The sequence below is a fragment of the Mustela putorius genome, unplaced genomic scaffold, assembly GCF_011764305.1.
Source record: "Mustela putorius furo isolate JIRA1106 unplaced genomic scaffold, ASM1176430v1.1 tig00003898_pilon_pilon_pilon, whole genome shotgun sequence".
NCBI lineage: Eukaryota > Metazoa > Chordata > Mammalia > Carnivora > Mustelidae > Mustela > Mustela putorius.
Window position 1 is genome coordinate 30,952,263 of NW_025422047.1, and position 288,358 is coordinate 31,240,620.

The 288,358-nt window shown below is 42.4% G+C and overlaps 4 protein-coding genes, 3 long non-coding RNA genes and 9 other non-coding genes across 17 annotated transcripts in view; 5 read left to right on the plus strand and 11 right to left on the minus strand.

The window, feature by feature from the left end:
- Positions 1-25,285: 25,285 nt before the first annotated feature.
- On the minus strand, positions 25,286-48,983 carry SPTSSA (serine palmitoyltransferase small subunit A). Its single transcript, XM_045067771.1, has 2 exons — positions 48,789-48,983; positions 25,286-26,433 (listed from the first exon to the last, which is right to left on the minus strand). The coding sequence occupies exons 1-2, from the start codon at positions 48,889-48,891 to the stop codon at positions 26,330-26,332; spliced, it is 207 nt and encodes a 68-aa protein (XP_044923706.1). The 5' UTR covers positions 48,892-48,983; the 3' UTR covers positions 25,286-26,329.
- Positions 48,984-49,286: 303 nt separating this feature from the next.
- On the minus strand, positions 49,287-85,227 carry LOC106004039. The gene is made up of 3 exons (XR_001176877.2): positions 85,002-85,227; positions 79,991-80,067; positions 49,287-49,903 (listed from the first exon to the last, which is right to left on the minus strand). It is a non-coding gene; the product is annotated as an uncharacterized LOC106004039 (long non-coding RNA).
- A 14,411-nt stretch (positions 85,228-99,638) lies between these two features.
- On the minus strand, positions 99,639-123,482 carry LOC101674502 (E2F associated phosphoprotein). Of its 2 annotated transcripts, XM_045067774.1 has the most exons (6): positions 123,213-123,438; positions 117,057-117,238; positions 115,956-116,051; positions 114,156-114,273; positions 108,230-108,343; positions 99,639-100,255 (listed from the first exon to the last, which is right to left on the minus strand). In XM_045067774.1, exons 1-6 carry the CDS (start codon positions 123,305-123,307, stop codon positions 99,979-99,981), a joined length of 882 nt encoding a protein of 293 aa, XP_044923709.1. In that variant the 5' UTR covers positions 123,308-123,438; the 3' UTR covers positions 99,639-99,978. The 2 variants fall into 2 exon arrangements, with proteins under 2 accessions (XP_044923709.1, XP_044923711.1); XM_045067776.1 differs by lacking the exon at positions 114,156-114,273 and having other exon boundaries at positions 100,061-100,255; positions 123,213-123,482.
- Positions 123,483-127,365: 3,883 nt separating this feature from the next.
- LOC123388403 lies at positions 127,366-127,529 on the minus strand. Its single transcript, XR_006602951.1, has one exon. It is a non-coding gene; the product is annotated as a U1 spliceosomal RNA (small nuclear RNA).
- Positions 127,530-132,145: 4,616 nt separating this feature from the next.
- Positions 132,146-132,309, minus strand: LOC123388398. The gene has a single exon (XR_006602946.1). It is a non-coding gene; the product is annotated as a U1 spliceosomal RNA (small nuclear RNA).
- Positions 132,310-136,505: 4,196 nt separating this feature from the next.
- On the plus strand, positions 136,506-136,669 carry LOC123388399. The gene has a single exon (XR_006602947.1). It is a non-coding gene; the product is annotated as a U1 spliceosomal RNA (small nuclear RNA).
- LOC123388340 lies at positions 136,512-138,236 on the plus strand. The gene is made up of 3 exons (XR_006602902.1): positions 136,512-137,087; positions 137,715-137,926; positions 138,051-138,236. It is a non-coding gene; the product is annotated as an uncharacterized LOC123388340 (long non-coding RNA).
- Positions 138,237-141,097: 2,861 nt separating this feature from the next.
- TRNAY-GUA lies at positions 141,098-141,187 on the minus strand. Its single transcript is given in 2 exon segments — positions 141,098-141,133; positions 141,151-141,187. It is a non-coding gene; the product is annotated as a tRNA-Tyr (tRNA).
- A 4,178-nt stretch (positions 141,188-145,365) lies between these two features.
- On the plus strand, positions 145,366-145,528 carry LOC123388404. The gene has a single exon (XR_006602952.1). It is a non-coding gene; the product is annotated as a U1 spliceosomal RNA (small nuclear RNA).
- A 5,874-nt stretch (positions 145,529-151,402) lies between these two features.
- Positions 151,403-151,566, minus strand: LOC123388400. The gene has a single exon (XR_006602948.1). It is a non-coding gene; the product is annotated as a U1 spliceosomal RNA (small nuclear RNA).
- Positions 151,567-155,742: 4,176 nt separating this feature from the next.
- On the plus strand, positions 155,743-155,832 carry TRNAY-GUA. The gene is given in 2 exon segments: positions 155,743-155,779; positions 155,797-155,832. It is a non-coding gene; the product is annotated as a tRNA-Tyr (tRNA).
- Positions 155,833-158,694: 2,862 nt separating this feature from the next.
- On the minus strand, positions 158,695-160,420 carry LOC101682805. Its single transcript, XR_201480.3, has 3 exons — positions 159,847-160,420; positions 159,008-159,219; positions 158,695-158,883 (listed from the first exon to the last, which is right to left on the minus strand). It is a non-coding gene; the product is annotated as an uncharacterized LOC101682805 (long non-coding RNA).
- On the minus strand, positions 160,263-160,426 carry LOC123388401. Its single transcript, XR_006602949.1, has one exon. It is a non-coding gene; the product is annotated as a U1 spliceosomal RNA (small nuclear RNA).
- Positions 160,427-164,643: 4,217 nt separating this feature from the next.
- On the plus strand, positions 164,644-164,807 carry LOC123388402. Its single transcript, XR_006602950.1, has one exon. It is a non-coding gene; the product is annotated as a U1 spliceosomal RNA (small nuclear RNA).
- Positions 164,808-167,899: 3,092 nt separating this feature from the next.
- SNX6 (sorting nexin 6) lies at positions 167,900-230,200 on the minus strand. The gene is made up of 14 exons (XM_045067637.1): positions 229,922-230,200; positions 229,719-229,766; positions 217,290-217,394; positions 216,401-216,511; positions 214,136-214,257; positions 212,094-212,217; positions 202,996-203,091; positions 200,966-201,071; positions 191,077-191,152; positions 189,104-189,143; positions 182,998-183,084; positions 177,053-177,212; positions 176,879-176,964; positions 167,900-169,052 (listed from the first exon to the last, which is right to left on the minus strand). The coding sequence occupies exons 1-14, from the start codon at positions 230,168-230,170 to the stop codon at positions 168,999-169,001; spliced, it is 1,464 nt and encodes a 487-aa protein (XP_044923572.1). The 5' UTR covers positions 230,171-230,200; the 3' UTR covers positions 167,900-168,998.
- A 56,710-nt stretch (positions 230,201-286,910) lies between these two features.
- CFL2 (cofilin 2) overlaps positions 286,911-288,358 on the minus strand; it is a 2,796-nt gene continuing 1,348 nt past the window's right edge. Inside the window, exons 2-4 of the mRNA XM_004773352.2 lie at positions 288,166-288,358; positions 287,968-288,044; positions 286,911-287,885 (exon numbers count right to left, since the gene is read on the minus strand). The exon at positions 288,166-288,358 is cut by the window's right edge and continues 115 nt beyond it. Of these exons, the coding sequence (XP_004773409.1) occupies positions 287,773-287,885; positions 287,968-288,044; positions 288,166-288,358 (383 nt within the window). The 3' untranslated portion in view covers positions 286,911-287,772. The remainder of the gene's footprint in view (positions 287,886-287,967; positions 288,045-288,165) is intronic.

Consider the following 288,358-nt stretch of genomic DNA (forward strand, 5'->3'; position numbering starts at 1 on the left):
CATAATAAGGGAACATCAGATTAAACTAAGCCCAATGTCTTGCCAAAACCTATCTTATCCCACTTACTCTGCATGTTTAACAATTCAACCAAAACCCACCTTTTTAAAAAAAATAACCTCATCTTCATAAAGTGTCCAAGTACAAACAGGGGATTCCAGTCATTATACCTTACAAAAGCCATACGAAAAAAAGTTGGGACTGTCCTAATTATATCATCGGGGTAACAGAAAAGGCAAGACTCTCAACCAAATGCCCAGAACAAACAGCTAAATGGGGATTAGATTAGAATTCTCTATTCGTATGCTTCCGCTCCATTTTCTCCTGCAGACTTCTGAAAATTCTGTTATCAGGTACCCAGGCTCCTCTGGGCTCCTCGCATCAATCATTAGCCACAATTAAACCAATAAATTCCTGCTGCTTCCTCCTTGAGCCCAGCCCGGTCTTAGGAGAGCCATGTAGTCAGAATTCAGTGCCTGGGGACACTTGGGTGGCTCTGAGGTTAAGCGTCTTTCTTTAGCTCAGGTCATGATCCCAGAGTCCTGGAATGAAGCCCCAGGTCAAGTTCCCGGCTCAGCAGGGAGTCTGTTTCTCCCTCCTCCCCACGCTGTCCCTCCCCTCCCTGTGCACGTGCTCATGCTCTATCAAATGAAAAAAATAAAAATCTTACAAAAATAAAGTACAACCAGAGAAGGGGCACATGGGTGGCTTAGTTGGTTAAGTGACCGGCTCTTGATTTCGACTCAGGTCATAATCTCATGGGTATTGGGCTCCATGCTGGGCATGAAGCCTGCTTAAGATTCTTGCTCTCTCTCTCTCTCTCTCTCTCTCTCTCTCTCGCTCTCTCTCTCTCTCTCTCTCAAAAAAAAAAAAAAAAAAAAAAAAAAAAAAAAAACAATAAATAAATGGAATGGAATGGAATGGAATGGAATGGAATACAACCCAACCAGAGAATATAAAATGGGGGATCTCAAGCATGTGCCCTCAGGAAGACAAAACTAAGAGAGATTCCCCGTAAGTGCCTGCCTGATTTGCAGAAAACTTATATGGTTGGAATTTTCTTAACTGATTAGAGGTCGATCAGAGGTTGTCTCTGACCAGGCTTGGGAAATTTTGCCAGTGGCAGGAACTGGAGATGACCCGGGTCAGATTGGTCCCACAAACTCGGCTGAATTGAGCTTTGTGTGTGTGACTGGACTGATTGTATCTGCTTGGAAAATTTTTCAAGGCTGGTCTCTGTTTGCTTTTTGCTTTAACGGACTCTAACCGAACTCCCCTCTCCTTATGTTCTCTGCCCCATGGACACAGCCCTCCAACCCTCAGCAGACCTGCCTACCGCTTGTTCCAGTTTGCTTCTCCTGCATCTCCCTTTGCCCTTCCTGAAAAAACTTTTTTTGAGCTTGCCTCCGTTTAGTTCTTTATTTAGGTCAACCATAGCTACTTGGGAGGCAGTATAAACACTTATAAAACTTTTAAACCGAATTTTAGGATTTTCCGATTCCCAGGGTGCAGAGTCCAGAACTAAATGAGCCAAAGGCATGACCACCTCTGTAAAACCCACCGCCTCAATCTGTTCCTTCCCAGTTTAAAGCTCGTAGGTTCTCCAGTCACTCAGAAAATGAAAATCCTTTAGTCACTTCAAGGCAAGAAGTCTTGTCTGCTCCAACAGCTCATCAGCAAACTCTCATTCAGTTAAAACTTCCTTGTTTTCCAATAGGAAAATCTGCTGAGGATGCCGTGCGGGGGGGGGGGGGCCTAGTTCGCTCCTTCTATGCCTACCCCCCCCCCAGCACCCGTGCCCCCTGCTGCTTCTGGCTCCTCCTCGGACTGTGAGGGAAAACAGGTAGGAACATCAAAGTCCTCTAACGCTGTGGAGTTGTAATCTGAAAGCAGGCCTCGGTGCAGGAGATGCACAATTACTGCCCTTTCGTCCTCACAGGACCCTCCTCCCCACTGAGGACTTTGACATCATCCCCAGCCTAGGTGGGAGCTCCTCCAACTGGTCACCAGCATTGTCCATCAACTCTAGTTCCCCTACTGCCCTCATCCAGCCTCTTAACGCTGGGTTTGCCTTGGCCTCCAGGACAGCATTGTTTTTGGTTTTGTTTTAAGATTTTATTTATTCATTTGACAGACAGAGATCACAAGTAGGCAGAGAGACAGGCGGGGCGGGGGGGGGGGGAAGCAGGCTCCCCACTGAGCAGAGAGCCTGATGTGGGGCTCAATTCCAGGACCCTGGGATCATGACCTGAACCAAACGCAGAGGCTTAACCCACTGCGCCACCCAGGTGCCCCAACAGCATCATTTTTAAGACAAACCAAGTCCCACCTCTTCTCTGGGCCTCACCTATTCATGCCTGAGCTCCTCCACCCCTGGGAGAACATGTCTTCCATCTTCACCTTCTTGCCATACCCTGCTGTCTCAGGCGAGAGAGAAACATGTTCCAGTCCCTTCACCTGAATCTCGGAAGCTTCCCTCATTTGCCTGACGACCCCAGGGAAGTTCTCTCTCCTCCCCCTGAGAGGCACACGGACAACTGTCCCCCAGGAATTCTCACTGCCCACACTCACGATGATTCCTCACCCTCTTCACCCCCTCTTAGAGCACCTGACAGGCGAATGCTGGCAACACCCGCCCCCTCCCCCGGGCTCTCAGCATGTCCTCCACAGGTGGTCTAACATTTCAAGAGGAAGTGATGGCATTTGTCACCTGTCATAGTATCTAGTTCATCTTAATTAGTGGAGGTCTGAGATAATACTCAGCGAAGTAAGAAATACTGAAATATTACAGCAGCCCAAAGGGCAGCTACGCGTACCCCAGTCTCACAGTGACTGGAAGGCAGCAGGTCAGAGTGGGAAACCAATATAATATAATGACCTGGAAGTCTTGTCACCCACCCTTAGCAAAGTAGTGCTCCATCTCGTCTGACACGGGGACAGGGCTGCCTCTCTGTTTCAGCTTCCAGCCCTCCTCCTGCTCCCACCCTCATGACAGCTTGTCCTCTAAACTCTGGAACATGGTTTTAGAAAAGATGTTAACAGGCGAGAGTTCTGTTGACAGGAAAGTCTGGGAAACACCGAGTTAACATGAGATGAGCTCCTTACTGTGGGATCCTCTGTCTTTAAAATGCCAAAGCACTACGTGACTCTCCAAGAGGGGACATTGATGTGGTGTTTCCCAAAGGCCCTGGCCTAAGAAATCCCACTTAAGGAACCAGCTCAGAGACCCAACTCAGGCAAGGTGATGTGAGGCTACATGTGCCCTTCCCCTACCTCTCGACCTCTGCTTCCGAGTGGCTTCAAGGAAGCCGTGGCATCTGCAGATTGCCCTCCCTCTGTATTTTCAACTCCTGCACCCACAACCAATCAGCTCTCTCTGTATCTCAATCCTCTTAAAGACAAAGACATTGCTCATTCCAGTGGTCACCACAGAACAATTTGGGCAGATCCTTAGTATCAAGCCATCTTATAGAATATTGACCAACCTGTAACCTGACTCACCTTGGCCTGGGTACTCAGCTCTGACTAGGAGAATAGAAATATGACTCAGTTGGAAATATGACTTAACCAACTGAGTCATATTTCCCCCCAACCTAGTGAAGTATACCATAATCAAAGTGAGACCAGGAACCCTATTAACACCTCCGAGTTTCTTCACTGAATAGGTTGAGCCATATTTTAAGTACATACAGTTTTCAATATGAGTATGTGGTACATTTAAGTACTATATAGGATATATAGAATATTTTTAAGTATATATAGCACATATATTTAAGTATACAACATTGACTCCTTCCCTTATCCACAAATTAGCTCATTTATCAAGGCTAAATCATATTTGTGTTTTTGATTACTATTTCCCCATATGCTTAAAATCTTAAAAACAGCTAGTGGCAAACCAGTAATCAATGATTTTCTTTTAATTTAAACAATCCAAAGTAAAGGGCTAGATGCAAACATGTTTTGTAGGCTTCTACTTTTGAAATGCTGATTTGCAACACTGAACTCAATATGTCTGTGGAGAGGTTTGGTCTTCCTGGCATGCACAGTCCTGTTCCTATAAAACAGCTCAGTCCTCCTCATCGCCACCTCAGTGGTCACATTCAGCCCATGTGAGGACAAGACCAGTTCATTAACCTTATTCCACAGACTGGATCATAAAAATGCACCTTCAACATCATAAGAACTTAAGTTGGCCAATGCGACTGAAGGTCAATTTAGTAAGTCATTCACTCGTTCAGTTACTCCTCCATGGGGGTCATTTGTGAGCTGTAATTAACATGCAACAGTGAGACAGAGGACTCCCCAACCAAGAGAAGGCAGTGTGATGGAAAGTATACCAACCAGGAGTCAGACGGGTTAGCTCTGTGACTTCAAGCAAGAATGTTAAATTATCTAGTATCTGTCTTCTCTTCTCTAAAATGGTGAGTGTCATGTGTAACATTCAGGAAGAGATTGTGTAAAGAAAGGATGTGCCCTGGAACTAGGACACGTTAGTTGCTCAATAACAGTGGTGGTGGTGGTGGTGGTAGTAGTGATGATAATGATTGTAGTATAAACAATACTTTGGTTGTCTTCCTTTTTTTTCTATCTGCTCAATATGATTTTCCTCCATATTCTAGTAGTGGAACCCATCTTCTTTGGGTAACTGCCCCTCCAATTCTTTATGCTTCTGGATGAATGCCAGATCACAGTATCTCACACCCTTGACCATAGGGATTAGCTTCTGATCCAGGCCTTTGTAATCAAAGTTCCCCTTCTTCTTGGCCCCATGAATTACAGGCAAGGGAGTGAATTAAAACAAGGACAAATTAGTAAAGCAAAACCAATCAGAGCCTTTCTCTCTTTCTACTTTTTCCTTAAGTAGGCTTCAAGCCCAACATGGAGCCCAATGCAGAGTCCAACGTGAAGACTTGAACTCATGAACCTGACTCATGATCCTCAAGCATGGAGCCCATTGTAGAGTCCAACTCAAGGCTTGAACTCTTGACCCTCAAGACCTGAGCTGAGATTAAGAGTTCAGATGCTTAGGAGGGAGGAGCAAGATGGCGGAGGAGTAGGAGACATAAATATCATCAGGTCCCAGGAGTTCAGCAAGATAGTTATGAAACCATTCTGAACACCTACAAATTCAACAGGAGATAGAAGAGAAGAAGAGCAGCAATTCTAGGAACAGAAAATCAACCACTTCCCGGAAGGTAGGACATGTGGAGATGTGAATCCGAGGTGACATACAGGAAGATAGACGGCAGTGGGGAGGGGCCGGCTCCCAGCAAGTGAAAGAGCAGCAAAGCACGAAATCAGAACTTTTAGAAGTCTGCACCACTGAGGGATGTGGCTCCAGAGGCTAAGCAGGGGGTGGAGCCCTTGCAGGGACAGTGTGATCTCAGGACCCACAGGGTCACAGGAAGACTCAGGGTGTCTGAGTGTGGCAGAGATCCCAGGTATCAGAACAGGGAGGCCGGCTGCAGAGAGGGAGCCGAGGAGCGAGCTCTCAGCTCAGGGTTACCTTGAACTGTGATCCAAGGCAGTCAGGTCATTGCTCTTCGAGCAGGGACACTACAAGTGGAAGATCCAAGGACAACCCTTACTTCTTCCTCTGGGAGGAGGTATGGGAGCACACTACAGGAATCAGCTGGGTTTGGAGACTCCAAACGGGGTGGTGCACCAGAGATAGAAACACTTGGTCACAGGCAAGGTGAACACGGAGTGCAGCTGGAGACCAGGGAGACAGGAGTGACTGAGCACTTCTCTCCGAGGGCACACTGAGGAGTGGGGCCCCAAGCTCTCAGCTCCTCTGGCCAGAAATTGGGAGGCTGCCATTTTCATTCCCATCCTCCAGAGCTCTACAGAAAGCAGAAAGCATTCAGGGAACAAAAGCTCCCAAGAGGGAACCCAAGCAGATTACTTAGCCTGGCCCCTGGCAAGGGTGGGGCAATTCTGCCTCAGGCAAAGACACTTGAGAATCACAACAGGCCCTTACCCCAGATCAGTGAGAACATCCGGCCAAGACCAAGCTCACTGACCAAGGAGAACAGCGGAATCCCAGAGGAGGGGAAAGCAAAGCATGGAATTCATGGCTTTCTCCCCATGATTCTTTAGACTTCCAAAGTTAAAGTTTTTAATTTTATTTTTTTCTTATTCTAATTTTTTAAACATTTACTCTTTCTTCTTTTAATGTTTTTTAACTACTTTATCTTAACAATACCTTTCTTTAAAATAAATCTTTTCAACCTTCATTATTATAGTCTTTTTTTTTAGCCTTTTTTTTTTAAGATTTTATTTATTTATTTGACAGACAGAGATCACAAGTAGGCAGAGAGGCAGGCAGAAAAAGGGGTGGGGGGGGTGGAAGCAGGCTCTCTGCTTAGCACAGAGCCCGATGCAGAGCTCGATCCCAGGACCATGGGATCATGACCTGAGTGGAAGACAGAGGCTTTAATCCACTGAGCCACCCAGGTGCCCCTATTATAGCCATATTTTATCCTTCATTGTATCTAACTTTATTTCTTGTATACATACAGTGTTTTTTCTCCTAAAAATTTTGGGGATACAACTCCTCCTAATAAAACCAAATATACCCTAAATCTAGCATAGGCCTTTGTTCTAGTCTCCAGCCTGAGCAAATTCTCTACACTTTCCTTTTCTTTCTTTTCCCAACCAACTTATCTTATCCACTCCGTTTTTAGAATTTTTTTTAAATTTTCATCTTTACAGTCATATTCCATCCCTTCGTCGTGCTTACCCTTATTTGTGTGTGTGTGTGTGTATATACTTATCTATCCATAGATAGATAGATATGTTTTTTCTTTCCTTAAACTTTTGGTAGGTAGTTTATCCTAAGAGACCAAAATACACCCAAAATCAAGTGGGTGGCTCTGTCTATTCACCAGTCTAAAACATATATATATATAATTTTTTTAATTCTTTTTTTTTTTTAACTTCCTCTTACCCTCTTTCTTCTCCCCACAATTTGGGGTCTCTTCTGATTTGGCTAATGTACATTTTTCTGGGGTCTTTGCCACCCTTTTAGTATTTTATTCTATCATTCATATATTCTTATCTGGATAAAATGACAAGGCAGAAAAACTCACCACAAAAAAAAGAGCAAGAGGCAGAACCAAAACCTAGGGGCATAATCAATATGGACATTTTAATGTCAGGTCTAGAGTTCAGAATGATGATTCTCAAGGTGCTAGCTGGGCTTGAAAAAAGCATGGAACATATTAGAGAAACCTGTCTGGATAAATAAAAGCCCTTTCTGGAGAAATGAAAGAACTAAAATCTAACCAAGCTGAAATCAAAAAAGCTATCAGTTATGTGCAATTGAAAATGGAGGCTCTTACTGCTAGGATAAATGAGGCAGAAGAGAGAATTAGTGATATAGAAGACCAAATGACAGAGAATAAAGAAGCTGAGCAAAATAGAGACAAACAACTACTGGACCATGAGGGGAGAATTCGAGAGATAAGTGATACTATAAGATGAAACAATATTAGAATAATTGGGATTCCAGAAAAAGAAAGAGAGAGGGGGGCAGAAGATATATTGGAGCGAATTGTAGAGAATTTCCCTACACTGGCAAAGGGAACAAGCATCAAAACCCAAGAGGCACAGAGAACCCAACTCAAAATCAGTAAGAATAGGTCCAAAACCCATCACCTAATAGTAAAACTTAGAAGTCTCAGTGACACAGAGAAAATCCTGAAAGTCTATAATATAGGACAAAAGTCTGTAATATACCATGGTCTGGGAAAAAAGTCTATAATATACCATGGTAAAAATATTAGATTGGCAGCAGACATATCAACAGAGACCTGGAAGGCCAGAAAGAACTGGCATGATATATGCGGAGCACCAAATGAGAAAAGCATGTAGCCAAGAATACCATATCCCAACCAGGCAATCACTGAAAATAGAAGGAGAGATAAAAAGCTTCCAGGACAAACAAAAACTAAAAAAATTTGAAAACACCAAACCAGCCCTACAGGAAATATTGAAAGGGGTCCTCTAAGCAAAGACAGATCCTAAAAGTAGTAGACCAGAAAGGAACAGAGACAACATACAGTAACAGTCATCTTAGAGACAATACAATGGCACTAAATTCATATCTCTCAATAGTTACCCTGAATGTAAATGGGCTAAATGCCCCAATCAAAAGATACAGGGTATCAAAATGGATAAAAAACTAAGACCCATCAATATGCTGTCTACAAGAAATTCATTTTAGACCCGAAGACACCTCCAGATTTAAAGTGAGGGGGTGGAAAACAATTTACTATGCTAATGGAATCAAAAGAAAGCTGGGGTGGCAATCCTTGTATCACATAAATTAGATTTTAAGCCAAAGACTATAATAAAAGATGAGGAAGAACACTATATCATACTGAAAAGGTCTGTCCAACAAGAAGATCTAACAATTTTAAATATCTATACCCCAAACATGAGAACACCAACTATATAAACTAATTAATAACAAAATCAAAGAAACACATCGACAATAACACAATAATAGTGGGGGACTTTAACATCCTCCCTCACTGAAATGGACAGATCATCCAAGCAAAAGATCAACAAGGAAATAAAGGCCTTAAATGACACACTGGACTAGATGGACATCACAGATATACTCCAAACATTCCATCACAAAGCAACAGAATACACATTCTTCTCTACTGCACATGGAGCATTCTCCAGATGATATCACATCCTGGGTCACAAATAAGGTCTCAACTGGTACCAAAAGATTGGGATCATTCTCTGCATATTTTCAGACCACAATGAGCCAGAACTCAATCTCAAGAGGAAAGCTGGAAAAAATCCAAATATATGGAGGCTAAAGAGCATCCTACTAAAGAATGAATGGGTCAACCAGGAAATTAAAGAAGAATTGAAAAATTTCATGGAAACAAATAATAATGAAAACACAACTGTTCAAAATCTGTGGGACACAGCAAAGGCAGTCCTGAGAGGAAAATATATAGATATACAAGCCTTTCTCAAGAAACAAGAAAGGTCTCAAGTACACAACATAACCCTACACCTAAAGGAGCTAGAGAAAGAACAGCAAAGAAAGCCTAAACCCAGCAGGAGAAGAGAAATAATAAAGATCAGAGCAGAAATCAATGAAATAGAAACCAAAAAAAACAAAAAAAAACAAAAAAAAAACAGTAGAACAAATCAATGAAACTAGGAGCTGGTTCTTTGAAAGAATTAAAAAGATCAATAAACCCCTGGCCAGACTGATCAAAAAGAAAAGAGGAAGGACCCAAATAAATAAAATCATGAATGAAAGAGGAGAGATCACAACCAACACCAAAGAAATACAAACAATTATAAGAACATATTATAAGCAACTATACGCCAGCAAATTGGACAATCTGGAAGAAATGGATGCATTCCTAGAGACAAATAAACTACCACAATTGAACCAGGAAGAAATAGAAAACCTGAACAGACCCATAACCAGTACGGAGATTGAAACAGTCATCAAAAATCTCCAAACAAACAAGAGCCCAGGGCCAGACGGCTTCCCAGGGGAACTCTACCAAGCATTTAATGAAGAATTAATTCCTATTCTCCTGAAAGTGTTCCAAAAAATAGAAACAGAAGGAAAACTTCCAAACCTATTTTATGAGGCCAGCATTACCTTGATCTCAAAACCAGATAAAGACCCCATCAAAGACGAGAATTACAGACCAATATCTTTGTTTAACACTGATGCAAAAATTCTCACCAAAATACTAGTCAATAGAATCCTTTTACATTAACAGGATTATTCACCACGACCAAGTGGGATTTATTCCTGGGCTGCAAGTTTGGTTCAACATCTGCAAATCAATCAATGTGATACAATACATTAATAAAAGAAAGAATAAGAACCATACAATACTCTCAATAATACTGAAAATGCATTTGACAAAGTATAGGATCCTTTCTTGATCAAAACTCTTCAAAGTGTAGGGATAGAGGGTACATACCTCAATACCATCAAAGCCATCTATGAAAAACCCACAGCGAATATCATTCTCCATGGAGAAAAACTGAGAACTTTTCCACTAAGATCAGGAACATAGCAGGGATGTCCATTATCACCACTGCTATTCAACACAGTACTAGAAGTCCTAGCCTCAGCAATCAGACAACAAAAAGAAATTGAAGGCATCCAAATCAGCAAAGAAGTCAAACCCTCACTCTTTGTAGATGACATGATACTTTATGTGGAAAACCCAAAAGACTCCACTCCAAATCTGCTAGAACTTGTACAGGAATTCTGTAAAGTGTCAGGATATAAAATCAATGCACAGAAATCAGTTGCATTTCTATACACCAACAAGATAGAAGAAAGAGAAATTAAGGAGTCCATCCCATTTACAATTGCAGCCAAAACCACAAGATACCTAGGAATAAACCTAACCAAAGAGGCAAAGAATCTGTACTCAGAAAACTATAAAGTACTCATGAAAGAAAATGAGGAAAGACAAAAGACAACTGACAGAATGGGAGAAGATATTTGCAAATGACATATCAGATAAAGGGTTAGTATCCAAAATCTATAAAAAACTTAACACCCAAAGTACAAAGTACAAAACTCAACACCCAAAGTACAAATAATCCAATCAAGAAATGGGCAGAGGACATGAACAGATATTTCTGCAAAGAAGACATCCAGATGGCCAACAGACACGGGAGAAAGTGCTCCACATCACTCGCCGTCAGGGAAATACAAATCAAAACCACAATGAGATACCACCTCACACCAGTCAGAATGGCTAAAATTAACAGGAAATGTTAATTACAGGTTTAACAGGAAATTAACAGGAAATGACAGATGCTGGAGAGGATGCAGAGAAAGGGGAACCTCCTACAATGTTGGTGGGAAGGCAGGCTGGTGCAGCCACTCTGGAAAACAGCATGGAGTTTCCTCAAAAAGTTGAGAATAGAGCTACTCTATGACCCAGCAATCGCACTACTGGGTATTTACCCTAAAGATACAAATGTAGTGATCCAAAGGAGCACATGCACCTGAACGTTTATAGCAGCAGTGTCCACAGTAGCCAAACTATGGAAAGAACCTAGATGTCCATCAACAGATAGAGAGATAAAGAAGATGTGGTATATATACACAATGGAAATGTATTCAAAAGAAATGAAATCTTGACATTTTCGACGTTGTGGTTGGAACTAGAGGGGATTATGCTGAGCGCAATAAGTCAATCAGAGAAAGACAATTATCATATGATCTCTCTGATATGAGGAATTTGAGGGCAGGGTGGGGGTCATGGGGCGTAGGGAAGGAAAAAATGAAACAAGATGAGATCAGGAGGCTGATAAACCATAAGAGACTCTTAATCTCACAAAACAAACTAAGGGTTGCCAGTGGGAGGGGTTAGGGAGAGGGCGATGGGGTTATGGACCTTGAGGAAGGTACGTGCTATGAAGTGTATAAACCTGGTGATTCACAGACCTGTACCCCTGGGGCTAAAAATAAATTATATGTTAATAAAAAATTAAAAATTTAAAAAATAAAAACTGAAGTACCTTCCGAGGGGGAAAAGATTATGCCGTGTTTTTGCTAAACTCAACATAAATCTGTATATGTCTCATGAGCCGGTGGAAGAACCAAACTGAAATTTATTTGGTAAGAGCCTTGAGGATCTTCCTGTAAGAAAATTTGTCCTAAAGGCAAGGAACTGGCACCATGAACCAATACAACAAAGAAGCTTTGGTTGTTAGAGGCTGGGGTGATGCTGAAAACAGTAGGGTCTGCAGTTTGGATTTAGTAATTAAGAGAGTGGACCAGAGGGACACCTGGGTGGCTCAGCTGGTTAAGGGTCTCCTTTTGGCTCAGGTCATGATCCCAGAGTCCTGGGACCAAGCTCCGCATTGGGTTCTTTCCTTCCTCAGCAGGGAGCCTGCTTCTCCCTCTACCCCTCCCCCTGCTTGTTCTCTCTCTCTCTCTCTATTTCTCTCTAAATAAATAAATAAAAATTTTTTTTAAAAAAAAAGGATAGTGGACTAGAGGTCAGACTGCCAGTATTAACTAGGTAATCTTGGGCAAGGAAATTAACTCTGAAGCCTTGATTTCCTTCTCTGTAAAATGGAAATAATAGGATCTAGAATTAAAAGGAATAATTATTAAAGGGCTTATCGCACAGCTAAGCATCTATCAAGTGCTCAATAACTGTTAACTATCTATAGCAACAATTAGGACACTCCCAAGCCCATCTCCCCCACCACCACCACCCCGCCACCCCTGTGGATGCATACCTGGGTCCTAAGGGACACAAGTAGCATAAAAAGGGAAAAGCTCTGGTGGTAAATCTGGGCCAGTCATGCTCTGCAACCCCTCTAACTGAGAGCAACATCAAGCTCCAAGGTCAGAGGGCATCCCTCCCCACCTCACTGATGATGCACAGCTCGGGTCTATGAAAAGCCTAGGGCATCTGAACAGTATGGAAACTCGAGACTCAGACGCAGGCCCTGGGACCCAGTAGGAGCCAGAAGGACCCAAAAGGCAGGCACCCTCTGGGGTGGCAAGGCAGCAGCAGCACACAGCAACACGAGGCTGGAGAGGGTTCATTTGTGTGCACTTAAGAGAAACCTCCTGGGGACTTCCAAAAATGTTTAGCAGGGTGAAGCCCTACTAGAGTGGGTGGGAGAACAATCAATGTCATTTGGGTCATTGGGACCCATGCGATCCATTTGAACGTAATAGGCAGGTATCTTGGGTCCCATGGGAGATGTTGCCTAAGCACCGATCATAAACAAGCAGCTGCAATCAACATTATCTTTGATGATAAGAGGCCTCCTGTTTACTGGGGCAGCCAAGGCATGCAGCCTCACTTACCTATAAGGAGTCCTCATTTTCCTGGGCTCCAGAAACGTTTAGCACACAGTAGCTTTATTAGACAATAAAGTTGTGTCAACACAAAAACTAATAGGAGTTCATCTGTGGATTGAACTTCAGATACATGTGAACTGAAATCAAGTAACCACCGAGCAAAAGTCAGCAGAAAAAATATATAAAAATGTATCATCATGGCAGGGCTGTGTATCGGGATAAAAGATCACTTCCTGCCCCCAGTTACTGTCACATGTTAATATTAAATCTGGTATTATCCATGATTGGGTATTTTAGAGGGGGTGTCAGGAGGTTTCCCCTTTGGACAGCCACAAGCCCAAAGAGCTTAGCTTTAAGGGTTCCTCAAACTCCTAAGTGGTAACTTCTTTAAATGAGGGGATCCAGACTATTGCATCGTTATTTCTACTGATGACTAAGATATCCTTTGATCCTGGAACCTACAGAAAAGTAAGTGTGGGTTTCCCTTTGCCCAGAGTTTCAGTCAGTTATGCTAGAGGGATGAAACTGTGAAATATTCCAGAAGGTCACCAATACTAGTCATTTCTTTTTTTCTCTCAAATTCATTAATGGGGAAACGAAATGCCTTGGCTAAGGCAAGAGCTGACCCTCTCCTAAATTTATAGAAGAAAATCCCTCTCGGCCAATCCAGAGCTCCTTGAATCGAGGGACAGTGCAAGGTCGCTGCTTTTATAGATAACAAATGGGTTCAAGGAAAGACTGTAGATCTGACAAGGAAAAAATGGCCTGCTCAAGAGAAGATGAATTTTTACCATATCTCAAGATAGAAGACCACAGTGAAAGAAAAGTGACTTCATCAATCCCATTCTGGGAGCCCTGGTGAGGCTAAGGATAAAAGGCTTTCGCCTCTGGAACTGGCTTCCTGTCGTCTAAGTTGCATCCATTCAATTTAGAGGGACAGACGCAATCACAGCTGGCAGCAGATAAATCACAATTATCAAGACCTGATTAGTACTGCCCTAGAGTTAAAGAGGGTCATTTGCTTCTATCAGATAAAAATTGATTGCTTTGTATGGGCAACAACTTATAAGGCCAAGGTCAAGGTATGGTGATGGAAAATTAAGTTAGCTATCATAAATCCTCCAGCGCCAATCCTTCTTATCTGAACAAGAGTGCTATAAACTATTAGCTCTGAAGACAGGTTTGTGGGAAATATAACGGAATCCAGAATCATAGCAAACTTTCTGATGGATAATATCGTATATCAGAAAAACCTCGAGAGATTGAACTTTCTTCACTTGAGAAGGGAAAAAGAAGAAAATGGATTCACCCTGCCTTGATGGCACACGGGTAATTCTTCAGACCAGCAAGTACTCAGCACAAAGCGTGAAAAGACACTTCATGGAGGAAAGATACTCTCATTTCTCCTCTTCTTCTCTTGCTATGATCCAAGAGAACCCATACCCTGAATGAATGGCTCTTAATTAGCAGATACCACAAGGTTGGCACTGACCAAATGGGGAGGATAATTCTGTTACAGTGTCTTTTTGTCTCTGTAACTAATCACCAAGAAGCAAACTAACAAAAAAATAAGCAAAAACAAAATACAATTCTCCACTGCCCAAAGATGTATTGTAACTTTTTAGAACTGTCAGGAAATACTACCAATTTATAAACCTGAGGTACTAAGCATAGTGTTACTTATACCAGTTCTTCAGCTTTTCTGACTCAAAGTATTCTGATTAAGAAGTTGGAAAAAGGGGCACCTGGGTGGCTCAGTTGGTTGAGCAACTGCCTTCAGCTCAGGTCACAGTCCCAGAGTCCCAGGATCGAGTCCCGCATCGGGCTCCCAGCTCCATGGGGAGTCTGCTTCTCCCTCTGACCTTCTCGCCTCTCATGCTCTCTCTCACTGTCTCTCTCTCAAGTAAATAAGTAAAATCTTTAAAAAAAAAAAAAAAAGAAGTTGGGAAAAGATCTTGTCATTATTGGTACTAAAGTAAAAGTAGCTGGGGTTTAACCCATGAAAATAATTTTTTGTATTCAACTTTGTTTTTCTTTTCTTTTTTTTTTTTTAAGATTTTATTTATTTATTTGACAGAGATCACAAGTAGGCAGAGAGAGAGAGAGGGCAAAGTAGGCTCCCCACAGAGAGCCCAGTGCGGGGCTCAATCCCAGGATCCTGGGATCATGACCTGAGCTGAAGGCAGAGGCTTTAACCCACTGAGCCACCCAGGTGCCCCTCAACTTTGTTTTTCTCATAGTTACTTGAATTTTTACTGTCATAATAAATGGTATCTAATTTTATATATACTAAAGTTTTTATGTCTAGCATTGTAAAAATGAGAAATATCTATAAATCAGCATTTTCACAAAAAATAATCAATGAACCCACCCATGACCTTGTGTGGTGATTTCAAAAAACTCTGAAGACAAAAAGGCAAAAATAATGTTATCCCTATAATGGTCTTTAACATAGGTGAGTTGAGGAAAAAAAATGAATCAATTTTCTAAGCTTTACGAAGCATAAAGTTTTATTAAATCCATTAGAAACAACCGCTATTTCTCAAACAAGTCTTATTCACAAATGTTACAAACTAGAGATTGTTGTTAAAAATTAATGGGAATGAGAATGAATCTGATAAATTCTCCAAGCTTAGGAAGGGACACAAGAAAATTGGATTCCTAGCTAGTTGAATACACCTTGACACCAATCAAATTTTTCTTAAATCAAAATTGAATTTTTCTACAGATTTCTATAAAGGCAGGAGAAAGCTTCAGAAGCAGGTGTCTACGAAAACTTTCAAAGGTCCAAACTTTAGTACTTTGCAATCTCCCACTGCTTTCTCCCACGAGCACAAGCAGAGGGAGTGGCAGGCAGAGGGAGAAGCAGGCTTTCCCACTGAGTAGGGAGCCCGTTCGGGACTCAATCCCAGGACTCTGGGACATGACCCGAGCCGAAAGCAAACGCTTAACCAACTGAGCCACCCAGGGATCCCTGCCAGCTAAACTTTAATGGTAAATAACAAAGTGAGCTTTTACTTTGCAGGCTCCTAACTAAAAGACTGACATTTCAGGAAAGATTCTTTTTTAAAGATTAGTATGAGAGGGGTGCCTGGGTGGCTCAGTCATTAGGCGTATTAGAGGAAAGGGAGCTGTGGCCTTGTGCTGATCCTTGGGTTTACAAGCCTCGTGTGCCCTGAGCTCTGGGGTCTCTGGGGTGATTCTCTGTCCGCTGGATGGCCCAATATAACCTGTCTGCTAGATCCCCCTGAAGACTCCTGGTCTATTCTTTTGGCTCACTCAACGTTCTCAAGGATTATTGGCCAACTCCTTGTTGACTGGACTTCCTCTCAGCTTCTGCTGCCTCAGTACACCCCTTCAATTTCTCAACCACCACGGGGTCCTAGCCTGGAGGGGCCTCTCCATAGCCTCCTCCCTACCTTACAGAGACACCTTCCCCTGCCTTAGGAGGTCCTCTTTTTTTTTTTTTTTTAAAGATTTTATGTATTTATTTGACAGAGAGAAATCACAAGTAGATGGAGAGGCAGGCAGAGAGAGAGAGGGAAGCAGGCTCCCTGCCGAGCAGAGAGCCCAATGCGGGACTCGATCCCAGGACCCTGAGATCATGACCTGAGCCGAAGGCAGCGGCTTAACCCACTGAGCCACCCAGGCACCCCTAGGAGGTCCTCTTTGATTCCCCAGTCTGTCTCTTGGCAGTTTCTGGGTCCCATCTAAACCCCAAGAGAGCTAGAGCAGCCCAGGGAGACATAAATTCAAGGCCTCCCTCTGCAGCTCATCACTAAGTCTCCTTTGCTCTGGCCATGTCCTAAGTGGACAATGCACAGCCTGAGAGGTAGTCTTACCTCTCCCAGAGCCCTTCTGCTTCGAACTAACACAGCTCCCCACCTCCAGGTCAGAGCCTCTGAACCACTTCACTCTCCACCCTTCTCTTGTATACAATCCAAGACTCTCAAGCCTATTTTGCTGCACAAACTTCTTTTGCACTTCTAGACTTTTGCTCTAATGTCCAGGGGCAGGGTTTTGTTTTGTTTTGTTTTTAATGGGATGGTTCTATAAACCTAGTTTGTAACTTTTTAATGTGTTTTTTTTCCTCTTTCACAATATATTATGGATATCTTTTCAAGTCATTTCAGAGAAAGTTAGCTCACTCTTTTCAATAATTGTATGGCATTTCATCGCGTAGATGTACCACAATTTACCTACCAACCTTACTAATGAACATTTGTGAGGTTTCCAATTTTTCACTACTAAAAACAATGCTGTAATTCTTATACACTGCTAGTAGGAGTATAAATTAGCATAGCAGAATGAATAAACAGGGGGCATCTGGATGGCTCAGTGGGTTAAAGCCTCTGCCTTCGGCTCAGGTCGTGATCAGGGTCCTGGGATGGAGCCCCACATCCAGCTCTCTGCTCAGCGGGGAGCCTGCTTCCCTCTCTCTCTGCCTGCCTCTCTGCCTACTTGTGATTTCCGTCTATCAAATAAATAAAATCTTTTTAAAAAATGAATAAACAAATTGTCCTGTTACCCACAAAATGGCATACTACACAAAGCAGCAAAAAATGAATGAATTATAATTACATGTAAGAGCAGGCTTAATTACACAAACACAAAAGAAGCAAGATATGAAAGGATACATAAAACATTTCCATTTATATAAATTTTAAAAATAGGTGAAACTGTTATTTTATGGATGTGTGCAAAGACCATAAAAAATCTAAAGAAAAGGAAGAAAATTATTATCAAAAAGACAAGATAGTGGTTACTGGTAGAGCTGTGCTGTCCAAATGAGTCACATAAATAGCCATGTAATTTTAAATTTTCTAGTAGTCATATTAAATGAAGGTGGGAAGCAGGTAAAATAAATATATATTTTATTTAACCTAATATAGTCAAAATTCTGTCATTTCAACATGTAATCAATATTAAAAATCATTAAAGAAGTGCTTTACCTTCTTTTTCTTATACTAAGTCTTCACAGTCCAGTGAAAATTTTACACTTACAGCACATCTGAATTCCAACTAGCCACATTTCAAGTGCTTCTTTGCTGTGTGGCCAGAGGCTAGCTACCACACTGGACAGCCAATTGTAGCAGACATGAAAGTCTGGAAGGAGGTTAGCTCTACAGGGGAAAAGTAGGGCTGTAACTGGGAAGGACATGTGGGAAATTCTGGGAAACTGATATTGTTATCTTCTTTGAGATGAGTGTTGATTATGTATTTGCATTGTAATTATTTATTAAATCATATATGTGAATTGTGTGAACTTTTTTAATGCATTTTAGCAAAAAAAAATTAAAAAATACTGAATGCATATTCCTTACATGTATCATTTTAAAATTGAGTGAGTCTTTCTGAAGGATAGATTTATAGAAATGTAACTATTGGGGGCACCTGGGTGGCTAAGCATCTGACTCTTGATTTTGGCTCAGGTCATGAACTCAGGGTCATAAGATCAAGCACCTCATCAGGCTCTGCACTCTGCATGGAGCCTGTTTACGATTCTCTCTCAGGTGCCCGGGTGGCTCAGTTGGTAACGCCCTCGGCTCAGGTCACGATCTAGGAGTCGCAGGATCGAGTCCTGCATCAGGCTCCCTGCTCAGCGGGGAGTCTGCTTCCCCCTCTGACCCTTCCCCATCTCGTGCCCTCTGTCTCTTCTCATTCTCAGTGTCAAGTAAATTTTTAAAAATCTCTTTCAAAAAAGAGTCTCTCTCTCCCTCTCCATTCTCTCTCACTCTCTCAAAAAAAATTAATAATAGAAAATAAAAATAAAAACAGAAGTATAACTACTGGATCAAATGATACAAATGTTAAAACATTTACTAGTACTAAATTACTGTCCACATGGTTATACAAATTCTCACTCCGACCAGTAACAATAAATGGAAACTCCCATTTCTCTAATTACTTAGCAACACTTCAATTTTAAGACATTTTTGACAGGTGTAAGAAGATATTGGAAGAGTTAGAATCACGCAACGACTATTTCAAGAAATTACAAAGTATATTTCATTCAGGACAAGCTCTTTCAGCATATATAGGCACTAACAATCAGGTGGTTGGTCCTTCCCATGCCTCTAAAAGGGATGGGGCACCTGCATCCCAGGGTGGCCATGGCCCTACACCAGCAACTTCACCCCGCACTACAGAGGGAGAAGCAGTGTTCCCACTGATCAGGGAACCCGACATGGGGCTCAATCCCAGAACCCCAGGATCATGACCTGAGCCGAAGGCAGACACTTAACCAACTGAGCCACCCAGACTCTCCAGGACTGAACATTTTAGACTTGGATACTTCATTTCAGGGCTATTCACGCCGTCAAGTGTTGGCTTGAGTGGTGGTCACATGCAAAGACCTCAAAGCCAACGATGACCTTGACTCCACAGAATTTTTAAAAGATCATTCCATCCTGGCACTAGCACAACCTCCAGAACATCATCACAGTCCTGTCTCCTTTTATGCGACAATCTAAACTGCTTTAAAATAAATGTTTGGATCTCCCCTAATAAAACTGTCTTCAGAGATGGGTTATCAGTCATTTTAAAAAAATGAAATTTATTACTCTTTTATTTGTCAGATTCTTTTCCCTCTCCTCCTCCTTCTCTTTCTTCTGTCCCTTTCCTCTTCCTTCTCTCTCTCCCTTTTATTTCCCAATATTGCTTGGCTTCATTGTAACCTCTCCTTCCCTGCTCTTCAACTTGAGCCCACAACCTAAGGATCCCAAGAGGTCACAGTCCCCAGGCAAGATGCCCCAGGATCAAACCATGGCAGCACAGAAGGAAGGAATCCTGAAGATAAAATGAGACCTTAACCATAGAAGGACACATAGAAGGAGCGTTAGCAAGCAGATCTATATAGGAGGGCTCCCAAGTTCAATGCTTATTTGCTGGCCAGAATCAATACCAGGAGCACAAACAACTTGACACCTTAAGTGAAATGATCAGATACCAAGTCAGGCCTGCTTATACTTTTCTCCTAAATTAAGAAGAGAAGACTGTCTGGTATTGTAGAACTAGTAACTATAGAACCACATAACTAATAGGGGATTTCGAGCTCCGTGCCAGATCTGAATCGGAACCATCAGGGACCATCACCCTGGAGAGGAACCCCATGACAGAGGGAGGCACTCAGAGTTTCTAGCATGATAGCCGTGGGCATATATCTGCAGACACATACATACAGACACACACACACACACACATCACTTATGAGTGTGTGACCTCTGAAAGTCTCTCCTAACCTTGCTTTCCTTACCTATGAAATAGAGATGATACCGAACACACAGGACAAGTTAAGGATTCCGAGTGTCAAGTACTCATATGTAATAGATTTTCAACAATAAGTACTGATGATAATAGCATGATGGTTTTAACAAAATGTGCTAAGTGCCATCCAATCTTGCTGAAATTTTGTCTAGTAGATTTCTATCATTGTTATGCTTGGGGGAAAAAATTAAAGGTACTTCTATTTTTAATGCGTCATGCTTTTTCAAAAGCATAGTCTTTAAGTATCCATTATAGAATCTGCTACTAAAATTTTAAGCTGGAAGGGGAATATGGTTCCCTGTCATGGAATAGCAAATAGGGGAAAGAGTAATTTTCATATCTTCAAAACATAAGTTTCTTCATTCCAGTTATATTTACAGATATTAAAATAGAAAAGAACAAGACAAACATAAGACCTACTCTCACAGTTTTTATAGACTAGTAGCAGAGAGATGACTTGTAATACAAATCACTGAAGTGTGCTAAGTGACCCTGTATCCCAGGGCCCGTCCCTTGGTCTGGAGTGTCACAGAGCTCTCCTGAGGAAGAGACACCTATACTGGGTAGACCAGAGAAAATCTAGAAGGAGGGTGGGGGAGGCACCCTCCAGGAGAAGGAAAGAGCCTAGGTAACACCCTGAGCCCTGAAGTGGAAAGAAGGCCAGGAAAGTGATGAGGAGTTGGGTAAGAGAAGAAAAGGCTTGTGGGAACACCTGGCTGGCTCAGTCAGTGGGGCATGTAACTCTTGATGAGTTGTGAGTTCAAGCCCCATGCTGGGTATGGAGATTACTTGAAAATAAAACCTTAAAAAAAAAAAATTAGCTGCTGGGTGGCTCAGTTGGTGAAGCATTGGCCTTCAGCTCAAGTCATGATCCTAGGGTCCTGGATAGAGCCCCACATCTGGTTCCGTGCTTAGCAGGGAGTCTGCTTCTCTCTCTCCCTCTTCCCCTGCCCCTGCTTGTGATCTCTTTCCCTCTCTCTCTCTCTCTCTCTCTCTAGTAAATTAAAAAACTTTTAAAAAAATGTATTTGAGGGGTGCCTGGGTGGCTCAGTGGGTTAAGCCTCTGCCTTCGGCTCAGGTAGTGATCTCAGGGTCCTGGGATCAAGCCCCACATCGGGCTCTCTGCTCGGGAGCCTGCTTCCCGCCTCTCTTTCTGCCTGCCTCTCTGCCTGCTTGTGATCTCTGTCAAATAAGTAAAATCTTTAAAAAAAAAAAATGTATTTGATAAACCATATACTGCCCTGGGAATATTAAGTAATATATACCATTTACCTTCCTAAATATCCCCAAAATGAAGTATTTATATTACCAGAGGTTTTCAATAAGGGGTTATGGAACTCTATTCTTTATTGATTTCCAAAATGTTTTTGTAGATTAGGAAAGTAAACCCTTTCTCATAGATTTTTCCAGTTTTCCCCCTTTTCTGTCATGTTCCAATCTAGCTTATAGTACCATAGGTTTTTTAATTACTAATTAGTTCATGTCCGTTGCAAAAAAAAAAAAAGAAGAAAGAAAGAAAATACAGATTATGATAATGGGTCTTAATCCTTTCAAATCAATGTTGACTTTAAAAATCTGATTAAAGTAATGGGAAATTTCCTCAGAAAATTTACATATAATTTGCCATATGCTTTTAGGAGCTTTAATAGGCTTAGGCACCAGTTTATGAACCTCTGCTTTTTCTAAAATGCTCTTCCTAGGAACTTCCATCCTCTCCAAGGGATGATCCCTTTTCAATCATCATCTATCCAAGACAGGCAAATATATATATATATATATATGTTATATATTGACATCTCTATTTATGTATCTATACCTATATATAGTGTCAGCCCAGATCCACTTCCTGATTATATCTCCATATTCATCAGACTACTAAATATGTCCACTCAAGTATTTCACTAACATCAAACTCAACATATCAAAAATTGAATTAATTTCCTCCTACGCCCAACTCATTCATCTCTTTAATTTTTAATGAATGGAATCACTAACCATTCAACTGAGTCAGCCAAAAATCCGATCAACAACCATGACGTCCATCTGTCCTCTCTAATTTTCTTTCTTCTCAAATCGGTATCTCTCAGTTTCATCCACTTCTCATCTCCACTGCAACAAAGTAAGTTTTGGTCACCATGCATTGCCTTAAATTTTTAACAGCCTCCTAAGTAGCCCTCTTAACAGAGTTTTTATCCCCTCCAATACATGTTCAACCTCACAACCTTTCTAAAATACAAATCTGTTAACACTTGCTCACTTAAAACTCTTCAATGACTCCCCACTGCTCTAGGGATAGTGTCCATACTCCTTAACATGGCTTACAGGGTCCTTTACCAACTACGACCCACTGAATTCTGATCACCCTATACCTGACCCCTTCCCCCAGTCACTGTGAAATGTTACCATTTACCAAGTGGCTCAAGACAGAAGCCTGGCCTCTCTCCTTCCCATCATCGTATGTATCTAATTAGTCACGGAATCCTGTGGTTTCTACCTCCAGCACCACCACCCTGGTCCAAATTATCATGTTTTTCTCACCGGCTACTGACCTAGCCTTCTCTCAATGAGGACAGAATGAAACAGATAGTTCTCACGAATAACCTGACCGACCAGGCTCCATCATCTTCTCCTTAATGAAACTGAAGTCAGGGTAGAGGAGAAGGGAGCAGAGGGCACGAAGACAATGAGTGGCTCTAAGCCAATAAGCAAGGCTTTGCGTTCAATTCCAGTGGCCACTCCTACATGCTCACCTCAATGAAATTTTAATGTTTTTAGGTCTTTATTTTAAAAAAGTTCCTCACTGCTGATGCCATTTATTTCAGTTTTTGAGATTCTTTTGCTTAGTAGCCACAGCCACATTGTCTTTAGAGTTGTTCCATTATCATAAGATTTCTTCTCCCATCTGCCCAACAATGAAGGCAAATTTTAGGCAGTTTGTTCCAATCCTACTCCCTACTCAGGCTCTAATCATTAACAAGTAGGTAATGGGGCACCTGGGTGGCTCAGTGGGTTAAAGCCTCTGCCTTCGGCTCAGGTCATGATCCCAGGGTCCTGGGATCAAGCCCAGCATGGGGCTCTCTGCTCCGCAGGAGCCTGCTTCCTCCCCTCTCTCTCTCTCTCTGCCTGCCTCTCTGCCTACTTGTGATTTCTGTGTCAAATAAATAAAATCTTAAAAAAAAAAAAAAGTAGCTAACAGGGGACCCTTACTCCCATAACCCACCCAATACTTGGGAAACAGCATTTACTACCAGATCACAAGGAGGAGGCTCCACCCTGGGTCTGGCCTGTGGGGTCACTACCCATACTCTTCTAGAGACCATGTCTCTGTCAGCTTCTCATCCTCATCTCCCAAACTGTCAAGAACTGTGAAGGGGCTGAGACTTTACCCTACTTGCAAGCTAACGGGTTAGTCTGGCCCCGTTCTGTGAGTGATGGCAGAAAGACCTGAGATTCTAGGGTTGGACACAGAGGACTTTATTACTCACAGCAACAGCCAAAGTATCATTGTCTTGTTCTGGTTCCCAAGCCCCACTTCCAACAGGACAATCAAAGGAAAGGCCAGGTGATATGTATACATGCAGAGGGTGGCACTTCAGGGAGGAACCCTGAGCATAGGGAACCCGAATCTTTTATAGTGCCCTTTGCTCCAGAAGGAGACACTCTCTCATTAAATAGCCTTCTACTTAACAGACTTGTTCCTATTTCTGACTCAAGAGTCTCTGTAAAGGGCACCTGGGTGGCTCAGTGGGTTAAGCCGCTGCCTTCGGCTCAGGTCATGATCTCAGGGTCCTGGGATCAAGTCCCGCATCGGGCTCTCTGCTCAGCAGGGAGCCTGCTTCCCTCTCTCTCTCTCTCTGCCTGCCTCTCCGTCTACTTGTGATCTCTCTCTGTCAAATAAATAATAAATAAAATCTTTAAAAAAAAAAAGTCTCTGTAAAGCTAAACTTCTCTTCCGTCTATCTCGTATTTCATAGGCCAGTGTTTCAATCACCAGCTATGCAACAGCAATTTAATGGATTTCAGAGAAGAATGAGGGTGAATTAAAGATTTCCGTGTAGAGGTCTAGGATAAGTCATCTATACCTATCTAAACTAGTGAGTCTCAATTTTTCCTTCCTTCAACTCACCAGAAATTCAGGTAATAGACAGCCACTTATCAGTGGTTCTCTATGGGAGGGAGGGGGGCAGTGGCCGAAGCCAAATTTGAGCATTAATGGAACAAATTCAAAGTTAATTCCTCATATTCATTAATTTGCTTGAATACTGAAATGAAATATTACAAATTATCCTCACCATCTGTATTTAACAGTAATGATATAAATTGACTCTGAAAATACCCAACTTTTATATATTACTCCATACCTCTAGGCTAGAAAACACTTCAAAAGGCTAGTCCTTAAAAATTAGAGCCAATGCTTAGCGAAATAAGTCAAGCGGAGAAAGACAACTATCATATGATCGCCCTGATATGAGGAAGTGGTGATGCAACATGGGGGCTTAAGTGGGTAGGAGAAGAATAAATAAAACAAGATGGGATTGGGAGGGAGACAAACCATAAGTGACTCTTAATCTCACAAAACAAACTGAGGGTTGCTGGGGGGGAGGGGGATTGGGAGAAGGGGGGTGGGGTTATGAACACTGGGGAGGGTATGTGCTTTGGTGAGTGCTGTGAAGTGTGTAAACCTGGCGATTCACAGACCTGTACCCCTGGGGATAAAAATATATGTTTATAAAAAATAAAAAATTATTTTAAAAAAATTAGAGCCAAAAATACTTATATTTTTTGAAATAGTAAAACTTATTATGGGAGGCATGTTAAAACAAGTCTAGTTTTGTTTTTGTTTTTTTTTTAAGATTTTATTTATTTGACAGACAGAGATCACAAGTAAGCAGAGAGGCAGGCAGAGAGGGAGAAGCAGGCTCCCTGCCGAGCAGAGAGCCAGATGCGGGGCTTGATCCCAAGACACTGGGATCATGACCTGAGCAGAAGGCAGAGGCTTAACCCACTGAGCCACCCAGGCGCCCCCAGATCTAGTTTTTTTAACAAGCAACACTTTTACGTTGAGAGAATGTTAAGATATACTTATTGCTTACCTGTCCACAGCAATTTCAACTCAGAAATTTAAATACTAGGCCAATATTTAACAGTCAAAAAAAAAAATACACTGCTACATCAGCTGGTTTTTCTTTGAATTTAATGAGTTTACATCAAAAAATCAGGTAGTCATTTTACATTTAAGGAATAAAAATCTTTAAAAAAAATACAAAGAGTGAAAGGATTTTAACCAAGTTTACATTTCTTTTTGCTATAGTTTTTAACAATTCATCTCATCTTATTGCAATGTGCAAATGCATCTGCAGCACCCATTACAATCAGGAAACTAAATTTAAGGAAGTACATTGTTTACAATAACCCTCAGAGGCAACTGATTTACTTTCTCCTAAAAACTCTATGGTATATAAGCATTACATAATAATGCTATTTAACCACCTTTTGTCATTAAGAATCATCACCAAAGTTTTCTGGAAAGGAGTCCGCATAAGAATTGAATATTTAAAAGGTGAAATGTTCCTTATTTTAACTTTAGCAAGATCTTTCTTTTTCATTGTTAAGAAATACTTGAGTAATTTTAAAGCAAAAGCTGTTAAGAGTAGAGTCTAGATAGCTAAAACCATACTCCTGAGTTCAAACTTACAGGTAAGTCTTTTGCAAATAGTTCTCGATAAAATATCCTCCCTCCCCATCCCCCTGCCCCGGATCTTGTATTGTTTCTTACAAAACTTTGGTCCAGAGTAGAAATATATCCAGGCAGATGTATGTGCCATACGAGAGCGAGAACAGTACAGCCCAGCTAATGACTTTGGGTTTTAGAAATAGAAGGCAATTAAAATGTACTCAAAGTTACATTAAGAAAAGCTTTCACGGGGTAATATTGAAACAGTCACAAAGGTTAAGAAAATACTGATATCAAAGTACAAATGACTACAATGTTAAAATAGACAAAAACTACTATACAAGAGCCTCTTTTAAAATTAAAAATAAGGAACACAACACATGAGTCAGGATCATTTTCCTGTTCTACTCATGAATTTTAGTCTTTATATTCATAGGGTTGGTTGTGTTGACATCTAGTAGTTTCTTATGACATCTGATGAGGTTTCATTCCAACTTCAGAGGATGGTCCTTCCCCAAAGAGCCACTCAACTTGGGTCACGTCTTGGTCACTGTACAAGTTCAAAGTAGTGCAGTATCGCCATGATGTGCTGAGGCATGAAGACGTAGCCGGTGTACAGGGCCATCCCCACGATGGAAACCAGCATGGAATCTGAATTGTAGTTAAGGAAACAACTTACCTTTTCTCCATTGATTCCAAAGGAAATGCCCCGATCTTTCCAACTGTTTTATGCTGGAGTACCAGTTCGCTTAATGCTTTCTAATACATGTCAAGAACTAATCATTACGGCCACTAACATTCACTATGCCTGGCACCATTCTAAGTTCTGTAGCTCACTTCACCTTCAAGACCACCTTCCAGGACAGGTACCTGTTTGCTACTCTCCCTGTTACACTTTGAGACACAGACAGCTTAAAACGAAGCACAGAAAGTGACACTGTTCAACCTAAGAAACAGAAATATGTAAGAATAAAATTATATTTAATGATTTCAAAAGGTCTACCAACTTCAACAATAATGTATGAAAAAAAAAAGAATGTATGATCCAAATTTAATTTTTTTTTTAAGATTGTATTTATTCATTTATTTGACAGGCAGAGAGAGAGAGAGAGAGGGCTCCCTGCTGAGCAGAAAACCTGATGCAGGACTTGATCCCAGGACCCCGACATCATGACCTGAGCTGAAGGCAGCGGCTTAACCCACTGAGCCACCCAGGCGCCCCCTAATTTAATTTTTAAATTTAGACTATTTGGCTAAATGCCCTGGCTTTTAGAGTCTAAGCCAAGATCAGTCATGTACCTAATGACACATAAATTCACAGCACCTCTAGTATTAAACATTTATAATTATTATCACAAACTTTGCAACATCAAATAAAAGTCATCCTGACCACCCAAACAATAAACATTTTTTTAAAAAGATTTTTTCATTTATTTGACAGAGAGAGAGGGGATGTAGCAGGGGGAGTAGGAGAGGGAGAAGCAGGCTTCCCACTGAGCAGGAAGCCCACACAGGGACTGACCCCAGGACCCTGGGATCATGACCTAAGCTGAAGGCAGACGCTTAACAACTGAGCCACCCAGGCACCCAACAATAAACATCTGTACTGGGTTCCTTTCTCCCAGTTCCAGAGGAACGGAAATGGCATACATGCAAATCAGCAAGGAGTCCTCTTCTTGGGCCACACAAAATACTGCTAACAAAAATCATGTAAACTCTAAGGGCCTTCTGCTTTGCTGGCAGGTAGCCATGTTCAAGGGGACTGGGACCACGTTCTACTGATCCATTCCTTCACATTCTCTCTCTCTCTCCCCATCCCCCCGCTCCTGTCTTTCAGACCTTTCAACTCTACATACTAGTAGTTCCACACCGCATGACACTCCTTCACCAAAAGATAGGGCTTAAATAAACAACGTGCTTACTACCAACTATTATTTGTATAACAGTTCAGTTGACAAACTTCTTTTATGTATTATCTCACTTGACCCTAATAGCTTTCCTGTGAAATGTCGGCCATGACAATTACTCATCAGAGCCTGACAAAACAGAGTGACTCGTCCAGGGCCCTACAAGGGGTTATCTCTAGAACCAGAGCACAAACTGAAGCCACCTGACTCCAACCCCCAAACAAGGATAAAAGTCTCCCATAATCATTTTCTAAATTTACTTTTTAGCCTCCCTTAATCCAGTTCTTTCTAAAACTACCACTTTCTATTTACTCCTTAATTTCTTTAAACACACACAAACACACACACACACACACACACACACACACACACACCATTCTGCTTTCACATCATTGCCCATTACACAAACATCTAAATTCTACCCCTGGGGGCGCCTGGGTGGCTCAGTGGGTTAAGCCTCTGCCTTTCGGCTCAGGTCATGATCCCAGGGTCCTGGGATGGAGCCCCGCATCGGGCTCTCTACTCCGCGGGGAGCCTGCTTCCTCCTCTCTCTCTCTCTCTCTCTGCCTGCCTCTCAGCCTACTTGTGATCTCTGTCAAACAAATAAATAAAATCTTTAAAATAAATAAATAAATAAATTCTACCCCTGCCGGCTAGAGACACTGTTCTCAGGTCACCAGCGGCCACCCATCAAATCCAATGGCTTTCTGAATTGACAGTTTTCGTCCTTCCTCTCTAGGACTCTCCACCCATCTCTCTCACCATTCTCCTGTGTCACTGCCTCTTTTCCCTACCTGTTCCTCATACGTAAAATAATCAGAATGAATTCTTCCTTTTGCCCAAACATCCACTCCACCCCCCATACACACCTAGTGTGACAGTCTTGCTCTTCAGATGGGCCTAAGCTCTCCCAGCTCCAGCCTGCTGATTTGTGACCAATCAGAAAACCCTTCTCTTTGTAACAATGCCCACCTCCTCGAAACTGATCAACCAGCTCCAAGGTTAGTACTTCTACCAGGAATTAAGGAACACAGATTCTCTCTCTCCTTCTGAATATGTAGTTTGCTAATGAAATCCTGGAATCACCAGAGTCACTTTGCCTCCCTTGAAAAACAACAAAATTTTGGGATGCCTGGGTGGCTCCATCAGTTAAGCATCTGCCTATGGCTCAGGTCATGTTCCCAGGGTCCTGGGATCAAGTCCCATACTGGGCTCCCTGCTCAGAGAGGAGCCAGCTTCTCTCTCTGCCTGCTCTGCCTATTCTGCCTGGAACTCTCTGTGCTTCTGCTGACAAATAAATAAAATCAACCAAAAAAAAGAACAAAACTGACACATGGAGGTGGTAGAAAAAAAGTAATCATAGAAAATGGAGCCAGAAACTTCACCTGAACACCTGAAACCTACCCACCACTGAGTTTTCAGATACTGAAGCCAATAACCCCCTTTACTCTTAAATCAGTTTTAAATTTTATGCTTGTAGCTGAAAACATTATAAATGACAAAATGGAATCCCCAATGTTTTGTCTTGGGTCCCACAAACTAATTCCTGTTTGACCCTAATGTTGTTGACCTGAACCCACCTTCTGTACTACAACTTCCTGAACATTTTCACCTATGACCTATGACATTCCACAGAGTCAAAACTGAACTCATTAACTCTTTCCAAAACTACCTCTTCCTAGGAGTCTTATTTTTTAACTATTTGAAATAGTTGATAGAACTCCTGATGAACTATTTGCCTAGTCACTCAATCTAGAAACTTCTCTGATTCCTCCTCCGTAGATTCAAATTATCTAAGACTTCTCAGTTCTTCCCAGTCCCTACAAACAACTTTTCTATCTCCTGTTCCCCTACCCTAATCAATGATAAATGAGTGAGGTATTTATCACTCCTTAGTTATGTCAAAGCTCCTATCTTAGGCCTCTACTCACTTTCCACTCCACGCCACTCTTTACTCAAGTGATCCTTTTAAAATACATGGCACTTGGGTGGCTCAATGGCTTAAGCCTCTGCCTTCAGCTCAGGTCATGATCTCAGGGTCCTGGGATCCAGCCCTGCATGGGGCTCTCTGCTCAGCAGGGAGCCTGCTTCCCCCTCTCTCTCTGCCTGCCTCTCTGCCTACTTGTGATCTCTCTCTCTCTCCGTCAAATAAATAACTCTTTAAAAATAAATAAATAAATAAAATACATTAGGTATCCCAATGCAAAAGGACAGCACTTGGAATTCTAAGCCAAACATCCAAGGACTTTCCCAATCTAGTCCGAAGTACCTCAGGTTGGAGTCCACAGAAGTCGACAGAAACTAAGAGATAACTAAGGACAGGGATTCTTGTACAAGAGTTTTAGCAGAAGGCGGGGGGGTAAGCAGAGCAGAACTAAGTGGGGAGAAAAAGGTAAGTCGGTTCAGGGGCTCAGCTCCCACAGGATGCTCTGGAGCACCAATTATACCACGTGCTGGTTTTGGTCTGAGGCAACCCTTCAGCTGTCAATCACTGGCTGCAGAACTGAGTGAGAAACCCGCACCTGGGTAAGACAGCTGCCTTGGGCCAAGGCCAGGACTCTGAGGAAGGGGGCAGCTAGAAGGGGTGAGCAGAGGACGGGGGAGAAATACATCGGCTAGTGGAGGGCATCGAGGAGTAGACCGAGTGCATCACCTACTACACTCGTTTCCCCTTGTAACTTTCAACACTCAAATAATTCCCGACAGACACAGCCTACTCACAGCCATAGGATGTCTCAGAAAACAGTGCTTTATATTTTCATACTGTTCTGCTTTGGCTTGTGGTTTAATAATTAGGAGTAAGAATAAGAGCGGTATATGCAGCTTTCATTTTGTGAGCGTCCAGTGTGTGCCCAGCACTGCCTTAACCCTTCAACAAGTTTAAGTAATCCCAAATCTTGAAATCAGAGTTAGCAATAGAGCAAATTCCCAACCAAATCCGTCAAACCAAAAATCTGTGTTCTCAACCACTATGCTTAATACCTTCCTGTATGTGAAAAATCCTATTCCTTCGAATAAAACCCAATCATTCTCAGAGCTCGGTTAGTTATCCTCTCTCAAACGAGGCCTTCCCTAACTTTCCTATTTTTCCCATTCTTACACCCTAACCTCTTGACCCTACTGCTCATAAAGCTCTTCAGTCACATAACTTGGCCCTTATTACTTGATATTACCCACTTTTTTATGTATTTATCTCATCCAGATTATCAACTTCTTTTTTTTTTTTTTTAAAGATTTTATTTATTTACTTGACAAAGAGAGGTCACAAGTAGGCAGAGAGGCAGGCAGAGAGAGAGAGGAGGAAGCAGGCTCCCTGCTGAGCAGAGAGCCGGATGCGGGACTCGATCCCAGGACCCTGAGATCATGACCTGAGCTGAAGGCAGCGGCTTAACCCACTGAGCCACCCAGGCACCCAGATTCCCCAGATTATCAACTTCTTGAGCATAGGAACAATGTCTTTCTTTTTTGTATCTCCAACATCTAACATAACACACGCTTAATAAATATTTGATGAATAATGAAATTTCTCAAGAAACATAATTTAATTCTAGATTCACTGTGTCAATTTCTACACATTTCACACACATTACCAGGATGAAAACCTTTATAGTGACAACAGAAATTGCGGGAGTCTGACTCTGTACTCAGTGGGGAGTCTGCTGGAGATTCTCTCTCTCCCTCTCCCTTTGCCCCTCGACCCGCTACCAAATAAATAAATAAGTAAAATGTACACACCAAGTAAATGAAATGGTAAGATCTTCAGATCAATGGCTCAAATTCAACTCAACTAGGAAGTGATTAGTAAAAACAGCCATTTGAATGATTGCATTATATACTCTTTCTGGCACTCTAATTCTTTAATTTAGTATGGAGAATATATCAGTTAGGAAACATGTATAAATTACCTTAACAGGTTACCTTACTGTAAGACAAGAATCTGAAACTTACTATTTTGTGAACACTAAAGTGTCAAAATTTTATTTTTTATTTTTTAAGATTTTATTTATTTATTTGACACAGAAAGCACAAGCAGGTAGAGCGGCAGGCAGAGAGAGAGGGAGAAGCAGGCTCCCCACTGAGCAGAAAGCCCATTATGGGGCTTGATCCCAACACCCTGGGATCAGGACCTGAGCCAGAGGCAGACACTTAACCAACTGAGCTACCCAGGAACCCCCAAAATTTTAAATCCCTCCTGTATGCATATCAAATTATGTTTTGCAAGTGAAACAACAATTTACCAAACTTGAAAAGGTCATCTGCCTGATTAAAACCTAAGGTACTAGAGGGGCACTTGAGAGGCTCAGTCAGTTAAGTGTCTGCCTTCCACTCAGGTCATGATCTTGGGGTCCTGGGATGGAGCCCTGAATCAATCTCCTCACTCAGCAAGGAGCCTGCTTCTTTCTCCCTCTCCCACTGCCCCTTCCCCTGCTTGTGCTCCTTCAGATAAATAAATAAAATCTTTATTAAAAAAAAAATCACAAGGTGCTAGAGTTCATGTCTTTATATAGCCTTATACTGTGATGCATGTATATGTGGAATAAAAGCAGTAGGAAATAAATGATAATTATATATGCTAAATTCAGGATGGTTACTTGGTGAGGTGAAATGGGGAGAGGAAGAAAGGAGAAGTGACTGAGAAGGGGCATAAATGAAACTTCACAGTATGAGTAATGTTTTTTTTCACCAGTTGGTAGCATATGCACACTCACTATATTATCTTTATGGAGGTTCTGTATGCCTGAATAGTCAGTAACCTTTTTTTTTTTAGTAAGAACTGTAAAGGACAATGAAACTACATACAGTATTAGACTAAAAACTGTTTCGTGTGAAGGATCCTCCCCCTTTAAAAAATCTGAGCTAGGGGGCGCCTGGGTGGCTCCGTGGATTAAGCCTCTGCCTTCACCTCAGGTCATGATCCCAGGGTTCTGGGATAGAGCTCCATATCGGGCTCTCGGCTCAGCAGGGGGCCTGCTTCCCTTCCTCTCTCTCTGCCTGCCTCTCTGCCCACTTGTGATCTCTGTCTGTCAAATAAATAAATAAAATCTTTAAAAAAAAAAATCTGAGCTAGACATCATTGGGTCTAATTTGTTACTAGGAAATAAACAGAAAGCCTCAGCTCTCAAAAACAGAATAAACAATTCTTGATTCTGGCCAGATAAACAGAAAACTACTGAAAGTCACTTGAACCTAGATGCAAAAAATCCCAATTTATAAGCTGCTCAAAAAAAGTATTTAATAACAAAATTTAACCCAACTCTCTATCCATAGTCACTTATTAAACTTTATCCCATGTCTCTCCAAAAAAAAAAAAAAAAAGGTTTCTATATATTCTGATCCCATTTCTAATTATTTCCAGAATCACAATAATTAAGTAGGCCTCTAAATGTACGTTTTCTGTACAATTAAATGTCAAAATTATTCCCAAAAATTATCTTAAAGCTCTGAAACATAATATTTAAAACCAACTTAACCATACAATGACACTCACACGGAGTAAGTAGATAATGGGACCATGAGGAACTTCTACCAGCCTCAATAACCACCGTTCCCAAAAATGCAAAAAGAAGGCACCTTTTATAAGTAGCTTTCTACAAATGCAATTTAAGCAATATAGTTTAAATAGTTCCCATGTAACTCAGTTGAATATTCCTTAATATTATGCTTGACACCACTTAAAATGGTAGTTTTATTGACACTCATAGGCACCGGTTTTATTGTGATGTTTGCAAGGTTCATACTGAGAAGTGTTCTCACAAACAGAGCTAACCATACACCACTTAGAGCACAGACTACCTATAATTTTATCTGGTACTTGAATGGATTTCTCAAATCACTGCATTCTTTAACACACCTCTCACAGTTTAAAGTATCCTTCACATACTGTGAAATGCAAGAAATGGGTACTGGAAACACCCCGGCCCCGGAGGAAACCTAGGTTTGAGCTGTGACTCTACCAGTCCCTAACTGTGTCAAAAACTCTCTGATCACCAGTCTCCGTGTCTATAGAATAAGGAAACATATCACCTCCCTTTCAGGGCCAATGTGAGAATTATGAATCAAATCCATTTGGCAAAAAAGACAATATAATCCTTATTACAACTATTGTTCTAGTGCTCAGGCATTTAACATCATGACTTAGACAATGTTTGGGAATCGCCCAATGTCACCCTATGACTGATTTGTTATTAATTTACAGTACAATTCTGGGACATCATGATCCCCCTGGAACCAAGTTTCTTCTCCATAAGATGAGGCTACTTCCTACCTTATTTTCAGATCCCACCCACATCGAGAGGGAACTTAGGCACCACCTTGCAATCACCCTTAATGTAATCTTCTGTTTCTCACACAGAGAAAATGTAAACAATCAATGTTTCATAACACACATATGCTGGAAGGTAATACACAAAATGATAGCGTAATCTATCTACCAAACTCTTATGGTTGTCTGCAAGTAATACATACATCAGCAGCTGTGCACAAATTAACCAGGACGGCATTCTAGAGGGGGCTACATGATTTGAGAAGTATAGAATAAAGTTAGTGAAATCAAGAGTATAATAAAAACAAAACAAAACCTTAAAGACGGAAAAAAAATTTTTGTGTGTGTATGCTTATAACAGTCTCTACCACTGAATTCTAAGTACTTAGGAGTGAGCACCTTGGCTCGACTACTCCTTTGCTTCCAGCGGCAGGAGGCAGCTAGATAAAGCAGGTACCTCATAAATCATTTAAGAACTAAGCAGACAATGTGCCAGGATATGTGCAGGCACTGAAGATAAATGTTTGTTCAAGGACTGAATGAACAATCAGATGTTACTTTGAACCTGGATATAACATAAATATTTTACAGGTTCCATGGATTTAAAAACAAATGAATTTAAAGGTTTTTTTTTTTTTTTAAGATTTTATTTATTTATTTGACAGAGATCACAAGTAGGCAGAGAGGCAGGCAGGGGTGGGGAGGAAGCAGGTTCCCTGCTGAGCAGAGTGCCCGAGCAGGGCTCCATCCCAGGACCCCAGGATCATGACCTGAGCCAAATGCAGGGGCTTTAACCCACTGAGCCACCCAGGTGCCCCTAAAAGCAAATGAATTTAGAAGCATATGTGAAACCATATATCTGTATTTTGTTTGCTGTTTCTTTAACAGGGATCCCCAACTAATCATGAGCTGGTAAGTTTCCAGACTCTGATAGGAAAAAATAACGATTTCTTTTGCCCATACAAGGGCCATCCCTTTTCCCAGCAACTTGAAAAAAAAAAAAAAAATCCTGATAACAAAGAGAGGAAATGCTTTAAAGATTAAGTACAATATGTCAGAAGCAAGATGACAGTAACTAACACTTTCTGTCCCAACCAGTAATGCACTATCACCGCCTACCTTAGTAACCTATTCACAGGATTTTAGAGAAAGCAAAGTAGTTTCTCATTGGGAAAAATCCAAAGACCTTTGTTCCAGCAGGTGTGACTTACACCTCTTCACTAGTCTAAGTAATTTCAAAGCTTTAAGTCTCTGATTGCGCTATTCACTCAAAAAACAAAGCTAAAATGTCACTTAAGACAATCCAGTCTTCTTTTAGTCAACTTGCTTTTATAAAGTCAATTCTGAATGCTACTTTTACCCTGAAATACTCCAAAGTTCTGACAAATCTAATTTATTTTAAGGAACCATCTTAATAAAAAAAGAAAAATCATTTTATAAAATGTTTAGAGAAAAGCAATAAAAACCCTAAGTGAAAACAATTGTCAACTACTGAATAAGGCTCTAAAAAGGAAATATTCCTGATTACTATGGGTTTTTTCTCCCTTGACCTCAAAAACCTGGGGATCATCTTATACAGTTCAACACCCCAAAAACAAATAACCCAATTTTAAAATGGTTAGAAGACATGAACAGATATTTCTCCAAAGAAGACACACAGCTGGCCAACAGACACATAAGGAGATGTTCAGCATCACTCATCATCAGGGAAATGCATATCAAATTATAATGAGATATCACCTCACACCTGTCAGAATGGCTAAAATCAGAAACAAGTATTGACTACAATATGGAGATAACAGGAATCCTTGTGCAGTATTGGTGGGAATGCAAACTGGTAAAGCCACTGTGGAAGACAGTATGCAGATTCCTCAAAAAGTTAAAAATGGAACTACCCTATGATACAGTAATGGCACTACTGGAAATTTACCCAAAAAATACAAAAACGCTAATTCAAAGGGATACATGCACCCCTATACTTACTGCAGCATTATTTACAATGGCCAAATTATGGAAGAAGCCCTAGTGTCCATCAACAGATGAACAGATAAAGACAACGTGGGTGTGTGTGTGTACACATACATACACACACACACACACACTGGAATATTATCCAGCCATTAAAAAAGAATGAAATCTGTCCAACACAGACAGACCTAGAGAGCATAACGATAAGTGAAATAAGCCAATCAGATAAAGAAATACTATATGATTTCACTCATATGTGGAATTTAAGAAACCAAATGAGCAAAGGAGAGAAACAAAAAAGGATAGAGAAACAAACCAAGAAACAAACTCTTAACTATGGAGAGCAAACTGATGGTTACCAGAGGGGAGGTGGATTGGGGAGATGGGTAAAACAGGTGAGGGGATTAAAGAGTACATTTAGGGGCGCCTGGGTGGCTCAGTGGGTTAAAGCCTCTGCCTTCGGCTCAGGTCATGATCTCAGGGTCCTGGGATCGAGCCCCGTATCGGGCTCTCTGCTCAGCAATGAGACTGCTTCCTCCTCTCTCTCTCTCTGCCTGCCTCTCTTCCTACTTGTGATCTCTGTCAAATAAATAAATAAAATCTTTAAAAAAAAAAAAAAGTACATTTATCAGGGCACCTGGGTAGCTCAGTCAGTTGGCCAGTTTGGTTTCAGCTTGGGTCAGGGCCTCAGGGTCATGAGATCAAGCCCCCAAGTCAGGCTCCACACTCAGAGCAGAATCTGGGATTCTCTCTCCCTCTCCCTAACCTGCTACTCTCTCTCTCAATAAATAAACAAAATCTTTAAAAATAAAAAAAAGAGTACATTTATCATGATTTATACAGAATTATTGAATCACTATATCATATACCTGAAACTAACTCTGTATGTTAACTATACTCGAATCAAAATTTAAAATTTATTAAAAAAAAAAAAAAACTGGAGATCATCACCAAGAGAAGTGTTAAGAAACTGTATTGTTACCAAAATATCAACTATCTCATGATACTTTTCTAATTGTCTTAAAATGGAAGCAAGTGGAAGATACTGATACTGTTACAGTCTGTGTATGTTAGCCAACTTGATATCCGTGGGTTATATTAAAGGACATCACACGAGCATCAGAAGTTAGTATTTAGCAAGTAAAATACATTCCCTGACCTTTCTGTCATGCGTGGATTATACCAAAGTATAGAAACTCATTTTACAAACTAAAACTTGATAACGAACTCTTTAAAAACTAAACAAACAAAAAAAGCATGCTGCTGAAACCAGTCATGATCATGTTCAATTCTGAACCAGTCCTGGAAATGGTTTGCAGCTCTGAGCCCGGAGACATTAAGGCTACATATTACTGTGTACCTTTATAAATAAAGCATCTGTTAATTTCATGCAGATTTGAAGTCCCAAGGTCAAGGGGGAAAAAAAAAAATCCCAGTGAGTTCTGAAATATAATCTGTTCGGCTGTTAATACATTTTGGAACACCGGCTAGCTCACACCTGACCAGTAGAGCACAGGAGCTGCACTGTTTCCCATGGGACTTTTCATAAATTAGGGGAAGAAAAATTAGAACCTTCTTCAGGAAACATCCTTTAGTTCAGTTGCTGCACAGGCAGGAATTCTTTGAGATCTATCTTGGGTGGCTCAATGTGTTAAGTCTCTGCCTTCGGCTCAGGTCTTGATCTCGGGGTCCTGTATTTGAGCCCCGTGTTGGGCCCTCTGCTCAGTGGGGAGCCTGCTTCCCCTGCCCTTCTCTCTGCCTGCCTCTCTGCCTACTTGTGACCTCTGTCAAATAAATAAATAAAATCTTAAAAAAAAAAAGAAAGAAAGAAAGAAAATTAAAAGTCAGCATCTGCCTCCAGTCTCCCTCTCCAGAAAGGCACACCTCCGGTCCAACACAGCTCTCAGCAAGGGCAGGCCACAAGACCTCCTGACCTCCTCAGGGGCAGACCACCCCATCAGCACTCCAGAAGCCTTTCCAGTCAATCCTGTCCCTTGAGGCACCCTCCAGCCGGCCTGCCTGGGCTATCCAGGTTATCCCCCAAGATGCCAGTTATTATTTCAGTTAGTGCTTGATGACTAAGTTGCCTTGACTTTGAGGAGTCTGCCCTAGTGCTCTTTTCCCATAAAACCTATTATTTGGGGATTTTTCAGGAACACATGATGGCCAAAAGTCTTGTTTTAGTAGTAATTCTACGCTTCATAGCTATGATCATAAATAATATCTTTCTATCATTTCACAACTATTATTTTTTAAGCATTCCAATTTATGAAAAGAATATATGCTCTATTAAGTAGATCTTCCAGAACATATAGTGTTTTTTTTGTTTTTTTTTTTTTAAAGATTTTATTTATTTTATTTGACAGACAGAGATTACAAGTAGGCAGAGAGGCAGGCAGAGAGAGAGAGAGAGAGGAGGAAGCAGGCTCCCTGCTGAGCAGAGAGCCCGATGCGGGACTCGATCCCAGGACCCTGAGATCATGACCCGAGCCGAAAGGCAGCGGCTTAACCCACTGAGCCACCCAGGCGCCCCAAGAACATATAGTTTTAATTATTGAATCCAAACGTGGGAGTTTGGTTTGGTTTTTTTTGTTTTTTGGGTTTTTTTTTTTTAAGCGAATGTATCTATTTTTGTTCCTATGTACCACGAAAGTTACAACACTCAAAGCCTAGGGGGTGAGGTGGGTCACGAAGTCTTTAAGAATGTGACATAGTGAAAAGGGACCCCTGGCTGGCTCAGTCTGTAGAGCATGTGACTTGATCTGAGTCACAAGTTCAAGCCCCCTGGGTCTCAAGCTTACTTAAAAAACAAATATATATACATATATATGAGCTACAGTCACCTCTGCTGACAACTCACTGGTACCACATGCTGAAACACTGCAGAATATCTCCGTACGTTCTGTCCTCACAGCCAGCCTCCTGTGACTTGCCCTGCCCATGCTGGTACAGACCACTCAGTTCTTGTGTTATAGTTTTATTCACCTTCCACCCTTCCTGAAAGCTACTGAAGAAGAAATTAGAATATCCTAAGAAGTATAGATAAGGGATATTCTAACATTTTCCCTTAGCCAACCAAACACGGAGGCAGGATAAAACAGGCTAGAGCAGCTGGCTTTGAGCTAAAGCCCAGAAGCCTCAGACAGACGAAGACGACTTTCCAGCAAGTTCGGATGGGATAAGGGGAAGGGTTTACAGATCTTCAGTGGCCACTGTACTCTCTCCTCAAACTGATCTAACAATTACGAGGACCTGCTAGTTCGCCTTCCCATAGCCCTTACAACTTCATTTCTCCTCCCACTTTACTTCCTGACTCTTACAATCATGCATTTCCCCAGGGGTATAAAATAACTTCTGGGACAGCAAACAAAGGAATAATAACTAACTTGAGTTGTACTTTATTGCATGCAGGCAACAAACTCCTGGCACAGCTACAAGCCTCAGCTATCCATCTGATCATCTGAATTCAGAAGTGAGACACCTTTCCAGCCTGGGCCTGACAGAATGACTCCTACAAAAAAGGACGGCGAGAAGAAGGGCCTCTCTGCCATCAGTGAGGTTGTGACCAGAGAACACACTGTCAACAGTTACAAGTGCACCCATGGACAGTGGGCTTCGAGAAGCATGCCCTTCAGGCAATCAAAAAAAAAAAAAAATCTGGAAATTTGCCATGAAGATGAGAACTCCAGATGTGCACACCCACATCAGGCTCCACAAAACTGTCTGAGTCAAGGAAGGGAGAGATGTCCCACAGGATACCCACGTGTGGTTGTCCTGGAAACATAATGAGGATGAAGATCCACCAACAAGCTTAATACAGTGTTTGTCTATGCACCTCTCACCACTCAGAAAAATCTATAGTCAATACAGATGAGAACCAACCACTGACTGTCAAGTCAAGTCATAAATTTAAAACAAAAAAAGAGGAGGAGACAGGAGTTAAAGTGTTTAGGTAACAATTTTTTGAGCAGAAAAATGGCACCAAGCTTTTTCTGAAAGAAATTAAGGTTGATTTTGCCTCTTTGGCTTCATGATGAGGGTTGGCTTTTTGCCAATTAGATTATGTGATGAACCTTTTCTATGACTTGTACAAGAAAAAAAAAAAAAAGAGGTTTAAGGTTTTAACAAAAATATACAATAAATGCACATAAGAAAAGCCAGGAATAAAATCCTTTCTAACTGTCTAAGTTTACTATGAAATATTTCTGATGTTAATTTAAATGAACAAGATGATATCCAGTGCAGCATGGTTTTTGTGCTTGTAGAGGCTACACAAACAAAAAGTCTGAATGACTCTGAGGTGGAGGCTTCCAAGTTATTAATTTCCCAGTTACACTTACTCTTCCCTCTGCTTCCCCTGCCTTCAGCCTTTCCTTGTAACAGAGACTGCATTCATTTCTACAAAAGGAAGTTCAAAAGGAAGTGGCATAAAACAGAAAACACTGAAGATTACTGAGAAGAAATTCTTTTTTTTTTCCTTAAGTTTGAAGGCAATGTTCAGGTTCTTTCTGTGTTATTCTGAAGTCACATTTTGTTTGAAAATACCTTGATAAATCTTACCAAAAAGCATTAAACTGATTTGCTAACAATATTTTTCTAGAAGTAATTTTCTCTGACCTTAAGAATTTTCCATCAAACCACATGCTGATTTTTACTGGAACTCTTAAAGTGTCAAGAATTCTGTATATACAAACATCTTCTTCAAGAGGCACTGATTAAGAAGAAAGTTCTAGTAGAAGACTCTGGTGAATTGAGGGTTTTATGGTAATTTCTTCTACTCAATAGCTCAGAGGAAGCTCTGCCAAAGACAAAGAAAGTGATCTAAAGGTCCCTGGCCAAAATATATGGTTTTTCTTAGTCAATTTTGTTTTGTTCGTTGTATTTATTTACAAAAATATTTTATGTAGGAAATACTCAGAAAGAGAAACTCAATTATTAAGACCCCCAGAAGTGGCATGGTCAAATATATTCCTCAATCACCTCTCTACTGGCTTATAAGAACTCTGACTTCACCAAACCAGGCACTATTAAACATGGATGAAGAGCATTTTCCAGGTGTTCATAGGTATTTCAGGAGAGATACACAAGAAACTGGACACACTGATTGTCTGGCGTGGCTGGGGTGGAAAGAAGACTTTTAACATCTACCTTTTTGGTGCCTTTTGAGTTTTGAACCATGAGGATGTATAATCTACTTTTATTTACAATTTAAGAATTCATATTCTCTAAACTCCCCAATATTTTAGTATATTGAGATGCAAAGAAAAATTCTCAATCCTAGCTATAAGTACTTGAGGATATGGCAAAAATCTAAGAAAATAGATTAACTTAGCTGCTACTGAAATAGCATACACCATGAATTTTGCAATGTTCTTTTTTTTTTCACTATCATGCAAAGCCCACCTCAATCCAAAATACCTACCTTCACTTCTACCCTTGCTTCCTCTCACCACCCTTAATCTATCCCAAACCCTACAGCCAAAGTACATGCTTTCAAACTTACAATCAGATTAGATCACTCCTCTCTCAAAACCTTTAGAGGGCACCCTTTTCAACTACGATTACGATTAAAAGCCAAGGGGCGCCTGGGTGGCTCAGCCAGTTAAGCGTCTGCCTTCAGCTCAGGTCATGATCTCAGGGTCCTGGCACTGAGCCCCAAATCAGACTCCCAGCTCAGCGGAAGAGTCTTCTTCCCTCTCCCTCTGCCCCTTGCCCCCCACGCGCCCATGCACTCTCTCACTCTTGCTCTCCCCACCTTCCCTCCCTCAAATAAATAAAATCTTAAAAAAAAAAAAAAAAGAAATCCTCCAGGATCTGCATGGACTCTGACCTCATCACCTACTGCTCTCACCCAACTCCAGCCACATCTGTCTCAATGGTGGCCTTCACATATGCCAGCCAGGCTCTGGACTCTTGGCACTTTGCACTGACTGTTCCCTCCACCAGCTATGCTCTTCCCTCAGATTTCTACCCTGCAATCCCCATCACTTCCTTTATGTTTTATTCAAATATCCCTTCTCAATGAAGCCTCTCTCAACAGCCTCTTTAAAAACAGCATTATGGAAACCAGAAAGTAGGTCAGTGGGGTAAGAAATGTGCACTGACCTACTTTTCTGTTTTCCTTAATGCTTACCACCTAGCATATTATACAATTCAATTAGAAAAATTCCACAAGGACAAGGATCTTTTTCTCATCTGCTCAGTATATCTCAAGGTACCTCAGATGCACTAAGTCAGCATCTGGTACCAGGTAAGCACACAGAAGTACCTGGTGAATTAATAAATGGCTTAACCTGCTTTTTCAACTTTATTTCACACCTCTTCTGCCTTAAAGAATCCCTGTTCCAAACAGTCTGGTGTACTCATCGTCCCAGCACACCTCTGCACCCCAGTCCACACCTTCTTCCCATTTAGGGGAACAAAAAAACAAATCACTCAAATACCTCCCTGCAAGTTCTCTGAGCACTCCCAGGCCCTGTGTTCCAAGGCACTTTCTGCCCAGCTCACTCTACTGCAGCGACCCAAGGGTGGATCCAGCTGAGAATGTGTATAAATCCCAATTTCCCCTAAAGCCTGGCTCTAATTTCCTTGAAATCCATCTTTGGATTTCAAATCCATCCATCCTTGAAATCCTTTAAGTCCATCTTCTTGAAAATCTGTTATAGAACTCAGTATGTTAAAAATGAAAAAATAAAAATAAAAACCTGTTCCAGGATGTTATTTTTTTTTTTCCATTCAAAATGAAAAGAGCTTCAAGTCTCATGGAGAAATGTATGTTTTTGTGGCTTCTTTTCCTAGTTTATTAAATATTAAAATACCAATGAGAGAATTCTTACTGGATTTGAGTGACTCTACTCAAAAGGTATGAATACCTCCTCTACCTCCTAAACTCTGAATCCAATGTCCTATATTAGATTGAATCCAAAGTCCTACATCCAGATCCTACAGGATCTGACCTCCTCTCCTGATACCCTCCTTCACTCTGCCCCCCTCCCCCACACTGGCCAGAGGGCTATCTGTGAAACAGGACAGACATGCTTTGGGACATTCATATTTACTGTCCCTTCAGCCTAGAATGCTCACTCCCCTGGAATTCTCTCCCTGCTGAAATCTTTCCGAATGCCCTTCCTGACCACTCTAGCTAAAACTGAAAAACACTCACTCTTCCTTCCTTCCTATCCTCTTCTGGTTTATTTTTCTCTGTAACAGCTATAACAATCTAATAACAGTCTATATATATTTTTTTACCTATTTATCTAGCGACACTAGAATAAATAACGTGATCTGTTTTGTTCAGTCATACCCCCGCTATCTAGAATAGTATCTGGTGATTAGGAAGTACCTAATACTTGTGAAATGCAGAATTCAGCAAACAGATATATTGTACAAATGAATAGGCATAACAATGCAAATTTTGTTAATCTCTGTTAAAATAAATCAAAGAAGTTCTTTCAATCTATAGCATTTTCTTCCTTTTAAAAATCTGAATTCTAAGAACTGATTTCTGTTCATCAGAAACAGCCAAATTCCAAAGCTACCCTAAAAGTGGTTTAAAATCAGGTCTCTTCTACCATTCCCAAATACTTCTGCAATTCCTTCAAAATGACAAATCAATATACAAACAAATGTTCCTCAAGCACTATCTGTGTGTCCAGCACTGAGGTTTAAAAAAAAATTTTTTTTTCCTGGGGCACCTGGGAGCTCAGTTGCTTAATCGTCTGACTTCAGCTTAGGTCATGATCCCGGGGTCCAGGATCAAACCTTATGCGGGGTTCCAGTATGAGCTTGAGATTCTCCCTCTCTCTCAGCCTCTGCCCCTACCCTGTCCCCAAATGGTGTGTGTGTATGTGTGTGTGTGCATGCACATGCTCTCAAAAATATATATATATAGTAATAATAAATTTTTTTATTTCCTTTAAGAAACAAAGAAACAGACTATCTTTCGGGGGAATCTAATTCCTAACACAAACCAAAAAAACTGCCCACATTTTGCTTAAAATAAAAGTATAAAATGTCATGGAAACATAAGAAGCCATAGAAAGACTGCAAATATAGCTCAGTGACGACAGAATAAATTTTTTTAAAAAGTCTAAATAACTTTTATTTAGGCTTCAAATAATTTTAACAAGGTATTTTTAAATTTTCCACACCTCTCCTCAACAGCATGGTTACAATGTGATTCAGTGAGGCACTACAGGGAGTGTCTCACTAGTTACAAAACCTGTCTCTGTTACAAAACCTGGTCTTCTCCTCTCCCGCTGATGGCTGCCAGTAGAGAAAGGGGGCTTTAGAAACATAAACATGTTAAACCTTCTACTCTGGAGTAAGCTCAATGGACTTTGGTCTGCACAGGTCTCCTGTAGTAATCATTGTAATACTACCCTGCATTTACTGAATTCACTTTATTGTTAGCTTCTGTTTTAATCAGGTGTCATATCCCCTTTTCCTGCATGGTAGAAACCATGTCTACACATGGTAAAAGTTCAAATACTGGCTGACAAAGCAAAAGCTAACTTATCATCTCAAATGTAGTAACAGAAAGCAGATGATAAGAGAGAAATTTAGGATATAGGCCCTAGCATGGAAGGATTTACAAAACAGATTTTTAAATCTTACTGTTTCAAGAACCATTTATGGTCTGCCTGACCTGACACAGATGCATTTCCTTAAAAACATATTGAAAATTATTTTTGGTGACTCACAATTCCCTTAGAAAATTTCAAAAACCCTCATATTCAACTGGGATTGACCTTTCAATTTATAACAACTGTTAATTAACTTCTAGCTTTTAGATTTGGGAAAGAGAAGCAAATTCAGATGTTCAGACACCCCTAGAAAATGTGCAGAAGTAGCTAATACCGAGGTATCAGTCAGTGTTCCTGAAAACAGGGACAACTTCAATTTATTAAAGGAATTATAGCAGCGACATGTAAACTAACGCAATTACCTTTTTTGAGAGTCTTTTTCTTAATACCTTTGATTTTTTTTTCAAGATTTTATTTATTTATTGACAGAGAGACACAAAAGGGAGGAACAAGAGAAGGAACGCAAGCAGGAAGAGTGGGAGAGGGAGAAGCAGGCTTTCCATTGAGCAGGGAGCCCAATGCAGGGCTCGATCCCAGGACCCCAGGATCATGACCTGAGCCAAAGGCAGATGCTTAACAACCGAGCCACCCTGGTGCCCCCTCTCTTAGGACCTTGCAACTCAGAGGCCATTTCTCAGACCGCCAGACAAATTTCTCTTACATGAAATCTTAAGTTGCTGGCAGGACAACCATTTTCAATGGAATTTTTAAGAAAGAATGTCTCTTTCCAAAACCATTTAACTAGCCACAAAATTGTTCTATGTGAAGCTTACTAACTACTAATGAATTTATGAAACTCAAACTAATCCACAGTAATTAAAGCTCCTGACTGGGGGGGAAATCCACTTTCTCATTCAGCCCCTTCCTCCACCCTAGGATGCAGACTTATCTCAAGTCGATGTTCCAAACTATACAATAATTAAATGCCTGACTTTAACTCTAGACGTTGAGTTAGAATAACAAAACAGCTGATATTAATTTAAGATTGGCTTATGTCAAAAGCATTACATTTCTACCTTGTATTAATTCAATCATGTGAGCTTTGAAATAAGTTTTGTTTTGGTTTGTTGTTGTTGTTTTTTAAATCCTAGGCTTAAAACCGTAGACTTCTATAGGACCCAATGCTAGTTGGTTGCAGTTCTTACTAGTTTCTTAAAAACTGAAATCACGTGGTCACATAAACCAATGAGAAGTCAAAAGCTTCAAAACAGGGTGACCTGGGTGGTTCAGTGGGTCAAGCCTCTGCTCTTGGCTCATCATCTCAGGGTCCTGGGATCCAGCCCCACATCAGGCTCTCTGCTCAGCAGGGAGCCTGCTTCCCCCTCTCTCTGCCTGCCTCTCTGCCTACTTGTGATCTCTGTCAAATAAATAAATAAAATCTTTTTTTAAAAAAAGCTTCGGGGCGCCTGGGTGGCTCAGTGGGTTAAAGCCTCTGCCTTCAGCTCAGGTCATGATCCCAGAGTCCTGGGATCGGGCCCCACATCGGGCTCTCTGCTCGGCAGAGAGCCTGCTTCCTCCTCTCTCTCTGCCTGCCTCTCTGCCTGCTTGTGATCTCTTTCTGTCAAATAAATAAATAAACAAAATCTTTAAAAAAAAAAAAAAAGCTTCAAAAGGAAAAATCTATAGACACATTACATTTCAGTTCATAATTTACTCCTCCATCCCCCAAAAAGCCATCATCCAGGTTATTTATAGGATGCTGTTACTATTACTATGTAATACAGAAAAACCTTAATACCACTGACACTGTAGCATGTATCCACATGCAGACAAAAGCTTTACAGTGTAAAAGATTTAATAAACTCTAGCAGTGGGCTCTACATTCAACTTTTGACTTAAAAAGTGTCAATTTAGGGGGGCCTGGATGGCTCAGTGGGTTAAAGCCTCTGCTTTCGGCTCAGGTCATGATCCCAGGGTCCTGGGATCGAGCGCCGCATCAGGCTCTCTGCTCAGCCGGGAGCCTGCTTCCTTCTCTGTCTACCTCTCTGCCTACTTATCTGTCAAATAAATAAATAAAATATTTTTTAAAGTATCAATTTAGTGCAACATTGTTTAAATTCACTTTCAAGATGATTTTTAACTGAGGGACACCTGGCTGGCTCAGTTGGGAAAGCATGTGGCTCTTGATCACCTGGTTGTGAGTTTGAAGCCCACAGTGGGTGTAGAGATTACTTAAGTAAATAAATGCATAGTTGTTTTTTTTTTTTAAAGAAAAAAAAAGGGACACCTGAGTGGCTCAATGTGTCAAGCATCTGCCTTCAGCTCAGGTCATGATCCCGGGGTCCTGCCATGGAGTCCCACATCAGGCTCCCTGCTCAGCAGGAAGCCAGCTTCTCCCTAAGCCTGTCATTCCTCTTGCTTGTGCTCACTCATGCTCTGACAAATAAAAATCTTTAAAAATAAATAAATAAATAAAAAGGAAAAAAGATGGCACACCTGGGTGGCTCAGTCAGTTAAGCATCCAACTCCTTACTTCAGCTCAGGTCATGATCTCAGGTTCCTCAGACGAGCCCCTACTTAGGATCGGAGCTGGGCATGCAGCCTGCTTAAAATTTTCTCTCTCAGGCGCCTGGGTGGCTCAACCGGCTTAAGTGTCTGCTCTTCAGCTCATGATCTTAGGAGTACTGGAATCAAGTCCTACATCAGGATCTCTGACCAATGGGGAGTCTGTTTCTCCCTCTCACTCTCCCTTTGTGTTCTCTAAGAAATAAATAAAATCTTAAAAAAAAAAAAAAAAGATTCTCTCTCCCTCGGCCCCCCCTTAAAAAAAAGACGATTTTAAATGAGTCAAGAAGCATGTGCTTCTATATTTTAGTATACATTTTAGAAAGATAAGTTCATGAGCTCTAACCTATAGAACTGCAACAACAAATAAATGGTTCAGGAAATCAGAACATACTTTACACTGAGACTTTAAATCCAAACTACGAATTACAGTTCTTAAGTTCTGGAAAGCTTTGGAAACAAGCAAGATGATAAATTTCCTTGCAAGCAGCTTAAGATTCCTCCAAAGTGTTGAAACAAAAGACATCTTTGAGTACAATCTTGTGCTAGTTCAATACGAATAAACAGACTTACTAATGCTTGGAATGAAATCATCTCAGTCACTCCACCTAAATACAATAATGCATTTACAAAGCTGTTCTGAAGCTACTCCGAACTAAACCGCACTGAAAAGGAAGCCGTGTAACATACAGCGTTGTCAAATCAGTGTTGTATACCTAAAACTAAAGTAACACTGTGTTAACTATACTTCAATTTAAAGAAAATGGGGGACTCTGTATGAAGTAGATATGTTATGTGAAATGTTCCATATCGGCCTCCCAATTTAATAAAAAAGTAAGAAGAAAATTATAGCTTATTATTAATATGTATTCTGCAAGAACAGTATCAAGGGATGTCAACACCGACAAATGATACAAATATCGCAGACTTCAGAAAGCCTTTTTTTCACAATCTTGCGTATTAAGTGAGGTTGTTATAAAGTTAGATGAGTTAAGATATAGGCAAACAGCTTAGCACAATTGCTGGGCTCAGTGAACCTTCAGTAGTATCATTAACAAGTATCTATCAGCTATCTATGAAAACACAGTTTCAAACACTATCTACAATTAACCACAGATTCCTTTCTTGGCTCGACTACTATGGACTGTGAAAACAGCAAGTTAATGAATAAAACACACTCTTTAAACTCCCCATCTCGAAAACCAGAAAGGTACAACAAACTGTTTTCAAAGACTATACTGGGGTGGCATAAACACAAGTTCACATGATTAAGAGTCTGGTGAACACTGGTTAGCATTCTCATTAGGACCAAAGTCAGCTAACTCGGGGACAGTTAAAGGTCAAAGGCGTCCCAGCCGGGAACGATTTGCTCCATTTACACGGTCCCTGCCTCGCCAAGACCAGGGGACTAAACCAAAGGCAGGCGCGGCCGAAGTGCAGGCGAGGACAATCCTGGATAGACATCGCCCTGGGGGATTTCCTCCAATAGTAAAGCAGCTTCCACCTCCTTTCAAGCCACCCACAGGCCGCTCGTATCTCAAGAGTTCTAGCCCCGATCCTCCCCAACCTCGGGAGCGCTGCCCCCCGCCCCAGATCTCCGCCCCGCGCGCCCACAGCGAAGGGGCGAGTCCGCGCGCGCGCCGTCCCCGCAGGGCCGCCTCTCCGCCCTCCGCCCCCCAGCCTCCACCCCGCACCCCCTGGCGCCTGGGCCCGGGAAGATGGGGCCCGGGCGCCCGCTCGCCCACCCCGGCCCCCGCGCGCGCGGCCTGGGCAGGATACTAAACACAGTCCGCTCCCAGGGCTCCAGCATGTAGAGCGCCGTGACCAGCAGATACTGGTAGTAGAACCAGGACATTTGCTTCCAGGCCCGCGCCAGCGCCATGCCCTCCGCACGCCTCCCTCGTTGAGGCCGAGCGTCAGTCTGGCCCGCCAGCCTCCGGTTAGCGCCCTCCAGCCCCCAGCCGCGAGGCCCGCCCGCCCGCCACCGTGCGCCTATTGGCCGGTCGGGCCCGGCGCGTCACCCGTGGGCACGCCCAGCCCCGCGCGCCCCCGGGCAGCCGGCGGCGAGCCCCGCCCGGCCGGCGCTCATTGGCCCATGTGAGGCCACGCGTCGTGCCCGCCCCTTCCCCGGTTTCCCCCTCTGCGGGCCGCGCCCACGGGAGCGGGAGAACCATCTGCGCGAGAGCGCCCGCCGCGCGCTGCCGGCCGCGCCCTACCGGCCGCGCCCTACCCGCCCCGCCTCGCCCGGCCATTGGTGGGCGGGGAGTTAGTCCCGGCGGGGTCGCGGCGCCGGAGCCTGCCGCGGCCGCCCGGGGCTGGTCGGTACCTGCAGCGCGACCCAGAAACGCTCGTTGAAGACAGATTTGTGGAATATCTGGCATCCTACTGGGCAGGGGGATTACAGGGGTGAGCAGGAACATAAGAGGTTCCTTAACTAGCGCAGGGTACGATCTAGCGGGGGCGACGGGCACTAACCACACGAATGCAAGTCCCAGCTATGATGGGTGTAGAGAGAATAAGATGCTCTTCAGGGTGGCGAGGCGGACGTCACCTAATCAGAGAGGTCAGGGAAGGCATCTCCGAAGAAGTGATGCACACATTGCCTGCTTCCTCCCTACCCCGGCGAGCGCGCACACACATACACACAAACACCCACATCGACCAGCATACCCACCCCATGCACTCCTTAACCTAAAGACAAAGATTACCTTAACTATATCGGCATACCTCTTTTAGTAGCCTGGCCATAGGTACCCTGTAGGTCAACGCCAGGAAAACGACGCTGATCTGGGGGTTCTGTAGGTGACAGGCTAATCCGTCTGTAGGCATGGAGAAGCCCTTGTAAATATCCAGATCTTTCCACTTGGCAGATGGGTCGACACTATTGCCCTCACCTTCAGGAACAAGATAAACAGCGTGTGAAATGACAATTAAATGGCCTGCTGTTTAAATGCGAAGAAGTTTCTTTTAAATATCCTACCGCTTAAACTTTAAAACTTTCATGGTTGATCATTTTTATTTATTCATTTAGAAATATTAGCGGCTGTTTATGAGCTAAATATTGAGGATAGCCAGCTAGATGGAGATCTGCCTTCATAAAGGACCCAGTCTACTAAGGATGAGAAGCAAGTTAACTGATGACAGATGTAGTGAAGGGTAGTTTTATGTTATGTGTAGGCTGCCATGAAAGCCCAGCGAAAATCAGATTGGAAGTGTAAACGTCTTCTGGGAAATAGTACTTGAGCTTAATATTGAAAGAAAGGTAGAAATGGCAGAATGAATGAGTTTAGAGAGGAGAGGGTAAGACAGATATTCCAAGCACAGGCACATGGAACCATTACAGGAAGGTGGGATGTTTTTAAAGGCTGGAAGAACTTTCACGTGGCTGATGCAAAAAGATTGCATAGTCAATAGCAGGAGATGGAGCTAGATAATGAACAGGGACCACATCCTGAAGCACCTTGGGTAAGAAGCCAAGGAATTTTTACCTGGATATACAAAAGTTAAAGAGCCAGTGGCTTAATAAGATTAAACAAGCCTTGGGAGTCGACAGTCGCCTAGAAGACACTTAAAACAAAGAGGATCATGGGGTGCCTGGGTGGCTCAGTGGGTTAAACCTCTGCCTTCAGCTCAGGTCATGATCCCAGAGTCCTAGGATTGAGCCCCACATAGGGCTCTCTGCTCAGCAGGAAGCCTGCTTCCCCCCACCCTCTGCCTGCCTCTCTGCCTACTTGTGATCTCTGTCTGTCAAATAAATAAAATCTTTAAAAATAAAATAATGGGCGCCTGGGTGGCTCAGTGGGTTAAGCCGCTGCCTTCGGCTCAGGTCATGATCTCAGGGTCCTGGGATCGAGTCCCGCATCGGGCTCTCTGCTCTGCAGGGAGCCTGCTTCCTCCTCTCTCTCTCTGTCTGCCTCTCTGCCTACTTGTGATCTCTCTCTGTAAAATAAATAAATAAAATCTTTAAAAAAAAAAAATTTTTTATTTTATTTTTATTTTATTTTTTTTAAAGATTTTATTTATTCATTTGACAGAGAGAGATCACAAGCAGGCAGAGAGGCAGGCAGAAAGAGAGAGGAGGAAGCAGACTCCCTGCTGAGCAGAGAGCCCGATGCGGGACTCGATCCCAGGACCCTGAGATCATGACCTGAGCCGAAGGCAGCGGCTTAACCCACTGAGCCACCCAGGCGCCCCAAAATAAAAATTTTTTTAAAAAGAGGATCAGGTCGGAGACATTACAGAGGGAGAACCTATAAATGGAAGCAACTATAACCCATATGCCCTCCGGGTCTCCCTACCCTGAAGAGATCTAAGTACATTTGGCCTTCCCATTTCTGAATCTTAACTGTATTGGGCTTCTCTCTGTCCTCATTCTTCTCCAAAGTATTTCTTTTCAGATCTGTTTGGGTATGTGCAAGCTTTGTTCCTTTTTCTTCAAGAACTCCAAATACCTCAGCACTTAGTGATGCTCAGTTAAGTTTACCCAGCTACCCTTCCCTCACTGGGCAAGCTCCCTCACTGCCATTCCCACCACATAGTTTTCCCCAACTTTTGTAGCCCCTCAATCCACAGCATCTCTTTGGGAGTACAACCCTACCAAGCCAATCTGTATCCCTCACCTTCCCTGGGAATCTAGGGAGCAAAAATTCCTTCATCATACTATTACAACTGACTAGAAAGGGGGAAAAGAGACTAGGATCCTAGATGATGACAATATTCAGAAAGCATCCAGGGGAAGAAGCTTGGCTGAAAAGGCATGAATTCTGTTACAATGAGACTGAGGCTAAAGTACCTGGGGGACATTTAGTGGGCAGTTGGGCATATGGCCTAGAACTCGGAAGAGTGAGTTTTCAATAAGACCCTATTAACTGCAGCTGTGATTGCAGATAAGGTCACCCAGGGAAAGCACACAGCCCAGGAAAAACAGTACACAATAAACCCAGCCACTCAGGCATTTACGGGAGGAGAGTCCAAAGGGAGCCAATAAATTGCACTCAAGAGAAGCTGAGCTCTGATAGCAAAGACCAGGGACCTAGGGGAGAAGCCAAGAAAAGAAGGGACAGCTAGGAGATCAAGTGGCTCAGCACAGGCAAAAGGAGGAAGGGAAGAACCAATTTGTTTTGTCCACTTGGGGCTCAACTGATGACTCATTCATTGTGGAATGATAGGGGCAAAAACCGGATTAGAGAGGGAGCAGGGGAGTCAGGAGACAAGGGAGCAAATCAGATTTATCTTTGCCGGAAGCTTGCCTGGGAAGAGAAAAAGATAGGATGGTACCAAGAATATTTGTTGTGTTTGATTTTCAGATGGGAGAGGTGTGAGCAAGTTTATGGGCTTAACGATACAGGTGAAGATGGTGGGCTGGGGGATCAGATCTACAGCCTTAAGAAACTGGAGCCAGTAGCTCTTTTCCTAAAAGGGCAAGGAGGGAAAGCCGGGACATAAACACAAGAGCTTAAGTTAAGGAACTCCCTACTTTACAGCCTCGGTTTTCTTACAGAAAAAGAAAGGGCTTTTCTAAAGTAAGGCCCTCTGTTGAAAATGAGCAAGATGTTGAGGTAAGGGGTTTGAAAAAGGAAAAGGGGAGTGGGAGACTCTCTCTAAAGCTTCTTAGGGATTGGCAAGCAAAAATCATGTAATTTTCACCCGCAATCCACAAGGACCCCTGTATGGAACTGGGGAGGATGAATTAGGAGACTTGCTCCAAGGTGGAGGTCCTGCTTGGCTGAGCCCAAGAGAGAAACAAAGAAGCAAGAAGGTTAGTGGGGAGTGCACAATCCTAATACCAGCTGCAAGAACTGGGTCAGAGTTCCTCTTAGCTTCAATAGAGTTGTACCTAATCTGTAAAGCTACCCTGTCCACCTAGACTTTGAATGTCACTTTTTGTCACAGCACCTCAAGAGTCTCCTCTCTTCCCACACCCCCAGCTTCCCTGCACCCTCCATACATTTCTCAAGCAATCATTCTTCCCCTATTTTTCCCTCCAAATCCTTTTTGGAATAATAGTATAAAAAAATTTATGAGCTGTCTTCCCTGTGCTGTTAAATTGTGGTGAGTCCCTGGGCCATCACTTCCTGTCTTTCAGTAGTCTCACCCACCCTCCAAAATATAGAGTCTGGGCTCTACCTCCAACCTCCACTAAGACCAGTTACTCAAGTTTACCATATCCAACCCAAATTAATCATACCTCTTCTTACTCAGCCTCTCTCTCTCTGTAGCATTTGATGCTGAACATTTCTGGCTTCTAAACCTCCTCCACACTCTTGGTTTCTGGGGAGTTTGATAAACCTTATTTTCTCTCCCATCCCTAAAGGGCTGCTGACCCCTCAAGCTCTCTCCACTGATACCTTCTTCCTCAGTTGTCTCATCCTCCTTAGATCCCAAGTGCCACTTCAAGTCTTTATTCTAACTGCTGGCAGAACATATCTAGATATAGTTAAAATAATAATAAAGGTTATCATTAACATAATTGTCTAGTCCTTCCCTTTTCAAATTTCAAAGTGCTTTCACATCATCTCATTGCCTCAGAAAGAGCAAACACAGCCCCTATTTTATAATTATGGACGCTGGAGTTCAGAGACCTGTTCAAGCCCAAACTAATCTGTACCTCCTTTCTTATCTCACTTTCTTATCTCTGCCAGCGGCAAAAAGTATCTTAATCTCCAGGGCAAAAACCTTTTACCAGTTTTAATTCCCTTCTCCCAGTATCTCAGGTGTGCCTTCTTTAGTCGAATCTGCCATTTTGGAGATCCACACACAACTTCACTCTATCAAGATAACAAGCCTAAGGAGAGTCCTCCCAACTTGGCTGACCAGCTACCATCAGTGCTTCCTGCTTGCTAACTACTAACTTGAGTTTCAAGAAAACTTTCATCCCAAAAATCCTTTTTTTTTTTTTTTTAGATTTTATGTATTTATTTGACAGAAATCACAAATAGGCAGAGAGGCAGGCGGCGGGGTGGGGGGGTGCTGCGGGGGGGGCGGGGGGATGGCGAGGGGGGGTGGCCGGGGGGGGCGGGGCAGGGAAGCAGTCTCCCCACCGAGCAGAGAGCCCGATGTGGGTCTCGATCCCAGGACCCTGAGACCAGGACCCGAGCTAAAGGCAGAGGCTTAACCCACTGAGCCACCCAGGTGCCCCCCAGAAAATCTTTTTCATTTATGAGAAAAGAATGACAGGTTTTCCAGAAACTATTCCATGTTTTTTGTGGGGTTTTTTGTTTTTATTTCCTGAATGTTTTCACTTAAATCATCCCTTCAGTTCAAGGGAGACAGTCATTCACCAAACCATTCACTCACTTCCCACTGCACTGTGCCCACAGTGGGCTGGGTTACAGGAAGACCAGCCCATTGGGACCTCTGCTCTCAGAGTTCATGGTCTGGTAAGAAACGTGTCCATATGTTCCTCAGAAAGAATGTTATAATTAAGTTTAACCATAGTAAGTACCTCCCTTTGCCAGGGGCCATGGGAGTGGTAGGGCAGGCCACACAGAGCCAGCATTTAAGGAGTTCCTGGCCCCGCAGAAGAGACAGGAAGACACTGAAACAGAGGAATCCTAGGTATTTGTGACATTCTTGGACCAGCAGCCACAGTAACCTTGGGGTTCTTGGCCCACGTCTGTCTGGCAGGGGCTGGGCAGAGCCTCTGGAAGCTGAGTTATTCCAGGAGCAGTGAGGGAAACGTTTGTGGGTGAAGGAGAAAGAAAAGAAGGTGAAAAACAGATGGGCTCTGGGGAGGGCAGAGGTGAGAGTCCACAGGGTAGAGAAACTGCTGGTATGGTGGCTTGGTATGGGAGGAAAGGCTAGTCAGTTTGAATACGAAAACGAAGGAAAACCCTCCAAACCGTTGTACAGTCCCTCAAAACACAGTACAGGCGTGGTAAAACTTTTGTGCAATTTTTTATCATAGCACATACACAAAGGTACAAAGAAAATAAACATTTATTTATGACAGAATGACTATCAACATTTTCGCCATACATAATTTATTCAAATGGATTGTTTCTGTGGAATCAGAGTTCAGCAAATGGATGGGCTTCCAAATGGGGGAGAATGAATTTTGGAGTTTCCTTCAGCAATGTTATGTTTAAAAGTTGCCAGCCTTCAAAGCACATTTTATCTGATGCAAAATGGGTTTATTCGGGGATAACAGGAATTACAATTCAGGACAAGCAAGCTATAGCAAAAGCCGCAGGCAAGTGCAGAGAACAAAGGACAGGAATGCTCTTTTAGAGAGGGAAGGGGTGAGTTGGGAAAGGCTGTTACAAACAAAAAAATTCACTAAAGTAAACTGTGAGTTGGAAGTGTTGTGGCTTTTCATTGGCTTAGCTGTGACAGTCTTGCCTTGTGGGGGCCATTGCTGGACAAGGAGACAACCTTTCTTTCTCTTGCTGGGGTAGTAATGTTGGGTCCGTAATCAAAGGAACGAGACTAATACAAAGCGAAAGTCAAGCAAAGCTTTATTTCGCGCCAATCATCGAGAATCAAACCGACCGTCCGGGCCGCCTCTTAACAGAGAGGGCGACCCCTCTCAGCCTCACAGACTAACTTTTTTAGAGCAAAGGCCATGTGGTTGAGCCTGGCCACACACAGGTGGCCAATGAGATTGTAACACACAGAGAGAGCTGCACAGTCACGCTAGGTCACAAATGGGTGACCAATTGAATAACAATTTACCCCATAGTAGCTAGTTGAACTAGCCTATCACCTTGGTCAGAATTGGCGCCCAAAAGAGTGGGGGGTAGGGTCAGTTTAAGTTTTACTGCATAAACAACAAAATCACTGTTTAACTGGATGGAATCACTCCGGGTAAATAGGCCCTTACAGTAAAGTGGGTTTCCCCCTGTTGAGAATGCAAGGTACTTAACAACAACAAAAATGCAAGGTACTTCACTTCTCTTCCTGATGGGTCTACAAAGTCTGCAATCAGTGGTAGGGTCTGAGGGCTCCCCTTCTGGCCTCCCAACTACATATTTTTTTTTTTTAGGATTTTATTTATTTATGACAGAGATCACAAAAGGGGGAGTGCTGTGAATTGTGTAAGATGCAAATAATACATTATGTGTTAATAATAAATAAATAAAAATTTTAAAAAATTAAGACATCTTGAAATTTATAAATAAATAAATAAATAGCAGGCCATTCCTATTACGGCATTCTTTGTAGCCTTTAAAATAACCTCTGAGGGAGCAAATGTAGAATATAAAATAATTTACCTCACTACTTTGAAGTTCAGTGAATAATTCTGATAGGTGATCAACAGTTTTAGGAGGCTATATTCTTTTTAAAAAGATGTTATTTATTTGTTTGAGAGAGAAGAAGAGAGTAAGAGAGCAGGGGGAGAGGGCCGAAGCTAACTCCCCACTGAGCAGGGAGCCCAACATGGGGCTGGATCCCAGTGGTGTGGTTTTGGAATATAGGTGAGGTTCAGTGGGGTGGAGTCCAGAACCAACGATCAAGAAAGATTTCCTGAGAAATCTTTGGTGCAAAATGGTGGCTTATTAAAGCACGGGGACAGGACCATGGGCAGGAAGAACTGCTACCCTGGAGTGTAGGGGGGGAGGTGTGATTATATACTATGGGGTTGGAGGAGGTAAGGAAAAAGGGAGGTTTTGCAAGAACTTTCGTGTTAAAGAAGACACACAGGATACCATAGGCTTTGCTCTTTGTCAAGTTAAGGTTGCTTTTCCTTCTAGTAAGGCATTAACAGTAAGAGAGTTGGGAGCTTCTCCTATCACCTATCCCTACCAGTGAGTGGTAGGTTTAAAAGAAATTCAGTTTTATTTACATTTCCTTCTGCCTCAGCCTCCCTCAGTTTTATGGGGGAGCATGATGTTAGGGCTTGAGAAAACTGAGTTATGGGTCTCTAGAAATTAGGCTGTTGGTAAGAAAGCTTCTTCCTTGTAAATCACCAGGATATTTGTAAGCTGAGGGAGACTCAGGTCTTGCAGGATTATGATCTGTACAAGTTAACTATTTGTTTTTCCTTTGCAGCAGCCAAGAGCGCCTGAGGAATGTCACAAATATCCCACGGTGGGGGTGGCTTATAGGGTTTCAGCTTCTGCTTTGTCCTCAGATTGTCTTCCAGTCTCTCATCACCTCACCAGGACCGTTAGATCATGACCTGAGCCAAAGGCAGATGCTTAACCAACTGAGCCACCCAGGCTCCCCTAGGATGCTGTACTTTTAAAGTCTAAAATTCATATGCATGGGATTTGACTACTTAGGAAGATATATGAACTGATTAGTAGCTCACCTATGAGACAAAATTCTACAAAACAATCATTTGATAAAGTAAAATAACTTCCCTCTACGACTCTGAAAATTATATCAAATAGGCTTTGGACCAGGCTATTTAATCTAGACATAATTAACTAAGGTCTGGAAGAGCTTGTCCAAAACGTAAGGTGGAGGTGGTTTCCAACTATTGGCTCAAAAATGCATTTCTGCTCATTAAAGCTAACTGGTGTTTTCAGTCATTAATGCTAGATCTAGTTGGGCTTCCTACTGCTGAATTTCAATCCCATATGGAACAGATATTATGCAGGACAGGGATTTAGGTGCCTTGAATCATGATGTCATTTCATAATAATTTTATAAATTATTTGTACAACAAAAGCTGGATTATCTGACATTGTCCTAAGAAGTCCTAGGAATCTTTGGTTGTCTCTAATGTGCTACCAAAATAAATCTTTATGCTAGTTGACTATTAATACTGAAATTCAGCCAGTATCAACACATTTTGAAGACATGTCAGAGTCATCTCAAAGTCTTTAGCTAAGTGGAGGAAGGGAAAAAAATAAATCTTTCTCCTAAAATTCAAAAATAAGAGAAGCTTAAGAGATTCATAAGATAATCCTTTTTAAATAAATAAAATGTGATTTAGGATACAGGGCTATTGGATTCTATGCAGGGGATGTATGCTTAAAGACTTTATATAATTTAAAACATTAATTCAAAACAGAGCCTGACAAAGGGTGGCCTTTATTTTTGCTTATCTTCTAAAGAAGAAATGTCATGTAGCAATACTTAAATGGAATTTACTAAGCCAACTTCTTTTAGAATATATGATTCCTGATTATTTTTTAATTTGGGAGGATTTTCATTGTTTCAAACTTTGCATGTTAAGCATAACTTAATATCTTTATAATGCTCTATTTCAAATACAATGAAAAATACATTAAATGTGATTACACTACAGAAGAAACCAAAGGAGGTTATAGAAAAGGAAAAGAAACTGAAGGACATTCATTAAAATAATCTGGTTTGGTTACCAACTGCAATTTTTCCTTCATAATATTTGCAGCATATATGATAAAGAACCAATTTGCCTAATAATATACAAAGAATTCTTACAAGTCAACAATAAAAAAGATAAATTAGGGACATAAATCCTTCTCTCTACAGAATCTTCAGTAAAATCCACTTTAATCCTTAAAAAAAGATAAACTATATTTTTAAAAGGGTAAAAGAAATGAAAAAAAAAGTGTTTCACAGAAGAAATACATCCTATAAAGACTGATAAATAGCCAGTGTTATCATAGGTGGGGGTCAAGGATGGGAGAAGACTTTAATCCCTGTTAATGAGGATGTAATTGTTACAACCTCCAAAAGAGGGTAATTTTGGCCATCTATGTGAGAACCAGAAATTTCACTTGTGGGAATTTGACCTAAGGAAATTAAGCCAAAAGGAGGAGCAAATGTCCATGAACATTGTTTACAAGGCCCAGGATGTGGCTGCCAGCCTCACCCATGAAGACTGACTCAGGTTTTCCAGATGCCAACTAGCACACCTTAACTGACCCTTCAGCAGCTCCCACCAGGAATCCAGCACAAAGAAAACACAGGGATTTCTGTAGCTGCTCTGGACTGGGTAAAAACATAGGTGGGATGTCACATCTCCCAGAGGCATTTCACTGAAAAACCCCCCAAAGATCTGCCTCTTCACTTGGGCCTCTGGCCAACCCTGTGGCTCCTCCCAGGTCACTATTATTCAGGAAAACTGGTAGCCCTCCTTAAAAGCCAGCCCCAGGGGCTGGCATTCCTGCTATAGTCACAGCTTACCAGACCACCTCTGCCTGGGAGACAGGATTGCTTTCAATGGCCACTAAGAACCTGAAAATGTCCCCGGTATTATGTTGGTAACACTGAAAAGCTAGGCCATGAGTGTCAATGTGCTCATATAGGGGGTCAGACAAATTATGACACAATTATCGAATGGACTAGCTTTCAAAAGGAATGAGTAGGATCCATTTCAGACTAAAACAGAAAGATGTCTAAGAGATACAACTAAAGAGAAAAGACTTGCAGAATAGGATACAGGCCTCCTTGTACACAGAGGTACCCCAATGTCTGAAACAATGTCTCGAACAAAGGAAGTGCTTGATTATCTGTTGAATGGACGCAAGTTTGTAAAGAGAAAAGTCTAGAAGGCTTATAATCGTGTCTACCATGTTCCCTGCAGGCTTCCAGAAGCTGGAAAATTACCTAGTAGCTCAGGTAATCCTATAGCATGTCTTTAAAAAATACACAACAGTTACAGCAGCTAACCCTGAGAAGAGGAAGACAGCAGGAGGAAGGAAAAGAGACCACTTTTTGCTTTATGTGGTCCTATGTTCTGTAGCTTTGCTTTTCTTTTTTTTAAGATTTTATTTATTTAGGGGCACCTGGGTGGCTCAGTGGGTTAAAGCCTCTGCCTTCTGCTCAGGTCATGATCTCAGGGTTCTAGGATCAAGCCCCACATCGGGCTCTCTGCTCAGCGGGGAGCCTGCTTTCCTCCTCTCTGCCTGCCTCTCTGCTTACTTGTGATCTCTGTCAAATAAACAAATAAAATCTTCAAAAAAAAAATATTTTACTTATTTATTTATTTGACAGAGAGAGAATGATCACAAGTAGGCAGAGAGGCAGGCAGAGGAAGAGGGGAATCAGGCTCCCCGCTGAGCAGAGAGCCCAACGTGGGGCTCAATCCCGGGACACTGAGATCATGACTTGAGCCGAAGGCAGACACTTAACCCACTGAGCCACCCAGGTGTGCCTGTTCTGTAGCTCTTCTTACAAGTATGTAACACGATGGCAACCATTTACATAGTATAGAAAGATAGCAGAAAGCTTGAAGTTTTTAGAAAAATATGGGTAAACAATAGCCAGACTATGGAAAGAGCCCAAATGTCTATCAACGGATGAATGGATAAAGAAGATGTGGTGTATATATATATATATATATATATATATATATATATATATCTCCACCATCAAAAAAAAAAAAAAAGAAATCTTGCCATTTGCAACAATATGGATAGAACTGGAAGATATTATGCTAAGCAAAATAAGTCAATCAGAGAAAGACAATTATCATATGATCTCACTCATATCTGGAATTTAAGAAACAAATAGAGAATCATAGGGGTAGGGAAGGAAAAATAAAACAAAATGAAATCAGAGAGGAAGACAAACCAAAGAGACTCTTTTTTTTTTTTTTTAAAGATTTTATTTATTTATTTGACAGAGAGAGATCACAGCAGGCAGAGAGGCAGGCAGAGAGAGAGAGAGAGGAGGAAGCAGGCTCCCCGCTGAGCAGAGAGCCCGATATGGGACTCGATCCCAGGACCCTGAGATCATGACCTGAGCCGAAGGCAGCGGCTTAACCCACTGAGCCAATCAGGCGCCCCCCAAAGAGACTCTTAATCATAGGAAACAAACTAAGGGCTCTGGGGGGAGAGGGGTGGGGATGAGATTACTGGGTGGTGGACACTGGGGAGGGCATGGGGTGTAATGAGCACAGGGTATGATATAAAACTGATGAATCACTGAACTTTACCTCTGAAACTAATAATACACTATATGTTAATTGAATTTAAATTTTTAAAAATATATGGGCAAAATAAGTGTATGTCCTACAATCTGTTATCCTTCTAATCTCGATTTAACTACTTCACTACAGCCATTTTGTTCTAAGTCTCTAAGTGATCTAAGAAAAACTTAAAGTTAGCAACTGTATGACTCCTTCTCTGTGTCTGTTTACAAGAACAATCCTTTCCACATCTATTTCTAGGTCCACACGTGTTAAGTCTGGAGTAATCGGAATTTTGTGTACCTAAAAACTCCTGTTCCTCCAACACATGAAGTAGCTAAAGCTTTTAACATGGCACAAATTAATATTCAGGGGTTTTATGAAAAGGACGCGGTGGGTGATGTGGAAAGTAGAGAGTGTCCCTTTTTTACCTTCAGTGGAGTGCTGCTGATGCAGTGACAGTGGGAGAGGAGTTGGCCGGAAATGTCCTCGCTGCCCCTGTCGGTGTGAGCCATGTGACCTTCAGGCACCGCCATCCCAAGTCTGTGAATCTCCTTAACTCTCCTCGCACCGCACACAGAGAGCGTCTCACCCACCCTTTCCACCACCCTTTACCGCTGAGGTGTCCCAGAAGTCTTGGGGGGGTGAGGGGAGGTGACTTTACCCCTAAGGCGACAGAGGAGCCGGCAAGAACAATTGGCACATTTATTTGAATCCCCATTCTAAATTTGCGTTTGCATTCTGTTCAAGACCATATATCTGCATTTGTTTGTTTTAAGATTTTATTTACTTGGGGCGCCTGGGTGGCTCAGTGGGTTAAGCCTCTGCCTTCAGCTCAGGTCATGATCTCAGGGTCCTGGGATGGAGCCCCACATGGGCTCTCTGCTCAGTAGGGAGCCTGCTTCCCCCTCTTTCTGCCCGCTGCTCTGCCTACTTGTGATCTCTCTCTGTGTCCAATTAATAAATCTTTTTTTAAAAAAAAGATTTTATTTACTTATTTTACAGAAAGATAATATGGGGGGGTGCAGGGGACAGAGAGAGAGGGAGAAGCAGACTCTGTGCTGAGTAGGGAGCCTGAATGGGGTTCGATCCCAGGACCCCGAGATCATGACCTGATCCAAGGCAGCAGGGAGATGTTTCACTGGCTGAGCCACCTGGGAGCCCCTACATCTGCTTCAGTATAAAAGTACGTAAGTATTTTCCCCCACAACCTCCCAAATAAATCCTCTGTGCCAGGAAGATGGGACCTGCGAAGATGGTGGTTTCAAGCATCCCCAGCACACACACCAACTGAAATTTGAGTTGCAAACTAATGGCAGCCTGTCCTACTTCACCTTCTGCTCAGACTTGATTATCAAAGTTAGCTCCCAGGACTCCAGGATTCCCAGACTTCAGTCATCTACACACACCATCCCCCCCCCCACCACCACCACAGGGCTGTCTCATCACTCTTCTTGCTACTCAGAAAGCACAGAAAGCACCTCTTTCTTCCTTCTGCATTTGGCACGAACTGCTGTACCATGTTCTCCCAAATCTCCACAGTTGGGACGGCCCCCTCCGACTACTGTAGTGCCCACACCTGCTGGTGGTCCCACACTCACAACGACACGCCTCCATGTATAAACATGATGTGCTGCTCCCACCTTTATGCCTGGAATTTCTTTACCACTCACCTCTAAATGGCCCACTCATGTTCTTCCAGACCCAGCTTAAGCTTTCCTTCTCAAATGTAATGATTCCCTGCTCTTCAAGAATGAGGAGGCAGCTAACTAACAATTTGGCAGGTCGCTTGATTTTTTTTTAAAGATTGTCTTTATTTATTTGACACACAGAGAGAAAGAGAGACCACAAGTAGGCAGAGAGACAGGCAGAGAGGGGGGTGGGAAGCAGACTCCCCACTGAGCAGAGAGCTGGATGCTGAAGGCAGAGGCCTGAGATCATGACCTGAGCTGAAGGCAGAGGCTTAAACCACTGAGCCACCCAGGCGCCCCAGGTCACTTGATTTTTTTTCTCACATTTTGGGTCATGCCTTACCTCTGGTCCCTAAGCCCCCCTGAAAACATCTCCCCCAGCGCCTTCTCCCACTCCCCCCAGCGCCATGCCAAGTCCCTGTCTTGGTCCCTGACTACCTTGTCTCTCCAGCCCTTCCAGTGATCCTGGCCCTGAACCCCAGCCCTTTCCTGCTTTCATGCTGGTCCTCTCTGATGCCCACCTACAGCTTCTTCCCCGGAGCCAGGGCGTCCTGCCCCTTGTAGCCTCCTCATGGTGGGCTCTGGGTTCCAAACCTTCCCAAGCAGATAGAACATTGGTTACTACATTTCTGAATCCTGTACACTTCAACCAAATGAATTAAACTTAGGCTGTTTCCATAAGTGAATAATGGCATCTCAAAGATGGGTCTATGCAGCCTCTATTAAAAGAGCACACAGTCTACTAGAGAAAATGGGCCGGGAGAGCCAGGGGTTCTTTAACTGCCTGTGACGTGAGAGTGTCAAGGAGACAGAAGGAGCAATATTTGGCCTGGGTCTCGAAAGGTGTGTTACGATTCCTTGGCCTGAAGTTGGAAATGGTGGGGGTGGGGGAGACATGGGGAGACATTCTAGACAGAAGAAACTGCCTTGACATTGAAAACATGAAAGGCCAAAGCCTCTTGAAAATACCAAACACACTAGCTCAGTTCAGGACTGAGTTTTCACTAAATCTTTCCTGTTATGATATGTTTTCCTAGTTCCAGATAAAAGAAAACATTTTAAAGAACAGGGTAGAGCTTGGGCATGTTCTCTTGCAAATCCTTACTGGAGGGTAAACCTGATCCTTTTTTGTAAATATCCCAAAGTGAATTAAAGGATAATCTAATGATTCATGTGGGTTACCAAACTGGTTCATTCACTATGGAATGAGAAAAAGGAATACTAAATGAGTCATCTTTATGCTCTATAGACTGAGTAAAAAACGAAGGACTCTGATCTTGACCCATGAAAGGTCTCAGAAAGCAATTCTTTTCTCTTTTTTTTTTTTTTTTTGAAGATTTTATTTATTTGACACAGAAAGAGACAGCAAAAGAGAGAATACAAGCAGGGCAAGTGGGAGAGGGAGAAGCTGGTTCCCTGCTGATCAGGGAGCCTGATGCAGGGCTCGATCCCAGGACCCTGGGAGCATGACCTGAGCCAAAGGCAGATGCTTAACAACTGAGCCACCCAGGCAACCCTCACAAGGCAATTCTTTTAAAGATTTTTTTTATTTTATTTTATTTTTAAAGATTTTATTTATTTATTTGACAGACAGAGATCACAAGTAGACAGAGAGGCAGGCAGAGAGAGAGGAAGGGAAGCAGGCTCTCTGCTCAGCAGAGCGATGTGGGACTCGATCCCAGAACCCTGGGATCATGACCTGAGCTAAAGGCAGCGGCTCAACCCACCGAGCCACCCAGGTGCCCCAAAGATTTTTTTATTTTAAAGAGAGAGAGTGAGTGCACATGCAAGGTGGGTGGGGGGAGAGAGGCAGAGGGAGAGGGAGATCTCCTTTCCCTAACTTAGGTTAGCCATTGATTCTCACCTGGATAAACCGAAGGTGCAACACAACTAACATATTCTCTGGTTGGGTAGAAGGTAGGGGAAGTCAGGTTATCATTTTCTACATTGAAAAATGTTGGGGCATCTGGTTGGTTCAGTCAGTGGAGCATGAGACTTTTTTTTTTTTTTTAAGATTTTATTTATTTTTGCAAAAGAAAGAGAACATGAGTACATATGACCGTCGGGGGAAGGCTAAAGGGAGAAGCAAATTGCTGAGCGGGGTACACAATGAAGGACTCCATCCCAGGATCCTGGGATCATGGCCTCAGGTGAAGGCAGACACTTAACTAACTGAGCCACCCAGGCACCCAGAGCATAAGACTCTTGATCTTGGAGTTATAAGTTCAAGCCCCATGCTCGGTTTAGAGACTATTTTTTTTTTAATTTTTAAACATTTTTTTAAAAATGTTTAAGGGTGCCTGGACAGTGCAAACAATTAAGTGACTGACTATTTGATTTTGACCCCAGGTAGTGATCCCAGGGTCGTGAGATCGAGCCCTGTGTCAGGCCCTATGTTCAGCATGGACTCTGCTTGAGATTCTCCCTCCTTCTCCCTCTGCCCCTCCCACTTGCACTTTCTGTCTCTCTCTCTCTCAAATAAATAAATCTTTAAAAATAATGTTTAACTGCTATGTTCTTGCAGGACAGATGGAACTATAGGCTACATTTCACCATGCACGTCAACGGTTCACATACTGGATGGTTCTAACATGTTTCTCAGAATTACAAAGGTATTTCACACCCCCCCCAGGAATTTGGGGGTGCAGTGCATATTCCTTTGGGCACCTCCCACAGTGCCACCCAACTTTGTGCAAATGAGCAGTGGTGACCTCCATACTTCCTCTCCCTGTCTTGTCCCTGAACCCAGTCCTTCCTCCTCACTACTGTAGGAGTGAACTTTCTAAGAATCTTTCCATGATTCTTTATTATCTCAGCATGACCGACAAGGTTCTGATCTGCCCCATCTCTCCCCCACACACTGAAAGATTACTACTCTCTGCGGAACACACCCTCTCGGTACCTTGTGCCTACACGAAGGAACTGTTCTTCCTTCTGTCAGGAAGCCCGTGAGTCCCCACCCTCCCTTGCATCCTGCTGAACTCCAGTTCACCTTGCAAGGGTGAGCTCCATGTTGCCTCTCTGTCTCCTTCAGACCCCAAGCAGCCCTCCCCCCTCACACCCACCACAATGAGCCAGCACATAACTCACCCCACCCCTACAGCACCTTCTACCTACACTGTCACTGTCCCTGCGCTGTCACAGCTGCCCCACCATTCGGAGAGCTCCTGAGGACCAGCCCTAGGCTTTTTCATCTTTTTTTTTTTTATGATTTTATTTATCTATTTGAGAGAGCTAGACAGCACAGGTGGGGAGGGAGGGCAGGGAGAGATGGAGAGGTTCCCTGGATACGGGGCTCAATCCCAAGACCCTAAGATCATGACCTGAGCCAAAGGCAGAGGCTTAACCCACTGAGCCACCCCAGTTTCCCCCATGGGCCTTTTCATTTTTATGTCACCTGCAGTGCCTAGGACAAAACGCATTCTCGATAAATGTTTGTTGAAGGAATAAACAAAAGAATGAAGAGCTCTTAGAATATTTTACCAACAATAGCATCAGGAAAATAAGCACACAATTTCACAAAGTCACTGCTGTTAAGAATAAAATTAATTTTTAAAAATAGTGCCATATTGGGATGCCTGGGTGGCTTAGTTGGTTCAGCATCTGCCTTTGGCTCAGGTCATGACCCCCAAGGTCCTGGGATGGAGTCCCGCATCAGGGTCCTTGCTCAGTGGGGAACCCACTTCTCCCTCTCCTTCTGCCTGCCACTCTCCCTGCTCATGCCTTCTCTCCACCCCCCCCATCTCTGACATAAATAAATAAATAAATCTTTTTTTTTTTTAAAGATTTTATTTATTTATTTGACAGAGAGAGATCACAAGTAGGCAGAGAGGCAGGCAGAGAGAGAGAGGAGGAAGCAGGCTCCCCGCTGAGCAGAGAGCCCAATGTGGGGCTCGATCCCAGGACCCTGGGATCATGACCTGAGCTGAAGGCAGAGGCTTTAACCCACTGAGCCACCCAGGCGCCCCTAAATAAATAAATCTTAAAAAAAAATAAAAATAAAAAGAGTGGTACATTATACTTACATTGGATCTTGCAGGGGAAAAGTCATTTTTTTTAATACAAAGATTTCAGTGATACCATCACCTGACTTAAAAAGATATTAAAAACGTGTCATATTTAAACACCTAATAGCCATGACAAATCAAGCAAGAAATTATCACCTTCTTCTTCCTGTTCTAGCCTGGGATAAAGATAGAAATCAGAAGGTATGAAAATCTGATGACTAGCAAGGAGTTGTTTGGAAGAAAAAAAAGTAAGTGTCTGATTTCCTGATATCACTCTAAGTACTTAATTGGATATGCATCAAACCAACAAACTGGGAGATTTTCCCCTTCTCTGTCAGCTTTTCCTTCCTCCTGCTCAGGCCAGCCCAGCCAAGAGCTCATTTAACGAACTTCATCAATGTGCTGGGCAGGCACCATGCTAGTAAGACTTGCAGCCCGGCCGAGACACGGTCCCCGGATGTAATGGCTCTGACGCAGGCTTACTGGGGAGCCACTGAAGCCCAGATGGGAGGCACCCGGCCCAGCGAGGGACACCACCCATTCCCCAAGGAGCTCATTTTGTCACTTTACTTCATCAGCAGGCTGCCTTTGACTTCATACTTAGAACTTCCACAGAACTTGCATTTTTTTCAAGATGTCCCTAAACCACCCCTTGTGAACAGAATTCAGCTCTTCTGCCCAGCTTCACGAACATTCGATCCTAGCACTCCCCATTCTAACCAAGAGAATCTCACCACTTCCTAAGTACTATTTGTTCGTGCCCCGATTAGTGCCTCTGTAAGCACCCTCCTCTGGCAAGCATCTCTCTCAGGCAGTCCAACGTAGTCCCCTCCTGTAAGTCAGTGGTTCTCAGGCTGGGGTGATTTTGCCCTCCAGGGAGTATTTGATAATATCTGGAGACATGTTTGGTTGTCAGAGCTAAGGACTGCCACTGGCATCCATTGCTCCTTGGTAGAGACCAGGGATGCTAGGAAACCTTCCACAGCGCACAGGACAGCCCCACCCCACACACAGAATCACCTGGCCCCAAAGTACCAGTGGTACCCAGACTGAGAAATCCTGCTATGAGTTAGTCTATTTCAATCAGGAAATATTCCCAAATTAGCCATTCCCAACTCTGTTTATCCCTTTGCTCTGTACAACCTCAGAACGTATCGAGGTATATGTTGTTCTATATTAACTCGGATATGAGCATAAGAATCAGAGGCTCAAGATCAGATAGGACTTTGAGAGTCACCACTTCCTTGATGACTTTGCTTTGTAAGTGTCTGTTGCATGTGAAAACCTTGTCTTTCTTCAACTAGATTATAAGTAGTTCTGTTAAAGCCTTCTACATTCATGTGCTCTGCAAACATTTACTGAGCTCCTGTTCTGTACCAAGCACCATCCTAGGCACTGGGGAATGCAGTGATAAATAGACGTTATTTCTACCCTTGTGGATCTTAAACTTAGTGGGGGCAGACTTTGTTTTTTAAGTCACGTAACTTCTACTGTAATAAGCGCTCTAATAGGAAGAATGTGGTTTACCTGATAACAGAGGTGCCTAACCTGATCTGGGGCATCAGACAACGCTTCTCTGAGGATGGGACCTTTAAACACATAGTAGGCACCCCAACAAAAAGGAGAATTATAGACCAATATCCCTGATGAACGTGCATGCCAAAATTCTTACCAAGATACTAGCCAATAGGATCCAACAGCATTAAAAGGATTATTCACTGTGACCAAGTGGAATTTATTCCCGGGCTGCAAGTTTGGTTCAACGTCTGCAAATCAGTGTGATACACCACATTAATAAAAGAAAAGACAGGAACCATATGATCCTATTAGTGGATGCAGGAAAAGTGTTTGACAAAATACAACATCCTTTCTTGATTCAAAGTCTTCACAGTGTAGGGATAGAGGGAACATATCTCAATATCATAAAAGCCATCCATGAAAAACCCACAGTGAATATCATTCTCAATGGAGAAAAACTGAGAGCTTTTCCCCTAAGGTCAGGAACACAGCCAGGATGTCCACTCTCAGCACTGTTTCTTCATTTTGTTTTTAAAGATTTTATTTATTGAGAGAGAGAGAGCAGAGAGGAAGAGGGAGAAGCAGACCCCTGCTGAGCTAAAATTAACCACTCAGGAAATGACAGGTGTTGGCAAGGATGTGGAAAAAGGGGAACCCTCCCACACTGTTGCAAGCTGGTGTAGCCACTCTGGAAAACAGCATGGAGGTTCCTCAAATAGCTGAAAATAGAGTTACTGTATGACCCAGCAACTGCACTACCCCAAAGATACAAATGTAGTAATCCGAAGGGGCACCCGTACCCCAATGTTTATAGCAGCCATGTCCACAGTTGCTAAACTATGAAAAGAGCCTAGATGTCCATTGACAGATAAATGGATAAAGAAGATGTATATATAGATACATATATATGTATCTATATATATATATATACATAGATCTATCTATATATATGCATATTACATATATATAATATCAAAAAAATGAAATCTTGCCATTTATAATGACATGGATGGAACTAGAGGGTATTATGTTAAGTGAAATAAGTCAATCAGGGAAAGAAAATTATATGATCTCATATGTGGAATTTAAGAAACAAAAACCAAGGATCATAGGAGAAGAGAGGAAAGATAAGATGAAATCAGAGAGGGAGACAAACCATTAGAGACTATTAACCACAGGGAACAAACTGAGGGTTGCTGAAGGGGGGAGGGGGGTGGGGGGATGGGATAACTGGGTGATGGGCATTAAGGAGGGCACATGATGTAATGAGCACTGGGTATGATATAAGACTGATGAATCACTGAACTCTACCTCTGAAAGTAATATATGTTTAAAAAAAAAAAAAAAACCCACAGGGGCGCCTGGGTAGCTAAGGCATTTAATTGTCTGCCTTCGGCTCAGGTCATAATCCCAGGGTCCTGGGATGGAGTCCCTTATGGAGGCTCCCTGCCCAGCGGGGAGTCAGCTTCTCCCTCTCCCACTCGCCCTGCTTGTATTCCTTCTCTCGCTGTTACTCTCTCTGTCAAATAAATAAAATCTAAAAAATACAAAAAATAAAATAAACCCACATACTAGGCCTTCAGTTAGTATTTGTTAGATTAATACTAATACTATTATAATACTAAGGGGAAGCCTGAAGGATAAACAGAAGTTATCCAGCTAAAGCATGCAGAGGCCAGAGGGAGACAGCTGGAGAGCTGAAGGACCATGATGAGTTTGAGATGCCCTATGAGACCTCAAGGTGAAGAAACCACAATGGCCATTGGATGTTTATATCTGGAGCCCAGACAGGGAGGCTGGGACCACACCCAGGAAACTCTAACTCCAACATGTTAAGTCAAAAGAGATGGCAGAACCAATAAGAAACTGAGAAGAGGAGGCCAGAGACAGAGGCAGAAAACCCAGAAAGCTTTTCAGGAAGAGGACAGCCAACCTGCAAGACTGACCAGGAGGCCCATCCTCTTGCTGCCGTGTCTCCTCAGCATGAGGAAGTAAAGAGCCTAAGCTAATTACAAGGCATCCTAGAGGATGAAAAAACTACTATTTTTATATTTCATTTTTGGGTTTTTGGGGTTTTTTTGTGGTTTATTTTTTGCTTTTTTTTTTTAATTTTTATTCATTTATTTGACAGAGATCATAAGTAGGCAAAGAGGAAGGAGAGAGAGAGGAAGGGAAGCAGGCTCCCTACTGAGCAGAGAGCCCAATGTGGGGCTCGATCCCAGGACTCAAGCCGACTCAAGCCGAAGGCAGAGGCTTTAACCCACTGAGCCACCCAGGCACGCCTGTTTTTATATTTTGAATTAGCATAAAATCTTCTCCTGATGAATCTTCTACTTCAAAGTTGACCGCATGGATTTATCCATCAGGATTAGATTTTGTGGATGTTTTCATTTATGACACTGAAATTTTACCATCATTTTAAAAAATTAAGTCTAGCTAATTTTAGTTTCCTTTTAGGCCTTAGTATCACAGTGTTCTACCAGGTTAGGGCATCAATGAGAAAGAGTTTGAGGTTGGCATCTCAGTAGCTTAATAAATAAAAGATGTGGGCGCCTGGGTGGCTCAGTGGGTTGAGCCCCTGCCTTCGGCTCAGGTCGTGATCTCAGGGTCCTGGGATCGAGTCCCGCATCGGGCTCTCTGCTCGGCAGAGAGCCTGCTTCTCTCTCTCTCTCTCTGCCTGCCTCTCCATCTACTTGTGATTTCTCTCTGTCAAATAAATAAATAAAATCTTTAAAAAATAAATAAATAAATAAATAAATAAATAAAAGATGCATCTGGCAACATACAATTAGATCTTGATAAGTGGTACAAGTGAGGGGTAGGAATTTGTGAATAAAGTTAATGGAATCTAAAACACCAAGTTCAATCTTTTTTCCAATTAAATACTTACTTTTTTTTCAAATTATATTTTATTTTATTTTATTTTAATTAATTTATTTTTTTTAAGATTTTATTTATTTATTTATTTATTTGACAGGCAGAGATCACAAGTAGGCAGAGAAGCAGGCAGAGAGAGAGGAGGAAGCAGGCTCCCTGCTGAGCAGAGAGCCAGATGCGGAGCTCCATCCCAGAACCCTGGGATCATGACCTGAGCCGAAGGCAGAGGCCTTAACCCACCGAGCCACCCAGGCACCCCAATACTTACATTTTTAAAAATTGCTAAACAGCAGGGATGCCTGGGTGGCTCAGTTGGTTAAGCGGCTGCCTTCGGCTCAGGTCATGATCCCAGCGTCCTGGGATCGAGTCCGCATTGGGCTCCTTGCTCGGCAGGGAGCCTGCTTCTCCCTCTGCCTCTGCCTGCCATTCTGTCTGCCTGTGCTTGCTCGCTCTCCCTCTCTCTCTCTCTGACAAATAAATAAATAAAATCTTTAAAAAAAAAAAATTGCTAAACAGCAGCGAAATCGGATAGTAATCTCATTCTAAGTTCCTTTTCACCCTGATCTGGAAGAGATGAAGCTGCTAAGAAGCCACTGAAATGAGGAAAAATTAATAAGGTACCCAGCTAATCTAGAAACTGAGAAATCAACTCCTCAATAAGGTTAAGTATAACAACCTCTTATTGTATAACATTAGATCCACAAAGAGTACTCTCATTTCTTTTTTTTTTTTATATTTTATTTGAGAGATGAAGGGAAAGAGAATAAACACAAGTCGGGAGGGGCAGAGGGAGAGGGACAAGCAGACCCCGCTCATCAGGAAGCCCAATGTGGGGCTCGATCTCAGGACCCTGAGAACATGACCAGAGCCAAAAGCAGACACTTAACTGACTCAGCCACACAGGTAACCTTCCATTTCTAATTCTTTAAGAATGAGTTTTTATTGAGTACCCAACACAAGAATTATGAGATGAGCAAGACAGTATCTTGCCCTGAGACTCCACCAGAGAGACAACAAAGTCTAACTGCAAAGGGCTGACAGAATCACAAAATGGAAGCCCAGAAAAGGGAGTAAGTCATTCCAACATGTGTGGCAAATGACAAAAGAGATCACAGAGGGCAGGGTTCCTGGGTGGCTCAGTCGTTAAGCAGCTGCCTTCAGCTCAGGTTGTGATCCCAGGGTCCTGTAATTGAGCCCCACGTCGGGCTCCCTGCTCAGCGAGAAGCCTGCTTCTCCCTCTCCCATGCATCCTGTTTGTGTTCCCTCTCTCGCTGTGTCTCTCTCTGGCAAATAAATGAAATCTACTTTAAAAAAAAGAGATCACAGAGGGCTTCATGGAAGATAATGGGAGGTAAGGGAAGAGCATTCTGGGTAAAGGAAGAAAGGAACAGGACCTTTAAGTTACTCTGTGAGCCCAAGTAAAACTCGTGATTAATTTGGCTGAAATGTGCAGATGCATAAGGAAAATGGTGGAAGAATGAGCAGGAAAACCTATTACAGTCAAAACATAGAAAGTCTCAAAGATCTTGAGTATGGACTGTATTTTTCATGAAAATGGAGAGGCTTTCTGAGAACCGAAGTGCCAAGATTGGCTCTGAGTTAGAAATGAAATTGTGGCAACAATATAAATCGTGGACTTAGGATAAGAGAGATGGAGATAGGACAAACCCCATTAGGAAGTTATTGAAATGACCAGGTCCAGGATTGCCCAACATGTTCTAAGGAATACTGGTATTCTCAAAAGAAAGGGGTGGGGCTCCTTCTTGGAGAGCTTTAATGCACATTAGCACACAAGCTGCTCTTAGAAGTCCTCTGTTCAACCCAATGTGTCCCAAACTCAGCTGACCAAAGCATCTCTGTTGTTATGGTGATGGTTGTTATAGAATACCTACCAATACTGCGCAAGGCACTAAGGTATAAAACAGAAAGCAACGTGAGTGTACTAGAAGATTAAGTTGAGAAAATCTCCCAGAAAAAAACGAAATGACAAAGAGATGGACAATGGATCTTCTACATGGTGGCTAACTGAACATAATAAAAATATGTTAAACATTTCTTTTTCTTTTTAAGAGTTTATTTATTTAGTTGACAGAGAGAAACACAGCTAGAGAGGGAACTCAACAGGCAGGGAGCCTGGTGCGGGGCTCAATCTCAACACCTTGGGATCATGATCCAAGCCTAAGGCAGACACTTAACAACTGAGACACCCAGGTGCCCCTAAAAATTTTTTGAATAAAAAAGAGATGGATGATACTTATCCTGGCTGGAATAAAGACAAACAGATGAACAGATTTTTATCCATTCATCTTCTAAAGCAAACGTCAGAGAATAAGAATAAATCTAAAAGGTCCTACATCTGACAAGAGATTCTAAAAGAGAAGAGAGCCTAGTGGGAGGGAAATTATAAAGAAACAGTTCTACAACTGAAGATCCAGACTGAACGGGCACCTGAGTAACCACTCTATGGAGTAAAGGCACATTACTGTGAAATCTCAGAATATCATGGGAAAAAGAAGAGGGGTAGAATACAGGCTCTCATAGGTTGTGTATCTCCAGAAGAACACCTTGAACCTGAATACAAGTAGTTTATTTAGGAGATGACCTCAAAGAAACCTTAGTAGGGAAGTAGTACGATAGAGAAAGTAGACAACTCTGTCCCACAAGGGACGTTTTGGAGACAGTGCAGAACACATTTCAGAGCTGTCCTACCCCAGGGGTACTAACCACCCACTCCTGTAATCACTGGTTGCAGGCTACTCAGAAGCTGCCTGGCACTTTATCAGCTGGTGGGCATGGGCATTGCGAGCTCCAAGGCCTAGAGAAAGCCCTGGGGCAGAGCTGCTCCAACGTGTACAGGGAGAAATGTTTAACATGTAGGGAAAGAGGGGTGCCTGGGTGGCTCAGTGGGTTAAAGCCTCTGCCTTCGGCTCAGGTCATGATGGATCGAGCCCCACATCAGGCTCTCTGCTCGGCAGGGAGCCTGCTTCCTCCTCTCCTTCCTCCTCTCTCTCTGCCTGCCTCTCTGCCTACTTGTGATCTCTGTAAAATAAATAAATAAATAAATCTTAAAAAAAAAAAAAAAAACATGTAGGGAAAGGGGCTAGTGGAGGGATTACAAATGGGATCTCACAGTATCTGCACCATCACGTACAAAGAAATCAAAATGGCCTCTGATAGCAACCCCAGATACTAGAGTACAGACAACAATGTCTTCAAAATATTTAGTGACCATTATTTCTTATCAAAATTATTTTTTTAAGAGACAGAGAAAGAGATCACAAGCAGGCAGGCAGAGAGAGAGGGGGAAGCAGGCTCCCCACCAAGCCGAGAGCCTGACGTGGGGCTCCATCCCAGGACCCTGAGACCATGACCTGAGCCGAAGGCAGAGGCTCAACCCACTGAGCCACCCAGGTGCCCCTCTCATCAAAATTATTTTGAAATATTTATTTTAGAGAGAGTGAGCAAGAGAAGCGAGAGAGAGAAAGCACAAGCCAGAAGAAGAAGGGGGTGGGGGGCACAGGGAGACGGAGAAGCAGACTCTCCACTGAGCAGGGAGCCTGACATAGGGCTCCATCTCAGAACCCTGGGATCATGACAGAGCCAAAGGCAGATGCTTAACCCACTGAGCCATCTGGGTGCTCCTCTCATCAAAATTCTTAACTGGCCAAACTTTCTTACATGGGACCTATCTCTTAGGTCCCATATACCCTTTCTCAGGTATTAAAAGATATGCTCTAGCAAAAAAAAAAAAAAAAGAGGGATTAAGCCAAAAATGATTAAGTCCTAGAATCCCAGAAGCAAGGTTCAACAAAGGAGAGAAACAAAGAGAATTTCCCATATTATGGCAAAAGGGAAGTCCCAGAATGGCAAGTGTATGGCAGAACCAGAGAGAGGTAGAGTAAGATCAAGGATTCCAGGAATATAGTTTCTAGGAAACCTGGAAGGGACAGTTTATCTGTCAGGTTTGACCACATGGAATGATTCACTTAAAAGCAGTTAAAGGTGTGGGAAGACTTGCTTAGTTAAAGGTCAAGAAAATTAAGCAAATGAATAAAGGTAATTTTTAGGTTTTAAGATTTTTATCTTTAGGGTCACCTGGGTGGCTCAGTGGGTTAAGCGGACCATTTCGGCTCAGGTCACAATCTCAAGCCCTGCATAGGACTCCATACTGGATGTAGAGCCTGCTTAACATTCTCTCTCCCCCTCTCCCTCTCCCTCTGCCCCTTCCCCCCCACACACACACAAAAAAAAAAAAAAACATAAGATTTTATTATTTATTTTAGAGAAAGCGCGCATGCACATACCTACACAAACAGGATGGTGGGTGGGAGAGATGTCTTTGTTGCTCTAGGTCTTTGTTGACCAGACAGAAAATAAACACTATTACCTAAAGTTGATGAATCCAGAATCCATGGTATAAGCATATTATATAGAGTAAATACCGGAAAAAAAAAACAACTAAATTGGAAGGAGACGTCTCTAGACAGAAGCAGCATAGCTAGAGGAGAGAAACACTGTTTTTGTACATTAGTATTATTCTTAAAACAGTATCTGTATTAACTTGATAAAAACTAAAACTAAAAAGTTCCCCCCAATTTTTTTTTTTAACTTCAAGATTTGCAATGATAAAGGACAAAATTTTAGACATTATCTAAAGACAGAGATCAGGGGAGACTGGGTGGCTCAGTGGGTTAAAGCCTGTGCCTTCAGCTCAGGTCATGGACCCAGGGTCCTGGGACCAAGCCCCACATAGGGCTCTCTGCTCAGCGGAGAACCTGCTTCCCCTTCTCTCTCTGCCTGCCTCTCTGCCTACTTGTAATCTCTGTCTGTCAAATAAATAAATAAAATCTTTTAAAAAAAAATAAAGACAGAGATCATTCTTGTATTCAGGACACATTGACAAAGGACACTTTTCATGCAAGTCTAGAGCATCTGTACAAATCTCTCTTGAGATCTCCAGGTAAAAGCTAACAAAGGCACAAAGTATATTTTGACAGATGACAATCCTTCCTATGAATTATTTATCATGTTATTATATAGCAGAAAACTGCCTTGGCAACGGGTGTATTATGTGCATTACAGATGCACATGGTTAATAAGCAGGGGCTACGATATTTGATTTGATAAAATCATTCTGAACCAAAAGCTGAAACTGGAAAGCTGCAGGTACTTCATAAAGCAGCATACTACAGTAAAATTAGAAAGATTTCTCCAGTCCTAGTACCTGGAGCCTCATGAAAACTGGCATTTCTGCATTGCTAGGGGCCCTGGGTTAAGCACACCCCATCTGACAATTTAAAAACTGAAGGATGGGGCATCTGGGTGGCTCAGTTAGTTAAGTGTCTGCCTTCGCTCAGGTCACAATCCCAGGGTCCTGAGATCAAGCCCCGCCTTGGGCTCCCTGGTTAGCGAGGAGCCTGCTTCTCCCTGTTCCTCTGCCTGTCACTCCCCCTGCTTGTTGCTCTCTCTGTCTCTGCCAAAATAAATAAGTAAGTAAAATCTTTAAAAATTAAAAAATAGGGGCGCTTGAGTAGCTCAGTGGGTTAAGTCGCTGTCTTCAGCTCAGGTCATGATCTCAGGGTCCTGGGATGGAGTCCCACACAGGGCTCTCTGCTCAGCAGGGAGCCTGCTTCCCCCTCTCTCTCTGCCTGCCTCTACCTACTTGTGATCTCTTCCTGTCAAATAAATAAATAAAATCTTTAAAATAAATAAATAAGTAATTTTTTAAAAAATAAATAAAATAAAAACCCAAGAAGAAGTGATTTGGTTTGAGGGCCTGTAAAATGACTCCTGTTAGGGGTGCCTGGCTGGCTCAGTGGGAAGGGCATCTGAGTTTGAGGCCCACACTGGGTGTAGAGATTATTGTGGAAAAAAAATTTTTTTTTTTAAAGTGACTCATGTTGACTGCTCGCTCCTACAATACAGACAGCTTACACACCCAGTGAGGGTGGTTTAAGAGGCTAAGAGTTCATGTAAATATGATACCGCTCCTTTTAAACTCTGAGAATTGACAAAGCCATGACTGCTGCTTATGTATTTGCATTGTTCCAGGAGAGCGTGAAATCACACTTCCCCGGGGCAGCTCAAGCCAGAAGTCTGTGCTGGGGTCCAGCCCCCACAGCTAAAGGACAGGAGGTGTTTTTAAAGGCCGGGGCCAGAGATTCTGCAAGAAGCTCAGAATATGACGTAAGGCCCTGCATGAAGACTCTGGCTTACTTGCTTTTGACACATAAGCAAATGACTCGCCTATCCTCTGTCCTCACCGATTAAGCAACACGGGGAGTCAAAAGCTCTCTTGCGGTCCTTGGGATTGTTGAAAGAGTGACAGACAGATTGGGAAAAACTTGGAGGTGAGCAATCCTGATGACTCACGTGTGAGTTCGCTCAATGTCATGTGCCGGAAACCAGCCGTACAAAGGGACTCTTTCAAAGGCTCAGCTCTCAAGAAGCTCACAGCCCAAATACAGAGCAGATGATTCCACACAATTCCTTACAACGGCGAGCTCAGCAGCTGATGCTGGCAGCAGCAGCCTCCAAGCCCAGGCTTCACCGAGGAGCACCTGCCTTCATCAGACCCCTCTGCCTTTTGTCCACAGATCCTGCTTTATTGTCAAAGGAGCAGTGAAAAAACCAAAGCTGGGCAGGACTATGAAAATTCAACATCTGCCTTACCTTGTCCAGACGAAGGTAACAGTTACAGATGAAGGCAGCCACAAAATAAAGAGAAAAGTATCTCTCCCCATGGCACATTATCAAGTATCAAAACACCCTCCTTTGGGTGACTATGGCTTGCTACCTCCCTGAAAGCCTTGTTCTCTTTACAGATTAGATTATCAGAAATTTTGCTATTTGGGGCACCTGGGTGGTTCAGTCGGTCAAGCCTCTGCCTTTGGATCAGGTCATGATCCTGGAGTCCAGGGATCAAGCCCCACATGAGCCCCACATCCAGGCTCTCTGCTCATCAGGGAGTCTGCTTCTCCCTCTGCCCCACCCCCCACTTGTGTTCTCTCACTCTCTCTCAAATAAATAAATTCTATAAAAAAAAAAAATGAAATTTTCCCTTTTAAAATTTTATCAGTAAAAAGGAAACAACCATTGCCGGATACAGAGAAGCAGTCTTGATTTACAACCTAGGCGCAAAGCTTCAGAAAAGAAGTTGTGGACCCAACATTCCACATCCAAACCCTATGGTTTCCAAGGAAACAACACAACAGTTTAGACTTAACACTGACCCCTTTCCATGAGTCTGTTTTGCTTCTAGCCTATCAAAATACTGCTTTATTTAAATTGTATTTCCTCCCTTCCCCCAAGTCTTACATTAATGCTTATCTTTTGTTTGGTCCTCTGGTGGATTGCCTCCCCCATTGCAATGAGCTCGTCAACCTAAACTGGTCAGATTATAGGTCTGTAGATGGGCTGAGACACCATCAAATCTATGAGAACCTTGTTGATCTCCAAAATGCCATCATAACACTCTAGATAGCATTGTATTTGGGGTAATTAGCAAATTCATACCTGAAGTTTAGTTTCTTAGTAAATGTAGTCATTTGATAGCTTGAAATTTGGTCCTGTACATGGGTTATGATGAATGAAATCTGAAAACAGCATTTTAAGAAACTTAAAGTCTACTATTTTAAATAATAATAATAATAATAAGATAGATGGAAAACTTGCATTCAGACAAAAAAAAGTTTCCCAAAGAAGAGTTTGGTCAAACGAAAAATTAACAACCTCCGAGGGCTGCATTTCTGACCAATTCACACTAAAGCCCTAGGATTCAGCTCAAACATGATCTCCTGTACAGAGCTGCTCCTAGTCCTTTCTCTTCTATACTCTGGTGGCACCTGCTGTCAAACGGGTGCCATGGCACCCATCACACACTACCGTCACTGCTGGTTACCTGCTTCACTGACTCCTCTCCTGTCAACTTGTTAACAGCAGGCCCCTGCCACTGACCTGTCAATTCCTAGCACCTGGAATAGTCCCTGCACATGGGAGGAGCTCAATTCCTGAAGAACAGACAAACGAATGAAGGAAAGGGAGATGAGAAGAAAGAAAATCAGTTGGCAGGTAGTTGTCATGGTCCACAGGGAATGAAAATGACCAGCACTCAGTGTGACTAGAAGGAAAAGACAGACGAATAAGGGCCATTTGAGAGTGAGAAGAAAAAAGATTTGTTGGGGCACCTGGGTGGCTCAGTTGGTTAAGCACCTGCCTTTGGCTCGGGTCATGATCTCGAGGCCCTGGGATAGAGCCCCATGTGGGGCTTCCCACTCAGCAGCACTTCTCCCTCTTCTTCTGTCCCTTCCCCTTTGTGTGCTCCTGCACAATTTCTCTCTCTCTCTCTCTCTCTCTCATTCTCACTCTCAAATAAAAAGATACAATAAAATAAAAGATCTGTTAACTAAAAGCAAGTGTGAAATGAATAAAAAGGAAATCACCATGAAATTTTTTTTAAATTTTAAACCTACACTGTTAGGAGGCGGCTACCACAACTGGCATAAAGGAATTCGAGAGGAGCCAGTTTGTCCATCTTTAGAAAAGCAAATTTTGCAAGGTCCTGGAAAAATCCAATATGCTATTGCACATTCAGAATGAGAGTCAAGGGCGCCTGGGTGGCTCAGTGGGTTGGGCCGCTGCCTTCGGCTCGGGTCACGATCTCAGGGTCCTGGGATCAAGTCCCATATCAGGCTCTCTGCTCAGCGGGGAGCCTGCTTCCCTCTCTCTCTCTCTCTCTGCCTGCCTCTCTCTCCATCTACTTGTGATCTCTCTCTGTCAAATAAATAAATGAAATCTTTAAAAAAAAAAAAAAGAATGAGAGTCAAGGCTCAAAACAGACTTAGGAGCCACTGGCATTGAGGCTGAAACAATTGAAAACTGTGGATGAATTCTTAGGAAGAGACTGCATTGAGTAGTTGAAGGATTGAAATTTCGAGAATGCAAAGGCCTCAAGGAAAGGAAGAAGAAAAAAATGTAGCAAAGAAAAATGTGTTTGTGGAGGGGCAGGGCTGTGCAGTATCCCAGATACCAGTAGAGAAGTACCCCTTGCAGACGAGAGGTAGAAAACCCAAGAGAATGCCCCCCAAAATTATTAGAACTCACAGTTCAGCAAGGTGGTGGGTTACAGAATCCAACAAGCAATTGTCTGCAACAATCAATGGCTTTCCTCCAACTACAACCTGTTAAAAAATATAATAGACAAAAGATCCCATTTGTAATAGCAAACAAAACAAAACAAAACAAAAATAAGTAGGGATGAACTTGGAAAATGTGTGGGACTTTTATGAATTAACAAAAAACTGAAAAAGGATTTTGATAATGAGAAGGTTTGGTAAATTGGAAACATGAAATGTCAGTGTCCTGACACTGTATACATTTAATGTATATACTTAATATGTTTAATGTATACATGTATTATTTTATAATCTGTACATTTAATACAACTTCAAGCCAAAATAAATTTCCAGGTGGACCAATGAAATGTATGAAAAATAAAAACATAAAATAAGTATAAAAGAGGAAAAAAGGGTAGAAAGGTTTTCCAACCATAAGCCCAAAGGCTGTACTCTAAAGAAAATGTTTGCTTGCTAGATAGGATTCTGAACAAACCATGATTCCGAGAGCACAAGCATCCTCGCCTTGAAAACGTCCTCCTAAGTCCTTGGATCTGTGATAAGGCCATTCCCATTTTTCTCCCCCTTAGCTCAAAACATTTCCATCCCCTGTGCAGAGGAATCATCTGTAAGTACTCGTCAATGCTCTCCACAATCCTTCTGTGAGCAAACCCACACAGCGCATCCTCTCAAAGCCTTCTAATACAGCAAACACTTAGCCCTGGCTAAGAAACGGGATCAAGAGAAAAAAAAAAGGCCAGGCCCCACTTGGCACTGATAATCCAGAGGCCAAAATTCCACATCTGGAGTGTGGCTGGGGGCGAGCATTGTTCTAGCCCTAGAAGTAGAAGTAACACACCCCACCCAACCAAAAGCAGAGAGAAGACAGTAGCAGGTGTTTGTATTAGGGTAAATGTTCCAGTGTTCTTGGGCTTGCTTTTTCTTTGATAAGTTTTTCTTTTATTTTTTTTTCCATAATAAGTGTACTCTTTAATCCATCCCCATCCCCTATTTCCATCATCCCCCTACCTACCTCCCCTCTGGTAACCATCAATTTGTTCTCTTTAGTTAAGAGTCTGTTTCTCAGTTTATCTTTCTTTTTTTTTCCTTTGCTCATCTGCTTTGCTTCTAAAATTCCACATTGAGTGAGATCATATAGTATTTATCTTTCTCTGACTTATTTAACTCAGCATTATACTCCCTAGCTCAATCCATGTATATATATTTAACACCTTGACTGTGGTGGGTTTCATGGATACATACATATGTGAAAATAAAATTGAACGCTTTAATATGTACTTATTGTACATCATTTATACCTCAAGAAAGCTATAAAAACATTAAAAATATGCAAGCCAAAGTGCACCTGGTGGTAGTCAGTAGAAAAATATGACTGGATCTTGGGGTTGCAAGTTTGAGCCCCATGTTGGATATAAAAAAAAATCTTAAAATAAGGGGCACCTGGGTGGCTCAGCAGGTTAAAGCCTCTGCCTTCAGCTCAGGTCATGATCCCAGCGTCCTGGGATTGAGCCCTGCTCTCTGCTCTTCAGGGAGCCTGCTTCCTCTTCTCTCTCTGCCTGCCTCTCTGCCTACTTGTGATCTCTGTCTGTCAAATAAATAAATAAAATCTTTTAAAAAAATAAAAAATAAATAAAAATCTTAAAATAAAAATAAAATTCCATATGAAAAGCAAATCCAGAAATATAGAAAAACTATAATATGAACCTAAAACTATTCTAAAAAATTATCTATTAAAAAGAGGAGGGGGGCTCCTACTCTTGATCTCAGCTCAGAAGTTGATGTCAGGGTCATGAGTTCAAGCCCTGCACTGGGTGTGGAACTTATTTAAAAATTAAAAAATAATAATAAATAATAAAACAAATAATTGTGTCTGGGCAGGGTTCCCAAGACCATGCCCAGGTTCAACGGTTCAGAAGGAGGACTCACGGGATTCAGCATATAGTCACACTCATGGCTATGATTTACTACAGCGAAAGGGTACAAAGCAAAATAAGCAAAGGAGAAAGGCACATGGGCGAAGTCCAGAGGAAACAAGGCACAAGGTTCTGAGAGTCACCTATTGGAGTCACTGGGACACACTTAACTCCCCTAATAACAAGCTGTAACAACATGTGTGAAATGCTCTCTACCAAGGAAACTCATTAGAAATGTGGTTCCCAAGGTTTTTATTTGGGGCTGGTCACATAGGTACGCTCTGCCTAACTCTACCAAAATTCCAGGCCCTCTGAAGGAAAGTAAGTGTTTAGCATAAATCATATTGTTTACACAAACAGTTTAGGCATAGTGAACCGTTCTTATAAGTTAGGGTGTTACAACCCTCCCAAAATTCCTGGTTCCCAGATGCTAGACAAGAACTAACCTGGTAAGAAGGACTTTCAAAGGATAGCAGTCAGGCCAGCTATGTTAACCCTTCTCCACACAATACTACAAGCTAGCTGAATATATCCCAGAAATGTAAGGGGAGTTAACATTTATAAAATCTATAAATAATGTTCCCTAATCAAAAGAAACTAATCATTTTAATAAACAGAGAACATATTTCGTTAAATTCAATACACATTAATTATAAAAACTTCAGCCAAGCATAAAGTTTATCCATAATGGATAAAATATATCCATTAAAAAAAAAGATCTATAGCAAACATGATTTCTTAAAACATTAGAAGCAGGGGTGCCTGGGTGGCTCAGTCAGTCAAACAGCCGAATCTTGGTTTCAGCTCAGGTCATGTTCTTGCTGTCATGAGATTAAGCCCCGTGACTGGCTCTGCGCTCCACACACAGTCTGCTTCAAATTCTATCTCCCTCTCCCTCCAGTTCACTCTTTCTCTATCTCTCTCTCAACTAAAGAAAGACTTAAAAAAAAAAAAATTTAGAAGCACACTCTTTAGTTAAGGAACAAACAAGAATGCCTTCAATCATTGCTTCTATTCAACATTTTATTGGAGGTTCTCACCAGTCCAGTAAGAGAAAAAAATAAAAGGTATAAGGATTGGAAAGGAAAAAAGAAATGCCATTATTCACAGATGACAGCGTTGTCTACCAAAAAAAAAAAAAAAAAAAGACAAAAGTAGGGGCGCCTGGGTGGCTCAGTGGGGTAAGCCTCTGCCTTCGGCTCAGGTCGTGATCTCAGGGTCCTGGGATCAAGCCCCACATCAGGCTCTCTGCTCAGCAGGGAACCTGCTTTCTCCCTCTCTCTCTGCCTGCCTCTCTGCCTACTTGTGATCTCTCTCTCTGTGTCAAATAAATAAATAAAATCTTTAAAAAAAAAAAAGTTAAACAAATTTACAAAAAAAAAGACAAAAGTATAGTAATACAAGAGTCTAGCAAAATGACTGAATATAAGATTGATTTATAAAATCAATTGGCTTTAAATGGACAAACTGGGGGCACCTGGGTGACTCAGTGGGTTAAGCCTCTGCCTACCGCTCAGGTCACGATCTCAGGGTCCTGGGATCAAGCCCCGCATCCGGCTCTCTGCTCAGTGGGGAACCTGCTTCCTCCTCTCTCTCTGCCTGCCTCTCTGCCTACTTGTGATCTCTGTCTATCAAATAAATAAATTAAATCTTTAATAAATAAATAAATAAAAATGGACAAACTGTATAGTATAAAGTATACAGGTATACTGTATAAATTACAGTATACTGAGGTATGGTTTCATGTCTCATCCAAAAGCAAGTACCAGATTCTTTTTAATACAGCAGCCACACCGAGATATAACGCATATACCATACAACTCACCCATTATATATAGATAGACAGATACAGCATATATATGTATATATACATATATATATATATATATATCTTCTAGTCAGTCATCTTGCTAAACTCCTATATTTCTGAACACTTAGCTTGCCAAATCACTACATCATATACCTGAAACTAATATTATAATACATGGCAATCATACTTAAGTAAAAATAGAAAATTTTTTTAAATATTCTAGGCCAGACAATTACTAAAGTTAACGTACTCAAACAGAGACCATGATCATGATATTGTTTAATTATACATTTTTTTAAAAGATTTTTATTCTTTTTTTTTGAGAAAAGAGCATGAGCAGGGGCAGAGGCAGGGGGTGCGTGGGCAGCAGGCTCTAGCTGAGCAGAGAGCCAGATGCAGGACTCAATCCCAGGACCCTGGGATCATGACCTGTGCCGAAGGCAGACACTCAACAGACTGAGCCACCCAGGCGCTCCCTAACTGTACATTGAAAAAATCCAAAAATAATCCAGAATTAGAAACAAACACTTAAGTTCAAAATTGGAAAATCTGACTTCAAGAGAAAACTCCATGCTTAAACGACAAACTCTACCAGAGATATTTAGAAGCTGATCAGCAAACTAATAGAACACTGCATGTCAACCAAGTGGAATTAAAATAAAGATTTAAATTAAAAACAAAAAGAAGTTCATCAGCATTATCAGGAAGGAACCATCAACGGTCTCCACTGGTGTGCAGAGACTCCGGGATAAAAGAAATTAAAAATACAGCAGTACCAAAACAAAAAGAATGAATGAGCCTTCCCATGTCTCTCATTGCAGCACAACTAGTGATTAATTAAATTCGGATAAAATAATGGAGGAGATGATTTTCATGATGGTTGATGCTTGGGTAGGACAGAGGACCATTCTTTCAAGTGGACATTAGACCCCGTATTAGTGATCTGACTTCAGTGAAAGTGAAGGAAATGACAAAGTCACTATGAGTAAAAATGAAAGTCTTGGTTTTTATGAAAGGAAAAGCCCTAGTAAAGAAAGGGAGAAGAATCCACGTAAATCAAAATGTAGTACTTTAGGAACCCCAGGAGATGCCGTTGCTATAGCAGCCAATAAACGAATCAGCTCACATCAAAAGGGGTTTCTCTCACTTCAAAGCCCTCAAGGAAACCACTAACAAATATTAAGTCCCGCAGCTAAGAGCAAGGTCTAAATGGATTCCACAAGCAGCCTCAGGAAGTGGTGGCAACAGAAACCAACCTGTGCATGCTTCTAGTAAGTCTTGATAACTGGTAGAATGTTTTACAACAATTTCACGCATCTTCCTATAGAACACAGCATCTGCTTAAACAGAAACACAGTGAAACTGAGGTTGGCATTTTTGTTTAATGCATGGGAGGAAGCTATGTGAATGCCTGTGTGTGTCTGTGTAAAGAATCGCTTTATATGAAATCACTGATACAGGAAGTACTTCTCTAGTACCCCATTAGCCCCACTATAATGTCAGTTAATATTTTTTAAGAAAGCATAGGTCTGAATTTATCATGGATAAGTACTTAGAAATATTTTAGATAAAGGTGTGAATTTTAATCAGCTGCTAGTCATATATATGTAATTAATATACATATATATTTGCTTATATATGTATTTCAACTCTTGTTAACCTTAAGAATTAATAATACCCAATGTGGTTGTACCTTATAAAAACATAGATGTTAAACCCAAAGTAAGCAATTCAGAAATATGATTAAAGAGGGAATTTGCCTTTTTTATTTAAAAGCAATTGTACCTCACACCTGGGTGGCTCAGTCATTAAGTGTCTGCCTTTGGCTCAGGTCTTGATCCCAGGATTCTGGGATTGACTCCCAAGTCAGGCTCCCTGTCTGCAGGGAGTCTGCTTCTCCCTCTACCCCTCCTCGCACTTGTGCTCTCAATCTCTCTCTCTAATAAAGAAATAAAATCTTAAAAAAAAAGAAGAAGAAGAAAGAAGAAAGAAAGCAATGTATAAGAATGCTCATGATACCAATGTTTATAATAGCAAGATAAACAGGGGACACCTGAGTGGCTCAGTCAGTTAAGCTCCAACTCTCCATCTCAGGGTTAGTCCTCAGTTCAAGCCCCACATTGGGATCCACTAATTCTATAATAGCAAGATAAATAAATAAAAAGAAAAGCAATCCAAATATCAACCAGCAGGAAAATAACTCTTCTCAATGGCCAGGTTTCAACTCAAACATCACTTCCTTGGGGCTTCTCTGAGCTTTATTTTTTTTTTTAAGATTCTTTTTATTTATTTGAGATAGAGAGGGAGAGAGAACACACACGAGCTGGGAGGGGCAGGGGGCAGAGGGAGAGGAAGAAGCAGACTCCCCACTGTAATCCTCCCTCAGAACAACGTGCTACTTAAAATATGACCTATGAGGGGCGTATGGGTGGCTCAGGTCTCTGCCTTTGGCTCAGGTCATGATCTCAGGGTCCTGGGATTGAGACCCGCATCAGGCTCTCTGCTCATTGGGGAACCTGCTTCCTCTTCTCTCTCTGCCTGCCTCTCTGCCTACTTGTGATCTGTCTGTCAAATAAATAATTTATACACACACACACACACACACACACATATATATATATAAAACCTTATAACCTATGTTATATAACCTAGTTACCAAGCATGCTTAGATATAGCTTTAAGAAAAACATGTACTGGCAACAGGTCTTTGGGGAGAGAATGATAGACGTCTTGAAGCTGAGCAGCTGGGGATGCCAGACTCGCTCAGGACGGAATGCCGCCTGCTTCATTTTTTCGTTATCTCCCCTTCTCCCGAGAGCATCAGCAGTTAGTCAATGCTTTCATTTGAGCTAGCTCACTGTAGGTCATGTACTACGTGACCAAACACATTTTGCCTTTCTTCTTACATTATCTATAAGATTCATGGCCAATGTGTAATCTTCTCTGGCTTTGTTGATTGTTATTCACTTTCTAATAAATATGAGACTGAGGAGCCGTTTGGGGCAACAATATTTTCTACTGTCACCCCCTGTCCCATTCTCTTGCAGCTGACTTGTTTGTGCCTCATTCTTCTCCCATCAGGAGGTGACAGCCCACTGAGCAGGGAGCCAGCCCCACATGGAGCCAATCCCAGGACCCCAGAATCATAACCTGAGCCAAAGGCAGATGCTTAACTGACTGAGCCAACCAGGCGTCCCTCTCCCCGCTTTAAATTTAAAACACACACCCACACTCAGTCACTCTCTTCTAGCAGCTACACTTACATCAAGACACAACTATCAATTGCTATCCAGTATCAACACTTTATGATCTGTCTTCTCCCCAAGAGACAGTAAACTCCATGAAAAGAAGAATATTATCTCTTCTTACTTTGTATCTCTAGGCCTTAGCACATAGTAACACTGAAAACAAAGCAAAGGAGGGAGGGAAATCTCAAGAGTGGGAAGGGCAGGGGGAGGAGTCAAGATGGCGGAGGAGGAGCAGACTGAGATGACATCAGGTCGCAGGAGTTCAGTTAGTTATCAAACTTCTGAACACCTACAAACCCAATAGGAGATTGAAGAGAAGAAGAGCAACAATTCTAGAAACAGAAAATCTACCACTTTCTCAAATGTAGGACATAGGGAGAAGTAAATCCAAAGCAAAGGGAAGATAGACCGTGTGGGGTGGGGCCGGCTCCCGGCAAGTGGTAGAGCAACAGAGCACAAAATCAGAACTTTTAAAAGTCTGCTCCATTGAGGGGCATCGCTCCAGAGGCTAAGCTGGGATGGAGCCCTCATGGGGACAGTGTGGTCTCAGGACCCATGGGGTCACTGAAAGATCAGGGGTGTCTGAGTGTGGCAGAGCTGCCAGGTATCAGAGTGGGGAAAGCCAAATGCAGAGACAGAGCCGAGGAGTAAGCTCTCAGCTTGGGGTTACCTTAAACCGTGATCCAAGGCAGAGTCGGGCCACTGCTCTTTGAGAAGGGACTCCACAAGTGGCAGATCCCAGGAGACCCACCCTCATCCACTGGAAGAGCAGAGCGACAGGATCTGCTGGGTGTGCAGACTCCAAACAGGGCCGTATGCCAGAGACAGAAATGCTCTGTCACAGGCCGGGTGAACTCAGAGCACATCCGGAGATGTGGGAGACGGGAGGGATTGAGTGCTTTTCTCTGAGAGCAAACTGAGGAGTGGGGCCCCTAGCTCTTGGCTCCTCTGGGCCAAAGATTGGGAGGCTGCCATTTTCATTCCATCCTCCAGAGCTCTATGGAAAGTGTTCAGGGAACAAAAGCTCCCAAGAGGGAACCCGAGCAGATTACTTAGCCTAGCCCCTGGCAAGGGTGGTGCAATTCTGCCTCAGGCAAAGACATTTAAGAATCACAGCAAGAGGACTGTCCCCCAGAAGATCAGTAAGAATATCCCACCAAGACCAAACTCACTGATCAAGGAGAACAGCAGAATTCCAGAGGAGGGGAAAGCAAAGCATGGAATTCATGGCTTTCTCCCCATGATTCTTTAGACTTGCAAAGTTAATTTTTTTTTTTATTTTTTCTTTTCTAATTTTTTTAACCTTTCCTCTTTCCTCTTTTAACATTTTTTAACTAGTTTATCTTAACAATACCTTTCTTTAAAAAAAATATTTCTCAGGGATGCTCAGTTGGTTAAGCAGTTGCCTTTGGCTCAGGTCATGATCCCAGGGTCCTGGGACTGAGTCCCGCATCGGGCTTCTTTCTCAGCGGGGAGCCTGCTTCTCTCTCTGCCTCTCCTTGCCGCTCTGCCTACTTGTGATCTCTCTCTCTCTCTCTGACAAATAAATAAATCTTTAAAAAAAACTTTTCAACCTTCATTATTATAGTCCTATTTTATCCTTCATTGCATCTAACTTTATTTTTTGTATACATATAGGGGTTTTTCTTCTAAAAAGTTCTGACATACAATTTCTAGTAGATAAAAATATACTCTAAATCTAGCATAGGGCTTTGTTCTAGTCTCCAGCCTGAGCAAATTCTCTCCTCTGCCCCTTTTTTTTCCTTCTCTTTCCAACCAACTTATCTTCTCAATCCCTTTTTTAGATTTTTTTTTTAATTTTCATCTTTACAGTCATATTCCATCCCTTCAGCATGTTTACACACATTTGTGTGTGTGTGTGTGTGTGTATATACATATATATATATGATTTTCTTTCTTTAAAATTTTGGGAGGTAGTTTCCTCTAAGTGACCAAAATACACCCAAAATCAAGTGGGTGGCTCTATTCTATTCACCAGTCTAATATATATTATTTTTTAATTAAAAAAAATTTTTTAAACTTCTTTTCACCCCCTTTCTTCTCCCCCCCAATTTGGGGTCTCTTCTGATTTGGTTAGTGTACATTTTTCTGGGATCTTTGCCACCCTTTTAGTATTTTATTCTCCCATTCATATATTCTTATCTGGATAAAATGACAAGGCAGAAAAACTCACCACAAAAAAAAAGAACAAGAGGCAGTACTGAAGGCTAGGAACCTAATCAATACAGACATTGGTAATTTGTCAGATCTAGAGTTCAGAATGACGATTCTCAAGGTGCTAAATAGGCTCCAAAAACACATGGAAGATATTAGAGAAACCCTGTCTGGAGAAATAAAAGCCCTTTCTGTAGAAGTAAAAGAACTAAAATCTAACCAAGCTGAAATCAAAAAACCTATTAATGAGGTGCAATCAAAAACGAAGGCTCTTACTGCTAGGATAAATAAGGCAGGAGAGAGAATTAGTGATATAGAAGACCAAATGACAGAGAATAAAGAAGCTGAGCAAAAACAAGACAAAAACTACTGGACCACGAGGGGAGAATTTAAGAGGTAAGTGATACTATAAAACAAAACAATATTAGAATAATTGGGATTCCAGAAGAAGAAGAAAGAGATAGAGGGGCAGAAGGTATATTTGGAGTGAATTATTGTAAATAATTTCCCTACAATGGAAAAGGGAATAAGCATCAAAATCCAGGAGACACAGAGAACCACCCTCAAAATCAGTAAAAATAGGTCCATACCCCATCATCTAATAGTAAAACTGACAAGTCTTGGTGACAAAGAGGAAACCCTGAAAGCAGCCCGGGACAAGAAGTCTATAACATACAATGGTAGAAATATTAGATTGGCAGCAGACTTATCCACAGAGACCTGGCAGTTCAGAAAGAACTGGCATGATATATTCAGAGCACTAAATGAGAAAAATATGCAGCAAAGAATACTATATCCAGCTAGGCAATCATTGAAAATAGAAGGAAAGATAAAAAGCTTCCAGGACAAACAAAAACTAAAAAACTAAAACCAGCTCTACAGAAATATTGAAAGCGATCCTCTAAGCAAAGACAGAGCCTAAAAGTAGTAGAACAGAAAGTAACAGACGATATACAGTAACAGTCACCTTACAGGCAATACAATGGCACTAAATTCATAACTATCAATAGTTACCCTGAATGTAAATGGGCTAAATGCCCCAATCAAAAAATACAGGGTATCAGAATGGATAAAAAAACAAAATCTATCAATATGCTCTCTACAAGAAACTCATTTTAGACCCAAAGCCACCTTCAGATTTAAAGTGAGGTGGTGTAAAACAATTTACCATGCTAAGGGACATCAAAAGAAAGCTGGGGTGGCAATCCTTATATCAGATCAATTAGATTTTAAGCCAAAGACTATAATAAGAGATGAGGAAGGACACTATATCATACTCAAAGGGTCTGTCCAACAAGAAGATCTAACAATTTTAAATATCTATGCCCCTAACATGGGAGCAGCCAACTATATAAACCAATTAATAACAAAATCAAAGAAACACATTGACAATAATACAATAATAGTAGGGGACTTTAACACCCCCCTCACTGAAATGGACAGATCATCCAAGCAAAAGATCAACAAGAAAATAAAGGTCTTAAAGGACACACTGGACCAGATGGGTATCACAGATATATTCAGAACATTCCATCCCAAAGCAACAGAATACACATTCTTCTCCAGTGCACATGGAACATTTTCCAGATGATATCACATCCTGGGTCACAAATCAGGTCTCAACTTGTACCAAAAGGTTGGGATCATTCCCTGCATATTTTCAGACCACAATGCTCTGAAGCCAGAACTCAATCACAAGAGGAAAGTTGGAAAGAATCCAAATATATGGAAGCTAAAGAGCATCCTACTAAAGAATAAATGGGTCAACCAGGAAATTAAAGAGGAACTAAAAAAATTCATGGAAACAAATGAAAATGGAAACACAATTGTTCAAAATCTGTGGGACACAGCAAAGGCAGTCCTGAGAGGAAAATATATAGCAATACAAGCCTTCCTCAAGAAACAAGAAAGGTCTCAAATACACAACCTAACCCTACACCCTAAAGGAGCTAGAGGAAGAACAGCAAAGAAAGCCTAAACCCAGCAGGAGAAGAGAAATAATAAAGATCAGAGCAGAAATCAATGAAATAGAAACCAAAGGGACAGTAGAACAATTCAACGAAACTAGGAGCTGGTTCTTTGAAAGAATTAATAAGATTGATAAACCCCTGGCAGACTGATCAAAAAGAAAAGAGAAAGGACCCAAATAAATAAAATCATGAATGAAAAAAGAGATATCACAACAAACACCAAAGAAATACAAACAATTATGAAAACATACTATGAGCAACTATACGCCAGCAAACTGAACAATCTGGAAGAAATGGATGCATTCCTAGAGACATATAAACTACCACAACTGAACCAGGAAGAAAAGAAAACCTGAACAGACCCATAACCAGTAAGGAGATTGAAGCAGTCATCAAAAATCTCCCAACAAACAAGAGCCCAGAGCCAGACAGCTCCCCAGAGGAATTCTACCAAATGTTTAAAGAAGAATTAATTCTTATTCTCCTGAAACTGTTCCCAAAAATAGAATTGGAAGGAAAACTTCCAAACTCATTTTATAAGGCCAGCATTACCTTGATCCCAAAACCAGACAGAGACCCCATCAAAAAAGAGAATTACAGGGCTCAGTGGGTTAAAGCCTCTGCCTTCGGCTCAGGTCATGATCCCAGGGTCCTGGAATGGAGCCCTGTATCGGGCTCTCTGCTCAGCAGGGAGCTTGCTTCCTCCTCTTTCTGACTGCCTCTCTGCCTACTTGTAATCTCCATCTGTCAAATAAATAAATAAAATCTTTAAAAAAGAGAGAGAGAGAATTACAGACCAATATCTTTGATGAACACACTTGCGAAATCTCACACCAAAACACTAGCCAATAGGATCCAACAGTACATCAAAAGGATTATTCACCATGACCAAGTGGGATTTATTCCTGGGCTGCAAGTTTGGTTCAACATCCACGAATCAATCAATGTGATCCAATACATTTATAAAAGAAAGAACAAGAACCATATGATACTCTCAATGGATGCTGAAAAAGCATTTGACAAAGTACAGCATCCTTTCTTGATCAAAACTCTTCAAAGTGTAGGGATAGAGGGTATACATACCTCAATATCATCAAAGCCATCTATTAAAAAAAAATCCACAGCAAATATCATTCTCAATGGAGAAAAACTGAGAGCTTTTCCCCTAAGGTCAGAAATATGGCAGGGATGTCCATTATCACCACTGCTATTCAACATAGTACTAGAAGTCCTAGCCTCAGCAATCAGACAACAAAAAGAAATTAAAGGCATCCAAACCAGCAAAGAAGAAGTAAAACTATCACTCTTTGCAGATGATACAATACTTTATGTGGAAAACCCAAAAGACTCCACTCCAAATCTGTTATAACTCACGCAGGAGTTCTGTAAAGTATCCAGATGTAAAATCAATGCACAGAAATCAGTTGCATTTCTATACACTAACAACAAGACATAAGAAAGAGAAATTAAGGAGTCAATCCCATTTACAACTGCACCCAAAACCATAAGATACCTAGGAATAAACCTAACCAAAGAGGTAAAGAATCTGTACTCAGAAAACTATAAAGTACTCATGAAAAAAATTGAGGAAGACACAAAGAAATGGAAAAAACATTGCATGCTCATGGATTGGAAGAACAAATATTGTGAAGATGTCTATGCTACCTAAAGCAATCTACATGTTTAATGAAATCCCTATCCCTCTCTGTGTCTCTGTCTGTCAAATAAATAAATAAAATATTTTTTTAAAAAATGAAACTAGACCATTTCCTTACACCACACACAAAAATAGACTCCAAATGGATGAAAGACCTCAATGTGAGACAGGAATCCATGCAAATCCCTGAGGAGAACACAAGCAGCAACCTCTTCGACCTCAGCCACAGCAACTTCTTCCTAGAAGCATCACCAAAGGCAAGGGAAACAAGAGCAAAAATGAACTAGTTGGACTTCATCAAAATCAAAAGCTTTTGCACAGCAAAGGAAACAGTCAACAAAACCAAAAGATAGTTAACAGAATGGGAGAAGATATTTGCCAACGACATATCAGATAAAGGGCTAGTATCCAAAATCTATAAAGAATTTATCAAACTCAACACCAAAGAACAAATAATCCAATTAAGAAATGGGCAGAAGACATGAACAGGCATTTCTGCAAAGAAGACATCCAGATGGCCAAAAGACACAGGAAAAAGTGTTGTACATCACTCAGCATCAGGGAAATAGAAATCAAAACCACACCAGTCCGAATGGCTAAAATTAAAAAGTCAGGAAACGGCAAGGATTCGGAGAAAAGGGAACCCTGCAACACTGTTGGTAGGAATGCAAGCTAGTGCAGCCACTCTGGAAAACAGCATGAAGGTTCCTCAGAAAGTTGAAAATAGAGCTACACTATGACCCAGCAATCACACTAGTGGGTATTTACCCTAAAATACAAATGTAGTGATCCGAAGGGGCATGTGCACCTGAATGTTTATAGCAGCAATGTCCACAGTAGCCAAACTATGGAAAGAACCTAAATGTCCATCAACAGATGAATGGATAAAGAAGATGTGTGTGGGGTGTGTATATATCTATACACATACACATAATGGAATACTATGCAGCCATCAAAAAACCCCCAAATCTTGCCATTTCAATGACATGGATAGAACTAGAGGGTATTATGCTAAGCAAAATAAGTCAATCATAGAAAGGCAATTATATGATTTCTCTGATATAAGGAATTTGAGAGGCAGGGTGGGGGTCATGGGGTGTAGGGAAGGAAAAAATGAAACAAGATGGGATCAGGAGGGAGCCAAACCATAAGAGACTCTTAATCTCACAAAACAAACTGAGGGTTGCTGGGGGGCGGAGGGGAGGGTTAGGGTGGCTGGGTTTGGACATTGGGGAGGATATGTGCTATGGTGAGATGGTGAGTGCTGTGAATTGTATAAGACTGATGATTCACAGATCTATACCACTGAAACAAATAAAACATTATATGTTAATAAATAAATAAACAAACAAACAAATCTGTTCCTGCTTTCTAGCTTACACTCTTACTTCCACTATTGATATGCTTCATCACTTAGGAGTAGGGGGGGTTTCTATTAGAAGGCAATGGAAAATAAGACTCATCTTCATTGAAATGTGCTTTACTATCAACTTTGCTCATCTCATAAAATGAAGGATGACAATTGTTATGGGCTTAACTGCATCCTCCCAAAATTCATGTTTGAAGTCCTAACTGTAGTGTCTAAACACGGTGTCTGTCAGATCAGATGGGGGCCCCCAAACATGAGGCGAAAATTTGGTGGAAAGCGGTAGCTTGGGCAGTCGAAGAACTCACCTGAGGCAGAACAAAGGATAGAGAAGTTTATCAAATATAGCACAAGGGAGTGGAGGGCAGGACAGCAGAGGAGACGGTGTCCCTGAGGAGACAGTGGGTAGGGGCTGCATTCAAGGGGGGAAAGGTGAAGAGGTATTGGTGATATATGGAATTTTCCCATTTTTGGTTAACTGTGCCTGGTTGTAAGTAGCCCACTGGTTAGTTAGGGCCTACAGATATTTTGAGGTGGGTCACCCTGATGGGCTTTCTATTCCTCCGGGGGGGTCACTGTGGGCCCTTTCTACATTCCATTGCTCAAACCTGTTTGCCTGAAAGCTAACTACCCTAATACCTTTTCCTTACCATGTGACTATACTTGGAGACAGGGTCTTTAAGGAGATAATCAAGGCAAGTCCTAATCCACTGTGACTGGTTCTTATGAAGAGATTAGAACACACACTTGGGAACACAGAGGAACCACAGTGTGAAGAAACCACAAGCAGGTAGCCTTTTGCAACGCAAAGCAAGAAACCAAACTTGCTGACACCCTGAATGTGAACTTCCAGCCTCCAGAACTATCAGGAAATAAATGTATATTAAAGCTGCCCAATCTGTAGTATTTTGTATGGCAGCCCTAGCAAACTAATGCACAGATATAAATGAAAAGTATTCTGCCTAGAATTGCTTTAGTATGAAGAAAATTTTTCCTGTGCTTCTCTAAGTCCCATAAACTAACACCTATTAAGTGAAAGTAAAATCTGTCATACTATTAAGAATTACTGAAACTGCTTAATTTTCTGAGGATGGGATGTTAGTAAACTGCTGTCAACCTTTTGCCCCCTTACTGATCCACAGGCAGAGTCAAACAAAACCATTTTATCCATCTGGCACTGCAGGCACAGTACCCAGGGCTTATAAGCTTTTCCAGTAAAGAAAACCCACAGGGAAAAAATGTCTGTGATATGGGCAGGTCCTGGTTCTAAATAAAATAAACCTACAAAAGTGAGAGATGTTTAATTAAATTCACATATAAACATCATTAATTTTTAAATTTAAAACATAGATTTTCATTATATTTGACATTAATTCATACACTGGATTTTTGTATTTAAGAATTCCCATGTACACACAATGACTGTTTAAAAATCAAATCATAAATGAGGCAATATAGTCTAATAATCTCAAAAATAAAAATAATCCATTCAAAAGGTTTTACAAGAAAACTATTCCACATTGGATATAGGTGCATCTTACTATTTGCTATGACAGGGCAAGGGTCTCCCTTTTCTCCCCCTGCTCCCTAACTGCCTTTCTCCATTAGTGCCAAATCACTAATAACAGTTCAGAAAGCCTGAGGCAGTATTCCTGCCAGGGAGGGCTGGCGGTTGAGAGGGCAAAGTTTCAAAGGAGTAGGAGGATGAAAAGCTAAGAAAAGAAGCAAGCACAATCTGAATAGGACCTGCATGCAAACAGATGAAACACAACTACATCCAGGGCCCTTTGAAACGTAAGTGACAGACTTAACAGGCAACAGATTTCATGCTGTATTTCCACAGACAGCTGCAGGAGGCCGCATCTAGAAGTAGATTCCCTTCTAGGAGCTAAGAGCAGATCTTGGCTTAAGACCAGCCAAAAAACAGCAAGCTCAGCTCTATAAGCATAAGGCAGTGGGTCCTGCCAGTAATTTAAGCGAATTTACAGGTAGGATCTTTCCCAGTCAAATCTCCAGCCAAGAATGCAACCTGGCTGGCAACCTGATTACAAATTTCTGAGGTGCCTGGGTGGCTCAGTGAGTTAAGCCTCTGCCTTCAGCTCAGGTCATGGTCTCAGGGTTCTGGGATCAAGCCCTGTATCGGGCTTTCTGCTTGGCGGGGAGCCTGCCTCCCCCACTCTCTCTGCCTGCCTCTCTACTTGTGATCTCTGTGTCAAAAAATCTTAAAATTAATTAATTTTTTTTTAAATGTGGAAATCTATCACAGCCTACCCTGCTTCAAGCCAGAACAGTGTTCACCACTAATTTCCTTAAGTGATATTTCAAGGAATTTTTTTTTTTAAATAAGAGGACATCTGGCGCTTGGGTGGCTTAGTTGGTTAAACATCCAACTCTTGATATTGGTTGAGGTCATACATAATCTCAGTCATGAGATCAAGTTCTGACTCAGCTCTATGCTCAGCATGGGGTCGACTTGAGATTCTTTTTCCCTCTGCCCCTCCATCCCCAACACCGCTCATGCATTCTCTCTCTCCCAAAAAAATAAAATAATAAAATAAGCAAGAAATAAAGGGACATAAAGAGCTGTATAGTTTTATATTTTATGATATAATACTCATATATATTATGCTCTATTCTTGGGTCACTTTAAATATTCTTGTTGCAACATCTTCATGGTGACCCTAGGAATTATAAGTGCCTTCTTAAATTTCTTTTTTTTTTCTTTTTAAAGATTTTATTTATTTGACAGAGAGAGAGAAATCACAAGTAGGCAGAGAGGCAGGCAGAGAGAGGGGAGAATGCAGGTTCCCTGCGGAGCAGAGAGCCCACGCGGGGCTCGATCCCAGGACCCTGGGATCATGACCTGAGCTGAAGGCAGAGGCTTTAACCCACTGAGCCACCCAGGTGCCCCTAAATTTCTTTTTTTTTTTTAAGATTTTATTTGAGGGGCACCTGGGTGGCTCAGTCGTTAAGCATCTGCATTCAACTCGGGTCATGATCCCAGGGTCCTGGGATGGAGCCCCACATCAGGCTCTCTGCTCGGCAGGAAGCCTGCTTCTCCCAATCCCACTCCCCCTGCTTGTGTTGCCTCTCTGTGTCTCTCTTTGTCAAATAAATAAATAAATAAAATCTTTAAAAAGTAATGATTTTATTTGAGAGAGTGAGCAAGAGAGAGTGCACAAGCAAGGGGAGGAGCAGAGGAAGAGAGAGCAGCAGACTCCCTGCAGAGCAAGGAGCCCAACTAGGGGCTGGATCCTGTCATGACCCAAGCTGAAGGGAGATGCCCGAGCCAAACGTAAACGCCCAACCGAATGAGCCACCCAGGCACCCCAACATCTTAAATTTCTAACAAACTAGCTTGAACTTACCTTCAATAGTACTCAAATCTCTGCTCCTACACAGTTCTGTATCTCCCCTTTATGTTACTGCCTGAAGTTACATCTTTTTTTTTTTTTTTTAAAGATTTTATTTATTTATTTGACAGAGAGAGATCACAAGTAGGCAGAGAGGCAGACAGAGAGAGAGAGGAGGAAGCAGGCTCCCTGCTGAGCAGAGAGCCCGATGTGGGACTCGATCCCAGGACCCTGAGATCATGACCTGAGCCGAAGGCAGCGGCTCAACCCACTGAGCCACCCAGGCGCCCCTGAAGTTACATCTTTATATATTGATTTCCTGCTCACTTTTATTATCGAGTCACATTCTGAGCAGGGCCTTTTACCCATCTGCCCCAGGTGGCCTTTATGTGTAAGACTGCTGAGATCTTTCAGTGAAGTGGAGAAGAGGGTACAATGGAGGAATGGTTGTAGGATCTGAGAAGACAATAGGGTTTGCAAAGACAGTAAGTAGGAAAGAGATCTTCCAAGCTGTAATATGGCAAAAACAAGGTTAAAATACATTAGTAGTATTATTCCGTACCATATCACCTGGCAATACCTTAAAACATTTATAAGTAGGGGCACCTGGGTGGCTCAGTAGGTTGAGCCTCTGCCTTTGGCTTGGGCCATGATCTCAGGGTCCTGGGATCAAGCCCCACATCGGGCTCTCTGCTCAGCGGGGAGCCTGCTTCCCCCTCTCTCTCTGCCTGCCTCTCTGCCTGCTTGTGATCTGTCAAATAAGTAGATAAAATCTTTAAAAAAAAAAATTTAGAAGTAAGTCAGCATACTATAAAAATTATAAAATATGCTATTAAGATACTGGAAATTCCCTAGAAGCAAATCTATAATTTTTCTGCCTCCACCCAATTCTGAGGAAGACCACATCATCACTGGTTCCAGCTCTCCTTCTGTGCCACTTTTAGAAAACACAGAAGGCAAGGCAGTGGGAAGGACATGTCTTCCCTCTTGGAGGTGTATCATTCTGAGGGAGTACAGAGGTTCCCCTCAAGCTCTGCTGAGCCCTGACCTCTGTAAGGAATCAGTGCCCTTGTCCTATCTTTTCACTTTATAGATGGGAAAACAGAGACTCACGGGAACAAACTTGACCAAAATTAGTGTGAGAACCTGAATTAAAACATATTTCCTGGGCCACCTGGCTGGCTCAGTCAGTAGAACACGTAACTCTTGATCTCAAGGTCATGAGTTCCAGCCCCACATTAGAGATTACTTTCAAAAATTAAAAAATAAAATCTTTAAAAAAAAGTATTTCGTGTGGCGCCTTGCTGGCTCAGATGGTTAAGCATCTGACTTCAGCTCAGGTCATGATCACAAGGTCCTAGGATTGAGCCCCCCGTCAGGCTCCTCACTCTCCTCCTACCCGCCTCCTTGTATTCCCTCCCTCTGATAAATAAATAAAATCTTTAAAAATAAAAAAAAAAAGTACTTCCTGGGCACCTGAGTGGCCCAGGTCATGATCGCAGAGTCCCAGGATGGAAGTCCCACTTTGGGCTCCTTGCTCAGCCAGAAGTCTACTTCTCCCTCTGCCTCTGTTCCTTCCCCTACTCATTCTCTCTCTCTCTCTCTAATAAAATCTTTAAAAAAAATATTCCCTGACTTTACTTCACTCTATCATATCTCTATGAGAATATCGGGACTCTGAGTTTCCTAATGTTTTGGAAACAGTTCCTTCTTTTCAAAAGCACCAATGCCTATGATGCAATTTCCTCCAAGCTGTCACTAATGATTTTTATACTATTAATACAAAGAAGAAAGAAAGGAAAAACAACACATTGGTTGCTGGAAACAGAAGTTCCAGAACCAATGGGGGTGCAAGAGGCAGCAAAAGGATTTTTAAGTCTAAGGGTGGAGGGTGAGGTTGCTTTTCCTCACCAGAAATTTCTATTTACTGTGTTAATTCACTACATTTAGAATACCGTTACTACACAATCCTTTTAGGGAAAGACCTATATTAATTACTCAAAATACCTGGCAATATTAAGTCCATGTAACTGTAACAGTTACTAAATACTGTCACTCCATACTGTAAGGCAGAAAGTAAATAAAGATACTTCTTAGCAAAAACAATATAGACAGAAGCCAGGAAATAGTTTCTAGTTTAATCACACCACAAGTACAACCAAAATAAAAAATAAAAATAAAACTGACAGAAAGATTACTTATAACTCCAGAACATTTTAATTCTAAAGAGCTTTAATATATAAAAAGCCCCATAGTTTCCAAATGCCCCTCAAAAAGGGAATGAATAATGAGTCCCATCAGAGCTGGGGAAAAAAAACTTTAAGGGGGTGGAGAGATGAAGGCTGACAATCATTCTCTTTCAAAAAGATCAACAATGTGTCCTCAAATAACCGCTCAGAAGGAAAAGAACTGTCCGTATTTGCCTTACATACGGTATTGGGCAATTAAATGCCAACTTAGCTATTTAAGAATGACTTGCTAAAACATTGAAAAAATGAAAGACTTCATCCTTGTCATAGACTGCAACTTCAGTGGAACATTCGGTGCACATGACTGGGTGGTAGAGTTCTTCTGCTTGTGCCTCTGCTGGCTCTGCAGCATCCTCATGGCTGGACCTCATCTTCTTAGGGCCTCGCCTTTTCTTCCTGTTCTCTGGGATTTTGTATCTTAGAACCTCCTCTTTGTTGACAGAACAATTCATCACAAACATTGCTCTATACTGAGTTTTGTAGGATTCGTGCCTAAGAGGAAAATGAAATGAAGAATTTGGATTTATGTTCTATTTTCATAGGTTATCCATTTAGATTTTTTTTTTTATTTTACTGAAGTATAGTTGACACAGTGTTACATTGGTTTCAGGTGTACAACACAGTGATTCAAGAAGTTTGCACACTACTATACTCAACAGAGCAGTGCAGCTACCATCTGTCAACAATGCTATTACAGTATCACTGTATTTTATCCCCATGACTTATTCACTCCACACCTGGAAGCCTTTATCTCCCCCACTCCCCTTCACTCGTGCTGGCCATCCCCCACTGTGCTCCCTTCTGGCAACCATCAGTTTGTTCTCTGTAATTATGGGTCTGCTTCTCCTTTTCATCGTTTATTCATCTGTTTTGCTTTTTAGATTCTACGTATAAGTGAAATAATATAATATTTGTCTTTCTCTGACTTAATTGAACTTAGCATAATACCCTTTAGGTCTATCCATGTTGTCACAAAAGGCAAGACCCTCATCCTTTTTATGGTTGAGTAATACTCCACTGTGTGCATATATCACAGTCTATTCATCGATCAAAGCACACTTAGGTTGTTTTCATATCTTGACTATTGTAAATACTACAATACACACAAGGGTGCATATATCTTTTCGAATTTCATTTTTCACTTTCTGGATAAATACTCCGTACTGGAATGACTGCATCACTGGTTATTTCTTTTTTTTTTTTTTTTAAGATTTTATTTATTTATTTGACAGAGAGAGATCACAAGTAGGCAGAGAGGCAGGCAGAGAGAGAGGGGGAAGCAGGCTCCCTGCTGAGCAGAGAGCCCGATGCGGGACTCGATCCCAGGACCCTGAGATCATGACCTGAGCCGAAGGCAGCGGCTTAACCCACTGAGCCACCCAGGCGCCCCTCACTGGTTATTTCTATTTTTTTTTTTTTTAAAGGAATTTCCATGCTGTTTTCTACCATGACTGCAGCGATTTACCTTCCCACCACCAGTACACGAGGGTTTCCTTTTCTCCACATCCTGACCAACACTTTTTAATTCTAGCCATCATGACAAGTGTAAGATGGTATCTCACTGTGGCTTTAAGTGCATTTCCCTGATGATTAATGATCATCTTTTCATGTTATCTGTTGGACATTATAAGTCTACTTCGGAAAAATATCTATTCAGTACTCTGCCCATTTTAATCAGGTTATTTGGGTTTTCAGTGTTGAGTTCTATCAGTTCTTTACATATTTTGGATATTAATCCTGTAACAAATAGATCACCTGCAAATATCTTCTCCCATTCCATGAGCTGTTTTTTCATTTTGTTTATGGTTTCCTTCACTGTGCAAAAGATTTTTATTTTGGTGTAGTCTCATCAGTTTATTCTTGCTTTTTTTTCCCTTGAGAAGACATATCTGAAAAAATGTTGCTGTTTTTTTCCTTGCCTTACTGGGGAAATGGCTGATAGCAAAGAAATTACTTCTTACTGTTTTTTTTCTAGGAGTTTTATGGTTCAGGCTTCACATTTAGGTCCTTAATTTATTTTTGTGTACGGTGCTACAAAGTGGTCCAATTTTCCCAGCATCGTTTATTGAAGAGACTATCTTTTTTCCCCACTGGATATTCTCATCTCTCCATGTAGTTAAAATTTTTTTAAAGATCTATTTTTTCAACAGATGGAGACCGCAAGTAGGCAAAGAGGTAGGCTGCGGAGGGGAGGGAATTGGGGAGAGAAGCAAGGATCCCTGCTGAATGTAGTTAAAATTTAAAAACAAAAAAAACTTACTGAAATATAACCAAAATAAAAACATGAGAACAAAATGGGAAATTTAAAGAAATGTTAAATGGGGTGCCTGGGTAGCTCATTCGGTTAAGCAGCTACCTTCGACTCAGGTCATGATCCCAGGGTCCAGAGATCAAGCCCTGCACTGGGCTCCCTGCTCAGTGGAGAGCCTGCTTCTCCCTCTCCCTCAGCCTGCCACTCTGCCTACTCATGCTCTCTCTCTCTGAAAATCTTTTAAAAAATAAAATAAAATAATGTTAAGAGTTATTTTAAGAACAGGAAAAAACTTATTAATAGAGAATAGTTTAAAGAATGAATATATCCGGAGTGCCTGGGTGGCTCAGTGGGTTAAAACCTCTGCCTTCGACTCGGGTCATGATCCCAGGGTCCTGGGATCGACACCCAAATCAGGCTCTCTACTCACCGGGGAGCCTGCTTCCCTTCCTCTCTCTCTGCCTGCCTTTCTGCCTACTTGTGATCTCTGTCAATTAATTAATTAATTAATTAAAATTAAAGGGGTGCCTGGGTGGCTCAATGGGTTAAGCCTCTGCCTTCAGCTCAGGTCATGATCTGAGCATCCTGGGATCGAGTCCTGCATCAGGCTCTCTGCTCAGTGGGGGCCCTGATTCCCCCTCCCCCTCTGCCTGCTTCTCTGCCTACTTGCGATCTCTGTCAAATAAATAAACAAAATCCTTAAAAAAATTAAATTAAAAAAAAGTGGTACTATTCTTGTCACCATTTTAGTAAAAGCTACAGTTTTATGAAAGCTTAAAGAGCTTCCAACTTTACAATGTCCACTCCTGGCTTTTCTCCAGCAGTCTACAGAATAGATAATGCTTCATTTGTTCTCCTCATATACTCAATATTCTCCTACCTCTTTCCCCACCTAGTAAGTTGGATTTTTCTCCCCTTAAACCTCATGCAACAGAAATATCTATCTGGCTAAACACAGCAAACTCAAGTATACTTTCATTAGTTCCAAATGTTGATCTCCACCACTAACACCACCCACAAAGAATTTAGATTATGCAAGCTGGTACTTCTCCAAGTAAGATTATAAAAATTTCATTTATACTCCACTGGACTAGAATCCTGTATTAACATGGAACACAGTTTTTACCAAGGCTGATTTCTATCTGTTACATTATGGAACAACTTCTTTTGAGTACAGCAACTCTGTAATAATATGGTTTAATCTGGAAGAGAAACAACTGCAGTACAAAGACATTTTACTTTTTCTACATTCCATAAGTATACTCTGGGTTGTCAACTTATACACAAAAAGCACAAGAGTTCATTTGGAAAGCACAAAATTTAATTGCTGCAGATGATCAAAAACCTCAAGCTAGCTTATAATAAGGTGAACCGTATCTGGCTATTCATTAGTACCTAGAACAAATCCACCACCCACAGTACCACTTAGTTTTGGTTATATATATATATAATATATACATTTCATATATATACACACACACACACACACACACACACACACACACACTTTTTTTTTTTTTTTTTTTTTGAGACAGACAGACAGGAAGGGAGAGAGACAGAAGGGAGGGAGGGAGAGAAAAGACAAGAGGAGTAGAGGGAGAGAGAAAATCCCAAGGAGGCTCAATGCCCACCACAGCCCAATGCAGGGCTCAAGCCCACACCCTGAGATCATGACCTGGGCTGAAATCAAGAGTCAGATGCTTAACTAAGGGAGCCACCCAGGCATCCCAATGACATGACATTATATGTAGGGAACTGAAGACTGCACAGAAAACTACTAGAGCTGATAAACTAATTCAGCAAAGTGGCAGAGTACAAAATCAACACACAAAAATCTGTTCACTTCTATACATGAGCAATGAATGATCCAGAAAGAAAAACAGAATAGAAGTTACCACAGGCTGGGGTGGGTAGAGGTGGAGAATGGGGAAATTTTGTCTAATGGGTACAGAGTTTCTGTCTGGAATGACAAAAAAAGAAGTTCTGGAAATGGACTGTGAAGATAGCTGCACAATACTGTGACAGTAGTTAATGTCACTGAATCGTTCATTTAAAATGGTTAAAACAGGGACACCTGGGTGGCTCAGTTGGTTGAGCAGCTGCCTTCGGCTCAGGTCATGATCCCGGGGTCCTGGGATCGAGTCCCACATCGGGCTCCTTGCTCGGCAAGGGAGCCTGCTTCTCCCTCTGCCTCTGCCTGCCTCTTTGTCTGCCTGTGCTCTCTCGCTCGCTCTCCCTCTGTCTCTGGCAAATAAATAAATAAATAATCTTTTAAAAATAAATAAATAAATAAATAAAATGGTTAAAACAGAGAACAAAGAGTACCCCCTCTCACCACTCTCACCTATTCAACATTGTCCTTTAAGTTTAGCCAGGGCAAAATCAGGCAAGAAAATGAAATAAAAGGTATCCAAATAGGAAAGAAAGAGGTACAACTGTCTGTTTGCAGATAACATAATCTTTTAAACATAAAATATCACAGACACCACCAAAAAAAATGTTAAAATAAATATAAGGAGTGCCCTGGTGGCTCAGCTGGTTGGACGTCTGCCTTCGGCTTGGGTCATGATCCAAGGGTCCTGGGAACGGGCCCTAAAAGGGGCTCCCTACTCAATGGGAAGCCTGCTTCTCCTTCTCCCTCTGCCACAGTCCCTCTTGTGCTCTCTCACTCTCTCTCGCAAATAAATAATATCTTAAAAATAATAATAAATAACAAAATAAAAAATAAACATGAAATTCAGGCAAGTTTCAAAATACAAAACCAATATACAAAAACCTACTGTGTTTCTGTACATTAACAGTAAACTATCTGAAAAAGAAATTAAGAAAGTAATGCCATTCATGATGCCATCCAAAATAATAAAATACTTGGAAATAAACTTAACCAAGGAGGTGAGAGATTTATATACTGTAAAACATTCATGAAAGAAACTGAAGAAAATACAAGTAAATGGAAAAAAATCCCATGTGCATGAATCAGAGAACTACCATAATTTTTTTAAGACTTTATCTATTTATTTGACAGAGAGAGAGAGATCACAAGTAGGTAGAACAGCAGGCAGAGAGAGGGAGAAGCAGGCTCCCCACTGAGCAGAGAGCCCAATGCGGGGCTCAGTCCCAGGACCCTGAGATCATGACTTGAGCTGAAGGCAGAGGCTTAACCCACTCAGCCACCCAGGCGCCCCAAGAATTACCATTATTAAAATGTCCACACTACCCAAAGCCATCTTAGTCAATGCAATCTAATCAAAATTTCAATGGCACTTTTCACAGAAATAGAAAAAACCCTCAAAGCTGTATGGGATCACAAAAGACCCCAAAAAGCCACAGCAACCTTGAGAAATAACAACAAAGTTGGAGGCATCACAATTTCTAATTTCAAACTGTACTACAAAGCTATAGTAATCAAACAGTACAGTTTGGGCATAAAAACAGACTCACACACCAATGGAGCAGAACAGAGAGCCCCAAAATGAACTCATGCATACATGGTTAACTAATACTTGACAAGGGAGCCAAAAATATGCAATGCCAGAAAGATAATCTCTTCAGTTAGTGATTTGGGGAAAATCAGATATTCACATGCGAAAGAATGAAACCGGACCCCTGACTTACTCCACTCACTAAAACTAACTTGAAATGAATTAAAAACATAAATGTGAGACCTGAAATTACAGAATTACTCAAAGAAAACACAGGGAAAAAGCTCAATATGGGTCTTGACAATGACTTTTTGGATAAGCACAGCAACAAAAGCAAAAATAAACAAGTGGGACTACATCAAGCTCAAAAGCTTCTGCATAGCAAAGAAATCATCAGCAAAAGGAAAAGGCAACCTATGGAATGGGAGAAAATATTTGTAAATTATGTATCTGACAAAGGGTTAATCCAAGAAACTCATACAACTCAACAAAAAGTAAAGTAAAGCGGGCGCCTGGGTGGCTCAGTGGGTTAAAGCCTCTGCCTTCGGCTCAGGTCATGATCCCAGGGTGCTGGGATCGAGGCCCGCATCAGGCTCTCTGCTCAGTGGGGAGCCTGCTTCCTCCTCTCTCTCTGCCTGCCTCTCTGCCTACTTGTGATCTCTGTCTGTCAAATAAATAAATAAAATCTTTAAAAAGAAAAAAAAAAAGTAGAGTAAAGCAAAAATTGACAAAGAACCAAAACAGACATTTTTTCCAAAAAACGATACACAAATGGCCAACAGGTACATGAAAAGGTGTTCATCATCATTAGTCATCATGTAAAAATGTAAATCAAAAACTACAGTGAGGTATCACCTCACAACTGTTAGAATGGCTATTATCGAAAAGACAAGAGAAAACAAAAGTGAACCCTTTTGCATTACTGGTGGGAATATGAATTGGTATAGTCACTCTGGAAAACAGTATGGTGCCTCCTCAAAATACTAAGAATAGTGGGGCACCTGGATGGCTCAGTCAGTTAAGTGGCTGCCTTCAGCTCAGGTCATGGTCCCAGGGTCCTGGGATCAAGCCCCACATCAGGCTCCGTGCTCAGCGCCCTCTCCCTCTGCCTGCTGGTCTGCCTACCTATGCTCTCTGTCAAATAAATAAAACCTTTAAACAAACATTAAGAATAGAACTACCATATGATCAAGCAATCCTACTTCTGGGTATGTGTCTGAAGGAAATGAAATCACTATCTCAAAGAGATATCTCCATCCCCACCTCAGCTAGGTGATCAAGTTCAACATTAACAGTCATAAATCTGTTGATTTTTTTTGTTGTTGACAGTCTGTGCCCTTGATATAATATAATGAAAACAACACTTTACCTTTGTGGTCTTCTCCCCCCAAATCTACTGCAGCTTTACTCATAACAGTCAAACATGGAAACAAACTAAATGTCCATACACAGGTGAATGGATAAAGAAAACATGATGTATAAATATAATAGAATATGAAAAAAAAAAAAGAAGGAAATCCTGCCATTTGTGAAAACATGGATGAGCTTAAGGGCATTATGCTAAATGAAGTAAGTCAGACAGAGACAAAAAACTACTGACCTCACTTATATGTGAATCCAAACAAAATGAACTCATAGAAACAGAGAGCAGATTGGTGGTTGGTGGGGGAAGGGTGGATGAATGAAAACAGTCAAATGGTACAAACTTCCAGTTATAAGATGAGGAAGGTCTGGGGATGTAATAAACAGCATGTAGTTAACAATGTTGAACTACATACTTGAAAGTTGCTAAGAAAGCAGATCTTAAAGTTCTCAACACACACACACAAAAAAGGTATAAATGTGAGGTGATAGATGTGTTAACTTACCTTATTGTGGTAACTGTTTTGCAATACATGTGTATACCAAATCATCATGTTGTACACTTGAAACTAACATATAAACAATGTTATATGTCAATTACATCTCAATAAAGCTAGGAAAAGAGTCTAAAATTTTAAATGGTCTAGTTGACAATAAATTGAATATCCAAATGATGTACTCTTTTTTTTTTTAAAGACTTTATTTATTTATTTGACAGACAGAGATCACAAGTAGGCAGAGAGGCAGGCAGAGAGAGAGGAGGAAGCAGGCTCCCTGCTGAGCAGAGAGCCCGATTTGGGGCTCGATCCCAGCACCCTGGGATCATGACCTGAGCCGAAGGCAGAGGCTTTAACCCACTGAGCCACCCAAGCGCCCCTGATGTACTCTTTGATGTAAAAATTTTAATGGCTAAAATGATAAATGTTATATGTATTTCGTCACAAATTTTTTTTGAAAAGAGTGTCTTTGACAGATTATGTCATTCTATAACATACATGCAGTTTCACTGAATCCTTGTCAGCACTGATAAGTGCTTTATTAGAAAAACTACTTATAACAGAAATACATATAACCAAAATTATTTGTATAAAGATTAATCATGTAGCAGCAAGGATATGTGAGGACAGAACTTTATCAGAATTTCTAAGTATAGGGGTGCCTGGGTGGCTCAGTCAATTAAATGTCTGCCTTCAGTTCAGGTCATGATCCCAGAGTCCTGGAACTGAGTCCCGCATCAGGCTCCCTGCTCAGAGGGCAGCCTACTTCTCCCTCTCCCTCTCCCATTCCCCCTGCTTGTGCTATCAAATAAATAAAATCTTAAAAAAAAAAAATTATTAAGTATATACCTCGAAAGTCTATTCCTGATTTAAACAAAGACCACCAAATTTTTTTTCGTTTTGTGTGTGCATGTGGTCAGCCTTTATTCGTTACCTTTGGCAATCAAGACATAGTGTGGTCATGCAGGCAGGGCAATTCAAGACAGCATCACTATTTGGAACAGGCTGCTGTTGTTGATGTGGCCTCTGTATTCCAAAACCATGGTAGCTACAACAGAAAAAGAAAGGTTGGTGGGGGTAGTGAAAAAGACATATATTAAAGCCAGATCCTGATTCTTTTTTTCTAAAGGGCTCCATGCCCAACATGGGGCTTGAACTCACAACCCCAAGATTAAGAGTCACATGCTCTGGGGTGCCTGGGTAGCTCAGTGGGTCAAGTGTTGAACTCCTGATTTCAGCTCAGGTCATGACCTCAGGGTTGGGAGATTGAGCCCTATGTCAGCCTCCACTCTGGGCATAGAGCCTGCTTAAGATTCTCTCTCCCCCTCTGCTTCTGCCCTTCCCCACCTGTCTCTCTCTCTACCCCTCTTAAAAAAAAAGTCACATGCTCTACCAAATGAGATAGCCAGGTGCCCTCAAGATCTTGATGTCTAATGCCACTCTCCAATAAAAGAAACTAGTACTCCTGAGAAAAATGGCTGATTCTAGGAATAGGCATACGAGATGAACCTGGAGCTTCCTGTACTGCCAGAAAGTAAGGAAGTGCTCAAAAACAATGAAGCAGGTATGTCAAGGGGTCACAAAAGTCAGCTGAAAGAGTTCCCAATGGCCAAAGCTGAAACAATTAGAACAAAATAAAGCAATATTGGATTATAACCCAAAGTATAAATAAATACCTGAGTCTACACTGATATGAATGAATGAATGAACGAATGAATGAACAAACGAACAAAGGGAAGGATGAAGAACAGACAAATCTCCCGTATGAAAGAATAATTTATGAAGATATTCTCCCCTCAAGGAAGTGGAGCATAACTCCCCACTCCTCAAGTCTGGGCTACACATACTGACTTCCTTCCCAAAGTGCAGTATGCAAAGGAGGGGTGGAGAGTTAACTTTACAGGAGGAAACCTGACAAACAGTTCCTCACCAAGGTAACCAAGATCAACATTAACAATCATAAATCATGTTGACAATATGTGCCCTTCATTACAATGTGATGAAAATGGCACTTTGTCTCTGTGGTCTTCCTCACCAAAACCCATAATCCCAGTCTAATCTATGAAAAACATCACACATTCCAATAGAGTGGCCTCCTACAATATACCTGACCACTACTCCTAAAAACTGTTAAGGTCATCAAAACCAAGGAAAGTCAGAGAAACCGTCAACAGCAAGAAGAGCCTAAAGAGACATGACAACTGTAAGTACCTGGTATCCTGGATTGGCTCTTGCAATCAAAATTACATAGCAGGTAACGAAGAAATTCTGAATAAAGTATGGACCTTGGTTTATAGTGATATATAAATACTGGTTCATTAATCGTGACAAATGTACATATTTTTTTTTAAAGATTTTATTTATTTATCAGAGAGAGAGAGGGGGAGAGAGCGAGCATAGGCAGGCAGAATGGCAGGCAGAGGCAGAGGGAGAAGCAGGCTTCCTGCTGAGCAAGGAGCCTGATGTGGGACTCGATCCCAGGACGCTGGGATCATGACCTGAGCCGAAGGCAGCTGCTTAACCAACTGAGCCACCCAGGCGTCCCTAAATGTACATATTAATCTAACATGTCAGTAATAGGTGAAACTCTTGTGTGTGTATGTGTGTGTTATTGTGGGAGGATATACAGGAACTCTGTATTATTGGCTCAATTTTTCTGTAAATCTAAAACTGTTCTAAAAAATAAAGTCTCTTGGGGTGCCTGAGTGGCTGTGTCAGTTGAGAGTCCAACTTCCGGTTTCGACTTGTGACTAGTGGTGGGACTGACACAGCATCAGGCTCCACACTCAGCAGGGAGCCACTTGAGATTCTCTCACTCTGTCCCTCCCTCATCTGCGTTTTCTCTCTCAAATAAATTAAAAAAAAAAAAATCTAAATAAATAAAGTCTATTAATTTGAAAAACCTAGCAAAGCTACATTTTAAAAGCAAGCATGTAAGCTCTAAGTACTTTAAGATTTTTGTCCGTTTTGTTCTTTGTTGTATTTCAAGAATCTAGAACAGTGTCTGGTACATAGTCACTGTTCAGTGAACATTTGCTGACTGCAAAAGTATAATACGAATCTACTTATGAAGGTACTAAAGTATAAAAGCATATGTTTCTGAAAAGGGAGTTATGGTAAACGCCCAAAAGCCAAACAACAAAAGATAAATTATTTGACATTACTTCCCAAACTCTTCAAATGTCTCTAGGGAAAAATACTGAAAATATGTGGTACTTATTTTTAACTGTTGTTATATCCCTCCAATGCTTAGCAGATTTCAAAACCCAAACCTAAGAAAGTAACATATTCATTCAACATATACTTAATGAGTGTCCATTTAACACAAAGTCTAAGATGTCTGGGATGTAGCAGTGAACATGACACTGAAAACGTAGTCAACTGATTATTTTAAGTTGGTTTCTGTAATCTCACATTCCAACTACCGCTTGATGCAGGAATGTGAATAAACCAATAAAATGTTAATTCTTCTCAAGATATATATATAACAAAAGGCACGCCTGGTTGACTCAGACGGTAGACTATTTGACTCTCAATCTTGGGGTCTTGAGTTCAAGCCCCATGATGGCGACAGAGTTTACTTTAAAAAAAATTTTTTTAAAGATTATAGAACGATGACAGATGCCTGGATGGGTCAGTTGATTAAAGATTATAGAATGATGAAAATACATTCCATCTTACCTCACTGAACAGAATCAAGAGCTACACTGTAATCTCCTTAACTATCTCAGTATCAATCATGGCATTCAAAATGTTCATTTTGCACAGGGGTAACCAAAACATATTTATTTAATAAATACAAAGGGTAGTTGGAGGAAGTGGTACTTGGGTAAAACTTTGAGAAGGAAAGAAGGAAAAATAACAAAGAACAAAGTGGGAGACTGGAGGCTAAAAGGTAAGGTACAAACACCCAACAACATCAAACTCTCTCTGGACTTAAATATACTTTATTTATGGGTAGCCTGGGTGGCTCAGTGGGTTAAGCCTCTGCCTTCAGCTCATGTCATGATCTCAGGGTCCCAGGATCAAGCCCATGTCGGACGCTGCTTGGCAGGAAGCCTATTTTCCCTTCTCTCTCTGCCTCCTCTCTGCCTACTTGTGATCTCTCTGTCAAATAAATAAAATCTTTTTTTAAAAAATACTTGATTTATCTTTTGTTGTTCAGTTTTCAAGAGTTTACCATCCCGGCCCCTATTACCTTAGCTAAATCAAAGCTTCCTAGAATGGGACTCCAGGGTTTGCATTTAATTCTTCCCAGGCGATTCTGAAGCACAGCCAGGTGAGGGAAGCACTGGGTAACAGCAGTATACTGCCTAGCTTTTAGTTGTATGACAAATTAGCCTTCATAAACTCGAACTGAAAAACAAGTATGGCCATTTCCTCTTGGGATGATGAAAATGGTTTGAAAAATAGAGGTAGGAGTTGCCTAACACTGTGAATATACTAAATGCCACTGGATTGTTCACTTTAAAACAATGAATTTTAAATAAATTAAATGGAGGCGCCTGGGTAGCTCAGTGGGTTAAAGTCTCTACCTTCAGCTCAGGTCATGATCCCAGGATTCTGGGATCGAGCCCCACATCGGGCTCTCTGCTCAGCAGGAAGCCTGCTTCCTCCTCTCTCTCTCTGTCTGCCTCTCTACCTGCTTGTGATCTCTGTCTGTCAAAAAAAAAAAAATCTTTAAATAAATTAAATGATTAATTTTATATTATGTGAATGTCTCCTCAATTAAAAAAAAAATCGGGACGCCTGGGTGGCTCAGTTGGTTAAGCGGCTGCCTTCGGCTCGGGTCATGATCCCAGCGTCCTGGGATCGAGTCCCACATCAGGCTCCTTGCTCAGCAGGGAGCCTGCTTCTCCCTCTGCCTCTAGCCTGCCACTCTGTCTGCCAGTGCTTGCGCTCTAACAAATAAAAAAAATCTTTAAAAAAAAAAAAAAATCTAACTTGTGGGGCACCTGAGTGGCTCAGTCATTAAGCATCTGCCTTCAGCTCAGGTCATGATCCCAGGATCTAGGATGGAGTCCCATGTCAAGCTCCCCACACAGTGGAGAATCTGCTTCTCTTTCTCCCTCTGCCACTCCCCGCCCCCCCAGCTCATGGTCACTCTAATAAATAAAATCTTTTAAAAATTGAATCTGTAAATAATTAAAAAGAACAAGTCAGGTGTAAAATGTAACATCCACTCTTTATCCACATAAATGTTTACTCTCCAAATAATCTGAAATTATGTCTATTTGAAAAAAGTCAGCATTATTTCTTCAATGGAGAGACTGACTATAGCAGTTTGAATTCAACAACAGTTTTTTAAAAATAAATTACCTGACAGGTGCCTGAATGGCACAGCCAGTTAGGCATCTGACATTTGGTTTCAGCTCAACGAGATTGGGCCCCAAGTCAGGCTCCATTCTCAGAGCAGAGTCTGTTTAAGACTCTCTCCCCAGGGCACCTGGGTGGCTCAGTCAGTTAAGCATCTACCCTCAGCTCAGGTCATAATCCCAGGATCCTAGAATCGAGCCCCACATGAGGCTCCCTGCTCAGCCTGGAGCCCTGCCTGTCCCTCTCCCTCTGCTGCTCCCCCTGCTTGTGCTCTCTCTTCTGTCAAATAAATACATATTTTTTTAAGAGACTCCCCATCTCCTGCCCCTTGCCACCAAACTTATTCTCTCCCTCGCTCTCTCTGTCAAATAAATAAATAAATCTTTCAGAAAAATTTAAAAAACAAGTAAGTCATCTGAGTGAAATCTGCTGGTAATTTTCAAAATAAATAATTCAACAGTTTTCTTCCAAAATTCTTTTTTTAATGTATGTCTGTATGAACACAATACACATAAATTCAAAATGTGAACACAGAGATGCTCAGGTGGCTCAGCCGGTTAAATGTCTGCCTTTGGCTCAGTTCATGATCCCAGGGTCCTGGGACTGAGTCCCACATCAGGCTCCCTGCTCAGCGGGAGCCTACTTCTCCCTCTGCCTGCCACTCCCCCTGCTTGTGCTCTCCCTTTCTCTCTGACAAATAAATAAACAAAATCCTTTTTTTTTTTTAAAGATTCCATCCATCTATTGACAGACAGAGACCACAAGGAGGCAGAGAGGAAGGCAGAGAGAGAGGAGGAAGTAGGCTCCCTGCTGAGCAGAGAGCCCGACTCAGGCTCAATCCCAGGACTCTGGGATCATGATCCAAGCTGAAGGCAGAGGCTTTAACCACTGAGCCACCCAGGTGCCCCTAAATAAAATCTTATTTTAAAAATGTGAATGTAGGGGGGCGCCTGGGTGGCTCAGTGGGTTAAGCCGCTGCCTTCGGCTCAGGTCATGATTCCAGGGTCCTGGGATCGAGTCCCGCATCGGGCTCTCTGCTCAGCAGGGAGCCTGTTTCCTCCTCTCTCTCTGCCTGCCTCTCTGCCTACTTGTGATCTCTCTCTGTCAAATAAATAAATAAAAATCTTTAAAAAAAATAAAATAAGATGCATTTAAAAAAAAAAAAAAAAAAAAATGTGAATGTAGGGACGCCTGGGTGGCTCAGTTGGTTAAGCAGCTGCCTTCAGCTCAGGTCATGATCCCAGCGTCCTGGGATCGAGTCCCACATCGGGATCCTTGCTCTGCAGGGAGCCTGCTTCTCCCTCTGACTCTGCCTTCCACTGTCTGCCTGTGCTCACTCTCGCTCGCTCTCTCTCTGACAAATAAATAAATAAATAAAAATCTAAAAAAAAAAAAAAATGACTAGAGAGCTACAAAATGACGGGGCTCTCTTGTCATTTAAAAAAAATAAATAAGTAAATAAAAAATAAAAATGTGAATGTAGTAAAAAACATCTCTTAATCATTTTTCTCTAAAGATTCTAAATATTAAAGTTAAGTTCTTACCCTCTTCTCTGTGCATCAACCCAGGCCTGATCTCTGTTATCTTTTTCAGGATCATATAGTAACTCATCATTTGTTGGAATCCTGTGTCGCTTTTTCTTCTTCTTCTTGGTCACCTGTGCTAATTTTTAAAATGTTACGCATATGGCTAGGTATCAGGTCTAAAGCACACACTTCTATAATACAGAACATAGAATCTTCAGCTACATTTTTTTTTCTATGTGTATTTTCCCCCCAAAATTTTTTTTAACTATTTCTCCAAATAAATTTCTTGTCCAATTAATAAGGCATTAAAATGAAAATGACAGAGGAAAAAATTGTTTCTTCACTAAAAATATACTGTTATCTCAAGAACTGTACTCAAATAATAAGAATTCAGTCTCAGAAAGACCAACATAAACCAAGATCAAAAACTTCCTGATGTTATAAATTCTCAACAAGTTCCCATATATAAAATACTACTGAAATCAGAATAAAAATATTTCAGGGTACATGGGTAGCTCAGTCAGTCAAGGGTCTGCCTTCAGCTCAAGTCATGATCCCAGGGTCCCAGGATGGAGTCCCACATGGGGCTCCTTGCTCAGTGAGGAGCCTGCTTCTCCCTCTGCCTGCCTTCCCCCTGCTTATGCATGCACTCTCTCACTCACTCTCTGACAAATAAAGAAGTAAAATCTTAAAAAAAAAATCAGGGGCACCTGGGTGGCTCAGTCAATGAAGCATCCAACTCTTGATTTCAGCTTGCATCATGATCTCAGGGTCATGAGATCAAGCCCCGTGTCAGGCTCCATGCTCAGGGTGAGGCTGCTTGAGATTTTTCCCTCTCCCCCTGCCCCTCCCCTGACTCACGTAAGCAGGCATGTGTGCACACAGTCTCTCTCTCTCAAAATAAATAAAGAAAATCTTTTTTAAAAAAAGTGAAAACCCACTATGGTTATCTACATGCACTAGACTCTTAAAATTTCCTTAAGTAGGTTAACATTTAGGTAATAATATATAAAAATATAAAATTGTTTCTTGGAGTGCCTGAACGGCAGTCAGTTGAGCATCTAATTGTTTACCATATAAATGTGTTACTTGTGCATTTCAGCATAATTACTGATATAATTAAATCAGTTTTAACTCTTATTATGTTTACCTTTGCTCTGATTTTATACAAAATCAATTCCAGAGAACAGAGAAGCCGATAAAAAAGCAATGAGTTAGAAAAATTTCTGCAAAATATAAAGTATTATAAATTTCTATATTTTCTGTAAAAATAATATTATTAATTATTTGCAGGTATGAAAGCAAATGTTGCTGTACTAAGGAACCTTAAGAAGGGGGCCAAGAGCCCTGAAGATGTTAGGACTGAGCTGGGACACACACTCTCCTTTCTCCCCAATATGCCCATGCAGTGCCCAAGCAGCACCCCTGCCGGTCCCATGTCCTCATATGTGCATTCCCATCCGTTCTTATTTATCAATTCCTGCTTTTGTTTTCACATCAACAGCCTAGAATTTTTTTTTTAAGATTTTATTTATTTATTTTACAGAGAGATCACAAGTAGGCAGAGAGGCAGGTAGAGAGAGAAGGGGAAGGAGGCTTCCCGCTGAGCAGAGAGCCCAATGTGGGGATCGATCCCAGGACCCTGAGATCATGACCTGAGCCGAAGGCAGAGGTTTAACCCACTGAGCCACCCAGGTGCCCCAACAGCCTAGAATTTCTAAAAGATAAAACTTGGGAGGCAAAATCTAATATACAGTAATTGTTAAGCTTTTTTTTCTATAAAATATAACGTCTAAATCTGGTAAACATGCTACTTACCTGGTTTGTCTTCATCCTCAGAATCAGAATCAAAATATATATCATCATAGTACTTTGTCAGAGCTGTTCCAACTTTTCCAGCTCCCGAGGAAGACCCTATTTACATAAGAGCAGTTTAGAGACTAAACCATATGCAACTGACAAGAAAAAAAACGCAACTTACTCTTCCATCACCTCAAAGTAATTATCAACTCATTCCCAATCTCATTTGGATGAAAAAATACTTTCACATCAATGACTTACGGAATTTCTATGCCCTATGCAATTACAGAGAACTGTAATTGTTACAGTGTAATGAAGTGTTCCAACTCATGAGAAAATTTTTCTCTCCCCCTTCTCACAAATCTTGAATTAGATTTTACTGAATTACAAAATAGCCTATTTCCAGGTTGCCACCATACATATCTCTACCTCTCAGCCATGTGGTACACTGTTAAGAACAGAAAATAAACATCTCCTACACGACTTTAGGGGAAAGAGGATAAGAGCCCTAAAGAGAGACAGGGGGCATGATTCAAGGACACACTTTCCTCTCCCAGTTGTGCCCAGCACCTCAACTCAGACTATATTCACAAGCCTGTGTCCCTAATTCCTCCTCTTAATTAACATCTGCTTTTGCTCTTATTGTTATTACTATTACATATGCTTTCAGTTCCTAACAGTTAATACATGCAAACCAAAGCTGAGGCACAAATCAGTTTTGGGGCAGGTACACTTTACATAAAAACAAAGCATCAAAATGAAGTATAAAACGAGACAGGAATTTGTGGTGACCTATCATTCACTCTGCCGTATCAGTGCTATATAACCCTAAAAACACCTCTATAAGCTTGTGTCTTTTTTATCCTAGGGTAAAAATTACAAAAGAAAATCACACAAGTAAACAAAACTAAACAGTGTCATTTCGACAACAGGAAAATTCTTCACTAGTCATCAATGAAAACTATGCTCAACTTGCCAAACATATTTATTCATTCACTCAATAAATATTTATTGAGCACCTACTCAAAGTGCCAGTGTGACACAACAGAGCATAAATAAGGTTCCTGCCCTTGCAGAGCTTAGAAAATTATCTATATGAAAATTTAACTAAAAGTTTACCTGTTTCCAGAGAGGATAACTTGTCCTCCATTGTTTTTATGGTAGAATTTAATTCGGCTTCCATTTCTTTCTCAAATTCATCTTCACTAGATGATTCACTTTCTCCAGTAAGACATTCTCTGATGAGTTTTCGTTTTTGGTCAGGAGTTCCATGTAAAAGCACATCCACTTCATCTTCAGAACTAGTTTGCATTTAAATCATAAGACATGTGAATACTAAAGAATTAAAATGACCTAAAACTTCCACCATCTCACTGCCCAACAATTTTAAGTTTTTACAAGGTTGCATTTATATATTATATTACATACAGCTATTTTCATTTAAAGATCAACCATTTCTCAGGGGGCTTGGGCGGCTCAGTCAGTCAAGCATCTGCCTTCCGCTCAGGTCACGATCTCAGGGTGATCTCAGGGTTGGCAGGCTCCCTGCTCAGCCGGAAGTCGACTTCTCCCTCCCCTTTTGCTCCTCCCCCCTCATGTGTGCCTGCACACCCTCTCTCAAATAAATAAAATCTTAAAAAAAAGATCAACCATTTCACATATTTCCAAATATATTTCCAATGTCTGCATAACATTTCCTCTTATAGATGCTGTATGTTTATTTCTCTTTGCTATTACACTACAATGATTAGCTCAGTAGGGCATATGTAATTTTGTTTCTGTTGATTTCCTTAGGATAAATGTCCAGAACTAGACATAAAAACATCTTTCTAACTTCTTGAATTATCACACTGTTTTCCAAAAGTATTGCACCATGCACCAATTCATAACTCTATCAGCAATGAAAAGTTTACTTCACAAAACTAGGAGTTTTCTAACATACTTAAATAAAACTTATTTGTACTTAAAACTTAATACATGTAGTCAATATACAGCTAATATACCCAAACAAAATGTTAACAGATAGAAATTAGATGTTACAATTTTAAAAGCTAAAGAGAACTATAAAAAGAAGGTTAAATTATATTACAAATTCTCCTTAGCAATTACTGCCAATTTACTTGGCCTTTTGCCCCTGGGTTTCCCATTAATAGCAATATGACAGAAAAAAACCAGATACCAGAAATGAAATGTTATCAAAATGAATGAAACACCTAACATATTTCTAATACAATCAATAGTTCATAAATAATGTTCAATTATTTGTGGTCTGATGAATAGTTACAGACTACCCCTGGTTTTCGTTTCTCTACATTCTTCTTCTAGGACAATGCCTTTAAGCCTCCAGCAGAACGTAAATCTGAAAAAATGCAACTTGCACCATTCAATTCTGCTAATGATAGAGGCCTTAGCCAGACTCTACTCATAAGAGAATTCCCCATCTAACACTCCTCATCCTGAACCATATACTCCCTTTCTCCTTTACCACTCTACTCATTTGGGTCCTCTTAACTCTGCCTGTTCCCCCATATCCTCAGGATCACCATGCCTCCAAATTCTTTTATTTCATTCTATCCTTAATCCTGCTGCCAAAATGTTAGTCCTAAAAAACTGTCATCACATCACTACCCAATTCTTTTTTTTTTTTTTAAAGATTTTTTATTTATTTTACAGACAGAGATCACAAGTAGGCAGAGAGGCAGGCAGAGAGAGAGAGAGGGAAGCAGGCTCCTTGCTGAGCAAAGAGCCCGATGCGGGACTCGATCCCAGGACCCTGAGATCATGACCTGAGCCGAAGGCAGCGGCTTAACCCACTGAGCCACCCAGGCGCCCCCACTACCCAATTCTGAAAGAAATCATCTATGGCCAGATCTTCAACTACAGCACTCAGAAGAGCCTTCCCCATTTTGTTTCACCTTATCCTTCCACCCGCACTGGGATCCCTGCTTAGCGGGAAGCCTGCTTCTCCCTCTCCTGCTTCCCCTGCTTGCATTCCCTCTCTTGCAGTCTCTTTCCCTGCCAAATAAATAAATAAAGTCTTTTAAAAAAAAATTTATCTTTCCAGTCTTAACCCCTCACCCTTGAATTACACCACTGGTCTCCAACTAGGGGGCATCTTGCCCTCCAGGGACTATATGGCATAGCTAGACATTTTTGACTGTGACAACTAAGAGGTGGGAGGAGGGACTACCGGCATCCAGTGGGTAGAGGTCAGGGATACTGCTAAACATCCTACAATGCACAGGACAGCCTCCCACAACACAACAGAAACTTACGTGATCCAAGATGTCAATGCTACTGAGGCTGAGAAACTCTGATGTATCCTATATTCCTGTGTTTCCAAAGTGTGCAATGTATTATCTTAAGGAGTACCAGGACAGACAGGCTGCTAAACAACTTTGAAGTCATTGTGAAAGGACTCTAAAATGATACAAATACTATGGAAAATAGCTTGACAGGGGCAGCTGCGTGGTTCAGTGGTTAAGATTCTGCCTTCAGGGACGCCTGGGTGGCTCAGTTGGTTAAGCAGCTGCCTTCGGCTCAGGTCATGATCCCAGCGTCCTGGGATCGAGTCCCACATCGGGCTCCTTGCTCCACGGGGAGCCTGCTTCTCCCTCTGACTCTGCCCTCCACTCTGTCTGCCTGTGCTCGCTTTCGCTCGCTCTCTCTCTGACAAATAAATAAATAAAATCTTTAAAAAAAAAAAAAAAAAAAAAAAAAAAAAAAAAAAGATTCTGCCTTCAGCTCCATAATGATCCCAGGGTCCTAGGATCAAGTCCACATCCATTCCCTGCTCAGCGGGAAGCCTGCTTCTCCCTCTCCTGCATTCCCTGCTTGTGTTCCCTCTCTCACGGTGTCTGTCAAATAAATAAATAAAATCTTAAAAAAAAAAAAGAAAAGAAAATAGCATGACAGTTTCTTCTAAAACCAAACATGCAACTACCACACAACCCGGCAATCACATTCCTTGGCATTTATCCCAGAGAAATGAAAACTTACATTCACACAAAAACCTATACATGAATGTATAGATGCTTTATTCACAAGAGTCAGACCAAGAAACTAGACATCCTTCAATAAGGGAATGGTTAAAAAAAAAGGTGAAATAATTGTCAGCAATAAAAAAGGAATGATTTACTGATACCTACAACAATGTGAATGAATCTCCAGAGATTTATGCTGAATAAAAAAAGCCAATTCCAAAAAATTACATACTGCATGATTCCATTTATATCATATTCTTAAAAAGAACAAAATTATAGAAGTGGATAATAGATTTATGGTTACCAGCATTTAAGTAGGCCACGGTGGAGCAGGAAGTTGGCAATGAGGGATCCTTGTGGTAATGGAAATGTTCTACATTTTGTTTGACCATATTAATGGTCATATTTCACAAGTTGTAATATTATACTAATGTTAACATTGAGGGAAAGTGGGTAGAGGAGACACAGAATCCTCTGTATTATTTTTTGTTTAACTTTTCTTGTGGCATTAATTTGCTGTCATAAATTCTTACATTTAAATATACAATTGGGGCGCCTAAGTGGCTCAGTGGGTTAAGTCTCTGCCTTCGGCTCAGGTCGTGATCTCAGAGTCCTGGGATCAAGCCCCGCATCGGGCTCTCCGCTTGGCGGGAAGCCTGCCTCCCCCCACCTCTCTCTGCCTGCCTGTGATCTCTGTCAAGTAAATAAATTAAATAACTAAATAAATAAAATCTTAAATAAACAAACAATTAAGGGCACGTAGGTGGCTCAGTTGGTTAAGCAACTGCCTTTGGCTCCCGTCATTATCTTGGACTCCTGGGATGGAGTCCCACATCAGGTTCCCTGCCTAGCAGGGAGTCTGCTTCTGCTTCTCCCTCTGACCCTCTCCCCTCTCATGCTCTCTCTCTGTCTCTCAAATAAATAAATTAACTAATTTTTTTAAATCTTAAGTATACAATTCACTGATTTTTTTTCCATATACTATTTCTTATAACTACCCCTGAACTTACCTCAAAATGAAGTTTAATTTTTTAAAGAAAGATTAATCAGAAGACAAGAGAGTTACTTTTATTACAAATTTTCTCTAACCCTTGTGACTATTTCAGAAGTGTCAGCACAGCTAGCTGAGGCAACACTGCATGCGCCAGGTACATTCTTGCTGAGGGTGTCAAGAAATGCAAAGTTCTCACCACTCTTCACCTAGGCCAATTCTCAGGGTTGTGTTTTACAGTGTGCAGCCTTGAAGGATAAGGTGAGGTCTCTCTCCAGGAGAAAGAGCAGGCTTATTTACTGACTGCTGTAAAAGAAGTGGAATTCCCAAGCTCAAGTGGTCCTCAGCCATGATGCAACCCACTGAATATGTAGCATCCACCTCGGCCTCTCCGTGCAACCACTGTAGGAGTTGGGAAGTAAGAGCAACCAACTTGATCGCAATGCTCATTCTGCCTGCTCTGTGTAGTCTCCAACCCAGGAGTTTCTTATTTTCTGCCAGGTTCCATGAAACAGTAAGACTATAAAATACTAGCTTATAAGTAGGATAAAATCAAATCCTGACAGACACTTCCCGAATCTCTCCAATCTCCCCTTTTTTAAGACAACAAGCACCAGACTCAGAGCCTTGAGCAGGCAATACTGTCTAATAACACTGTTCCATTTCATAATATTTATTCTTACAGTTACCTTACCAGAGGCAACTGTCACAGGATTACAGAGCTTCTTTAAAGTAACTTCACCCCCACCCCTCCCAAAAAAAAAAAAAAAAAAAGAAAAGAAAAGAAATTTAGCTACAAAAATCTTAAAGAAAAATATTAAATAAGTTGTAATACAGGTGAATATGGAGATGGTAATGGCTGAGTAACTCAAGTCCAGGAAATACTGCTTATTTCAGTAAAACTTATTTCAGTGAAATTTCCATGAAACTAACTGAGGCCTACTAATTGATAATCTCCTTTCACAGACCAGACCCACTACCTGAAACTTGCAGGAAATCTTGGAATTCATCCTCATTCCCCACAAGAAACTCTTCACAGCAGTCCAATCTCCCAAGCCGAGGACGGACAGTTTCACAGAAAGCTTAGTTGGGACAGAATGTTTTAGAGTTTATGGACAGACTCTGCTGCCATCTTTAAAAAATAAAATAAAATAGGGGCACCTGGGTGGCTCAGTGGGTTAAAGCCTCTGCCTCTGGCTCAGGTCATAATCCCAGGGTCCTGGGATCCAGCCCCACATCGGACTCTCTGCTCAGCCCGGAGCCTGCTTCCTCCTCTCTCTCTGCCTGCCTCTCTGCCTACTTGTGATCTCTGTCAAATAAATAAATAAAATCTCTTAAAAAAAAATAAATAAATAAAATAAATATAAATAAATAAATAAAATAACATAAACATGCTAGGAAATCTCTTGCCAGCAAAACTGCAAGTTTCCCCCAGGTAAGCTGAAACCCTCCTTCCTGGAAATCTCTCCAGAACTTCATCTGTGTCTATCTCAGGTCCTCGTTTTCTACAATACTGTCCTGAGATAACATACTTTTTTCCAAGATACTTATGTTCCGAATACGTGTCTTATTTCCCCTACTATACTGAGAGTCTGTAGAAAACTGTAGCCCTAAACAAGCATTCAAAACGTGCTCCAACAAAGTCTGGGGACCGGACGCCTGAGTGGCTCAGTTCTTAAGCGTCTGCCTTCGGATGAGGTCGTGTCGTGATCCCAGGGTTCTGGGATCCAGCCCCACAGAGAGCTCCCCGCTAGGCTAGCCAGCTTCTCCCTCTCCCTCTCTCTACCTATTGATCCCTACTGTGCTCGCTCTCTCTCTCTCTCTCTGTCAAATAAATAAATAAAATCTTAAAAAAAAAAAAGTTGAGTATTCCTTTATTTCTGTTTATGACAGTTTAGTTTTCGAGATGGTCACTTCACATTAAGTCCCACTAGTCTCACAACATACTTAAGATGCAGCTGTTATCCCTTTTTGTAGATGAAAAAAACGAGGGTAGTGACTCGCTTCCACTCACTGTGCTAGTAAGCTGCAAAGGCAGGATTCGATCCCAAGGCTTTTGAAGACTTGCGCGTAATTCCAGAATATTCCCGTTCCCCGCGCGGGTGTCCGCCCCGTCTCCCTCGTGGCTGCGCAACCTCACCAGAACCCCACTTGGCGTCCCACAGGCAACAGCGGGACGCGACAGGCGCCCGAGTCGCTGGGCCGAGGGTCCGCAAGGGCCTGGCAGGCGCAGCGACTGGATGAGGCTAAAGCTTGTCCTCGGCCCGAAGCCTCGGAAGCCGGGACGGGGCAAGGGCCTACCTGCTCAAAGCGGGTTCTTCGTCGCTAGGCTCTTCTACCGCGTAGGGGTCGTAGTCCTCCTGGAGCCGGTTCATGGTGGCCTGCACCCGGTTCATGGTGGCCTGCACCCCCGGACACCGACTACTAGCCGCCCCACAGCATCTGTTTACTCCGCAGGTGCACCAGCTAAAGCGTCCGCCACTCCACTTCCGTCCACACTTCCGCGCCCTCCCTGCGCGCCTGCGCAGATCGTGCCAGTGAGGGGGCCGGAAGAGGGGATGAGTCTCAGCGTCTCTACGCCGTCCTGTGGGTCTTCCGCTTACTTGGAAACGCAGCCTAATTACGGAATCTAGGAATCAGCAGTCTCCCAAGTGGCATTCTGAGCTGAGCGCTCTATGTGCAGTCTCTCACGTCGTGACATGAAGAAGCAGAAATCTAGATGCTGAGGGACATGCAGCCTGAAATCTGGGCCAGTAGGTCCCCAGACGCTAACGGCTAATGTCCCTCCAACCTTCAAGCCTCAAGCCCTTCTGCCTCCTTTTATTTATTTATTTATCTATTTATTTATTTATTTATTTTTACCGCGCGGCTCTCTCACCTTCACCACTATTCGCTCCTCCGTCTGACTTCAGCCCGACTGTCTACTGAGAAGTTGCTAGGCTGTCACCAGTTAATTCCTAAGTACCTGTTCTTGGCCTCTTCTCGGGCCCAACCTTTGATTGGCCCTTGTCCAATTCCGCTCAATACTTGAGACGACGTAGGTGGTAACTTGAGATGAGGCCTGTTGATTGTGAAACTGTTTGCTGCCCTGTTTCTGTATTGGCCTCTTCTCAAGCCCCCTCTTCATGATCCCGTTCAGATAACTACCCATTTCATTTGGTCCTTGCACTCTCCTCGGATACTATAATGGATTTCCAGTTGCCTGGGTAGATAATCTCCACCATGGTACCACTGGCAATTCAAATCAACATGGTCCAAACCCAACTCAGCATCTTCCACCCCATTTCTATACCACAGCCAGCAGCTATTTTGACCTTTGATTGCTGCTCATGTCCCTTTCTCCGTCCTTACAACTACTATAGGCTTGAATTTTGGTTGACTCCTTCCTCAACCCCTCCGTGAGCCTTCAATTCCCAAAGCCCTAGGGATTGCTTAGTAACCGCTCTCATGAAAATACCATCTCCCCACCCTTCACTTTGACTACTGATGTAGGCTCCTAATTGACAGCCTCATTTACTTTTGTTCCCTTTCCAATCTGTGCCACTCTCTACTGGCAGAGTAACCCTTTCCAACACAGCTTTAGACTGGATAATTTCCTTCCTAAAAAGTTCTAATAGTTTGGGGCATTTGGGTGGCTCAGTTAAGCATCTGCTTTCATCTTAGGTCATGATTCCAGAGTCCTGGGATGGAACCCTTTGTCAGGTTCCCTGCTCAGTGGAGAGCCCAATTCTCCCTCTCCCTCTGCCCCTCCCTGCTCTGATCATGCTCACTCTCGCACTCTCTCTCTCTCTTTCTCTCTCTCTCTGTCTCTCTTGATCTCACTCTTGTTGTCACTCTATCTCAAATAACTAAATAAAATCTTTTTTTTTTAAGTCCTAATAGTTCACCTTTACCTGCTGATCTGTTCATCTCATCTTGCAGTATTCTTGGCTCTCCACAGTGCTTCCCTACATCATGCCAAACTGATAGCCCTATACATATCCAACACAATTTGCTGATTCAAGAGTATGTCCCGGGGGGTGGGGGGGAAGTATGTGTCATGCCTTCCATCACTAGGCCTTTGTTTATGCTGTTTCTTGGAGCTCCCTCTCCTACTATAAATTCCATTATCCAAACCCTATCTATCCTTCAAGATCCATTTGCAAGCAACAGATAGGTCAGTAACTAGACAGAATGACATTTTAGGCTGCCTTTTAGCCATGAGATGCTGCAATATTGGGAACTCTCTCTGTACCTTTTCCACAATGCCTTTTCAGACTCTCCCTCTACATGGGTATTTTTCTCTGCTTTGAACTTTTACGGGATCATGTACCACTCACATGCCATGGATTTCTCTGGTTTTCAATCGTTCCACCCAACTTTTTTGAGAAGTAGAATACTCTCCCTGAGTCACAGTGATGTCAAGGACATACCTGTTGAAGAACCCATCTTCTCTTTTCTGGGACTCATGGGCCTCCTCAGGGATATGCCCTTGCAGAATGTTCATTCTGCTCCAGAAAAGTTGGGTCATTATTTACTGATTTCAATAAACTTCAACTCAAGAGTTAGGGATTCTAAGGAGCTGGCTATAGTCCTAGGACCTCCAAAAGGACAAATAAACTCAGAGAATTGGCAGATGAGACGGCCATTTTGGAGTGGGGAGCTTTGGGTGCAGATGATGAGCAAGCAAAGAAAAGCAGGAGTATGCAGCAGAGAGAATTTCCTTGACTCCCTTGTCAAAAACTTTAAGTCCTCTACTAAGCTAAGCAAAATAAGTCAATCAGAGGAAGACAATTATCATATGATCTCTCTGATATGAGGAATTTGAGAGGCAGGGCAGAGGGTTGTGCGGAGAGGGGAGGGAAAAATGAAACGAGATGGGACCTGGGAGGGAGACAAACCATAAGAGACTCTTTTTTTTTTTTTTTAATATTTTATTTATTTATTTGTCAGAGAGAGAGCGAGTGAGAGCGAGCATAGGCAGACAGAGTGGAAGGCAGAGTCAGAGGGAGAAGCAGGCTCCCTGCGGAGCAAGGAGCCCGATGTGGGACTCAATCCCAGGACGCTGGGATCATGACCTGCACCGAAGGCAGCTGCTTAACCAACTGAGCCACCCAGGCGTCCCCATAAGAGACTCTTAATCTCGGGAAACAAACTGAGGATTACTAAAGGGGACGGGGATGGGATAGGGTGGATGATGGACATTGGGGAGGTTATGTGCTGTGGTGAGTGCTGTGAATTATGTAAGGCTCATGATTCACAGACCTGTACCCCAGAAACAAACAATACATTATATGTTAATAAAAAAAGTTTTTTAAATAAAACTTTAGGGGCACCTGGGTGGTTCAGTGGGTTAAAATAAAATAAAATAAAACAAGATGAAACCAGAGAGAAACCAAGAGAGACTTAATCATAGGAAGCAAATTGAGGGTTGCTGGAAAGAAGGAGGGTGGCGGAATGGGCTAACTGGAGGTTGGACATAGGAGGGCATGTGATGTAATGAGCTATGGCTATTATATATGACTAATGAAACAGATCTGTACCTCTGAAACCAATAATGCATTATATGTTAGTTGAATTAAAATTTTGAAAGGAAGGAAGAAAAAGCATCAGGACCAGTGAGGCTTATTGACTGGGCTAGATGTCTGCACCTGGTTTGGAAAAGCTTATACAATATTAACGTTCTGTAGCAAAACTAGAGAAGTTGAGCTCAAACTGATCTTTTTTTTCTTTTTATTCACGTATTTTATAAGGATAAACAACAAGGTACAAGTACACTGAGAGGCAGGCAGAGAGAGAGAGAAGGACCCTGAGATCATGACCTGAGCCCAAGGCAGCGGCTTAACCCACTGAGCCACCCAGGCGTCCCTCAAACTGATCTTTTTGAAGAGAGGCACTACAGGTTAAACAGTTTAAAGTATTAGTAAGACAAGTCTGGCTGGTTTAAGAGGAAAACTGCTTTCGCGGAATTAGAGTGGTTCAAGGCCTTATAAAAAACACCAAGCAAAACTTAACTTGCATACCGCCTCTGTATAGAACTACCTGAGACAGATGATACACCTACCTCAACCCCACACACAGAAAAGCGGATTTCAATACTGCGACATATCTTAAGTTGTATAAACTTAAAACTTCGTTTCAGACTTCCCAATCTAAAACCCACGGTCAAAAAGCATTTATAAACTCCAAATAATTCCTACTCACATTCACAAAACTCAAAAGCACAGGCATATTTACTTGTGTGTTCTTTGTTTTGGAGACTCTGTTTACTCATTAGGCAGAAACAACAAAGCAAAGGAACACAAGAGAACACGAGAAAGACTTTCTACCCAATACAGAATACCAGACAGAAAAAAATTGAAGACCTGAACCCTAACCTCAGAAATTAAAATAAAAACAAGCAACCGTTCCGTTCCCTAAGAACACTAAAAAACACACATGTCACTATGTATCTTACGTTAGATCACCAAGAAACCAGGGGAAAGCGCGAACGCAGTCCCCCACTACCACAAATTATGCAGTCGAGTTTCCCACATTTGGGGAAATCGCAGGGGTCAGCACATCCGGAGTGCAATGGATAAGCCTCGCCCTGGGAAAACCACCTTCGTGATCATGGTATCTCCCCTACCAGGTAAGTATGAATTGTTCCCCCGCGCCCCCCAAACACCCTCGCGCTCCACCCGCTCCTTACACACGGTCACTTCCCTCCCGCCGCCCCCGCGACCCCCGACCCCCGCGCCACCCCCGCAGCCCCCTCACCCACCCGCGCAGCCACGGAGGGCGCCTTCGTCGGGCCCCACGCGGGACCGGCGGGCTCGGCCGGGGCGGGCCCGGCAGCCTCTGCGCGCCTGCTCCTCTGCATACGCCACGCCCTTGTCGTGACGTCCCGAGCCCTGTTCCCCGCTCTGGGACACCAGATGTCCGCCGAGACTGCGAATGCCTGAGGGGCAGGGGGGGCGGGGTGGGGGCGGGCGGCGAGGGTGTCAGGACCTGGGAGACCAGAGAAGACGGGTCCCGGGGCGCCCAGAAGTTAAAGGCCCAGTGTTAAATGGAGACACATAAGCCACACTTCACCTTCGGTTAAAAGGGGCTGCCTTCCTTCAGATTTTATTTTTGTTTTCTTAATGATATTAAGCATTTACTGCTCACTGGAAACAAAAGAAACAGCTGACAAAGTGCATCTACTCTCTTTTTTTCTGAGAAACCACGGAGCGGTGCCGTCCATGGGCTCTGCCAGTGTGTGCGGTGGGACGTGGCACCCCTGCACCTGTGTGCTCCCTGCGACAGCTGTCCCTCACCGTGCGCGCCTCCTCTCCCGAAGCCCAAAGTTCAGTCTTGTTTTAAGTAGCCTCTGTAACTGTGTTTATTTTATGAATAGTATTCCTTATGGCTGCCAGTCTTACTTACTTTTAAGTACTTTCTGAAGTTTAACCCTTTTTAAAAATACATTGCTCAAACAAGATAAAGATTGCCATTACCTTTTTTTTGAATTTTGTTTTTAAAAAACATTGTATACCACCTTAGCTCATTCATGTATCCTGGTAAAGCATCTTAATCAGACTTATTTTTAATTAATGAACATTTCTTAGAAGTTTGGGGACAGATTTTATGTAATCTTTATAAGTATGATTTCTGATGAAAAGCAAATGCATTAGTATGTTTGCCTTAAACTTGTAGACTAAACCAACTATTATCAAATAAACAGTGATAACAGTGATAGTTTTTAACTCTGTGGTCATTGTATCACTCTAAAATTTGGAGTAGCTATAATAAATCTACTCCTTTATTATGCTTTACAGTGTAGGTCTTCATTTTTCGTTTTTTTTTTTTTTTTAAACAGCATATTGAACCAAGTTCACCAGTCCCTTTACAAAAGAATGAACTGCTTCTCTGTGTGCGGTTTTTAGCGGTTTCATAGAAGCTGGACCTGGGCGGAGGCAGGTTAGAAGCAGACATTTCTAAAATACAGGAGCAGACCGAATGGTCTGTTATGGTTTCCTGACGTCCATCTCTAGCTCAGCCAGTGAACCATGGATGTGCCATTGAGCCCACTTGATTGTTACGCTGGTGTATAACTTGGCGTGTGGAGAGAAAGAGTGCTGTAGAGAACAGCATTTGTTGGTGGGGGAGAAATTGGAACATTTGAAATAAAGTGGGTACAAAAGATATTATTGGCCTTTTTAATGTAAATTAACATCAAGTTATTTCTAATTTAAAATTAGGTTGTGTGGTTTGATTTTTTCACTAAGTTCTCTTGCAGTTGGAAACCACAGGTATTTGGGTTGGTCGCGCCTCGTTTACATTTTCCCAAACCCTGGCCTAGGTCTTAAAAGAGTAGTCACCGTGATTCCAGCCTTGCATGTTCTGTTGCCTTACTGGTGTGCTGGTTCATGTTTCTTTCATTGACGTTGTTCCCTGATGCCATTTGAACTTGACTTTTCTGTTGCCTGAGAAATCTCTGTGTTTTGTCCTCCTTCGTGTCTCCTTCACTGGTGAAAATACACCTGTGCGATGCTCTCCAGTGGGTGAACACGGGACAGAGAGCCCTAGCTTCTAAATTTGGGTGCAGTCCCTTCACTGGCTGCCCCTGTGGCCTCAGGCAGGTTCGCTTGACTTCTGTCTGCCTCAGTTTCTCTACTACAAAGGACATATTGACCTACCTCACAGGGGTGTTGTGAGGATTAATAAACATTTGGTACAGTGCTTTGGAAATGTGATGATGCTGTATAAATGCTAAGAAATAGTAAGTACACGGGCGCCTGAGGGGCTCAGTCGGTTGAGCGTCTGTCTGCCTTTGGCTCAGGTTGTGGTTGGTTCCAGGGTCCTGGAATCAAGCCTCACATCCGGGCTCCCTGCTCGTTGGGGAACCTGCTTCTCCCTCTCCCTGCCCCCTGCTTGTGCTTTCTCCCTCACTGTCTCTCTCAAGTAAATGAATAAAATACTTTTTTTTTTTAATTGAAAGAAATAGCAAGTGCAGGGCAAAAAGCTGTATTGTTCCACATAGCCATCAGCTAATCTGTACCAAGGAGGTCTTTTGGGGAAAAAGGGTAGGAGAGTGCCCCCATCCCTTGGTGCCTGGTTTACATTTTTACATTTTCACAATGTGTGTTGGGGTGGGGGTAGACTGGAAGCAGCAGTTACATATTAGAGCATATGTGGGAGGGTGCTTAATGAACACATATAAATGAGTTGACTGTTCTATGCAAGGGCTTTCTCACAAAGCACAAGATAAAGAACATACGTTACTCCCTCAAGGACATACTTTAGGAGAGGTTCTACTTTGTACCTCCAGAACAATTGAAACATTCCATAGTTCACTGCTAGTTCCTGATAATTGCCTTGGTTTCACTGCTCTTGGGCTGTGGCATTCATGAAACATTTATTGGCCATTGTCGTATGCCTGGGGGACACAGGACAAACAGGAGGACGCCCAGGAGCACAGACAAAGCCCTACACTATGTGGTAGTATAGTGTCTGCCACAGGGCACACTTTATGCTCTGAGGGGAAGAGAGCAATCTAGGCAGTGGGAATGACCCAGGGTATGAACAGGGTGGGCCGGGGAATGAAGGTTGTGGGGGTTTTGCAGTGAGGGGGAGATGGCAAGAGAGGAAATTGCAAAGGAAAGTGGGTCACAGCAATTGCACTACTGGGTATTTGTCCCAAAGATACAAATGTAGTGATCTAAAGGGCCACCTGCACCCCGTTTGTAGCAGTGATGTCCACAATAGCCAAACTATGGAAGGATCTAGGTGTCGAAAGGATAAAGATGATGTGGTATGTGTACACACACACACACACACACACACGTGCGCACACACAGAAATAGTAAACAAAATCAAAAAATGAAATCTTGGGGCGCCTTCGTGGCTTGGTGGGTTAAAGCGTCTGCCTTTGACTCAGGTCACGATCCCAGGGTCCTGGCATTGAGCCCCACATGGGGCTCTCTGCTAGCAGGGAGCCTGCTTCCTCCTCTCTCGCTCTCTGCCTGCCTCTCTGCCTACTTGTGATATCTGTCAAATAAAATCTTTAATAAATAAATAAAAATCTTGCCATTTGCAACGACATGGACAGAACTAGAGTGTGTTATGCTACGTGAAATGAGTCAATCAGAGAAAGAATTATATGATGTCTTTTTATATGATTTATATAATACATGGAACTTAAGAAACAAAACGGGATCATAGAGGAAGAGAGGAAAAAATAAAACAAGATGAATCCAGAGAGAAACCAAGAGAGATTTAATCATAGGAAGCAAATTGAGGGTTGCTGGAAAGAAGGAGGGTGGCGGAATGGGCTAACTGGAGGTTGGACATAGGAGGGCATGTGATGTAATGAGCTATGGCTATTATATATGACTAATGAAACAGATCTGTACCTCTGAAACCAATAATGCATTATATGTTAGTTGAATTAAAATTTTGAAAGGAAGGAAGAAAAAGCATCAGGACCAGTGAGGCTTATTGACTGGGCTAGATGTCTGCACCTGGTTTGGAAAAGCTTATACAATATTAACGTTCTGTAGCAAAACTAGAGAAGTTGAGCTCAAACTGATCTTTTTTTTCTTTTTATTCACGTATTTTATAAGGATAAACAACAAGGTACAAGTACACTGAGAGGCAGGCAGAGAGAGAGAGAAGGACCCTGAGATCATGACCTGAGCCCAAGGCAGCGGCTTAACCCACTGAGCCACCCAGGCGTCCCTCAAACTGATCTTTTTGAAGAGAGGCACTACAGGTTAAACAGTTAAAGTATTAGTAAGACAAGTCTGGCTGGTTTAAGAGGAAAACTGCTTTCGCGGAATTAGAGTGGTTCAAGGCCTTATAAAAAACACCAAGCAAAACTTAACTTGCATACCGTCTCTGTATAGAACTACCTGAGACAGATGGTACACCTACCTCAACCCCACACACAGAAAAACGGATTTCAATACTGCGACATATCTTAAAACTTCGTTTCAGACTTCCCAATCTAAAACCCACGGTCAAAAAGCATTTATAAACTCCAAATAACTCCTACTCACACCTCAAAGTAAAGCCAAAACTCAAAAGCACTGTTCTTTGTTTTGGAGACGAGACCCTGTTTAATCACTCGGCAGAAACACAGTACGGCACAGAATCCTAGACAGAAAAAGAAGTGAAGGCCTGAACCTCACTAGCCTCAGAAGTTAAAATAAAAACAAGCAGCCCTTCTGTTATCTAAGAACACTAAGAAACACAGATGTCGCTATGCATCTTCCCTTAGGTCACCAAGAAACCAGGGGAAAGCGCGAACGCAGTCCCCCACTACCACAAATTATGCAGTCGAGTTTCCCACATTTGGGGAAATCGCAGGGGTCAGCACATCCGGAGTGCAATGGATAAGCCTCGCCCTGGGAAAACCACCTTCGTGATCATGGTATCTCCCCTGCCAGGTAAGTATGAGTTGTTCCCCCGCGCCCCCCAAACACCCTCGCGCTCCACCCGCTCCTTACACACGGTCACTTCCCTCCCGCCGCCCCCGCGACCCCCGACCCCCGCACCACCCCCGCCGCCCCCTCGCCCACCCGCGCAGCCACGGAGGGCGCCTTCGTCGGGCCCCACGCGGGACCGGCGGGCTCGGCCGGGGCGGGCCCGGCAGCCTCTGCGCGCCTGCTCCTCTGCATACGCCACGCCCTTGTCGTGACGTCCCGAGCCCTGTCCCCCGCTCTGGGACACCAGATGTCCGCCGAGACTGCGAATGCCTGAGGGGCAGGGGGGGCGGGGTGGGGGCGGGCGGCGAGGGTGTCAGGACCTGGGAGACCAGAGAAGACGGGTCCCGGGGCGCCCAGAAGTTGAAGGCCCCACGGGGAATGGTTCGGGCTCGGGCTTGGCCTCACCTTCCTTTCAGCAAAAATTATACGTAATAGCAACGGAGAGTCTACTAAACGTTAAATACTAAGATGGGAGTTTTGTCACCAATTTAACATAAAATTATTGTAACCCCCATTATGACCTTTCAGATTACGTGGTAACCTAATCTTGCAACAGTGAAATAACATTCGAACAGAAAGCATCAGGGCAAGGAGTCCATTCGCAGAGTAGATGCGTGGACTGGGGACGGGTGTTGAATAGTCTCCGAAAACCAAAGGAAAAGAAATGTCACATTTCCATCCTGCAGGATGAGCTTACCTCTTTCAGGCTGTCTAGATTTACCTTTTCCTCTTCTATACAAGGAGATCCTATCTGGGTATCAAGTGTAAATATCCTTTCCAGATATGACCAAAATGATTGAACTGTTGTATGTCCCTGGGTGACTGCTGCTCAGGAACAAAGCAACGCAGGAGACAGGACTAGAGATTATAGGATTAGCAAAGACTTCCTGGAGGTTCTAGCAGCATAAAGATCCAAGGAAATACAGTAAAGCTTTTTTTTTTTTTAATTGAAAAAAGGAAAATTGTCAAAATCAAGAAATTCACACTGATACAATATTATTACTCTACAGGAGTTATTCCATTTCCATCAGTTGTCCCAATAACGTCCTTTATAGCAAAGGAAAATTCAAAATCACATATTGCTTTCAATTATCAAGTCTCTTTAACCTTCTTTAATCTGAAATAGCTCTCAGGTAATTCTTTGCATTTCATTATGTAGACATTTTTTAAGACTACAGGCCAGTTATTTTGTAGAATATCCTTCAGTTTTTGAGTTGTCCCATGTTTCCTCATAAGTACATTCAGGTATGCATTTGTTTAAGGATTTTACTTATTTATTTTTAAAAAATATTTTACTTGTTTATATATTTACTTACTTACTTATTTCTATGAGCAGGGAGCCCGATGAGGGGTTTGATCCCAGGACCCTGAAATGATGACCTAAGCCAAAGGCAGACACACTTAACCAGCTGAGCCACCCAGGCACCCTTCAGGTATGCATTTTTGACATGAATACCACATAAATGATATTGTGTCTGTTAAGTGTTGGCTCATGTCCCTCCCCAAAATATGTTGAAGTCCTCAACCTATGAATGTGACCCTATTTGGAAATATGATTTTTGTGGTTACCATCCTGTTAAGTAAGGTGAGGTCACTAGAGTAGGCCCTGATCCAATGTGACTATTTTCCTTATAAGAGGAAAATGCCATGTAAAGATATTTGCACACAGAACAGTACCTGATGACAGAAGCAGCGATGGTAGTAATGTAGCTGCAAGCCGAGGACTGACTGTCACCACAGGAAACTAGGAGATGGCAAGGAAAGGTTCTATGCAAAGTCTCAGAGAGACTGCAGGAACCTTGCCTTTGGACCTCTAGCTTCCAGAACTGTGAGAGAACACATTTCTGTTCTTGTAAGCCATCTTATTTGTGGTACTTTTTATGACAGACCTAGCAAAAGTAACATAGTGTCCTCCTCTGGGCATCACATTTGGAGGCACATGACTCAGTTTGTTCAATTATTGGTAGTATTAACATTGACTACTTAGGGGTGCCTGGGTGGCCCTGTCCATTAAGTGTCAGCTAAAGCTGACCTCCTCAGGGTCCTGGGATTGAGCCTCCCAGTGAGTTCCCCACTCAGCGGGGTGTCTGTTTGGCCACCTCAAGCAAGTGGTGGGAGGGGCAGAGGAAGAGAATCTTTAGGCAGACTTCCCACTGAGTGTGGCAGCCAGCGACGACGGGGACGGGGGGGGGGGGGGGGGGGGCGGGGGGGGGGGGGTACCAGTGGGGGAGGATTCGATATCAACACCTATGAGATGACCTGAGCCAAAACCAAGAGTCAGACCCTTAACCAACTGAACCACCCAAGCGCCCCTCTGACAAGAGTTTTTAGCATTCATTGATGACTCTTGCATCATAATTGACAACTGTTGATCTTCTAATTCTATCACTCATTCATTTATTAGTTGACATTGTATTGTAAAAAAGAACTTTCCATCCTTCCCTAGGTACTGTCAATATAAGCTCATGGTTATTATTTTATTCAGTTGTTTGTAACCCATAACTGTTTTAAAATTTATTTTGATGTTCAATGAAAGCCCCTTTTAGGGGGGCTACTGTGGATTGCTGCTTGGCCTTTGGGCTAAGATCAAGTGCAGGGTGGCTACTGCATACTTTTGATATGTCCATAAAATTTTTGGAGCATTTCCTTATCTTTTGGCACAAGATGTTCCAGGGCCATTTTGTACCTTTCTTGACTCCTGAAAATTATCTTTTTCTCCGAAGAGGCCTGGTTCTTTTCAGTGGAGAATGGCATTTAGAAAGCAATATCATGGTAGTAGGTATACTTAATGCTACTGTCTTTGCTTCTAATCCCCTTCAGTGGGCAGAGGTAAAAAATACATGTTTCCTACACATATCTGTATCTCTTAAAAATAATGAGCCCTTTCAATTTCCGATACTTTCAATTCCAACTTTCACTTGAACGCACATGGTTCCCCTTTTGCCCTCCATCATTCCATATTTGTATCTCTTTTCTTCAGCAGTGAGGACCTTGACTCCCCAACATCCATAAACACATTAGCTCAACCTACAACACATGAAACATTAGTACGGAATTATTACAACCAGGTAGCTATGAAATACAAACCTACTATGGGATAGTTCAGTATTTGTTTGCACTTCTTGTCTTTGGACTTGAAGATGTTTATAGCTAATGTACCATGTCCAAAAGTCATTTCAATTGGTTATTTCTGTTTATTTCAGTGTGGTTACACCATTCATCTAAGATAGTTAAGTTCAATTATGCTCATATTCAATTTTAGAGATTTCCCCGCTGCAATTTAATAATATGTGTAAAACATTAAGAGAGTTCCAAAACTGAATTACAAAGAAGGTGATCCAGGAAAGCATCACTCTCCCCTTCCTTTCGCAGGTCCCCCCGAAACCCCAATACTGTCACCACTTCTGGTTTATTTATTGGTTTTGTGTTTCTTTTGTATAATTTTCTTGTTTTCATATTTTTGCTTGACAAACGGGAACATACTACATTTATTTTTGGACGTCATCTTTTTCACGTTACATAGTTCACGTGAGATACCCTGGGAAATTTTCAAGTCAAGCAGATCGTCCCAACCTGCTTCAGACCACGGGTCAGCCAAAGAAAAGGTAAAAGCAGAAACCCCTGAGGGCTGAATAGGCAAAGACTGTGATTTCTCTGTGGGGAAGGGTTTCAAAAAAGATGGAGAGAGAATGAAACGCCTAATTTTACTACACGCTAATGTTGGGCGCCTACCTGGCATGGAAAGCAAAGCATGCGCCTGCGGGTAGCTGTACAGATTACTTTGAGGGGGAAAAAAAAAAAACCCACAACAAAAAATTATATATAAAGTTCATTTTAACTAGAAAAAAAAAAACACAGCCGATCTCTCCTGCGTGGTCTATTTTCATTCCCCCAAGCGGTGCAGAACACCAGCACTGGGACGTCACGACAAGGGCGTGGCGTATGCAGAGGAGCAGGCGCGCAGAGGCTGCCGGGCCCGCCCCGGCCGAGCCCGCCGGTCCCGCGTGGGGCCCGACGAAGGCGCCCTCCGTGGCTGCGCGGGTGGGCGAGGGGGCGGCGGGGGTGGCGCGGGGGGGCGGGGGTCGCGGGGGCGGCGGGAGGGAAGTGACCGTGTGTAAGGAGCGGGTGGAGCGCGAGGGTGTTTGGGGGGCGCGGGGAGCAACTCATACTTACCTGGCAGGGGAGATACCATGATCACGAAGGTGGTTTTCCCAGGGCGAGGCTTATCCATTGCACTCCGGATGTGCTGACCCCTGCGATTTCCCCAAATGTGGGAAACTCGACTGCATAATTTGTGGTAGTGGGGGACTGCGTTCGCGCTTTCCCCTGATTTTCCTGGTCTTTCAAAAAGCAGACGTTTCCTTAGTCTCTTCTTTTCCTTTAAGGGTTTTATTTGACGGAGACCACAAGTAGGCAGAGAGAAGGAAGATAAGCTCCCCGCGAAGCAGAGAGCCCAGATGCTGGACTCGGTCCCAGGAGGTCGAGATCATGACCCGAACAGAAGGCCACCCAGGCGCCCTCGTCGGATATTTTTGAGGTGCCTAGTGGGTACACGGTGACCGTACCAGCAGCAACCCGCGGTGGTTTTTTTTTTCCGTGCTTGACGTGCTCTAGCGTGCCTTTGGCTGGGGGTGGCTTTTTGTTTCTCCCTGTTGTCAGTGTACTTGAAGTGCGTTGTTCAGCCAGCAAGGAAAGCCGTTTTCAAGAAATTCTTCTCTGTTCCTAATGGAAAAAGCCCCTTTTCAAGGTACTTCCTATCCTACTCTGCTTTGCGGAGTTATTTGCAAGGATGTGTCACCTTTGTTCCTGTGGCCCATCGCCCAGCGATTTCAGCATCCTCTGGTCCCCTGGGGCGCATGGTAGAGAAATGCCCCGTCCTAGGGGTTCTTGAGTGGTGCAAGGACTGAAGCGTCAGGTCAGACTCTTGCTTTCAGTTCAGGTCATGATCTCAGGGTTTCCGTGGAGCCTGTCTAAGGTTCTCCCTCTCCCCCGAACAAGGAGGCGGGATCTGAGGCCTCACCTTGGTCCCATCTACCGATCATAATCAGCAGTTTTAACAAGAGTCCCATTCGGTTCTAGAGGCATTAAAGTTTGGAAAGCACTGATCTAACATAGTATATATTTTACTTTTCTAATTTTACCCTCCTGGGATGTAAGTCCCCCAGGGCTGGGATTCTGGTCTATTTTGTTGATGCTCCATGCGCGCTTGCCTAGACTAGCCCATGGCCATATAATAGGCTTTCAACATGTTGAATGAATTCACTTACTGATCTCAGGCTTTAAAAAAAAAAAAAAAAAAAAAAGTGGATTCCAAGCGGGGTCTGGATTCTAGCTCTGAGTCCAGGTAAGATGACCAACACTCTCCTTCCTACAGAGAAATCACAGAGTTGGAAGCACTCCCTGTCCCGTTTCGTCAGTAGTACCTCTGAACATCATTTGCCGGAGCCCCTAAAAACGCTATACAGAACAGTCCCTGGCCTCAGGGAGAGGATCCTCTAGTCTACACCCTCAGCATCCAATCTAGCCTCCTTCAGCCCCTTCTCCCACGAGAGAAGAATGGGATCATTCTACAGACATCAGAGAGAGGTAAGTCAGTGGTTAGCACCTTATATCTGTCACATGCCTGCCTCTCTTGTTCATCCATTGCTTCACCCTGGATCAAACAGTAGAGGACACGGACTTTATTTCTATCCTTTTGGGGTCTCCACAGGACCTGAAAATTAAATGGACATAAAACAGAATAACAGGAGGCGGGACTGGGTGACTCCATCCACAGAGTGTGTGCCTTCAGCTCAGGTCATGATCCCAGGGCCCTGGATTGAGTTCTCCGTCGGGCTCCTTGTTCAATGAGGAGCCTGCTTCTCCCTCTGCCTGCTTCTCCCCCAGCTTGTGCTCTCTCTACGTCAAATAAATAAAATCTTAAAGGCATTAAAAAACAACAACAACAACAACAACAACAACAACAAAACAGAGTAAGAGGAGGCAAGCGTACAGATTTTTACATGGACATAGGAGACCACGTAGTAAAATGAAGACCCAAAGAGGCAGCTAGGTGGGTCTCCAAGAAGCTCGGGTTCCTTTTACTTTTTTCTTTTATTTATTTGAAGACCAAGAGCTGGTGCTTCGTGGTCACGGATACTGGTGTGTCCCGGCGCCTATTTTACTCCACAGATTGTAATGCATTATTATCCTTACCTTGATTTGGCCAGTGGGAAGCCTTTCAAACTGGCCCTCGTGTGCCTGACCTGTCCACGTCGGTCACAGCACGCTGCTCTACTTTTTGGCACAGCTACGCGTTCCGGGGCTTGACGAGGCCGGTGCAGACCCAGCCGTGAGGGCCATGCTGGTGGCGTGGCTCCTTGGACCCTCCCTTGCCCACCGACCTGGATTCCCGAAACGGGTCAAGATTCTCTGGACTTCCCGGAGAGGCCCTGCAGTCAGAGGGAGAGAAGGGAACGCCAGTGCCCGGGATGGACTCCCTGCCCTGGCTCCCCTGCATTGCAACAAGCCTCTCCGATCCCATCTAGTGTGTGCCCAAGACCACTCCCCCCACCCACTGAGAGTCCCACAGAGGCCCAGCAAGCCACAGGTGCTCAGCCTTCCCTTGACTGAGTGCCGCCACCACCTGACTGGGTAGCAGGCACCTCTGCGCTTGCAAGGCTGGGGGGCAGCACCTTGGAAGCCCCCTGCTGCTCTCCCTGATACCCCAGCCGGGAAGGGTCGGCCATGCTGGGGCCCAGGCTTGCATTGGCTGGTCACCAAAACCCAATGCCCTCCCCTCCCCCCCCCCTCCTCCTGCTCTTTCCCCAAAGCACCAGAGCTGGGTCCCCAGGGATGCCACCCCTCCACATCCCATCAGGGGCCACATCCAGTGAAGGTCTTAAGGTGTTCTCCTTGGTTCCTGTCTGCTGGGCTCTGTAGGTAGTGACCTTGGAGGCTGGGGTTTCTCTGTGGCTTCAAAGCAATCACATCTTCCTGAAGGTCTTCACCTGTTGGGCTTCCCTGGCAGGCCCTCCTGAGCCCGTGGAAAGTATGGCTCAGTCCATCTCAGTTAGCAGTGGCACAGTGGGACTGAGACTGGGTTGGGGAGAGAACCAAGAGGAGCCTGCCAGGAGAGGAAGACGTGTGGGGAAACACAGTCTTCAGTCTGAGAGGCAGGAGCAATGGCGAAAAGGAGCCCGTGGGCTCCGAGGTCAGGGATGGCAGTGGCTGGGTCCCCAAGGCTCCCAAGGGCCACACTCCACACTTGGAGTCCCATTGGAGTCCCCTCTGGGATGCACTCCACCTGTACTTGGAGACTCGGGAGTCTCCTTCCGGCAGGAAGGAGGAGAACAGGGAGGACCATTCTCTGGAGTTCTCTGCACCCCACACTCCCCCCCCCCCCCAGCAACCTGGCAACCTGGCTCTGGCTCCAAGGTGAAGCCCATGTTCTCCGCGGTGCCCTCTGGCTGGGCCTCAGGATCTGACTCTTCAGGCCCTGCCAATCTAGCCTGCAGGCCCCGCGCTAAGTCAGCCGGCTGCTCAGAACCCGCCAAGCAGGTGAACGTGTGTGTGCCCCTCCACGCTGGCAGCTGTCCACGCCCCCCCCCCCCCCCCCCCCCCCACTCTCCTGCGCCCTGCCTTCAGCCCTCATTGCCCCGACTCTCTCGGGCTCTGTCTGAGCTCTAAGTCTGCGCTGTGGCCGCCCATCTCACTCCTCCCCCGCCCCCATCCCTTCCCACAGGTGGAGACCCCTGCGGTCAGTGGCCAGAAAGCGGACAGGATGGAAATATCTCCTCTGTTTCTACTTCCCTCCATCAGGTGTAGCCAGAGAATCGGAGAATCGGTGTGTGTGGGGGGGGGGGGTTTACCGCACTCCCAGCGCAGTAGGGAGGAGGCTTGTACCGAGCGTGAGCAGTCCGCGCTCCCTCAGCGGGAGCACCTGCCTCCCACCCTCCCCACACACCACCCCCGCCCCACCCGACGCCGCCGGGGCTACAGAGCAGGTGCAAAGGCGCGGGAAAACCGAAGTGTACCGGGCCGCACCCCGTCCTCACACGGACGGAACCCTGAAGGCGCCTCCGACGTTCTCAGCCACACCGGCCAGGCCCATGGAGGCCCCTGCTGCCCTTCGCTCCTGCCAACGTCAGCCTCGAAGCAAGCGCACGACTGGCGATGGCCTGGAAAACCTCGGGGTGACAGTTCTGTCCCACGAGCAGAGTAAGCGGGTCCGCGAAGAGGCTCTTCTGGCGCCGTTAAGTCTGGATGTTTCTACACCACCTGAAAGACAGGGAAGGAGACAGACAGACAGACAGACAGACGGCGGCTGGGAGAGACAAGCGGTGACCATCCCCGGAGGCCGAGCAGGAGACGGCCCCAGCTCGAGAGGGACAGTTGTCCTGAAGGAAGCCGCGGTGCTCCCTGCCCCATGGGAGGACCCGTCCGCTTGTCAGCCGCGCAGGCGGGCGGGAGGCAGACCCTCTCGGGCCACCTGCTGGTGCGGAGCCGGAGTCGCGCGCGGTAGGGGGCGTGGGGGGGACCAGTGCCGAGGGCGTGGGACCGGGCGGCGCCGAGCCGAGACTGCAGCCGCGCGCACCCGGAGCGCCGCAGGGCACGTGGCGGCCCACGGCCCCAGGAAGGCCCGGGGTGCTGCCGGGGCGGCGGCACACCCGCAGCCGAGGAGGCGGGGGTCCCGAAGGGCTTCCGGCCTCGGGCTGGGAGGGCGAGGCCGCCGGGGGTCGCGGTGGCTTCCCCGACGGCGCAAAAGCGACGGGCGCGTCCTTCGAGCCGGAGTCGAACCAGCGACGTAAAGATGTCCACGCCTCTCCGGCCTACAGTCCTCCGCTCTGCCAGCTGAGCTATCGAAGGCTGCGCTCTGGCGGGCCTGGGGCCGGGCTTTTTCTCGAAACGACGGAGGCCACGGCGCGGCCGTGCGGGACGTCCAGCGGGCCCTGACGCGCTCCGAAGCCATCCCAGAGAAGAGCCGAGTCCCCGCGGCCGCAGCGCCCGTTCCGCGCGGGGCAGCGAGTCCCCTGCGCTCGGCGGCCGACCGGGGCGGGCGTGGGGGGCAGCATCCCGGGCGCGGCGGCGGAGACGCCTGGGCGCGTGCTCTCCCCCCACCCCGGTGGCCTCAGGTGCCCTCCCGGCGCCTTCTTCTACAGGTGGGGCCACCAGGGTCCGTGGCCCGGCCGGAAAGAGGGGGAGGAGGGGCGTTGGCGAACCCCACGCGCGGGCTGGGCGACCAAGGCCTTGCGGAGCGGAGGAGGGGACCCCCCCTGGATTGCGCACCAGGTAGGCGGCTTCGAACCGCCCAGCTACCAGCTGGTTTGTGGGCGCCTTCAGGCCAAAATAACCCTTAGGCCAAAATGACGCTTGGTGGTGGTGGTGCGGCAGATGATGCCGGCTTTCGCAGCCAAGATCATCGCGTTCGGATTCCGCAGGTCTCCTAATTTCCCTGCTTTCACCCTTGCAGCCAGATTTTTTTTCTTTTTCCTTAATTTAATTCATTATTACTCCCTCCCCGCCCCGCCCCCCGCCCCGTCCCCGGTGTCAAGAGGAGTGGGAGGGGAAGGATTCCGATCAAGCCACTCCTCTGCTCAAAACCTTTCAGTTTAGGGGTGCCTGGCTGGCTCAGTCGGTAGAGCATGTAGATCATGATCTCAGGGTTGTGAGTTCGAACCCCCCCACACCCACACCCACACACACCATACCCCCCACCCACTGGGTGTAGAGCTTCCTTTTCTTTTTTCTTTTTAAGATTTTATTTTAAAGTAATAAGCCCGGGGGCAGATCTTACTTAAACAAACAAACACAGAGCAAGCCAACCAACCAACCGACCGACCTTTTGGTTCACTCAGATTGCCAGTCTTAATGATCATCGCGGAGTGCAGTGGTCGCTGGAGCTGCCGGGCTGGTCTGTTCTGAGGAAAGGCTCCGCAGGCGGATGGACCCAGCCAGGGAAGGCTCACACCTGAGAGGGACTACAGATGGCACTCCAAATCAGGAGTGTCTGTCAGCTGTACCCAAGGTGATCTCAGCAGCAGTAAGTACCTGTGGTGGATTTCCAGGCGAAACGGGGCCGGGCCTTCTTAGCTGAGACACCAACAGCTGGCTAAAGCAGTGTTGGAACATCCAGGTAGCTGAATTCCAAGGGGAAATACAAATATTATCCACAAATATAATCTACCATTATGCGCCTGAGTGGCTCAGCGGGTTGAGTGTCTGATTCTTGATGTTAGCTCTGGTCATGATCTCAGGGTTGTGAGATAGAACCCCAGGACCGGCTCTGCACTGGTCCTTGGAACTTGCTTATGCTTCTCTTTCTCCTTCTGCCACTGCCCCTCCCCTCCCTGCTCTCTCTCTCTCTCTCTCTTTTTTTTTTTTTTTAAAGATTTTATTTATTTATTTGACAGAAAGAGATTACAAGTAGGCAGAGAGAGAGAGGAGGAAGCCGGCTCCCTGCTGAGCAGAGAGCCCGATGCGGGACTTGATCCCAGGACCCCGAGATCATGACCTGAGCCGAAGGCAGCAGCTTAACCCACTGAGCCACCCAGGCGACCCCCCTCCCTGCTCTCTTGCTCTCTCTTAATCCCCGCCCCCAACCTCCAAAAGCCATAGAAAGGTAGTCCTACAATGATTTTCAAGACCCTCATGATCTTACTCCCACCTAGTCACCTCTCTGACTTAATTTTGTCCAACCCTTCAATGTTGCTCTAGACACAGGGCCTCCTTGCTATTCACACACAGTCCTACCTGGGCCTTTGCTCTAGCTGACCTGTGTGCTCTGGATGCTTTTCCCCAGATAGCCCATGACCCACTCCCTCACCTCCTACCAGCCTTTGCTCACAGAGCACCTGCTCAACGTAGCCTCTTCTGACCCCCCAATCCACCTCACTGCCTGTGCCCCTAACTCCACTCGAGATCCCTTCTCTCTCCTCAATACTTTCCTTTCTCGGCTCCTAACACCTACCGGAGTACTTAAGTACCTATTGTGTCCATTGTCAGTATCCTCCCACTCCCTCTGCCCCTCCTACAATAGAGGAGTGCCCAGGGACGCCTGGGTGGCTCAGTTGGTTGGACGACTGCCTTGGGCTCAGGTCATGATCCCGGATCAAGTCCCGCATAGGGCTCCCAGCTCCACAGGGAGTCTGCTTCTCCATCTGACCTTCTCCTCGCTCATGCTCTCTCTCACTGTCTGTCTCTCAAATAAATAAATAAAAATCTAAAAAAAAAAAAAAAAATAGAGGAGTGCCCAGAGGCCTTTTTGTCTTTTGTCACCCATTCCCGAAGTGTGCATATATACTCAGCCAGGGGTTGTTGAATGGGCCAACTCTCCACGTGCTCGAAGAGGCAATGAGACTGCACAAGGAGGGGCCAGGAGCCAGGGTTCAGCCAGGGGGAGGTGCAGAGTTAACCTTGTTTGATCACAGAACAGGGTCTCTTCAGTTGAGAACTGTAGAACTCTCCGCCCATAACAATCCCTCCAAACTGTTTCCTTTCCTGAGATCTGACCAGGCTCTAGCATAGCTTCTAGCAGCGTAAGGTTCTGTCCCTAAGAGTGACCTCCCGCCTGAGAAAGGTAGACACCTCACACAGAGGCCCCCAATGTGTGTGTGTGTGTATATATATATATATATATATATATATATATTCATTTTTTTTTAAGACTTCATTTATTTAAGAGAGTGAGAGAGCACAACAAGCAGGGGGAGCAGCAGGCAGAGGGAGAAGCAGTCTCCCCGCCAAACAAGCAGCCCGATGCTGAACCCCACCATCCCAGGAGCCTGGGATCATGACCTGAGCCAGAGCAGACACCCAACCGACAGAGCCACCCAGGCGTCCCTCTTTGGGCATTCATTAAAAAGCGCTTGCAGTTGTGACCATGGGTCTGTTAGGACTCCAAAGGATCCTTCTCAAGACCTGAGAGCCATTCCTTTGAGCTGTAATGGTGAAGGCTGGGGCCTAGGTCCCAGTCTCTGTGGGACGGTAGCCCCCCAACCTGTCAGTTCAGCTGTCAGCCAACACACACAGCTGCCCAACAGCGGTCCTCCTGAACGACCGGGTGTCACTTTTCACTTCTCCGACGGTCCCGGGCCCCCTTCGTCTCATGCTTCCCGTCCAGCGTCCAGGTCACCTGCGCACAGATGCGGGTGGAGCTCCGTTCTTTCCCCTCCTGTCAGCAGTTCCCGAGGAAAATCTTTTTTCACCACTGTGGCTGCCGTCTGCTGCGTTCATCTTTGACAGAGTCCGAGTGGGAAAGGACCAGAGGGCACTGGGCGGGACCAGCCTGCGCGCGGGCTGCGGGGCGGGACCGCCGGGGCTCCCCGGGGACACCGGACAAGCTGCGGCGGAAGGGCACCGCGGAGCGCTTTGCTTCGTGTGCTTTCTTCACAACTCCGCGGGACGCTTTTCTTTCCCTCCCGCGTTCCCGGATCAGGCGACTGCATGTTCGGACGCCGAGTGCAACTTGGGAAGACCCCAGAAAGAAACACTGCCACTGCCCCCATCTTACTGGGGCGGCTTAGCCCTTAACGCCCACCGTCAGAAAGGCCTCTCCTGAGTTTTCGACTCGGTTTGAAAATGAGTCTCGAACAGGCGAGGACAAAAAGGGGCTGAAATTTTCTTTTCGCGGAAAGGAAGGCGAGACCAAACCCGAGTCTTGAGCCACCACCATTCCCGCAGGGCTCCGGGGGACCCCGCGTTCTCGGGTCTCCCCTCCAGGGGCGGACGCCCCCCAGGCATCCGCGGCCTCGGCGGCGACAAGGACATCCGCTGTCCCAGAGCGGGGGACAGGGCTCGGGGACGTCACGACAAGGGCGTGGCGTATGCAGAGGAGCAGGCGCGCAGAGGCTGCCGGGCCCGCCCCGGCCGAGCCCGCCGGTCCCGCGTGGGGCCCGACGAAGGCGCCCTCCGTGGCTGCGCGGGTGGGCGAGGGGGCGCGGGGGGTGGCGCGGGGGTCGGGGGTCGCGGGGGCGGCGGGAGGGAAGTGACCGTGTGTAAGGAGCGGGTGGAGCGCGAGGGTGTTTGGGGGGCGCGGGGAGCAACTCATACTTACCTGGCAGGGAGATACCATGATCACGAAGGTGGTTTTCCCAGGGCGAGGCTTATCCATTGCACTCCGGATGTGCTGACCCCTGCGATTTCCCCAAATGTGGGAAACTCGACTGCATAATTTGTGGTAGTGGGGGACTGCGTTCGCGCTTTCCCCTGGTCTTGCTTGTTGGAAAGATAAGGCTTGTTCTCCATCGGTGTCTGGCCTGGCTGGGGTCTGTTTCACTTGCGTTCTGAGGGGCTTCCGAAACCCTGGGTTGGCTTTTGCGCACCCCCTGCGTCTCGGCCGAAGCACACCCGCGGACAGGTGCGCGGGCTTCTGCAGCCGACCAATGTATTCCCCCGGTCACGGAAAGTAGGGATCCCAGTGCGCCGGGATCCCAGTGACCCGGGTCGAGGGCGGACGCTTAACCGCTCACCCACCCCAGGTGCTCCTGTCTCTCTATTTTGCGCTGAGCTTTCTCCAGTCAATACGGGGTTGATGGCCAGTTCTTAATGGAAAGGAAGTTAGGAGGGGCGGAGGTAGGCGGCGGGGTTCTTGCAGCGGGGGAGCTGGCTCCACGTTGAAGGTGGGGAAGACTGATAAGGATTATCGTCCAGAAGGTCGCTCACCCACTGAGAATCCGACACTCAAGCTGGCCAGGTAACAGGTGGCTGGGGAGGAATGGGAGGCCCTTGATACGGATGCAGATTTGCTCTTCACGTGGGGCGTGGGAATTTCTTCTCAGCAGAGAGACGAAGATAGGCCTGGATCCAGAATCGCGTTGCAGTCTGGTTTAACGCTTTTGTCACAAAACTGCTGCTTTTCGGGGCGCCTGGGTGGCCCAGTGGGTTAAAGCCTCTGCCTTTGGCTCAGGTCATGGTCCCAGGGTCCTGGGATCAAGCCCCGCATCGGGCTCTCTGCTTAGCGGGGAGCCTGCCTCCCCCACCCCCACCGCATGCCTCTCTGCCTGCCCCTCGGCCTACTTGTGATCTCTGACGAATGAATGAATAAAATCTTAACAAAAGAAAGAACAGAGTTGGCAGGAGCAATCTGGCGTTGAAAGCGGGACTGGTCTGGCGGTTCTTGATTTGAGGAATCAGGTAAAAAGTCTTGTGGCCACACAACAGGTAAGAGACGTCGAATTACTTAAATCAATAAATAAAAGTCGGGTGCTTGGGTGGCTCATTCTCAAAATCTTTAAACATAAGCCAAACAAAACAAAAAAGTCTCCCTTGCTCCTTTGTATATTTCTGACCCTCTGCAATATTAAGATACTGAGTAAGAATGGGTAATATATGCTTTGAAGTCTTAGGTATGTAGGTGCCACTTTGAGACAAACAGGCTTGAGCGATGGAATGGAGAAAGTGACCCTCCAGAGGAATAGAAAGCCCATCAGGTGACCCACCTCAAAATATCTGTAGGCCCTAACTAACCAGTGGGCTACTTACAACCAGGCACAGTTAACCAAAAAAAGGGAAAATTCCATATATCACCAATACCTCTTCACCTTTCCCCCCTTGAATGCAGCCCCTACCCACTGTCTCCTCAGGGACACCATCTCCTCTGCTGTCCTGCCCTCCACTCCCTTGTGGTATATTCGATAAACTCTCTCCTTTGTTCAGCCTCAGGTGAATTCTTCAACTGCCCAAGCCACCGCTTTCCACCAGAACGGTGCCCCACATTTGGGTACCCCATGTGATCTACAGAGACACCACAAGGGACAGTATGAGCTGTGAGGGTGGAAAAATATAGGAAGCCAGATATCTTGCAGGAGGTAGGTCTTTCTCTTAAGTAATCTTTCTCACATAAGGACAGACTATGAATTATTATCTTGGCCTTAAGTATGGTCATCTGCAAAACTTATTTCTGTAGTTGATCTATGTTCTGCTTGTTTTTTTTTTGTCCCTCTGGTGAACAAGTCTAAATTCTTTTGGCTTTTCTTTGTGGAATCCCATCTTTTATTATTATTTTTTAAATATTTTATTTATTTATTTGACACAGAGAGAGAGATCACAAGTAAGCAGAGAGGCAGGCAGAGAGAGAGGAGAAGCAGGCTCCCCACTGAGCAGAGACCCCCGATGCGGGGGCTTGATCCCAGGACCCTGAGACCATGACCTGAGCTGAACCCAGAGGCTTAACCCACTGAGCCACCCAGGCGCCCCTGGAATCCCATCTTTTTGGAGAGAATTTTTCTCAAGGAAATCAGGGCTTTCGCATTTTCTGTAGTCATTTAAAGGAACACTTAGAGGAGATATGTCCTACTTAGAGGGATCTATAATAATTCAATATGTAGATGATTTGCTGGTAGCCTTCCAAAGTATAGGCCAATGTGAAATGGACGCTTTGGCTTTGTTACGATCCCTTGCTTCAAAGGGACATAAGGCCTCAGCAGAAACATTGAAATAATTGTGAAACTTAAGCAAACTATATGGGACGTGTTGTCAGCTAAATGTTTACAAAGTTACAATCTCATAGTCACCCAATTTTGCTAGTAAACCAGTTTACTAAATAAATAAATAAATAGAAATAAATTTGGTGGACCAATACCATTCAGATATTGTAGACAATAGGTTTCCACATTTACAGAACAGGCAATACCACTGACAACACTACCTAGGGCCTGTAGTTTTATTCCTAGGACAAAATATTTATTTCATTTTATTTTTAAAAGATTTTATTTAGGGGCGCCTGGGTGGCTCAGTGGTTTGGGCTGCTGCCTTCGGCTCGGGTCATGATCTCAGGGTCCTGGGATCGAGCCCTGCATCGGGCTTCCTGCTCCGCAGGAAGCCTGCTTCCCTCTCTCTCTCTCTCTGCCTGCCTCTCTGCCTACATGTGATCTCTGTCTGTCAAATAAATAAATAAAATCTTTAAAAAAAAATTAAAAAAAAGATTTTATTTATATATTTGACAGAGAGAGAGATCACAAGTAGGTAGAGGCAGGCAGAGAGAGAGGGGAAACAGGCTCCCCACTGAGCAGAGATCCCAATGTGGGGCTTGATCCCAGACCTTGGGATCATGATCTGAGTCGAAGGCAGAGGCTCCAACCCACTGAGCCACCCAGGCGCCCCAAGACAAAATATTTAAAGAAATGAAATCCGCTATCATCATTCCATCAACTTTTTCAAGGTTTTTAAAAAAGATTATATTTATTTATTTGCCAGAGAGAGATTAAGAGAGAGAGAGAGAGCGCAAGCAGGCAGAGCAGCAGGCAGAGGTAGAGAGAGAAGCAGGCGCCCTTCTGAGCAGAGAGCTGGATTCGGAACTTGATCCCAGGACCCTGGGATTATTACCTAAGCAGCAGACATTTAACTGACTGAGCCACCCAAGTGCCCCTTTTTTCCAGATTTTGAGAAACTTTTCCACTTATTTTGTCATGACAGTAAAGGGTGCTAGTGGAGTCAACTCAAATATTGGGACCAGACTGTAGAGTAAGGAGATAACTAAACTGCCAGTGGCTGCTAGGCTTTTGGTAAAAGCTGACTGGTGTCACTTATTTGAATTCAAAGTGAAAGAAAAAACAGTGGGATTCATGCTTTCCAAGTGAAGCCAGCCCTTCAGGAGGACTGGACTATGGTTTTCAAAACGACTTGACACCGAAGTTTTCTAGAATAACTAACATTGGTAATAAATGCAACTGAAAACGAACTGATTCCTAGTTACATCATATTTCCAATTACTTCCACTTCAAACTCTCGGTATATAGATAAGGTCAGGTTTAAGCCTGTTATGCCTGTGGAGGCCGAGAAAATTAAGGCCATCCCACCTCAAGTTTAGCTGATGTGGGAAATAGAGGGAGAAGAAAATCATTAAAATTCCTCACCTATTGACAAGCCCTTGAAACAGACCGAGTGGCTCTCCCCTGGGAACTTAACTGCCCTCACCTTGAGATTTTGCTAAGGACAATCCTAGCCTGACAGGTCCGACAGGTCCGACCAGAATCCTGTAAATCTACTTTAACATTTCCTTTAGGAAACTTTATCTCTAAACCTCCAATATAGTGTTGAGAATCATTTCCAAGTATATGACCCACTAATAAATATCGAAAGGGTCTCACGAAGATTTTTATTATTGGTAATGAATAACCTTTTCCTCAGATGATAGCTAGCCCCTCAAGGTCCTTGAGACCTCACTTCCAAACTCCTTAGAGACTTTTATCATCCATAACCCCGTTTGTCCTCACCCACCACCCAGTCCATCCCTACTCTGCCTTTAAAAACTCTGACTGTAGGGGCGCTTGGGTGGCTCAGAGTGTTAAAGCCTGCCTTCAGCACACATTCCACAAGGAAAAGCCAAAAGAATTTAGACTTGTTCACCAGAGGGACAAAAAAAAAAACAAGCAGAACATAGATCAACTACAGAAATAAGTTTTGCAGATGACCATACTTAAGGCCAAGATAATAATTCATAGTCTGTCCTTATGTGAGAAAGATTACTTAAGAGAAAGACCTACCTCCTGCAAGATATCTGGCTTCCTATATTTTTCCACCCTCACAGCTCATACTGTCCCTTGTGGTGTCTCTGTAGATCACATGGGGTACCCAAATGTGGGGCACCGTTCTGGTGGAAAGCGGTGGCTTGGGCAGTTGAAGAATTCACCTGAGGCTGAACAAAGGAGAGAGTTTATCGAATATACCACAAGGGAGTGGAGGGCAGGACAGCAGAGGAGATGGTGTCCCTGAGGAGACAGTGGGTAGGGGCTGCATTCAAGGGGGGAAAGGTGAAGAGGTATTGGTGATATATGGAATTTTCCCTTTTTTTGGTTAACTGTGCCTGGTTGTAAGTAGCCCACTGGTTAGTTAGGGCCTACAGATATTTTGAGGTGGGTCACCTGATGGGCTTTCTATTCCTCTGGAGGGTCACTTTCTCCATTCCATCGCTCAAGCCTGTTTGTCTCAAAGTGGCACCTACATACCTAAGACTTCAAAGCATATATTACCCATTCTTACTCAGTATCTTAATATTGCAGAGGGTCAGAAATATACAAAGGAGCAAGGGAGACTTTTTTTTGTTTTGTTTGGCTTATGTTTAAAGATTTTGAGAATGAGCCACCCAAGCACCCGACTTTTATTTATTGATTTAAGTAATTCGACGTCTCTTACCTGTTGTGTGGCCACAAGACTTTTTACCTGATTCCTCAAATCAAGAACCGCCAGACCAGTCCCGCTTTCAACGCCAGATTGCTCCTGCCAACTCTGTTCTTTCTTTTGTTAAGATTTTATTCATTCATTCGTCAGAGATCACAAGTAGGCCGAGGGGCAGGCAGAGAGGCATGCGGTGGGGGTGGGGGAGGCAGGCTCCCCGCTAAGCAGAGAGCCCGATGCGGGGCTTGATCCCAGGACCCTGGGACCATGACCTGAGCCAAAGGCAGAGGCTTTAACCCACTGGGCCACCCAGGCGCCCCGAAAAGCAGCAGTTTTGTGACAAAAGCGTTAAACCAGACTGCAACGCGATTCTGGATCCAGGCCTATCTTCGTCTCTCTGCTGAGAAGAAATTCCCACGCCCCACGTGAAGAGCAAATCTGCATCCGTATCAAGGGCCTCCCATTCCTCCCCAGCCACCTGTTACCTGGCCAGCTTGAGTGTCGGATTCTCAGTGGGTGAGCGACCTTCTGGACGATAATCCTTATCAGTCTTCCCCACCTTCAACGTGGAGCCAGCTCCCCCGCTGCAAGAACCCCGCCGCCTACCTCCGCCCCTCCTAACTTCCTTTCCATTAAGAACTGGCCATCAACCCCGTATTGACTGGAGAAAGCTCAGCGCAAAATAGAGAGACAGGAGCACCTGGGGTGGGTGAGCGGTTAAGCGTCCGCCCTCGACCCGGGTCACTGGGATCCCGGCGCACTGGGATCCCTACTTTCCGTGACCGGGGGAATACATTGGTCGGCTGCAGAAGCCCGCGCACCTGTCCGCGGGTGTGCTTCGGCCGAGACGCAGGGGGTGCGCAAAAGCCAACCCAGGGTTTCGGAAGCCCCTCAGAACGCAAGTGAAACAGACCCCAGCCAGGCCAGACACCGATGGAGAACAAGCCTTATCTTTCCAACAAGCAAGACCAGGGGAAAGCGCGAACGCAGTCCCCCACTACCACAAATTATGCAGTCGAGTTTCCCACATTTGGGGAAATCGCAGGGGTCAGCACATCCGGAGTGCAATGGATAAGCCTCGCCCTGGGAAAACCACCTTCGTGATCATGGTATCTCCCCTGCCAGGTAAGTATGAGTTGCTCCCCGCGCCCCCCAAACACCCTCGCGCTCCACCCGCTCCTTACACACGGTCACTTCCCTCCCGCCGCCCCCGCGACCCCCGACCCCCGCGCCACCCCCGCCGCCCCCTCGCCCACCCGCGCAGCCACGGAGGGCGCCTTCGTCGGGCCCCACGCGGGACCGGCGGGCTCGGCCGGGGCGGGCCCGGCAGCCTCTGCGCGCCTGCTCCTCTGCATACGCCACGCCCTTGTCGTGACGTCCCCGAGCCCTGTCCCCCGCTCTGGGACAGCGGATGTCCTTGTCGCCGCCGAGGCCGCGGATGCCTGGGGGGCGTCCGCCCCTGGAGGGGAGACCCGAGAACGCGGGGTCCCCCGGAGCCCTGCGGGAATGGTGGTGGCTCAAGACTCGGGTTTGGTCTCGCCTTCCTTTCCGCGAAAAGAAAATTTCAGCCCCTTTTTGTCCTCGCCTGTTCGAGACTCATTTTCAAACCGAGTCGAAAACTCAGGAGAGGCCTTTCTGACGGTGGGCGTTAAGGGCTAAGCCGCCCCAGTAAGATGGGGGCAGTGGCAGTGTTCTTTTCTGGGGTCTTCCCAAGTTGCACTCGGCGTCCGAACATGCAGTCGCCTGATCCGGGAACGCGGGAGGGAAAAGAAAAGCGTCCCGCGGAGTTGTGAAGAAAGCACACGAAGCAAAGCGCTCCGCGGTGCCCTTCCGCCGCAGCTTGTCCGGTGTCCCCGGGGAGCCCCGGCGGTCCCGCCCCGCAGCCCGCGCGCAGGCTGGTCCCGCCCAGTGCCCTCTGGTCCTTTCCCACTCGGACTCTGTCAAAGATGAACGCAGCAGACGGCAGCCACAGTGGTGAAAAAAGATTTTCCTCGGGAACTGCTGACAGGAGGGGAAAGAACGGAGCTCCACCCGCATCTGTGCGCAGGTGACCTGGACGCTGGACGGGAAGCATGAGACGAAGGGGGCCCGGGACCGTCGGAGAAGTGAAAAGTGACACCCGGTCGTTCAGGAGGACCGCTGTTGGGCAGCTGTGTGTGTTGGCTGACAGCTGAACTGACAGGTTGGGGGGCTACCGTCCCACAGAGACTGGGACCTAGGCCCCAGCCTTCACCATTACAGCTCAAAGGAATGGCTCTCAGGTCTTGAGAAGGATCCTTTGGAGTCCTAACAGACCCATGGTCACAACTGCAAGCGCTTTTTAATGAATGCCCAAAGAGGGACGCCTGGGTGGCTCTGTCGGTTGGGTGTCTGCTCTGGCTCAGGTCATGATCCCAGGCTCCTGGGATGGTGGGGTTCAGCATCGGGCTGCTTGTTTGGCGGGGAGACTGCTTCTCCCTCTGCCTGCTGCTCCCCCTGCTTGTTGTGCTCTCTCACTCTCTTAAATAAATGAAGTCTTAAAAAAAAATGAATATATATATATATATATATATATATACACACACACACACATTGGGGGCCTCTGTGTGAGGTGTCTACCTTTCTCAGGCGGGAGGTCACTCTTAGGGACAGAACCTTACGCTGCTAGAAGCTATGCTAGAGCCTGGTCAGATCTCAGGAAAGGAAACAGTTTGGAGGGATTGTTATGGGCGGAGAGTTCTACAGTTCTCAACTGAAGAGACCCTGTTCTGTGATCAAACAAGGTTAACTCTGCACCTCCCCCTGGCTGAACCCTGGCTCCTGGCCCCTCCTTGTGCAGTCTCATTGCCTCTTCGAGCACGTGGAGAGTTGGCCCATTCAACAACCCCTGGCTGAGTATATATGCACACTTCGGGAATGGGTGACAAAAGACAAAAAGGCCTCTGGGCACTCCTCTATTTTTTTTTTTTTTTTTAGATTTTTATTTATTTATTTGAGAGACAGACAGTGAGAGAGAGCATGAGCGAGGAGAAGGTCAGATGGAGAAGCAGACTCCCTGTGGAGCTGGGAGCCCTATGCGGGACTTGATCCGGGATCATGACCTGAGCCCAAGGCAGTCGTCCAACCAACTGAGCCACCCAGGCGTCCCTGGGCACTCCTCTATTGTAGGAGGGGGCAGAGGGAGTGGGAGGATACTGACAATGGACACAATAGGTACTTAAGTACTCCGGTAGGTGTTAGGAGCCGAGAAAGGAAAGTATTGAGGAGAGAGAAGGGATCTCGAGTGGAGTTAGGGGCACAGGCAGTGAGGTGGATTGGGGGGTCAGAAGAGGCTACGTTGAGCAGGTGCTCTGTGAGCAAAGGCTGGTAGGAGGTGAGGGAGTGGGTCATGGGCTATCTGGGGAAAAGCATCCAGAGCACACAGGTCAGCTAGAGCAAAGGCCCAGGTAGGACTGTGTGTGAATAGCAAGGAGGCCCTGTGTCTAGAGCAACATTGAAGGGTTGGACAAAATTAAGTCAGAGAGGTGACTAGGTGGGAGTAAGATCATGAGGGTCTTGAAAATCATTGTAGGACTACCTTTCTATGGCTTTTGGAGGTTGGGGGCGGGGATTAAGAGAGAGCAAGAGAGCAGGGAGGGGGGTCGCCTGGGTGGCTCAGTGGGTTAAGCTGCTGCCTTCGGCTCAGGTCATGATCTCGGGGTCCTGGGATCAAGTCCCGCATCGGGCTCTCTGCTCAGCAGGGAGCCGGCTTCCTCCTCTCTCTCTCTGCCTACTTGTAATCTCTTTCTGTCAAATAAATAAATAAAATCTTTAAAAAAAAAAAAAAGAGAGAGAGAGAGAGAGAGCAGGGAGGGGAGGGGCAGTGGCAGAAGGAGAAAGAGAAGCATAAGCAAGTTCCAAGGACCAGTGCAGAGCCGGTCCTGGGGTTCTATCTCACAACCCTGAGATCATGACCAGAGCTAACATCAAGAATCAGACACTCAACCCGCTGAGCCACTCAGGCGCATAATGGTAGATTATATTTGTGGATAATATTTGTATTTCCCCTTGGAATTCAGCTACCTGGATGTTCCAACACTGCTTTAGCCAGCTGTTGGTGTCTCAGCTAAGAAGGCCCGGCCCCGTTTCGCCTGGAAATCCACCACAGGTACTTACTGCTGCTGAGATCACCTTGGGTACAGCTGACAGACACTCCTGATTTGGAGTGCCATCTGTAGTCCCTCTCAGGTGTGAGCCTTCCCTGGCTGGGTCCATCCGCCTGCGGAGCCTTTCCTCAGAACAGACCAGCCCGGCAGCTCCAGCGACCACTGCACTCCGCGATGATCATTAAGACTGGCAATCTGAGTGAACCAAAAGGTCGGTCGGTTGGTTGGTTGGCTTGCTCTGTGTTTGTTTGTTTAAGTAAGATCTGCCCCCGGGCTTATTACTTTAAAATAAAATCTTAAAAAGAAAAAAGAAAAGGAAGCTCTACACCCAGTGGGTGGGGGGGTATGGTGTGTGTGGGTGTGGGTGTGGGGGGGTTCGAACTCACAACCCTGAGATCATGATCTACATGCTCTACCGACTGAGCCAGCCAGGCACCCCTAAACTGAAAGGTTTTGAGCAGAGGAGTGGCTTGATCGGAATCCTTCCCCTCCCACTCCTCTTGACACCGGGGACGGGGCGGGGGGCGGGGCGGGGAGGGAGTAATAATGAATTAAATTAAGGAAAAAGAAAAAAAATCTGGCTGCAAGGGTGAAAGCAGGGAAATTAGGAGACCTGCGGAATCCGAACGCGATGATCTTGGCTGCGAAAGCCGGCATCATCTGCCGCACCACCACCACCAAGCGTCATTTTGGCCTAAGGGTTATTTTGGCCTGAAGGCGCCCACAAACCAGCTGGTAGCTGGGCGGTTCGAAGCCGCCTACCTGGTGCGCAATCCAGGGGGGGTCCCCTCCTCCGCTCCGCAAGGCCTTGGTCGCCCAGCCCGCGCGTGGGGTTCGCCAACGCCCCTCCTCCCCCTCTTTCCGGCCGGGCCACGGACCCTGGTGGCCCCACCTGTAGAAGAAGGCGCCGGGAGGGCACCTGAGGCCACCGGGGTGGGGGGAGAGCACGCGCCCAGGCGTCTCCGCCGCCGCGCCCGGGATGCTGCCCCCCACGCCCGCCCCGGTCGGCCGCCGAGCGCAGGGGACTCGCTGCCCCGCGCGGAACGGGCGCTGCGGCCGCGGGGACTCGGCTCTTCTCTGGGATGGCTTCGGAGCGCGTCAGGGCCCGCTGGACGTCCCGCACGGCCGCGCCGTGGCCTCCGTCGTTTCGAGAAAAAGCCCGGCCCCAGGCCCGCCAGAGCGCAGCCTTCGATAGCTCAGCTGGCAGAGCGGAGGACTGTAGGCCGGAGAGGCGTGGACATCTTTACGTCGCTGGTTCGACTCCGGCTCGAAGGACGCGCCCGTCGCTTTTGCGCCGTCGGGGAAGCCACCGCGACCCCCGGCGGCCTCGCCCTCCCAGCCCGAGGCCGGAAGCCCTTCGGGACCCCCGCCTCCTCGGCTGCGGGTGTGCCGCCGCCCCGGCAGCACCCCGGGCCTTCCTGGGGCCGTGGGCCGCCACGTGCCCTGCGGCGCTCCGGGTGCGCGCGGCTGCAGTCTCGGCTCGGCGCCGCCCGGGTCCCCACGCCCTCGGCACTGGTCCCCCCCACGCCCCCTACCGCGCGCGACTCCGGCTCCGCACCAGCAGGTGGGCCCGAGAGGGTCTGCCTCCCGCCCGCCTGCGCGGCTGACAAGCGGACGGGTCCTCCCATGGGGCAGGGAGCACCGCGGCTTCCTTCAGGACAACTGTCCCTCTCGAGCTGGGGCCGTCTCCTGCTCGGCCTCCGGGGATGGTCACCGCTTGTCTCTCCCAGCCGCCGTCTGTCTGTCTGTCTGTCTGTCTGTCTCCTTCCCTGTCTTTCAGGTGGTGTGTAGAAACATCCAGACTTAACGGCGCCAGAAGAGCCTCTTCGCGGACCCGCTTACTCTGCTCGTGGGACAGAACTGTCACCCCGAGGTTTTCCAGGCCATCGCCAGTCGTGCGCTTGCTTCGAGGCTGACGTTGGCAGGAGCGAAGGGCAGCAGGGGCCTCCATGGGCCTGGCCGGTGTGGCTGAGAACGTCGGAGGCGCCTTCAGGGTTCCGTCCGTGTGAGGACGGGGTGCGGCCCGGTACACTTCGGTTTTCCCGCGCCTTTGCACCTGCTCTGTAGCCCCGGCGGCGTCGGGTGGGGCGGGGGTGGTGTGTGGGGAGGGTGGGAGGGGTGGCAGGTGCTCCCGCTGAGGGAGCGCGGACTGCTCACGCTCGGTACAAGCCTCCTCCCTACTGCGCTGGGAGTGCGGTAAACCCCCCCCCCCCACACACACCGATTCTCCGATTCTCTGGCTACACCTGATGGAGGGAAGTAGAAACAGAGGAGATATTTCCATCCTGTCCGCTTTCTGGCCACTGACCGCAGGGGTCTCCACCTGTGGGAAGGGATGGGGGCGGGGGAGGAGTGAGATGGGCGGCCACAGCGCAGACTTAGAGCTCAGACAGAGCCCGAGAGAGTCGGGGCAATGAGGGCTGAAGGCAGGGCGCAGGAGAGTGGGGGTAGGGGTGGGGTGGGGCGTGGACAGCTGCCAGCGTGGAGGGGCACACACACGTTCACCTGCTTGGCGGGTTCTGAGCAGCCGGCTGACTTAGCGCGGGGCCTGCAGGCTAGATTGGCAGGGCCTGAAGAGTCAGATCCTGAGGCCCAGCCAGAGGGCACCGCGGAGAACATGGGCTTCACCTTGGAGCCAGAGCCAGGTTGGGGGGGGGGGGGGGGGGGGAGTGTGGGTGCAGAGAACTCCAGAGAATGGTCCTCCCTGTTCTCCTCCTTCCTGCCGGAAGGAGACTCCCGAGTCTCCAAGTACAGGTGGAGTGCATCCCAGAGGGGACTCCAATGGGACTCCAAGTGTGGAGTGTGGCCCTTGGGAGCCTTGGGGACCCAGCCACTGCCATCCCTGACCTCGGAGCCCACGGGCTCCTTTTCGCCATTGCTCCTGCCTCTCAGACTGAAGACTGTGTTTCCCCACACGTCTTCCTCTCCTGGCAGGCTCCTCTTGGTTCTCTCCCCAACCCAGTCTCAGTCCCACTGTGCCACTGCTAACTGAGATGGACTGAGCCATACTTTCCACGGGCTCAGGAGGGCCTGCCAGGGAAGCCCAACAGGTGAAGACCTTCAGGAAGATGTGATTGCTTTGAAGCCACAGAGAAACCCCAGCCTCCAAGGTCACTACCTACAGAGCCCAGCAGACAGGAACCAAGGAGAACACCTTAAGACCTTCACTGGATGTGGCCCCTGATGGGATGTGGAGGGGTGGCATCCCTGGGGACCCAGCTCTGGTGCTTTGGGGAAAGAGCAGGAGGAGGGGGGGGGGGGGCGGGGAGGGCATTGGGTTTTGGTGACCAGCCAATGCAAGCCTGGGCCCCAGCATGGCCGACCCTTCCCGGCTGGGGTATCAGGGAGAGCAGCAGGGGGCTTCCAAGGTGCTGCCCCCCAGCCTTGCAAGCGCAGAGGTGCCTGCTACCCAGTCAGGTGGTGGCGGCACTCAGTCAAGGGAAGGCTGAGCACCTGTGGCTTGCTGGGCCTCTGTGGGACTCTCAGTGGGTGGGGGGAGTGGTCTTGGGCACACACTAGATGGGATCGGAGAGGCTTGTTGCAATGCAGGGGAGCCAGGGCAGGGAGTCCATCCCGGGCACTGGCGTTCCCTTCTCTCCCTCTGACTGCAGGGCCTCTCCGGGAAGTCCAGAGAATCTTGACCCGTTTCGGGAATCCAGGTCGGTGGGCAAGGGAGGGTCCAAGGAGCCACGCCACCAGCATGGCCCTCACGGCTGGGTCTGCACCGGCCTCGTCAAGCCCCGGAACGCGTAGCTGTGCCAAAAAGTAGAGCAGCGTGCTGTGACCGACGTGGACAGGTCAGGCACACGAGGGCCAGTTTGAAAGGCTTCCCACTGGCCAAATCAAGGTAAGGATAATAATGCATTACAATCTGTGGAGTAAAATAGGCGCCGGGACACACCAGTATCCGTGACCACGAAGCACCAGCTCTTGGTCTTCAAATAAATAAAAGAAAAAGTAAAAGGAACCCGAGCTTCTTGGAGACCCACCTAGCTGCCTCTTTGGGTCTTCATTTTACTACGTGGTCTCCTATGTCCATGTAAAAATCTGTACGCTTGCCTCCTCTTACTCTGTTTTGTTGTTGTTGTTGTTGTTGTTGTTGTTTTAATGCCTTTAAGATTTTATTTATTTGACGTAGAGAGAGCACAAGCTGGGGGAGAAGCAGGCAGAGGGAGAAGCAGGCTCCTCATTGAACAAGGAGCCCGACGGAGAACTCAATCCAGGGCCCTGGGATCATGACCTGAGCTGAAGGCACACACTCTGTGGATGGAGTCACCCAGTCCCGCCTCCTGTTATTCTGTTTTATGTCCATTTAATTTTCAGGTCCTGTGGAGACCCCAAAAGGATAGAAATAAAGTCCGTGTCCTCTACTGTTTGATCCAGGGTGAAGCAATGGATGAACAAGAGAGGCAGGCATGTGACAGATATAAGGTGCTAACCACTGACTTACCTCTCTCTGATGTCTGTAGAATGATCCCATTCTTCTCTCGTGGGAGAAGGGGCTGAAGGAGGCTAGATTGGATGCTGAGGGTGTAGACTAGAGGATCCTCTCCCTGAGGCCAGGGACTGTTCTGTATAGCGTTTTTAGGGGCTCCGGCAAATGATGTTCAGAGGTACTACTGACGAAACGGGACAGGGAGTGCTTCCAACTCTGTGATTTCTCTGTAGGAAGGAGAGTGTTGGTCATCTTACCTGGACTCAGAGCTAGAATCCAGACCCCGCTTGGAATCCACTTTTTTTTTTTTTTTTTTTTTTTAAAGCCTGAGATCAGTAAGTGAATTCATTCAACATGTTGAAAGCCTATTATATGGCCATGGGCTAGTCTAGGCAAGCGCGCATGGAGCATCAACAAAATAGACCAGAATCCCAGCCCTGGGGGACTTACATCCCAGGAGGGTAAAATTAGAAAAGTAAAATATATACTATGTTAGATCAGTGCTTTCCAAACTTTAATGCCTCTAGAACCGAATGGGACTCTTGTTAAAACTGCTGATTATGATCGGTAGATGGGACCAAGGTGAGGCCTCAGATCCCGCCTCCTTGTTCGGGGGAGAGGGAGAACCTTAGACAGGCTCCACGGAAACCCTGAGATCATGACCTGAACTGAAAGCAAGAGTCTGACCTGACGCTTCAGTCCTTGCACCACTCAAGAACCCCTAGGACGGGGCATTTCTCTACCATGCGCCCAGGGGACCAGAGGATGCTGAAATCGCTGGGCGATGGGCCACAGGAACAAAGGTGACACATCCTTGCAAATAACTCCGCAAAGCAGAGTAGGATAGGAAGTACCTTGAAAAGGGGCTTTTTCCATTAGGAACAGAGAAGAATTTCTTGAAAACGGCTTTCCTTGCTGGCTGAACAACGCACTTCAAGTACACTGACAACAGGGAGAAACAAAAAGCCACCCCCAGCCAAAGGCACGCTAGAGCACGTCAAGCACGGAAAAAAAACCACCGCGGGTTGCTGCTGGTACGGTCACCGTGTACCCACTAGGCACCTCAAAAATATCCGACGAGGGCGCCTGGGTGGCCTTCTGTTCGGGTCATGATCTCGACCTCCTGGGACCGAGTCCAGCATCTGGGCTCTCTGCTTCGCGGGGAGCTTATCTTCCTTCTCTCTGCCTACTTGTGGTCTCCGTCAAATAAAACCCTTAAAGGAAAAGAAGAGACTAAGGAAACGTCTGCTTTTTGAAAGACCAGGAAAATCAGGGGAAAGCGCGAACGCAGTCCCCCACTACCACAAATTATGCAGTCGAGTTTCCCACATTTGGGGAAATCGCAGGGGTCAGCACATCCGGAGTGCAATGGATAAGCCTCGCCCTGGGAAAACCACCTTCGTGATCATGGTATCTCCCCTGCCAGGTAAGTATGAGTTGCTCCCCGCGCCCCCCAAACACCCTCGCGCTCCACCCGCTCCTTACACACGGTCACTTCCCTCCCGCCGCCCCCGCGACCCCCGCCCCCCCGCGCCACCCCCGCCGCCCCCTCGCCCACCCGCGCAGCCACGGAGGGCGCCTTCGTCGGGCCCCACGCGGGACCGGCGGGCTCGGCCGGGGCGGGCCCGGCAGCCTCTGCGCGCCTGCTCCTCTGCATACGCCACGCCCTTGTCGTGACGTCCCAGTGCTGGTGTTCTGCACCGCTTGGGGGAATGAAAATAGACCACGCAGGAGAGATCGGCTGTGTTTTTTTCTAGTTAAAATGAACTTTATATATAATTTTTTGTTGTGGGTTTTTTTTTTTTCCCCCTCAAAGTAATCTGTACAGCTACCCGCAGGCGCATGCTTTGCTTTCCATGCCAGGTAGGCGCCCAACATTAGCGTGTAGTAAAATTAGGCGTTTCATTCTCTCTCCATCTTTTTTGAAACCCTTCCCCACAGAGAAATCACAGTCTTTGCCTATTCAGCCCTCAGGGGTTTCTGCTTTTACCTTTTCTTTGGCTGACCCGTGGTCTGAAGCAGGTTGGGACGATCTGCTTGACTTGAAAATTTCCCAGGGTATCTCACGTGAACTATGTAACGTGAAAAAGATGACGTCCAAAAATAAATGTAGTATGTTCCCGTTTGTCAAGCAAAAATATGAAAACAAGAAAATTATACAAAAGAAACACAAAACCAATAAATAAACCAGAAGTGGTGACAGTATTTGGGGTTTCGGGGGGGACCTGCGAAAGGAAGGGGAGAGTGATGCTTTCCTGGATCACCTTCTTTGTAATTCAGTTTTGGAACTCTCTTAATGTTTTACACATATTATTAAATTGCAGCGGGGAAATCTCTAAAATTGAATATGAGCATAATTGAACTTAACTATCTTAGATGAATGGTGTAAACCACACTGAAATAAACAGAAATAACCAATTGAAATGACTTTTGGACATGGTACATTAGCTATAAACATCTTCAAGTCCAAAGACAAGAAGTGCAAACAAATACTGAACTATCCCATAGTAGGTTTGTATTTCATAGCTACCTGGTTGTAATAATTCCGTACTAATGTTTCATGTGTTGTAGGTTGAGCTAATGTGTTTATGGATGTTGGGGAGTCAAGGTCCTCACTGCTGAAGAAAAGAGATACAAATATGGAATGATGGAGGGCAAAAGGGGAACCATGTGCGTTCAAGTGAAAGTTGGAATTGAAAGTATCGGAAATTGAAAGGGCTCATTATTTTTAAGAGATACAGATATGTGTAGGAAACATGTATTTTTTTTACCTCTGCCCACTGAAGGGGATTAGAAGCAAAGACAGTAGCATTAAGTATACCTACTACCATGATATTGCTTTCTAAATGCCATTCTCCACTGAAAAGAACCAGGCCTCTTCGGAGAAAAAGATAATTTTCAGGAGTCAAGAAAGGTACAAAATGGCCCTGGAACATCTTGTGCCAAAAGATAAGGAAATGCTCCAAAAATTTTATGGACATATCAAAAGTATGCAGTAGCCACCCTGCACTTGATCTTAGCCCAAAGGCCAAGCAGCAATCCACAGTAGCCCCCCTAAAAGGGGCTTTCATTGAACATCAAAATAAATTTTAAAACAGTTATGGGTTACAAACAACTGAATAAAATAATAACCATGAGCTTATATTGACAGTACCTAGGGAAGGATGGAAAGTTCTTTTTTACAATACAATGTCAACTAATAAATGAATGAGTGATAGAATTAGAAGATCAACAGTTGTCAATTATGATGCAAGAGTCATCAATGAATGCTAAAAACTCTTGTCAGAGGGGCGCTTGGGTGGTTCAGTTGGTTAAGGGTCTGACTCTTGGTTTTGGCTCAGGTCATCTCATAGGTGTTGATATCGAATCCTCCCCCACTGGTACCCCCCCCCCCGCCCCCCCCCCCCCCCCCCCCCCCCCCCCCCCCCGTCGTCGTCGCTGGCTGCCACACTCAGTGGGAAGTCTGCCTAAAGATTCTCTTCCTCTGCCCCTCCCACCACTTGCTTGAGGTGGCCAAACAGACACCCCGCTGAGTGGGGAACTCACTGGGAGGCTCAATCCCAGGACCCTGAGGAGGTCAGCTTTAGCTGACACTTAATGGACAGGGCCACCCAGGCACCCCTAAGTAGTCAATGTTAATACTACCAATAATTGAACAAACTGAGTCATGTGCCTCCAAATGTGATGCCCAGAGGAGGACACTATGTTACTTTGCTAGGTCTGTCATAAAAAGTACCACAAATAAGATGGCTTACAAGAACAGAAATGTGTTCTCTCACAGTTCTGGAAGCTAGAGGTCCAAAGGCAAGGTTCCTGCAGTCTCTCTGAGACTTTGCATAGAACCTTTCCTTGCCATCTCCTAGTTTCCTGTGGTGACAGTCAGTCCTCGGCTTGCAGCTACATTACTACCATCGCTGCTTCTGTCATCAGGTACTGTTCTGTGTGCAAATATCTTTACATGGCATTTTCCTCTTATAAGGAAAATAGTCACATTGGATCAGGGCCTACTCTAGTGACCTCACCTTACTTAACAGGATGGTAACCACAAAAATCATATTTCCAAATAGGGTCACATTCATAGGTTGAGGACTTCAACATATTTTGGGGAGGGACATGAGCCAACACTTAACAGACACAATATCATTTATGTGGTATTCATGTCAAAAATGCATACCTGAAGGGTGCCTGGGTGGCTCAGCTGGTTAAGTGTGTCTGCCTTTGGCTTAGGTCATCATTTCAGGGTCCTGGGATCAAACCCCTCATCGGGCTCCCTGCTCATAGAAATAAGTAAGTAAGTAAATATATAAACAAGTAAAATATTTTTTAAAAATAAATAAGTAAAATCCTTAAACAAATGCATACCTGAATGTACTTATGAGGAAACATGGGACAACTCAAAAACTGAAGGATATTCTACAAAATAACTGGCCTGTAGTCTTAAAAAATGTCTACATAATGAAATGCAAAGAATTACCTGAGAGCTATTTCAGATTAAAGAAGGTTAAAGAGACTTGATAATTGAAAGCAATATGTGATTTTGAATTTTCCTTTGCTATAAAGGACGTTATTGGGACAACTGATGGAAATGGAATAACTCCTGTAGAGTAATAATATTGTATCAGTGTGAATTTCTTGATTTTGACAATTTTCCTTTTTTCAATTAAAAAAAAAAAAAGCTTTACTGTATTTCCTTGGATCTTTATGCTGCTAGAACCTCCAGGAAGTCTTTGCTAATCCTATAATCTCTAGTCCTGTCTCCTGCGTTGCTTTGTTCCTGAGCAGCAGTCACCCAGGGACATACAACAGTTCAATCATTTTGGTCATATCTGGAAAGGATATTTACACTTGATACCCAGATAGGATCTCCTTGTATAGAAGAGGAAAAGGTAAATCTAGACAGCCTGAAAGAGGTAAGCTCATCCTGCAGGATGGAAATGTGACATTTCTTTTCCTTTGGTTTTCGGAGACTATTCAACACCCGTCCCCAGTCCACGCATCTACTCTGCGAATGGACTCCTTGCCCTGATGCTTTCTGTTCGAATGTTATTTCACTGTTGCAAGATTAGGTTACCACGTAATCTGAAAGGTCATAATGGGGGGGTTACAATAATTTTATGTTAAATTGGTGACAAAACTCCCATCTTAGTATTTAACGTTTAGTAGACTCTCCGTTGCTATTACGTATAATTTTTGCTGAAAGGAAGGTGAGGCCAAGCCCGAGCCCGAACCATTCCCCGTGGGGCCTTCAACTTCTGGGCGCCCCGGGACCCGTCTTCTCTGGTCTCCCAGGTCCTGACACCCTCGCTCGCCGCCCGCCCCCACCCCGCCCCCCCTGCCCCTCAGGCATTCGCAGTCTCGGCGGACATCTGGTGTCCCAGAGCGGGGGACAGGGCTCGGGACGTCACGACAAGGGCGTGGCGTATGCAGAGGAGCAGGCGCGCAGAGGCTGCCGGGCCCGCCCCGGCCGAGCCCGCCGGTCCCCGCGTGGGGCCCGACGAAGGCGCCCTCCGTGGCTGCGCGGGTGGGCGAGGGGGCGGCGGGGGTGGTGCGGGGGGTCGGGGGTCGCGGGGGCGGGCGGGAGGGAAGTGACCGTGTGTAAGGAGGAGCGGGTGGAGCGCGAGGGGTGTTTGGGGGGCGCGGGGGAACAACTCATACTTACCTGGCAGGGGAGATACCATGATCACGAAGGTGGTTTTCCCAGGGCGAGGCTTATCCATTGCACTCCGGATGTGCTGACCCCTGCGATTTCCCCAAATGTGGGAAACTCGACTGCATAATTTGTGGTAGTGGGGGACTGCGTTCGCGCTTTCCCCTGGTTTCTTGGTGACCTAAGGGAAGATGCATAGCGACATCTGTGTTTCTTAGTGTTCTTAGATAACAGAAGGGCTGCTTGTTTTTATTTTAACTTCTGAGGCTAGTGAGGTTCAGGCCTTCACTTCTTTTTCTGTCTAGGATTCTGTGCCGTACTGTGTTTCTGCCGAGTGATTAAACAGGGTCTCGTCTCCAAAACAAAGAACAGTGCTTTTGAGTTTTGGCTTTACTTTGAGGTGTGAGTAGGAGTTATTTGGAGTTTATAAATGCTTTTTGACCGTGGGTTTTAGATTGGGAAGTCTGAAACGAAGTTTTAAGATATGTCGCAGTATTGAAATCCGTTTTTCTGTGTGTGGGGTTGAGGTAGGTGTACCATCTGTCTCAGGTAGTTCTATACAGAGGCGGTATGCAAGTTAAGTTTTGCTTGGTGTTTTTTATAAGGCCTTGAACCACTCTAATTCCGCGAAAGCAGTTTTCCTCTTAAACCAGCCAGACTTGTCTTACTAATACTTTAAACTGTTTAACCTGTAGTGCCTCTCTTCAAAAAGATCAGTTTGAGGGACGCCTGGGTGGCTCAGTGGGTTAAGCCGCTGCCTTGGGCTCAGGTCATGATCTCAGGGTCCTTCTCTCTCTCTCTGCCTGCCTCTCAGTGTACTTGTACCTTGTTGTTTATCCTTATAAAATACGTGATAAAAAGAAAAAAAAAGATCAGTTTGAGCTCAACTTCTCTAGTTTTGCTACAGAACGTTAATATTGTATAAGCTTTTCCAAACCAGGTGCAGACATCTAGCCCAGTCAATAAGCCTCACTGGTCCTGATGCTTTTTTCTTCCTTCCTTTCAAAATTTTAATTCAACTAACATATAATGCATTATTGGTTTCAGAGGTACAGATCTGTTTCATTAGTCATATATAATAGCCATAGCTCATTACATCACATGCCCTCCTATGTCCAACCTCCAGTTAGCCCATTCCGCCACCCTCCTTCTTTCCAGCAACCCTCAATTTGCTTCCTATGATTAAATCTCTCTTGGTTTCTCTCTGGATTCATCTTGTTTTATTTTTTCCTCTCTTCCTCTATGATCCCGTTTTGTTTCTTAAGTTCCATGTATTATATAAATCATATAAAAAGACATCATATAATTCTTTCTCTGATTGACTCATTTCACGTAGCATAACACACTCTAGTTCTGTCCATGTCGTTGCAAATGGCAAGATTTCATTTATTTATTAAAGATTTTATTTGACAGATATCACAAGTAGGCAGAGAGGCAGGCAGAGAGCGAGAGAGGAGGAAGCAGGCTCCCTGCTAGCAGAGAGCCCCATGTGGGGCTCAATGCCAGGACCCTGGGATCGTGACCTGAGTCAAAGGCAGACGCTTTAACCCACCAAGCCACGAAGGCGCCCCAAGATTTCATTTTTTGATTTTGTTTACTATTTCTGTGTGTGCGCACGTGTGTGTGTGTGTGTGTGTGTGTACACATACCACATCATCTTTATCCTTTCGACACCTAGATCCTTCCATAGTTTGGCTATTGTGGACATCACTGCTACAAACGGGGTGCAGGTGGCCCTTTAGATCACTACATTTGTATCTTTGGGACAAATACCCAGTAGTGCAATTGCTGTGACCCACTTTCCTTTGCAATTTCCTCTCTTGCCATCTCCCCCTCACTGCAAAACCCCCACAACCTTCATTCCCCGGCCCACCCTGTTCATACCCTGGGTCATTCCCACTGCCTAGATTGCTCTCTTCCCCTCAGAGCATAAAGTGTGCCCTGTGGCAGACACTATACTACCACATAGTGTAGGGCTTTGTCTGTGCTCCTGGGCGTCCTCCTGTTTGTCCTGTGTCCCCCAGGCATACGACAATGGCCAATAAATGTTTCATGAATGCCACAGCCCAAGAGCAGTGAAACCAAGGCAATTATCAGGAACTAGCAGTGAACTATGGAATGTTTCAATTGTTCTGGAGGTACAAAGTAGAACCTCTCCTAAAGTATGTCCTTGAGGGAGTAACGTATGTTCTTTATCTTGTGCTTTGTGAGAAAGCCCTTGCATAGAACAGTCAACTCATTTATATGTGTTCATTAAGCACCCTCCCACATATGCTCTAATATGTAACTGCTGCTTCCAGTCTACCCCCCCCCACCCCAACACACATTGTGAAAATGTAAAAATGTAAACCAGGCACCAAGGGATGGGGGCACTCTCCTACCCTTTTTCCCCAAAAGACCTCCTTGGTACAGATTAGCTGATGGCTATGTGGAACAATACAGCTTTTTGCCCTGCACTTGCTATTTCTTTCAATTAAAAAAAAAAAAGTATTTTATTCATTTACTTGAGAGAGACAGTGAGGGAGAAAGCACAAGCAGGGGGCAGGGAGAGGGAGAAGCAGGTTCCCCAACGAGCAGGGAGCCCGGATGTGAGGCTTGATTCCAGGACCCTGGAACCAACCACAACCTGAGCCAAAGGCAGACAGACGCTCAACCGACTGAGCCCCTCAGGCGCCCGTGTACTTACTATTTCTTAGCATTTATACAGCATCATCACATTTCCAAAGCACTGTACCAAATGTTTATTAATCCTCACAACACCCTGTGAGGTAGGTCAATATGTCCTTTGTAGTAGAGAAACTGAGGCAGACAGAAGTCAAGCGAACCTGCCTGAGGCCACAGGGGCAGCCAGTGAAGGGACTGCACCCAAATTTAGAAGCTAGGGCTCTCTGTCCCGTGTTCACCCACTGGAGAGCATCGCACAGGTGTATTTTCACCAGTGAAGGAGACACGAAGGAGGACAAAACACAGAGATTTCTCAGGCAACAGAAAAGTCAAGTTCAAATGGCATCAGGGAACAACGTCAATGAAAGAAACATGAACCAGCACACCAGTAAGGCAACAGAACATGCAAGGCTGGAATCACGGTGACTACTCTTTTAAGACCTAGGCCAGGGTTTGGGAAAATGTAAACGAGGCGCGACCAACCCAAATACCTGTGGTTTCCAACTGCAAGAGAACTTAGTGAAAAAATCAAACCACACAACCTAATTTTAAATTAGAAATAACTTGATGTTAATTTACATTAAAAAGGCCAATAATATCTTTTGTACCCACTTTATTTCAAATGTTCCAATTTCTCCCCCACCAACAAATGCTGTTCTCTACAGCACTCTTTCTCTCCACACGCCAAGTTATACACCAGCGTAACAATCAAGTGGGCTCAATGGCACATCCATGGTTCACTGGCTGAGCTAGAGATGGACGTCAGGAAACCATAACAGACCATTCGGTCTGCTCCTGTATTTTAGAAATGTCTGCTTCTAACCTGCCTCCGCCCAGGTCCAGCTTCTATGAAACCGCTAAACCGCACACAGAGAAGCAGTTCATTCTTTTGTAAAGGGACTGGTGAACTTGGTTCAATATGCTGTTTAAAAAAAGAAAAACGAAAAATGAAGACCTACACTGTAAAGCATAATAAAGGAGTAGATTTATTATAGCTACTCCAAATTTTAGAGTGATACAATGACCACAGAGTTAAAAACTATCACTGTTATCACTGTTTATTTGATAATAGTTGGTTTAGTCTACAAGTTTAAGGCAAACATACTAATGCATTTGCTTTTCATCAGAAATCATACTTATAAAGATTACATAAAATCTGTCCCCAAACTTCTAAGAAATGTTCATTAATTAAAAATAAGTCTGATTAAGATGCTTTACCAGGATACATGAATGAGCTAAGGTGGTATACAATGTTTTTTAAAAACAAAATTCAAAAAAAGGTAATGGCAATCTTTATCTTGTTTGAGCAATGTATTTTTAAAAGGGTTAAACTTCAGAAAGTACTTAAAAGTAAGTAAGACTGGCAGCCATAAGGAATACTATTCATAAAATAAACACAGTTACAGAGGCTACTTAAAACAAGACTGAACTTTGGGCTTCGGGAGAGGAGGCGCGCACGGTGAGGGACAGCTGTCGCAGGGAGCACACAGGTGCAGGGGTGCCACGTCCCACCGCACACACTGGCAGAGCCCATGGACGGCACCGCTCCGTGGTTTCTCAGAAAAAAAGAGAGTAGATGCACTTTGTCAGCTGTTTCTTTTGTTTCCAGTGAGCAGTAATTGCTTAATATCATTAAGAAAACAAAAATAAAATCTGAAGGAAGGCAGCCCTTTTTAACCGAAGGTGAAGTGTGGCTTATGTGTCTCCATTTAACACTGCCAAGCAGTTCTGCAGCAACTGTAGGTTACCCTACAAGGGAAGGGAGAATAAATTATGAAGCTCAAGAGCTTGGAAGAATTGTACTGAAAAAATATACAGCACTAGAAATCACGTAACTTTAAATTTATTATGGCAACAAAATTTTGGTAACAAGCTACTCATTACACAGAAGTAACTTTTTTTAAAAAAGATTTTATTTTTATAAAAGATTTTATTTATTTATTATGTATTTGAGAAGGACAGTGAGAGAGGATTGCAAGCAGGGGGAGTGGGAGAGAGAAAAGCAGGCTTCCCGCTGAGCAGGGACCCCAATGCGGGGCTCGATCCCAGGACCCTGGGATCATGACCTGAGCCGAAGGCAGACGTCCAATGACTGAGATACCCAGACTCCCCCCAAAATAACTGTTTAAAGACATAAAACAATATACTCTGTTTCATGTACAATTTTTCCACATACCAGATTCTTCAGTAATTTTCCATCTAGACCAATAATATTGTTTTGAATTGCCTGGCATGATCTAATGAGAGATAAAATATGCTCTCTGTGTCCAAGTTAAACTACTGATATTTATTTAGAGAGAGAGCAAGGGCGAGGGGCAGAGGGAGAGAGAATCTCAAGCAGAGTCCCTGCTGAGCACAAAGCCCTGCGTGGGGGTTGATGTCATTGACCTGAGATCATGGCCTGAGCCAAAACCAAGAGTCAAACATTCAACCAAGCCACCCAGGTGTCCCTGAACATTCCTGACAGTAAGATAGGTTCTTATCACTCTTCTTTGGCCATTAAAATATGTGTACTATATTATATATATAATTAATATAATGTATATTTTAATGACTAAAATGGTAAGTTATAGCAATTTTTATAAAAATTTTAATAAGGGGCTGCCTGCATGGCTCAGCTGGCTAAGCGACCAACTGCTGAGCTTGGCTCAGTCATGATCTTGCGGCTGTGACATCAAGCCCTGCACTGGGCTCATGCTGGGTGTGGAGCCTGCTTAAGATTCTCTCTCTTCTGGGGCGCCTGGGTGGCTCAGTGGGTTAAGCCGCTGCCTTCGGCTCAGGTCATGATCTCAGGGTCCTGGGATGGAGTCCCACATGGGGCTTTCTGCTCAGCAGGGAGCCTGCTTCCCGCTCTCTCTCTCTCTCTCTCTCTGCCAGTCTCTCTACCTACCTGTGATCTCTCTCTGTCAAATAAATAAATAAAATCTTAAAAAAAAAAAAAAAATTCTCTCTCTCCTTTTTCCTCCACCCTTCCAGACCCTCATGATCTCACTCTCTCTCAAAAGAGAAAAAAAAGTAAAAATAAAGTAGTAAGATCATATACAAATGTATTCTATAAAATGCAAACCTGTGTAGCATCTGTAAAACATGTGAAATGGCCCCCAAATTCAGATATGTATAAACATCAACTCATAAATGGGGGAGAAGGAAAACTTCCTTAGAGTAGAAAGCCAACTAAAATGTGTACAATGATGGAATTAGAAACTGATCACCATTTGGCCACCATCATAAAAACTGACTCAGGCAAAAGTCAGGATGGATGCTAAAAATAATATAAGACTGAAATGCTAATACTGTGGTCATTAGGTACATGCTATAGAACACTTAAATTTCTGTTAATTAAAATGAAATAAAAACAGTTTGAGCTTCTCTGTTGCACTACGCACATTTCAAGCATTTGGCAGCCACATGTGGCTAGTGATTACCATACTGGAAGTGCTGATTATAGAGTATTTCCATTATCACACAAAATTCTATGGGACACTGCCCGTTAAGTGATGGTTATTTAACTTACATAGTCCCAAGCCAAGTATCTCACCACAAAATACTTGTTAATTTCAAATTATAAAACAGTAACTTTGCCTCTGAGAAACCTGCAGACATCATTTTATTTACTTATTTTTAAAAAAATATTTTATTTGGGGCACCTGGGTGGCTAAGTGGGTTAAGCCTATGCCTTTGGCTCAGGTCATGATCTCAGGGTCCTGGGATGGAGCCCCATATCGGGCTCTCTGCTCAGCAGGGAGCCTGCTTCCACCCCCTCTTCTCTGACTGCCTCTCTGCCTACTTGTGAGCTCTGTCAAATAAATAAATAAAATCTCTAAAAAATATATTTTATTTATTTGACAGAGAGACAGAGAGCGCACAAACTGGGGGAGCTGGAGAGGGAGCAGCAACTCCCTACTGAGCAGGGAACCCAACACAGGGTTGGCTCCTTGCTTGGCGGAGAGTCTGCTTCTCCCTCTCTAGCTCCCCCTGCTTGTGTTACCTCTCTCGATCTCTGTTATAAATAAGTAAAATCTTAAAATAAAATAAAATAAAATAAAATAAAATAAAATGTAGTTGGGAGGCCAGAAGGGGAGCCCTCAGATCCTACCACTAATTGCAGACTTTGTAGACCCATCAGGAAGAAAAGTGAAGTGAAGTACCTTGCATTCTTTTTCTTTATTTTTTCTTAGTACCTTGTATTCTCAACAGGAAGAAACCCACGTTACTACCCCAGCAAGAGAAAGAAAGGTGGTCTCCTTGTCCAGCAATGGCCCCCACAAGGCAAGACTGTCACAGCTAAGCCAGTGAAAAGTCACGGCACTTCCAACTCATAGTTTACTTTAGTGGACTTTTGGTTCGAAACAGCCTTTCCCAACTCCCCCCTCCTATCTATAAAAGAGCATTCCTGTCCTTTGTTCTCTGCACTTGCCTGCGGCTTTTGCTATAGCTTGCTTGTCCTGAATTGTAATAACTGTTATCTCCAAATAAACCCATTTTGCATCAGATAAAATGTGCTTTGAAGGCTGGCAACTTTTAAACATAACATTGCTGAAGGAAACTCCAAAATTCATTCTCCCCCATTTGGAAGCCCATCCATTTGCTGAACTCTGATTCCACAGAAACAATCCATTTGAATAAATTATGTATGGTGGAAATGTTGATAGTCATTCTGTCATAAATAAATGTTTATTTTCTTTGTACCTTTGTGTATGTGCTATGATAAAAAATGCACAAAAGTTTTACCACGCCTGTACTGTGTTTTGAGGCGCTGTACACCGGTTTGGAGGGTTTTCCTTCGTTTTCATATTCAAACTGACTAGCCTTTCCTCCCATACCAAGCCACCATACCAGCAGTTTCTCTACCCTGTGGACTGACTCTCACCCCTGCCCTCCCCAGAGCCCATCTGTTTTTCACCTTCTTTTCTTTCTCCTTCACCCACAAACTGCTCCTGGAATAACTCAGCTTCCAGAGGTTCTGCCCAGCCCCTGCCAGAAAGACGTGGGCCAAGAACCCCGAGGTTACTGTGACTGCTGGTCCAGGAATGTCACAAATACCTAGGATTCATTTGTTTCAGTGTCTTCCTGTCTCTTCTGCGGGGCCAGGAACTCCTTAAATGCTGGCTCTGTGTGGCCTGCCCTACCACTCCCATGGCCCCTGGCAAAGGGAGGTACTTACTATGGTTAAACTTAATTATAACATTCTTTCTGAGGGACATATTGACACGGGTTCTTTTTTTTTTTTTAAGATTTTATTTGACAGACACAGATCACAAGTAGAGAGGCAGGCAGAGAGAGAGAGAGAAGCAGGCCCCCTGCCGAGCAGAGAACCCGATGCGGGGCTCCATCCCAGAACTCTGGGATCATGACCTGAGCTGAAGGCAGAGGATTTAACCCACTGAGCCACCCAGGCACCCCATACTGACACGTTTCTTATTAGACCATGAATTCTGAGAGCAGAGGTCCCAACGGGCTGGTCTTCCTGCAACCCAGCCCACTGTGGGCACAGTGCAGTGGGAGGTGAGTGAATGGCTTGGTGAATGACTGGCTCACTTGAAATGAAGGGATAACTTAAGTGAACATTCAGAAGGTAAAAACAAAAAAACAAAAAAACTCCACAAAGGGGGCGTCTGGGTGGCTCAGTGGGTTGAGCCGCTCCTTTCGGCTCAGGTCATAATCTCAGGGTCCTCTGATTGAGTCCTGCCTCTGGCTCTATGCTCAGCAGGTAGCCTGCTTCCCTCTCTCTCTGCCTGCTTCTCTGCCTACTTGTGATCGTTGTCTGTCAAGTAAACAAATAAAATATTTAAAAAACAAAACAAAACAACTCACAAAAACATGGGACAGTTTCTTGAAAACCTGTCATTCTTTTCTCATAAATTAAAAGGTTTTTCAGGGGGGCACCTGGGTAGCTCAGTGGGTTAAGTAAGCCTCTGCCTTTGGCTCAGGTCATGATCTCAGGGTCATGGGATCGAGCCCCACATCGACATCGGGATCTTTGCTCAGCAGGGAGCCTGCTCCCTCCCCCCTCTGCCTGCCTCTCTGCCTGCTTGTGATCTTTCTCTCTGCCAAAGAAATTCAATAAATAAATAAATAAATAAACAAATAAATAAATAAATAATCTGAATACAGAGAACACGTTTCAGAAAGGATTTGAAAAGTACAAAATCTGGAAATTAGAGGTTGACATCAATCTATAGTAGCAGTCAGCAAATTTTTTCTGTAAAGGGCTAACTATGTACTAAACATTTTAGACTTTGAGGGGCGCCTAGGTGGCTCATTAGGTTAAGCATCTGCCTTTGGCTCACAGGTCATGATCCCAGGATATTGGGATTGAGCCCCGTGTTGGGCTCCCTGCACAGCGGGGAGCCTGCTTCTCTCTCTTCCCACTCACTCTCTCTCTCAAATAAAATATTAAAAAAAAAAACCAAAAAAATTTTTATTTTTATTTTTATATTTTAAAGATTTTATTTATTTACTTGACAGAGATCACAAGTAGGCAGAAAGGCAGGCAGAGAGAGAGAAGGAAGCAGGCTCCCCCTGGAGCAGAGAGCCCGATTCGGGGCTTGATCCCAGGACCCTGGGATCATGACCTGAGCTGAAGGCAGAGGCTTTAACCCACTGAGCCACCCAGGCACCCCCCAAAACCATTTTAGACTTTGAGAGACATTTGCTCTCTGTTTTAACTATTCAACTTCGCTATAGTAGTAGTATAAAAGCAATCATAGACAAAGCATAAATGAATGAGCTTGGTTGTATCCTAATAAAACTTTACTTATAAATTAAATATAAATTTCATAAAATTATCACATGTCATGATATTCCTTTGCTTAAAATAATGACTTAAAAATTAGACTGCCAAGGCCCCCCCCCACCCCCGCCCTGCCTGCCTCTCTGCTTACTTGTGATCTCTGTCAAATAAATAAATAAAATCTTAAAGAAAAAAAAAAGGCTGCCAAAATAATTAAAAACAACAACAACAACAAAACATGAATGCAACTCCTGAGTCACAGGCTTTATAAAAGTATGTTGTAATTTGCCAACCCCTCCTTAATTTATTAACAAAATCCCTGATAGTTTATAACCTCTTTAAAAAGAACAAAAATAGGGGCGCCTGGGTGGCTCAGTGGGTTAAAGCCTCTGCCTTTGGCTTGGGTCATGGTTCCAGGGTCCTGGGATTGAGCCCCGCATCGGGCTCTCTGCTCCGTGGGAGCCTGCTTTCCCCTCTCTCTCTCTGCCTACTTGTGATCACTGTCTGTCAAATAAGTAAGTAAAATCTTTAAAAGAAAAAACAACAAAAAACAAAGAAACAAAAATTGTGAACATTAGAAACCAATACATGTAGAGTAAGAATAAACCATGCCAGATTTATCAAAACACGTTCTTCCTCTTTTTCTTTCTTTCTTTTTTCTTTTTAAGATTTTATTTATTTGACAGATAAAAAGAGAGCATTAGCAGGCAGAGCAGCAGACAGAGCAACAGGGAGAAGCAGGCTCTCCACTGAGCAGGGAGCCCAACGTGGGGCTTGATCTCAGGACCCTCTCTCTCCCCCTTCTTTTCCCCCTCCCTCTCTCTCCCTTTCTCTCTCTCTGTCCCTCCCTCCTTCCTTCCTAGTAGGCTCCATCATTGCAGGGCTTCAACTCATGACCCTGAGGTCAAGGCCTGAGCTGAAATCAAGAAACAGATACAACCCACTGAGCCACCCAGGTGCTCCCTGATCAATCCTTTAAATTAAAATTTAGATAAGGACACAAAAGGGAAATTCGTACAAATTACGAATGTCTATCACTTGGGAGTAATAACCACTCTAATAGTCAAGTACCATATGATCGAACTGAAGTTTCCCAAAGATACCACACTAGGCTAAAACTAGCAAGCTAAAATTTAATAGACATAAACATGATTACAATTACATTTCAAAAATTAAATGCTCAATAACTAAAGAAGTTCTAGAAACTTGTTGCACGACAATGTGGATATACTTAACAATGCTGAACTGCACACTTAAAAATGGTTAAGATGGTAAATTTTATGTGTTTTTATACCACAAAAAAGAAAAAAAAAAGGACTAAAAAAAAAAAAAAAAAAAAAAAAAGAAAACACACAACTGGCTGGAGCTTAACAAAAGACTTTGAGCGACACCTGGGTGGATCAGTCAGTTAAGCCTCTGCCTTTGGCTCCGGTCAGGATCCCAGGACCCTGGGATCGAGTCCTGCATCAGGCTCCTTGCTCAGCAGGGAGTCTGCTTCTCCCTCTGCCTGAAGCCCGATACTTGTGCTCGCTGACAACTAAATAAATAAAATCTTTAAAAAAACAGAAAAGACTTTGAAGAAGAAGAGAAGGTGTGACTATAGGCCAAATCAAGCTGGTATGAGATGGCACCTTAAACCCTTGTAACACATAAAGCACACTGTAAAAAGAAATGTGCACAATAATCAGCCTGTGTACAGAAGTGATTCTATTTCCTAGTGTAATATACATTTTTAAAGATTTTATTTATTTATTTGACAGAGATCACAAGTAGGCAGAAAGGCAGGCAGAGATGGGGGGGAAGCAGGCTCCCTGCTGAGCAGAGAGCCCAATTTGAGGCTTGATCCCGGGACCCTGGGATCATGACCTGAGCCGAAGGCAGAGGCTTTAACCCACTGAACCACCCAGGAGGGCCTCCAGTGCAATATTTTAAAGCAGCAATGACAGGAGGACAATAACATAAAAAGCTTATTGAAATGTAGGAGATAAAATGTGGTATCCCAAAACTCTTGGTACAGTTTTAAACTTTTTAATGACTTTCAAAGGGTAAATGCTATAAACATATAAAAAAATAAACACTTAAAAGTTGATTTAAATTTAATACTTATAGTTTGAGGAATTTTGAATATGCTTTTAGTTTTCCGTCCCTCTGACTGAAGACAGCATTATGTTAAGTAAATTAAGTTTTGCATTGGTCTCCAGGCTTAATATGGAGTCCACTTAGGATTCTCTCTCCCTCCCAATCGTGTTCTCTCTCTCTCTCTCTCTCTCTCTGTAAAATAATAAATAAATCTCTTTTCTTTTGTTTGTTTTTTAAGGATAAAGGTTGGTCCAAACCTTACAATAATTTTAAAACTTGAGAATCTTAGGGGCACCTAGGTGGCTCAGTGATTTAAGCTTCTGCCTTCAGCTCAGGTCATGGTCTCAGGGTCCTAGGATGGAGCCCCACACTGGGCTCTCTGCTCAGCAGGGAGCCTGCTTCCCTTCCTCTCTCTCTGCCTGCCTCTCTACCAACTTGTGATCTCTGCCTGTGACATAAATAATATCTTTAAAAAAATTATAATCCAGCTGTAATTAATTCTAATTCAGGAATATTTCTTACAGTATGTCTGTAGAAGGAAACTGTCATTAAAGAATCATTATCATTCCATAATGGATTCATTTCCTTCTTCTTTTTCTTTTTTTTTTTTTTAAGTAATCTCCATGCCCAACATGGGGCTCAAACTCATGAACCTGAGATCAAGATTCACATACTCTCCCAACTAAACCAGCCAGGTACACATAACGGACTCATTTCTAAATTATAAGTCACTTAAATTATTAAACCTTTAATATGACAATACCTTTGCATGCTTCAGTTCTAACTCTGCCAGTTCCACTAAATTTTTTCTGAATGCAGCAACTCTTCTTGTCTTAAAATCTATAAGTTCTGTGAACAAAAGAAATTAGGATTAACTATTTAACTCATATAATAGTTTAAAGTATACCTTATGATTAAAGGGTAAGGTTAACAGTACCTTGTTTTGCAGATTCAGATATTTTTTCAAATTTCTGACAACATAATTGTTGGGAGGTTTCAGCCTGCAGAACATCTTTATTTTTTGCTCTTGCTTTATCCAGTGCTTTATTAGCATTTTCATAATCCACTAGTGACCTAGATCTTCGATAGAGGAGATCCTATAAAATAGAATGCTTCACAGTAATATATGCTGCATGTTTCTAATAGTTACTCGCACCACCATCATCAGAGCAAACACTTAAACCATGAATACCACACATGCCAGCTACTCTTCTCAACTGTTTTTATAACAGCTTTACTGTGATAAATTCACATACATATAACTCATTCAAAGTGCCAATTCAACAGTTTTTAGCATGCTCACAGAATTAACCATTACTACAATCAATTTTAAAACAATTTTGTCACCCAAAAGGAAACCCCATATTCATCAGCAGTCATTCTTCACTTCCTGTCATGCACCCCTCACCCCCCACCACTAATTTGCTGTCTCTATACATTTGCCTATTCTGGACATTTCATTTAAAAAAAAAAAAAAAGATGGAATCATATAATATGTGGCCTTTTCTGTCTGGCTTTCTTTACTTAGCATAAAGTTTCAAGTTCATTCATGTTTCTGTGTGAACCAGTACTTCATTCCTTTTATTGCTAAATAACATATCCTTGTATGGAAATACCACACTGATTTATCTACTTATCAATCTAGAAGACATTTGGTTTGTTTCCACATTTTGCCCATTATGAATAATGCTGTTTTGAACATGTTTTCCTTTCTCTTTCATATCTCATTACTTAGGAGTGGAATTGCTGGGTCACTTGGTAATTCTATGCTGAACCTTTTGAGAAATTGCCAGACTAGCAGCTGCACCACTTTACACTCCAATGACTCTTCATGAGGGTTCTAATTTCTACACATCCTTGGCAACACTTATCTGTCCTCTTGATTAAAGCCACCTAGTGGGTGTGATATGATATCTCATTGTGGTTTTGTTTTGTTAGTAAAGATTTTATTTTTTAAGTAATCTCTACACCCAATGTGGGGCTCAAACTTACAACCTCAAGATCAAGAGTTGCATGTTCTACCTATTAAGCCAGCCAGGTATCCCTCGCTGTGGTTTTGATTTGCATTTCCCTGATAGCTAATGTCATTGAGCATCTTTTTACTAATTCACTGGCTGGCTGTATGTTTTCTTTGGAGAAAGGATTATTCAAGTCCTTTGCCTATTTTTTAATTGGGCTATTTGTCTTCTTACTGAGTATTAAGAGTTCTTCGTATTTTCTGGATACCAGTTGCTTAATTAGGGACTTGTATGATTTGCAAATATTTTCTCCCCGTCCATGGGTTGTCTTTCCACTTTTCTTCATGGTGTATTTTTTTTTTTTTAAAGATTTTATTTATCTATTTGTCATAGAGAGAGAAGCGAGAGCAAGCACAGGCAGACAGAGTGGCAGGCAGAGGCAGAGAGAGAAGCAGGCTCCCTGCCAAGGAAGGAGCCCGATGTGGGACTCGATCTCAGGACGCTGGGATCATGACCTGAGCCGAAGGCAGCCGCTTAACCAACTGAGCCACCCAGGCGTCCCTCTTCATGGTGTATTTTAACACACACAAGTTTTCAATTTTAATAAAGTTCATCCAATTTATTATTTTTCCTTTGGTTCCTGTGCTCCTGGTGTCATATCCAAGAAACCAATGTCCAATCAGAAGTCACAAGATTAACATTTGTTTTTTTCTAAAAGTATTACCGTTGTTGTTTAGGTCTTTGATCAATTTTTTTTTTTTAAAGATTTGATTTACTTATTTGACAGAGAGCACAAGTAGGCAGAGAGGCAGTCAGAGAGAGAGGGGGAAGCAGGCTCCCCACTGAGCAGAGAGCCTAATGCGGGGCTCAATCCCAGGACCCTGAGATCATAACCTGAGCCGAAGGCAGACGCTTAACCCACTGAACCACCCAGGTACCGCAAGTCTTTGATCAATTTTGAGCACATTTTTATACATAGTATGAGGAAGGTCTAGCTTTATTTTTATGTGACTATTCAGATGATACAGTACCATTTATTGAAAAGTCTATTCTTTTCCCCCCAAAACTGTCTTAGGACCTTTGTTAAGAATCAATTGATTGGGTGCCTGCATGGCTCAGTTGGTTTACCCTTGCCTCAGGTCATGATCCTGGGATCCTGGGATTGAGCCCCACATAGGGTTCCCTGCTCAAGTCTGTTTCTCCCTCTCAATCTGCCCCATCCCCCAGTTTGTGCTCATATGTGCTCTGTGTTAAGTAAATAAATAAATAAGAAGTCATCAATGTGAAAAGGCCCTACTATATGACACTCTGGAAGAGGCTAATCTATGGAGATGTAAAAAAAAAAAAAAAATCAACATTAAAAAATTAAGGGGAAAGAGGACAAATAGATGGAGTGGAAAGGAGTTTTGGGGCAGTGAAAACTATTCTGTATGATACTTATAATGGTAGATAAGCATCATTATACATTTCTCCAAACAAAAAAGAATATGTAACACTAAGAGTGAGCTCTAGTGTAAACCATGATCTTTATTGTTTCGCTTCTTTTACTCAACAAAATTATTCTGAGATTCATCCATATTGTTGCAGGTTTCCACGGTTCATTCCTTTTTACCGCTGAGTAGGATTCCACTGTATATACACACCACAATTTCTTTATCCATTTAGCTGTTGGTGGACATTTGGGCTGTTGCAGTTTTTGGCTATTACAAATAAAGCTGCTGTGAACATCTGTGGGAACACATACTCTCAAATACCCAGGATTAGAATGACTGGACCACAGATGTATGTTTAATTTTTTAAGAAACTATAAAACTTTTCCAAAATATTGTATCATATTCCAACTAACAGGGTATGAAAGTTCTAGTTGCTATAATTTTTGTCAGAATTTTTCATTTTAGGGGTGCCTGGTTGGTTCAGTTGTTAAGTGTCTGCCTTCAGCTCAGGTGATGACCCCAGGGTCCTGGGATCGAGCCACATATCAGGCTCCCTGCTCAGCAGGAAGTCTGCTTCTCCTTTCCCTCTGCTGCTCCCCCTGCTTATGATCGCTCTCCATTAAATAAATAAAAAAAATCTTAAAAAAAAAAAAAAAGAATTTTTCATTTTAGCCACATTCTCATTAAGGTGCACCTGTGGTGAGGGACGTTTGGGTGGCTCAGTTGGTTGGGCAGGCCTTTGGCTCAGGTCATGATCTCAGGGTCCATCATGAGCCCATCATGAGGCTTCACGATCAGTGGGGAGTCTGCCTAAGGATTCTCTCTTCCGCTGCTCCCCCAACATATGCACACACATGCTTTCTCTAAAATAAATACACAAATCTTAAAACAAGAAAAAAAAAGGTGTGTGGTTTACCCCCAGCTGTTTAATAAATATTTAATATCTTTTAACCAGCTATTTACTTATTACTTACTATATTCAAGAATAGTTAGCATGCAATGTTACATTAGTTTCAGGTATGCAACAGTGATCTGACCACTCTATGCTATGCTGTGCTCACCACATGTGTTAATGCCCATCTGACATCATACACTGCTATTATACTATCATTGATTCCTATATTCCCTCTGCTGTATGTAGTTTTAATTTTTTTTTTTTTTTAAAGATTTTATTTATTTATTTTACAGAGAGAAATCACAAGTAGATGGAGAGGCAGGCAGAGAGAGAGAGGGAAGCAGGCTCTCTGCTGAGCAGAGAGCCCGATGCGGGACTCGATCCCAGGACTCTGAGATCATGACCTGAGCCGAAGGCAGCGGCTTAACCCACTGAGCCACTCAGGCGCCCCTGTAGTTTTAATTTTTGCAATTAAATTTCAATTCCTTCTTGTGGTCACTAAAAAGTCTGGATTTACTTTTATTTATTTTTTATTTTTTAACATTTTATTTATTTATTTTTAAAGATTTTGTTTGTCAGAGAGAGAGAGCAAGCGAGCGAGCGCGTGCACGCACAAGCAGGCAGAGTAGCAGGCAGAGGTGGAGAGAGAAGCAGGTTCCCTGCAGGGCATGGAGCCCAATGCAGGACTCGATCCCAGGACCCTGGGATCATGGCCTGAGGCAAAGGCAGCAGCTTAACCGACTAAACCACCCAGGCATCCCTGGATTTACTTTTAAAGCCATGTTCTAAAAAGTTATATATTAACAACTATAATATTATAATAAAATAATGAATTTAGTCTTTATTTTATTTATTTTTTTAAAGATTTTATTTATTTATTTGAGAGAGAGACAGTGAGAGAGAACATGAGCAAGGAGAAGGTCAGAGGGAGAAGCCGACTTCCCATGGAGCTGGGAGCCCGATGTGGGACTCGATCCTGAGACTCCAGGATCATGACCTGAGCTGAAGGCAGTCGTCCAACCAACTGAGCCACCCAGGCGCCCTGAATTTAGTCTTTAAAGTGAGTAATTCATTTTATCCCGATCCACCCCAATGTAAATGGTTTGTAAGACACAATCTGGTAAAATAATTTGATGTGGACAGTATATTTGCACATAAGTCCTCAAAGTTAGAAAGATTATTTATAACTTGTTTATTTATTTAATTAATTCTCTCTTTTTTTTTAAAGATTTTATTTATTTGAGAGAGAGACACAGCGAGAGGGAACACAAGCAGGGGGAGTGGGAGAGGGAGAAGCTGGCTTCCTGCTGATTAGGGAGCTGGATGCCCACAGGGCTTGATCCCAGGACCCTGAGATCATGACCCCAGCCGAAGGCAGACCCATAACAACTGAGCCACTCAGGCACCCCTTAAGAAATCTCTTCACTTTGCATGATGATTGCACTCACGATCTCGAGATCAAGAATCATATGCTCTTCCAACTGAGCCAACCAGGCACTCCTATAATTTTTTTTAAGTAAGCTCTATGCCCAACACGGGGCTTGAACTCAAGACCCTGAGATCAAGAGCTACATGATCGGCCAGCCAAGTGCCCCAAGGGTTATTTATAACTTGATAAGGAATGAAAAACTGGTATTCAAAGCACCACTGATCACATGGAAATTTTTTGTACAATATATCAATTCATAAATTAATACTGAATTTAGAATGTCTTTTTCCCCCCAAGACTTTATTTATTCAACAGAGAGAGAGTACAAGCAGGGGGAGTGGCAGGGAGAGGAAAAATCAGGCTCCCGCTAAGCAGAGATCTCATCGTGGAGCTCAATCCCAGGACCTGAGCTGAAAGCAAGACACCCAACCTACTTAGCCACCCAGGCGCCCCAGCCTCTTTTGTTTTTTTCTTTAAGATTTTATTTATTTATGTGTGAGAGAGTAAGAGAGTATAAGCAGGGGGAGCAGCAGAGGGAGAGGAAGCAGCAGGTTCCCGCTGAGCAGGGAGCCTCACGTGGACCTTGATTCCAGGACCCCAGGATGATGACCTGAGCTGAACAAAGGCAGATGCTTAACTGACTGAGCCACCCAGGCACCCTGAATTAAGAATATCTGAGCCACTAAGTTTTTGGTGCTTTTTCAGATGTTTCTGTTAAACATTTTTTTGGATTAGTTAAGAGTTTCAGTCTTGCACATAGACAGACTTCCAAAAGGAAATTTGAGTTGCCTTAAAATAAAACATACCCTGGTTTTATAGTTCTCTCACTCACAACAAAGGACTTAAGGAGTCCTTTAGCTATACAGACTGCTATTTAGGGATTTTACTTTTTGTTTTGTAGGCATCTTACCCAAATGAATATACCAAATTCATTAAAACAAAGTTTAAGATTATACTATATCAGAAGTTTATAGAATAAACTTTAATGTGGGGATCCTTAACCAACAATTTGTAAAAGGATAGCAAAAAATTCACACTTGAAAATCTAATTTAAAATCAAGAGATAATCATTAACAATCTTAAGTCTAACAACCTATAAGGCTTTTGGTAAAGAGATGGCTTTTTGTAAAATAGTCCATTTTAAAAAACAATGAACAATTAAATTACCTTAGCAGCTTGAGATTCCCTTAAGTAATATTTTAAAAGGTCGGAAAGTTTGAGGTCTTCATCAGCAGACACTCGTGCTTCTATTTTCTGGAAAAGGGGGGAAAAATCCAGCATTTAATTAGCAGTTATATTCTACAGCCAATGTTTTCTTTAATTACTCTAAAAAAATTAAAGTTAAAAATAACTATAGTATCCATTATCCATTCCTATTTAACCTAAACTTCCCTGCTTTCTCCTTTCTACTAGCCTATTACTTTACTTCAGGACTCTGACAAAAAATGAACAGAAAAAAGGATGAAATCAAATGAGATTAGTGAATTTATGGAAGAACTCTATATCTGACCCAAGTTCTTGGCAATAATGAGTTTCAGCATCATCTTTCAGCATCATTTATATTTCTTTCTTGTTACATCATTTCAGTGATAAAGGATGGGTGTCCTGGGTGGCTGAGTCTCTTGACTCTTGATTTTGGCTCAGGTCATGATCTCAGGGTCATTGAGACTGAGCCCATGCTGGGCTCCATGATGCGTGTGCAGCCTGTTTAAGATTCTCTTCTGGGGCGCCTGGGTGGCTCAGTGGGTTAAAGCCTCTGCCTTCAGTTCAGGTCATGATCCCAGGGTCTCGGGATCGAACCTCGCATCGGACTCTCTTTAGCGGGGAGCCTGCTTCCCCCCTCTCTCTGTCTGCCTCTCTGCCTACTTGTGATCTCTGTCAAATAAATAAATTAAAAAATATATATATTCTCTCTTCCTCTCTCTCTGCCCCTCCCCCTAAAAAAAAAAGTGAAGGAAGACTAGGAAATTCTAATCAATCTTCCTACTAATAACAACCAGAAAACAGTCAAAATATTAACAAAATGTGCCTGAAGACATGAAAGAGTGATAAACAGATGTGGTTAGTTTGAAATGGGATAATATGTGAAGCAGCCGTGTTAGACTAAAAAGATTAAACTATTCAATTCAGTTTGGAGACAGAAAATAAAAAAAAAGATGTGTTTGTCAATCAAATACAAAATAGGGACCTTGTTTGAACCCTAACTCAAATGAACTCCACTGTAAAAAGCCATCTGCATCTATATACTCAATATTTGATGATATTAAGGGGAAATCATTGATTATTATATTGACTATATTAAATTCTTTTTAAAGTGTTTTATTTGAGATAAGGAGAGAGAGAGAACTTGAGTGGTGAGGAAGGGTAATGCAGAGAGCCCAATGCAGGGCTTGATCCCAGGACCGTGGGATCATGACCTGAGCCAAAGGCAGAGGCTTTAACCCACTGAGCCACCCAGGCGCCCCAGGTGTACTAATCTTTTTTAAAAAATATTTTATTTATTCATCTGAGAGAGAGAGAGAAAGGGCGTGCATGAGTGGAGGAGAAACGCAGACGGAGAGGGAGCAGCAGACTCCTCACTGAGCAGTGAGCCTGATGTGGGGCTCAGTCCTGAGATCATGACCCAAGCCAAAGGCAGATGCTTAATTGACTGAGCCACAATAATTTTTTAATATATTTCATATATAAAATATGAAAATAAAATTAACCTCTTTCTGTAAGTCTGAAATTACTGCTGAAATAAAGTTAAAATTTAAAAACCCTACACATCTAGCAGAATAACTAAAATAAAAAAGATAACAAGTATCGTAAACTTGTGTAGCAACCCACTGCTCACATTTATTCTGGTGGGAATATAAACTGGTACAATCACTTTGGGGAAACAGTTTGGCACTATCTACAAAAGCTTTTCTTTTTTTTTTTTTTTAAATATTTTATTTATTTATTTGACAGAGAGAGATCACAAGTAGGCAGAGAGGCAGGCAGAGAGAGAGAGGAGGAAGCAGGCTCCCTGCTGAGCAGAGAGCCCGATGCGGGACTCGATCCCAGGACCCTGAGATCATGACCTGAGCCGAAGGCAGCGGCTTAACCCACTGAGCCACCCAGGCGTCCCTACAAAAGCTTTTCACATGGGGACCCTATGACCCCTAATTCTCCCCCTGGATATACACAATGGAAATACACCCAATGGAAATACACACTTATTTTCAGCTGAAGATATGCAAGAATGGTCTTAGAAGTACTATTTGTAAACAGCCACAAACTACAAACTGTCCAGATTCCTCCCAACAGCAGAACAGATGAGTAAGTTCAAGTATATTCTTTCTTTCTTTTTTTTTTTTTTTTAATGTATTTATTTGACAGAGAGAGATCACAAGCAGGTAGGCAGAGAGAGAGGGAGAGAGAGAGGAGGAAGCAGGCTCCCCATTGAGCAGGGAGCCTGATGTGGGACTTGATCCCAGGACCCTGAGATCATGACCTGAGCCGAAGGCAGAGGCCTTAACCCACTGAGCCACCCAGGCACCCCAGTTCAGGTATATTCTTACAAAGGAAAGCTATATGGGGGCACCTGGGTGGCTCAGTGGGTTAAGCCACTGCCTTCAGCTCAGGTCATGATCTCAGGGTCCTGGAATCGAGTCCTGCATTGGGCTCTCTGCTCAGCAGGGAGCCTGCTTCCCTCTCTCTCTCTCTCTACCTGCCTCTCCATCTACTTGTGATCTCTCTCTGTCAAATAAATAAATAAAATCTTTAAAAAAAAAAAAAAAAGGAAAGCTATACGGCAAGAAGAATGAATGAACTATACAAACATGCAACAACAGTGATGAATCTTAGGTACATAGTGTTGAGTGAATGAAACCAGACATAAAAGAATACATACTGCATAAAGCATTTATATAAAATATGAAAATAAAATTAACCTCTGCTGTTAGAAGCTAAGAGAGTGCCACCCTTGAGGGAGGGGGTAACTCTCAAAAAGCAGCTGAATAGGGTAAGGTATCTGGGTTGCTGGTAAGAATTTATTTCCTTTTTTTTTTTTTTAAGATTTTATTTATTTATTGGAGAGGGAGAGACAATGAGAGAGGAAATAGGGGGAGTGGGAGAGGGAGAAGCAGGCTTCCCGCTGAGTAGGAAGCCCAATGTGGGGCTCGATCCCAGGACTCTGGGATCATGACCTGAGCTGAAGGCAGACACTTAACGACTGAGCCACCCAGGCACCCCAAGAATTCTATTTTTTTTTTAAAGATTTTATTTATTTATTTGACAGAGAGAAAGATCACAAGTAGGCAGAGGGGCAGGCAGAGAGAGAGGAGGAAGCAGGCTCCCTGCTGAACAGAGAGCCCGATGCGAGGCTTGATACCAGGACCCTGAGATCATGACCTGAGCTGAAGGCAGCGGCTTAAACCACTGAGCCACCCAGGCGCCCCGAGAATTCTATTTCTTGATCTGGGTGTTCATTATATGGGTGTGTGAAATCTGTAAAATTGTCACAAGCTGTATACTTCTGGTATGTGCTCTTTCCTGTGTGTATGGTATACTTCAATATAAAGAAAAAAACTTGAAGCTTCTCAAGAAATATTCCTGGGTGCCTGGATGGCTCAGTGGGTTAAAGGCTCTGCCTTCCGCTCAGGTCATGATGCCAGTGTCCTGGGATCAAGCCCCGCATCGGGCTCTCTGCTCAACAGGGAGCCTGCTTTCCCTTCTCTCTCTGCCTGCTTCTCTGCCTGTTTCTTTAACTACCTGTGATCTCTGTCTGTCAAATAAATAAATAAAATATTTAAGACAAAACAAAACAAAAACCAAAAATCAGTGACTTGTTTATAAAAAAGAAAGAAAGAAATACTCCTTTATAATAGAGAAATAAACTTGGAAACTTTTTTTTTTTTAAGAGTTTATTTATTTATTTGACAGACAGAGATCATAAGTAGGCAGAGAGGCAGGCAGTGGCCTCTGAAGGCAGAGGCTTTAACCCACTGGGCCACCCAGGTGCCCCAAACTTTGAAACTTTTTAATCTAACAGATAAATGCACAAAGTATATTCAAAATTGAGTTAGGTGAATTTAGATAAATGGATTTATATAAACCCAGGTAACATGTTAGTTGGATGTTGGGTGCTTTTAAATATGGCTCCTCTCCTATTAAGAAGTAGAGTATTTATCCTCTCCCCTTGAATCTGGGCCCTAAGACTTACTGACCAATACAGAAGTAAGGCTGTGCCAGTTTCCAGGCCTTAATGAAACTAGAAATTTCTGTTTCCTATCTTTTGGAATGCTTGCTTTTGGAACCTAGCCACCATATTGTGAGGAAGCCTAAGCCACTCCATGGATAAGCACCATGTAGATGTTTTAGCCAACAGCCTATGCTGAAGTCTCAGCTGAGAGCCAGCATCACCCCCCAGACATCTGAAAGAGCCTTCAGCTCATTCCAGTCCCTAGCCTTCATATGTTCCCTGTTGAGGCCCCAGACATCATGGAGCAGAGGTAAGCCTGCTCTGTCTTTTCTGAATTCTTGACCTAAATACTTCATTAGCATAATAAAAGTTGTTGTTTTAAGCTCCCGATTTTAGGATGGTTTGTTACACAGCAAAAAAACCAGACCACCACAAAAACACTAAAAGAAATAAAGATTGTTGTGGCTACAGCAGTGTGCCACCTAGATCTCCTTCAAGAGCAACTGCTTGCTGCAAGGATCATATATGGTTCAGAGTCCCAACGACAATCTCTCTAGATCCAAAACAATATGCATCCCAAGGTTCTGATGCATCCTCCCCTGTACCCAATGCACAGGGGCAGCAGTGCCAGCCTGTCCTGCCTGACACAGCAGTCTCTCTAATAAGCCACTTGGGCTCACCTGGACAAAACTTTCTTAGAACTACGCTACGATCTGAAATTCTTCCAACCTAGTCCCCTCTTCCTCTGCCCTCTCCTTTCACAGGTATAGACCTGCATTTTGGTCTAAAGGCACTTCATGTCTATCGGCTCCTTCCTCTTTGTTCTTCCCAATAATCTCCTGCACATCAAAATCCTTTTGACATCTACTTGCACATCTACTGACACATAAAGCTATTTTGTGATAAATCCCTGTTCTTTTGATGTAAACACACAGAAATCAATGATATTTTCCCAGAAAATGCTCATTGGTACAAATAACCAAAGCAGAATAATGGACCCCAGTATAACAACATTTATGTATGTAATGACTCTTTCCTCTGTAAGAGAATGTCTCCTTTCCTTTCCTTGTCTTCACTACACATTATTCAATTGACAAAGTCACGCTGAACTCAGATTTCTACAATGGACTAGCCACCTCGACTCTCAGTTAAGTACCTTTAAACAACCCCCCCCCCCCGCTTTTTAAAAAAAGATTTTATTATTTATTTGAGAAGAGAGAGAGAGAAATAAAGAGCATGAGGGAGAAGCAGGCTCCCCACTAAGCAGTGAGCTCAATGTGGGACTCGATCCTGGGACTCCAGGATCATGACCTGAGCCAAAGGCAGTCATTTAACCAACTGAGCCACCCAGGCACCCAATAAACTTCTAATAAATATTTTCACTATTCTATCAACTTTATCAAAGTGTTTAAATATTACTACATCTAAGATTGACCCCTGAAAATCAAGACTATGTCAACATTATTACTATGAATTATACCTTTCTACAATTGCCTATTTGTCTTGTACTGATACAAATCATTTTTATTTTTTAATTTTTTGAAAGATTTTATTTATTTATTTAAGAGAGAGTGAGAGAGAGAGAGCACACAAGTAGGGAGGGCCAGAGAGTGGGAGAAGCAGAATCCCCACTGATTGCAAAGCCCAACACCAGGCTCAATCCTGGGACTCCAGGATCATGACCTGAGTTTGAAGGCAGATGCTTAAGCTACTGAACCACCATCAGGTGCTCTGATACAATTCATTTTTAAGCCAGTGTCACGTGGGATCAAAAACAGTATCATCTTGGTAAAATCGTAATGAATCTAACACCTTCTTCTAGTTTACCCAGCCCCAGAAAAAGATCATTCTTCATAAAAATAAACGCTGTTTCATAATGAACATGTTCTCTGATCAAGAATATGAACTTTTATACAAATGCCAGAAGGCCATAACCAAAAAATTAATTTCCTGAAATAAAAAATCAAATTTTCAAATCTAAATCTGTCTCTTCATCCTTCTGAAGTATAGCTTATCTTTCTCAATAAAGTTAAATACAACCACAACAGGTAACACATTACTATACGCAAGGATTGAGACTCCCAAGGGTTAATTTATAGTACTTACTCTTGTTTTATCAAACAGTTCTGAAACTTTGAGAAAAAACCTGGAAGGGAAAAATATTTCATCAGAAGTCAGCTTTGAAATGATTTTTCATTTCAAATGTTCAGAGCATATGCCCCTAAAACTGTATTAATAATGAACTTTCTTATTTCATTACAATAATATTTAATGGTCTTATTCACTGCAGACTTCATTTAGTTCAACACCTCTGTACTTTCATCCATATGACAGATTACTTGAAAACTGTTGTTACAAAAAAATCTTCCCATTTCAAGGTAACAGTCTTAGCCATACTTTTATTTATTTAGTATGTGCTTAAAATAAAAAAAAATTATGTATTTATTTGAGAGAAAGAGAGAGATCACAAGTAGGCAGAGAGGCAGGTAGAGGGGGAGGGGGAAGCAGGTTCCCCTCTGAGCAGAGAGCCTGATGTGGGGCTCGACCCCAGTACCCTGAGATCATGACCTGAGCAGAAGGCAGAGGCTTAACCCACTGAGCCACTCAGGCGCCTCATATTTAGTATGTACTTTTTAAAGTAATCTCTATACCCAATGTGGTACTTGAACTCAAAACCCCAAGATCAAGAGTCACATGTTCCACTGACTAGGCCAGCCAGGCACTCTAAGCCATACATTTAAATCAAAAAACTTTTTCCTTATATTCTTTAGCAATATGCCACATAATATTAAATAAAGCCTGTATCTTCTAATTGCTATAGAAGTACAGAACAATCAGATCCAAAGAGGCTGACTTCAAAGGAAAACACTAAAGTTGGAGCAGCTCTTGAAGTTACCTGATACTTATGTGTTAAACATCTTCAAGCAGAGCTGCTTTGTTTTAGGAAATAACAGAAATAAATAACCAATTTCTATCTCAGAATTCACTTTAACTAAACAGCCTCTCAAATGCTGACACCAACTAAAAAAAAATCCCGATGCCAAACTATTAAAAGGGTATTCTGTGAAATAATATGTATTTACTGGCGATGTTATAAATGGATTGGGGTAAGTACTACTAAAAGCTAAAACACTATTTTATGAACTTTGTTTTACCAAAAAGAACTTGCTTTGACAGGTTTATGTCCAATAATTCACAGCAAGGTTGACTTTTTTTTCTTATTAAAGTGTTAGAGACTAACTCTTTGGGAAGGTAGCATGTTAATGTAGTAAGTTATATACAGTATCCTGTTTTGCTGAAAAACTTGGATTTTACATGTCTACTAAGACAGGATATACTAGAAAAAAGTTCAAGGATGTGCTTTAGAAAAAGGCATAAACTGTGAAAATAGTTTTGCCACTTAAAATTGAAAAAAAAAGTTCGGATTATTTTTTAGTGAGGAGTTGGATTTAAACAATATTATAGGAGCAACTAAAATTAACTATGGTTAGATTAATGTGAAACACTAGTATAAAGTAAATAAAGGACAGCTACATAAGCAAATATCCAGAAAGCATTTCTATATTAACATGTATGATACTTTCCCAACAGGTTACCCTAGGACTGCCCTAAGATTCATTAAACTTATAAACTAGAATAGCCAGCCTCTTCAAAAAGTATAAACTGACAGCACCACATTTTACTTTAAAAGTCAATCTGGTTTCAAAGAAATACACACATATATATAGTATATTCTAATTCTAAAATGTTTATTTATAATAAACTTCATCAAAACCTAAGAACATTTTGATATAAATTCTGTCTCCTTCTTCCTCACATGCATAAATCAGCCAATTTTCATCAAATAAAACTTTGTAAATGTTAAAATTGTATACATTAAAGTCAATTTTTACTTTTCAGATTTAAAAAAGAGAGAAATGGTAGAGAAAATATGACACTGAAACACGTTTGGAAGAAGTGCCTCATTATTGATGTATTTTAAAGAAGATATTCTAAATGCCTCTTGGGTAGGAAATATTCTGTGTGTTCAGGCTACTAATGAAATTTTTGCTTTATTTATTTTAAATCAGAATCCTTACTTGCATATATCTGTAGAATCCTGAGTTCCTAAAGCATATAATGAAGAACCAATTCTATTGTAATCATCTGCAGCACCTATGGGAAAAATTTTTAGAATTTAATATATTTATTCACTGATTCAAAAATATTTATTGAGCACCTACTTGGCAAACAATGTGAATGTAAATAACCCAAGTCTGGTGAAGGAAATGACAACAGCTATAATATAATTTGATGAATATTATATAGGAACAGACTACTTTGGGAGCAGGGGAAACAGATGATTCCACCTGAATAAGTTAGGGAAGGATTTACAAACACTACTGAGTGAGTCAGAACTTATAGGATAAGCAAACCTTTACCAGGCAAAATGGAGGGGACAGCATGGATAAAGGTCAATGAGACATAAAAGGGTATAGTATATTCAGACAGCCGTCCAGGAAGAAGGTCCTTTAGAGTACAGAAGAGAATGGATAGAGCTGAAGGTGGAAAAATAAACTTGAAGTATTTTGAGGGGAAAAACAGGCTTTTGTAAGACATGATAAAGTTTGGATTTGATATTTTAAGAATGGGTATTAATAAACATTTAAAAATAACATTTAGGGCGCCTGGGTGGCTCAGTGGGTTAAGCCGCTGCCTTCGGCTCGGGTCATGATCTCAGGGTCCTGGGATCGAGTCCCGCATCGGGCTCTCTGCTCAGCGGGGAGCCTGCTTCCTCCTCTCTCTCTGCCTGCCTCTCTGCCTACTTGTGTTCTGTCAAATAAATAAAAATAAAAAAAATCTTTAAAAAAAAAAAATAAAAATAACATTTAAAAATAGCCACTAAGGATTTTTAAATAAAAGTTCTTTTGCCTCAAATTAAGACTAGAAATGGAGACACAGAAGGCAGAGGAACCACCTACAAATTTGTTGTGGCAGATACTGATGGTCAGGATCAAGTGAGCAAGAAGAGTGACAGCAGAGAATGACAAAGTTGGAAGATATTTAGGAAACCTAATAGGCAGGATTTACAAACAAGAGACCTGAGGTAGGAGGGAAATTTAAGGAGCTTGGGAAGCTAGATGAATGGTGGTAGCACCATTATCCTTGGGTGCTAGGAAGCTAAGTATTCAACTTTAGCACTTTTCCCAGGGCTCACCCCATATGACAATTTGTTAAAAAAAGATTACTCATTTCAGAAAAAGGATAGTATAGTGCAACAGTTAATTAAGAGCACGGAACTGGAACCCAATTTACCAGCTATATGACCTTGACCTTATCACTTAGCCTGTGTATGCCTTACTTTCCTCATCTGTAAATGGGGATAATAATGGTACCAGCTCTGTGCGATCACCTGGACTAAATGAATTAATGAATGTTATTATACAGGCACACAGCAAGTACAGTATTATACAAATGTTTGCTATTATTAACAAAATCCCAGACATGTCTACTTTGTATGGAAATTCCCACTTACACCAATAGTATTTTTTATAAGGTTTAATGTGTTTATTCTCTTAAAAGAACAGTAATCCTTACACTGTACTTTCTTATGCTGTACAAAGTTACATTCAACAGACAAGACTGAAATTTGGTGACTCTATTTACTTTTTAAAATTATTTAAAAAAAATTATTCAAAACAGGGCACCTGGGTGGCTCAGTTGGTTCAGCAACTGCCTTCAGCTTAGGTCCTGATCCTGGAGTCCTGGGATGAGTCCCATATCTTTCCCTGCTCAGCAGGGGGTCTGCTCTTCCCTCTGACCTTCCCCCCTCATGCTTACTCTCTCATTCTTTCTGTCCCAAATAAATAAGTAAAATCTTTTAAAAAATTCAAAACAAGTTGATTTTGATATCTTTCATAAAGAATCCTTTTTTTGAAGTAGGCTCCATGCTCAAACTTACAGAAGAGTTGCATGCTCTACTCAACTGAGCCAGTCAGATGTCCCCATAAAGACACTGTGAATACAAACTTCAGACTCTGAATGGTAACTTCTACATGTGAGATTGTTCACTATTATCCTAAAAGTTAATTTATAAAAAAAATTACACTTAAAAATCATGTAAAGGTTGGTTTACTGAGGCAGGAATAAAAAATGATTTGTGTTCTGACAAGGTTGTCCACTCTCACCTCTGTGTTCAACATAGTACTAGAAGTCCTAGTAACAGCAATCAGACAACAAAAGAAATAAAAGATATTCAAATTGGCAAAGAAGAAGTCAAACTTTCTCTCTTTGCAGATGACATGATACTTTCTATGGAAAACCCAATAGACTCCACCCCCAAACTACTAGAACTCATACAGCAATTCAGTGATGTGGCAGGATACAAAATCGATGCACAGAAATCAGTTGCTTTCTTATACACTAACAATGAAAATACAGAAAGGGAAATTAGAGAATCAGTTCTATTTACTATAGCACCAAGAACCATAAGATACCTGGGAATAAACCTAACCAAAGAGGTAAAGGATCTGTACTCGAGGAACTACAGAACACTCATGAAAGAAACTCCAGAAGACACAAAAAGATGGAAAAGCATTCCATGCTCATGGATCGGAAGAAAAAACATTATTAAAATGTCTATATTGCCTAGAGCAATCTATACTTTCAATGCCATCCTGGTCAAAATTCCACTGGTATTTTTCAAAGAGCTGGAACAAACGATCCTAAAATCTGTATGGAACCAAAAGAGACACTGAATTGCTAAGGAAATGTTGAAAAAGAAAACAAAACAGGGGCACCACATTGCCTGATTTCAAGCTTTACTCCAATCAATTCTTGGCCGTTTGGCTAAGACCAAGTGTCAAGCTTTACTGCAAAGCTGTGATCACCAAGACAGCATGGTACTGGCACAAACACAGACACACAGACCAGTGGAACAGAGTAGAGAGCCTAGATATGGACCCTCAACTCTATGGTCAAATAATCTTTGACAAAGAAGGAAAAAATTTACAGTGGAAAAAAGTCTCTTCAATAAATGGTGCTGGGAAAATCGGACAGCTATGTATAGAAGAATGAAACTCGACCATTCTCTTACACCATACACAAAGATAAACTTGAAATGGATAAAAGACCTCAATGTGAGGCAGGAATTCAACAAAATCCTACAAAATTCAACAAAAACAAGAGGTTACATAGGCAGTAACCTCTTCGAAATCAGCCACAGCAACTTCTTTCAAGACATGTCTGCAAAGGAATAAAAGCAAAAATGAACTTTTGGGACTTCATCAAGATCAAAAGTTTCTGCGCAGCAAAGGAAACAGTCAATAAAACAAAGAGGTAACCCATGGAATGGGACAAGATATTTGCAAATGACACTACAGACAAAGGGCAGATATCTAAGATCTATAAAGAACGCCTCAAACTCAACACACACAAAACAGATAATTACATCAAAAAATGGGCAGAAGACATGGCTAACAGACACATGAAAAAATGTTCATCAGCATTAGCCATCAGGGAGATTCAAATCAAAACCACACTGAAATACCACCTTACACCAGTTCAGTTGGTTCAGCAACTGCCTTCAGCTTAGGTCCTGATCCTGGAGTCCTGGGATGAGTCCCATATCTTTCCCTGCTCAGTTCGAATAGCCAAAATCAACAAGACAGTAAACAACATGTGTTGGAGAGGATGTGGAAAAGGGAACCCTCTTATATTGTTGGTGGGAATGCAAGTTGGTACAGCCACTTTGGAAAACAGTGTGGAGATTCCTTAAGAAATTAAGGACCCTTTGACCCTGCAATTGCACTACTGGGTATTTACCCCAAACATACAGTCATAGCGAAAAGAAGGGCCATCTGTACAACAATGTTCATAGCAGCAATAGCCACAGTCGCCAAACTGTGGAAAGAACCAAGATGCCCTTCAAAAGACAAATGGATAAAGAAGATGTGGTCCATATATATAATGGAGTATTATGCCTCCATCAGACAGGATGAATACCCAACTTTTATATCAACATGGATGGGACTGGAGGAGATTATGCTGAGTGAAATAAGTCAAGCAGACAGAGTCAAGTATCATATGGTTTCACTTACTTGTGGAGCATAAGGGATAACACGGAAGACATTGGGAGATGGAGAGGAGAACTGAGTTGGGGGAAACTGGAGAGGGAAATGAACCACGAGAGACTGTGGACTCAGAAACAAAACGAGGGTTTTGGAGGAGAGGGGGTTGGTGGAGTGGGTGAGCCTCATGGTAGGTATTAAGGAGCGCATGTATTGTGTGGAGCACCGATTGTGGTGCATGCACAGTGAATTTTGGAACACTCACAAAAAAATTAATTAAAAATTAGTTGTGTTTAATATAAATTACAGTAATATTTTATACATAAATTGACCCTAAAATTATTTATTTATTTATTTATTACAGATTTTATTTATTTATTTGACAGACAGAGATCCAAGTAGGGAGAGAGGCAGGCAGAGAGAGAGGAGGAAGCAGGCTCCCCACCGAGCAGAGAACCCGATGCGGGGCTCGATCCCAGGACCCTGAGATCACGACCCGAGCTGAAGGCAGAGGCATTAACCCACTGAGCCACCCAGGCGCCCCTAAAATTATTTTTTAGAGCAAGAAATTCCTGGATCCTAATATCTGGCTCATAGGATACTACCCTCTTTAGCTGTTATATCATTATGTGATCACAGAAAATAAGCAAACTGCCCTGATTTTATATATTACAGTGATGTTGAAAACTTAATTTTTCATAGTCTAGGCTAAGTTCATGCATCATGAAAAAATAATTTTTATTTTATAATTCTGTAAAATTGTATGTTATGTAATTAATTATACGTAATAACTATGACTTTGTAAATAGGTTCACAACCATCTTTCTTTTTTTTTTTTTTTTTAGATTTTATTTATTTATTTGACAGAGAGAGATCACAAGTAGGCAGAGAGGCAGGCAGAGAGAGAGAGATGGGTAAGCAGGCTCCCTGCTGAGCAGAGAGCCCGATGCGGGGCTTGATCCCAGGACCCTGGGATCATGACCTGAGCTGAAGGCAGAGGCTTTAACCCACTGAGCCACCCAGGTCCCCCACAACCATCTTTCTTAAAAGCACCATTCCATTTGGCCAAATAAATAAATTAGAATTACTAATATTTTCTTCAGTTTTCTTTTTTAAAAGATTTTTATTTATTTATTTGACAGACAAAGATCACAAGTAGGCAGAGAGGCAGGCAGAGAGAGAGGGAAGCAGGCTCCCTGCTGAGCAGAGAACCCAATGCGGGGCTCTGGGATCACGACTTGCACCAAAGGCAGAGGCTTTAGCCCAGTGAGCCACTGCTTAATTTTAAAAAGATTTATTTATCTGAGAGAGAGAGAAAGCGTACAAGTAAGGGGAGGGGCAGAAGGAGAGCCTGATGGAGGAAGGATCCCAGGACCCTGAGATTACCACCTTAGCAGAAATCAAGACTTGGCTGCTTCAATGGCCACAGTGGTTAAACTGTGGAAAGAACCAAGATGCCCTTCAATGGACGAATGGATAAGGAAGATGTGGACTATTATGGACTATTATGCCTCCATCAGAAAGGATGAATACCCAACTTTTGTATTAATATGAATGGGACTGGGGGCACCTGGGTGGCTCAGTGGGTTAAGCCACTGCCTTCGGCTCAGGTCATGATCTCCTGGTCCTGGGATCGAGTCCCACATCGGGCTCTCTGCTCGGCAGAGAGCCTGCTTCCTCCTCTCTCTCTCTGCCTGCCTCTCTGCCTACTTGTGATCTTTCTCTGTCAAATAAATAAATTCTTAAAAAAAAAAAAATGGACGGGACTGGAAGAGATTATGCTGAGTGAAATGTCAAGCACAGAGAGTCAATTATCATATGGTTTTGCTTATTTGCGGAGCATAAGAAATAACATGGAGGACATGAGGAAATAAAGAGGAGAAGGGAGCTAGTGGAAATTGTGGGGGGAGATGAACTATGAGAGACTGTGGACTCTGAAAAACAATCTGAGGGTTTTGGATGGGTGGGGGGTGAGAGGTTGGGTGAGCCTGATGGTAGGTATGATGGAGGGCACGTATTGCACAGAGCACTGGGTGTGGTGCATAAACAATGAATTCTGGAACACTGAAATTTAAAAAAAAAAAAAAAAAAAAGAGTTGGCTGCTTAACCAACTGAACCACCCAGGCATCCCTGAACTCTATTACATTTAAACTCCATTGTGTAAGTGATATTTATCCCAAGAACGTAAGGTGCTTTAACATTTGAAAATCAATCAATACAATTAACCATACTAATAGAAAATAGGAAAAATAATATGATTATCTCAACACTGTAACTGCAAAAAGAACATCTGATAAAATTCCAACATTCATTTGTAATTTAAAAGAAAAACATTCTCAGAAAACTGGCAATTTTTATTCATTTATTTATTTCAAAACCTAGCAATTTCTAGGAGAGTTTCCTCAACCTGATAAGCATCTAGGAAAAATCTACACCAAACACCATAATTAATGGTTTAAGAATGAATGCCTTCCCCTTAAGAGAAGGAAGAAGGCAAAGATGGCTGCTCTTACTACTTCCATCCACACTGTACTGGAGCTACAGGTACAGCTTCAGTACAATGGAACAAAGAAAATAAATAAATGCAGCCTAAACTGTAAAGTAGTATAATCGTTTCTATCATCAGATGATCATCTATGTAGAAAACATGAAGGAATCTACAAAATAGTTACTGGAACCAATAAGTGAGTTTAATTAGTAAGACAGCCAGATATATGATCAATATAGAAAATACAATGTATTTCTATGTATTAGCAAAGAACAACTGGAAAAGGAAAGGTAAAAAACATAATTTACAACAGCAGCAAAAATAATCAGGGATCAATCTAACTAAAGGTATATAAGATCTGTACAATAAAAGCTACAAAATATTGCTGAGAGACTTTAAGGAAGACCTAACTAAGTGGAGAAATACACTACATTCATGTATCAGAGAATCAATATTGTCAATCTTCTCCAAATTGACCTACAGGATTCTACACAATCCCAATCAAAATTCAGACACCATTTTTGTAGAAAGCAACAAGCTGATTCTGAAATCCATATGAAAATATAAAGAACCTAGGGGAGCCAAAACAACTTTGGTAAAGAAGAATTAAGCTGGAGGACTTACATAAGAAAAGATGTTCAACATTATCATTAGTGAAATGCAAATTAAAATCACACTGAGAGGACTATGAGAACAGCTAAAAGGAAAAAGATTGAGTATCCTTGCTGGAAAAGATGTGGAGCAATTAGAACTCTCCATACAGCTGGTAGGAATGTAAAATGGTATAATCATTTCATTTTGGGGAGAAAGTTTGGCATTTTCTTAGGAAGTTAATTATACACTTACCACATGATCCAACCACTCTTCTTTTAGGTATTACCCAAGAGAAATGAAAGCACATGTCCATTAAAGGCTTCCGTATAGATGGTTATGTCAGCTTTATTTATAACAGCCTAAAGCTAGCAATGACCCAAAGGTCCACCAACAGCTGAATGGATAAACGAATGTGGTATATCCATACAACAGTGTAACACTCATTAATAAAAAGGAATGACCTCTTGAAACACACAACTTGAATGAATCTCAAAAGAACTTTGCTGAATTTTAAAGCCAAATAATAAAAAGTACATATAGTATAATTCCATTCATATAAAATTCTAGAAAATGCAAACTAATCTATAGAGTCAGAAAGCAGATCAATGGTTGCCTGTGGACAGAGCAAAAGGGAGGGAATACAAAGGGCTGTAAGGAAATTTTTGGTGGTGATGGATATGTTTATTATATTAATTATAGTGATGATTTAGAAAAAATTTTTTAAAAAGACTTTATTTATTTGACAGACAAAGATCACAAGTAGGCGGAGAGATAGGCAGAGAGAGAGGAGGAAGCAGGCTCCCTGCTGAGCAGAGCACCTGATGGGGGAGCTTGATAACAGGACTCTGGGATCACGACCGGAGCAGAAAGTAGAAGCTTTAACCCACTGAGCCACCCAGGCACCCAATTTTTTTTTTTTTTTTAAGATTTTATTTATTAATTTGACAGAGAGATCACAAGTAGGCAGAGATGCAGGCAGAGAGAGTGGGGGGAAGCAGGTTCCCCGCTGAGCAAAGAGCCCGATGCAGGGCTCGATCCCAGGACCCTCAGATTATGACTCAAGCTGAAGGCAGAGGCTCAACCCGCTGAGCCACCCAGATACCCCGGCAGTAATGACTTTACACATATGTCAAAACTTACCAAACTGTATACTTTGAACACTGAAACTTACTGATACCAACTTATACCCCAATAAAGCTGTTAAAAGAAAACAGTCTATCTTGAACTTTGAATGAATCTTTTACGTACATGACTTTGTACATCATATATTTGATCATTTAGAAAATATCAGCTCAGCAGAGCCTTCGATAGCTCAGTTGGTAGAATGGAGGACTGTAGAAAATATCGGCTCAATGAGTTACACAAATCTTCCAAAATGTTGACAAACTTCATTATATATACAAACAATATCAAAAATACCACATTCAAATATGATTATCAATCTCCTCAGAGAAGTCTTCAATTATTGTGAAGTAAGTTCATGAGGATGGATACAAGTTTTCCAAATTCTAATTATTGCTGGAGAGCTTGACCTTTAACACTGTCAACAAATACTGTCAGTTGTTTTCCTTAAAGTAACAGACTCATTTAATTTTTAAGAAAACATCTATCAGGATGTTTAACTCAATGGGTTAAAGCCTCTGCCTTCGGCTCAGGTCATGATCCCAGGGTCCTGGGATCTAGCCCCACATTCAGGCTCTCTGCTCAGCAGGGGGTCTGCTTCCCTTCCCCTCTCTGCCTGCCTCTCTGCCTACTTGTGATCTCTGTCTGTCAAATAAATAAATAAATTCTTAAAAAAAAAAAAAAGAAAATGTCTATCAAATACTCAAATCTGAATAATCATAGTTTGTCAGCTGTTCTCTCAAGTGAAATAGTGTTTTTTTAAGATTTTATTTATTTATGGAGAGAGCACAAGTAAGCAGAGCTGCAGGCAGAGGGAGAGAGAGAAGCAGGCTCTCTGCTGAGCACAGAGCCTGATGTGGGTCTCGATCTGAGGACCCTGGAATCATGACCTGAGCTGAAGGCAGCTACTTTACCAATTAAGCCACCCAGGCGCCCTCTAGAAATGGTGTTTTTCTGGTAGGGGGTGGAAGCAGCTAATTCAGTTGCAACTAAAGGGCTTTTCTAAAGAGAACTGTTATACTTCAGTAAGGAATCATAGTGCTTTATGTATACTTTCCATTTCACCGTTCAGAATATTAAAAATGTGAACTCTAGGGAAGTGTTTATTACAATTAGTAATTTTAACTGCTTTATCAAAGATATTCTTTTTCTTTTTTTTTTTTTTTAAGATTTTATTTGACAGACAGAGATCAAAAGTAGGCAGAGAGGCAGGAGGGGTAGGGGGGTGGGGCGGAAAGCAGGCTCCCTGCTGAGCAGAGAGCCCAATACCTTGAGATCATGACCCAAGCTGAAGGCAGAGGCTTAACCCACTGAGCCACCCAGGTGCCCTATCAAAGATATTCTTAATTGAATTTTTCTTTTCTAATTGTAAATGCACTGCAGGAAAGAATATAGTGACTCTTAGCACAATTTCATGCCACCTCCTTGATCTGTGCTAAGGCACCAGTAATTTTATCCACCATGGCTTCTGCTTTATCAGTGTAAATGTTAACATGGTGAAAAATACAAAAAAGCACCATGGACTATTAAGAAAATAGTTTTGACCTCACAGACTTGCTAAAAGTAAAAAGAGCCTTAGGGTCCAGACTTCAGAGACCACAGTTTAAGAAACACTCTTCTACATCAAGACTTTTATAAACTTGAAGTAACATAATAACTTTATAATTATTCCATTAAAAAAAAATGTAAGCTTTAGCCACAGAGAAAAACCTTACTTTTGTGGGATCTTGTCATCCTATCAGATTTAGCAGATGCATCCTTAACTCGGTTATGATATTCTAAAAGGAATGTTCGTTCATGCTCAAAGAAATCATCTACATCCTATAGGGTCAAAAGAAAATATAATTTTTCACTTATTTGCTTTAGTATAATACATAAATCACTTTACCATTATAATCACAAAAGATCAGTAAAACACCTCTAATGATTTTACCAACAAGTTCAGACTTTATACAGACGTGCACTTCTATCTATCCAGGAAGAAATCTGAAATGGTTTTGCAGATGAAAGCTTAGATCCTTCCACAATGGTTCATGTTCACATGTTGAACTCTGAAACGTGTTCCTTCCTACTCATGTTCTGTGTCTACAGTCCTGCCTCTCCAAGAAATACATTACTGCCAGGGGAAGTAAGCTATTGCTTTTGAAAAGAAAAAAATTACAAGAGGCAAGTCTCAATCTATTTCTCTTGGTTTACTATGTATTCTATGAGCCATTCCTGAAGGCTGCCAAGCCTTTGTCATTACAGCCATCTCTGAACTGCTTTGGGGAAATATGGCCAAACTAGTCTTCTGGAAGCAATTATTGTATCTTTTTTGAAACAAAGCCAGATACACATTAAAAATAAAACTATTCAAAGTCCTTTCCTCCTTTCTAAAACAGCAGATGTTTTTTTGAAAAAGCACCAGCTAAAATGATGTAATTCAAATCCACATTAACGGAACTTGGGAAAAAAAGTCGGTACTAACAAAATTTCTTTAAAATTTGTAATTCACGTGTATAAATTTTTTTAACTGTTAAAATGGGGATAAAACTACCCAACTTGCAGGGTTGAAGAGTAAACAAAATATGGGTCAACGAACACACTATAAATGTTCAAAAAATGTTAGTTACTTCTTCACCAAAATCATAATCCATACAGTGGTTTATACTTAATGCTAAGAAAAATGTTCAATATTAATGCATAAGTAGCATCAAAATGAAAGAAGTGGAGTCCTTATTAGAAAGTAGCCATGGCAGAAGCATTGTCAACATACCAGCTGACCTGTCTCTGAAAAACTGAAGTATAAATCAAATAAACAGTAATTCCCACCTAAGTTTTACTTCAGATGTATTTATAAAAATAGGCAATGATGACAAATCAGCATTTATCTTTCTTTGTATCTGCTTGATAATGTAATATAAACTTTTTTCTTTTAATGGTAAGAGTCTTCAGATAAATTAATTCTTGTACCATTTTTAGAACATCATTAAGAAAAACTTGGGTGTTATTTATTTTAATTTTGAATACACCTATTTGTTTATTTGTAAGCTCCACGCGCAAGATGGGGCTTGAATTCACGACCCTGAGATCAAGAGTCATATGCTCTACCAAATGAGCCAGGCACCCCCCCACCCCCACCCACAAGACTAAAACCTCAAAGGAGCTCTTCTAACTCCACATCTGAACCCAAGTCTGCTCCTAAGATTTTGTAGGCCAAGGGCAAATGTACAAATGGAGGCAGTCCCTCTTCATGCCCTATCCTGCAGTTCTGTAAGGCACCCAGAAAAACCTCACATACAAACGTAAATGGATATTCTCTCCTGCACACTCATCTTCTCCCCTGTGCCCGCCCTCTCCCCAGCTGTTCCATGGTCACCCCTGACCACCCATGAATGCACACACTGGAGGATGAACTCAGAGAAGAGGCCCACAGAAGAGGAAAAGTTAGAAGTAGGCTTCAGATTTAGGCAAGGAAATATGGGGTTCCAGATCCCTAAAGCCTGTTCTAGTTTGGAGGGAAGGGGCATGCACTCCAGGTGGGTAAATCCCCTTGGACCTACAGATCTCTCACCCCTGGGAAAAGGAAGTTCTCCAAAGAGTAGAATCGAGGGCAGGGGGCCCAGATTCCCAGACCCAAGAATTCTTCTGTCCAAACTTCTCTTTTACTCCAACAGTGTCATCTGCATGTCTGAAATCTCAATCTATCTTCTTAAAAGAAATAGATTCTCAAACCAATACCTCTTTTAATAAAATAAAATCTTACCTTTACTCCTGAAACAATTACTCCATCTGCTGATTTTACCATGTTTTTAAAGAAATCTTCAAGTTTCTCTTTTTTATTTTTTCCTCTCACACTCAGCTGAAAGAAAGGTAAACTTAAGTTGACAATTTTTTTAGATTACAAATGGAAAGTTACACTTTCTTTTTTTAAAGTAACACCTCTTTTATTCTCTGACATCAAAATGGCAACTACAAAAGGATCCTGATTTTTAAACTTTAGTAAATTGGCAATCATCATGTGTATCAGGGACTTTTAAACTTTAGGGAACTAAAGAGGAGGCTGGCTTTACTCTCAAAGATTCAGATTCAGGTGGTCTACAATAATGCCTATATTATCTCAAATTTTGTGAGTACATCTGATAATCCCATTGCAAGTAGCCTTCTCATCATATATATAGTAATATATAAAGACAACTACAAATTTAATCCAAATTTTATCTGGCTTTTCCAGGAGTTCCTTTAAAGATGTAAAATTTAGGAGCGCCTGGGTGGCTCAGTGGGTTAAGCCTCTGCCTTTGGCTCAGGTCATGATCTTAGGGTCCTGGGACTGAGCCCCACATCAGGCTCTCTGCTCAGCAGGGGGGCTGCTACCCCTCCCCCACCTACTTCTCTGCCTACTTGTGTTCTCTCTCTGTCAAATAAATAAATAAAACCTTTTAAAAAAAGATGTAAAATTTATGGAGTCATACACCATCACATGACTCTGTAAAAGCTTTGAAAACACATTCTGCAAATTCTTTTTTTTTTTTTGTAAGATTTTATTTTATTTGCGAGAGAATGAGAGAACGAGCAGGGTGAGGGGCAGATGAAGAAGCAGACTCCCCAACACGCAGGGAGCCTGATGTGGGGCTCAATTCTGGGACTCTGGGATCATGACTGAGCTGAAAGGTAGATGCTTAATCTACTGAGCTACCCAGGCACCTCATATTCTTCAAATTCTTCACTCTGAACTCATCCAAATATCATGTCTTGTCCTGCTCTGGAGATTAGCAACTTATAAGGAACACAAAAGGTGACTCCTAAATGGGTTAAGCCTCTGCCTTCAGCTCAGGTCATGGTCTCAGGGTCCTGGGATCGAGGCCCACATTGGGCTCTCTGCTCCACAGGGAGCCTACTTCCTCTTCTCTCTCTGCCTATTTGTGATCTTTCTCTCTCTGTCAAATAAATAAATAAAACTGTTTAAAAACAAAACAAAACAAACAAAAAACTGAGAAGCAGCTAACTCTTCGACTTTACGACTTGCTACATCAGCGTGTGCCACAACAGAACATCCCATCTAATTTTTGTATCTACTGCCATGGCTCCAATGTTCACCATTATGTAAATGATTCACAATCATGATTACTACCCCTAAGCTCTTTCCTGAACCTCAGACCCTATTTCCAATTGCCTGTATCATATCCTTATATGGAGATTCTGCTAAATCCACATTAGATTAAGACAGTATTCATTATAATCTAATCTCCACATTTTTCTTCTTGGATCCCTATCTATGGTCCCTCTATCCAGTCTCTTCAACATATTCCCTTAAACCCCATACCTCTCATTAAAAATCTTGAAAATCTACAACTTCTTTTTGTCTCTCACAACTCAAATTCCATCATCAAATGCCTAAAATCTGTCCCTTTCTTTCCCACTGTCCTAGTGAAAAAACTTATTATTTCTGGCCTATTATACTGTACTACTTGTTAACATCTCTTTTCCTCAATTCAATTCATTCTGTTGATGACTTCCAAAATCAAATTTTGAGCATCTCTTCCCTACTCAAATTTTTACAGAGTTTCACAATGTTCAGAGATTGAAAGCCTATTCAAGACTCAACAATCTGGTTCACTTATCTTACCATCTATCACCCTTTCCATCTATTCACCCCCACAGAACCTTATGTTCCAAACAGTTCTCAAAAGAAGCTCTGAACTTTTAAACTCCTCTATACCTGAAATGCTCTCTCTCCTCCTACCAAAAATTCTATTCAGGTATCATTAAACATCCAAATTAAAATATATCTCTTCATGAAACCCTTCCAAACTGCTTTATCTGGCTTTTCAATACATGCTGGGTGTTTTCTTAAACTGCATTTTTAAGATTAATTCATTAATTCACTCATTTAATAAACCACTGACAAATGTATATAAAATCAGGCACTGCACTAGGTGTTTAGGATATAAAGATGATTATGAGGTGGTCCCTACTATATACATATATATATATATATATTTTTTTTTTTTAAGATTTTATTTATTTGACAGAGATCACAAGTAGACAGAGAGGCAGGCAGAGAGAGAGAGAGGGAAGCAGGCTCCCCGCTGAGCAGAGAGCCCGATGCGGGCCTCGATCCCAGGACCCTGAGATCATGACCTGAGCCGAAGGCAGCGGCTTAACCCACTGAGCCACCCAGGCGCCCCCTCCTATATTTTTTTAAAGACTTATTTACTTAAGAGAGAGCTCATAAGAGAGAGTGTGAGCTGGAAGAGGTGCAGAAGGAGAATGAGAGAGAGGGAAAATCCCAAGTAGGCTCCCTGCTGAGGATGGAGTCCAATGCGGGGCTGGATCCCAGGAACTTGAGACCATGACCTGAGCCAAAATTAAGAGTCAGGCCCTCAGGGCGCCTGTCCCAGGATCGGGATTGAGTCCCACGTTGGGCTTCCTGCTCAGCAGGGAGTCTGCTTCTCCCTCTGACCCTTCCCCCTCATGCTCTCTCTCAAATTAAAAAAAAAAAGACAGGCCCTCAATTGACTGAGCTACCCAGATGCCTCAAGGTGGTAAGAGTAAGAGTAATTTATGATGCAGAGGAGAATATAGAGAAACACATGATTTACCATGGGGTGAGTAGTACAATGTTAGTGAATCCACAGGGCATTAGGAGAACACCAAGGGAACTCAATACAGACTTAGGAGAGGAGAAAGGTTAAGACTGGAAGCTGAATGAACAGTCAGGGGCCGTTTCAAGAATGCAGGCAAGGACTGGGGCACCTGGGTACCTAGGTCAGTTAAGACCATCTGAGTCTAGATTTCGGCTCAGGTTACAATGTCAGGGTCTTGAGATAGAGCTTGGTGTCTAACTCTGCACTGAATGTAGAACCCACTTAAGATTCTCTCTCTCAACTCTTAACTACAGGGAACAAACTGAGGATTGCTGGAGTGGAGATGGGTGGGGGGTGGGGAAACTGGGTAACGGGCATAAAGGAGGGCATTTGAAGTAATACGGATTGGGTGTTGCATGCAACTGATAAATCACTGGCTTCTACCTCTGAAACTAGTAATATAGTATGTTTAATTAAATTGAATTTTAAATAAAAAACTAAAAAAAGTAAATAAAAAATCTAAAATAATCCAGTCAACAATTAGAAAAGTCAGAACCAATCTTTAGGTCTGGTGATAGGAAAGAAGAGGACACATTCCTAATACTGTAAGGGAGTGAAACAGACAGGATTTGGTGTTTCCCTAACAGGAACAGGGAGTAGGAAGAGTAATGAGTAATTTTTAGGTTTTTGTTTTTTGTTTCTGTTTTAAGATTTTTATTTATTTAGGGGTACCTGCGTTGCTTAGCCTCAACTGTATGCCTTTGACTTAGGTCATGATCCCAGGGTCCTCTGATCAAGTACTGCATCGGGCTCCCTGCTTCTCCCTTTCCTGCTCCCCCTGGTTGTGTGCTCTCTCTCAGTCAAATAAATAAATAAAGTCCTAAAAAAAAATCACTTTTTTGGTAAGATTTATTTATTTGAGAGACAGAACAGAGAGCGAGTGCACATGCATGCATAGGTGGAGGAGCAGAGGGAGAGGAACAAGCAGATTCTATGCTGAACACAGAGCCTGACATGAGGCCTGACCCCACAACCCTGAGATCATGACCTGCACTGCAATCAAGAGGCTGTTGCTCAACTGAGACACCCAGGTGCCTTAGTAATTTTTAGGTTTTAAGGAATCGGAAGGTAGTGGTACCTTCTTTGAGACAGAGAACACAAAAGGAAGCATGGATTTTAATTATTTTTAAGATTTTATTAATTTGACAGAGAGAGAGACGTAATGAGAGGGGGAACACAAGCAGGGGGAGTGGGAGAGGGAGATTTATGTGAGGCTCCATCCGAGGACTCTGAGATTGTGAACTGAGCTGAAGGCAGATGCTTAACAACTGAGCCACCCTGGTGCCCTGGAAGCATGGGTTTAAAGAAGAGTTCAGCTGAAGGTAAAATGCCAAAAGGGCATCTAAATACAGGTTTTCATGAGACTGTTTAATAAAGAGGGCTGGGGTTCATAATTAATACTGATTTACAAGTTAATAACAGAGTGCCTGCAGCTACAGGAGTCAATGAGATCACTTAGGGAGAATTTATAGAATTAGAAAACTAGAGGAACTCTTTTACTTTTTTTTTTTTTAAGGATTTATTCATTTATTTTAGAAAGAGAGCGAGTGCTTAGGGAGAAGGGTGCTTAGGGAGAGAAGCAGACTCCCTGCTGGGCGCAGAACCTGATGTGGGGCTCCATCTCATGAACTTGAAATCACGATCTGAGCCAAAATGAAGAGTTAGACACTTGGTGCACCTGCGTGGCTCAGTGGGTTAGGTGCCTGCCTTTAGCTCAGGTCATGATCCTGGAGTCTCAGAACTGAGCCCACCATTAGACTCCCTGCTCAGTGGGAAGTCTGTTTCTCCCTCTCCCGCTGTCCCTACCCCTGCTCATGTGTGTGCACGTGCTCTCTCTCTCAAATAAATAAATAAAATCTTAAGAAAAGAAAAAAAAAAGCTGGGAAATTTAACTGCTGAGCCACCCAGGTACCCCTAGAGGAACTTCTAAACTTCTGGAGGAGTCAGTGGGGAATCTAGGAAGGATTAGATTTAAATGAATAGATACATGGAGGGAAAAACTCATGAAGTGGACTAGAAAGGAGTCACAGAGTTATGAAGAAAACTTAGAAGAGATCCAAAAGATACAGAAGTAAATGGGATCCAGGAGAGCTAGAAAGATATCTTCATCAAAATGGAAAGGCACAATGTGAGACATCATATTAACAGAATAAAGGACAAAAACCACTATAAAGGACAAAACTAGCTATCATCTAAATAGCTATACTTTCTCATAACAAAAACACTCAACAAATAGGAACAAAAGGGAACTTCAACTTGATAAAGAGCATCAATGAAAACCCCACAGCTAACATCATACTTAAGAGTGAAACCATGCTTTCCCCCTAAGATCAGAGACAAAAAGATGTCTGCTCTTGTCATTTCTGTTTTACACAGTACTGGAGGTCCTAGCCAGGGCAGTTAGGCAAGCAAAAGAAATTAAAAGGGTGTCCAAATTGGAAAGGATTTTAAAAAAAGAAAAGAAAAGAAAAGAAAAGCTCATACAGGAGTGTGGCTGCCATCGTGGTTGAGGTTGTGGGAGACACATGGAGTTGTAGGATTTGATTTCTGACTAGCTTTCACCTCCTAGTGAGCAAGGTCATTGTCTCATTAAGAGGAACTGCTGCAAGTTGAAGTGAGCTTTTATGGAAAATGGGAGAGAGCTCTCTAAAGTCATAACCTTGTTATAAATGGAGCAGGCAATCTAGGGTAGATGAGAAAGATATAAAGAAAAAAGGGCTGCTAACAGGGTCAAAATGCTAGATAAGTCAAGGGTTTAGATGTACCAGTGAGTCAACGAACAGCCAAAATAAGAAAGGGTAAAAACGGAGTTGTTTATGCTCGGAATCTGTTAATACTAGAGTTTAAGAACTCAGAGAGGAGGCAGGGTCCTGGGTGCGGCCACTGATAAGGTAGCAAGAATTGAATGGGCTTAAGGTGTTAATTAGGTTAAAATATTTAATCTACTGTTAAGCAGACTCAGATTATACCTAGCAAAAAGAGGAAAGGTATATAGCTACCTAAGTAAAGCAACACTAAAGGCAGTCATTACAACAGTGACTACTTCTCACACAACTAAAAGCTAGAATAAGCTTTTCTAGCCCTCCCAGATGCCCCATGGCCTTTTTAGACTTCAAGCACCCTAGTTCCACTTCAACAGCTCATTGGTCCCATGACCCTCTAAAACTTAGATAACAAAATAGCACATACAGATTGCTTTTCCTGCCCCAGTGAAGTGAGTAAACGTCAGAGAAACAGTATCAGAACAAGATTGAGAAAAACTTTCTAGTTTTGGGCCTATGATCTTCTATAAGTTAATGTACAGGGTATTTTTTATTTTATTATTTTATATTTAATTTTTTAAAATTTTATTTTATTTACTCATTAGACAGAGAGACACAGTGAGAAAGGGAACATAAGGCGAAGGAGGTCGGGAGATGCAGGGCTTGACCCCACGACCCTGTAATCATGACCTGAGTAGAAGGTAGACACCCAAAGACTGAGTTGCCCAGGTGCCCCTAATTATAGAGTTTAGAAAGATTTATTTATTTATATGAGAGAGAGTGAGAGAACATGAGTGGATTGGGAAGGGGGTAGAAGGAGAGAAACTCCATGCTGGGCACAGAGCCTGATGCAGGGCTTGATCTCACGTCCCTGAGATCATGACCTGAACCGAAATCAAGAGCATCACCCAGGTGTCCTGCTGTTATTACAGAATATTTGCAAAACACTGTCTTGTCTTCAGAGTTTCTGCAAAACACCAGATGCTGATATTAAAAGGGTTATTACACATATCACATCATTATTTCTATTAAGCATGTATTAGTTTGGGAGAAAAAAAATCTACATTGATGGGAAAAAACTTATGAAACCCTAAGATTTCTGAAGGCTATTTTTTTTTTTCAAGATTTTATTTATTTGACAGAGATCACAAGTAGGCAGAGAGGCAGGCAGAGAGAGAGGAAAAAGCAGGCTCCCTGCTGAGCAGAGAGCCCAATGCAGGGCTTGATCCGAGGACCCTGGGATCATGACCTGAACTGAAGGCAGAGGCTTAACCCACTGAGCAACCCAGGCGCCCCTCTGAAGGCTATTTATAAAGTTGATCTAAACAATTAATAATAATTAACTTGCCTTTTTTTTTTTTAAGATTTTATTTATTCATTTGACAGACAGAGATCACAAGTAGGCAGAGAGGCAGGTGGAGAGACAGAGAGGGAAGCAGGCTCTCTGCTGAGCAAAGAGCCCAATGCGGGGCTTGATCCCAGGACCCTGAGATCATGACTTGAACCAAAGGCAGAGGCTTAACCCACTGAGCAACCCAGGCGCCCCTCATTCATGTACCTTTTTAAAAAAAAAGATTTTATTATTTGAGAGAGAGTGAGAGAGAGCACAAACGGGGGAGTGGCAGAGGAAGAGGGAGAAGCAGACTCCCCACTGAGCAGGAAGCCAGACACCACGACTTGATCCTAGGACGATGGACTCGTAACAGAAGCAGAAGGCAGATGCTTAACCGACTGAGCCACCCAGGCACACCTCATTCACTTATCATTTTAACAAATACTTATTTTATTATATCTTAACTGTCAGCCACTGCTCTAAAGTGCTCAGGATGCAGTGGTGAAAAATAAAAGCCTTACTTCCAGAGAGCCTATATTTTAGTAGCAGAAGACAAATAATAAATACAAAAATTTAAAAAATACAGATATATATGGGCATGAGGGTAGCTCAGTCAGTTAAGCGTCCAGCTCTTGATTTTGGCTCAGGTTGTGATCTCAGGGTCCTGGGATCAAACCCCATGACAAGATCTGCTTCAGATTCTCTCCCTCTTCCTCTGCCCCTCTCTACTCCCTACTCATGCATCTGTTCTCTCTCTCTCTAATATAAATAAATCTTAAAAAAGAAAAAAAAAGATACAGAATTTCAGATAGCACTAAGGGATTTGGCGTTGGGACAGAGTGTGTGGAGCATGAGGCTCCTCTAGCATGAGCGGCCTTGAGCTGACAATATACCTATGGTGCTCTACCAATTATTATTAAGGTTTTGGCCCAGCCACGAATAAGGTTGAGGAAAAACAGACACATAACGGTAAAAGATTGATGATAGCATCTATATCACTTTGGCAACCCTACTCACAAATTGTTTTCCCTTATAATCATGATATAGCCAGCATTCTTTATAATTCCTAGTTACAAATGACCACATACCAGTATCACCACATTTATGCTTATGAAAGTATCCATGTTTAAGTGCTATGCTTCTGTGATTTTTTTTTCTTCTTTTAAAGATTTTTTATTTATATATTTGACAGAGAGAGAGAGAGAGAGAGAGAGAACACAGCAAGGGTAGTGGGAGAGGGAAAAGCAGGCTTCCTGCTGAACAGAAAGCCTGACGCAGGGCTTGATCCCAAGACCCTGGGATCAGGACCTGAGCCAAAGGCAGCCACTTAACACTGAGCCACCCAGGTGCTCCTATTTCTGTGATCTTGAGGTACTTCATACTCTTTTAAAAAAATGTGTTCTCTCTACTGCTAGACTTAGGACATTTTATTGTCATGGTCATGTCAACTAAAACCAAACCAGAAAGACAAATTTATATATACAAAACTCTTTGATCTTGATGTTGACTTCTAAGCAAACTAGCACTATGCTACACTTGTTTTTTGCTAAAATTATGAGTTAATCTTGTCATCCAAATATAAATCCCAATATCTCTACCACCCACCCATTAAAATTCTTTTGCCAGTACTGCAAATGAAGAAATCTTTAAAGCTCAATTGCATCAATTTTTTCTATTTGCACTGTAACAGTTTTCACACAGAGAGGGAAGAAAGATTAGGAGCAATCACACTGAAGAAGGTCAGTTAAACGGATCAAAAGTCAATGATTAATCCTAATGTAACCTGGAATTCTTTAGCTTTAACAGCTGGCTGGGATTCTTCACAGGGCTTCAGAGGACTCCAAACTCAAATTTAATAAACAATCAAATTGATAACCGTGTTTCTTAAGAAGTTCACAATTTCAGGATGAAAAATCAACATCCCAAGTAGTAACATGAATTACCCCCATTTCTTCAATTAATCTACTCAAGTTCTACTGAAATACTGTATTATCACTACAAAAGTATCATTTAAATGAACTGCTTTGAAATATAATAATGTTACAAAAAGAGTTCATCTATTCTTGCCTTTTCCAGTAACTCTAAAAATAAACCTTGATCACTAAATTTAATCAATACTTACATCTTGATTATATTCCAAGAAGACATGAAAATTTAAATCTTTTCTCAAAATAGGATGTGCTGCCACACGACATAGGAACACTTCATGCATTGCAACAGTCTTCTTGAATATTGCCAAATACTCACTAGAAACAATACACAAAATTAAAGGTAAAACACTGCATCAACTAGGAAATCGTCTGCAACAAGTTTTTCAACAAATACTCTGAATTATACTGAATGCAAAATTAAAGATATAGAGATAAAATCCACATAAACAAAGATTTTAGTTGAACTGTTAATAAAATATGTAAAACCCAGCTCTGAAAAGGCTTCATGCTAGTTAATAGTATTTATTATATTTAAATGTTAATATTTTTAGGTTTTATGAACCTTTCTTCCTATGCAAGTTGATGTTAAAGGTAACTACAGAGGGATTTGTTTTCAGCTCCAGATAAAGTATACTACAAATTATTTGATACAATCTTTTTGACTCAGTTTCTAGATAATTACTGCATTTAAACACTTGTATACAAAAAATAAAACCCAAACCTCAGTACACATTTTTGACATTAATATTTTCATCTATAATGACCCAAACACACAAGAAAAAAAGCATACCACAGAGAGACTAATTTTGTCATTACATTGAAAAACTGTACTTAAAATATTTTATTATCAGTGAATCACAGCGATCATATAGTAATACATGTCAGTTTGAAAAAAAAAACACTCAAGGAAAAGGCCCAATATTGTTGCTTCAACTACGTGCAAGGAGGATAAAATTTACATACCAGCAAACCAGCAGGACCAATGTTGGGAGAAGTTTGATCTCTGTGAGGGTAGTCATTCAGTGAAGACAAAAAAGAAGGATGCAGAGGATGGAGGTAGCAGTAGGATAAACCCAAGGTTCTCTGTTATCCAACCCCTAACCAGACCACAAAAGAATCATGATCAGGGCCACTGGAAAACCACAGATTCTTTAATATTAATGTGCTCTGCTAATTTCCAGTTTTCAGTCTTATAACTATAAAAGTATAGATCTCTGTCTGCTCTCAGACTATTGCTTGCACCCAGCATAGACAAAAGTCTTAAAATACCTGGCACCTTACACTTTGACAAAAAAGATCTACTTTGCTAATTTATCCTGTCAAATGAGTTTAGCATTCTGAAAAGGAGGCTAGTGGCCAAGGGGATATATGCTTAAAAGCTGAAACTAAGTGGAAGAGGAGAAAAGGAAATGCATGAAGAGGAGAAATGACTAGAAAAAGAGTGATGAAAGTGATGATGATGCAAGGAAAATATTTCCTTGTATAGCTCCCAAAATACAGAAAAACAGTACAATGCAAATCTAAAATTATTTCAAATGTCTAATAAAAGAGGAAAGATTTGGTATTTTTAGCAAGTATGCTAAAAATAAAATAGAAACTATCTCAAATTTTTTCAAGGATTTAATACATTTCCAGTGTATGTGAAACCAATAATCATTCAACAAAAAACATTTTAAAACTATTCTCTTGTTACTTTGCTCCTATTCTTCTTCCTCCTCAGAAGCCAGAGGCAGAGAAAAAGAGGGCAAAAATTATACATACACACACGCACACACACATATTTTTAAAAAAAGAAAACAGAATATATGCAGAGTTGCACAGTGCATATTTCTATGAGAAACAGAAGTTTGGGTAGTATGCACATATCGAAAAAAGAAAACCAGTTTGGCAATGACAAAGACCTTGTAATTAAAAAACAAAACAAGTTACGCTCTGTTTTTAAAAAGTCGTATTTCCCTTTGTATTATTTTTTAATAAGGTTTTGGATCCTCTCTTTTCAATTTTCAGAGTCTATTTAAAACATTAATTTAAAGAATTTAACAATGCAGACAATTATTCCATAATTTTCCTGTAGGCTCTGATCATGATCATTAAAACTGGTTGTTTGGCTTAAACCTGCATCTTTCAGAAAGGGTCACTGTGGTGAAATGATTAAAAGGATGGGATATCAGAGAGCACAGAAAAAGGCATTAAAATAAGCACAATTAACAAAGCAGTAAGAAAAATCACATACGCTTCCAGTTCCTGTTTCATCTTTGTGAACTCTTCCTTTGTCATGGACCCTTCGCCTTCTCCCAGCTTCTGAAGTTTTTCCCTTGAAGCATCAAAATCAGGTCTTGGTGGTGCTGGTGGGATCTGTAAGAGAACCAAGTCACTTATTTATTTATTTATTTACTTATTTATTTATTTATTATTTTTTTAGAAAAGATTTTATTTATTTATTTGATAGGGAGAGATCACAAGTAGATGGAGAGGCAGGCAGAGAGAGAGAGAGAGAGAGAGATGGAAGCAGGCTCCCTGCTGAGCAGAGAGCCCGATGCAGGACTCGATCCCAGGACCCTGAGATCATGACCTGAGCCGAAGGCAGCGGCTTAACCCACTGAGCTACCCAGGTGCCCCAAATCACTCATTTAAAGACTATTTTCTTTGTCACAGCAGCTGTACTGCTGCCACCATAAAAGACTGAATCTGGGAGAGCTAAAGACATCCTGAATGAACACAACACCAGAAATATATCAATTCAGGGTAGAGAATTTGATTAGGTCCTTTGTGCCAACAGCAGAGCACTATTTTCTACTATTAGAACACTGGTTTCCCATACTTTAATCTGCAGATTTCTATGTGGCAACTTACGAGTCCTCAAATTATATGCACATTAAGCTCTGACTATATACTAAAAGAAGATGCATACCATTTTTCAGAATGAAGTAAATGGTTCGATTAAATACAAATATTTTTAAAAATTAAGGAATTTATAGTAGCTTTATGCTATTCTGTTTCTAAAATTCATGAATCCCAACAGTAGGATCCAGCAAGGAATGTTAAAAAGGGTTCCTGAACTGGAGGAGTGGATCAGAAACAAAAAGTACGGACTTAAAACCAAGGGATTAATGACTATCATCATTCTATTTACTCACAGTAGGTAAGTAAACACTTACCTTAAATAAAATTGTAAGATCTAGAAGAGCCGTGTCATTCAAAGGTATAATAAAGAGAAAGTGTACCTTAAGAGGAATGGCCTACAAGTAAGAAGTGTTTAGGGGAAATGACGGAAGTCAAGAAAGCAAAAAGGTAAGAGGAAGAACAGGTAAGTAGGGGAAAGCTACAGAATGAATACAAGAAAAGGGTTATGCTTGAGGAAAGCAACAGGGAAAGAAGTATCAAGAACAGCTGAGCACACATACACCCCATCTACTGTGTGCCAGGAATGATGCTGAACAATATGCATATAAAGATAAATAAGACATGATCTTTTCTTTTTTCTTTTTTTAAGATTTTATTTATTTGTCAGAGAGAGTGGAAAGAGTGAGCAAGCACAAGCAGGGGAAGTTGCAGGCAGAGGGAGAAGCAGACTCCCTGATGAGCAGGGAGCCTGATGCAGGACTTGATCCCAGGATTCTGGGGTCACGACCTGAGCTGAAGGCAGGCGCTCAACCAACTCAACCACCCAAGCGCCCGAAAGAAAACATGGTCTTACTCTTTGAGGAGTGTTTAGTCTGTAGAAGGATATGGTAGTAAGAAAATCCCATCAGACAAGATGAGGGTGAAAAGGTGGAAATAAGATGCAAAAAGAAGGAGCTTCCAGGTTGGTGAAGACACTGACATGCTGGAAAGGTGGAAGGTAGTAGACCTGCAGAACATGAGAGTTTTGCACCAACCCCCTCTCCCTGTACCTTGTCCTATGCATCTCTTTCTTTTGGCTGTCCTGAGTTTATCCTTTATAAAAACTGGTAGTTTTTGTAAAAGAAAAAAAAAAAAGAGAGAGAGAGAATGCACTGCCAGTTGTCCCCAAATTCTGAGTCATACAAAGAAAGAGCAAATGACTGAGAAGGAGTGGCCACAAGGATGGAAACAGAATCAGATCAGGATGATTTCAAGATGAAATGAAACTAAGTTTCAGGAATCTAAGTGTGGTCAGACCCTGATGGATACCTAAATAACCTCTTAAGGGACCCTCCAACCCTAAATATCTGTCTACCTAAGGGTTCAAGACCAGTATGGTTTATAATATCCCCCTCATTAATCTCTAGGAAAAGCCTGTTTCAATTCCAATAAACAGTAACAATTTAAGTTTAAATGAAGGAGCATAAGATATCCATTATCTTCACACTCTTAAACTAGACAATTCAGTATAAAAGGTGGTAGTCCATTGTGTTTTGCAACTGACAATTTTTAAAAACCACACCAGTTCACTAAAATGCTAAACAAAATTTAACACATAACAAGGTATCTAAAAAGCACCTAGAAAATGGGATTAAAATGGAACCCCAACACTTACAATGTAACCCGCATAGTCTTCATTTTCAATGAAGGAATCATGAAGCCAGATAAATTCCTCATGTTGTCGAACAACGGAAAACTCATTTTGTTTAAAATTTGGCAATGAGCTCTGCAAAGATAGAGATTTTCTTGAAGAAAAATCAAAATTATACTAAAAGGCTTTTAATAAACACTTTTAATCTTATTTTCTTAAATCAGTCTTACATAAATGATTATCAGTACTTTTACAATCTATAATGAAAACTCTGAGACACCCAGAAGAAATTATCCTGGCAACTTTGAAAAATAAGTTGACAGCCTCTTATTATATTGTACTGCCACCATTACTTAAAGGTTATTAATATATATCAAACTCAACTACTCAAAGGAAAATAAATCTACAATCTGAAAATGTGTCTGAGAACTAAAATCCAAGAAGAAAATATTTTGTAAGGCAGTAATTTATTTACTTAATTTTAAAGATTTTATTTATTTATTTGAGAGAGAGAGAGAAGGATTGCTGGGGGGAGAGGGACAAGCCTGTGACCATGACCTGAACTAAAATCAGGAGTAGGAGGCTTAACCACCTGTGCCACCCAGGTGCTCAGTAAGACAGTAATATAATTCACTGAAAAAACAAAACTGAAAACAAGAATAGTGAAACATGTTAGTAAGTCTAGAGAAAATTAAATGTGCATTACATCTAGGTTCTGTGATTCTTAAATGTTAATCTTTAAAATGTACATTAAAACAAATACATTCACTAAAACTGTTAAAAGCAGTGAATTATAAACTAAAATATGGTTTCTAATTATGTTCAAAACCAAGGTTCCAGTCAATATATTACTACATATGTAACATTTGCACAATAAATAGCTGAAATAATACATGTTCAAAATCACATTTACCTTTGTGTGAACAGTGAATTTTACTTTATCTCTTTCACTAAGAGCATCAGAAATGTCCACTTGCAGAGCAGCATCACTCTGAAGATCTACATTTATTGCTTTAAGCTAGAAAAAGATAATACTTTAATGAAAAGTTCTGTGGGCTTATACAAAATTTCATTATTTTCTCAGACATTAAGACAATGCAAAAACAGAACAAAAATAACAAAAGAATCTTAAATCTAAAAGGTTATCAAGTTCATTTAAACCTCATATATATTTTGGGAGGTAGGTGCTTTGGGTATGTTACTACCTTTTTTTTTTAAGATTTTATTTAGTATTTGACAGAGAGAGACACAGCAAGAGGGAACACAAGGCGGGGCGGGGGGTAGTGGGAGAGGGAGAAGCAGGCTTCCAGCTGAGCAGGAGCCCAATGCAGGTCTCCATCCCAGGACCCTGGGATCATGACCCGAGCCAAAGGCAGACACTTAATGACTGAGCCACCCAGGTGCCCTGGCTATGTTATTATCTTAATCAATTTTCATTCTATACCATTCAACTATACTTTGTATGAGTCGATGTGCTAACCATGATTCATTTTAATTTCACTCAAAAAGTAAACTATTTTTTCTCTAACTTACTCTCTGCCATCATGGTATGTGTGGTTAACTATTCCTCACGATGGACTACCGCAGAAAGTCTAGAAGTCACCCTAACCTAGGAACTTGGATAGCCTGGGTTTGAATCCCATCTCTGCACATTAATACTCTGATTTGGATCTTCTCACAAGGCCCATCAAGCAATTTCTGGCAAAGAAACAAAAGCAGAACTGTCCCATTCCCCAGTGGATTCAGATGAAAACTGGTAACAAAATTAAGTACATCTTCAAGAGGCACTGGAGAAGAACCAAGCTAGTCTATAAGCAACGGCACATGGGATGGCACACATATCTATGCTGCATGGTCACAAATTCATATCCTACCACTCTGTAACATCACTACTACCTGAGCAATAGACATGTTTTATCAGGGAAAGGATTCTTCTGTTACTATGCTTCTGCACCAGTTGGTTGGTTCAATAATAAATACGTGAGACCTTTTGTTTGGAAAAAAAAAACAAGGGGCGCCTGGGTAGCTCAGTGGGTTAAGCCTCTGCCTTCGGTTCAGGTCATGATCTCAGGGTCCTGGGATCGAGTCCCACATCGGCTCTCTGCTCAGCAGGGAGACTGCTTCCCTTCCTCTCTCTCTGCCTGCCTCTCTGCCTACTTGTGATCTCTCTCTCTCTCTCTCTGTCAAATAAATAAATAAATAAATCTTAAAAAAAAAAAAAGGAAAAAAAAAACAACAAAAAACCAAACCATAAAATTAACTATCTTCTGAGAAGATGGTCCATTAAAGTTCAAGTGCTCTAAAAGTAAGGAAAGTATCTACCTTTTTTCTTTTAAAAGATTTTATTTATTTGACAGAGAGAGACACAGCGAGAAAGGAAACACAAGCAGGAAAGTGGGAGAGGGAGAGGCATGCTTTCCACAGAGCAGGGAGCCCAAACTGGGGGTTGATTCCAGGAGTCTGGGATCACGACCCAAGTGAAAGGCAGCCGCTTAACTGACTGAGCCACCCATGTGCCCCTCCTTTTCTTTTTTCTTTTTTTTTTTCCCAAAGATTTTATTTATCGATTTGTGAGACAGAGAGAGAGAGCATGAAAGCGGGGTAAAGGGGAGAGGGAGAAACAGACTTCCCGCTGAGCAGGGAGCCTGATGCAGGGCTTGATCCCAAGACTCCAGGGCAATGACCTGAGCCAAAGGCAGATGCTTAACTGACTGAGCCACCCAGGCACCAAGTATCTACCTTTTAGAACAAGAAAAATAATTAAAAAAAATATTGGCTAAAAATTCTACTGCTTAATACAGGAATAAACTGTGAAACTATTAAATACAATTAAAGATACTACATATGTAAAGCGCTAAGAAAAATGGTAACATAAATACTCAACTACTGCCTGTGATATGCATTAAATTCATATTTTACTCTACAAGCTTTATTATGTTCAAAGAATTAAATATGTTGTAAATTTAGTGCTTTCATTTACGTGTCTATTAGAAGACTTCTCTACTTATAATTCTTTAAAAAAAAAAAATAACTAAATAAACTCTATACCCAATGTAGGGCTGAAACCCACAACCCAGAGATTAAGTCATATGCTCCACCCACTGAGCCAGCCAGATGCCCCTCTACTTTACAATACTTATCATTAATTCTATTTATAATTCTTAAATTTCATCAATTTTTCTTCCCTTTAAACAAATATACATTCTAAAATGTTTGGCTACTTTGGAGTCTTATTTAAAAAAATCAAACACACTACAAGATAAAAATGAAGTCTTAGCAGCAAAGATACAAAATTATTTAAAGTCTAATTAACTACCTAGCTTACTTCAAATACTGTAGTTAAACCCGGGACTTATTTTGGGAATCTCACCTAGTCAATGACATTTCACCTTTTTTTTTTTAAAGATTTACTTGTCAGAGAGAGAGAGAGGGCGTGAGTGAGCACAAATATCCCTGTGATCATAACCACAATTATCTCCAGGAGTTCCTTCCTTTGACGTTTCTACTTCTTTGCTTTCCACCTCTTCTGTAAATTATCTTTATCTTTTATATGTGTTATTAAAGCTGGTAGCCATTCACATATTGCCTTTATGGCCATTAATCCGATCTATCATTTGTCTTTTTCATTCTTTTAGCAGCTATGTTCTAGAATTGATCTCAGGAAAAGTGCCTGAATCATAAAGGCAGTCATAGCAAAATGCTGATGGTGAGACTGTGACTCCTTTAATTTATATTTCATAGTAAATTCAAAATATCAGCTGAAGTGTTCATCCTGATATTGCATTTTTCTACAGTCAGTATGATATACACTTCATACCTCAATTTTTTTTTTCCATTTCCTGAGATTACAGAGAAAAGGACATATAAAGGAATTATTTTGTTTGGCAATAAGATTTGCTTCACACACATTAGGATTTTTTTTTTTAAAGTTCTGTTTTCTAATAACTAAGATGTATAATGGAAAAGCCAGCCAACAAAATGAAATCATCCCCCACATAAACACAAAATTTCCACTGAAAGCTAATCTGCTGTATTTTATCAATTCTAGATGCGTATTTTACGCATTTTAACACTTGAAACAGGAATGCCTTGCAACTGAAAACAAATTTCAGTTTAACTGGAAATACTTTTTTTCTTGGTGATACACAGATTTGATAAAGTATTATATTATAAATTTATAAAGTATTATATTATAAAGTATAATATTATAAATTTATAATTACATAAAATGCACACAGGATTTTTCAGGCGTATTTTCTTCTTTCTCTAAAGTTAATATTAGAGAGTTTTTATTAAGGGAAAATGAAAGCAAACAACTTGTGATTCATCAACATTTAATTAACTGTCTGAAATTAGTGAGGTCGGTGTGAGGAAATTCTCATTAGATGACATTCACTGGTTTAATTCTTTAAACACTGTGTCAAGGCCAAGAGAAAGACTTGGCAGGGAAAACAGATTAAACAACATAAATATATATCATTAGAAAGATAATTTAGGGGCGCCTAGTTGGTTAAGCATCTGACTTTGGCTCAGGTCATGATCCCAGAGTCCTGGGATTGAGTGTCAGTGATGGGCTCCACAATGAGCTGCCAAGCAGGGAGTCTGCTTGTCCCTCTGCACTGCCCTCCCTTTGTGCTCTCTCAATAAAATCTAAAAAATAAAATAAGAAAGATAATTTAAAGACAATGCCCTTTTGATTAATTTTCCATAAATACTTATTTAGTAAAGAAGACATTCACTACTAATTTACTATACTGACTCATTTACTATAAAGTATGTACCCTAGGACATTCCTAAAAAATTAGTTCCATCTTTTGCCAGAAAAGCAAATGTAGACACATGAGTGGATGGATGAAGAAAATGAAAATAACTATTGCAACAGCCTCCCAACTGGTGTCTTGCTTCTACCCCTTACTTTATTCTATTCCTTACAGAGCTACCAGAAGATCCCATTAAACATTAAACATAAACATCATTCCTCTGCTCAAAACCTAAGGGGTCCCCACTTGGAGAAAAGCCAAAGTCCTTATAGGGGTCTCCCAGGCAATACAAAATCTCTATCTGACATCATCTCTCAGGCTAATCTACTATTCCTCTGGCTCACTGTAAACCTGCCACATGTCTTCCTTGTCGTTCCTTTAATATTGGGGCGTGCTGCCACCTCAGGAGTCTTTGCACTTACTGTTACCTCTACCTGGAATATTCTGCCACCAAATATCTATCTGCAGGAATCATTCCTTCATTTCCTTCAAGTATTTACCAAAACGTCACCTTCTCAGGAAGGCCTTTCCTGTCAGACTATAGCTCAACTCCCTTCTACTTCCTCCTTTTTTTTTTATATCACTTGTTTACCATCTACTCTCTCTATATATATTTTTAAAGATTTTATTTATTTATTTGACAGAGATCACAAGTAGGCAGAGAGGCAGGCACAGAGAGGGGGGAGCAGGCTCCCTGCTGAGCAGAGAACCTGATGTGGGGCTCAATCCCAGGACCCTGGGATCATGACCTGAGCCAAAGGCAGAGGCTTTAACCCACTGAGCCACCCAGGCGCCCCTATATTTTATTTTTTTAATAGTCCTCCCTAACTAGAATGCCAATTTTGTGAGGACACAGATTTTTGTTTTGTTCATTGCTATATTCCCAGTGGCAGACTTCAATAGCTACATGTTGAATGGAAAGTAGAAAGAAAGGTTGGTAAACATAACTGGGCTAAGAAAATGTAATTATAGTACAATCAATGGAAAACCTCTGAGACAGACAGAAGTAAATTCCATTAGTCTCACTAATTCAGGCCAAATTTTAAATCTGTTTAACTCCTAGCCCAGATATGATTTTGAAAGTCCTGTAAAACATCATTTCTATTATTATTTTATGCCTTATACTGAGCAGTCAAATCCATGGTTGATTATATATACATTTTCTGGACACTGGTGTGTGAAACCAGATTTCCTCTCATATACCAGAAACAACAAAACATTACTAGGGTTACATGATATGTCACTCCAACGCCTTTTTAAAAATTTTTTTATTAAGATGTATTAATTTACTTTAGAGAGAGCGAGCATATGCGCACAAGGGGGCAGAGGGAAAGGAAGAGAAGTAGACTCCCCACTGAGTGCAGGGCACAAGGCAGGGCTGGATCTTAGGACCCTCAGAACATGACCTGACCTGAAATAAAAAGTCAGGCTGCCTTGAACCCTCCAGGAGCCCCATCCAAAGCCTTTCTGGTGTCACACTCCCACTGCTCTTTTGCCATACCCAGCTTGCAAATTCCCATAACTGTTATTAACCCAACCATCAACTCTCTGCTTTTACACTTTGAGCTGCTGAGTGTAGCTAGAGAAAGCAGTAACTGGCATTTGCAACCAGATTTCCTCTCACATACCGTTCCAGACACAATAAAACATTACTAGGTTATTACTAGAGTAGTACTAACGGTGTTCACGCCTGTATTCCCTCCAAGTCACAGTTAATACTACTGGTAGAACAAATATAACACTTTACTCTATAGACAATATACTAATATGCATTTATTTAATAAACTTTTAAAGAGATTTTACCATTTTATCTATCTATCTATCTATCTATCTATCTATCAGGGAGAGAAAGAGAGCACGTGCAGGCACCCAAGAGAGAGCACGTGCAGGCACCCAAGAGAGAGCACAAGCAGGTTCCCCACTGAGCAAGGAGTCTGATGTGAGACTCAATCCCAGGACCCTGGGATTAAGACCTGAGCCAAAGGCAATTGCTTAACTGACTGAGCCCCCAAAGCGTCCCTTTAATAAACTTAAAAAAAAAAAAAAAAGATTTATCCACTTATCTGAGAGAGGGAGAGAGCATGAGTGAGGGGTAGGGCAGACACCTCACCAAGTGTGGAGCCCAACGGGGGCTGGATCTCAGGACTCTGAGATCATGACCAGAACCAAGAGCCGGATGCTTAACCAACTGTGCCACCTAGAAACCCCTTCCCTAGTACTTTTAACCAAACAATCAATTTTTCACCTCATTTTAATATATTTCAAACAGCTATCTCGGGTACTGTGGAGCACATAAGGTGAACAAAAAGCTATGCCTTCAAGAAACTGGTAGTGAGGGAGACAATCAACTATGTAATAAAACCAAAAGAAGTACTTCCCATTCTTCTTCCTCACAGACTGTACCCTGTGCACAATTTAACCTTATCAGTATCTCCCAGTCTGTGACCTTCTATGCGTCTGCAGTGTGTTACCCTCTCTGCTTCTCTCCTCTTCCACACTACTGCATGATACGTCACTCCACTATCTTTCTTACTGGTCCTGTCAACTCTCATTGCTCTTTTTGCCATAACTGGCTTACAAATTCCCACACTCAGGAGCAATTCAACAATCGCCTTTGCTTTCTGAGCTGCTGGTAAGGCTACAGAAAAGTCACAATTGTTTATACTGGTCTACTACAAAATTAATGGTCTTCGATTTGCATCGGCTCTTAATACCACTCAGCACTCTTGAATAGACCTGCTCAGCTCCCCTTCTGATTCCCTTCAGCAACTACTCTCAACTTCTACTTCAACCCTCTAAATTTCCACCCCTCTCTCAACAAGTGACCTGGTTTCCCACATCCCAAAGAAACAACACTAGCAGCTGTTTTCCCTCAGACCTATCAATAAACTCTCTTACAGGGACGCCTGGGTGGCTCAGTTGGTTAAGCAGCTGCCTTCGGCTCAGGTCATGATCCCAGCGTCCTGGGATTGAGTCCCACATCAGGCTTCTTGCTCAGCAGGGAGCCTGCTTCTCCCTCTGCTTCTGCCTGCCATTCTGCCTGCCTGTGCTCGCTCTCTGCCCCTCTCTCTCTCTGATAAATAAATAAAATCTTTAAAAAAAATAAAAAATAAAAAATAAACTCTCTTACAAAAAAAAAATCTAACCTCATCATCTTTTCCACTTTTTCATAAGTAGTGTCCATCTGTTCACCCAAGCATTTAACTTTGCTGTCTGCTTTAGGACCTGCTCATACACTGCTCTTCTAGTTAAGGTTAGACTCTGTTTCACAAATCCTTCACACACTAATTTTTAAATCCAATAACTTTTTACTCTTCTTGTCCTCTCTGCAGTATTTTTGCCTTAGTGATCATTTTAATTCCTTTAAACTTTCTCAACTTCTGGGGACTTCTCTCATATCCCTCCTACTTCTTTCAGCCCTGTCAATTGATCTGTTCTTCCCTATAATCCTTAAATGTTGGTTTCCACAGGTGCTATCTAAACTGGGCAATCTCAGCCATTCTCGACTGTAACTCCTAAGTATTTATCATCAATTCAAACCTCTTAAATTCCCAATCATACTTTCGCAGTACCAACTAGACATATCTGACTACAAGTACTCGCTTATTAAACAATGGAGTGCCAGGGCGCCTGTGTGGCTCAGTGGGTTAAAGCCTCTGCCTTCAGCTCAGGTCATGATCCCAGGGTCCTGGAATCAAGCCCCACATCGGGCTCTCTGCTCAGCAGGGAGCCTGCTTCCCCCTCTCTCTGTCTGCCTCTCTGCCTACTTGTGATCACTCTCTCCGTCAAATAAATAAATAAAATCTTAAACAAACAAACAAAAAAACCAGAGTGCCTTCAATGTGCAAAACCACTGTCCTAGGAGCTAGGGATAGAGCAGTGAAAAGACACAATCCTCACCTTTTCAGGAAAGGGACATAGCATCTCTTTGCTATGTCCCTTCCTTCATCCTCCCTTCTGATTTAATTATACCTTCATCATTTTTCATCTGGACTATTACAACAGCCTGTTAACTGGCTTCTCTGCTTTGTGGAAGAAAGATACCTTATAGGTACTTCAAATCCGACATATATGAAACCAAACATTTTATCTACCTCAGTTCTTTTACCCTGCATTCCTCATTTTCTCCTTCTCCTCTGCCCAGCCCATGTACTTCTACAGTCACTATACCCCACCAATTCTACCTCCTAAGCATCTCTTTGCTATGTCCCTTCCTTCATCCTCCCTTCTGATTTAATTATACCTTCATCATTTTTCATCTGGACTATTACAACAGCCTGTTAACTGGCTTCTCTGCTTTGTGGAAGAAAGAATCAACCTCTACATCAGAGTAATCTACAGTGCTATTTTCATCTAGGTATAGGTCTTTCGCAGCTTAAAATCCCCAAGGACTTCCCACTGCCTGGAATCTTAATTATTATGCAATTTACACTTGATCTATACTATCCATTATCTACCCTTGCTTCCTGTGAGAACAAGTGCTCCAGGTGGAACCGAATTACCTACCCAGGCTACCCACTCTGCTGGCAAGCCTTCCCCTTCCATGAGAGCCTACAAAATTCCTGGTCAATATTTAAGGCTTAGCTCATTTAGGTAACAGCACAGCAGTTAAAAGAGTGCCAGACCTGGAGCTAGACCGCCTGAGTCTGACTTCAGCTCATATTGGCTGTTACAACCTTGGGCAAGTTATTTAATCTCTCTGAACCTCAGATCTCCTTTCCAAACTAGAAAGTAGCAGCTACTAAACAGGGATTTGAGAATTGAGTGAGTATATGGAAAGTACCTGGACCACAGTAAATGCTAAGTCAGTATGCAGTTATCATTATGGCTTCACGTCCCTTCTCCCAAAAGCAAACACTCCCTCCTTTGTACTTCTACGGCACTTTATCATAAGTCTGCCACTACACTGTGATGGTCTTAAGGCAGGAACTTTCTCTTTTTCCTTTGCCAACATTCATCTTCTTATCCTCTGCCAACATAATCGATGTCACATTTTTATCTTAAGTATCAATAAATGTGGAATATGCTCAAACTAAATGCTGTGCAGGTACCAAAGAAAATGCCAACATGTGGCCAAGTCTTCAAAGATAAATCAAATTTCAAGTGGAAAAAAAAAAAGGTGAGAAAAAAAACAACAACATTCTGCCACATTAATAGGCATGGATAAAGCAGACATTAAAGTACCCTGGCAATGACAAGCAGACTAGAATATGTCTAGTGTGACAGAAATACTGAGAAATGAAGCCAGCCTGAAAATGTCATGAACGGTGTTTAATGCTAGCCCAAGGAGTTTGAACCTTACTGCAAGAAGCACTGGGTCCAGGTAAATGCTTTTGACTAGTGTGGTTATATGATTTAATCATTTAAAGTCAGGAAACTTTAATGGCAAGCTGGACTGGAAGGTAGACAGAAAGGATACAGAGACTAATGACAGGTAACAAATAGCAAGGACATTAAGGGGGCCCTTACTCATTAAAGATGGGCTAAACATTTTTGAGATGAAATTAACTGGCCTTGGGGACACCTGGGTCAGTTAAGTGTCTGCCCTCGGCTCAGGTCATGATCCCAAGGCATCAGGCTCCCTGCTCAGCGGGTAGCCTGCCTATCCCTCTGCCTGCCGCTCCCCCTGCTTGTGCACTTTCTGTGACAAATAAACCTTAAAAAAAAAAAAAAAAGAAATTAACTAGCCTCAGTGACTATTCTGATATGGAGATGAAGGACAGGATTCAGAAGTTTCTTGCCTGCGTGACTGGAAAATGATAATATAACAAAGATGAGAGATAAAGAGGGAGGAGGAAGGCTAGGAATCCAGAAGAGGGGTAGTTACTCCACCTGAAGTAATTCTAAAAACAGTAAACATATTATTTACAATTAAAAGCAAATGCTAAGCAAATTCTGCCAACAATGTGTTGGCACTTACTGCTTTTATTTAACAAGCACATCTGAGCAAACTGTGTCCAGTTCAAAGGGCTCATTTGTTTACTAAATAATATGTTACTGTCCTTCATTTTGGAGAAAAATGGCCTATTATGTAGAGGTATGGCTGAAGAGTGGCCAGTAATTTTCAATATTGTGTATTTCTTAAAGCCTGCTTTTTAAGTTTTCACAATTCAGTATTTTTTTTAAGGCAGTAAGATTCTCTTCTGATCCAAAAATCATGATGAAAATTTAAGGCTGCTTAAGAATGTATTTATAAGTATTAACTTTAATTTTGCTTACTTGTTGCTCTGTAGGAATGCTTACATTATTTTTGAGTCTGTGACTTATATAAAAATTTCTATTGAGGGGCGCCTGGGTGGCTCAGTGGGTTAAAGCCTCAGCCTTCGGCTTGAGTCATGATCTCAGGGTCCTGGGATAGAGTCCTGCATAGGGCTCCAGCCTGTTTCCCCCCTTTCTCTGTCTGCCTGCTTCTCTACTTGTGATCCCATCAAAAAAATAAATAAATAATCTTTTAAAAAAAATTTCCTATTCATACATGCACTTCATGCTTTTTCTCTCTCAAAAGTTTCTTAAAAGGCTGAACACAATAACCTAAAATAAAAGTACAATGTCTAAAAGTTCTAATTATGGCAATCTATTTCTATCAGAGCAAACACAATATAAGGAAATTTAAACAGGCCAGATATTTGTTCCTGAATGATGAAACAGCAGAGTAACTATGAAGTTGTAATCAAACTTCAGTGCACAAAAGAATCTTCTTGGGTGCTTGTTGAAAAAGTAGTAAATGACAATTACACAGGATTTAAAAAAAGAAGTATTAATCTGTCCTCCCTACTTCATGAGATTCTGATTTACTAGGGCAGGGCCCAGAAACTTGTTTTATTTTCCAAACACCCCAGGTGATTCTGAAGCAAATGTTTCAAGGTCACTTTGAGAAATACTTATACTGGCCCTGGTATCAGAAACATGGTTTAGTTTAAAGTCCACCTCTCCCCCTCATTGGCTGTGTGACCTTACACCGCTTACTTAAGTTTCCCCAAGGTTCAGATTTCTTATCTGTAAAAGGCGAATACTAAAAGTTTCATAAGGATGATGAGAGAATATAATGAAATAATGCTTATACAGTACTTAACACAGTGCCCACCTATAATTATTACTATGATTCACCCATTTCCACAAGACAAGAAATAAGGAAGAACTGGACATATATACATATTAACCATGACAACCTAAATGCTTTGTAATTCATGGTAACGTTTTTTCATTTCCTTCTGGTAAGGCACGCTCTTTGTCTCTCTTTCCCTCTAATTTTGTTATACATGAAAAAAGTTTTTAAATATATTACATTATGTGCTTCAAGTTTTATAAACAAATCTTACCAAAGGCGTAAGGCAATGAAAGCAAATATTAACTAGAAAATACTCTGCTTTTCATATCAAAATAAATACCACCAAAATGTAATTTTAAGTGACCATCTAATGCTACTGTCTTATGCCAGAACATATAGATACACATCTACAGTTTTTTAAAACTCACTAGAAACTAAACTTTTTAGAAATAATCAGAAATCCTATATGATGCTTTCACACACCAAATTCTAAATGATGCTTTTGTGTAAACTGAGAAATTTATTAAAACATCATTTATAAAAGTAGGCAGCCCCGTTATCCTTCTTACCATCTGAAAACTTCGCCAGTTAATACTAACTACCTCATCTTTTATTTAAAAAACAGTAATATCCTACAAGAATATTTTGTCACCTGCCAAAAATCGACTAACTGATGTGTCTTTCACATTACCGAACATGAATAAGTAAAGGCAAAATGGGAAACTGAAGTGCAGGCTGTTAAATGTGATGGACCCGAGGAACCTTGCTGAGCTGCAATCACCATATATCAATATTTTTCAAGCGCTTACTTGTACAACGTACCCCCCTCCCCCAGCTTCAGACAAGGCAAAAGAGGGGAGACAACAGGAGGGAGGAATTAGAGCCTGGAGGCCTTTTCTTAAGTGGCAGGCAACTGGCCTCAAACCACCACCGCGGGAACTCCGCAAAAAAAAATGTATGTTTTTGGATATTAAGAAACGTGAAGGCACCATGAGCTTCCAGCACTTTGCAAAATCTGGTACGATACTGAAGAAGAGTTAAGGTTCGGCAACCGTAAAATTCCTTGCAAACGGGTAATTTACAAAAAGCCTGTACTCTGTTTTAGAAGGTGAGAAAAGTGGGAGGCAGCGGGTTCGACGTCCACAACGGGAGAAAACTGAGGGTGCCACCACAAAGGTCTGAGAATGGGTTTTCATAGCCCCTCAAAGCGTCGGGGGCTGGGGGGTAAGGATCCAGCTCCGACCTCCACTTCCACTTCCCACCTGCGCCCCAAGCCGGGCGGGGGAGGAGGTCCAAGGGAGGGTCTGAGGCGGGGCGGGGGACAGGAAAGCTGCTGTGGGTCCCCAGGAAATCAGAACCGAGCGCCCCCGAGGGAGGAACGGCTGCAAGAGGGCGGGGCGCGGTGCAGCGAGGAAACCGAAAGGAGGACGCCGGAGAGAAGGTGCCGCGCGACTGGGGACCCTTCCTGGTACCACACCCAGGGGCCAAGGCGGGGGCGAAAGGGTCCCGTGAGCGAGAAGAAGGCAGAACTTACTCCGCGGTCCTCCTCCGAGAGGAAGTCGGGGCCGTCGTCCAGGCCTTCCTGCGGGGTCGCCGGACCCGGCGCACCAGGGGAAAAGATGGAGTTGGGGAGACACAAAGGGAGACATTAGTGCTAGGCCGGCGCGGCCCCCGCGCCCGCCCCGCGCCCGCCGCCCCCACCGCGCGCCCGGGGCTCGGCGCCGCTGGAACACCCACCATCATGGCTGCTCCGAGGCGAGGGCCAGCGCACGCGCGCACCGCACCGCGGGGCCGGAGGGAGCCGGCAGCAGCGGGAGAGGCGGGGCTGGTGGCGGTAGGAGGAGGCGGGGTCTCGGAGCAGCCTGCCCCGCCCCGCCCTGGCGCGGGGGGCCGGGGGCAGTAAGCTGTGGGAAGGGGGAAAGCAGGGCCCTCCGCCCGAGGTTGGAGCACCCCAGTCGGAAAGGGCCCGTAGGCCCAGACCCACATGGCTGCGGGCAGGTCGCGACTGGCCGGCTCTGACCCGGAAGGGGCCGAATGCCACCTGGGGAGCTGTCCAGTTTCCTTTCCCTTAGGGCTGCAGCGGAAAAAAAAAAAACAAACGAGCGTCCTCCGGAAGCCAAATAAATCGCCTAGTCTTTGTATTATGCCACACAATAATTAATCACAATATTTTGCCTATAGAAATTGTGGGAACTAAGGGCCTTCGCACAGTGAGCTGTAATCAAGCTTTTACGGTTGGTGAGGTAATAACCTCAGGGTTTAGGGTGCTAATGGTTAAGAACTATAAAAGTGAGCTGTTCCCGTTACAAGAGCATTTCTTTCCTTTTTATGAACGAGCGCCTCCAGACCTACTCTTAACTGTCCGGCCGGACAGCACCACATGGGTGTCCACAGGCAATTTAAAGGACGGGACAAAATCATTCCTTAACCTTTGCCCCATGTCACCTTTTACACACGCGGACACACGGGCAAATGTACATGCCATCCTTGTGCTTCCAGTCACTTAATGGTATCGACATGCTTCCACTTTTCAGACCAGAAACCTCCAAGTCCTATTCAAATCCTTCCTTCTCCCTCACTCCTCACTCCATTTAGTAACAGATTCTGTTGCATCTGTAATTTATTGTCTCATCTCTTAAATTAGTCCCAATCCTCCCTCTCCTCCCATCCACAGCAATTACCCTCAGTATCTGCCTGAACCCTTGCAATACTCTCTTAACTTTTCTTATTTTCATCTCTCTCCGTTCTACATCTTGCCACCAGTGGTTCGTTCTTTCTCTTTCTTTCTTTCTTTCTTTCTTCCTTCCTTCCTTCCTTTCTTTCTTTCTTCCTAAGATTTTATTTGACACAGAGAGAGAGAGAGGAGCACAAGCAGGCAGAGCAGCAAGCAGAGAGAGAAACAGGCTCCCCGCTGAGTAGAGAGCCCAATGGTGGGGCTCCATCCCAGGAGCCATGACCTGAGCTGAAGGCAGATGCTTAACCGACTGAGCCACTCAGGTGCCCCTCCAGTTTTCCTCCTAAGACACAGACATCAATGATAAGGCTGCTAACCCTGTCCATGATCTTTACACATTTTTATTACATTAAGGTCCAACTCCTCCGCCTAGCATTTAAGGACTCCACACTTGACTCTCTCCCTATTCTGCCCGGCCCTTTGTCCTATCTTGTTGAATTGAAGCTCTTACAAAAATAATGTTAAACTATTAATAATTTCTTGAGAACTTCTTGTAGCTTTCATTTTGTATGTAAGGAGAACTGAGGCATAGAGAAATTAAGTTACTGCCCAAACAAGGGTTATTCTCCACTTGGGTGGGGCGTGGCTTTATTTTTTGTCTTTTGTTTCTTGTTTTCCAGTGCATTGTAGTAACTACTGGAGGAGTGTTTTTTTCCACTGGGAGTCATGAGGCATCATGCGGTGTCAGTATAGTGTGATGAAGTGTCAGGAGGAATGTTCTAGTAATTTGTTGTTGGTGAAAAGTACCAATATTTCCTATTTTGTTTTTGGATTGAAGGTAATGCCTGTAGAGCTCTGCTTCCTAGATGAAGAGAGAATGGAGCTACAGTTAAAGAAAGGGATTTGCATACAGCTGATAGGAGGGTAAGTGTGTCCTATGGACAAAGATTGAGAAGTGTCACCTAGGACCACCTAAATGTCTCTGATCATTAACCAAGGGTTTCAAGACTCAAGCCAAGACCGGAAACATTGTACAGAAACACTCAAATTATCAAATGTTAAACTTAGAAATCACTAGTTAAAAGCAAGATTTAAAATATGAGTAGCCAATGGGCGCCTGGGTGGCTTAGCCGGTTAAAGCCTCTGCCTTCGTCTCAGGTCATGATCCCGGGTCCTAGGATTGAGCCCCACATCAGGCTCTCTGCTCAGTGGGGAGCCTGCTTCCCTTTCTCTCTCTCTGCCTACTTGTGATCTCTGTCTGTGAAATAAATAAATAAAATCTTAAAAAAAAAAAAGAGTAGCCAAATAACATTATCAACAGAGACATTTAATAATTACTGCAGTTAAAATCAATGGCTGATGGGGCACCTGGGCGGCTCAGTAAGTTAAGCCTCTGCCTTTGGCTCGGGTCATGGTCTCAGAGTCTTGGATCAAGCCTTGCATTCGGCTTTCTGCTCGGCGGGGAGCCTGCTTCCCCCTCTCTCTCTGCCTGCCTCTCTGTCTACTTGTGATCTCTCTCTGTCAAATAAATACATAAAATCTTAAAAGAAAATCAATGGCTGAGGGCGCCTGGATGGCTCAGTCATTAAGCGTCTGCCTTTGGCTCAGGTCCTGGGATTGAGCCCCACTTCGGGCTCCCTGCTCTGTGGAAAGCCTGCTTCTCCCTTTCCCACTCCCCCTGCTTGTGTTCCCTCTCTCATTGTGTCTCTCTCTGTCAAATAAATAAATAAAATCTTTAAAAAAAAAATCAGTGACTGAAAATTCACATGAGTAGAGAACCCAACCTTGAAATAATAAAGTTATTCATTAATACCTGAGCCTATCTATTTAGGTAAAGGTCTCCAACTATACTTTGTAAATGATAAGAAGGAATTATCAGTAACAGATACTAACAACTATCAGAGGGGTGCCTGGGTGGCTCAGTGGGTTAAGCCTCTGCCTTCCGCTCAGGTCATGATTCCAGGGTCCTGGGATTGAGCCCCACATCAGGCTCTCTACTCTGCGGGGAGCCTGCTTCCTTCTCTCTCTCTGCCTGCCTCTCTGCCTACCTTTGAGCTCTGTCTGTCAAATAAATAAATAAAATCTTTAAAAAGAAAAAAAGGCAGTTGCAGAGTTTAAGGAATATCAAAGGAAAAGAGATTAAAATTAGCTCACACAACAGATTTTTCTGCTACTTACAGAATAAATTGAGAAGATATTAAAACTGAACCACTTCTCTAGTATTATTTTTTAAAGAGTTATTTATTTATTTTAGAGAGAGAGAGAGAGACACACACACACACACACACACATACACACAGCATGAGGGGGAGGGGCAGAGAGAGAGGGAGAGAAAATCCCAAGAAAGCCCCACACCAAGCGTGGAGTCTGAAATGGGGTTCGATCCCAGAACCCTGACTGAGTCATGACCCGAGCTAAAACCAAGAGTTAGTTGCTTAACTGACTGTGCCCTCCCCCGCCAGGAGCTCCTTCCCTAGTACTTTTAGCCAAATAATCAATTTTTCATCTTGTTTTAATAGATTTTTGTGAAATTACCTGCTTCTATATAAATTTCACAAGCATATTGTGTTGAATCACAATCTGATTTTTTTTTAAAGACTTTATTTATTTATTTGAGAGACAGAGATCACAAGTAGGCAGAGAGGCAGGCAGAGAGAGAGAGGAGAAAGCAGGCTCCCCGCCCAATAGAGAGCCCGATTCGGGGCTCGTGGGATTATGACCTGAGCCAAACGCACCGAGCCACCCAGGCGCCACTCACAATCTGATTATTTCATAGATTTAGTTACTTAAAAATAAAATATTATAGTTTGGAGTAGATACTAAATAGTGTTTCAAAAACAAACGTACTGGAAGATTTTAGAGAAAAGTAAACTTTTAGAGAATAATAAACAAGTCACTTTTAAATTTTGGGAAAATAAAAAAATATATTTGCTTTGAACATTTTTATCAAACAAAAACCGACTTTTTTTCTAGAAGAAAAACTTAAAAAAACTGAAATGATGATTATTTAATTAGATTTAGAAAAAAACTGTTTAATGCCTTTTATCATGTTCTCATCAAAGAAAGTTTCACCAAAATGTATTTTTATCAACTCATTTCCTCGAATTCTAGACCATTTCTTGTTTTGGACAACCTTTGGGTCCTAATTCTTCCCTTCTCCCTGGGAGTTATATTACAACAAAATTCTCTACAGAAAGATTGCTGAACCCTGTTTTTTCCAGTTATATCAGTCAGGGTGTGTTTACCTGCAAGTAACAGAAAACATCAATTCGAATAAACTGAGCAGTACAGAAATGTGTGATCTCACAACAAAAAATAAGGAGTCTCTGGGCATAGTACAGATCTTCCTCACTTTATGATGGTGTTACAACCTGATAAAACCATCATAAACTGCAAATACCATAATTGAAATTTCATGTAATACACTTAACCTATTCAACATCGTAGCTTAGCCTACCCCACCTTAAACATGCTCAGAACACTTATATTAGCTACAGTTGGGCAAAAAGCATCTAACACAAAGCTTATTGTACAATAAGGGTTGAATATCTCATGTATTCATTGAATTCTGTACTGAAAGTGAAAAACAGAATGGTTGCATGGGTACAGAATGGTTGTAAGTGTATTGGTTGTTTACCCTTGTGATTGCATGGCCAACTGGGAGCTGTGGTTCATAAACCACACTTTATTTAAATAAATCAATAAGCAAACAAACAATACAGATACCGTATATAGAAGATCAAAAAATAAAGAGTCATGTCTCAGGAAAATGAAGGTGGAAAAGTGAATGTTCCAGAGATGAAAATTACTCTTAGAGAAACACAATCAACTCCCACTTTCCTGGGATTCAGCCCTGGGAATCAGTACCAGTCGTGGACCAGCTGAAATAATCTTGACCATAGTGCCTGAGGACCAAGAGAAAAAGTGACATCATCTCTACAGAACCCTGACCCCAAGGCACATGCGGATTTATTGATTAATGTTCATACCTCTAATTCTATTTGGAAGAATTCCTTTTAGAAGCCAAAGACCATTACACTGAAGTCTAGCACATTTTCTTTTGCCTATTTTATTTTATTTTTAAAGATTTTATTTATTTATTTAAGATAGAGGGGGAACACAAGCAGGGGGAGTGGGAGAGGGAGAGGCAGGCTTCCCCCTGAGCAGGGAGGCTGATGTGGGGCTTGATCCCAGGACCCTGGGATCATGACCTGAGCTAAAGGCAGATGCTTAATGACTGAGCCACCCAGATGCCCTCTTTTGATTTAAACATGAGTTGATAAGGACAGAGACATAGAGGACAGTTTAGTGTTGCTCCATGCCTAGAACAAAAGCAGCATATATATTATGTTAAATCATTTCTAAGTCGTATTTCAATATTGATGATTTGAAACCCTCATTCCTCCATCACAGAGCTGCAGGGGAGGGAGGAGACAGAAACCTGCAAGAAATACAGGGAGGTGCCCAACACATGACACTCATAAGTAGTTAGAAAAATTAAAATGGTATTAAAATAATTTAAGGTTTCCTACCCCTCTATTCCCAGATGTGAAATGCTTTAGGAGAAGGGAAATGTATGTTTAGACATATTTTCTTTCATCTTTTGTTATATTCCATTATTTCACTTGAGGATTCGGGTCCTACAGAGAAAGCAGAAACAAAGAGTGCAAATCTTCCGAACAATTTTTGAAATAAAATTAATTTGAAAAAATTTTAAAAGAGTTAACTAAATTGTTGGATGCTATGCCACACATAACCCATTGTTTCTCTAGTTAAGCATTTCTTGCTTTTTTTTTTTTTTCTAGTTAAGAATTTCTGCCTTCAGAACAAAAGCTACACTTCCCTCACATAAGATATTCTACTACTCTAGGGATTTTTCACCCTTTTTCTTTCATGTCCGTGTGTGTGTGTGTGTGTGTGTGTGTGTGTGAGAAACATTTTCACTTCTTATTTTGGAACCTGGGATTTTTTTTTTTTTAAGATTTTATTTATTTATTTGACAGACAGAGATTACAAGTAGGTAGAGAGGCAGTCAGAGAGAGGAGGAAGCAGGCTCCCTGCTGAGCAGAGAGTCCGATGCCGGGCTTGATTCCAGGACCCTGGGATCATGACCTGAGCCGAAGGCAGAGGCTTTAACCCACTGAGCCGCCCAGGAGTCCTGGAACCTGGATATTTTTAGAAATCCTTGTTGCAAAGAACGTTGACCCAAGATGTCTCCTGAAAAAGTGATTAATCCAAAAAGCAAAACTCAGCAACTTCAAATCATTTTTGGATACTCCCTCTACTCACACTGATATCAATGCTATATGTTTTCATCTTTTAAAGATTGAATTCAGGAGCTGAGAAATCCCATGTCTTCTCTTAGTCAGAGTCATATCACATTAACTTTTAGAGCTGGGTCCTTTCATTCTTTTGGTTGATGAACAGATAATTAACCTTAATGTTGACAATTTACATTCATTCTGCTGACATAGATGGCGTATAAATTTTTTCAATACCAGATGAAGTTTCCTTGATGAAATTTCAGTTTGGTGGTTGAATTGAGCACTCTCTCGCTCTCTCTCTTTTTGTTTTTTTTTAAAGATTTATTTGTTTGAGAGCAAGAGAGAGAAAGCATGAGTCAGGGAAGGGGCAGAGGGAGAGAGAGAGAGAATCTCAAGGCGACTCTGCTGAGCCTGAGTGCTGAGCCTAATCCAGGGCTCAGTCTTACGATCTTAAGACCATAACCTGATGGTACCCAGTGCCTCTGGACTGAGTACTCTTATGTGCAACATTGAGTGAGGTATGGCAATTTTCAAAAAGAGTTCCATGGGACTATTAACAGGTTTCTATAAACATGCTTTTTTTAAAAAAAATTTTTTTTAAATTCTTTTTAAAAATTATTTATTTATTTATTTTAAAATAAACATATTATGTGTTTTTATCACCAGGGGTACAGGTCTGTGAATCGCCAGGTTTACACACTTCACAGCACTCACCATAGCATATACCCTCCCCAATGTCCATAACCCCACCCCTCTCTCCCCACCCCCCTCCCCCCAGGAACCCTCAGTTTGTTTTGTGAGATTAAGAGTCATTTATGGTTTGTCTTTTTTTTTTTTTTTTTTAATTTTATTTAAGTAATCTCTATCCCCAACATGGGGCTCAGACTCAAGACTCTGAGCTCAAGAGTCTTATGCTCTTCCAGCTGAGCCAGACCAGTGCCACTATAAACATGCTTTGTAAAGCATTTGTTACAAATGTGTTCTGCTAGGGCACCTGGGTGGCTCAGTCGTTAAGCATCTCCCTTTGGCTCAGGTCATGATCCCAGGGTCCTGGGATTGAGCCCCACACTGGCCTCCCTGCTTAGTGGGAAGCCTGCTTCTTCCTCTCCTACTCCCCCTGCTTGTTTGTGTTCCCTCTCTTGGTGTCTCTCTGTCAAATAAGTAAATAAAAAAATTTGTTTTTAATTTATTTGTCAGACAAAGAGAGAGAAGAGAGCCTGCACGCAGTCGGGCAGGCAGAGTAGCAGGTAGAGGCAGAGGGAGAAGCAGGCTCCCCCCAGAGCAAGGAGCCTGAAGTGGAACTCTATCCCAGGACACTGGGATCATGACTCAAGCCGAAGGCAGCCGCTCAACCAACTGAGCCACCGAGGCGTCCCTAAATAAATAAAATCTTTAAAAAAAAAAAAAAAAGTGCTCTGCCAGATCTTACCTGATGTGTTTTTAAGGACAAAGTTCAGAAGAAGTTGAAGAAATTATCTCTTTACACACATACATCTCTGAAAGTAAATAGCAATTGCCAGGGGCTGGGCAGGGTTGGGGGAGAAATAGTGACTGCTACTGGGTATGTGGTTTCTTTTTACAGTGTTGAAAATGTTCTGGAATTGGATAGTTATGATGGTTACTTTTTAAAATATATTTATTTATTTTACAGAGAGAGAGAGCACAAGCAGGAGAAGCAGCAGGCAGAGGGAGAGGGAGAAGCAGACTCCCCGCTGAGCAAGGAGCCCGATGTGGGGCTCGATCCCAAGACCTTGGGATCATGACCTGAGCCAAAGGCAGACACTTAATTGACTGGTCACCCAGGTGTCCTTGAATAGTATACTTTGAAAGAGGGCAGGTTGTAGTATGTGAATTATATCTCAATTTAAAAAAAAGAATGAAGTAACTTCAGGGAATTTATTTCTTAGGAGTTTACACACAGTTTTAAAGAAGATATTTCAAAAGGTCACAGCATTCTTTTCTGAAAAGATATCTGTATGTTTGCATAAAGGAGAATGAGTTATGTATACAAACCCCATGCCTTGTTTGGAAAACCTGCTCTCTCACCCTACTGCTTTAATCTTTCTAGGAGTAGCTTATCCCCTTGTTTAAGATCAAAGGGTAGCTGGGCAAGAACCATTGTCCAGCAAAGATTAATGAGGTTAAGTCCCAGCAAGCCTGGGAGGGGGCTGCAACCTCTACCATAGGAGTCTCAAGAAAGGAAATGTATAGGGATCAGGAAACAATTCCAGCTCCCAGAACAAAAGGCCTAAAAACACCCCATGGAGATCAGCCATAGGCCCTGGGCACCCCCTTTTGTTTGTCCCTTTGGTGCTGTTGCTCAGACATAACTGGGTCCAAGAGTTCCAGAAACATGAAGCTTTCCAATTCAGGAGTGGGTGTAAACAATATTTGGTCATTGTGTTCCATGAAGAATAAAATGGCAGGTCTAGGAAACCCTTTGATTTGTGGTGTTGAATTTTCCTACCCACTATAGTGAAAAGACTCGAAGGTTAGTCTGGTCTAGAAGTGGGAGCTTCCCAGATTTCAGTATGGGTAGGTGGTATAAGGTCCTTCTCTGTTCTCACTGCCTAAACTGACTTCTCATCTTAGCCTCTTCCAATCCTATTCATCCTTCAAAATTGGTCCAAGAGTTGCCTCCATCACCACTCCTTCCTCATCTGTAATGGTTAAGAAAGGATGGCTCTGGGGATCATCTCCTATGTTCAGATACTGGCCTTGTGACTTGTAACTGTGGGCGAGCCATTTCTCTCTCTGCCAGTGTCTTCATACGTAATATGGCAACAATAACATAGTGTCTGGAGTTAGACATCCTGAATGGCAATCTGAGCTTTGCCATTTAACTATTGTGGAGTCTTGACATTTTCCTAAACAGTTTTGTTCTTTGGTTTCTCCTTTTTTTTTTTAATTTTAAAAAATTTAAAAAAGAGATTTTATTTATTTGACAGAGAGAGAGATCACAAGTAGGCAGAGAGGCAGGCAGAGAGAGTGAGAAGCAGGCTCCCTGCTGAGCAGAGAGCCCGATGCAGGACTTGATCCCTGGACCCCGAGACCATGACCTGAGCTGAAGGCAGAGGCTTAACCACTGGGGCACCCAGGTGCCCCCCTCTTTTAGAAAAAAAATTTTTACTTATTTGAGAGAGAGCAGGAACAGGAGCGGCAGAGGGAGAGGAAGAGAGAGAATCTCAAGCAGACTCCCTGCTCAGCGCAAAGTCCAATGTGGGGCTCAATTTCATGACCATAAGAACTGAACTGAAATCAAGTCAGAGACTCAATCGACTGAGCGACCTAGGCGCCCCAAGTTTTCTCTTTCTTCAAAATGAGGATAATAAATAACATGTAACTCAATCTCAAAGGGTTCAAGGAGGTTTAAAATAATCCATATACAGCGCATAAAAGAGTATCAGACATAAGGCAAAAGCTGAGATGTTTGTTATAATGATACTGTTATCATTTTCTTAGAACTACCCTGTCCCACTCCTGATAAGTGGGTCCCCCAAAGCCCTGTTTCCATCATGGACAGTAAACCTATGTTACAACTAATTGGACCAGAGGAGGGCAGCTGACTCAAGCTGGCTGGGCCAATCAGATTCCTCTGCTTAAGAATTTTAGGAGGGGAGGGGCACCTAGATGGCTCAATCAGTTGAATGCTATACTCTTGGTTTAGGCTCAGGTTGTGATCTCAGCTTAGGTCATGATCTCAGGGTCCTGGGATTGAGCCCCATGTTGGGCTCCACATTCCGCAGGGAGTCTTCTTGAGATTCTTTCTCTCTCTCTCCACCCTATCCCCCCTCAAATAAATAAATAAATAAATACATCGTTAAAAAATTTTTTTTTTAGCAGGGATAAAAAAAGAATTTAAGCAGGGCGCCTGGGTGGCTCAGTGGGTTAAGCCGCTGCCTTAGGCTCAGGTCATGATCTCAGGGTCCTGGGATCGAGTCCCGCATCGGGCTCTCTGCTCAGCAGGGAGCCTGCTTCCTCCTTCTCTCTGCCTGCCTCTCTGCCTACTTGTAATCTCTCTCTGTCAAATAAATAAATAAATCTTTAAAAAAAAAAAAAGAATTTAAGCAGAGGCATGTAGAGATAGAGTTGGAAGCTGAGTGACTTTAATGGCAGGGCCTTCATAAGATAAAAGCACTCCAGAATACTGCTGCTGAGGTCCCTGGTGCTGCTCAGGCAGACTTGAGCCAAAGACCCGTCCCCTTTAAGAAGTCTCATGATTTGGGCGCCTGGGTGGCTCAGTGGTTAGGCCGCTGCCTTCGGCTCAGGTCATGGTCTCAGGGTCCTGGGATCGAGTCCCGCATCGGGCTCTCTGCTCAGCAGGGAGCCTGCTTCCTCCTCTCTCTCTCTCTCTGCCTGCCTCTCTGCCTACTTGTGATTTCTCTCTGTCAAATAAATAATAAATAAAATCTAAAAAAAAAAAAAAAAAAAAAAAAAAAAAAAGAAGTCTCATGATTTGACTTCTTTTTGTATTCAGTGAAATACTCCAGTACTTTCCCAGTAACATCTCCCTTTTTGGTGAAGCTTTTGGTTACTTGTAAAAAAAAAAAAAAAGTTTCAATTAATACTAATATGTGTACCTTTGTATTAGTTATTATGTATATGTATCACGTTTAGTGGGTAAGAGCCATATTAGTTAAGATCATGCATGCTAGGTGCTTTAATAGAAAAATCCAAAACCTAAACGGTATAAATCCAAAACCTAAACCCTGTGTGATTTATTTCTTACTTATGCAAAATGTATTCAGCAAGAGAGGAGAGTTTGGGAGTGGATTCCCTGCTATATGTAGATATTCGGGAACTCGGTCTCCTCCCATCTTCTGGTCTCCCATCCCTTTTAGGACAGTCATGAAGGTCACAGAATTCAGAGAATCTGTGAACTGGATGGGAAAGAAATTTACATCTTCATTTTCTATAGCTTTTATTGTAGGCAACAAACCACAGTAGTATTCAAGACTGTGCCACCGAAAGAAGTCACAGCTATTTTCAGGATATATTACAGATGTTACAAAATCTTGAAATAATGTTTATACTCACCACTATTTAAAAGTTATGATAGTTACTAGACTTACCACTAATTCTAATTATTTAATGTGTTAATTAAGAAACCCATATGATGGGGCGCCTGGGTGGCTCAGTGGGTTAAAGCCTCTGCCTTCAGCTCCGATCATGATCCCAGTGTCCTGGGATCGAGCCCCACATCGGGCTCTCTGCTCAGCAGGGAGCCTGCTTCCTCCTCTCTCTGACTGCCTCTCTGCTTACTTGTGATCTCTGTCAAATAAATAAATAAAATCTTAAAAAAAAAAAAAAGAAAGAAAGAAAGATCGTGATCCCAGGATCCTGGGGTTGGTCCCACATCCCGCTCTTTGCTCAGCAGGGAGCCTGCTTCTGCCTCTGCCTGCCGCTCCCCCTGTTTGTGTTCTCTCTCTCTGGTGAATAAACGAATAAAATCTAAAGAAAAAAAAAACATATGATACTGTATCACAACTTAAAAAAATTCCAATACCTATATTTCAATATGACTTGTTTTCTTTATAATCCTATTTTATGCATTTAAAACATTATTCTGGAATTCTCAAATACTTGACTGATACTCCTCAAAAGTACCTGTCAAAGGTCATGAAAAAAAGGGAAAACAGGGGTGGCTGTCTGGCTTAGATAGAAGTGCATGTGACTCTTGACCTCGGGGTCATGGATTTGAGTCCCACATTGGGTGTAGAGATTACTAAAAACAATAAATAAACTTTAAAAAAAAAGGGAAGTGTAGATACTGTCACAGACCAGAGGACATTGAGAAAACTTTTTTTTGTTCTAGATTTTATTTGTCAGAGAGAAAGAGAGAGAATGTGTGCAAGCAGGGGGAGAGGCAGGCAGAGGGAGAGGGAAAAGCAGGCTCTTGCTGAGCAAGGAGTCTGATGTGGGACTCCATCCTAGGACCCTGGGATCATGACCTGAGCCTAAGGCAGACACTTAATTGCTGAACCCCCCAGAGATCCCCAACACTAAGAAGACTTAACAATTAAGTACAACATATTTTCTTGGATTAGATCCTGGAACAGAAAAAGGACACTAATGGGAAAACAAGCTCCATCTGAATTAAGTCTGGAGGTTAGTTAATGATAATATACTAATATTGGTTTCTTAGTTTTGGCAAATGTACCTCAGTAATGTAAGATGATAAGATTGGAGGTCATTGAAACTGAGTGGGGAGTAAAAGGAAATACTCTTCACTATTGCAATGGACTGAATGTTTATGTCCTCCCCTCCCCCACCACCCAATCCATATGTTGAAATCTTTTTTTTTTTTTAAAGATTTTATTTATTTATTTGACAGACAGAGATCACAAGTAGGCAGAGAGGCAGGCAGAGAGAGAGGAGGAAGCAGGCTCCCTGCTGAGCAGAGAGCCCGAAGTGGGGCTCGATCCCAGGACTCTGGGATCATGACCTGAGCTGAAGGCAGAGGCTTTAACCCACTGAGCCACCCAGGCGCCCCCATATGTTGAAATCTTAATGCCCCATGTGATGGTATTAAGAGATGGGTTCTTTGAGAGGTGATTAATGCCTCCCAAGAATAGAATTAGTGCCCTTATAGAAGAGGCCCCAAAGAGACCCCTCATCCCTTCTGCCATTTGAAGTTACAGTAAGAAGAAGGCTGACTATAAGGAAGCGAGCCCTCACCAGACACCGAATCTGGCCATGCCTTGCTTTGGACTTCTCAGCCTCCAGAACTGTAGGAAATAAATTTCTGTTGTTTATAAGCCATCCAGTCTATGATATTTCCTTATAGTGGCCCAAATGGAGTAAGACACTAACTTTGTAACTTCTCTGTAAATCTAAAATTATTCCAAAATAAAAACTTTATTAAAAATGGGCGAGGTTATGCCTGGGTGGCTCCATCAGTTAAGCATCTGACTCTTGATTTTGGTTCTAGTGATGATCTCAGGGTTATGAGATCAAGGCCTGAGTTGGGCTCCACGCTCAGAAGGGAGTCTTCTTGAGATTCTCTCTCCCTCTTCCTCTGCCCTTCCCCCTGCTCTCTCTTTCTCAAATAAATAAGTAAAATCTTAAAAAAAAAAAAAAAAAGAGGCATGATTCTGAAAAGGGATTCAGATATCCACAGCACAAAAGGATTAATGCCTGCCCTAGAGCCTCAGATGCTATTGGGCAAGGGCAGAGAGAGCAGCAGGAACAAGTGGGAAGCTTCTGTGGGCCAGACCTGATGGCAGGAACAGCTCTTCTGCCTATGTTCAGTCACATAGTCAGTCTTGGCACAGGAAGGTCTGGGAAATGACTGTAACTTCTGGACTGGGCAGCAACTCTGCACTGTGGAAGGCCCCACAACTCAGCTAGCCATCTACCATGTGAGTTCTGGCTGGCGAGTTATGGACTTCCTGTCTCTTGGTCAGGATTCTAATAGGAAACAGATGTCACGCTCAAATTGAGAGATTCAAGGAGGGTTCGCTTACAGAGGGAAAAAGTTCAAACCTGAAGGTGGCAATAAGGCAGGAACAAGGCCAGCAGAACACTTTTCAGGCCAGCGGAAGCCTGAAAGGATTGAAATCTCGAGGGCAGGAAGTCCGCCATCACGGTAACACAGATCCTTAATGGATCCTCAACAAATGGTTTTAATTAAGTTGCAACAAAACGGAATGAAAAAGCTGGGAAATATATTAGGAAGCCAGGCTGACCTTGAGCAAAAAAGTTCAAGAATAACTTCTGAAGTGCAAAGACTTGAATCAGACAGAACTCATTTGAGTTCTAGCTCCTCCACTTATTAAACAGGACTTGCTTCTGTAAATATTAAAATACTAAATATAAGTACATTCCTAAGTTTTATTCCCTACCTTTCCATCTCTGGCCTGAGCCTTGAGGCTTACTGCCGCAGAGCAAGGAAGAGCAGTCACTTGGTCTTAGTTGCAGGATGCTTGGCCATTGGAGGAGTTCGAACATAGAGCTCCCCTGACAATGTAAACAAAAGATTCCTGCCTGCTTCTTAGACCTTACTGGGAGGCTGGAGTGTGAGGGAGAAGTAGCTCTAGCCTTCTTCAACTCTGATGTGGGGGAAAAGAAAGCAAGAAAAGAGAGGACATAGACAGACACACAGGTCCTGATTTCCTCTCTCCAGACTTTACATCTGAAGGAATGGGGGCATCAGACTCACTGATACACATGCTGGTAATAGGGAGGCACTCTTGTTCATTTTTTCTTTTTCTTTCTTTTTTTTTTTTTTTTTAAGATTATTTATTTATTTGACAGAGAGAAATCACAAGTAGGCAGAGAGGCAGGCAGAGAGAGACAGAGGGAAGCAGGCTCCCCGCTGAGCAGAGAGCCTGATGCGGGACTCGATCCCAGCATCCTGAGATCACGACCTGAGCCAAAGGCAGCGGCTTAACCCAATGAGCCACCCAGGCGCCCCTTCTTTTTTTTTTAATGTAGATTGGGTGTGGAGCCTGAGCTCAATGCAGAGCTTGAACTCACAACCCTGAGATCAAGAGTCAGACACTGAACCAACTGAGCCACCCAAATGCCCCGAGACACTCTTGTTCTTGATCACTTTGAGGACTCCGAGATGAGTTGTCCAGAAGGCTGCCCCCATGCTAACCTGGCAGTTCAGTCCTATCAGGCAGAAAGAAGGCCTTGCGATATGGTCAAGGCCCAGAAGTTTCTCCACTCCTCAGCCATTCCTCAAAGTCAGAAGACAGCTAAATTGGGTGCCTACAGGTCTTCGTGTGTAAGGCACCTAGCAGATATTGAATGTATTAGCTACTGTAGAGATGATCTGAAGACTCAGACAAAACTTTGAAAAGATCTATACAATGCCTCCTCCATGCCTAGAGATCATAGAACAGAACAGATCCTACCCCTACCCCCTATTTCCTGTCTCCATCCCTCCCCGACCCCATACCCCACACCCCACACTTGCCCCAGCTGGGATGATTTTGGTCTGAGCCTTCCCAGAAGCAGAGAGTTGGGCCAAAGGACCTCTTGAGGTTTCTTTCTGCTTTTTGACTCAGCAAATGTATTGAATTATTCACTCTTTTTGTATTCTATAACCACATTTTTTAGTCACGTCTTTGACCTTGCTATTTACACAATTTCCTTTGCCTTGCAGTTTCTAAAAAGGAAAGCCAGAACACATGCATCCTCATTTTAAAGGCATCCATTAAATCCTAAATTATTAAAGATAATGCTCTCCCCCTCTCGCATTTAACTGAACCCATACCTTGCATAAACTTGCTGTGGGGGCGTCTCATAAATTTGGGTGAAGATCACCATCACGTGCCACAGGATTTGCCATCTTGTGGCGATTGCAGTAATTGTAAAAATCTGGTCTGGGGCAGGAGGGTGGTGCCTTTGAGGAGGGGAGGGACGTTCAGTCTGGCCGGTGGATCTGTGAGGGGCTTTGGAGGAGATATTCACCAAACCCTCTTGACAACATGACTTGCTTTGGCCAGCAGCTGGTGAGCAGAGGTGACTGACAGCGTGCTCAGGCCTTAAAGGGCACTCGTGCTTCCGCATGCCCCCGTTTGCCTCTGCCATTGCCACAGGCCCAGCCGAGTGCTTCATGACGGAATGGTTGCTCTACACCAATAAATGTTAGGAAGGCTTACTAGATAGCAAAGGTTAACTAATATAACTACTGAGATTTTAACTTGTTTATGACAGGCAGCTGGGAGAACAATGGGAGGGAGGGAGATGGAAGAATGGGACGCCCTGGCCAGAGAGTGGGGAGTTGGGATCTATTATTCCAGGGGAGGAGCAGTTCCCAGTGACAGCAAGGTCAGGGTATAACCATGAAGGGAGGAGGGGCTAAAACTAAATGGAGGCATTGTCCCTGGACGTGAGCAGAGCAAAGAGAATGACAGAACTTGAGTTGGAATGGAAGACTGACTAGAAGCCAAGGGCCTGAGCCACCACTGAATAAAAGGAGCTGATCTTGAGACTGAGAAGCCAAACATCAGGTAACTTCGGAAAGAAGAAAATTCAGAAATGCTAGAATGACCCCATGAAGAGTACTAGGAGTGGGAGACCTCCTCCAGACTTCTGTTGTCTGGAAACCAGGAGAGGGTGAAGCCATTGGGAGGTGACATCTTCCTTGGAAAGATTAGCTGTGCTTGATCTTAGTTGTCTGATTTAGTTCCCCAGAGGAAGAAGAAGAAGAAAGGCAGTGGGGATGGGAAGGTTTCATTAAACCACGAATGTTGTGAGATTACACCGAAGATTCTGCTGAGTGAACCAACGCCCTGGGACACTGGCTGGGTACTTCAACATGGCCTGAATTAGGTGCACATGCAAAGGTATCTCCCACTGGCATATTTATTGGATAATGGCTTTTGTATCAACTGGCTCATTATTTCATAATATTTAGGATAAGGCATAATGTATGTCAACTATAATTCAATAACAAATATTAAAAAATAAAAAGTGCAACAGAGCTGCCTGACTGGCTCAGTAGAACATGTGACTTTGATCTCAGGGTTGTGAGTTTAAGCCCCGCATTTGGCATAGAGCCTACTTTAAAAGTAAGTAAGTAAGTAAGTAAGTAAATAAAATAAGATGTTTTCTCAAGGTGCCTGGCAGGCTTATTTGGTGGAGCATGCGACTCTTGATCTCAGGATCTTAATTTTTATAGTTGGGTGTAGAGATTACTTAAAAATAACATTTTTTAAAAAAGATTTTATTTATTTATTTGACAGAGAGAGTGCATAAGCAGGGGGAGCAACAGGCAGAGAGAGAGGGAGAAGCAAGCTCCCTGGTGAGTAGGGAGCCTGACATGGAGCTTCACTCCAGGACCCTGGGGTCATGACCCAAGCCGAAGGCAGATGCTTAACTGACTGAGCCACCCAGAGGCCCCCAAAATAAAATCTTTAAAAATAAATAAACAAATTAATTAATTAACTAATAATAAAAGGGCAAGGAATAGTATGAGAATATTTTGCATGTCCTTTGTAGAAATTAAGTGTACTAATAATACAGTAATAAATGGGTTTGCTGTTTGAGTGCTCCTGAAAAGGATCTGGAAGTGCTCAAAAACTTCTTCCTACAGCTCTAAAGACATCCTGAGGATATTAAGTTCGTTTTCCAGCAAAGTTGCAAAACTGCCCTCCAAAACAGACTTCCTGTCTTCCTTACGGATGGCACAATTCTAATTCCAAGTAGTCTACACGACATGGTAAGCAGAGCGATGGCCTCTGAAGAGATCTATGTCCTGGAATCTATAGACCCTGGGAACATGTTACCTTCCAAAGCAAAGGGGAGTTAAATTTGCAGATGAAATTAAGTTTGTTAATCAGCTGGCCTTGAGAAGCGGTGATGATCCTGAATTATATGAGGTGGGCCCAGTGTAATCAATCACAAGTCTTCTTGTAAATGAAAGACAAAAGCAGAAGAGGAGACCCAGAGAGGTGACAGTGTGAGATAGGGGCAATATGGCTGAAAGGGGGCCCTGAGACAAAAGATGCAGGCAGCTGTGGGGGGGGTGGGGAGACAAGGAAGCAGATTTTCCCCTAGAGCTACCAGAAGGAATTCAGCCCTGTTGACACCTTCATTTTAGCCCCATGAGACTCTTTTTCACTTCAGAGCTCCCAAACTAGAATATAATAGTAGTTTCCTCACACATGAAGACTTGCAGGGAACCCTGTTCAGATCTTTGGAGCTCGCTCTTTCTTTCTTTGCAGCCAGGCTCTCTGGTGCTCTGCCCTGAGAATTCCAGCCACCTGAGTCTTTGCAAATTCTCAACTCTGTCTCCTCACTTGGGGAGGCTGCAGGGCGTGACCTAGCTTCCACCTCTCTGTACCACTGCTTGGAAAGGTACCAGGCAGGAAGCCAGAGCGACCGTAGGCCTCATCTTTTTTTTTTTTTTTTCTTTTTAAAGATTTTATTTATTTATCTGACAGAGAGAGATCACAAGTAGGCAGAGAGGCAGGCAGAGAGAGAAAGGAGGAAGCAGGCTCTCTGAGGAGCAGAGAGCCCGATGCAGGGCTTGATCCCAGGACCCTGGGATCATGACCTGAGCCGAAGGCAGAGGCTTTAACCCACTGAGCCACCCAGGCACCCCAGGCCTCATCTTTTTATTTCCCTTCAGAGATTACTGTTCTCTACTGCCTCTCATCCAATGTCTGAAGCTGTTGTTTCAAATATTTTGCCCAGTTTAAAAAAATGTTTAAGGCAGGCAGTGAATTTGGTTCCTCTTATTTCCTCACGGCAGAAAGCAGAAGTTGCAGGAGCCATACTTCAATCACAGATGGGCTGTTTTTCCCGGAACAAGTTTGTTAGCTTCTCAGATCTCATTTCTTTCAGTGGGTTTTGTTTTTTTTTTTTTTTTTGGTATGTGTTTTTTTCTTAAGTAGACTGCTTTTTAGAGCAGTTTTAGGTTTATAACAAAGTTGAGTGGAAGTTAGAGATTCCCCACATACTCCCGGCCCCCCCCAACATGCGTGGCCTCCCACATTCTCAACATCTCCCACCTGAGTGGGACATTAGGTACAACTGGTGAATGTGCGTTGACACATTACCACACAGGGTCCACAGTGTACAGTACGGTTCGCTTTTTTTGTTGTACATGCTGTGGGTTTGGACAAATATGTAGTGACAAGTATCTACCACTATGGTATCATAGAGTAGTTTCACTGCCCTAAAAATCCTGTGTGCTCCACTTTTTGATCAATTCCCTCATCCCCAACCCCTGGGAACCACTGATCTTTTTACTGTAGCCATAGTTCTGGCTTTTCCAGAATGTCATAGAGGTGGAATCATACAGTACCTTCCTTTTCTTTTCTTTTTCTTTGAGAGAGAGATAGAAAGGACATGATGGGGGGGGGGATGAGGGGTAGAGGGAGAAGCAGACTCCCCACTGAGCAGAGAGCCTGATGTGGGGCTCCATCCCAGGACCCTGGGATCATGACCTGAGCTGAAGGCAGACGCTTAACCAACTGAGCCACCCCCCTACCCCAGGTCTGTACCTTTTAAGATTGGCTTCTTTCATTTAGTAAAATACACTTAAGCTTCCTCCATGTCTTTTCATGGCCTGATACTCCATTGTCTAGATGTCTCATAGTTCATCCTTTTCCCCACGGCAGGATCTTTTGGTTGCTTCCAGGTTTGGGCAAGTATAAACAAACTACAATAAATATCTGTGTGTAGGTTTTGGTGGATCCATAACTTTCACCTCCTTTGGGTAAATATCAAGGGGTATTATTGCTGAATCGTATGGCAAGAGTGTTTTTAGTTTTTTTAGTTTTGTGAAAAACTGCCCAACTGTCTAATACTGTTGCATTCCCATCAGCAATGAATGGGAGTTCCTTTTGCTCTGTATCCTCACCATTTGGTGTTGGGAATGTTCTGGATTTTGGCCATCCAGAGTATCTCATTGTTGCTTTTAATTTGCATTTCCTTGATGACATATGATGTGGAGCATACAGAACACATGCCATCTCCATATCTTCTTTGGTAAGGTATCTGTTAAGATCTTGGTTCCTTTTTTGATCAGGTTGTCTGTTTCTTATTGTTGAGTGTTAAGTGTTCTTTATATATTTTAGATAACAGGGATTTTTTTTTGTTTTTCAGAGAAATGTCTTTTCCAAATAGTTTCTCTTAGTCTGGGGCTTATCTTTTCATTTTCTTTTTCTTTCCTTTTTTTTTTTTAAGATTTTATTTATTCATTTGACAGACAGAGATCACAAGTAGGCAGAGAGGCAGGCAGGGAGAAAGGAGGAAGCAGGCTCCCTGCTGAGCAGAGAGCCCGATGCGGGGCTCAATCCCAGGACCCTGGGATCATGACCTGAGCCGAAGGCAGAGGCTTTAACCCACTGAGCCACCCAGGTGCCCCTTATCTTTTCATTTGCTTAATGGTATATTTCACAGAGCAGAAAACTTTAAATTTAATAATGTCCAGCTTATCAGTTTTTTCTTTCATGGATTGTGCCTTTGGTGTTGTATCTAGAAAGTCATCAGTAAATTCAAGGTCACTTGGATTTTCTTGTATGTTACTTTCTGGGGGTATTATAGTTTTGTATATTACATGTAGGTCTGTGATCCATTTTGAGTGATTTTTTTGTGAAGGGTGTAAGGTCTATGTCTAGATTGATTTTTTTTTTTTTGGCATGCAGATGTCTAGTTGTTCCAGTACCATTTGTTGAAAACCCAAATGATCTTAGGTGATATTTATGTACACATAATATAAATATCAGCTGCATGGGCTTGAAATTCAAATAGCAGTTGGTTCAAATACTCATCCTCAATGTCCCTGAGGATTCTCTGGAGCTTAGTCTCCTCTTGGTGTCCTCTAGTTGAGGTCTTGTTTCCAGCCACATTATAGGCCCTGGACTCAGTGTTGCTTCTTTCTTTTCCTCACCTCACCCCCTCACTGGAGACTGCCTCAATCTCTTCTCTCTGAAGCACTACTCACTGTAACATACGTGAGTTGATATTATCAAAGGAAGAGAGGCATGGAGGAGATGATATTTAGGGCAGAATGACCTAAATTGGATTTTAACATTTCTGAACTTAAAAATCCCTGGTGCATTCTTTCTTATGAAGAAATCACTCTGTATCTCTTCCTTTCAGGCTGCAGTCTCCTGGCATTATCCTGGATCCCTCTTGGGGTCACTGCTGACCCATGTGACATCTTTGTGCACATTTAGAAAAAAGCAGCTCTCCTTTAGCAGGCCTCACAATTCACAGCTTGACAGCAGAAAGTGGGCCAGATTTCAGCCCCAGCACCCCCTATCTTGCTTAGCCTTCATCCCTCCCTAACTTATTTGTCCTTAACCCACCAAATTCTCGTTTGTTCATTTGTTCCTTTCTTTCTTTTAAAATTTTTTATTTATTTATTTTACACACAGAGAGAGAACAAGCAGGGGTACAGCAGAGGGAGAGGGAGAAGTAGGCTCCCCACCGAGCTGGGAGACCAACATGGGGCTTGATCCCAGGACTCTGGGATCATGACCTGAGCCGAAGGCAGATGCTTAACCAACTAAGTCACTCAGGTGCCCCTTGTTCATTTCTTTTCTTTTTAAAGATTTTACTTATTTGTTTAACAGAGAGTGAGAGAGACTGAGAGAGAGTGCACAAGCAGGGGGAGGGCCCGAGGGAGAGGGAGAGGCAGACTCCCTGCTGAGCTGGGATCCCAATGCCGGTGCTTGATCCCACTGCCCCGGGATCATGACCCAAGCCAAAGGCAGAGGCTCAACCAACTGAGCCACCCAGGCGCCCCTCTTGTTCATTTCTTATAGAGCACTTTAGCTCTTCCTTTACTGGCTTGAAGCCATCCAAGTTATTCCCCAGAGTCTCATCTTCATAATTAATTTAAAAATGTACTCCTAGGTTCTTCAGAAAGTTAAAAACAGAACAATGTTAAAATTCAGCAATTGCACTACTAGGTATTTATCCAAAGGATATAAAAATACTGATTCAGGGCGCCTGGGTGGCTCAGTGGGTTGGGCCGCTGCCTTCGGCTCGGGTTATGATCTCAGGGTCCTGGGATCGAGTCCCGCATCGGGCTCTCTGCTCAGCAGGGAGCCTGCTTCCTCCTCTCTCTCTGCCTGCCTCTCTGCCTACTTGTGATCTCCCTCTGTCAAATAAATAAATAAAATCTTAAAAAAAAATACTGATTCAAAGAGATACATGCTCCTGATGTTTATAGCAGTATTATCGGTAATAGCCAAATTCTGGAAAGAGCCCAAATGTCTGATGACTGATGAGTAGATAAAGAAGATGTGGTATATATATACACAAGAGGATACTACTCAGCCATAAAAAAGAATGAAATCTTGCCATTTGTGACAATGTGGATGGAGCTAGAGTGTATTATGTTAAGCGAAATCAGTCAGTCAGAGAAAGACAAACACCATATGATTTCACTCGTATGTGGAATTTAAGAAACAAAACAGATGAACATAGGGGGAAAAGAAGAGAGGCAAACCATAAAACAGACTCTTAGCTATAGAGAACAAACTGAGGGCAGCTGGAGGGGAAGTTGGTGGGGGATGGGCTAAATGGGTGATGGTTATGAAGAAGGTATGGGTATCACTTGTGATGAGCACTGGGTGTTCTATTTAAGCGATGAACCATTTAATTTTATACCCGAATCTAATAATACACTGCATATTAACTAACTGTAATTTAAAGATTTATTTATTTGAGAGAGAGAGAGAGAGCATGAGTGAGAGGGGCAAAGGGAGAAAGAGAATCTCAAGCAGACTCCCTGCTCAGTGTGGAGCCCAACTGGGGCACGGGGCTCAATCCCACTGCCCTGAAATCATAACCTGAGCCAAAATCAAGAGTCAGTTGCTTAACTGACTGAGCCACCCAGGCACCCCTTACCTGACTGGAATTTAAATAAAAACTTGAAAAAAATTAAAAAAAAAAAAAGTGCTCCTAAACTATAAAAGCTTTAACTCAGGAAGGAACAATGGGGTGTTAATATTTTTCCCCCCTCACTCTACATACATCATAATGATGGTGATAATGATAAAATAATGACTAACAGCCCTGAAGTAAATAAGTAAATATGCTTAAGTTATTATATGAAGAGAAAAATGTTTTTCCAGGAAAATCAACGGTCCTTTCTTTAACATGTAAAAAGATTGCGTATTATACCCATGTTTACTACAGAATAGAAACCAGAGTCTCTAAAATGCTTTTCCCCTCTCCTTACTCTAAAGTGCATAATGCTCTCAAGATTGAAAATGCTTAATCTGCAGACGCATTTTGCAAATGTATATATGCGACAGAAAGCTGGGAAGTTCCTGGAAGACAACAGGATGTCAGTCTAGCTTCACAAAGCATATGTAATTGTCATAGTCATCACATTCTTGGACAAACCACAGGGAAGCAAGAGACGTGGGCCACATCTTTGACATAATGTATTTCTGCAATTCTAGGATATACTGACAGCATAGGAGGGAAACAAAAAAGGCAGTGTATAAAATGTTCACATCAACAATAACCTACATCCTGATTTCAAAATTTATTTTTTAAAAATTTTTATTTATTTGAACATATCACGATTATTTGCTTTGATGGCATGGCTTTAACTAAAAATTCCTTTTAAAAATACCAGTGTAGTTATCATACTGTGTTATCTTAGTTTCACGTGTACAATATAGTGATTCAACAACTCTATGCATCACTCACTGCTCATTATAATGGGTGCACTCTTAATCCCCTTGACCTATTTCACCCATCCCTCCCACCCACCTCCCTTCTGGTAATCATCAGTTTGTTCTCTGTAGTTAAGAGTTTGCTTTTTGGTTTGTCTCTTTTTTTCATTGTTCTTTGTTAGCATAGTGCCCAGAACACAAGAGTGTCCACTGCTCTGAAGAAATTCAGAAGGAACAACAAAGGAAAGGCTGGGGATTATTTACTCCTTGTATTATTCAATCTAACTCAACAAATATTTAATGACCATTTACTTTGTACCAAGAATTTGGCTGGGAGCTGCTATAGGTGGAAATAAAGAAGAATGTTGGGATTATCTTGTCTTAGGAAAAGAGAGCAGATGAAAAATATTTAGTAAATTTAATTTTGTTAACAAAATTTTGGGTTTAAATGCTAATTATGTTTTACTTATTTATTTCGATTTATTTATTTATTTATTTATCAGAGAGGGCACACACAAGCAGGGTGAGCCGTAGAGGGAGAGGCAGAATCAGGCTCCCCACTGAGCAGGGATCCCGATATGGGGCTTGATCCTAGGGCCTGAGACCATGACCCAAGCCGAGGGCAGATGCTTAATGGACTGAGCCATGCAGGCACCCCTGATGATGTTATATCTAAATTATCAATTACCTTAAATGAATTAAACTAAATATGTTATGTTGCTCTAATATGCCTATTTAGTTTAATGTATTGTTTTATATACATGACTCAGAGATAATTTTGCATTTCTCAGTAACACTAATCAAAGAATACGTTATATTTTAAATTAAACTTTTGTGTTTTTTTTAAAGTAATCTCCCTGCCCAATGTGGGGTTCAAACTCACAACACTGAGATCAAGAGTTGCATTGTCCACTGGCCAGGTGCTCCAAGAATGCTTTCTTTTAAAGTGGCACTAACATGGTTTCCCCAAAAACATTAAAATAAATGAATCAACTGAAGAATACACCTTACCTCTAAACCCTGGCACTGAGGAGTAAATGAATCAATTAAGAAATATTTTACTTCTAAAATAGCAAACTTGAGATGTGCTGGGACATGGCAGGTCCTTGTTTCTGATGACAAGAGTGAATGGTCCTGTAGGAAACCTTAGGATTAGACGTTATCCAGGTATGTGTCATAGCCAGGCTCCAAGATGGCCCCCAGGGATCCTTGCCTCTGATAACTGCGGGCCTGACCAAAATCTGGTTGTGTCCTCACAAAAGACTACAAGGAAGAACTTCCTGGCCAAGCCCTTTCCAAATTCCTGACTCAGAAAAACAGTGAGAGAGAAAACATGATTATTGTTGCTTTAAGGCACTACATTTTAAGATAAATTGTTACTGATCCAGAATGCATTGAGGTGATGTCAAGTCATTGAAGGGTAGTAAGTGGAGAAGTACATAGTCAGACTTGCATCTTAGAAATGATGCCATCTGTGGTGTGGAAGTTGGGAAACTAAAGGCAGGGCACTAGTTAGGAAGCTATCGTATATCCAGATTTGATGTGGTAGGGACCAAAACTAAGTGAGTGGCAAACAAGCTGGAGGTTAGAGAAATGGACCGAAAGGTGTCTATAAGGGGCGCTTGGGTGGCTCAGCCAGTTAAGCGTCTGCCTTTGGCTCAGGTCATGATCCCAGGGTCCTGGGAACGAGTCTTGCTTTGGGCTCCCTGCTCAGCCGGGATCTACTTCTCCCCCTACCTACCCCTGCTTGTGATCTCTCTCTCAAATAAATAAAAATCTTTAAAAAATAAAGAAGTGTTTATAGAAGATAGGACTGACTCCATTAAGTGACTGATGGGCTATGGCAAGAAAGGTAGGGACTCAAATGATTTCTGTGTGTGTGGGGGGGTGTGGGTGGGTGTGTGTTTCCCTTCTAGAATCATGTTATAATACGCAGCTCTGACTATTTGCTGAATTGTATAATTTTGTAGAAAGGTTACCATTTGCTCTCCAGATTTACTTTTCACAGTTCTTCACCATGCTCTGTAGAGTGACTGGCCCATATGGTTTGTTGAATGTCTTTGACTTCCAGTTGGGTTCAACCAATGAAGATCTCCAGCAGAGATTAGGGGAAGAGAAGACAGTGAAGGTGGTGTTATACTTACCCACCTTCATCTCTGGAAGGTCACCTTATGCTGCCTAGGTCCCTTGACCAAAGGTCACACTCCTCTTCTGACAGGCTCCAAGTCTCTCTGGAGAGTGTGCTCCCTCCCTGGCCAACAGGTGAGACTAGCCCTGATACGGTTATCCCTGGTGGACTCCCTACACACTGCACACACTTGTGTAAATTGTACCTTTATTAAACTACTTTGAATTATCCTCGTTTGAGGGTGCTGCTTCCTCCTGGCTTAGATACATTTTTAAAAAAATTTTATTTATTTGAGAGAGAGATAGCACGAACAGGGGAAGAGCAGAGGGAGAGGGAGAAACAGACTCACCGCTGAGCAGGGAGCCCGATGAGTGGGTTGATCCCAGAACCCCAGGATCATGATCTGAGTTGAAGGCAGACATGTAACCCACTGGGCCACCCAGGCTTGAAAGAAGCAATTTACCAAGATATTATTGGCCATAAACATCCAATTATAAATTAGCTTATGAGATTTCTTTTCAAGGTATAACTACATAAGATTGTTTTGGAGGAAATGAGACATAAAACAAATAAATCTTCATAGAGCTTAAAAACAAAACAAAACAAAACAATATAATACAACCAAAAGAGCAAGGGGTATGAACTCAGATCTTAGCTTGAGTTCCAGATCAACAGTTTACAATACTTTGGGTCTCATTTTTCTCATCTGTAAAATAAGAGTTATAAAATAGATTAGTGCCCTTCTTGGTTTCTTTTTAAGGTTTTATTTCTAAGTACTCTCTGCACCCAACGTGGGATTTGAACTCACAACCCTGAGATCAAGTCGCCTGCTCTTCCAACTGAGCCGGCCAGGCGTCCCTAGATCAGTGGCTTTCAATCTGTATTTCACAAAACATCACAGTTCCAAGAGGTACTTCAAGGCCCACCAACCTGGGAAGGGAGAGATACACAGAAAGGACAGGAGGAAAGAGACAGAGCCCCACCCCTGCTTCAGCCAAGACAGCTCTGTTGTCTGCTTTATGTGGAACGAAGTAACCAAGGATGTGACTGACGGTTCCAAATCAAAGGCTACTTGATTTTAGAGACTTCAGAAGTCATGGATGCAAGACTGGGTATTCTAGATACCAGTCCTCTAGGGAAAGGTGGGCTTTTGGCCGTGTGTGTGTGTGTGTGTGTGTGTGTGTGTGTTTAAAGAGCAGTTTGGGATATCTGCCCTTTGTGTGCATTAAGCTGGGCGGGGAAGGACATCCTCCTTCCCTCTTCTAGGACTCATTGCAGCTGTCTGTGTGTGTTTGGGGGCAATCCAGGGCAATGCTGGGGGTGATGGAAACTAGTACAAATCTGAGTCTCCACACTCCCAGCAGAGACCAGTAGGCAAGCAAAAGGAAGACTGGGTCTCAGCCCGAGCCTGCCCCCTGGAGTTTATGGATTTTACAGAGAATTCTGGGGAAGCAAAAACAGACATGTTCCTGGGATTGGTGTGTGTGTGTGTGTGTGTGTGTGTGGTAGAGTTGTTTAGTTTTAGTGTTAAAAGGAATGTGGTTCTATTTGGAACCCCTATCTGGTAGAAGCAGGACATACTCAGGACATGTCGACAGAGCATGGGCAGGGAATAGGTGCTCAGTAACGGGAACAAACGAACGCGTGATGAATGAGAAGTAAATGAATTCTGGGTTACGCTGCACTAGAAGATAAGGGTTCTGCTTTTAAACATACGTGTGAAAAGCAATGAGCTAGTTCATATCAGAAGTCCAGTTAGCGGTGATGGCCAATGAGTGTGGGCATACCTGTTCTCGATGGACACTTGCAGGTCCTTCAAGACATCAGGAAGGGCTACTGGCTACTGGCCAAAGCAGGGAAGGAAAAACAGCAGAGAACACAAGTCTCAAACGCACATTTTTCTATCTGTCGTTGGCATTTTCTTTCTTTTAGGGTTCAACAAGTTCAAAGAAAGATTTCAATGATTTAAAGCTGCAAAGTAGTCACTAGATTTTTTTTTTTCAACTTCTTATCTTACAATAATTACACATTCACAGGAAGTTGAAAAACTAGTATGGAGAGACTAGTGTACATTAGAAACTATGTACCTTACAACAAAAGATATTTTTTAAAATGTAAAATCCAGTTAAATATTTTGGGGTCACTTTATTACATTTAGTTTTTCTCCCAACATGCTGATTATTTTAGAAATTAGAATCAGTCACCTGGGTGGCTCAGATGGTTAACCATCTGCCTTTGGCCCATGTCATGATCCCAGAGTCTGGGGATCAAGTCCCTCAATGGGCTCCTGCTCAGCGGGGAGCCTGCTTCTCCCTCTGCCTTTGCCCCTCTCTCTTTCACTCATGAATAAATAAGTAAAATCTTAAAAAAATAATTAGGATTTAGCAGATAATTGATCACTTTTAAATGGCATCTCAGACACACTAATGATTAAGGAATCAGGTTGGTTCCCGCCCCCCCCAAAAGCTACTGCTCTCTCTTTCAGAGGATAAGCCTTCAGAAAAAAGTCACTCGGTAGAGAAGTTACAGAGAGAACGTGTTATATGTATGGTGTTTCAAAAACTTGGACCCCTCCGTGAAACCATTAGCTGCCTGGCTCTCTGGAAGGTAACCAGTAGAGGGCACTCCAGGCTTCATAAACTGCAGAAAACGCTCGTGGATCTGTCCAGAAGCCTTCATCTTTTCTTCACCTTGTTATGAGCTTGGCTCTTGGATGATTGTGGAGTAGTTTTCTTGGTGACAAAACCCCAAAACTTCTGAACTCCCAAAAAGCTATGTTCATATTACACGAATAACTTAAAAGTAATCCAGTGTTCTTGCATCAGTGTTGCCCCATTACTCAGCTTCTTTGAATCAGTCCCTTAATGGTACAGGATTCCAGGAGATAACATACACATGATTATCAGGATTCCTTGATCCTGGATGCTCTTGCATCAGTGTTGCCCCATTACTCAGCTTCTTTGAATCAGTCCCTTAATGATACAGGATTCCAGGAGATAACATACACATGATTATCAGGATTCCTTGATCCTGGATGCTCTTGCCTGAATCCACATACATTGCCTGAACCCAAATACAATGCAGATCTATTTCTACACAAGACTCTAAATAAAAACACCAATGAGCTTTGAGCAGCTTGGCAGGTGAGGAAAGCATGCTGTTTTTCAACTTTTCTAAACAGTGTACAAAATAGGATTATAATTTTCCCCACAAACATGCAGACATAACTAGAACTTCAACAGAAATAAACTAATGTGTGCTTTAGAAATTCCTCTGGAAGTGAGAGGAAAACTAATAGATGCCAAAAACTTAGCACTCATCAGGCACTTACACACAATCTGATTTCATGCTCCTACTGACATGCCTTCCTGAGGAAACAAAAGTTGCTCGAGGACATCAAGCTAGTTCAAGGACATCCAGAAGCACACCCAGATATTCCTGGTTCCATATGCCTGTTTTTCCAGGGATCCCTGATCTGTACTGAGTCACTCTGCCATGACTCGTCCTGGCCCTTTCTGGGAATGTGTTCCACAGTGAGGTTCATGTTCAGTGATTTCTGATTGCTTGTATTTTGGAATTTGCCTGTTGCTTACAATGTGCCATCTGTTGTTACAAAAGTGCCCTAAACTGTGGTAATCGAGGTTTAAAAAAAAAAAAAAGAACTTTTTTGTAAGGGCTGAATGGTGGGAGAGGAGGACTGGGCGAGGGCAATGAAGGGAGACCTTTGTTTTTCACTCTGTATGCTTTCGTAATGTTTGAATGTTTTATGATGAAAACATATTCATGTATTCCTTTTTTTTTTTAATAAAAAAGAAAAAAAGAAACTTTCCAGGAAAATATGAAGAAACAGTGTAGGAACAACCACAGTGTGGCTTTTTTTTTTTTTTATGATATATTTAGGACATATGTATAGTAGTTTGAAGATAAAGACCTCTTTTGAGAGAGGAAAAAAGAGGACCAAGATTTCATTATATGGCTATTTTCTTCTCTTCATCCCTCACACCCTACACACAGAAACACAAACAAAAGCCTCTTATTGTCTCCCCTAATGGAATGATGACTAAGTGAATAAATCATCCAGTCACCAAAACTTCCTCCCCTGTCATTTGACACCATGTAGGGAATACTATGTTGGAAATGTGCAGCTGTTTGAGTCCCGAGAAGCACCCCCCCCCCCCGAGGTTAGAGGGTTTGGAGAGCAGGAAAGAGCTAGTCAATATTACTAGTCTCTAAATCAACTACAGCTGTCTCATTTAAACGGTGGTGCCGTTGATTTGAGGGTGAGAGGGGTGAAAATATGCACCGCCTTTCTTCTCTGTAACTCCAGCACAGACTATCTTCATATATTTTTTTAAAGATTTTATTTATTTATTTGATAGAGATCACAAGTAGGCAGAGAGGCAGGCGGGGTGGGGGGGGAGGTTGGGAAGCAGACTCCCTGCTGAGCAGAGAGCCTGATGCGGGGCTTGATCCCAGGCCCTGGGATCATGACTTGACCCGAAGGCAGAGACTTTAACCCACTGAGCCACCCAGGAGTCCCCAGACTATCTTTATAATTCACTGAAGGAAATAAATTTGAAAATTTTATGGTTAAATTTGTAATCTAGAGCCTGTTAAATTCATTCACAGTCCTGTAACCAGCTCTGAAGTAAAACCCGCACCAGTACATCGAAGTACTCTGGGGTTAATTGTTAGACAGGAAAAGGGCTTATTAATCTCCCTGCGATGATTCAGGATCTGCTGAGAAGAGTTTACCGCCGAGAAGCATGACCATGGGAAGAGCACGACACTTGCCCCTCCATTACTCACACTGCTTTTGAAACCTTATTAAAACTGGAGCATATGAAAGCTCTATTTATTCTATTTATTCTGGAAAAATCCCCTCCTTGGGTGGCGAGAGCACCCTAAACTTCTTTTCAACCTCCAGCGGTCGGTATTCCCTGGCACCACCTGAATAATCAGAACTGTTTATGTATTCATCAGTGCCTCCTGCATAGGGCAAATTTTGTGCGTATGTGCATACATAACATATTACATGCAGATGTGTGTGTATATGTGAGTGTATGCACATATATGTGGGTGTATACACAATAAACACATTTATGTATCATGTATAGATGTATATACATATATATTCATATGTTTTTCTTTTTAAGATTTTATGTATTTATTTGACAGAGATCACAAGTAGGCAGAGAGGCAGGCAGAGAGAGAGGAGGAAGCAGGCTCCCTGCTGAGCAGAAAGCCCGATGTGGGGCTCGATCCCAGGACCTGGGACCATGACTTGAGCTGAAGGCAGAGGCTTCAACCCACTGAGCCACCCAGGCGCCCCTATTCATATGTTTTGTCTTAAGAAACTGAGGGCCTATATAGCAGAAGTCTCCTTTTGCTGAACTTTTCTCTCTGGCTCTTTAGAAATCACTGAGGGGAGGCGCCCAGGTGGCTCAGCTGGTTGAGTGTGTCTGCCTTTAGCTCAGGTCATGATCTCAGGGACGTGGGATGGAGCACTGCATTGGGCTCCCTGCTCAGTGGGGAGTCTGCTTCTCCCTTTCCTTTGGCAGTTCCCCCTGCTTGTGTTCTCTCGAACTTTCTCTCTCAAATAAATAAATAAAATATTTGAAAGAAAAATCACCAAGGGGCACTGGCTGGCTCAGTTGGTGGAGCATGGGACTTTTGATCTCAGGATTGTGTTTGAGCCCCACACTGGGTGTAGAGATTACTTAAATATAGAAATCTTTTTAAAAAATAAATAAAAAATTTTTAAAAACGGGGCACGTGGGTGGCTCAGTGGGTTAAAGCCTCTGCCTTCAGCTCAGGTCACGATCCCAGAGTCCTGGGATCAAGTCCCACATCAGGCTCTCTTCTTCAGCAGGGAGCCTGCTTCCCCTCCCCACTCCCCGCCCTCTCTCTGCCTGCCTCTCTACCTACTTGTGATCTCTGTCTTATAAATAAATAAAATCTTTTTTAAAAAATGTAAAAAACCGAATTATTGCCTAACAGTTGTTCTTCATAAATTTTAATGTAATCATATGTATAAGATAGATTTCATAAGCCAAGAAGATTTGCTGTAGTCATTGTGACTATGTTCTGTTTACCTATTTGATATTTTTACCTCATTCTCTTGGTTCTTAAGACTTTTTGGTAAATATGCTCTTTTGGGGAGTTTCTTAATCCTTCGATTTAGATTAACCCCTATTTTTTAATAACATGGAAATGTATTATTATTATTTTTTTAAGATTTTTTTTTTTTTTGACAGAGAGAGATCACAAGTAGGCAGAGAGGCAGGCAGAGAGAGAGAGAAAGAGAGAGAGGAGGAAGCAGGCTTCCTGCTGAGCAGAGAGCCCGATGCGGGACTCGATCCCAGGACCCTGAGATCATGACCTGAGCTGAAGGCAGCGGCTTTACCCACTGAGCCACCCAGGCGCCCCAGAAATGTATTATTTTACAGAACCAGAAGTTCAGAGGTGGGGTGGCTTTGGAGTTGGTTGGTTTGGTGTCTCAATGTTGTCAAGGACACAGATTCTTTCCATTTGTTCTCTGGCCATCCCAACTGAATTGGCTTTTGTCCCCCAACTTGTCCCTTCCCGGTCTCCTCTGCAACTTCCCTTCTTGATGATTATTCTTTTTTTTTTTTTTTTTAAGATTTTATTTATTTATTTGACAGAGAGAGATCACAAGTAGGCAGAGAGGCAGGCAGAGAGAGAGGGAAGCAGGCTCCCCGCTGAGCAGAGAGCCTGCCCGATGTGGGGCTTGATCCCAGGACCCTGGGACCATGACTTGAGCTGAAGGCAGAGGCTTCAACCCACTGAGCCACCCAGGTGCCCCCTTGGTGGTTATTCTTGGTTCTTTTTCTGGTTTCCTTACCTAGGGGAGTTTTGCCTCAGGAGATCTGAGTCTCTGTATGTCTAGGCTAACCTCCACCCTTTTCCTCCAGAAGGTCACCTGGTCTGACTCCAGCTGGCATAGCTCTGAGTCCTCCAGCCCCTCTCCCGGCCTGGTTTTGAGAATTAATTTGCACCTTAAATTAAAAACTCTAAGCAGCTCAAGGGTGGGATTTGTTTTTTCTTCCTCATTACCTCTGCTCCCAGCCCCCTGGTTCTGCTGGGTGTCCAGCATACCCAGCTGCTTTGCCTCTGGCCTGGAAATCTCCTGAGTTTCATACTAGCCTCCTCAAGAATAGTCCTTCTGTGGGGGAAGTCACCTATTCTGTGGCTTCCCCTTCACTTCTCTGTGACTTTCTTTACCTTACCTAGGAAGTGGATCAGGTTCCCATCTCCAATGACAACCTATTGGGCTTGTCACCTGAAAGTTCTGTCATGATTTTGACTTGAACATGCCCCAAACTGAATGGCCCATCCCTTTCCTCCTCAGACCTGTCATTGTGTAGATGCTGTTAACATTTGTTATTCCATTTCAATATGCTAAGGACTGAAGAAGTTAAGAACTGAAAAAGAGTGGGATTATTTTCAGTACAAGCCACTTTTTAAAAAAAAGTACTTGGATTAGAAAGGAAGACAAAAAATTGCTAGGGCCCACATTTAGTAATGAGACCCATTAAGTAAATAAAAGAGGAAAACAACAGCTTTAGCACCAAAGGGGGAAGTGCTAAATTTCAGAATAGGATGAGACATGACAATTAAGTGCAATGTGTGGTTTCTGTCCTTTTTTCTTTTTGAAGTCTAGATCTTTTTTAAACCTGTGGAGGGTATTATAGGGATAACTGGGAATATTTGAATACGAACTGTGTATTAGATAATACTAATGCATTTAGGTTAAGTTTCCTTAGTGACATACTAATTATGTGGTTATGGACAAGGAATATGCTTCTTCTTAGGAAATACACTTCTTAGGAAAAACTCACGTTTTGGGGGATGAAGTGTCACAGCATCTATAATTAACTCTTCAACTGTTCACCAAAAAGTTAAGACTTAAAAGCAGAACGAGAGAAAACAAATGCAGTGACATTCTGCTGATACCTCTAATGGAACAGCACATGGTATTCATTGTATTACTTATAACTCTTCTGTACGTTTGAAATTTTTCAAAAGAAAAAGTTGGGGAGGGGCGCCTGGGTGGCTCAGTGGGTTAAGCCTCTGCCTTCAGCTCAGATTGTGGTTTCAGGGTTCGATCAAGCCCCACATCAGGCACTCTGCCCAGCGGGGAGCCTGCTTCCCCCCTTACTCTCTTCCTGCCTCTCTGCCTACTTGTGATCTCTGTGTTAAATAAATAAATAAATAAATAATCTTTGGAAACAAACAAACAAACAGAAAATTTGGGGAACGCTGTGACTGGTAATGAAAAATTCACTCTTCTGATTCAAGGACTCTGTGTGTGCGTATGTAAGGGTTATCATGGTTTAAATTTATATTTAGAAATTTCGGAGGTATAATCATTCAAGAAAGCAGATGTGATCATTGTCTATTTAAAACTAATAACAGTTTGAACTGTTCTAATGGGTGGAAGGGCTGCTTAGGAATGTTGCTTCCTGAAGGTGGGGGTTGCGTCAATCCCCTCCCTGAAGGCCTCCACCACTTGGCAGCAGGCCCGGTTGGCTGAGCATGTGCCCCGAGAAGAAATTGGGTCGCATGTCTCCCTGTGGTCAGATTCAGGCATGGCGCCCTTGGTCCTGCTCCACGCACTGGGTCGCCGCGCATGGCTCCGGCCAATTGTCGAGCTCTGTCCTAAGCTTTCGCAAGCATCATGTCCCTCCTTCCACACAGCCTCCTGATGAGGTAAGAATTATCATTCCCAGCCACAGGGGAGAAAACAAAGCTCAAGAGTGATGAAGTTTTAGCCCCAGGTCATAAAACTGGGAAAGCGTGGGAGCTGAGATTCAAACAGGCTCTTTCCACACAGAAAACCTAACCCTTGTTATAAAATTGGTCTCTTTGACTCCACGCTGCCCTGACTGGAACATGGGGCACAAATTTTGGATAGCTCACATATGACCCACCTGGTTGTGGAGCCAAACTGCCTTCGCTATGGAGAAGTTGGAGGTCGTGTGAGTCTGTATCCTCTGAATTGGGGGTTATCCGACTCCCAGAGCTGGGGGCGATGCTGTTGACATCGCGATGTTGTTGACAAGCTGGTCTGGATGGAATTCTTGCCTGCTTGAGAGCACAGTATTAACAGCGCTGAGGGGCTCTGCAGCAGCAGCTGGATGTCAGTAGATGAATCCACTCCAAGCTGGCTTTCTCACCTCTCTTTAAGCTGGTAACATAAGGGTTTTGTTTTTGATTCTCAGAAAGTGACTCGGGACTTAATTTCCTGAATTTGTGATGGGGCTTCCTACTGCTGATCCTCCGGGTCCAGCAGCCCTTCACGTTAGCAATGTTCATTCTTTTCTTTTTAAAACTATAATTGAAAGGACTTGTGGGTTTTGGTTTTCTTTTCTTTTCTTTTCTTTTTTTAAGATTTTATTTATCTATTTGACAGAGAGAGAGCACAAGCACAGAGAGCGGAAGGCAGAGGGAGAGACAGCCTGATGTGCGGCTTGATTGCCAGGTCTCAGGATCATGACCTGAGCCGAAGGCAGGCACTGAACCACCCCCTTGGTTTTCATTTTTTCTTTTCCAAGGAAAGGGTGTGTTGTTTTTAAACTTTAAAAGTAACATTTTAGGGGCGCCTGGGTGGCTCAGTGGGTTAAGCCGCTGCCTTCGGCTCGGGTCATGATCTTGGGGTCCTGGGATCGGGCCCCGCATTGGGCTCTCTGCTTGGCGGGGAGCCTGCTTCCTCCTCTCTCTCTGCCTGCCTCTCTGCCTGCTTGTCATCTCTCTCTGTCAAATAAATAAATAAAATCTAACAAGATTTTATATTTATATTTATAAATAAAATATAACAAGAACTGCTATTTATTGATGTGGGAGAAATTGTACCAAGTGATTCCTAAGTTTTATATCATTTGCCTCCTGCAGCAACCTTGTGGGTAGGTACTCCTCTGAGGGGAAGTTAAGTACCTTGCCCAGGTCACTCAATGTCTGAGTGGCAGAGGTAGAGCTGGGGCTGGAACTCAGGTCTAGCTAATAGCAGAGTCCATATTCTTCATTATAGCTGCCTCCTAATTATAAAAACATATGTATTATTGAAAAATATTTGGAAAATACAGTCTGAAGAAATAAATTCCCCTGAAATCCTGTCTGCTGAAATAAACCACCAATAACATTATTTTCAACCTTTTCCTCTGCATATAGATCTTTTACATATATATAATATATATTTTCATGCAATGTTAACTGAAAAGCAGGGAATGAAACTATACTGAGTCATTCTACTTTTATTTTAATTTTTTTTGAGTCATTCTACTTTTGAAAGTATCAATAAATAGGACTCTTATTCCACATTCATCATGGTTGTTTGTTTTTTTTTTTTTTAAGATTTTATTTATCTACCTGACACAGAGAGAGAGATCACAAGCAGGCAGAGAGGCAGGCAGAGAGAGAAGGTGAAGCAGGCTCCCCGCTGAGCAGAGAGCCCGACGCGGGGCTCGATCCCAGGACCCTGAGATCATGACCTGAGCTGAATGAAGGCAGAGGCTTTACCCATTGAGCCACCCAGGCGCCCCTAGTTTTGTTCTATTCTTATGAATGGTCAAATATATATTGAGCTCCTAGTATGTGCTAGGTATAAGAGAGACAATGGTGAGCAAAAGAGGCACGGTCTCATCCTTTAGGGAGTTAGCAATCTAGTGAAGGTGATTTAATCCACATTAAGCCACTGATCACAAAAAACCCTGTAAAGACATACTGTGATAAAAAGGAAAGGCACACGTTGCTGAGAGCATGTACCACCAGAGGGGGATTACAGAAAACCTCTCCAAGGAAGTAATAATGGGCTTGAGATCTGAGTGAAATGTAGGAGTAGCTGAACAGGGATCCTGGACGAGAACATTCTAGGCAGTGGGAACAGGAGGTGCAAAGGTCCTGTAACAGGAAGCAGCACAGGGCACTTGGGGAGCAGTCAGCACAGCTAGAGTAGATGTAGCCTGGAAAACAAGAGGGTATAGGAGCTAGACAGGTAGGGGAGGTAGCAAAAGAGTTGGAGGTTGGTGCCTACAGGCCTCACTGAAAGTCTTTTTCTTTTTTTAAAGATTTATTAATGGACTGACTTTAGAGAGTGAGAGTGAGAGAGAGACCACAGTCATGCACGCACATGGAAGTCTAAGCCAGAGCATGGGGGTGGGGAGTCAAGGGAAAGAATCTCAAGCAGACTCCCCACTGAGCATGAAGCCCACTGCAGGGCTCCATCTCCTGACCCTGAGAGCATGATCTGAGTCAAAATCAAGAGTCAGCCACTTAACTGACTGAGCCAGCCAGGAGCCCCTCATTGAAGATCTTGATCTTGATCTTTACCCTAAAATGTAAAGAGACTGAAGGATTGTAGAGACTGAGTTGGGTAAGATTCCTCTGCTTGCCGTGGAAAGGACATGTGGGAGATGCAGCATGAGGAAGCTTGTGAGGAAGATTGACAGGAATCCTGGCGAGAGATGATGGCAGCCTAAGCCAGGGCCACGGAAGAGGTGAACAAATCTGAGACATCTTCTAGAAGATAAGATTTGGAGAACCGTGATGGATTGGTTAAGGAAGTGTGAGGGAGAAGATGTTGGACTGCCGCCTGGATTCTGAGTTGCAGAACTAAAAGCACAGACTTCAGTCAGGAACATGGACAAAAAAACAAGTTTGTGGGAGGTAGTACCTCCACAATGCTGGGTTAGGAAATCTTTTTCTACTTTTGCCAAGAACCAATTTTTATAATCTTGGTTTAATTTAAAATTTAGGAGTTTAATTTTCACATAGTTGGGAATTTCCTAATTTACTTGTCATTATTAATTTCTAATTTCACTCCATTGTGATCAGACAACATATTTTGTTTCAACCCACTGATTCTAACCAGAAAGGCAAAGATAATTCTTTCTTTTGTTTTCCCTTTAATCTTCCAGGACTCACATGGCACATGGTGGCAGTTAATAGAAGAACCAAAGTATCATCCCACAGATCAGTTTACTGGTCATAGGGGAAGACGCAATTGTGTAATGGGAGGGATCAGACTGTGATCATCTGCCCACACTGATCAATAATAAACTCACTATCAGTGGGACAAAAGATAGTGGGTGCATCTCTGATGTGATGCAGTATGAAGAACACGGAATCACCTAGAAAGTATTCCTATCAAAAATGTTTAGCCTGGGGGCACCTGGGTGGCTCAGATGGTAAAGCCTCTGCCTTCGTCTTAGGTCATGATCTCCAGGTCCTGGGATCGAGGACTTCATTGAGCCCTACATTCAGTCCCAGGTCCAGCTCCCAGCTCAGTGGGGAGTCCGCTTCTCTCTCCTTCTGCCTTTCCCCCTGCTTGTGCTCTTTCTCAAGTGAATAAATAAAAAAAATTATTAAAAAAGAATATTTAGCTAGAGTCTAACCAACCTTTTAGATCTAACTGCCAGCTTATAGGAAATGCAGGGAATAGGGAAACAAGGGAAATGACATCAAAGGAAACCATGAGACAAATCCAGAAGGTGAGACATTCTATAGGACATACTGAGTTTCTTCAATAAGTTAGTGGAATTAAAAGAAGAAAAAAGGTTGTTGGAGACTATTCTAGATTATAGGAGGCTTAAGAATAACAAAAATCAAATGTAATATGTGGACTTTGTTGGACAGTGGTTTAAATACACAAGCTATAAAAAGACATTTTGAGGATAATTAGGGAAATGGTGAATATATATCAGATATTAGATTATATTAAGAAACCATCAGTTTGTTAGGTGTAATATTGGTCTCTCTTTGGTACACAGCGGGGTCTCAGAAACTCAGGGTCAGCCCAGTGGGACTCAAGCAGCAGAAATGGGTGTCTACAAGACCAAACAGTAGGCATAATCTCCCAGGTTTTATCTCAGCAGTGAGGAGAAAACCTCTGCTCTAGGAATATAGCTGGATGAGAAGTGGATCCTCAGGTCTGATGTCTAAAAATTATGGATGGTATTCATAAAATTCATAAAAATTCTAGGAAGTCCTGTAATTTCTTAGAAAGCAAGTGAATTTCACTGCCATGAAGATTGTTCTAGAGCCCCCAGGGATCCAATGCTATGACTGATTTTTCTAAATAAATCAATAATAAGTAGGTCATGTGCTGTCCTACTTTTCATGTGTTCGATGTCACTGTCCAGGAAAAAATGAACCCTTCCTGTTAGCATTCTTGGTAAAACTTCAGCTTTGGTCAGTTCTTTTTCATAGCTCCTTCTTCATGTCCCCACACATAATGTGGGGATATGGACATCTGCACTGGTAAATGGGATTTCTTATTTTGCTCTAGAATAGGCTTATGAATCCTGGGAGTTAAATTTCCTGCTATTCTAAAAAAACAAAACAAAAACAAAAACCCAAGCAGTTGCGATGGTTTGGATTTTGTCTGTTTTGTTTTCTATTAATGCAAGTATTTGTAGAATTTAGTTTGCTGGGCGCCTGGGTGGCTCAGTGTGTTAAAGCCTCTGCCTTAGGCTCAGGTCATGGTCCCAGGGTTCTGGGATTGAGCCCAGTATCGGGCTCTCTGCTCAGCAGGGAGCCTGCTTCCCCCTCTCTTTGCCTGCCTCTCGGCCTGCTTGTGATCTTGGTCTGTCAAATAAATATATAAAATCTTAAGAAAAAAAAAAAAGAAGAATTTATCTTGATATTTTATCTTACTATCATCCTAATGAAATCAACCAGAAATTAGACATCAAGATCACCACAGTTTAGATGGCCACTTACTTAGTTCCACAGACCTTGGTCCAGGAATACTGTGGGAAGGTCCAGGAATACTGTGGAAAGTAAGGTCCATGAGTCTTTATTTAGATCTTACGTCTCTTTATTTTTCTCTCTCTTTTTTTAAAGATTTATTTATTTATCTATTTGACAGACAGAGATCACAAGTAGGCAGAGAGGCAGGCAGAGAGAGGAGGGGAAGCAGGTTCCCTGCTGAGCAGAGAGCCCGATTCAGGGCTCAATCCCAGAACCCTGGGATCACGACCCGAGCCGAAGGCAGAGGTTTAACCCACTGAGCCACCCAGGTGCCCCTAGATCTCACATCTCTTATCTTGATGTAGAGCGTGCAGGCTGGATCCTACATAACATTTCTAAATATTGGGGAGAAGAGGAAAGGAGGGAATTTACATTTATTGAGTAGCAGTTATTGGCCAGGCATTATACTATTTTACCTATGTTCACTCACTTACTTGGGGATGAATATAAAGTAAGTAGTTAAGGGGTGCCTGGGTGGCTCAGTAGGTTAAGCCTTGGCCTTCAGCTCAGGTTGTGATCTTGGGGTCTTGGGATCAAGCCCTGCATCAGGCTCTCTGCTTGACAGGGAGCCTACTCCCCCCCCCCCTGCCTACTTTTGGTCTCTCTCTCTCTCTCTCTGTCAAATAAATAAAAATCTTAAAAAAAAAAGTAGTAGTTAAGAGGGCTGGCTCTAAAAAATGAAATTGGAGACGGAGAGAGATCGGGAGGGAGGGAGGGAGACGTGTTGGGGGAAGCAGGGATATAAAACTGGCAAAATGTTAACAATTTTGGAATCCAAATGGAGGGTATTCAGGTACTCTGTACTACTTTTAATAAAGTTTTTATTTTTATTTATTTATGACAGAGAGAGATAGCGAGAGGGAACACAAAGCACAGGGTATCTGGATAGGGAGAAGCAGGCTCCCCACTGAGCAGGGAGCCCCGGTATTGGGCTTGATCCTAGGATGCTGGGATCATGACCTGAGCTGAAGGCAGACACTGAATCAATGAGCCAGCCAGGTGCTCCGGTCCTCTGTACTATTATTCAACTTTAAAATTTTTTTCACAATTATGGGGCACCTGGTTGGCTCAGTTGGTAGAGGATGTGACTCTTGATTTCAGGGTTGTGAAACTTAATTATGATTTCATGATTTAAAAAATTTCCTCAAACACTTAAATATAGTTATCATATGACCTAGCATATAACTATTAAATACATAGCCAAGAAATGAAAACTCAATCTGTATGCAAGAAAACTTGTACACAAATGTTCTGATTTATGATATCCAGAAAGTGGAAATGACCCGAGAGGCCATCAACTGATAAATGAATAAACCAAAGGAATATATCTGTACCATAAAAACAAATGAAGTTCTGATACAGGCAATGCCGTGGATAAACTTTGAAAGAATTATGCTAAGAAACCAATCACAAAAAACACATATTTTATGATTCCATTCATATGAAATGTCCAGAATAGGCAAAATCTCTAGAAGCAGAAAGCGGATTAGTGGCTACCTAGGGCTGAAAGTAGGAGGTTGAGGTGGAGTAATTGTTAATGGCTATAGGGTTTCTTTTGTGGGGCATAGGGGATAAGAATGTTCTAAAATTAGATTGTGGTGATGGTTACATAACTGTGACTATACTAAAAACCATTCAATTATACACTTTATTTATTTAAAGATTTTTATTTATTTATTTGACAGACAGAAATCACAAGTAGGCAGAGAGGCAGGCAGAGAGAGAGGAGGAAGCAGGCTCCCCACTGAGCAGAGTCCGACTCGGGGCTTGATCCCAGGACCCTGGGATCATGACCTGAGCGGATGGCAGAGGCTTAACCCACTGAGCAACCTAGGTGCTGGGATCATGACTTCAGCTAAGGGCAGAGGCTTTAACCCACTGAGCCACCCAGGCGCCCCGAATTATACACTTTAAATGGGTAAATTGTATGACATATGGATTATATCTCAATCAAGTTGTTTAAAAAAAGGACAACAGGTCAAAACTGCCTGGGTTTGGATCCTATCTCTAGCCCTTTCTTTGTTATGTAAACTTGGGCAAGTTATTTAAACTCTAGGCCACAGATTCTAAACTAAATAGAGAAATAATATCACTACTACTAGCCTCATTTGGAGGAATAATCTGTGAGATAATCTATGTGAATAGATTATCTATGCCCATAGTAAGTTCTGCATAAATATTGGCCATGATGATGATGATGGGCAGACTATCCAACAACCCTAGTTTGGTACTATTCCCATTTTTCAGATGAGGACTCTGAGGCCCACAAAAGTTAGTACTTTGCTGAAGGTCACGCACCTAACAGATAATAGAAGCAGGTATTCTGATGACACATGACTGTAGAAGCCAGGCTTTTCCACCATAATTCTTTTGCCTGCCAGAGTAGATGTATCTTTTGTGGTATAATATGTATTTATAGAAGGCGCTTTAGGAACTATGTAACTGCGTGTGAGAAATTAATATGCTAAAAAACACATGTCTAATTTTGACGTAGTCTTTTATGCCAAAGTGATATTATTTAATACCCCCAAACTGCTCTAGTTCGAGCCTCTGGCACAGAGTGGGTCCATAAGATGACAAATCGTCACTGTGCAAAACAAGCAGACTTCCCCTCTATCCCTCTGGTATCTCTGAATGGCCCTGGGTTGTTTTTACAGCCAGATTAATGGAATTAATCATGCATTTTGTAGGTCCAGCGCGGAACACTTCCCACCTTGTGTTACGGCTATTTACAGATATTTCTTCTCTTCTCAGCCCAGCTCCTTTAGGGCAGTGAAGGAGGCTAAACATAGAAAGTATTCACTTGATTGGTTTTGAACGAGTGAGTGAATGAACGAGAAGATGAACAATTACATGTGAGCCACACACTTCAACAGTCTCTAGGTCTAATACTGGCGATATACTTCCCTACAGATTGTGCACTTCATGCTAAAGGCCGGGTGAAGATTTTCAGCTAAAGAGTTCAGGTACTCCTCATCCCAGAATTGGACAAAATGTCCTAATAATCCTTATTGATTAAGCTATAAATGGAACTACCACATATTTCCAGAAGTACTGAAAGTTCCCGTTTAATCTCCTTCCTCTTTACCCCACCCCCCAAACCATAAACGTGTACACAGCTGAGATTTTCCTGCTTCTTCCTTAAATTTGTTAAACAACGCCTGATTAAGGGTAACAATCTAGTGTAGACCATACTAGAGCTGTATTTATGATGTACACACTGTGAAGAGCCTTCTGGCTACCTCGGGAAACCAGTCTAGTCGAGTGTTTAAAAGAAGTCTGGCCTGGGGCGCCTGGGTGGCCCAGTGGGTTAGAAGAAGTCTGGCCTGCTCCAGCCAACCAGACCTGAGTTCTACACCTTCCTGGGGGGCATCTTCATATGCAGCACTCGGGGCTGTGTCTGGCACATCCTAAGCATTTAGTGAATGTCTGTTGTGTGAATGACTGGAATTGTCTGCTTTCCTTTGGCTCCTCTTCATCTTGCCCACATTTTGTATTAGAATTCTCATTTTCCCAGGTAGATCTGAGTTCTACCGTGTGGACTAGGGGCAAGGCTTTGGATGAAAAAATAAGAGGGATATTTGAAAATCAGTCTGATTAGAGAAAGAGGAAGGTGAAAGGATTTATAAAAGACAAGAGTTTTTTTATGCAAAATATTATCTTTGGGTTTGAGTTCTGTGCAGGGATATTTCATTCTCTTTATTCTGTGGCCATGGTATGGTCCCAAACCTCTCATCTTTGTTAAAGAGGCAAGGGAAGGCAAAGCAAAAAGGAAATCCAATACCAGTTTTGAGGGGGAAAAAACCTCTCAAAACACAGGTCCTATTAAGTAAAAGTCAGTGATGTCATCTTTGAAGATGAGGTTAACGTTTTAATGCACTCAGACTTTGAAGATTATGAATGAGCCTCCCAGACAGTTCCCTAGCTACAGGCCAAATAAATACCCAGAGATTAAATGAGGCAGGATATACTGTAAAATGTGGAGGCACAGGATTGCTTGGATCCTCCACAGTTTACACGAAAGTTCATTCTCTTGTTCAACAACCTTTTAATTTAAATGCTTTCTATATACCAGGAACTATTTTATGGGCTGGAGATCCAAGTTCGGGGCTAAAAAAGATGTGAAGCACGAAGAACATCAGGAAATATTCAGAGGATAAAGTTGTAAGAAACAATATTGGTAGAAACCTTTTCCCAACCCTGTAAGGTCTCACAGACTACTGACTAGTCTTTCTCTTCCTTGACAGATAACTTTCTTGAAAGAATAATGTAGGGGCACCCAGGTGATTCAGTGGTGGTTAAGGATCTATCTTCTGCTCAGGTCATAATCCTGGGGTTCTGGGATCCAGCTCCACGTGGGGCTCCCTGACCAGTGGGGAGTCTGGTTCTCCCTCTCCCTCACCCTCTGTCCTTCCCCCTCTTGTGCACGTGCTCTCAAATAAATCTTTTTTAAAAAGAATAATCTAGGGGCGCCTCGGTGGCTCAGTGGGTTGGGCCTCTGCCTTCAGCTCAGGTCGTGATCTCAGGGTCCTGGGATTGAGCCCCGCATCGGGCTCTCTGCTTGGTGGGGAGCCTGCTTCTCCCCTTCTCTCTCTGCCTGCCTCTCTGCCTACTTGTGATCTCTATAAATAAATAAATAAAATATTTTAAAAAAAAGAATAATCTATACCTCTCCCATTGTACAGAATGAAGAATGAACATTTAGAAACTTTTACAGCAATCTGACATGACCACGACCTCCAAGCCTGTCATCAACGAACTCGTCTTGTTGAAGAGAGTGTAGACCCAGTTAGGCTATCATCCAACTTTCAGGGTAACTTGCACCAGGTGCAAGTGACATTCTAGTCACGCACAGCAGGACTACTGTCAGTCCATGACAGATCGGAAATTAGAGACACTGTGTTTCACCACATTCATTCAAAAAGCACTGGTCTACACAACACTGTTTCCACTTCATCCCTTGTTCAGTCTTCAAGCCATTTCAAACTGGCATCAGCCTTCCCCACTCTGCTGTAAATACCACAGGAAATGTCACTGACCTCTTTATGGCCGAATTTGGTGGATTCTTTTTTGTCCTCATGCTACGTGACGTCTCCAGCATTTGACACCCTTTGCTTCTGTAACATTACAGAAGTTGTGTTCTCCTACCTCGCCAACAGCTCCTTCTTTATCTCCAGGCTTTTCTTCTGCCTACTTGTTGGCCTGTTTCTCTTCTCATGTTACACTCACACAGATTACTGCTGGGCAATCTTACTGATGTTCCATGGTTTCGACTATACACTGTTGACTTCTAAATCTGTATTTCTGGGGTTATAAACTTGATGGTACACTAATGTGCTTAGGATATTTATAAAAGAAATTAGTTTAAGTTGAAAAAGCAAGATAAATAGAGAATCAGTTTTCATTTACAATGATTTTCAAAAATTATACATTATTTGGTCCCAGAAGCCATTTTTATTCCAAATGAAATCTTCTATGAAAGTCTAATATATAAAACAAAATAAAAGCAGTTTCTCTGAAATATATGAGAGCCCTAGTCATTTTAGTCCTTTACTTCCTGGGGCTCTCAGGTAATTGCTAAACCATAAGGTTTCTTTTCTTTCCTTCTTTCCTCTTCTTCTTCTTCTTCTTTTTCCAATAAGTAGGTTCCATGCGCAACATGGGGCTTGAACTCAGAACCCTGAGATCAAGAGTCACATGTTCTACTGACTGAGCTAGCCAGAAACCCCTACCGTAGGATTTCTTAACCAGGAGTCTTTGGATGCCCAAGGGACCCATGGAAAGAATTCAGGGGACCTATGAAAAATTATATCTTTTTTAAAAAAAAGATTTTATTGAGGGGTGCCTGGGTGGCTCAGTGGGTTAAGCCTCTGCCTTCGGCTCAGGTCATGATCTCAGGGTCCTGGGATCGAGCCCCGCATCGGGCTCTGCTCAGAGGGGAGCCTGCTTCCCCCCTTTCTCTCTGCCTACTTGTGATCTCTCTGTGTCAAATAAATAAAATCTAAAAAAAAAAAAAAAGATTTTGAGAAAAAAGAGAGTGCACGCACAAGAGCACAAGCACAGGGGAGGGGCAGAGAGAAAAGGAGAAGCAGACAGTGGAGTGGGGGCGGGGGGGGTGCTCAATCCCCGGACCTTGGGGTCATGACCAGAGCCAAAGGCACTTAACTGACTAAGCCACCCAGGTGCCCTGAAAAATTACATTTTTACTTTAACTGATCACTACTTGAAATCTATTACTTCCTTGTTCTGACTATAGACCAAAATATATTATGAATATAGATCATAAACCACAGTACTATCACCAGTTCTTATGGGTTCGTCACCAATAGAAATCACATATTCAGGTCACATTTTGTTATTGCAGATCTCAAAGTATCACTTATATTCATCACTACATATTATGGTAGTTATTATATTGCCACTAGACACTGTTACATAATGTGTTAATAAAGAAGCATATATATTAAGGTATCACTTTTGGTGGAAACATTTTATATGTATATACAAATAAAATACATACATACATATAAATTTTCAAACATTCTAACTAGGGAAATGGTGCAAGAAGAGGTTAAGAACCCCTGTAGAAACTCAGGGATCTGTGACAATCAATATGGAACACGGAACTCCCAAAGTAAGTTCTCTACTTCTCCTAAAGGATTTAAGGGAAGTGGTGATAAAAAGGCCCTTTTTGTTCTTAATTCTAAAAAGATATTCAGTGAAGAAAGAGGCTGTTGGAAGCTCATTTCAAATAATAATTCTTTATTTGAAGGGAAAATGTCTTGATCTTTTAAAAAACCGTATTTCTCTAAATGCTATTTAAAACTCACTTCAACGAAATCTTTTCTCTTTCAATTGTTTTTTCCTGAATTCCCTCAGTGCTTATTCAATTGCTTATCACCAAATACTTATTAGTTCACAGGTCTATTTTGTCTCGCCAACTGGATTATAAAAGTGCCCTTGAGAAGTTTATTTCTCAGGATGGCGAGAATAGTGTTCTACAAATAGACACTCAATAAATGTTTCCTGGTATGTATAAGGCCTTTCACAGAAGTGAACTTATTTGCCATAAAAGCAATAATAAAAACCAATATGATTAAGCAATATTTATTACAAGGTGCTGAAAAGAGAGGAATCTTTTTTTTTAGATTTTTCTTTATTTATTCAACAGAGATCCCTGCTGTGCAGAGAGCCTGGTGGGGCTCGATCCCAGGACCCTGAGATCACGACCTGAGTCGAAGGCAGAGGCTTAACCCACTGAGCCACCCAGGCGCCCCAAAAACGGAATCTTTTTTTTTAAAGATTTAATTAATTTATTTAACAGTAAGAGACACAGCGAGAGAGGGAACAAAACAGGGGGAGTGGGAGAAGGAGAAGCAGACTCCTTGCTGAGCAGGGAGCTGGATTCAGGGTTTGATCATGACCTGAGTCGCTTAATGACTAAGCAACCGAGCACCTCCCCAAAAGAGGAATCTTTGATTCTGGATACTATTTGGTGAAAGGAATTAAGATATATGTTTATAAATAGCTTTTATTTACTAGTAAGAATTAAAACTCTCCCTTAACAGAAAGTGATCTTTGATAATCCAAAAATTCCATTTTCTATCACCAGCAGAATGGGACAGACTTTCTATAATGAGCAGATTATATGAATACTGCTAAATTCTTTTTGATCCAGGAATTCAGCCATGGCTTGTAAGTGATCAAATCAGAGTTTTACAATAAAAGCTCTAGCACAGGATAGAAAAATACAGCCATCATTTTAAAAACTGTAAGATATATTCCACTTCAAAAATGTTATTTATAGCTATGGTAGTTTTAAATTTTCCTTATCTATTGAAACTCTTGTTTTATGAACATTGCTGCAAAGCAGGTTTGAAATCTAAATTCAAGTGGAACTATGACTTTTTAACCAATGGTTTGTTTCAAAATGCTACTTTCATTAAAAAGGTGTTAATATTTTCTTTCCACATTTATAAATTTCCTATTAAGTCTCTTCTGAGTCAATCTGATGTTTAAAAGATCTTAAATGTCAATAATACTAAAAATATACCTAACATTTTCTAAATAATGGTTAATTTTTTTAACCATTAACCTTTAATTCTGAAATCAATCAAGTCCTGTCACTTCTCCTACATACCTCTTAAATACACTCATTCCAAGTGCATTTTCCATTACCTTAATTCAGGCTTCCTAACTGCCTCCAGTTTCCTCACCCTCCCATACATTCTCAACATGGTCATAAAATGATCAGACTTGGGTTTCAGAAAGACCATGACACTCCTCTGCTTAAAACCCTGCACTGGCTCCTTATCAGGCACAGGTTTCATGTTCGTTAGCACAGTATCCGTGGCCCTCAGTGATATGGCTCACCCTCCTCGCTCCTGCACTTCTCATCGCAGGGCTTCATGCTAGACTAAGCAGCTGTGAGAACTATTTGCAGGGCCTCTGCACGGTTTTTCCTTTCTCCAGAGTCATCCTCTCATACTGAGTTCTGGTCAACTCTTCATAGTCCAGCTCAAATATTACTTCTTCTATAAGACCTTCTTGAAGCCCAGCCAAATTCAGTTAATCATTCCCTCTTCTATGTTTTGTAACATATCATGCTACTTATCACATTGCATTTTAATGGTTTATATGCTTGCCTTTCCTGTATCACCACAGACTTTCTGAGACCGTGAAAAGTGCTTCATATTTTTTGAAGTGAACTAAATTTGATCTAATGATCTGAGTAATTGGGAAACAGAGATGGGACATTTTCAGAATGATTCACGGTGGCCAGGAGGATCATGTTTCTCCAGAGCAAACATAAATCTTATGTTTCTTTAATCACAGGGATTACCAGACCCTCTTGGAATAGCACACAGAACACAAATGCTTAAATATAGCCAGCTTCTGGCTTAGTGTAAAATGTATACATTATGTTTTATCTTAAATCTTTTAACAGGATACAAAGTAGAGTAGAGGATGGTTTGTTTACACTGTGTACTAGGAACTAGTATTTATTCACCTTTATCATACACATACCAGGAGAAAAGTAGAGTCCTGATATACTGGAAAATATGTTGTATTGTAGAGTCCTATAATTGGAGATACACACACACACATATATGAATGATATTTTGTAAAATAGTTCCTTTGGGGAACAGTGAAAGTTATGTGTAGGTGCCTTTTATCAAGTCCCAAAGAAACCAAAGGAGATGGCATAAAAAATACAGGGAAATTCTGTGGCTTCAAATATTTATGGTAGAAAATGCCAAGTCATACAGCAAGGATTCAGGTAGGTGGGATGCATTATTTTCTAGCTCCAAACCTGCTCCTCTGTGACTACAGCCACAACAATGTTCTCTTTCTTGGATAAAAAATACTAAGGAATTTATACAAACAATATTGAAGGATAAAGTCTTCCCTTTTATCTGCAAGCACAAATGACTTAAAAACTAGTTTTGGCTATAGATATCTTCATACATTCATAATAGCTTAAAAAATAATTTGTCTGCAATATTTAAAATCAACTCGTGATTTAACTTAATTTGCTCTTGCCTGTATGCAGGGGCATCTGGGTGGCTCGGCTGGTTGAAGCTTCTGCTTTCAGCTTGGGTTATGATCCCAGGGTCCTGGGATAGAGCTCCACATTGGGCTCTCGATCGGCTCATCGGGGAGTCTCCCTCTCCCTCTGCCTGCCACTCCCCCTTGCTTGTTCTCTCTCTCTGTGTCAAATAAATGGGTAGAATATTAAAAAAAAAAAAAGTCATGCAGAAAAATATTAACCATGTTAGCCTAGCCCATTTTTTAGGGTTTTCCTAGGAGAATGTCATTAGTTTATGTTTTACCTAAGGCTCATTTTTCAGAATTCTATTCATTATTTTACATCTTGCCAAGAGAAAAATCTGAATGAAATAAAATATCCAGCTCAGAGAAGAAAAATTTTATGTTGCAGTGGCAATGATGCTGAATGACTCTTCAATTGATCCCAGTGCTTTTCTATAGCTGGGACACAAGATTATCTAATTCAATCACCTGATATTTCTTAAAATATTTTTATAGAATAAAAATAAAAATAAAATATTTTTAACTTCTTAAAATTACTATTCAGTGATAACTATAAGGCATTTTTCTTCAACAGGAAGATAAAGACAAAGCAAAAATAAGGAGGTAAATACTGCTAAATCAACCTCATAACAAACTTAATTCTAATGCAGCAATTATTTAAAATGTACACAACTCAATATGCAACAGTATTAAAAATCGTAAATCAACTTTACTTTTAAAAATGAACTAACCCGGGGTGCCTGGGTGGCTCAGTGGGTTAAGCCTCTGCCCTCGGCTCAGGTCATGATCCCGGGGTCTGGAGATCGAGCCCCACATCTGGCTCTCTGCTCAGCAGGGAGCCTGCTTCCTCCTCTCTCTCTGCCTGCCTCTCTGCCTACTTGTGATCTCTGTCTGTCAAATAAATAAATTTTAAAAAAATCAACTAACCCTAAAAAACCCATTCTATAATCTAAATATACAGCAAATTAGGAAATGACTAATACCAGTTTTGTTAGCTTCTCATCCCCTTCCCCCTCATGTAAAAGACTTTTTGAAATGGAAACTATAAAGTAACTATACATCTGTTCGTAACACAATTATTGATAAGCAGTAATGAGTAAAGGGACTGTAACTCTTTCTACTTCTTTGATCCATAGCTTTATTTATTATTTTTAAAAAAGATTTATTTTAGAGAGAGAGCACACAGGGGAGGGGCAGAGGGAAAGAATCTCAAGCACACCCCTCACAGAGCAGAGCCCAACGCCAGGCTTCATCTAACAACCCTGAAATCATGACCTGAGCTGAAAACAAGAGTCTTGCGTTTAACGCATTGAGCCACCCAGGTGCCCCATAGCTTTTTATTTTTAAGATTTTATTTTTAGGGGAGCCTGGGTGGCTTAGTCAGTTCAGTGTCTGCCTTTGGCTCAGGTCATAATCCCAGGGTCCTGGGATCAAATCCCACAGAGGGTTCCCTGCACGGCAGGGAGCCGGTTTCTCCCCCCCTCCCCGCCCTACCCTCTGCTTGTACATTCTCTCTCCATCAAATAAATAAACCTTTTTTTAAAATAAATAAAATAAAAATATTCTTAAAAATATTTAATATTTATTCTTTAAAAAATTCTTAAAAAAGAATTCTTTAAAAAATTCTTAAAAAAAATAAAGATTTTATTTTTAAGTGATCTCTACATCAGAGTGGAGCTTGAACCCACAACCCCAAGATCAAGAATTATACACTCCACCAACTGAGCCAGCTAGGAGTCCCTGATCCATAGCTTTTTTATACAAAAAGATTTACATATTAATTTTCACATAAAATTCTTTTACACTTATTTCATGAAATCTGCATGAAGTCTCTCATATCTTATTCCTTGTACAGTATAGCAAAGTTTTATTATTTCTAGAACAAAGTACTCAATTGCCATTTTTACCTTTGATAAAACTAATTATGCCAATTTGGGAACTGACTTGTTTTATCTGGTGATTTAGTTTGCTGCTAATAATATTTTTAAAAGGCCCCATCAGCTCACAGGAACACATAGGAACTATGGGCCATATGCCCAGGAATTTTGTGATTCATTCAATAACTATCAACTTCCCAAAGGAAATATTTGGAATTCCACTATTAAGACTATGTAAAATGAGGGTAAAAAAGATAGTACCATAACTCAAGTGCTTTTTCATGTTAGAAAATTATACATTTGGGGGCACCTGGGTGGCTCAGTGGGTTAAGCCTCTGCCTTTGGCTCACGTCATGATCTCAGGGTCCTAGGGTCAAGCCCCACATCGGGCTCTCTGCTCAGCAGGGAGTCTGCTTCCCCCTCCCCCCACCCCCACCACCTCTCTGCCTACTTGTGATCTGTCAAATAAATAAAATCTTTAAAAATAAAATTATACATTTGAAAAAAAATCTGTTCTAAATTCTGTTATCTATTCTTAACTTTCATGTTATACCAAATAAACTACTAAACTGTTGTGTATGCATAATCAAATTAGCTATCAGAAGTCAAAAGTAAATGAAACTATTTATAAATCTAGATGAAGAGTAGTTAAATCTACTTCTAGTGAACACATCTAGGGTACATTTAAGAAAAATCTAATAAGCTAAAAAAAATCAACTGGCATTTTACGTTTTTTAAAGATGACTTTTCTTATCAAATGCATGTTCTCATATTCCATTGTTTCAATAATCTAGAATAAACCTTTTCTCTTTTTAAAAAATATTTAATTTATTTATTTAAGAGAGAGAGAGATATCACAAGTAGGCAGAGAGGCAGGCAGGAAGCAAGCTCCCCACTGAGCAGAGAGCCCGAAGTGTGCTTGATCCCAGGACCCTGAGACCACAACCCCAGCTAAAGGAAGAGGCTTCAACCCACTGAACCACCCAGGTGCTCCTAACCTTTTCTCTTAACGGGAACAAGTTCAGTTGTGTGCCTTTAATGATATAAGTATTGTCAAAGACAAAAATGACTTTTTAAAATATTAATGATAGGGGCGCCTGGTAGTGCAGCCCGTTAAACTTCCAACCCTTGGTTTCGGCTCAGGTCATGATCTCAGGGTTGTGAGATCGGGCCCTACATGTTCAGAGGATCTGCTTGGGATTCTCTGCCCCTCTGCCCCTCCCATTCATGCTCTCAAATAAATAAATGTCTTTTTAAAAATATTGATATTTTTGACACCTCACAGGAATAGAGTGGGGCCTCTTTTTTTTTTTTTTAAGATTTTATTTATTTATTTGACAGACAGAGATCACAAGTAGGCAGAGAGGCAGGCAGAGAGAGGGGGGGAGCAGGCTTCCCCGCTGAGCAGGGAGCCCGATCCCAGGACCCTGGGATCATGACCTGAGCCGAAGGCAGAGGCTTAACCACTGAGCCACCCAGGCACCCCCAGTGATGCCTCTTTTATCTACAGCTCAGCTGTCTTACATACTTATTAAAAAAACCAAAAATTCAGAAAGTACACTGAATTTCTTTAAACAGCCAAAAGAAATATTAGAAGGTTCATGTGCTCAGGAATTTTGTTCTCAAGCCTACAATGAGTCTTTTCACTTTCTTATGCACAATTCTAAACAAACTGGCTTTCCAAGTCCACATGAGATGAGAAGCAACAATTAAGACAAGCCACTATAAGTAAAGCATACGGTTAACAGCAAAATGCAGTATCTGAGAGTTTACAAGTTCTAAAGTCAAAAGGAAAGCTAAAGGGGAGCCTGGGTGGCTCAGTTGGTTAAGTGTCTGAATCTTGATTTTGGCTCAGGTCATGATCCCGGAGTTGTGAGATCAAGCCCTACACTGGGTTCCATGCTAGGTGTGAAGCCGGCTTGTTTCTCTCCCTCTGCCCCTCCCCTACTTCTCTCATTCTACCTAAGAAAAAAAAAGTTACCAAAAAAATGCATAAAAAAATACAAAGTTGACTGTTCTGAGGCTAATCACTTAAAAGTAGCCAAATACTTCAAGATAATCTTAGCATACTAATCCCTTATAAAACTGAAATTAATGACCTAGAGTCTTTCATTCAGTTTCTTCTATTTAATTATTTTGTCATCAGCCTACTTTTTGATAGTATGATCTGGTTTGCTGAGGACTGCTGCACCTTAAGCCTATTGTCCTCGCATAATTATTAAAACTCTCCCTTTTACTCTCAAGAAATGTCCTGGTTTGGGCTGCAAATTTTAGGATAACCCTACAAAGTACTTCTGATGTGCCAGTAACTCCTCAAGGTGCTTTCATTTATCCTCAAATCTTATGAAACAGGGTGCAATTATTACCTCCTTTTATTCATGAACTAATAAGACTCTGAGTGGTCAATTTTCCTAAGGTCACTCGATAAGTGTTAAAGACCAATATGTGAACAACCCAAGCAATCTGATACCAAAGTTCTAGTACTTAACCACTATAATACATTGCACTATCTCTCCTTAGAAAGATGGGTAGAAGAGCATAGGGAGGGAGATATCCAAGTTTTTGGAAAAAGAGTAAGGGGTACCAGCCTTGGGGTATCTGGCTGGGTCAGTCAGTAGAGCATGTCACTCTTCAACTCAGGGTTGTGAGTTTGAGCCCCATGTTGGGTGTAGAGATTACTTAGAAATAAAATTAAAAAAAAATTTTTTTTTTTAATAAGAGATACCAGTTTTCTGGAAAACATGTTTACATAATCCTTACGGTTTCCACATAAACCTACAATACTTGAAACATCTAAGAAAATATTTGAAGTGTAAAATTATTTCAGACTTTATGACCATGGACTTCCTTAGGAGACAAAAATTCCAAGACTATTTTTCAAATATTCTTGAGACACTACTTTGAAAACATACTGAATAATTACGTCCTGTTCAAAAAAAATCAGATTATTCCAGGGGCACCTGGGTGGCTCAGTGGGTTAAGCTGCTGCCTTCGGCTTGGATAATGATCTCAGGGTCCTGGGATCGAGCCCCACATCGGGCTCTCTGCTCAGTGGGGAGCCTGGTTACCCCTCTCACTCTGCCTGCCTCTCTGCCTAATTGAGATCCCTCTCTGTCAAATAAATAAAATCTTAAAAAAAATCAGATTATCCCATTAAAAAAAAAATTAGTAACTCACTGTATGTTACAAAAATGCAGAGTGAAAAGTATACTGAACTGGAATCAGCTTTGCTACTCAACAGCTGAGCTGTCCCTTAACCTCTCCAGACTTCAGCTTCTTCATGGTAGCAGAGAAAAACGGTTACCTGGTTAAGAAGACCTAAGGGGATTAGGTGAATTTCAAGTACCTTGACAAACTCAAAGGACTACATAAATTTAGGATATTAATAACATTAATAACAGACAGACTTTCAACAATGTGGATCTTGACTCATGACAAGTATTCCCATACCAGCATTTCTCTAGATTTATTTCCTCTTTTATTTTTTATTTCAAAATTATTTGGGGGAAACGACTAGTAATTGATTGGTCACAAGTGAAAAAGAAAACAACACTAAAAAGATTAAGAGCAGTCACGAACATCAACTCAGAGGCTACACTTTACACTATTCTGAAAAACCGATGCCACATACCAGCTAATGTCCTTAAACTGAGATTAAGTGGAATAATTACAAAAATGAAGAGGTTCAAAGACTTAAAATAAATCTTATTTTTAACATAGTTCTTTATCTACTTAACTACCCATAGAATGGTTTAAACAACTTACATTTACAAAGCATTTTTCTGTTTCCCAAAAATCATTTTCATAGTTGATCCTCTACAAGACCTATGGTAGATATTATTCTCATATGATTATTAAGAAACTGAAGCTCAGAAAGAATACTTTGCCCAGCTCCTTTATGACAAGAAACTGAAGTGGATAGATGACTCCCAATTCTATAGAGAAAAAAGCAATTTGGATGTTCTAAGGCAAAAGAAACGCCTCTTTATTGGCTGAGGTAAGATACGGAATACCTATAAATTCAAGCTGTCTGAAAAAGCAATATTCAGGGGCACCTGGGTGGCTCAGTGGGTTAAAGCCTCTGCCTTCAGCTCATGTCATGATCTCAGGGGCTCTCTGCTCAGCAGGGAGTCTCCCTCCTCCTCTCTCTGCCTGCCTCTCTGCATACTTGTGACCTCTGTCCAATAAATAAATAAATAAAAATCTTTAAAAAAAGGGAAAAAAGCAATATTCATTGGAGCCTGCCTGCACATCTCTAATAGTTTAAATATTCACAGAAAAATTAATATTCATGTTTGCTTGGATCTCAAACTATTATTGAATTTACAGGCAAAAACAAGTACCTATAATGAGCAAAACCAAGTTATTTTCTCAGAGTGGCAAACCTTATGGTGCTCCCAACCCTTCTATGATTGACCATTGCTAGCATTATTCCTTAATAAGGGAATACTTAATTTTCTTCCAAAACTCATTTGCTAGATTTCATAAATTAGCTGCTATAAAAGGATCTGTATCAGAAAAACTCAAACATAAGAGGCTTTTTTTTTTCCAATCTATTAAAAAGGCACATTAAATACACAATGCTGGCCACATTATTTTAGATGACTGAAAACAACAGCTGATGATAGCCAGTTGGGACAAATGCCAACTGTTCTCATTTGTCTGCAAATGTTAAAATTAATCACTGTAAGTTACAAATTTTCAAAAAATATTGGTATCTGTAAATGAGAAAAGTGTATCAACTAAAATCCTAAAAAAGACTAAAAATAATGGTGCCTCTTTGATCTGCAACATTAGTTTTTAAAATTTTAATGTTCTGAAGTAAACACATCTCAACAGCTTTATATATTTTCATACATTTTATTTTTTTAAACATTTATAATTTTGCAAGCTAGCAGTAAAATATTGAAAGCAATATTTTACTAATTAGCACCGTATAACTTTTAAAGCTAACTGGAACATTGTTCATTGTAAATAATTGTAAAATAAAACGATCATTTCAAACGCCAAATTAGTCTCAAGTAACATGTGAACCATTAATTTTATCATTATTTTTGGCTTTATGCACAAAGATGTATTTCAAAAATGAACTTAGTTATCAGTCTGTCAATCAAACAAATTAAAGTAACACAGTTTAAAGCAATATTTGATCTCTGAAATTATTATTATATGAGGCATAGAAGCTGATAAATCAGCTTTAAAAATAAAAGATACTACATAACTTAGAGTCCCTTATTTTTTAGAATGAGAAAATGAAAAATTAAATGGTGTAAGAATCGATTACACATATGGTTTAGTATGCCATTACTGTCATACTTTCCTTATGAGTTTAGCCTTACCAAAAAGCCATGAAAATGTCCAGGATAACTCACAGGGACAGCTGGAAGCCTGAAATAAAATGGCTCAGTGCAAAAGATCCCAAGCCATTCATATAATTTTAAAAGGAAGCCTAGACATTTAACTCCTATTTTTGTGTCCACCTGAAAAAAATCTTTTGAAAATATGGGAAAATACCTGATGACACTCAAATTACTTTCACACATTAAAAAAAAAAAAAGGGAGAGTTTCTGTTTCCCATTTTCTGATAAGAGCACACTCTTCAGAGCTATGGGGTTAAGTTCTAAGCCACGATTGACTGCTTACTAGCATGCCTGTTTTGCATACCAGTAGAATCGAGTCCAGTTTTGCCATTTGTGGATAACTATGACAAGATACAAAAGCATGTGTTTGCCATAAATAGCTCTGGCTAACAGCAAACTGCTCACACTGAGCAGATCAAATTCTCTATAAGGAGAGCACTCTGGACCACAGCCAAATCCCACTACTAATGCTTAAGACTGCTACATCGTTTTTTCTTTCCAATTTGAAAAATGAATTAAGAAATGATAGCTGAAATGAAAGATCCTAAACGTAAGGAGTATTAACTTTTGAAGGACATTTTATAAATTATTTTCATTACGACCAAATACGCAGTAAGAGCTTCCTGCTTCTACTACTCAATTACTTAGAAATGTAAACGTGAATTAAAAAATAACTACCCTAATTTACCCAGAGAACAAATCTGGTATTGAAGAATATTTATGTCAAAGTGCAAAAAATAACTTCTGATCTTCATATTAACATATAAGGAAATAAATAAACTAATGCTTATAAAAGTATCCCTCTGTCACAATATTTTCTATTAATTGGCTTTAGGATAGAATATTTTTTAAACTCAACAAACTGGAAAATATCATGCATGAATATTGTACAAAAAAATTCTTAAAATGACCAGTGCAAAGATTAATAATAGCTGTTTACCTTAGAAGTTGCTTCACATACCATTTTGCAAAATGTCCAAGGAAAACAAGGCAACGTTCTGTAATATGCCACAATTTTTATTGCAACGTGGCCATTATTGTGAGGGTGGGGTTTGATCTCAAAAACAATGTTCCATTTAAGGCTCTTTTATACAGAAATTGCCATCATGACTGATATTCAAAATACTTTTAGTGTTGCAAAACTTACATGGTAAACATAAACTCCTACACTTATTCAGTAGTGTACACTCAATGGAAAATGAAGAGGCATTAGTAACAGCTATTTCTTTTAAGATATGCAGGTAACAGGAATGAATACTGAGGTACTAGGATAAGTGGATGACACAGTTAACAAAACTTAATTGGCATTCCTTTGCAGGGAGCGGTGGGAGGTTAAACTCATTACAAAAAAAGTGCTTTCAATGCATAGTGTTATATCTGTGCTGCCATGTCACAAAAATAGGCTTGCCAAGGCAGGTGAGGTGTATGAATGCTTGAGCCTCACAGAACTGCAATCAAGTGCAACTATAAATAATAATACTGAATAAAGTTTACCATCTGACCAGTGGATAATACTTTCAAGGCATCCAATCAGCTTACCCTTTGCAGTATTCTAAGCTATTCACATTGACAATCACTTTCATTGTAGTGCTTGCTGCAAGGGAGGCATATAACCAGTTGTTTTGGCTAAAATATGATGGGAAGGCATTCCTTGGATTCTACATTGAAGTAACAGTATTTAAACAGTCTAATGGCAATCACTGATAGGTTGCTTACATGAATGGTATTTCCTTCATTCACTGTATTGGAAGGACCCAGTGGGAAGAGAAAGAAAACAAAACAAAACACCTAATACTATTTCAATTGATTGAGCTGGAGAAATGGAAGCTCCTTAAGATCCAGATGGCACTTGACTGTCATTTTATAAGGGTTTTCCTTCAAGTGAAACTACTACATTGCCTCCCAATTTCTCTCCAAGTGTTGAACGGTCCTTTATATCATCCAAGCCATTTACTTGCCACTCATGTTTAATACCTAAAAAGGAAAAACATTATCCCATTATCTCATTATAATTAAGAAGGAGTAATTCCTCTGCACAAATTTTTAATGTCTGTACCTGTAAATTTCTTTTTAATGGCATCTTTAGAGCTAGCATAAATCATCTTGCTTTTTAAAGGTGCACTTTCAGGAGCCCTACAGAAAAAAAAGAAACACAATTGTTGAATTCCACTTAAAAGAAAAACAAAGGCAAAACTGACTATGTTAATAACAATCCTTGCATTTTAAAAGTACTTTTTCTTTTGTTTTTACACACCAGAATATAAATACTAGGTCTTCTTTCTTAGACTCTTTTGTTTCGTATGTGGCATCGTACAAAGCATATCGGCAATCATTCAGAGGTAGCAACTTCACAAAAGATGTGTAGGGGTCCTCTACAGTATCACCAATGTCACCCACCAAGATCTGCTTTGCTTCTTCTACAATTATTTGTCTTTTGTCATCGCTTA

What these genes read in the sequence shown, in the direction of transcription:
- SPTSSA (XM_045067771.1), bottom strand. Translation starts at nt 48,891, where the DNA reads ATGGCGCTGGCGCGGGCCTGGAAGCAAATGTCCTGGTTCTACTACCAG. An exon ending in CTGGGAGCGGACTGTGTTTA is followed by an intron (nt 26,434 to 48,788) that starts GTATCCTGCCCA and finishes ACTACAATTCAG; the next exon opens with ATTCCATGCTGGTTTCCATC.
- LOC101674502 (XM_045067774.1), bottom strand. Translation starts at nt 123,307, where the DNA reads ATGAACCGGGTGCAGGCCACCATGAACCGGCTCCAGGAGGACTACGAC. An exon ending in GAAGAACCCGCTTTGAGCAG is followed by an intron (nt 117,239 to 123,212) that starts GTAGGCCCTTGC and finishes AATGCAAACTAG; the next exon opens with TTCTGAAGATGAAGTGGATG. An exon ending in TGAGGATGAAGACAAACCAG is followed by an intron (nt 114,274 to 115,955) that starts GTAAGTAGCATG and finishes TTTAAAAATTAG; the next exon opens with CACAGGTGACCAAGAAGAAG.
- SNX6 (XM_045067637.1), bottom strand. Translation starts at nt 230,170, where the DNA reads ATGTGGGTCTGGGCCTACGGGCCCTTTCCGACTGGGGTGCTCCAACCT. An exon ending in ATGAAACAGGAACTGGAAGC is followed by an intron (nt 212,218 to 214,135) that starts GTATGTGATTTT and finishes TATTGTTTCTAG; the next exon opens with TGAGTATTTGGCAATATTCA. An exon ending in TCTTGGAATATAATCAAGAT is followed by an intron (nt 203,092 to 212,093) that starts GTAAGTATTGAT and finishes CCTTTCTTTCAG; the next exon opens with CTGAGTGTGAGAGGAAAAAA.